Source organism: Phlebotomus papatasi, chromosome 3 (assembly GCF_024763615.1).
Source record: "Phlebotomus papatasi isolate M1 chromosome 3, Ppap_2.1, whole genome shotgun sequence".
In the NCBI taxonomy this organism is placed as follows: domain Eukaryota; kingdom Metazoa; phylum Arthropoda; class Insecta; order Diptera; family Psychodidae; genus Phlebotomus; species Phlebotomus papatasi.
Genome location: NC_077224.1, coordinates 42835190 through 43078982, shown reverse-complemented (window position 1 = coordinate 43078982; position 243793 = coordinate 42835190). Strand labels below are relative to the sequence as shown.

The 243793-nt window shown below is 33.4% G+C and overlaps 13 protein-coding genes across 21 annotated transcripts; 3 read left to right on the top strand and 10 right to left on the bottom strand.

Moving 5' to 3' along the window:
* Window positions 1-16706: 16706 nt before the first annotated feature.
* Window positions 16707-18104, bottom strand: LOC129805757 (gastrula zinc finger protein XlCGF46.1-like). Its single transcript, XM_055853889.1, has 2 exons — window positions 17940-18104; window positions 16707-17871 (listed from the first exon to the last, which is right to left on the bottom strand). The coding sequence occupies exons 1-2, from the start codon at window positions 18063-18065 to the stop codon at window positions 16765-16767; spliced, it is 1233 nt and encodes a 410-aa protein (XP_055709864.1). The 5' UTR covers window positions 18066-18104; the 3' UTR covers window positions 16707-16764.
* A 3199-nt stretch (window positions 18105-21303) lies between these two features.
* On the top strand, window positions 21304-28142 carry LOC129805746 (NADH-ubiquinone oxidoreductase 75 kDa subunit, mitochondrial). The gene is made up of 4 exons (XM_055853869.1): window positions 21304-21420; window positions 21636-21825; window positions 21889-22533; window positions 26694-28142. The coding sequence occupies exons 2-4, from the start codon at window positions 21649-21651 to the stop codon at window positions 28047-28049; spliced, it is 2178 nt and encodes a 725-aa protein (XP_055709844.1). The 5' UTR covers window positions 21304-21420; window positions 21636-21648; the 3' UTR covers window positions 28050-28142.
* Window positions 28127-28690, bottom strand: LOC129805756 (cytochrome c oxidase copper chaperone). Its single transcript, XM_055853888.1, has 2 exons — window positions 28549-28690; window positions 28127-28460 (listed from the first exon to the last, which is right to left on the bottom strand). Exon 2 carries the CDS (start codon window positions 28422-28424, stop codon window positions 28239-28241), a length of 186 nt encoding a protein of 61 aa, XP_055709863.1. The 5' UTR covers window positions 28425-28460; window positions 28549-28690; the 3' UTR covers window positions 28127-28238.
* An 8-nt stretch (window positions 28691-28698) lies between these two features.
* Window positions 28699-57995, top strand: LOC129805745 (transcription elongation factor SPT6). Its single transcript, XM_055853868.1, has 9 exons — window positions 28699-28942; window positions 29278-29359; window positions 35753-36060; window positions 36323-36486; window positions 40471-42223; window positions 46030-48292; window positions 51961-52100; window positions 52205-52611; window positions 57674-57995. The coding sequence occupies exons 1-9, from the start codon at window positions 28904-28906 to the stop codon at window positions 57879-57881; spliced, it is 5364 nt and encodes a 1787-aa protein (XP_055709843.1). The 5' UTR covers window positions 28699-28903; the 3' UTR covers window positions 57882-57995.
* Window positions 57926-66764, bottom strand: LOC129805747 (membrane-bound alkaline phosphatase-like). Its single transcript, XM_055853871.1, has 4 exons — window positions 66439-66764; window positions 66073-66374; window positions 64729-65580; window positions 57926-58459 (listed from the first exon to the last, which is right to left on the bottom strand). Exons 1-4 carry the CDS (start codon window positions 66536-66538, stop codon window positions 58034-58036), a joined length of 1680 nt encoding a protein of 559 aa, XP_055709846.1. The 5' UTR covers window positions 66539-66764; the 3' UTR covers window positions 57926-58033.
* A 314-nt stretch (window positions 66765-67078) lies between these two features.
* On the bottom strand, window positions 67079-69607 carry LOC129805749 (membrane-bound alkaline phosphatase-like). Its single transcript, XM_055853873.1, has 2 exons — window positions 67623-69607; window positions 67079-67545 (listed from the first exon to the last, which is right to left on the bottom strand). Exons 1-2 carry the CDS (start codon window positions 68883-68885, stop codon window positions 67198-67200), a joined length of 1611 nt encoding a protein of 536 aa, XP_055709848.1. The 5' UTR covers window positions 68886-69607; the 3' UTR covers window positions 67079-67197.
* Window positions 69608-70040: 433 nt separating this feature from the next.
* On the bottom strand, window positions 70041-72201 carry LOC129805748 (membrane-bound alkaline phosphatase-like). The gene is made up of 2 exons (XM_055853872.1): window positions 70872-72201; window positions 70041-70528 (listed from the first exon to the last, which is right to left on the bottom strand). The coding sequence occupies exons 1-2, from the start codon at window positions 72138-72140 to the stop codon at window positions 70175-70177; spliced, it is 1623 nt and encodes a 540-aa protein (XP_055709847.1). The 5' UTR covers window positions 72141-72201; the 3' UTR covers window positions 70041-70174.
* Window positions 72202-72269: 68 nt separating this feature from the next.
* Window positions 72270-75045, bottom strand: LOC129805750 (membrane-bound alkaline phosphatase-like). The gene is made up of 2 exons (XM_055853874.1): window positions 73752-75045; window positions 72270-72754 (listed from the first exon to the last, which is right to left on the bottom strand). The coding sequence occupies exons 1-2, from the start codon at window positions 75006-75008 to the stop codon at window positions 72401-72403; spliced, it is 1611 nt and encodes a 536-aa protein (XP_055709849.1). The 5' UTR covers window positions 75009-75045; the 3' UTR covers window positions 72270-72400.
* Window positions 75046-78562: 3517 nt separating this feature from the next.
* LOC129805751 (membrane-bound alkaline phosphatase-like) lies at window positions 78563-81458 on the bottom strand. Its single transcript, XM_055853875.1, has 2 exons — window positions 80091-81458; window positions 78563-79486 (listed from the first exon to the last, which is right to left on the bottom strand). Exons 1-2 carry the CDS (start codon window positions 81345-81347, stop codon window positions 79136-79138), a joined length of 1608 nt encoding a protein of 535 aa, XP_055709850.1. The 5' UTR covers window positions 81348-81458; the 3' UTR covers window positions 78563-79135.
* A 4568-nt stretch (window positions 81459-86026) lies between these two features.
* On the bottom strand, window positions 86027-88020 carry LOC129805752 (membrane-bound alkaline phosphatase-like). The gene is made up of 2 exons (XM_055853876.1): window positions 86654-88020; window positions 86027-86481 (listed from the first exon to the last, which is right to left on the bottom strand). Exons 1-2 carry the CDS (start codon window positions 87911-87913, stop codon window positions 86152-86154), a joined length of 1590 nt encoding a protein of 529 aa, XP_055709851.1. The 5' UTR covers window positions 87914-88020; the 3' UTR covers window positions 86027-86151.
* A 9585-nt stretch (window positions 88021-97605) lies between these two features.
* On the bottom strand, window positions 97606-233220 carry LOC129805754 (calmodulin-A-like). 9 transcript variants are annotated; one of them, XR_008752118.1, is made up of 9 exons: window positions 172967-173187; window positions 143519-143694; window positions 130976-131020; window positions 111903-112187; window positions 104106-104139; window positions 98955-99056; window positions 98548-98832; window positions 98274-98460; window positions 97606-98089 (listed from the first exon to the last, which is right to left on the bottom strand). XR_008752118.1 is itself a non-coding variant. In XM_055853879.1 (8 exons), the coding sequence occupies exons 2-8, from the start codon at window positions 143606-143608 to the stop codon at window positions 98429-98431; spliced, it is 873 nt and encodes a 290-aa protein (XP_055709854.1). In that variant the 5' UTR covers window positions 143609-143694; window positions 172967-173201; the 3' UTR covers window positions 97606-98428. The 9 variants fall into 9 exon arrangements, 7 of the variants coding, with proteins under 7 accessions (XP_055709854.1, XP_055709855.1, XP_055709856.1 ...); XM_055853879.1 differs by having other exon boundaries at window positions 97606-98460; window positions 172967-173201; XM_055853880.1 differs by having other exon boundaries at window positions 97606-98460; window positions 173012-173187.
* Window positions 120707-130450, top strand: LOC129805755 (troponin C-like). Its single transcript, XM_055853887.1, has 6 exons — window positions 120707-121140; window positions 124902-124932; window positions 125002-125145; window positions 129864-129980; window positions 130102-130233; window positions 130300-130450. Exons 1-6 carry the CDS (start codon window positions 121138-121140, stop codon window positions 130326-130328), a joined length of 456 nt encoding a protein of 151 aa, XP_055709862.1. The 5' UTR covers window positions 120707-121137; the 3' UTR covers window positions 130329-130450.
* On the bottom strand, window positions 184973-190037 carry LOC129805753 (vitellogenin-1-like). The gene is made up of 2 exons (XM_055853878.1): window positions 189399-190037; window positions 184973-185703 (listed from the first exon to the last, which is right to left on the bottom strand). The coding sequence occupies exons 1-2, from the start codon at window positions 189930-189932 to the stop codon at window positions 185050-185052; spliced, it is 1188 nt and encodes a 395-aa protein (XP_055709853.1). The 5' UTR covers window positions 189933-190037; the 3' UTR covers window positions 184973-185049.
* Window positions 233221-243793: the final 10573 nt, after the last annotated feature.

Genomic DNA, 243793 nt, shown 5'->3' with positions numbered 1-243793 from the left:
ATGAAACATTGCAACTAAAATCACCTAAATTTGTCTCGGTTTAAATTTAAAAAAAGAAGGATGTCAAAAAAAAGCGACAGCTTAAGACATTCTGCAATTCACTCTGTTTTTAAAATAATTGGAGTAAAGTTTGTTGAATAGATAAGGGGTTCAAATAGAACCTAGATGTCTACAGCTAACAGATGATACCATGCTTCCCATACAATTTTAAGAAAAAGGATTATTAAAAACTTTACCTGATTTTAGTATCATATTTTCAGTTTTAATTTAAATTACTTCGAGGTAAAGTTTGAAGTTTGAATTGAAATATATCTCAAATAAGTGCAAACTTACTATTCACGCACTAAATATATATTTTTTTAAATTATACTTTTAAAGGCTTGCTTCAGAAAAAAATAGAATTAAATATATTTCTCAACTTTAACACCGATCTATTCATACAGTGGGAGTCAAAAGTTTGTTGCCTCTTGTATGTTCGAGAAATCAAATGAAAAAAATTATACAAAATATTATTGTTTTAAAATTTTCTTTTTGCAAATGAGTTGTCTGTAATCCATATAGATATCTTATTAACGTTTTTAAAAAATAAAAAAACATATTTTATTTCATATAAAAAATAATTATTTTCCTATAGTTGATCATTTTTCATGAGCCAAAAGTTTGCTGCCTAATTTGAAAAGTAATACAAAATGATCAAAATCATGCAACCAACTTAATGTGACCCGGTTATATTTTGAAATTATGTCATTTGATAGAAAAATGTTGGGTTTGTACATTTCTAAAGTTATCAATGGTAAATATATGTATACAAATGTAATGATAAATTAAAAGATTTAATCTATTTCTTCATAATTTATAATTTATGTTAAAAATTACAAGTTACGAGAAGTTTAAAGATAGAAAATCATCCCGAGATACTACCGGAATCACCCAGAAAGAATTTTCTAAATTCTGAAACTCGCGAATATTTACTATAATTTTCCCCGTAAGTGGGACGTCGGTTCTTTATTAATCTCTAATCTTCATTTCAATCCACTGGCATCTACACACTAAACGCAATTTTCATCAAGAAATCACCTTTAAAAAAATGACGTTTCTGCCTACAATGATAGTGGCAATTTTCATTAAAAAGTTTTTTTTCCTAGTATGTAGAGGCCTTAAACCTCTCGTTCAGTAATAACCTTCCCGATTTGAGAGCTCTCTCCGGTTGAGGTTTTTCCTTTACCGATTCGAAGGTAAATCTGAGAGAACTTACCTAAAAACCCGTTGGAAGTTCGAACGTTTAAACCGACGATTTACACAAAAGTGAGCAAGTTGATGAAAAGGACATTTATCTCAATTAAATTGCAATTCAAACGTTCCGCCATCTTGAAATTTCAGAAAACTACACAAAAATTCACTTTTTGCAACAAACATTTGCACACTGTTTTTGACATTTTGACGATTGAAGTGTCAAGAATATCGAAATTCGAAATGGCAGAACAATCAGCGCTAAAGCGGCGTGTACGTGAACTTGCACTTTAGGTTTCCGGTAGATTTTCGAATGGGTTTGGCTTGGCTTTGGAGTGGCTTTGTCTCTTCGAAAGGTTATTACTGAACGGAGCCAAACTGTAGTACGGTCTTCAAAACTAAGATTTAGCCATATGGATTAACACCTCTAATTTTATCAAGCAAAATTGTTGTTGGATTTTTAACTTACGATTGGATATCAATTTTTTTTTAGATTTTTGGATCTTATATTTTGAAAAATTAGTAAAATTGCTTATTATTTAGAATTTTGAGACCTTTTAGAACTGTGTTAAACCTTGAATCTAATGGCCTAGACATACTTACGACTTAAGCCGGAAAACGGCTTAACGTAATTATAATCAAAACAATTATTTAACTAAATTCCCATCACTAACTAAACCTTCTCTCGGCCGAAGTCATATGTGTGTCTAGGGCGTAAACCCATTTAAGCCACAAACAAGTTTAATAATATTGCAAAGTCGAGATATTTTTTCATCATTATACCTTCATCAAAATTAATTATGATGATCTCATTGCTATTAAAATTTTAAACGAAATATTCAATAAGTATTTTTCTATAGGGGAGACTGGGGCAAAAGTCACAAAAAGGATATTTTATTTTTTACAAGCTTCCCGAGCGCCCCAGAAATTTCTAATTAGCGCAATTTTATAGAAAATTTATCGCTCTACAACTTTGTGAAAGTCATTTTCGTCTATTTTGTAAGGCAATACATTTATCGAGCCAATTTCTAAAAGGTAATTTTGAGACCATTCTCAAAAATGCTGGGGCAAATAGTATCGGGCATGGGATATCATCACAATTTGATTTGCTTTCTAACGGGCTTCCGTAAATTAAAAGAAAAACTAGATAACATATTTTCACAGGAAATTTATTCATCTACACCTTTGTAAAACAGCGTTTTCTCTGTCTGAACAAGAAAAGCTCTTTTTGAGCTGATTTTAGAAAAAACACACAAAAGACTCTACTAATCGTTTGACCAATGCAAACAAAAAGCGGCGAGACATAGTAATAACGTTTCTTTTCGCCGTGAGACGTCAGAAATTGCTTCGGTTTTTCTTACTTTTTGCTCCATACGTTTTGTTACTTTTTACCCCAAGTGGTCATTTTTAATAAAAGGAATTTCTGGAGTCTTTGTAAAATTCTAAAATAAATAGCGGCTTCGTATTCAAAGAATCCAAATCATTTAGGAAATATTCACCAATGCATCAATTTTGGAAAATAAGTAGGTAAAAATTGATATCTTCTGCAAGGAAAATATTTCAAAAATAGAACTAAAAATTTCAATATTTTTTTATTTTATAAATTCCTTGTTCGAATTCTAAGAAACTTACGACACTAAAGAAGGTCTATGGAGGCTATCTATGGAAAAAAATTGAAGCTACTATCTCTTTTATCTTGGAAAATATTGAATTATGAAATTTTCGATTTGTGACTTTTTACCCCAATCTCCCCTAGTTAATTTTCCATTCATAATTTTAAATTTATTACTAATCGATGCAAAATTTTTACTGACCAGAAATCACTTGTAATTTTGTTGAATGTGAATTGGACTTTTGGAAGAAGCGAGATTGATTCACAAAAGTGGTGGAACTTTCAGACGTTTTTGCAAAAGATTGATTTAGATGTTTGCATAGGATTCCCTGAGAAGGATGGATTCTATTTGTCAAACACTGGATTTTTTTCATTTATGTTTTTTTCTTTTGCCAAATAGACGCTCCTTGCAGAAAAAAAAACATTTGGACAATTCCCACTCATTATCTTCAGATATCCTAAGTACGTCTTATGGTTCAAAGACCTGTGAGGTACAGTGGATTGGGTAGCCCAGATGTGGGGTATCTGTGGAGGGATATTCGCAATAAATTGTGGGCAATGATGAACACATTATGGAAAATGCGTGTGTGCATTTTGGCGGGAAAGTGCCACAAAATCATGTGGAATACATCCTCAAATGAACAAAACCACATGGTGTTGTGCAGGAGACGCATTTTGGTGTATAATTGTTGATTTATTATCGACCCATGCCTTGGATACAATCTCTTGATTGTGAAGGCCAAAAGGATGCTCCTATTCATTCATCAATCCGACACTTACCCCGAATTTCCTGTGATGGACACATTTCCCACTTCGATCTCATCTCTTTTGCCTTTTGAGACAATTCGTCATACATTGTAAAGGATGGGGTGCATGAATGGAAAATTTCTCAAGGGAAATCTCTCTATCATCCACGAAATCATGCACACACCAAAACCCTTTGTACTATCACCCTCACCCATGTGCAAAATTGTTCCTCATCATCTCTGGGGTGCAAAATCTCTTTTCCTCAGGAATCAATGTCAGACCCTCATTCTTTACACTCACTCAGCCATCAACATTTTCTAATTGACCCAATTTTCCCCTTTTTCCTATGAAAGACAAATTTTATCTTGGAGTTAAAAATTACGACGATTGAAGAATTTAATTAAATTCACGAAGAAAAGTTCTCAATATCGGATAAAAGTTCCCATTGAATGGTGAAGATGATTAAAATCAGTGTTGTGAAATGGTATCATTTTGCAAATTTTGTTGCACTTCCAATCTATACTTCTTTGAAACTTTGTACAAACTATTTAGAGTTGAGGAGGATTGATGGAAGATTTTCCAAAAGAACATGCAATATTCAATCAGCGTTTGCGTGAAATTAAAAGATACTTTTCTTGCTTGAATTTCATATCTGGTTCTGAAGCACTCTCTTATACTTTATATTCCGCCCAAAATCTTTGGAATTTTAAATTAAAGCAATAATATCTTTAATGCCAGGAAATTTCTGGTGACCTAAAGACGATTCAGGCCTAGAATGTATTTATCACAAAGCAAATAGGTATTGTAATGCTTAACTATTTGATGCTTAAATATTATTTGAATCTAAAGTCTTTATATAATTCAATACATTTGTTTACTGACATAACATACCCAAATAGCAATTTGGAGTAAGATTACCGTTGGATGTATGTATTCTGGATTCCAAAAACGGGTCCTATGACGGTCGTCAGAGAGTCGAATGACGGAAAGTGGGGAATAATATGACGGTAATTACGGAAGTAATTTGGCGTCATAATAACTCTGAAATTACCCGCCTACGACTAAAATATGACGCCGACTTCCAGTGTACTAATAAAAATTCTTCTCCTCACTGGATACATTTGAGGGGAAATTTCACTGGTCAAATGGCAAATAGAACTATTCAGAGCTGTGAATTCGCAAAGTAATTGATATTTTCGCGTGTTTTCTCAACAATATAATAGTGTACATTGGGAGGAAAAACTCCTTCAGTAGAGATGTGTTTTGTGATTCGAAAAAGTACAGTGCCGACAGAAATTAAGTGAAAATTAGGCAATTTTTTGCATGATAAACACACAAACATTTTTTTTTGCAAAATGAAATTTTGTGATTTAGGAGTTTGCTCCAGTCTCTGGAGTATCCTGTGATTAAAATTTTGTTTCGAAAAGACCTATTTAGTGAAAATTTTAAAAGATTTTTTTGTGTTGTTGCCATCCAATGGGAAAATTTTCGACATGTCGGATGGCTCATTCAGCAATAGGCGAACGGCAAAAATCTTCGCAAATGTGTGTAGTGAATTAGGAAAAAAATTAGAGAAATTTATATAGAACGTAGTAGAAAACGATGGAAAATGTGAAGAATTGTTGAGAAAATATTGTCTACAGTGGTAATGCAATACAAAGTTGTGAAGTGCACTTACCGTTTTCATTCAAAGTGTGTACGTCGATTTCGTACCTATGCGCTAGAGAAGAACGCCAAATGCATTGTTTTTGGCGCGTCATTTTTTGTACGGAAAAATACCGTCATTTGAAGTCGCTTTTGTTACTGCATGGTAGAGTAAATTTTAGAACCGTAAAATAACTGTTATATTACTAATTCAATCTTAAGTAATGCTGTGACCAAAATTCGACGCGAATATGACTAATTCTTAAGATTCCAATTAGGAGTAATTTTTTTGACCATTTATTAACCAGTCATTTTTGAGTCAGAGTAATTTTTTGCGGATTGGTCGGTAGGGTACTAGAATAAAAAAAGGAAAATTAAGCAAAATATAGTTAATATAGTAAAATGAATTTAAGAATTTGAAATAAAAGACCTTGAATAATCCAAGATGTTGAATTAATCGGTGAAAGGTGTCTAAGAACGAAATGTTTAGCTTGACTAACTACAAAACGTATCCGAAAATAATTGCAATTGCTATGGACAATTTTTTGCAATGTTAGAAAAACTTCATTTTTTTACGTATTTTAAGAGGATAGGGAACGCATAAAAACGGAGGGGGGGAATAAAGAGATTAGATTCGAGATAATGTCATTTGAGTAGGGGTCATCGAAGACCGGAAGTCGATAACTCTTACCGTTTGAATTTTATATAGGTCAAAGGCTGAAAAAAATGCGTAAAACAGTGTTTTTAAAATAGGGCTATTACCGTTACTTTCCCGATCCATCACCGATTGTGACCGATGCAGTCGGGTTCAGAATTTCAAGAGCTGTCAAAAAAATCCAAATTTAACAAAATCCGTTGAAAATTAGGTCTCCAGTGTAGTTGACCTTTGACCTTGAATAATTCAAAATGTCGATTTTTCCGGTGATATATGTCAAAGGACGAAATGTTCAGCTGGACTACCTCCAAAACATATCCAAAAATGAACGAAATCGTCAGGGCCAATTTTTTGAAAAGACAAAAAACTAAATTAATGAGGTCCATTCTGGAATGATTTACGGCTTTTGAGGAAGTCATTACGGTCTTTATAGAGTGAAAAGTCCAACCCCAAAAATCAGTTCCACAATTCATAAAAAGGACCCCAAAAAATTCAAATGAGTTGCAATTTAAATTAAGTTTGAAAACAAACTTTTAGATTGTCTTGAAAACTAAACCTTTGTGTTGTAATAATTTATTTCTCAAAAGAAACACTGGAATACCCTTCTTTTCCAAATACAAAATTATGATCGAGATAAAAGTCTAACTCTACCTTCTGCCTTTGCTGCCCCTTCCGAAGTCACAAATTGTGGCGTTTCCGACAAAAGACCTTCCGTATTATGTTGCTAAATGAATTGACCCATTGAGGAAAGCTAGCGTTTGCTACATAATTTTGAGGATTTTAGAGGGACAAATAAACAACAAATTTTACGATTTTCTCCAAAGCAGCCAAAGGTAAGGAATGAAGGGGAAGGTTGGAAAGAAAACCATACACTCAACAGATGAAACACGTAAAAATGGCTTAGAAAATAGATACAGAATCTGCATTGAATGAAGCGGAAGTTGACTTAGAGTGTTCCATTGTTGGAGAGGTAGTTCAAAAAAAAAAAGATGATGGTAAAATAAACGAGCGGATGGTATTAAAGGAATAATATCGATAGATTTTTCTATTCAATGGACAAATTTTTCTCGGATCCTTTCAATTTTTCTCTACCAAACTATAAATGTTTTATTGTGGCAATTATGAATAATTAAACGAAAATTTTTTAATATGAAAAAAACATGATTTTTGGAGTGAAAATTCTGTTGAATTATTCCTACACCATGTAGAATGCGAATTAATTTTGAAATACATGTATATTCACCCGCCTCTATTCCTTTGTGGCCCAAACTGTATATTTACGCGTTTTTAGTTCTTTTATTAATAAATTTCCGTATCGATATCATAAAAAATTACCCCAGAAATGAAATATTCATATTTAATCCATGGGTGATGTCGAAAAATCACAATCTATGAAATAATATATAAAAATTTATTAAGTATTTTAAACATAGACGGGTGGACTTTTTTGTTATTCCATAAAATTTTTTTTGAAAAAAAAATCCATGGCAGAACTGCAAAATACTGTGGTTAGTGATGGTGAATTAAGCACTAGTACAGTTTCACAAAACATAGCGAGAGGAAGGGATTATGCTTGCGTGGAGCATAAAGCCTATCATTCGACAATTATCCCCCTAAAAATTCACTCTTAGCCCAGCTATAATTTACCATTTTCGCATAAATTCACTCGACAACAAATCTACCAACAATTTTTTACTCCTTCAGAAGCTGCAAAAAATCAGGCCACTATTCTTGAAACTATGCACAGTGTCGTGTTAACATTTTGGCGCATTAAACTAAATTCATATTATGAAAAAAAATGAAACATTTTACAGTTTTCTTGTCAAAAATTATAAAACATTTGTGGAGCATTTTTATTTATTTTCCATCATGAGATTGTTAAAAGTGATAAAGTTTTTTTTTCTAAATTTGTTGTCAAATTTGCGTTAATTTTTATTACTGTCAATTTCCAAAAATTGCAGTAATAAATAGGTTATTAAATTAATTTGCATTGATTAATTTATTAAATATGTTTTATTTTACTAAAGTAAGTTACTAAAATGACTCCATTAGCCTCAGCAATTTTATAAATTTTTAAATTTATGACTCCGGCACACCTTTTAGATCAGGAAAATTTCATGAAGTCGAAATACGAAGCCCTTTCTTTCTGACATGCTTAGCATATGTCTATCTCATTCTCTCAAACTCTTCTTCTTTTAAACATCACACCAAATTCAATTTAACTCAATCGAATTTGGTATGCGAAAGAATGAGATAGTCATATGCAAAACATGTGAGAAAGAAAGGGATGCGAATTTCGACTTCATGAAATTTTCCTGAACTAAAAGGTGTGCCGGAATCATTAGGATTGAATTTCAAAATTTAATACATCCAATTATTAAATTAACTTATTACACAGGAATTTGCAAATTTATTTTAAGGCATATTCCTTAAAAAATAAAAATGATGTATGATAAGTAGAGAAAACAGTCGAGACAGGAACCAATTCAAAGAAAAGTCGATAATGCAGAAGCACATGAAAACAGTAGGGGAGACTGGGGCAAAACTTGTCAAAACGATTCTTTCACGAGCTCTGAGAAAACTTAAACGTTTTATAATGAGCATATTCTTACAGGAAATTTACTGTTCTACAACATTGCAGAAGACTATTTTCCTCTATCTCGAAAGAAATGTGATTTTCGAATCATTTTCTAAGGCGTCTTCTATACGGGGGGATTTCGAAATGCACCCCACTGCGCTATGCACCCATGAGTCTCGGGAAATCTCCCCTAGTGGTTCATTCCTGAGATAAATTTTCTCCACCCTCTGTTATAAATTCTCCAAGTGTGCTTTGACTAAAATAGATAATTTGGAAGACTTTCTATTTTATTTCGAAACGTTTCAAATGTCAATCACACAGTGTATTAAAATAAAATAATTTGTTAAAGAGTGGTTTGTGAAAAAAATGGCGGTTTCGAAATAAAATCCCCCAGTTTAGATGCTCTCAAGTCGATTTTGTGGAGATTCTCAATATTGCTGGGGCAAATTTTGTCAGTCTTCGGATAATTTGTAACGTTTTACTCTCGCAAACGTTAAAAATATCAAACGGACATATTTTTATAAGAAATTTATTCCTCTACAACTTTGTCGAAGTTAATTTTTTTCTATCTTAACGAGAAATGTGCTTAAATTGAGCTAATCAGTATTGGTATGTTCTGTAAGCCAAATATTCCAAAAATAGGGCTCAAAAATTCATTATTTTTTATTTTACATAATCCTTCCTCGAATCCCTTGAAACTCTAAGTTTAAGAAGGTTCATGAAGGCTATCTATAATAAAAATTTCAAGCCTCAGTCTCTTTCATTTTAGAAAATAGTGAATATTGAAATTTTCGTTTTGACAAATTTTGCTCCAGTCTCCTACAAAGTCTTAAAAAACATGTTCATTTTTCATTAGAATAGCACCATTATAGAGTGGAGTTGATAAAACTTTGAAGGTCTTGGAATCGATGTCATAGAGCAACTTCCTGAAGGGACAGAATGGCTCCGTTCAGTAATAAACCTTTCAAGGAGACAAAAACACTCCAAAGCCAAGCCAAACCTATTCGAAAATCTACCGGAAGCCTCAAGCGCAAGTTCATAACCCGTCGCTCGCTTTATTATTATCCTGCCTTTTCGAATTTCGATATTCTTAACACTTCGATCGTCAATAATGTCAACAACCTCAACAAAAATGTGTAGGGTAAAGTGTATAATTTGGAATTAGTGTTATAAGTTGGACAATTCGCCTGTACAAGTTGGACATGGCTTTTTTCTTGATAAATATAGTACAAAATTTGTTTTGAAGCACAAGGAACCAAATTATAAAACTAAAGCATTAAAAATATACAAATAAAAATGAAGTACTAAATTTATCAAGACGATCAAGACAAAAAGCGCTGTCCAAATTGTACCATTGTCCAACTTGTACCACTGTCCAACTTGTAGCACTTTACCCTAAACGTTTGCTGCAAAAAATGAATTTTTGTGTAGTTTTGTGGAATATTAGGATGGCAGAACGTTTGAATTGCAATTTTATTTAGATAAATGTCCTTTTCATGAACTTGCTCAGTTTTGTGTAACTCGTCGGTTTAAATGGTCGAACTTCCAACGGGGTTTTAAGTAAGTTCTCTCTAACCTTCGAATCGGTAAAGGAAAAACCTTAACCGGAGAGTATTCTCAAATCGGGAAGGTTACTCAATGAGAGGAAAGGATCGACAGGCGTGGTTTGCTAAACTACGTGTTCTATAACCGTAAGCCTAGTATAGACAAAGGGTAGAAGATGAATGAAACTTAAGCATAAAGACTAAGCTACTGCTGTATAGGACTATGATCCTGCCAGTCCTCACGTATTCGTCTGAGACGTGGGTCCTCAGCAAACAGAATTGCGAACTCTTAGCCGCGTTTGAGAGAAGGATCCTACGACGGATTTTTGGCCCCATATGTGAGGAGGGACGATTCCGGAGCCTATACAACTATGAGGTGTATGAGCGCTACCGAGAGGTAACTGTCGTCAAGCAAATACGCCTCAATAGGCTCCGGTGGGCTGGTCATCTGGTTCGCAAGGATGAGGACGACCCAGCCTGGAAAGTCTTTAGGGGCGGACTTTATGCTACGAGGAGACGAGGCCGACCCAGCCTCAGATGGACCGACGGCGTGGACCAGGACGCCAACTCATTAGGGGTGCGGAATTGGAGAACAGTGGCGCGTAACAGGCTCGAGTGACGACGGGTCCTGAGTCAGGCCAAGACCAGTAATTGGTTGTAGCACCGGATAAGTAAGTAAGTAAGTAGAAGATGAATGAATGTATGAATAACTGCAGCAATTTAATTTTTGGATATATTTTAAAGATCGTCCTTAAGGATTACCTTTAAGCTCAATATAGGGGATTTCTGTAATCGTATGGTATTGTCATATGACAAATTTAAAAAATTGTACATTGTAAATTTGGGAAAACTAGTCGAAATGTGATTCATATCAATTAAGAAGAACTTCTTTTAGAGCTTTCTGCAATGGCCATTGTACTCATTGGACTTCAATGTATCAAAATCCCCTACAGGTTAATGTTTAGTGTAACTTTTTCCTATTTTCGTACACATTTCACGAGATATCTCCGAAAATACGTAGGATGCTAATTTGGGGTTTTCGGTTGCCCATTTCATATTAAATTGGCTTTTATTTTGTATTTGCATTTTTTGCTAAATCATTCCATAATGACAGAAAACATCGAATAAACTCCAAAGTTTTTTCGGCACGCTAGCTATACGAGATTTCACTATACGGGAAACATAGGAAACGTCATGCCTCTGGTCTCGTCCAAAGAAACCTATGATCGAAAAATTTCCGTTTTGATTTTTTTAAATTCCAAAATTTAACCATCAGTCTTGAAAAAAGAAGTTAAAACTGCCTGAAGCTGTCCTACACTTCCTTATACACCCAAAAGAAAATGCAAATGAAAAATCTGTATGAAACGAATAACTGTTCTAATTCGTTATTTCTAGATTTATTTATTTAATTCTTTGCCTTAATGTGAAGTTTATTAAGGGCGTGCAAATTTTGTTCCTAATATCTTTTAAGCATAATGGCTATGAAAAATTGCGGAATACTCTTAACGAGTCCTTAAATAATTTAGTTAGTGAGTCAATTTTATTATAATTACATTTATTAGATTATTATTGTTTGTCTCTTCTTAAATATGAAAGCTCTAGTGCTACAGATTTAAAACTATAATAAATAACTCCGTAAGAATTACCATAAAGGTTAATTTAACCCAGGGTATTTTAATTAGAGATAACCGTTAGGAATAAAAAATCACCTAGGGGGAGATGGCGCTATTTTGAGCTGTGGGGCTTGATTGTTATACGGCTTTTTCGCCTATTTCTAAAGGAAGCTGGTCCTTACAATTATTTTAATTAAATCCACAATTATTTTGTCTACCCAAAGTACTTCATGTTTCATCGATTAGAAATATGCGAAAAAATTGTATAACAATGTAGCCCCACAGCTCAAAGTAGCCCCACCTCGCCCTACCGAGCTTTTGACAAATAGAATCTCATATAAAAAGCATTATTTACGAATTTCAAACTCTGCTGTTATTACAAGTGATATACCCGAGGATACCCAAAGGTATACCCCATAATATCCTTCAAAATTCTCTTCAACATTATAACAAATTTTTCTTATCAAAATTTTATTTTAAAAAATTTATAATAAATAAAACACTTACTCTCTCAGCTTAATATCCTTTTGACGTAAAATAAAAAAAAGTCTACCAAATTTTCTATTTTAGCCAAGACACACTTTGGGGAATTATAACAGACACAGGGGAGATTTTATCTCAGATACGAATCACAAGGGTAATTTCTCCAAGGCTCATGGATCCATAGCTCGTAATGGGATACACTGTAATTTACATACATATCAACACGGGTTAATTAAAATAATTCACTTAAAAGTTCCCCACTCTGCTCGAGAATTTCCGAATTTTCTCCTCAATTTGGGGAGTGAAAAAGGTAATAAAACTCGGTAAAATCGTGAAAAACCACAAACACACATGAAATAATTTAATTTTCTAGATTTCTTGCAAAATATAAGTGATTATTTTAATTTCTCTCACCTATTGTGGTGTTCTATGGGCAATTTTCATTTAATTCTATAATAGCAAAACACGCAAACAGTTGCTGTGGGTGAAAAAGGGTTTCGTCGTAATTCAATTTGGGTATTCTATTTGGTAATAGACAGAAAAACTTGGCAATTTATCTAAAATTACTTGCAAAACCCGTTGATGGAACTCTCAGAGTGAGGAATTTAGGACAGAATATTGTTAAATTACTAAACTTGTGAATTGGGTTAATTCTTGCGATCATCCTCTCTAGTTTTTACCACGCACAATAACTTTAATGGAAGCTGCTGTGGACAATTATTGGGTAAAATTTGTGGTTTTGTGTCAGTTGTTGGTTTTGTTTTTCTGCTGCTTTTGCAGAAGAAGCCTGATGTCGATCATTTTGGGCTGTTCAGAGAAGAGATACAAAAAAATTATTCTTGCACCTTTTTCGGGTCTCATCTCAAATTTTGTCCATCATCTAATGCCGTGCGAGCTAATATTAAGTTGGCGTGCTAAGCGACAAGTTAAAGAGTCTGAGGAATTGAGGCGCATTGTTGTTGGATGATTTGCGGATAGAAAGAGGAGGAGAAATATTCAACCAGCATTAGATGATCAATTATGATGATCCATAAACGCCAATTTGACCATTTATATGGGAGAGAGGGAAAATAGGAGCATAGCTAAATCTCTATGTGTGTTATGATTTTTTAAAACAACATTTTGCCAATGACTTTACAGTCATGTGGCAGAAATGATGGCACTGCCTTAAATCAATCAGAACATTTTTAAATAAAAAAAATAACGAAGCGTTCCAGCTCTGATCTAGGGTAAAATGAGGTAATTTGGAACCATTTATAACTTGGGACAATCGAAATTTTCTCACTGTTTCAGACGAGTATAAAGAGAAAACAACGACCGCGAAAAAAATGAAATACACTATTAAAGAAGAACAGAAACAGCTTTTCATCCTTTTGAATCTCTAAAACAGTGAGAAAATCTCAAATGTCCCAAATTGTAAATGGTTCCAAATTACCCCATTTTACCCTACTAGATATAAAATAGCTTCATAAATCACAAGTTCAAAATCAAAAATTGGTAAAGAAATGATCATTTTTGAATATTTTGACTTGAGTTCCAAATACGACCAAACAAAAATGTAAACACGAAAAAAAAAGTCACTCATGGATATTCAACCGATTCATTATGACCAGCGCACAATAACTTTTGTTTGTAAACATGTTTTTAAATTTTCCCATGAAAATGAGCGAGATGAATAGATCTAGATCTCACTCACTCTCATTAAAATGTCAAAACCCAAAAGCATGTTTACTAAATAAAAAGTTATCGTGCGTTGGGCATTATACATACACTGATTACAAGACCAGTTAAACCTTGACTTTCGAAAATCCAAGATGGCGATTTTTTTAGGTCATATATGTATGTTTAGTCGAAATGTTCGCCTGGACCACCTCCAAAATAGAGTCAGAGGAACACCTATTGGCACTTTAAGAACTTGTGTCATGACCTATTGATAGCATATTTTGTTCCATTTGTGATATGAAATTTGAACATCTCTCCTTATAAGAAGAAATAAATTAATGAAAAAATTTCATATTATTTGAATTTTATTAGATACATTAAATAAATTTAAATATTTTGACAAAATTGCCAATAGGTGTTCCCTGCCGAATAGGTATTCATTCGTCCCTATATCCAAAAATTCCAAAAAAAAAAAAAAAAGAAATCGTAGAAGCAGTTTTCGATAAAAACCAAAAAACATGGTTTTGGAGGGGATTGAGGAGGGTGGGGGAATATATAAATCATAATAATTTTCCTTTGGTCGACTTATGGGGGTCCTACGAAGATCCGAAGTTCGCATCTCTTACCGTTTCGCCTCTAGATGGGTAACAAATTTACGGACAGAATAAAGGTATATTTAAAAAAATATTGGTAATTTACAGGTACTTGACCAATTGATTACCGATTGTGACCGATTCAATCAGGTTGGAAATTTCAAGACCTTTCTAAAAATCCAAATTTATTCAAATCGGATGAAAAAACGACTCTCAAAGTAGTATAAAAACGATAAAAACTTTTTCTTCGTAAATACAAGATGGCGATATTTTTAGATCATAGGTATGTTTGGGCGAAATGTTCGCCTGAACCAGCTCCAGAACTAAAAAAAAACATGATTTTGGCGAGGATAGATGGGGGTGGGACAAAAACAGAAAAAAAACGCATGGAGATATCGTTTTTTATTGAGGGTCACCGAAGACCAGAAGTTGATATCTCTTACCGTTTAAGCTCTAAGACGGTGAAAAGTTGAAAAAAGTCGATTATATAACTAATTTAATGTGCTCTCTCTTTGAGTTCGAGTAGTAAAAAAAACTCTTAAGAATATAAATTTGAATGTAAAAAATAAAAGTTCTTAAAACTCTAAAATGTTTTATACCCAAACATCGATGGTCGAGTAGTAGATAACGGTGCCATTCACTGTTTTATCGAGTGTCGATCTGTCAATTCTCAACACGAAATCACAGCCAATTTTTCAATTATCTTCTGACTAGGTGACGCTCTTACCAACGTTTGCCTAGTAGGAATATTTTAAGCATTTTAAGTATTAAGTACACTCGACTCTTCGTTATCCGGCTGACGTGGGGACAAAATGACATTTTGGTTTTTTGAATCTGATCAACGTTTTTTATATTTTCTTCTGTGGGAATTTGTTTTCTATCGAAAAACAACAGAATTTTCTTTGTGGTGTGTTTATGTTTCATTTTGTAGCACGATTGTGTGTCAAAAACTTTGATAAAATGAAAATAACACATGGACAAAATGCATGCTTCGTAAAAAAATCGTTTTGAATACATCAACCGCCAGCGTTTGGCAGCTGTCACCCGGATAACGAAGTGCCGGATAACGAAGAGCCGTGCGTATATTTCAGAAATATTTTAAGTTTGTCAGATACTTTTTATGGTGCTGTTCCAATAAAAACCTCAAACCAAAAGTGAAAAGGAAAAATCTTTCATACGAACAATTTTTGGCACTTTACTGTTCTCAAAAGCTTCTGCATTACCGATTTTTTGGTGGTTCCTGTCTCTGCTGTTTGTCCCAGTCGCCCCAGTCCTCACAGTGAGTGTTCTAAAACCACAAAAAAGTCATGATAGAAACCACCACAATAATAGTAATAATACAGAATATCAGTAATAATACAGAAGCTTCTGAGAACAGTAAAGTGCTAAAAAATGTTCATGAGAAAGAATTCTTCTTTTCATTTCTCATTGGAATTAACACCGTAAAGCACGATGTTGAACAGCTGTGTCCCACAAACAAAAACAATTTTTATTGGCATAGAAAATTTATAATTGTTCTGTTCTTTAATAGTAAAATGAGTAAAATAAGAGATTTGATTTAGGGACAATGATTTCCTGTTAAGGTCAATGGTGCTTCTGCAATGAAAAATGAATGTTTTCTTAAGTGTTTTACTGTTCTCAAGTGGGAGCATGGCAAGGAACCTCCACGTGTATTTAGAGCTTTTCAGAACTAAATCGGTGCTCCTGGACAGTCCCCGGGGACAGACTAATCCTTCCACCACGAGGCTAAACTTGAGTGTCGAGATGTCGGCAAGTCCGCTTGCCATTGACGTGGCCCGTTTCTGGGCAAAACATACTTAATTTTTTAAAGCCTCGACACGATTAAAAAAACTGTTCTCAAGGGTTTCTGCATTATCGGCTTTTCTTTATATTGGTATCTGTCACGACTGTTTTCCGGTGTTAGAACACTATTAGGACAATTGTGATAGGAACCAACACCAAGAAATGTGGATAATGCAGAAGCACATGAGAACAGTAAAGTACAAAAAAAAAATGTTCAAGAAAAATATTTCTCCCTTTTCATTTTTCATTGGAATATCATCCATAAAGCATTCAAGTTTCAACCAATCAGAGGGCACGTTGAGATTAAAATATTTTATAATCCTTAATAATTCTAACCTGAAGTGAATCTCTCAGCAATCTCAGCTGCCATAAACTTATCTAGGCTTATCACTTGGTTGGTTCATAAATCTTGAAGATTGCACCTCTTTGTCTCCTTTTTCACAATGATCCTAAAATGAACCAATATAAAAGAGGAAATGGAGAAAATTTAATGAAGCTTTGTGAAAGAACTCCTGAAACATAAAGAGCAGTAAAAGAAATCCTTTTCAATAAAAACTTATTCATTTTAATTATAATTAAATTTACAATAATTCTTCCAATTTATCCTTCTGCCTTGTGGCTCTTTAAGTGTTTGCTGAAGGCGTTGGAGTCTCTGAAGGTTTCTCCACATGTCTCACAGATGAGATCAAGGAGGGAACTTTCCGTCTGATTTGGATGCTTGTTCCGGTTGTGAACTTTGAGGGAGGCTGAGAGCGGGAAAGCCTTGTCGCAGTGCTGACATTTGAAGGGTTTCTCTCCAGTGTGAATGACTTTGTGCGCTTCAAGGACAGATTTGCAGGAATAGGATTTACCGCACTCGTCGCAAATGTGCTGCACCTTCATCTTCAGGCGTGGTCCAGCTCGCCCATCCGGATCTCTCTTGTGACGCTGGATGTGAGTCTGGAGGGATGGGATCATGTGGAAGGTTTTGCTGCAGATCGGACATTTCAAATTGTGCCCATGGTTCCGGAGAGCTGTTGTGGTCCTGAAGCCCAGATTACACTTTTTGCACCGATAGGGAGTGTCTCCCGTGTGGCAGTTCATGTGCATCTGGAGGATGTGTTTCCGCCGGAAGCCCTTTTTGCACACCAAACACTGAAAAGGCCGTTCATTCGTGTGGCGCATCATGTGGGTCTGGAGAGAGTGCTTTTGCGTGAAGCGCGTGTTGCAGATGTCACAGTAAAATCTCTTGACACCTCCATGAGTGTTTTCCATGTGGAGCTTCAGCGATTGAGGGCAGGAATACTTTTTCCGGCACATGGGACATTGCAGTCGATTATCATCGTATTTCTGCTTCTTATGGCTCGTTTCTTGCGCCTCAGAATCCTCCTGAGACTCTTTCTGGCTCTCTGGAGGTATTTCCTCATCTTCCAGTACCTCAATTGACTCCTCTTCCAGCTCCTCAATCTCCTCTGCGTATTCAATTTGTTCATCTTCCTTCTCTTCATTCTTTAATTCATCGCCTTCTGTCACTTCCAGGGGATCTTCCTCTGTTTCGGATTCTCTGTCTGGTTCCTCAGCCTCCTGCCCGTCTCTCCCTAGAGTCCGAACTAGCTTCCTCAGAACGCTGTTTGTCTCCCTGCACATTCTTTTGAAGTTGTAGGCTATTTGAAGATGGGAATGGCAGAGCTTGCACAGGAAGGATGACAGCCCATCATCCTTCTCAATCTGCAACAACCAGAAAAGCCTTTAAACCTTGTTTACTCCCAAGGATGATGCAAAACAAATATGTTTACCTGCAATTGCGTGCAGTATTTGTACTTTTCAATTAGATCATCATCTCCAAAGAGGTAGTGACTCTTTCCCGGCTTCAGGCATCCTCGACAGGACTCCAAGGGTACAGAAACTAGAGCTCCACTCATTCCTTTGGTTTTCCTTGTGGGATTTGTTTTGTTCACTGAAATCACTGAAATCTTCCAACGGCTTTCTTTAACAAAATTTTAAAATTACCGTTGTTACACTGTTAATTATTTCAAGCACATTTTAACAATATGAATCGCTCAGAGCAAGAGTGGGCTACAGACTACAGTAGACTCTCTCTCGATGGAGCATTTGGGACGAAATATCATCCGGTTTATCCATAGATTTGGGCGTCAAAACTTTTGTAAATTCCACAAAAAGCGCTCAATTATAAAGGATCACGATAAAATAGGAAGAACTACAGCGAATTTGAGCAAATTACCTTCATTAATTTAAACGTGAAAATTGTCAACAAAATTTTTCGCCCAATTAAAAAAAGCCAATTGAGTGAGAGTAAATTCAATTCAAATTAAATTAATTTAATTCAATTGAGCCAATTGAGCATTATAAGATTTCTAGAATTTACTTGAAAATTCTCACAGCCAGGACACATTTTGCAAGAAATTTGCTCAATTTTAACTCTTTCGCGTCATTAGGATATGACCCGGGGAAAAAACAATTTTTTTTTGACCATTTACATTAATTGAAATCTATCGGTTTGTGCACGACATCATAATAGAAGGATGTAAGATTCTTGGCTAATTTTCTCAAGACTCCAGATATTCAGGAAAAGAAAATATTTGAGATCAAAAATCACTAATTTCGAACTTTGTTAAATGACTTTTCTTTTTCAAAATTTTTTATATTAATTTAGTTTTTTCAGCAAAAAGTGCTTTAGAAACCAAGTTAGAAACACAAAATAGAATATCCAAAGATTGTATATTGCATATTTTGATATAATAAACTACTCTCAATTTTCCAGAAAAGCGTGTAGAATTTTCCGGGTCATATATGACCCTATTGTCCCCAAGGGTAACAGTGTTTTCGTCCCAATCCTATAGCGAAATGTAGTTGGGACATTGTTTTTCTTTGTGAAATTCAGGTGGGACATCTTGCTCCTGGACATTTCATCTTATATCTGATGAATTATAACATATTTTGCAATATTTTAGAGTATTCTGCAAGCGTCTCATATTGTGCAATTGTATTGTGTGTGAATAAATATATGGATAAGTTTATTTTTGCCAAATACCACTCAAAATATTGTGACAGTGACTGTTCAAGGGATTACCAGGAAGATTCCTTGAACACCAGGAGTACAGTGTTAATCAAGACAATCCAGTTTGCCATGGTTTTGGCCAAATTAGTAACTTCAAGCAAAAAAAACTCTTAAAAAGCCCGTGATATAAATTTTGAAAACGGTATGTACACTTCCCTTGAGGACAATAGGGTCATATATGACCCGGGGCTTTTCCGAGTTTTCACGCAATGGAAAATTTTTTTTCCTCTCTGAACTATTATATTTGATCATAAACCATTAGGAAAAACTCAATTTTACATGAATTCATCTGCTGAATTAAAGTGGGACGCTAAAGAGTTAAATAGTGCCGCGAGATTTTTGATTGTGAATGACTCCGGAAAATGCGTGTAGTACTTAAAATGTCTTGTAAGTCACTTTTATGTTATTCAGAAGGATCCCCAAAGCCAGAAGAAAGATTTGTAGGGAAAGGGCTGATGAACCGACTCTCATACATCTTGCTGAAAATCTGTGTGAAGTCATATAAACAGGAGATTTCTTGGCACAATAATGGCTTTGGAGGAAATTAGCAAATTACTCCCGATACTGATGGTTCACTCGCGTACAAGTTTATCACTAAATTACTGTACTTATCTTATTTTTTGGCCACAAATAATAATTATTACGAGTAAATAAATTTAATAAGAACAATTTGGTTCAAAAGGCTACTTGTTTAACTGCAATAAAATTGAAATTAATAAGCAATTTTAACATTTTAATTTGCTGAATTCAATTTTATTTGAGCAACCACATTTATGCTATTTAAGCGCGTTTAAACATGTTTTGGTGGGCCAAGTATTAGTATCAATAAATGAGCGAAAATGTATCAATTCAAATGACTTTTAATGCAAAATAACGCATAGAAACAATTCATCTAAAAATTAAATTGAATTTACAAATTGAAAAATCCTATTGTGATAGCACGGTAACATCTTTAATCCCTTTAACACTTTAAAACCCAAACAGCGACATTTTATTTCAATTTATTTTTAGGTAGAGTCAGCCCTTTTGGCCATGTAAGCACTTCTGGCCACCTAAGTAAAATCACATTCTAAGGCAATTGTGAGTTTATTTAGAACAGGAAAATGGATCTTATTTCGTGACCTCTAATGCCTCTAATCTAACGAATCAGAAAACCATACTTGATTTTGCATCGACTTGATTAATTCTAAGTTATTGAAAGAAATTCTCGACAAGGTAAACAATCACTAAAAAAAACACAGGATTCTTAAGAAACTTATTAATGTTAAGAGAAATTGTTTTGCATTATTTCATATTTTTGATGAAAATATTTGATGTTATTCAATGAAAGTCCATTTCTTAATTAACTAAATTTTATTGTGATATCATCCTTAATAAGATTTTCTAACAAATTAAATGCAAATCGGATGTGGCTAAAAGAGCTTACTTTTTTCGGCTGTGTAAGTACTTTTGGCCATTCATTTTCCCATACATTTTACACGCGGCGCACCTTGCGGATTTCAGTAAAAACAATCGTGACTTTTGACTGATTTTTACATCAAATAGAAAATGTGCAAAAAGTTGTATAAAATACTCTAATAATCACAGAAAATTGGTGTTAAATAAGAGTACGACTTGTGCTGTGTATTTATGAACGTTTTCGAGAGCTATTTCTTCTGCTGTTTTATTCAAATCGATTGGAAACAAGTGTCCAAAAGTGCTTACAAAGTGGTCAAAAGCACTGAACATGCATAGTTGCATAAAATGATTTTTTCACTAAAATATCCAAAAAAAATGGGAATTCTCTTGAATTATTAGGAAGAAACGGCTTGAAGGTATCTTTGTACAAAATTTCATTTTATTTAAATAAAGATTATAAAAATTACAAGCACATGAAACCTTAAAGTGGCCAAAAGTACTTACTCGACCCTATATGTATTTTTCCTTAAAAAATCGACTTAGCATTGTATGCAATTCTGAGTATTTAACGTGATTTTTTGCGCTGGGTTTTAAAGGGTTAAAAAAAGATAAAATTTATAAAATTGTGAAAAATGTTGCCCTATCCATTGCAAAGGTGCGATAATTCAAATCTCTTTTTTTTCAGTGTAGGAGAACATTTCTGAATTTCCACAGAGAGGGCGTTGCTGGATAAGTGTCATCGGCGAACGTCAATAAAAAATCTCGAGTCGCAGAAGCAACGTCAATAAATCGCGAAAAAGGTAAAATTATTGATTTTATTCAATTCTATCCACTGAAAAAACAACTGAAAATTCAAGATTGATTGGTTTACTGGTAAATTTGACCCAATCCCAGGGCTGTTAGGTTAAATTTCCGTGAGAAATTTGAGTAAAAGTATCGGTGGCCAGCTTATGTAATTTAGTGTGTTCTTTTTCTCGTTCATAACAACATAAAAAACTTGTGATTTGCGACGCAGAATCACCTGAAAGATGTTTCGAGCACCACTGGCCAGGGCTCTGACACTGGGATCTCCCACAAGGGCGGCCAGTGCCGCCGTGAGGGGATCAGCCACGAGCGCTACGGCTCCGGCCAAGGCTCCGGAGAAGATTGAAGTGTTTATCGACGATAAACCTGTCATGGTTGATCCGGGAACCACGATTCTTCAGGTGAGTCTCTTTTGTTTTTCCCCTTTTGGCTCCTGCCTCAATTGAATGCGAGGCAAATTCTAGGCAGCGGCTCTGGTTGGAGTTGAAATTCCTCGGTTTTGCTACCATGAGCGCCTGGCAGTGGCTGGCAATTGCCGGATGTGCCTGGTGGAGGTGGAGAAGATGCCCAAGCCAGCTGCTGCTTGTGCCATGCCAGTGATGAAGGGCTGGAGAATCAAAACGGACTCCGAGATGACACGCAAAGCCCGTGAAAGTGTCATGGAATTCCTGCTGATGAACCATCCCTTGGACTGTCCGATCTGTGACCAGGGAGGTGAGTGTGATTTGCAGGATCAGGCCATGGCTTTTGGCTCCGATCGATCACGCTTCACTGACATCGATCACACGGGAAAGCGCGCTGTGGAGGACAAGGATATCGGCCCCTTGGTGAAGACCATCATGACCCGGTGCATCCACTGCACCAGGTGCATTCGCTTCGCTTCCGAAGTGGCTGGAGTGGATGATCTGGGCACCACGGGAAGGGGCAATGACATGCAAGTGGGCACGTACGTGGAGAAACTCTTCATGTCTGAACTGTCCGGAAACATCATCGATCTCTGTCCAGTTGGAGCTCTCACCAGTAAGCCCTACAGCTTCGTGGCACGCCCCTGGGAGATCCGGAAGGTAGAGAGTGTGGATGTTCTGGATGCCATCGGAAGCAATATTGTGGTGAGTCCTCTCTTCATTGCATTTTCAGGAAATTACATGGCACTGCTTATGCCGCTTATGCTCAATGTGATTCTTTCATAGTCACAGCTATTGTAATTGGTCGATCCGTTTAACTACTTCAGATCGGTCTTATATTTTTTTTAAGCATCTCTGATTAAGAAAATGACCAGTCGTTAATATTGGGTTTGAAAGGCCTTTTACAGTAGACTCTCGGTCAATCAGCTCTTTTTCAATCGGGCGAAAAATTTTGTTGACAATTTTCACGTTTAATTATGAAGATAATTTGCTCAAATTCGCTATAGTTCTTCCTATTTTATCGTGATTCTTTATAATTGAGCGCTTTTTGTGGAATTTACAAAGGCTTTGACGCCCAAATCTATCGATAAACCGGATGATATTTCGCCCCAAATGCCCATTTAAGAGAGAATCTACTGTACTTGAAGGTTTGTGTCTTGACTAAACTGAAATCCTATTTTTCTCAAATTTCATCCAAGTGTGTAGGGCTTTTTCTTCCGTGAGTCGATCAAAAATGCATTTTCCCTTTAAAGGCATCTACATACGGAACAATTTTTGTAAAAAAAATGTTTTTTTTTGTTATAGAAAATTTCCCGTATCATTATTATAAGCGAAAACGACATTTTTTTTAAGGTAATTTTGAAAAAAAAATTGCTTCCAATGTGTAGAGGCCATAATAAATTATCTCTTAACTAAACCAAATTGGAACACAATTTTGTGAGAAGATTTATCTCGGATTTCGGGAGTTCGGGAACAGTAGCACGACTGGTGGCGGTGGCCTGGCAAGATTACTCTTGTTAAAGGTGTGTTCACGTATTTCTTGCTCAGGATCAACGAACTGTCGGCTCAGAGCATTATGCCATCAGAAAGCATGATCGTTTTCTGCTTTAAAAATACACACCCTCCTCAGTCTGGAGATTCATAATAACGGTAGCGACAGGGACTGCAGTCGCGACATTGATTCGTCTTACAGAATTGTTAATTGAAATAACGTTTGGCCAATTTCCCCAGGAATACAGAAATCTAAAAAGAGCCGAATCTGTGCCAAAAATACTTCTTGAATACTCAGTCTCACAAGTCTCACAAAGAAATCTCAAGAAAGACACACAAAGAGAGGAAAATTGCTAAAAATTATTAAAATATGTAGAAAATTAAATGCAGTGCCCCAAATCCCATGCCCTGTGAACCAAAAGACCCTTTGACAAAGCAAGAAAGGACTAAAAATTGACAACTGAGGAAGGCTTGGAGTCCGAGCCGAAAGCTTTGGGAAGAATTTGAAATTTTCTTTGCTTCTTACCCTACACTCACCGGTTTCCACACCTATTGAATTAATCGTCAGAAATTACCAAAAATTCTTGAATACTTTTCTTCCGGAAAAATTATTTAACTATAATTCAGTACTGAATATCATCAAAATTATTCTTATTTTTATTCATTTCTTTTTCTTTCATTGAATTTTAATTTAAAATACAATTTTATTGATTCCAGCCTTACGATGGCAACTAAAAATATGTCTTGGGTAGTCCAATCGGAAAAATTAACTAAAAAATAATCTTTGATTCGATACTTCTAGTCCTTCTAGTGTTTTATTTTATACAGAATACGATTAGGATTATTTATCTTAGTTTTTGATGATTTCTGTCAGTTACTTTCCATATGAATCAAGCACGATGGCCATCGGGGGAAACGGACAGCATAGAAAGGTAAAATTTTCTCAAAACTTTTGGATCTAAGTTTTCCTTAGTAGTCAAATCTAGTCTTTACTGGATGCATTTTTATAGGGTTTTCGGTGCACAGGGCATGGGTTTTGGACACTGCACCTGAATGTCTGCCTATGTTTTTTTTATTAATTACACTATGCAACACGATTTTTGGCACACGGATCTCACATGGTACGTTTGGTAGAGTCGAGTCCCCTGATCAAGAATCTGTTCTTGGTTTTTCTCCTACACGTCACAATTTTCTTTAATTATTTTGTTTTTGTTTTTGCTGTTTTGTCACATATTACCAATTATTCCTCCGGTTCTAGTGTACAGAACTTAATAAATGGGCATCCGTTGGAAAGGTAAGTAGTTGTGCTTCAATTTGAAAATTATGTGATATTTTTTCAAAAAATCCTTGGGGACGGAAAAACACAATCAAACTAAAGTTTCTGAAAAATTACCTAAAAAAGCAACTTTTGAAAAATAATATAAACTAAATATTAATATACTCTCTTCAGCACACAATAGATTCCACTTAGCACTACATTTTTGCCATAGAAGACATCCTGCTTCGATACCAATAAATGCCTTATTTTTTTTATTTTAGTCAGAAAATTTTCCAGAAGAAATGCTCCTTTTTTGACCAGATTGTTATCATGTGGGGAAAGAGAGGTGGGACGTCTTTGGAATGTATAGGTGAAATGTCCGCTAGGATGGTCTCTAAAACATATTCAAAACTGAAAAGCATCGATGGTTTAGTTCTTCAGATATTCCTAAAAGTGTGGTTTCTGGAGGGGAAGAATAGACATTGGGATTGGGATGAAATTGAAGTGACATTTGGATTCCTTGAAACAACTTATGGGGGGCTACTCAGAACATTCCAAGTCGATATCTTCATCAGTTTGTTGAGAAAATAATTTTTTTGGCAAAAAAATGCTAGATTTCGTGTTCTTTGAAAATGACAAAAATCAAAAAATAAGGCTTTTAGAGGTATCGGAGCAGAATGTCTTCTATGACAAAAATGTAGTCGTAAGTGGAGTCTATCGTGTGTTGAAGAGAGTGCATTAATATTTAGTTTAGTTTAGTTTATATGATTTTTCAAAAGTTGCGTTCTTAGATCATTTTTGAGAAATTTTAGTTTGATTTTGTTTTTCCGCCCCCAAGGATTTTCTTTAAAAATATCACATCATTTTCAAGTTGAAGCACAACTACTTACCTTTCCAACGGATGTTCATTTATTAAGTTCTGTACATTAGAACCAGAGGAATAATTGATAATTTGAGACAAAACAGCAAAAACAAAAAAAAATAATTAAAGAAAATTGTGACGTATAGGAGAAAAACCAAGAACAGATTCTTGATCAGGAGACTCGACTCTACCAAACGTACCATGTAAGCTCCGTGTGCCAAAAAAAAAGTTGTCAATTTGTTGCATAGTGTTATAAAAAATTGGAAATTTGTCTTAAATTCAATTGCAGTGCCCCAGATATCGCATGCCTCGTGAATCAAAAAGAACTTATGAAAAAAACAAGAAAGACTAGATTTGACCAGAGAGAAAGGCTTTGTGTCTGAGCTGAAAGTTTTTGATAAAAATGCATTTTTCTGTGCTGCCTCTTTCCACAACATTACAAGAGCTCATGATAAAAATGGCTCGAAAAGCACATATTCCTTCGAGACAGAAAAATGTTTTTTTGTCAAAGTTTTAGGACTGTATTTTTTTATGTAGGGAAAATGCGAATTAAAGATTTTATTTAAATGGGGAATGGACCGGCTTGTGAACAAATAAACTGGAGTGGGCCCCAGACGATAGTAAATCCTAGACACTATTAAAAAAAAAAACAATCTGGTGCTTTCGGAGGTGAAAATCTGTTCGGATTACATTAAAACAAATGGGGAGATTCCAGTTCAAATATAAAAAAAATACCATTATGAGAAAAAATATGCTATAAAAAATTGCAAAATTAATATGAAAAAATGTTAATATATTTTTTACTACTAAAAAGTGTGGGCGTTATGACGAAAAAAGATAATTTTATACCCTCTTTTTCTCAGTAAATAAATTGTATACAAATGTTAACGTTAAACCGGCTTCCAAAAAACTAATTTTGAAAACTTCTTTGAACAAATTGTAGAGCCGGAAAAGAACTATTTTTTTTTAATTTTTGATTTTTCTTTAATTTTATTATTTTTTATCTCTTTCCGGTACTTTTGCGTTCTTAAGAAAACTCCCAATTAGTTATCTTAGTATCTACTTCAAATAGGATTTTTTTTACAAATTTCGAATTGGAATGCATTAAGAATCTCACGTACAATAAGCTGATGTAGGTCTATCAAGGGGTTTTCTTGCGATAAAGCTCTATGAGTTCTATGTTGATAGGTTTCGAGTGAAGCACACTTGAAACACCGATGAAACATGTTGCAATTTGCAATTTTTATATTTCAGGTGAGCACCCGAACGGGAGAAGTGTTGAGAATCCTTCCGAGAGAGAATGAGGAGATCAATGAGGAGTGGCTGGCAGATAAATCTCGTTTCTCCTGTGATGGTCTGAAGCGCCAACGTCTCATTGCTCCCATGCTGCGAATGGCAGGAGGAGAATTGCAGCCAGTTGAATGGGAATCTGCTCTGGTGCAGGTGGCCAAGAGGATTAGGGGCGCTGAGGGGAAGGTGGCTGGAGTGGCTGGTGCCCTGGCGGATTGTGAGGCCATGGTGGCACTGAAAGACTTGCTGAATAGAAATGGATCGGAAGTTTTGTGTACAGAACAGGGATTCCCAATGGATGGGTCAGGAAGTGATTTCCGATCAAATTATGTACTAAATGCATCAATTGCAGCTGTCGAGGAGGCTGATCTTGTGCTGTTGGTGGGTACAAATCCCAGGTATGAGGCACCTCTGTTGAATACTCGTCTGAGAAAGGGTTATGTGCACAATGAGCTGAATGTGGCTGTTGTGGGTCCCAAAGTGGATCTTTCGTATGAGTATGAACATTTGGGAAGTGATGGGAATACCCTTTCACAGATTCTGAGTGGAAGTCATCCATTTGCAGGGAAATTGAAAGCAGCGAAAAGGCCTTTGATTATTGTGGGAGCTGATCAGTTGACCAGGAAGGATGGGAAGGCAATTTTGGGGAATTTGCAGGCATTTGCTAATCAGCTGCAGCAGGGGAAGGGGGATTGGAAGGTATTTAATGTTTTGCAGAGGAATGCTTCACAGGTTGGTGCTCTTGATATTGGGTATCATCCGGGAGTTGAGAAGATCAAGGAGAGTCAGCCAAAGGTTGTTTTTCTGCTGAATGCTGACAGTGGGACTGTGACGAGGGAGAATCTGCCCAAGGATTGTTTTGTGGTGTATCAGGGACATCATGGGGATGCTGGAGCTCAGATGGCTGATGCTGTTCTTCCGGGAGCGGCTTATACGGAGAAGCAGGCGACTTATGTGAATACCGAAGGTAGAGCTCAACAAACCCTGCTGGCAGTTACGCCACCGGGAATGGCCAGGGAAGATTGGAAGATCCTTCGAGCCCTATCTGAGATTCTAAGTACGCCACTTCCGTATGACAATCTCGATGAGATTAGGGCGAGAATGGAGGATATTGCGCCACATTTGGTGCGTCATGGGCACCGTGAGGAGAACAATTACACTAAGCAGGCGTCGGAACTGACCAAAGGAACAGCACAGATCAGTGGAGCTATTGATGTTGCCCAAAAGAGCTTGCAGGATTACTTTATGACCGATCCCATTTCCAGGGCATCTCCAACAATGGCCAAGTGCATAGCGGCCGTTAAGAAGGTCTCATCCTAAGCCTGCTGTTTTTTTGTAGAGAAATTTTAACTATCTGCGATTAGTTCCAATAAAAATCTTTCAAATTAAAGACTCCCCTGAGACTAGAGAAAAGCTTAACAGTTTATTTTGTCATTGGCGCATCATAATACTACACTCGAGGGATTTATTTACAGAGTTTTGGCCATGTAAGCCTCGTCCTGAACACTTCTAAATGTTGAATCCTTGATCTCTCATGCATTTTTTATGTGCTTCAATGAGATCCTTGCAATTCTCCTCTCCCTTCTCCACAATGCAAGCATCCCGGGCTTTTTTGGTCTCTGGACAGGCACAGCATGCCTTACACTTGGCTTTGTCAGCAGCCTTATCATCTTGTTTTCCCAATTTGTTGCCCATTTTTCAATTCCCGGATCACAGAGTGCCGGGGATAACCTTGGGAAAAACAAATTTTGAGGTTATTGCGCAATCATTTGCAATTTTACCTGCTAATTGTCCTCCTCATTCCAATTTCAATACTCACAATCTAATTTATCACACTTTCCGCACAAGACTGAGTCACAATTTGGGAGTAGCAGGAGGATTTTGGTGTGAAAAAACAGAGTGTGAAAATTCACGGAAATTTTTTTGTAGCTGATGGCACCTTGACAACGACTATTTGCAAATGTTCGCCACTAGGTGGCCATTTCGTTGCAACGACGAAAAAGCTCCCTTGACGTTTACCTTTTGTTTCTGTGTGATGTGCTTAAGTGAAAATCGTGTGAAAAACTCAATTTTCTGCTGGAAAACCCAACGCGCCCAGGCCATTTTGGCTTGAAAGTGTCCTGTGGACCTTGTAGCATCATTGTGAGTGGCTGAAGGTTGTCCAGGAAGACCAAATGGCGTCGTTTATTGATTCCGAAGCTGAGGAGAGTGATGTAAGTTAAATGGGCGTCAGATGCACCATTTTCCCTCCGTATTTCACCAAAATTTGCAAATATTTCGGCAAAATGGGCGCCCCCATAGCCCCAAAGTACCCCCTTGGGCAATTAACAGTGGAATTTGGGGTTGTTGGCCAGGTTTTTGTTGATGCGTAGAGAGAAACAAACGCCATGTTGTGGGGGCTTCCATGTGACGTAGATGGAATTTGCAGAGTCGCCAAAACCTGGCCAGATTTTTCCAGTTTTCCCTCCTATCTCAGTCGCAATTGATAGATTTTCTACTGATTGTGTGGCGGTGGTTTGACGGAACTCTGTTTTTTTTTGTGTTACAGCAAGAGGAGGAGTTGGAGCCCCATGAGCGATCGAAGCTCAAACGTCTCAAGGCTGTCTCGGAGAGCGAGGAGGAGGAGGAAGGTAAGTCAATTCCGGAAATGCTCAAATTCTACGTCACCTTTAAGAAAATTAGAACGCATTTTCTATTTGGGGCAAAAAAATGTTGTAAATCGGAGAAAGCAAAAAAGTAGGACGCTTTCGCTTTTTTTCGAGCCCCAAAATCATTTTCATTTTTACTGAGACTTGAGGAGACAATAAAAACAAGAATATAAACATTTCCGGATTCTTATCTCCATTCTTTCAAATAGGTTAAAAAGAAGGTAACTTGCGACAAAGCCAAAAAAATATCAAACACACATAGGGGAAGGCGGGGCAGTTAACCTATAGCGATTTTGTTTTTAAACCTTTTTCATTGAAATTACACGTGGGCCTCATATTCAATAAAGCTACACTCAGTCCCGGCATTAAGTCCTTCGGGATTATGCACCTGGCGGAATTATGCACACACAATTATGCAAATTTGCCTACCATCGGGGGTCAATTTATGAAATCATTTTTGAAATACGCCTGAATGCATACTATGGTGCGACGCGGGAAATTTGAAAACATTTTGCTACTTTTTCAGACAAAATTTTAATTTCTTTTTTTTAAGGTATTTTTTTTATTATTCTAACCATTTATTGAAGAACTCTGGCCATGTACTGTTTGTTAATGCATTTATATTGTTGATTTAGTTGAAACATTTAAATCTTTTTGTTTGAACTACTTTTACCGACTTTTACTCTGCGCGAAATTCGTTCAACGGTCAATTTATTCAAAAGAAAGCCCCTGTAGGTATGCAAATTTTCTCGATGCATAATGCCATTTCGCGCGTTTTTTTCGGTCCCGAAAATGTGCATAATGCCGGGATCTAGTGTATTCACTTAACGCTTCTGTGTACGGGAAGTGAAATGTTTTAGATAATGTTTTTTTATAGGGGGGTCATCGAAGAGCATATGTTGATATCTCGTTCCATTTCACCTCTATCCTCGATAAGAAGCCAAAAAATACGTAAATTCCGTTAATTGCCTCTCCCTGAAATTTCTTGAAAACAAGAAAAAAAGAAAATTATTTTTAAGCGAAGCCTTTTCAGAAAATTCTGTACTTCAATGGTGCTCAAAAAGTACAAGAAAATCTCCATTGATTTAATTTATCCAAAACACTAACTTCTATTAGATCTCGTTCAAATTACGATATTTTAAAATGTTTAAAATGCACTGCTATTCTATGCACCTGGTGAGATAAGGATAACCTTTATGGACCGTGCGCTTCTGAGATAAAATCTGTGCCGTTCGTGCAGTTTGTTTTAATTCTCCTGAGTGTGTCTCGGCTAAAAAAGAAAGAAAAGAGAAGATTAAGCTATTTATTAAACAAAACACAACGAAAGCTTTTGTGTTCTTAGATATCACAAAATTAAGGAAAATTTATATTATCAAAGAAAAATATATGAATTGTTTAAGCCAAAAATGAACCAGGTTAATGGCTTCTACACACTAGAGAAATTTATGTCCATATTGAGCAAATTCCGAACGGCTTTGTCTGAAAAACCTCAGGCTTTTCAGTATGGACATAAATTTCTCAAGTGTTTGGAGACCATAAAGCTCACTAGGAGATTTGTATTCCAATGGGATAATTCTAATCAAGAAATTTACTAAAATTAGTCTTAATATGTTTAAAAAATAAATTGATTATGTAGAGGTGATTTTGACTCAAATTTTGGACACCTTGACTGTATATTTGGACAGCTAATCCGCTTCAATAGGATACACATTGTTCTCCATTTAAAGAACCAAGCTTACCAAGTCCTCTTTCTGTTCATGTAAGGGAAACGTAGACTGTCACAAAAAGCCCGGAAACTTTCCATATCATTCACTAAAGTGAGTTTACTTCGGTACTCCAAGTACGTGCGGATTCGCTCATTCCCTGACCTTTCCGGGAGCCTTTCAGGGCATTTCTCGCTACATCTCTTTCGTAGAGATGATGCTCATTTGTTTCTCCAGGCATTTATACAACCTAGTCATCACAAAAGTTAAAACTTCATGAAATTTCGAAAGAAAAACACCTGTCCAAAATAAAGAGTATCACCTCACTGGTAAATGCCTTAAGGCCTCTACACATTGGGAGTAAATTTCGTCAAAAATCGCTTTTTTGAAGGAAATTGCTTGCAGTGCTGTACGTGGACACGGCAAAATTTTGCCAAAAATACAATTTTTGACGGAAATTGGTCCCAATGTGTAGAGGCCTTTAGAAAATTTTCCATTTTTCACACGAAAAATTCACAAGGCAAATCTCACTTCAGGTCAAATTTACAAATCACCACTAACGTGAATCAACAGAATATTCAATGATTATTCAGTAATATCACTCAAAAAGGGCGAAGAAACATTGTTAGTACTTCATCACAGCTAAATAAGACTGAAGTAAACACGAAGTTTTGTCATATTTCTCGTAAGCAATTTTTCACACTGAATTTTCAACAAAGCAATTTTAACTCAAATCATATTCAAAATTTAACGTATTTAGTGTTAAAAAATATTAAAATAGAATTCATTATTCGTCAAATATTAGAATAAACTATCATTTTAATCAATTTATTTTTAGTGTCCAATCTCACCCTCAAAGTGTCCAAATTTAGATACTGTCCAAAATTATGAGCCTTTCTCCTAATCGATGAAATAAAGTTCTTCGGCATAATTATAGAGAACATTCTGGTCTACATTTCACCCATATATCACTTTTCTGTCAGTCCATCCAAATCCTTGATATTTTGATTTAAATACAAAATTTGTATAATTTCAAGAATTTGATTCAAGATGACTGAATGGCGTCCCCCAACTTCAGCTCTAAATCGAATTTGCATGCATTCCGAGTTAACTCACGTCAAGAATCTCACCTAAAATAAGCTTCTCTAGGCTTATCACTAGCTTTATTCATTTATCTATTTATTGTGTTTACACTCGAGCCTTTTTCAACACTGACTGATAGAAATCCGAAAAAGTTAAAATAACATTCCGGAAATGTTAATTTTACTCTGCATTATTGATCCGAAATCGGTGTAAATATTATGCTTTTTAGGTGTATTGTGGGTTAAAGTTACCCTTTTTCATGTTAATTTTACACTTCAAAAGGTGTAAAATTAACATTAAAAAATGTTGATATATTTTTACACCTAAAAAGTGTTAAAGTTACGAGAAAAAAAAGTTAATCGCACAGTTTTTTTCTCAGTGAAGTAATTATACGTTTTGCGTTTATGTGACTACCGCCGTCTTAGCATTTATGACCAACCTCCAAAGTGAAAATGGTGGAAAATTCCTTCACAGGTTGTATATGCCAATCATTTATAATAATAATGCTAGCACAACATTCCATGAAGGGACAAGGCCTTCCCGCAAGGGGATTTCTAGACATGCATTATTATTTTTCCTTATACGGGATGAGGTTGTCAGTTCCATGTCCGTGGAATCATGTGCAGTGAAGCTTACTGGATGCAATCCGAATACCTTTAACGCCAGAAAAATTCCTGGTGACCTAAAGGGGATTCGAACCCGGGACACTTGCATCTTAAAAAGAGTGCTCTACCACTTGACCCATTGAGTGCCCCCAATAATTCATAGGATGTATAATTTTACAATTCTTGATATATGACATAACAACATCTCCTAAAAACAAAAAATGTATCACATAATATCGTTATGAACGAATTAGATTCGCGTGTGTGCTTCGATGCGTGTGAATATTGCAAAATTTACATATGCAGTGCCCGCTTTCTAATCCGGATCGGCGTAATCCGGACGAGTTATCGACGGTTACATTTAAAATAATTTTGAGGTCATGTATGCATATCGTCAGTTAAATCAGCATTTGTCGTAACTTCCTTTTGACAACTTTTCAGGAGACGAAATTTTCAGTTCAATATTATTTTTCTTAAAAATGAGCCCCGAATGCGATACTTTTGAGTCAAAATAATAAAAGTGGCACTAATAAACTGTAAGTTAACTCGAGAAAATCTTTATAAAATTATTTAAAAGCTGCAATATTGAGAAATATGTTAGAAGAAACACAATAATATTTTGTCGTAACTTCCATCGTTTATAAAGCCGTAACTTCCAATGTATGGAGATTCTGGAAGTTACGACAATTTTCAAAAATGCATTATATCAATTTGAATTATTCTAGTGATAATAAGCGCCTTTATTTGATTAAATTAGTCAATAATACTGTTATCCCTGTCCCTAAAAGCTTTTATTTCATAAGTTTTATTGGATAAATTTTGTACGCCACGTCGCTTGTTTTGTTTTGAATTAATGACAGATGGGTAAGGATTTTTTCTCACTTTTTTCTCGCAAATATTGAATTAAAATGATTTCATGTTACACTATTCGCACTGTCTTTCGATATTTGGAAGAGTTTATAAACGTTTTATTGAGAAATATTACAATTTTGCTGCAAATTACAAGCCACGCAAGTAAGCAAAAGAAGTTACGGCAAATGCTGATTATTAAAAATTTTGTATGGAAATTTGTCGTAACTTCCCCAAAAATAGAAGTTACGACAAATTCTGATAAATTTTTCTTAATTAAGGGCACTTACGATAATTTTTGTTTAAAATAATTTTTATTGGGCTTATAAAAGTTTCTTTTTCACAAGTGCGTTTAATAAACAAAATTACGCTGATTCCAAATATGTATATATCTCAAAATCGCAAAAAATGAGTTACGATAAATGCTGATTTAACTGACGATATGTCTTCACCAATGAAAATTAATTATACTCTGATGTTTTTGTTTAACAAATGGAGTATAAATACACAGTAAAAAAATTTACAACCACTATCGTTGGTAAATTTTGCACGAGCGCTATGGTTGTGAAGTTTGTGTATTGGAAATGTTGTGTATTGGCAAAGTTGTGTATTGGCAAAGTTGTGTATTGTCAATTTTATAAAATGGCTTCCTGTCTATAATTTTGATTGTAGAGCAATTTTGTTCGGTTTATGTGTATTATCTGTGAAAAGTCTCTATATTAAACAAAGAAAAAAAGAAAAAAAAGAACAAAAAATAGAAAAAACACGAAGAGGGGGTCTGAGACTTGAACTCATAGCCTTTGCGTTGATGGTCTAGTGTTTTCCGGCCGCGCCACGAAGTTGCTTATTTTTCTTAAGCAAATGGCCCCATTGCAAAAGAAAGCGGAATAGGAATAATAAGCGAAAAATTCCTTGGAATTTTCCACTAGTTTTCCTTAAAAAATTCCATAGGAATTTTCCATAATAGGTTCCAAGGAAAATTTAATGGATTTATGCTGGATTTTTTCTATAGAATACATCCATGGAAATGCTCGTGGAATTTATGTGGATTTTTCCACCAAAATAAAATAGAGAAAAAATGAAGCTGTCACATGCACCTCATGATTTTACTTCCGAATTTTATAGAAATGACAAAGATTACGAGGATTATAATATGTTTTTATAAACCAGCAATAACGAATTGACACTTTGAGCAATAAAAAAATATTTTATTAAAAAAAAAAATTTCCCTAAAATATATATTAATTAACATAAAAACAGCATTATTTTAGGTTGGCGACCTATTTAATGTGGCAAGAGTTGCATCGTAAATTTTTCTAATTTTCTTGATGCTTCCTCTGTTATCTGTTATTACATAATTATTCCTCATTTTTTACGACTGAACTGAGGCATATTTTAAGAATTCAATGAATGATTCTAGAAGACAATTAGATAGTTAGAAATGCGAAAAATGACTAAAATCTTAGAAAAATTGCAATAGTGAAAAATGAAATTTTGACAGTTCTCACACAACTTTTCCCATACACAAATTTCATTACACAAACTTAATTTTACTAGCATTATGTTAGTATCGTACTACAAATATGATAGTAATTTTACAATTTACAACCAAAATGCTTGTGACAATACACAACTTTTCCCATACACAACTTTTTTTCTCACACAATTTTTTACTATATGCATAGAATTCACTAATTATGTCTTTTTAATCTTCTTTAAAACTTTTATACTAATACTACAAAAAAGTCTTGTATTATATTTTCGAGACGTTGAACAAATTCAAAAAATCCATCCGGATTACGAAGCGGACATCTGTCATATTGTCTCCCAATCATACGCATTACAAAGCGGGCACTGTGGTTGAAAACGGTGACAGCTTTTCCAACATTCCATTATCTAAGCTGGCTGTGCCTAGACAGTTTTCTTCCGATGCCCCATTTTGATTTTTGAGCCATATCGCTTTTCCAAGCGCCCTGTTTTAGGCCCCAAAATACCATCGAATACCACAATATGCAAAATTTCGAGATTTTGATTTGGGCAGATGGTCATTACCTGTTCTCCTAAATGTAATATCTGTAAAATTCGAAAAAGCGCATGATGGACATTTTGTAAGGGAGATGAAATAAACCTTTCAGATGACAACATGCAAACAATTGTCGATGATCTCATCGATGATCGTGAGATTGACGAAGAGGACGGGGATTCCGATGACTCCGGCCGGAGTCACAAACGCAAAAAAAGTGACGATGAAGATGATCTCGATGATCGGCTAGAGGATGAAGATTATGATTTGATCGAGGAGAATTTGGGCGTGAAGGTCGAACGGAAGCGCTTTAAGCGTCTTCGTCGGATTCAGGATGAGGAGAGTGATGGAGAGGACAAAGATGAGGATGAGTCACGTCAACGTGAACGGATTGCTGAGCGAATCTTCGACTCAGATGAAGTAAGTTGTCTGTTTGGTGTTGAGATTTGGAGCGCAGGAGGAGAGAGAGCTGTTTTTTATTTAATTGGTTGTCTTTCTTTTGCTGGTTGTTATCACGAAATTTGTAAAAAAAATTAAAAATGTGAAGGAAATCCAACAGCAGGTATCGGTCAGTGTTCCTTGACGTGTGAGGGGTGTCAAGGGGTTTCACTGAGATTTTATTGAAAGATTCTGGATATATGTTTTTTTTTTGTTTTTTTTCTTTCGTCGTTGCTTTTTGTAGGATGAAGACAGAGGAGCAGAACGTCCTCAGGTTCCAGCTGAAGTGGATCACTTTGATGAGGAAGAGGAAGAAGAGGAATCTGATGCTGATGATTTCATTGTGGATGACGATGGAGTACCTATAACGGCCAGAAAGAAGTCAAGAAGGCCCATTTTTGGAGATGCGTAAGTTTTTTTTTTTTTTGAAATTTTGATAATTTTGAATTCCTGACTAGCTTCAGTCAATTTCAATCGGTTATGAACCGGTAATGAACCGATAAGTAACTTTTATCCGTAAAGCAATTGTATTAATCTTGAAATATTTTGGGCGATCTTTTGAGTGATTCAGTCAGTTGAATAAATTGGTTTTGAACCAGCAATCGGTGTATGATGCGCAAGTACATTTGAAGTATGGCGTCTAAGTCGCGAGTTCGAGCACTCTTTTGCAAAACATGGCATGCTTTGTCGCTCCTTTTTAGGTGTGATTCCTTCTAATCACACCTATTGTAATCCTCGGATTTTCTTAAAGTGCTCAGATCGAGCTGAAATTCACAGGGTATATGTTTTGAACATCCCTGATGCTGAAAATCATATGTCGGCAAATTCAGGTCCGGCCGTCTGTAGTACGCAATATCTCTGGTTTGGAAATAGATATCTTTATAAATGTTTTTTAAAATATATCCACTCGCGCGTACGACGATTTCTGTGCTATTAGTTTTTTGAAAAACCGGTTCTAAACCGGTTAAAAATCACGTTTTGTTGTTTATCTCGAAATCTAAGCATGCCATTTTGAAATTTTTTTATGTTTATGTTGTAGCCCAGAAAATTTAGACCAATTTAAAAAAAATGAGACATTTGTCGAGCAGTTCTCGGGATATTTCACTTTAAAGATTTCCATTTTAAGAAAATTTGCGAATAGCGTCAGGCGGGAAAAAAAGCGGGGGAAGCGGCGTCGAACAAGCTTTTCCTATATAATATATACAGTGGTGGCCAAAATAGTAGGACCACCCCGGCAAAAACCATAATTTTTTCTTTTGCATTTTTTTTATTCCAATTTGTTAAAAAAAATTTTGATGTAGAAATGTTCAAATAATTACCTTACGTCAAATACATATTGTTTTGGCCGCAAGAGGTCTCTAATTTTCACAGAATATGTCAATAGTGAAATTCTGTTTTAACAACGTAATATGACCACTTTCATTTAAATAAATGAATGTGACCTATTAATCGAATAAGTGGAACTAAAGCTATAGGGGAAAGTGGTCTGCCTTTGAACAAAATATGATGTTCAAAATTTGAGTTTTTTTTTCAGAGTAAAGTACAACATGAGTTTTACTTTGCACTACACCAAAAAAATTCTCTTGTTCATTAAGCTTCTATGCTTACCCCATTCAGGACTCGCAAATCCTCAGTTTTTCCTGGTGAGAAACTTGAAAATGTGATGTCGATATATTCAAGGGCAGCCTGCATGGTATGCCTTTGAATGTGGTTGAGGCAGCCTTTGAATCTTAATTTTTCACTGAGAATATTAGGGCTGTAACATTAAACGGCCCATAATTGATTAGCATGAACTCTAATGCACTCACTAAAACCATCACTGTTAGTCAAAAGTCATTATACAACAACATTTTTTACATTTTTCTGAAGCACTGTTTTTCACTTGAAAATTTATAAGAAAACGCCAATGAAGTTAACAATTGTCAGTTTGAAACATCCCGGCCGGAGCAAGATAGCATGTTATAAGTATTTGTATTTTATTCGTCAGACCAAAGTAGGAGTTCTATTCTGCTCCCGGACTAGAAGCTGTCAGATGTTTCAATGTATGGAAACAGAGGATTAAAAGGCACACAACATTAAGATTCAAAGGCTGCTGCAGAGCAATATTTGCAAACTTTTATCACCCACAAAAATTGTCTCATCTGAATCAAAATGTATTTGGGGAAATACCATCCAAGAATAACCTTCTATTACTCACAATAGAAGATTTGTTCGAAAAATTATTTTGATTATGAAAAAATACTTGAATTGTGGAACATCAAAATTACAGTTTAGAGCTCAGTTTCGTTTTTTTGCCCTAGCACCTAGAAAATAAGAGCTAGGGTCTGCATTTTTTGATGACTTGTGAGGATTATGAATAGCTATCTAATAGTTAATAGAAAAGAATTTATGCTTTAAAGAAAAATGAAAAAATTACAATATTCAAAAGCTGCCGCATTCAAAGGCAGACCACTTTCCCCTATTTAGAAACTATAAATGACAATTTTCCTATTTTATTGTCCGAATTCAGTATTTATGTATTCTGCGCAATATAGAGACCTCTAGCGGACAAAAACAACTTTTATTCTACGATGTTAATAATTTGAAGGTTTCTACATCAAAGTTATGGCAACAAGTTGGAAAAAGATACAAAAATTAAAACAAAAATAAGCTTTACAAAGTGGTCCTATTATTTTGGCCACCACTGTATATATTTATATATGTAGCACTCTCTCTCTCTCCCTTTCTCTCTCTCTCTCTCTCTCCCTTTCTCTCTCTCTCTCTCTCCCTTTCTCTCTCTCTCCCTTTCTCTCTCTCTCTCTCTCCCTTTCTCTCTCTCTCTCTCCCTTTCTCTCTCTCTCTCTCCCTTTCTCTCTCTCTCTCTCTCTCTCCCTTTCTCTCTCTCTCTCTCTCCCTTTCTCTCTCTCTCCCTTTCTCTCTCTCTCTCTCTCTCCCTTTCTCTCTCTCTCTCTCCCTTTCTCTCTCTCTCTCTCTACATAGTGAGTCTATACACTCAGTCCCGGCATTAAGTCCTTCGGGATTATGCACCTGACGGAATTATGCACACACAATTATGCAAATTTGCCTACCATCGGGGGTCAATTTATGAAATCATTTTTGAAATACGCCTGAATGCATACTATGTTGCGACGCGGGAAATTTGAAAACATTTTGCTACTTTTTCAGACAAAATTTTAATTTCTTTTTTTTCAGGTATTTTTTTTTATTATTCTAACCATTTATTGAAGAAATTTGGCCATGTACTGTTTGTTAATGCATTTATATTTGTTGAATTAGTTGAAACATTTGAATCTTTTTGTTTGAACTACTTTTACCGACATTTACTCTGCGCGAAATTCGTTCAATGGTCAATTTATTCAAAAGAAAGCCCCTGTAGGTATGCAAATTTTCTCGATGCATAATGCCATTTCGCGCGTTTTTTTCGGTCCCGAAAATGTGCATAATGCCGGGATCTAGTGTATTCGAAGATTTGTAAGTTGACATACACAATTTGCGATCCGCGATTTTTTTCGCGGATCTTCGCGAGACGCGTATTATTTCGCGGATTTTCGCAGGTCGTGTAATTTTTCGAGGATTTTTGCTGATTTTCGCGGGGTGCGTATTTTGCCGCGGATTTTCTTGGGACGTGTATTTTTTCGCGAATTTTCGTGGAACGCAAATTTTTTCGTGGATTCTCGCGGATTTTCCCGGGGCGCGACTTTTTTCACGGATTTTCGCGGGGCGCATATTTTGTCGCGGATTTTCACGGGACGTATATTTTTCGCGGATTTTCACGGAACCCGATTTTTTTTTCACTGATTTTCGCGGCTCGCATATTTTTCCGCGGATTTTCCCGGGACGTGTATTATTTCACGGATTTTCTCGGAACGCGAAGTTTTTCGCGAGGCGCGAATTTTTTCGCGGGTCGTGTATTTTTCCGCGGGGTGCGTATTTTTCGTGGGCAATGAATATCTTCGCGGTTTCTCACGGGTCGCTGACAGAGGCTCTAAATGTATGTAAAGTTTGAGGCCTCTATCTCTGATAGTTTCCGAGATAATCGACTTTAAAGATTTTCAGACACTTTTATGCATTTCTCGTCCAATTTTCTTAATTTTCCAGTGAAATTTTGCACATATCAAGCCTGAAAGAGGCTCTAAATATATGTAAAGTTTGAGGCCTCTATCTCTGATAGTTTCCGAGATAATCGACTTTAAAAATTTTCAGACACTTTCATGAATTTTTTATCCAATTTTTCTTATTAATAACGATAATATGCTTCATACACTTTAAGAATTATTAAACGAAATTTGCATTATTTATGTATAAATATCGTTCGAGTTTCTCTACTCAAAATATTCAAAACGTTTAACTACTTAATTTAGAGATTGTTTTATTTTTCGGGTGGGCTTACAGAATCCTTCAGGAAGGTCAGGATATCTTTGGGGTTGACTTTGACTATGATGAATTTGAGAAATTCGACGATGACGAGTACGAAGATGAGTATGAGTTGGATGGTGAGGGAGATGGTGAGAAGCGTCCGAAGAAGCAAAAGAAAAAGACAATGCGTAAGTCCATTTTTGAGATTTACGAACCGAGTGAACTGCAACGTGGTCACTTTACGGATTTGGACATTGAAATACGCAAAACGGATATTCCTGAACGGATGCAATTGCGTGAGGTGCCAATAACGCCCGTGGATGCGGAGAAATCCAGTGAATTGGAACAGGAAGCTGAATGGATCTACAAACAGGCATTCTGTAAGGAACCTGTGTCAAAGCAGGATGTCTTTACGGCTGATGGACGCGATAGGGCTAGGAAGCCACCAAGTGCAATTGCCAAGATAAAGCAAGCATTGGATTTTATGCGTAATCAACAATTGGAAGTGCCCTTTATTGCATTCTATCGGAAGGAATATGTCAAGCCGGAGCTCAATATCAATGATTTATGGAAGGTGTATCGATATGATGCAAAATGGTGTATGTTGGTGTCGAGGAAGAAGGCACTGAAGGCGTTGTTTGAGAAGATGCGGGAATATCAGACGGATAAAATAATGGAGAATCCCGATAAGCCACTTCCGGAGGATTGTCGATTGATCAAAGATGACGATCTGTATAGGTTGGAAATGGTGCAGACGCCAGAAGAATTGAAGGATGTCCAGATGCATTTTCACCTGTATTATTCCCATGAGATTCCAGCCATGCAGGAAGCCTGGAGGGCAAAGGATCGACAGCGCCGGAAACAGGAGCGTTTGGAGGCAAAGAGGCGCGAGAAGGAGGCACTCGAGAATGGAGAAGATGTGCCAGAAGTGATTGAGAATGTTGACGATGAAGATATTGAGCAGCCGGAAGAGTCACTGAAACAGGCAAAGGATGCCGGGCCGTATGCAATGTGCAGAAAGGCTGGAGTTTGTGGCATGGCAAAGAAATTTGGTCTGACTCCTGAGCAATTTGCTGAAAATCTCAGAGATAGCTACCAACGGCACGAAGTTGAGCAGGAGCCAACAGAACTCCTGGAATTGGCTAAACAATATGTCAGTCCAAAATTTCAAACTCCCGAAGAAGTTCTGCATGCTGTCAAATACGTAGTTGCCCGGCAGTTATCCAAGGAGCCGCTCCTGAAGAAGAGTGTCCGGGAAATCTACTTTGAACGTGCCAGGATTTCTGTGCATCCCACCAAGAAGGGCGTCAAGGAAATCGATGAAAATCATCCATGCTATTCCATGAAGTTCCTCAAGAATAAACCCGTCAGAGATCTCGTGGGAGAGCAATTCCTGAAGTTGGCAATGGCTGAAGATGACAAACTCCTGGAGGTGCAGTTCAGTGAGAAACTCGAAGGGAATACATCAGCACCGTATTTGGATGAAATCAAGGCACTGTATCAGAAGGATGAATTTGCCAAGAATGTCCAGGAATGGAATGCAATTCGGGCTGAATGTGTCGAGGAGGCGCTCAATAATATGGTCCTCAAGGATTTGAAGAAGGAATTGAGATCGGCTCTTCTGGCTGAAGCAAAAGACTGTGTACTCAAATCGGCATGTAGGAAACTCTGCAACTGGATTAAAGTTGCACCCTACAGTGTTTCCTTTCCCGAGGAGGATGACTACGAATGGGAGACTGCAAAGGGACTCCGTATCATGGCAATTGCCTACGTTCCGGATTTTACGCAGGTTAGTTTGTAAACTTTTTCTCTATTTTCTTGAGCTGAGATTCATTCTTCATTCATTTTTCCTCACTTGGGAAGTTCTTTAGTAAATTTAGCTCCTCCTTAAATAATTTTAAGCCACGCCCTTTTTAGTTTTTGATCAACTGAAATTAACTTAAGAACTTTTAATAATTAGAAAAAAGTAAAAAAAAAATATGACAGGAACCATACTCTTCAATATTTTTTGTTGTAAATGAGCTTTAAAATATCCTCCTAGCAATAGACCACGCCCTCTTTCAATATTTGCCAAAATATTTGGCAAAGAAACCATAATAGATCAGTAAAAAATAGGATTGGCGAGTAAAACTAAATTTATGTCTAGAAAAAAATACCATTCATAAAAATATATCTATGAAGGGATAACTCATTTCGGGGAACTCGAACTCAGCTGGCCAAGGAACCCATGGAGAACTTGAGGAGCCCATAATTTTTTTCAGGAAACTCGGAATCCATATAATGTGATTCCTTCTAATCGCACCTATTTTTTTCAAGGAACACGGGGAACCCGTTCAATTTTTCTGGGAACTCATGGGAAAGCTGAGGAATCCATAAAATTTTTCAGGGAACTCACGGGAAATCCGGGGAACCCTTATATTTTCCTAGGAACCCGGGAAACCCGTACAATTTTTCTGAGAACTCATGGGAAACCCAGAGAACCCGTACAATTAATCTGGGAACTCATGGGAAACCCGGGGAATCCGTGCAATTTTTTTGTTAACTCATGGGAAATCCGCGGAACCCGTACAATTTTTCAGGGAACTCACGGTAAACTCGTGGAACTCATATACTTTTCTAAGAACCCGGGGAACCCGTACAATTTTTCTGGGAACTCGTGGGAAACCCAGGGAAGCCGTGCAATTAATCTGGGAACTCATGGGAAACCCGGGGAATCCGTGCAATTTTTTTGTTAACTCATGGGAAATCCGCGGAACCCGTACAATTTTTCAGGGAACTCACGGTAAACTCGTGGAACTCATATACTTTTCTAAGAACCTGGGGAACCCTTACAATTCTTCTGAGAATTCATGGGAAACCCAGGGAACCCGTGCAATTAATCTGAGAAACCGTACAATTTTTCTGGGAACTCATTGGAAACCCAGGGAACCCGTGCAATTTTTTGGGAACTCACGGTAAACTCGGGGAACCCATATATTTTTCTAGGAACCCGTTGAACCTGTACAATTTTTCTGGGAACTCATAGGAAACCCAGGGAACCCGTGCAATTGAACTGGAAACCCGTACAATTTTTTTTGGGAACTCATGGGAAACCCAGGAAACCTGTACATTTTTAGAGAACCCGAGGAACCCGTACAATTTTTCTGGGAACTCATGGGAAACCCGGGGAACCCATAAAATTTTTCTGAGAACTCATGGGAAACCAGTACATTTTTATAGAATCCTGGGAACCCGTACATTTTTAGAGAACCAGGCGAACGCGTACAATTTTTCTGTGAAACCCGAAGAACCCATACATTTTTTTAGGGAACCCGGAGAACCCGTACAATTTTTCTGGGAACTCATGGGAAACCCGGCTAAACCATACAATTTTTCAGGGAACCCATGGAACCCCTACAATTTTTCTGGGAACTCATGGGAAACTCGGGGAATTCATAAATATTTCAGGGAACCCGAGGAACAAGTACAATTTTTCTGGGAACTCATGGGAAACCCGAGGGACCCGTACAATTTTTCTGAGAACTCATGGAAAACCCGGGGAACTCATTAATATTTCAGGGAACCCGTACAATTTTTCTGGGAATGAATGGGAAATCCCAGGAACTCATACATTTTTCAGGGCAGTCACAGGGAACCCATATATTTTTCAGGGAACCCACGGGAAACTCTGGGATTCCATTTCGAATTCGAGCCACTGTTCTCGTGAGTTACCCGTTGATGTACTCGTATATAGAGTATTGAAATCGTTTATGGTCAGTAATGGCTCCAGCATATCTTTTCAATCATTTTTTTTTTACTTTTGAAACTATTTTGAGGGATCTTGTGAGTGTTTTATAAATCGGTTAAATTCGGTTGAGAACCAGTAAAGGGTAAATGATGCGAAAGTATTTTTGAGAGCTAAGTTACGAGTTCGAGCACTTCGCTTTACCATCTCCTTTCTTTATGTGTCATTATTTATATATTACGAATGGCGCAGACAACTGTTCTCAATTTAAAATCCTCAATCTTTTAATAAGAAGTTGAAAAACACGAAAAGCTTTTTTTTTGAATATGTACTTATAATGTGTAATAATTCTTAAATAAATAATATCGTGAAGTTATATGTCGGCTTAACTGTTACACTAAAACCTTGAGAACTTAAAATTGAGAACAGTTGCCAGAGCCATTCTCGGAAGAACACATAAGGTTACCAAGAATCAATAGATGTCTCGGCCCTTTATTTCACATCCTAATAAAAAATGTGTTCAATTTGTATTAATTCGTTCATCTGTTACCTGATGGGAACAATAAGGTTTCCATTCAACCCATTCAACCAATGAAAATTGGTGAGAAATCTCTGATTTTATCTTTACCCTTTGTGCAACGATCATCGTTTTAATGTTGATTCCAACTTCAAGAACAAAACCATAATCAAATGTAACAGATATTTTTGAACAAAATTGAAAAGGAGGTTTTTTGCAAGCTTTAAATTGAGAACTAAAAATGTTGAAATTTTCTGTTCTTATTTAATTAAACCAGTGTTTTTACGGAAATTTTGTCTGTTCTATTGTTCAAATGGATCAAATACTTAAAATCAGAACTACAGGGAGTTGCGCTTTGAAAGAATTTTTCGGGACTGAAAAAAAGCCCGCGAATTAATTCCAGTGACACAGTAAAATTGCATATCTTCAGGAGATGTCTTTAGGATAATTTCGGTAAGTAACGGTTCATAAGAAATGTATTTCAAATGTACCGCATGAAAAAAAAAATTGCACACATTTAGGGACATTTCAAAAATTATTTTATATAGTAAGGTGGGGTAACTGGATCGTTTTTCGAAGAGTGTTACTTAAACGCTTGTTTTTGTACTGATGAAATTCTTTTTTACTTCTTCTAAATCCATAGAATTATTCACTGTTTCATTTAGAAACATTATATATAAATATATCAAAAATATTAAAGAAAATTTATAAAATAATGATAATACCGGAATAAGTCAGCATGCACTAACTGGGTCGCCTTTTCGCTAATTCACTTTTAATAAAACCTTTGGATTTAATATACTTTTTTTCACAAGGATAAAACAATAGATGTTTTCAATTAAGTAGTTGTCATTAGCGAGAATATCACTGCTAGAAAATTTTTATTGAAGAATCCAGCTGGCACAAGATTGAAATGAGTCGATTACACTCACTTGTTTAATGGAATAAAATATTATTTTTGCTTTTTCTCAAACTTGAATAGTTATATTATGTTACTGTAGTGACTATATTACGGAAATAAAAATAAAAATATTATTTTTATTTTTTTTTCCGAAATAAAAATAAAAATATTATTTTTATTTATTTTAAGTCGATTATCTAGTTAGCTTAGTAATAAACGATCCAGAGAGCGAAGCGCCCGGATTAGCACACTTGACTATAAATGAGCTCCCAATGGTAGGCAATTCATATCAAATTCTTTCAGTCCGTTTACACTCAAGCCGGAACTCCCTGTACCCCAAATTCATTCGCTAATCATCATCATCGAAAAAAACAAGAATCTCAGCTTTTTTTTTTTAAATTTCGAACAATATCTTTCTATAATCCTAAATATAAAATCCTTTTGTGTACACAGTCTGCATTTTGTGCTCTCATCAATCCTGATGGCGAAGTGACAGACTATTTGCGCTGTCCAAATCTCCTGAAGCGCAAAAATGCTTCGTGGGAGGATGAACGTGTGCTGAAGGAGACTGATTTGCAGTCTATCAAAAATTTTATTCGTAACAAAAAACCCCATGTTATTGCAATTGGTGGTGAATCGTATGATGCTAAGAGGATACGTGAGGATTTGTGGGAGTGTATTAAGGAATTGCGTGAAGAGGAACAATTTCCTCAAATTGCCGTTGAAATTGTTGATAATGAATTGGCCAAGATTTATGCCAATTCACACAAAGGTACAGCTGAATTTAGGGAATATCCAATTTTGTTGCGTCAAGCTGTATCATTAGCGAGAAAATTGCGTGATCCACTTGTGGAATATTCACAGTTATGTACTGCAGATGATGAAATTCTCTGCCTCAGGTATCATACGCTCCAGGATCAATTGGTTAAGGAGGAATTGCTGGAGAATTTGTATTTGGAATTTATCAATCGAACCAATGAAGTTGGTGTTGATATTAATTTAGCTGTGCAGAATCCGCTCTATGTGAATTTGGTGCAATTTGTTTGTGGTTTGGGTCCAAGGAAGGGTCAAGCATTGATTAAAATACTGAAGCAGACCAATCAACGATTGGAAAATCGTACACAATTGGTTACAGCTTGTCATATGGGCCCGAAGGTCTTTATCAATTGCAGTGGATTCATAAAGATCGATACGAATTCATTGGGTGACAGTACAGAAGCTTATGTAGAAGTTCTCGATGGATCACGTGTTCATCCGGAAACGTACGAATGGGCCCGAAAGATGGCAATTGATGCATTGGAGTACGATGATGATCAGATGAATCCGGCTGGGGCTCTAGAGGAAATTCTAGAGTCACCGGAGAGATTGAAAGATTTGGATTTGGATGCTTTTGCTGTTGAACTTGAACGTCAGGGTTTTGGTAATAGAAGTATAACATTGTATGATATAAGGGCTGAATTGAATTCACGCTATAAAGATCTCAGGACACCCTATAGATCGTCCAATGCAGAAGAAATGTTTGATATGTTGACCAAAGAAACACCTGAAACATTTTACATTGGAAAGTTAGTCCTAGCTGTTGTTCAAGGGTTTACGTATAGGAAACCTCAGGGTGAACAATTGGATCAGGCCAATCCGGTACGCAATGATGAAACTGGTTTATGGCAGTGTCCATTTTGTTTGCAAAATGAATTTCCCGAATTGTCCGAAGTTTGGAATCATTTTGATGCTAAAGCTTGCCCTGGTCAAGCAACGGGAGTTAAGCTTAGACTTGACAATGGACTCCAAGGGTTTATTCACATCAAAAATCTCTCGGATAAGCATGTTAAGAATCCTGAGGAGAGAGTTCAAATTGGTCAGGCAATTCATGTGAGAATTACCAAAATAGACGTTGATCGTTTTTCCGTTGATTGTTCGTCAAAGTCATCAGACTTATTGGACAAAAACCATGATTGGCGACCTACAAAAGATGCATACTATGATCAAGAGGCCGAAGATCAGATAACAAGAAAAGATGATGATACGAAAAAACAAAAAGCCAGGCATCACTATATAACCAGAGTTATCTTCCATCCGGCTTTTCACAATAAATCCTATACCGAAGCTCTGAAGATTATGGAGACAATGGATCAGGGTGAAGTGATCATAAGGCCATCTAGTAAGGGAGCTGATCATTTAACTGTCACCTGGAAAGTGACAGATGACATTTACCAACACATTGATGTTCGCGAAGAAGGCAAAGAGAATGCCTTCTGCCTCGGTCGACGACTATGCATTGGAAGTGAGGAATTTGAGGATTTGGATGAAATCATAGCACGCTATGTTAATCCAATGGCATCTTATGCTCGGGATCTTCTAAATTACAAATACTACAGAGACACGTTGCAGGGACTCAAGGATAAAGCTGAAGAGTGTCTAAAGGAAGAGAAATCTAAAAATCCAACTAAAATTCACTACTTCATGTCCGCTTCGAAGAGCTATCCAGGAAAATTTCTACTGTCCTACCTTCCGGTCAACAAGTGCAAACATGAATATGTTACAGTGACACCGGAAGGCTTTAGATTCCGTCAGCAAATTTTCGATTCGCTCAATGGACTGCTGAAGTGGTTCAAGGAACACTTCAAAGATCCCCTGCCTGGAAACACTCCGTTGACAACGCCTAGGATGTCCATGAGGACACCCTATGGAACACCTGGACAAAACAGCGGTTCAAATTGTAAGTCCAAAACTCTTTTTAAACATATTTATGTTGAATTTGGGGAAAACGATGAATTCTTAATCACTGCAAACAGGGATATTAGTACTGTTATAAATTATAACAGTACTGAAAGAAAGTGTTTTAACTGGATTCTTCTGTTGTCCTGGGCCGTAAGACAGCCAATTAACTACTCTGTAAAGCCCATGGCACGGAGAATTGAATCTTTGGTAAATTGGTCCTGATCGGACCATAGAAAGGGGGACATCGAACTCCTTATCCTAGGTCTTGCAAAGTCAATAACTTTTTTTGTCCCAAGATCTAGGACAACATTTTTAATTGCATAATATCTTTCTCACTTAAATATCGCATTGTGATTAATGTCTTTACTCAACGCACAACGAATTAATGTTGTGTTATAATTTATAACAATTATGTCTAAAGAATATTTCGGTTATATTTTTTTCAATCTCGCAGTCAATATCAAGTTAAATTCAGTGAGAGAGCATTCTCTTTATGAAGTGAACTAAACATGTGCTCATAAGTTTTATTTTGTGGCTGTTATAACAAAAACTAGTTTTTTGTCAGTATGACTTCTTTTGTTCAAATGTTGTAGAAATTCTGTTCAGTGAAGCATACTATATTCACATAAAAATCACTGAAGCTGACGACGTCCATTGATACATAAGAAATTTATGTTCTGTTATAAATTATAACACTTCTAGGTAAAAACACTTCTTTGACTAAATTCTTTCAATCTTGCAATAAATATCAACTGGAATTCTGAGAAATTTTGCCTGAGAATTGCCGATAAATTCTTTTTTGTTGTTTTTATAACAATTTCTGAGTTATACGATAATTCTTTTGAACCATTTATAAGAGATTATTAATCAGATTTTAATTTGAGTCTTGTCGAACTTCCAATTGTTATTTTATAATTTATGTATTTTGCACTTACCTAGATACATTCTGGACTGTTCTAAATTATAACAGTTAAAGATTACCTAGATCCTGTCGATGGCATAAAAAATCGATATATAGTGTCGCTCTGTGCTAACTGCTACATATTGTCTTCTCTGGGTTTTAGTTTTTAAATCTCAGTATATAGTTCAACATTTTGCCATTTTATTGCATTAACTTATATATTTATTATTTATTCTTTAAATTACAAAATATCAAATTCACAGTTTTTTTTAATCAAATCTATAAATCCGAATAAATAGTTTCATGAAGAAGTTAGCACAGCCGCTGATACAAACGACAATATGTTTTTTTTTCACAAAAAATGTAAGCTAAAATAGCTAAAAAAAAGAATATTCTTTATGAAACCCTACTAACTGTTAAAAATGCTTAAAAGCTAGTTTGCCTTTTTTGCAAAAATGTCATATCACAAATAATCACTGTGCGCTGATGTTGGGTTGCAAATTAATAAAGATCCAGATTAAATACTTTCAACTAAGTGTTATAATTTAGAACAGTATAACAAAATATAATCAAATATAGAATAATGAAAATTACCCTTATTTCTAATTTTTATATGGGAATTAAGATTTTTTCTGAACACTAAATAGCTTTTCATAAAAATATTGAAGCTATTTCTATTTGTTATAAACGCGATAAATAAAAAAAAATAAAAAATATTGCGTTTATAACAAATAGAAATAGGTTGAATGTTTTTATGAAAAGCTATTTAGTGTTCACAAAAAAATCTTAGTTCTCAAGTAAAATTAGAATTTAGGGTATTTTTTTCCTTATTATATATTTGATTATATTTTGTAATACTGTTCTAAATTATAACACTTAGTTGATAGTATTTTATCTGGATCTTTATAACTGTGCATCTCAACATCAACGCACAGTGATTTTTTGTGATATGACATTTTTGCAAAAGAGTTGCAAGGCCTCTTTTTAAGCTTTTATTACGGTAGGTTTTTTATATAAAATATCGCCGGCTCCAAAGAAGACTATTGTAAGTCTACTTACACTTGTATAAAAATATGGTATCATTTGATGCAGAAACCTCAGATCTACATTCCCTCACAATTTTATGTTGATTAAGATATTCCTGGAAAAGTTACAAGAAAAAAAACTGAAAATCAGCTTGCCCAATTATCGAGTTTTTTGCCCACAATTTTACTGTAAATAACTTAAAATTAGCGTTAACCAGAAGATATTCAATCCGTAAGAGATACAATAGTTTCAAAATTATTAAAAATAAATTTTAGCTGTCAAACTTTAAAGCTCTCTCCTGTAAAGTTTACATTTTAGTCTTACAATAGTCTTCTTCAGAGCCGACGATATTCTTTTTTGATGTCGTGCAAAAGTAAACTTTTATTAAGTTGGAATTTACAAAGTTTTCAAATTGCAAAACTATATCATGGTTGAAATATTATTATTTAATTGTCCTTCACACAATGAATTTTCGTACTGTTATAAATTATAACAAAATTTAGTTAAGTCTCTTGAATTGATTTTTTTTTCAAGTGTATAAATATAAATAGTGTAGATCAATATTATTTAAAACATGACCTTCTTCTTATAGCCGATTGTCTTAGAAATTCGCGGCATTTTTTTTGTATAACAGTTATAAAGTATTACTTTTTCTTCTAGATATTAGGAGCCTTATTCAATTTCAAATATTTTTTTTTTACAAAAAAATGCGAAGTAAGAGTTCATCACTTCAAAAAAGTCACATTTTGCTTTGATCGAGGGACTTTTGTACTGTTCTAAATTATAACAAAATCAGTTAAGTCTTTTGAATTGCATTTTTTTTTTCAAGTGTATAAATATAAATAGTGTAGATCAATATCATATAAATCATGACCTTTTTATAGCCGATTGTCTTAGAAAGTCGTGGCATTTTTTTTTGTATAACAATTATAAAGTATTACTTTTTCTTCTAGATATTAGGAGCCTTATTCAATTTCAAATATTTTTTTTTTTACAAAAAAATGCAAAGTAAAAGTTCATCATTTCAGAAAAGTCATACATTTTACATTGATCGAGGGTCTTTTGTACTGTTCTAAATTATAACAAAATCAGTTAAGTCTTTTGAATTGCATTTTTTTTTTTCAAGGGTATAAATATAAATAGTGTAGATCAATATTACTTAAAACATGACCTTCTTTTTATAGCCGATTGTCTTAGAAATTCGCGGCATTTTTTGTATAACAGTTATAAAGTATTACTTTTTCTTCTAGAGTTTAGGAGCCTTATTCAATTTTAAATATTTTTTTTTACAAAAAAATGCAAAGTAAGAGTCCATCATTTCAGAAAAGTCATACATTTTACATTAATCGAGGGACTTTTGTACTGTTCTAAATTATAACAGTACGAAGCACGCCTTGATATTAATTAAATAGAATACTTAATAAGGGTATCAAGATAAGACATTCTTGAAATGTTACATTTTTGGAAACATCTGAGGTGTTATTGAGTACCATACGCAGTGTTATACAGTTATACTGTATGTTATATTCACTACAACATTGAATTTTATTCATCAAAACCCACCAAATCAATAAGTTTAATTTACCGATTTAATATCTCTAGTGAGAGTGTTTGCAGATCTATATTACTTTTCTAATAAAATCTGCAGAAGATCCTAAATTCTTCATGTGCTTTAATTGAAAATTCCATTGTGACAATTTATACATGTACCATCATGGTCTTTATTTTTTTTTTGTTAGCCGTCAATACCGATGCTATTGCCAAGGTGGCTCAGAACATGCCATCACACATGCTGCATTCACTGTCTCAAGTCGCCAATCAGACGCCACACTATCCACACACTCCAGGTGCTTATGCACAGAGTTCATATGTCAATACTGTAAGTGTGAGGCATTTTGCCAAGAAATTCCTTCCTCAAGGATTGTATCAAATCCCCCCCTTTCGCACATGAAACTAACATGAGAAAAAAAAATGATTTTATAGCCATACACCCCAAGTGGCCAAACGCCATTTATGACTCCCTACCACACGCCCCATTCATCCCAGACACCACGCTATGGGCAAACAACGCCCACTCTCAACAATGGACCATTTGCCCATCCCGGTCCGCCGATGAGTGCTTCTCAGCACTATCGCAGCGGAAGTGTAGGTAGTGGCGCTGGGGGCTACCACACGACCGGAGGGGGCGCTTCACAGCAACAGTCCATGCCAACAGCGCATCCGTCGCCGCATCAGCAGCGCTACGGCAACTCACCGTATGTGCCTAGTCCACATTCACGCTATGGCTCGCAGAGTGAAAATCTCGAGTGGCAGCGAGCTGATGATGCATGGGGACGGTACAAGGGGACTCCGGGTGGGACAACGCCCAAGGATCGCGGTACAGGAAGAGGGTGAGTTTACACTTTTATCTCACTTTTTTCTTTGAATTTTCGTTGAATTTTTTACTAAACGCTCTAATACACCTTTTAGATTAAAAAATTTTCGTGAAATCAAAATTCACATCATTTTCTTTCTCATTCTTTCGCACTCTAAATTCAATAGAGCTAAATTGAATTTATTGTGATGTTCAAAAGAAGAAGAAGAAGACTGAGAAAGAATGAGATAGATATATGCAGTGTGTAAGAGAGAAAAATATTTGAATTTCGACTTCATGAAATTATCCTGATCAAAAAGCTGTGCCGAAGCCATAAAATTCTAATTTTGATCAGTAAGTCTTCTTCATCAATATGGGAAAAAAAACTATCAGTAATAAAATCAATTTTGGTTTGTGAAAAAATCAATTTAGATCAATCAAAAATAAATTTTGTTTAATTTTTTTATCAGAGAAATAATCTTTTTTGACCAACAAAAAATATTGATTAATAAGAAAATCAAATTTAATCTGAATCTCCATTTCATCTAAATTCTTCTAAATCAACGTTTTCACTGACCTAAATTCAATAGATTTAGATTTGGTGAGAAAAATAAACGGATTTTGGTCAGTGGAAAAAAAAACAAAATTTGGTTTTTGAAAAAAACAATCATGTTCAGTAAAATAGGGCTGCGACTTTTTGGTCAGTAAAAAATAAAATTTGCTCAGTAAAAAATAAAATTTGGTCTGTAAAAAATTAAATTTGGTCAGTAATGGCTCCGGCACACCTTTTAGATCAGGAAAATTTTATGAAGTCGAAATTCGGATCCCCTTCTTTCTCACATGTTTTGCATATGACTATCTCATTCTTTCGCATACCAAATTCGATTGAGCTAAATTGAATTTGGAGTGATGTTTAAGAGAAGAAGAAGAGTGCGAGAGAATGAGATAGACATATGCAAAACATGTGAGAAAGAAGGTGATCTGAATTTCGACATTTCGCAAAAAAACTTTAAAAAAATCGGTAAAAAATCAAATTTGGTCAGTAAGAAATCAAATTCGGTCGGAGAAAAGTCAAATTTGGTCAGTAAAAAATCAAATTTGGTCAGTGAAAAATCAAATTTGGTCAGTGAAAAATCAAAATTGATCAGTAAAAAATGAAATTTCCTGTGCTTTGGAAAGTTATCAGTAGAACCTGTTTAGTTTTTGTACAAAATTTAGGAAAGACGAAATATGAAATACGAAATGGCAAAATACGAAGTTTCCACAATACGAAATGTGCAATACTTTTTATCCGGACATGCAAAGTTTTAACTTTTATTGATTTCATTTTAGTTTTTTATTGACTAAATAAATTATTATTCACTGATCATATTTAATTTTCCACTGATCAAATTTCGCATTTTACTGATCTAAAAAAGAAATTACTGACCAAAATTATTTTTTCTGATTTTTTTAAAAGTTTTTTTACTGACCGTATTTGATTTTTTGCTCACCAAATTTGACTCTTTACCGACCAAATTTAATTTTTTACTGATTTTTTAAAGTTTTTCACTGACCATATTTAATTTTTTACTGACCATATTTTATTTTTTAGTGACCGAATTTGATTTTTTACTTGGCCATATTTTATTTTTTACTGACCAATTTGAATTTTTTTACTGACCAAAAAGATTTTGCTGTAAAATAGCCATTGTAAATCAGCAAAAAAGTCAATTTTGATCATTAAGCAAATAAATGTTGGTCAGTAATGAAAATGAAATTAATTTAGAAATATAATCGAGATTTAGAGAGATAGAGATAAAAATATAATAAGAGAGAGAGACAATCGAATTTTACAGAACTATTTTGAATTTGAACTAGCTCCTTCAAATGACTTGACCATTATCTGCTGCGTTCGCTTTCCCAATAGTCAGAAAAAAGAAAAAACAATTTTAATCCGTAAATTAATCAATTTATAAGTAGATTTTGGTCAACAGGATAATCAATTTTGATCAATACAAAAAAATATTTTAGATCAGTAAAAAATGAAATTTACAAACTTTAGGCTCGGTAAAATTTCGTGAAACCAAAATTCATGCTCCTTTCTTTCTCAAAATATTTGTATAAATCTCCCACTTTTTCGGTCTCAAAATTGGACGGAACTAAATTTAATTTGGAGTGATGTTCAAAAGAACAAGAAGAGTTTGAAAGAGTGCGATAGGCATATGCAAATCTTTTGGGAAAGAAAGAGAAGTAAATTTTGATTTCATGAAATTTTCCTGATCTAAAAGGTGTTCTGGGACCATAAAAAAACAATTTCACAGAGTAAAAAATCAAATTTGATCAATCAAATTTGATCAGTTAAAACAAATAATAATCACAAATAAATCAGTAAAAGAAATAAATTTTGTTCAGTAAAGAAAAACAAATTTAATCAAAAAAGGAAATCAAAATTAGTCAGTATAATAAATAGTCATTTTAGATCAGTAAAAGTAGTTTGCTTTGATGAATAAAAAAATTAATTTTGATCAACAAAAATTAATTTTGGTCAGTGGTGAAAATTTAATTATGGTGCTGGCACACCTTTTCAATTGAGTGAAATTCAATCGACTGAAATTTTACCTCTTACTCTTTCAAACTGAAATCAGATTTAGCTGTCTCTTTCTGTCAAATTAAAATGAAAATTGAAATTGAAAATTAAATTTCAATTTTAATTTGACAGAAAAAGGCAAATATATCCTATTTCAGTTTGAAAGAGTAATGCCCAACGCACAATAACTTTTGTTTAGTAAACATGTTTTTGACATTCAAATGAGAGTGAGTGAGATCTAGATCTAGTCATCTCGCTCATTCTCATGGGAAATTTTGAAAACATGTTTACAAACAAAAGTTATTGTGCGTTGGTCATAATAGGTAAAATTTTAATCGATTGAATTTCTCTCAATTGAAAAGGTGTGCCAGCGCCATTAGTAAATAAAATTGAAGTATTTAGAGGCAAAAATAGAATTTGTATTTAAACTTTCTCTGTCAACTGACTTACTATTGTCTACTATATTTCCTACAGACAGTAAAAAAAACAATTTTAATCGATAAAAAAAACAAATTAGATGAGTAGAAAAATGAATTTTGTTTAGTAAAATTTTAAATTCAAATCAGTGAAATAAATAAATTTTGGTCAGCAAGACAATCAATTTTGGTGAGTGAAAAAAATCAATTTCATCCCGTAAAATAATCAATTTTAATCAACAAAAAAAATATAATATGGATCAGTAAAAAATCTAGGGCAATCATTTTCCAATTTTACCCCTAATAAAAAAAGTACAAAATCTAATTTTTTTTCAGTAAAAAAAAAGTATCAAATTAGTTGAGTGAAAATCTATTTTGCCCAGTGAAAAACTGTCAGTATCGCTTCGGCATACCCTTTAGATCAGGAAAATTTCATTAAGTCAAATTTCAAATTCCTTTTTTCAAACGTTTTGCGTATGTCTATCTCTTTCTTTCGCACTCTAAATTCGTCTGAGTTAAATTGAAGTTGTTGTGATGTTTATAAGAAGAAGAGTGCGAGAGAAAATGAGATGTGAATTTCGGCTTTATAAAATTTCCCTGCTTCAGAGAATGTGTCCGTAGCCATAAAAAACAAATTTAGTCAGTAAAAGAAAATCAATTTTGATTGACAAAAACTCTAGTTAGGTCAGTGAAAAAATCATTTTTGTTAAATAAGAAATCTATCTACGTCAGTATAACAATTAATTTTAATCAATAAAAAATTGAAAATAAATCAGTAAAAAAAATCAATTTTGATCAATAAAAAATTGTACATAAATCCGTAAAAAAATCAATTTTGGTTTGTGAAAAACACCAATTTAGTTTAGTCAAAATATCAATCTAAATTATGGCCAGTAAAGTAAATAAATTTTGTCCAGTAAAAAAAATCGATTTGATCAGTAAAATAATTAAATCGGTATTGCGTGTGAAAAAGAAACAATTATCGAAATCGGTTGAGTGGGTATTGACATATGAGATGATATTTTATGCAAATTGTTTTTAACGACGGAAGCGCACCAATCGTTGATCCTACGAAGTCCTATTGTTTTAGAAAATTGTAGTATCTTGTAAGAGCTTTCTTGTACGTCCTTATGGTTCTGGAACATCTTTTAGATCAGTAAAATTTCACAAAGTCAAAATTCACATCTCTTTCTTTCTTAAACGTTTTGCATATGTCTGTCCTACTCTTCTTCTTTTGAACATCATATGAAATTAAATTTAATTCAGTCCAATTTTGCGACCGAAAGAGTGTGTTGCAGTTTAGTAAAAGAAAATGTAAAAAAAAAATTAAAAATTATAGTTGACATTGAGACAAATCGAAATAAAGCATTGTTGGTTTTGCACAGCGCAGATTCTTCCATTTATACAAAATCTGGTGCTCCGAACCGGATTGTAGATTGCTAATAATAATTAAAATTGTCTGCAGGTAAAACATATTTACAGAGTGTAATAGACTTATGCAAGTCTTTTGAGAAAGAAAGAGATGCGAATTTTGATTTCATGAAATTATACTGAACTATAGGTGTGGCGGAGGCATTAGTTCTTATGGCTCCGGCACACCTTTTAGATCAGCTAAATTTCATGAAGTCGAAGTTCGAATTCCTTTCTTTCTCACATGCTTTGAATATGCCTATCTCATTCTCTTGTACTCTTCTTCTTATTTTAAACATCACTCCAAATTCAATTTAGCTCAATCGAATTTGGTATGCGAAAGAATGAGATAGTCATATATGCAAAATATGTGAGAAAGAAAGAGATTCGAAATTCGACTGAATGAAATTATCCTGATCAAAAAGGTGTGCTGGAGTCATTATTCATCAAATTGGGTAAAATAGAACCGAAAATATGGCGTTTTGAATTTCGTGAACTTTGACCCTCCCATATCTCCGCTTCTACTGTAACCACAGCGAACCAACGCCTCTTTCTATAAATCTCATAGCCTGGACTACAACACTCTAAAATTTGATCAAAATGTACAATGGCGTTTTTGAGAAAAACGAGTTTGAAATTTGACGCTTCCGCAGCGCCACAAGCGACGAATCTTAGAACTTTGAAAATGTGAAATTTCTTTGCAGATCAAGCAGAACACCGAGATATGATGAGTATCCACAACATGGACATGCTCGCAAGACACCTCAGTATGACAATGGTCGACCGATGAGTCGATCGGGACGATCGGATTATGGCAAGAGTCCCAGATCATCACGTAGCTCACCGAGAACGAATACATCACCTCGGTCGATGACTTTGGGTGACTCTACTCCTCTGTGGGATGAGAATTAAACGGTTTTTACTAAGTGAACAACAAATAAAAAAAGTAATTAAAATTTTAATTAGAGTTTGTGAATTTATCAATTCATAGGTCTTAATTACAAGAAATAAACAGAGTTTAATGAACGAAAATGGCTTTTCTTTGAGTTAATTTTGAAAGGGTTTCATTGTCGGAGTTGGCGGAGCAGGAAGTAAACTGCAACCAGTGCGATGATTCCTAAATGAATTGCAATTGATCCACTTCCACTGCATTCAGTTTCGCTTCCGTAGGTTCCGATTTGAGCAGCGTAGGCCATGGCTATGGGCAGAATGTTTTGCTCGTATTGGCCTACGAAGAGATGAGCCCATGGTCCTGACGCGTAGACACCAACGTCGTCTCCACCGTGGCTTTCCGTATTCAGGGGAACTGTGGCAAAATATCTCATTTCCGGATCAGAAAAGTCATACAATCCGGAAATGTTGAGGCGTTGATCTCCTTGTTCGTTGTAGGTGTTGTAGTAGCCTCTGCCATTAGCGTAGCTCATTATCGTGAACGGCATTCTGTCCATGTTACTGTTCTGCGCAATGCCCAGGATATCAGCTCCGCGGGACTGAAAAAAAAATCATATATTCAATGCAATTACAATACAAAAAATATACAGTAGACTCTCTCAAATTCGGGCATATGGGACCGAAATGTCAGCCGAATTAGACAGAAATTCGGGCGACAAACTTTATGAAATGCAACGATTTTTTATTCATGTGCATATAGATATTGAGTTTACACACTGATATATATCGTAAATTGCATGAAAATCCCTCAATAATGCAAAATCACATCAAAACTAAGACAAACCATGCCAAATTTGAGCATATTTGATTCATTTAATAAAAGCAATCTTTCACTTAAACAAATACACTAAAACAGAAACAATGTACAAGAAACTTAACATTCAGCCAATTAAAAATATAATTCTAATTAATAGACTGATTCACATACATAAAATTTTCACAAAAACTACCCATTCACAAACAAATTTAATACTTAAATGCAAAAACATAAATACAAGAAAATCTTTCATTGTTAATAATAAGCCTAGAACAACCAAATATGGAATTCAAAATATTAAATATCAAGCAATTAATATCTACAATAAACTCATAATAAATAATGAAGAATTACTAGACCTCACACCAAAACAATTACAAAGTTACATACTAGAACATATTGAATTTATTATAAAAGGATGTCTTAAGCTATTTTTTTCGGTTGTCTTCATAGGTCTCTTGCTCCCACCAACCTCTTGTAAAACTCTGAAACTTAATTTCTATACAATTATCACAATACTATCTTATGTACAGCCCCACTATTGTACTAATATTTGTACAGGGACATGAATCAGAAATATATTATTATTATTATATTTGATAATCATAATCAAACTTGAAAAATGACAACAAACTTTTTTCAAAAGTAACCGCTGCCCGAATTAAAAAGTAGCCCGATCTTAAGAGAGCCAAATTAGCGAGAGTCTATACTGTATATATTTTTTTAAATAGTTCGTAAATATTTGTAAATTCCCACTGAGAACTTGCGAAATGTTCGTAAATTTCATAAACCACAAAAAAAGTTCGTAAAAGTTTGTACTTTTCTCACAATCATTGTTCGTACGTAAATATGATCACTTAACGAGCACTTTTTCTTCTTTTACAAACATTTGTTCGTACTTTTTTGTAAATTTGGCAAAACTTTACGAACTAATGACAAAATTTTACAACCATTTTTTGTTTGTTTGTGAAATTTTATGAACAATTTTTTGTAAAAGAACAAGAAATGTTCGATAAGTCATCATGTTATGAACAATATTTGTGAAAAAAAGAACAAACTTTTACGAACTTGTTTGTAGATTATGGCCTCTTCACAAAAGAGAAATTTATGTTCATATTGAAGAGTTTATCCTAAACAAGCGTAGGGAATTTGTTTGTATATTAACATAAATTTCTCTAGTGTTTAGATGCCATTATACGATTTATGAGCATTTTGTAAGTCCCCAGTAAAAAATTACAAACATTTACGAACAATTTTATGACAGATTTTTTTTCTGTGCAGACAATGAGAAAGATCTCAATGGGTAGGTTTATTTCGAAGAACTCGACCCAATTTGTCGAGGAAATACATTACAATGTTAGGACAGCCAGGAAACACTACAACTTTTTTTTAGGGAACACATAAGGAGCTTGAGGAAGCGATAAGTTTTTTGGGGAACCAGAAACTCAACTCAAATAAACTAAAGCCTTTCTAATTGCATACGAGTTACCCTTTGGAGAATTTTTGATTTTTATTTATCTAACCTTAAAGGAATGACCTACTGAACTCTGAAATCTTGTAGTATTACAGTATTTGAGTAAGCTCTGTCGAAAAATAGGCCACACCTCTTTCAGAACTTATTTCAAATCAACGTTGAAATTTTTTTTATTTTTTTATTTTTACTGTTTAAGAAAGAATGAAATTCTGGAACTATAATGTTCAACGCACAATAACTTTTGTTTTGTAAACATGTTTTTTACATTTGAGTGAGAGTGAATGAAAGCGAGATCTAGGGTAAGTGTCCTAATCCAAAACCATTTTCAGACGCTTCAACTTTGACAGAAGATTCTACACATTAAGTTCATATTTTTTCTGAAGAGAATTACATAAATTTGCTCCTTGACTTTTCTAGAATGTTACTGTTTAGTGAAAATTCTTTAGATATAATTTGAAAACTTCTTAAATACAAAAAAATACGCGTGTGTAAAAGGCTTCTATTGGAAACGAATTAATCCAAATGGAGACAAGGGAAAGTTTCTAATTGGAAACAAACAGCGTAAGTAAAACCGCGACGAAAGGCTTTTAAAACCTTGTTGAGTTGCTCTAGAATGTATTAGGATTTGTTTTTATTCCTGGTGTTTTCTCCTTTCCCATCTAAAACAATAAGAAAATCTTTCCAAAAAGTCATATTTATTTCCGGTGTTTCCTATTGAATCATTTGCAGACACTTCAGAAAAAACACTTTTTGTTCACGAAATAGGTAATTATTTCATTTGAAAACTTCACGTACCATTAACAATAAAGATTAGCACATAATTTAACCAAAATTAGCCAGAAATATGACATAAATGTTAAACAAAACGAATAAACAAAAGTCATTTCATTGTGTTTTTCATTGGAAAACATGGTCGATCGATGAAAAATTCGATGGTGAAAAGGTACACTGTTAATTTTTCTGAGAAATTAACAAATTAAAATGTGTGAATATGAATGGTTTTTCGCTTTATTTGGAGCAAAATTAACTAAATAATGAAACTGTGGTATAGAAAATATATAAATATAATAATTTAGTACGGTATTTATCATGAAAACAATGGCGTTTCCATTTGGAGTAGAGAAAAATTTCCATTTAGAGCAGGTTTTGAATTAGCTTAATTTACCCTAGTTTTGAAAATTGTAATTTTGAAAATATGTTTACAAACAAAATTTATTGTGCGTTGGGCATAACAAAGGAATTTCTCTAACAAGGAAAATATTGTAACATTGCCTAGACGCTTTAGTCCTCAAATTTACTTTCAGGCGGGGCCTAAAGAGTTATACTCCTTAAAAAGTAACCTAGACCCTCTATGATCGTTATTCTTCAAATACAATATTTCTGAAATAAAAAATGCCTTCATTCATTCATTTTCAACCGCTTTTTCCTATCGGAGATCGCAAGTCTAGGTGGTGAATTCTGGATCTGAACTTTATGAGTTATTCACGTGAGAAATTCATAGCTTTTAGATAGCTTTTTTGTAAGTATTTCGTGAAGTTTTCGCACAAAGTGACATGTGAAAGTTTCTTGAAAAACTTACAAAAGGTTATCTCAAACTTACACACAGAAAAATTTTGACTCTAAATTTAAGAATATATAAGATCCTGGGAACTTAAATTGGACGTGAATCCCCGAGGCGTTTAAGTTTAGAAGCTCTGAGCGAAAGAAATGAGCTAGAATCCCTAGCTTTTTCAAATTAAGAGATCGGGAACTTAAGTTCAGCATAGGCTGGAAAATGAAAAATGTCTACAGATTTGCAAATTGCAACTAAAACTAAATGATCAAGGATTTAGAATTAGGGCATTGGCATTCATTGGGTGGGATTTGAAATTAAATTCCTGGGTGTTTCTGTTTAAGAATTTTCCATTTTTCTGTGTGTATGAATTTATCAAGCGATAAACCCAGCATCTAATAATTCATAAATTGGACATCTCAAGTTAGCATCCAACGCCTTTCGATTCTCCGTCACTTTAGGAGAAGGAGTTCGCGGACGGTCACAGGGCTTTCCATAGCAAGATCCTGAAATCAAATTCTCGAAAATAACCAGTCACAACTGATTGTTGACTACTGCCAATTTCGTTTCTTAAGTGTGTGGTTAATCGGAAATTTAGCAATTACCTAAACCAATAATCTCGTACAACACTCCATTTTGTATTAACCCGAGACACTTCCTCTTCTTTTAAGCGGTGAGACAAAATTATCTTTTTAAAATTGACCAGAACCGATCAAAACTTATCTGGTTACGCTCGTGAGTTTTAACTCTGAATTTGATTCAGGCAACTTGTCCTAAGACTACCGCGACCTAGCCCATGACGGTAGGTGAGAATGGTAATGAACACAGTTTTGAAAACCGATAATGTATCAGAACGATTAAGCTGGACCTTCCTTACTATGCTTCTGCCAAAGCCCTTATTACTGCAGAAGCTTGACCGATCCACAACGAGAGTTCGCCGCCCATCCTCTCATTTCTCGAGAAAAGCACTACCTATATTGATATGATAAGGTGTCCTTGGCCCGAAACCATGTATTATCCCAATTTCGCTCTTCTTCGAAATTGATCAAATATAGCTCAAGAGTATGACTTATTCAACGATCATACAATTGCCGGCATCGCAAAATCATCCCGGCTTAGATGGGCAGGCCATATAATGAGGATACCAAATAACAGGGTCGAACAAGATCTTCGAAGGCAGGTCAGTTCGATCCAGGACAGTTGGTAGACCGAGAAAAAGATGGGAAGATGATGTGGACAACGATACGAGGAAGATAAATGTGAGAAATTGGAAAGCTTTGACGAATAGTCGGGAGAATTGGAGGCGTGCTGTGGAAGAAGTCAAAGCCCTACATGATGGGCTGTAGAATAGAATAGAATAGAAAAAAAATTTATTTGGTTAATCCCCCGGTTGAATGCAACAAGTTGGGACTATACATCATACAAGATGACCTGGTCGCCATCTTGATTTTACGTTTCTCTCCGCCATTTTGAGTAACTGTCAAAACTTAAAACTTGTCCTATTGCACTGAAATTTTAGTATGTTGTAGCTGATATCGAGACCTTTTCAGAATATATTTACATTCTAGTCTACATCAAGCCTCTACCTAGATACAGATGCTCAAAGTTTGAAATTTTGTAATACTCATATTTTGGCGGTCTTTATTTTTTAATCTTCAACATTTGAAACCTAAACGAAATGCCTCAGTAACCATTAAAAATGGTTGAGACTTTTATTTTATATATTTATTTACTCTAGCATAATTTAAAAAATAAACGAAAAGTGCATTTATTTAATTTTTTATTTTTCATCTTTGCGAAAACAGTTTTTCAGATTCTCAAATAATACGCTGTTACAAACAAAAACATTACTTTTCGCTGTCTTTTTTGTGATGGTTTTTTTTTTTGATAAAAGAAGCTCCCTGTGGTTCTGTATTCATTGAAAATGCCAAAATTTTAAACTTGGAGCCCTTATATCCAGACAATCGCTTGACCTAAGTCGGATTTTATATATGTTCTGAAAAGGCCTTGACATCAGCTAGACCATACTAAAATTTCAGCTCAATCGGATGAGATTTTTGTTTTGACAGTTATTCAAAATGGTGGACAGAAACGTCAAATCAAGATGGGGACCATACCATCTTGTAGACTTCGGTTATTTTATCTTAAGTTCCCATAAAATTGAATAATTTTTAGCCAAATACTTCTATAATAAAGCTTTAGAAAGACCATTATATGCAATTTTATAACATAAATCATGCGTTCTTAGGAAAATAATAGTGAAAAAAGTATTTTAATAAAAATAATCAACAAAATCAAAGTGGATTATTTTAGCCAAATAAATTTAGAATAGATTTGGGCAATTTACTACTCTGAAATCGATTTTGGAATTGCACCTTCAGATAACTTTTTCACGGAGCCGTTTTCGACAAAATACCTATATTAGCATTTCATTGACTATTACTGAAACTACAAGAATCCTTTTGGGGATCATTGTATCTTACTTGGTACATAACATATCCCTATATACTTTGATATGATACACAGGATCGGCGAAGACCATCAATAAGTGCTAGAATTTATGAAAGTCTTACGGACAGCAGAGTGCAAAGTCACCCGCAACGACGGTATCTAATAGAATGCAGATAATATGAGTTTTTTCATTAATCTTCCTCTTTATATAAAAAGAAGTATTTCAATTTCATATCTGAAAGTCCATTTAAGCCAATAGCCATGACTCAAGATCTTAAAGTATCTATAGCTGTTCCTTCGACCCTAGACCTAACAATCTTGTAAGCAGCCTAATTTGTTTTCTTGGATTAATCTCGATTTAATGGGTTGTAACAGGACGTAAAATTTGACCGCTCTTGACTATTTACATTTTTATAATTACGACAGCGTTTCAAGGATCAATGTTCCCTTCATCAGTTGCTGAATTGGAGAGGAAAATCGCCAGAAAATTATTGAGGAAGTAGGGTACGGAACTATGCTCGCCAACGAGCATCTGTCTCTTTGAATTCAGGTAATAAAATTATATTTGTCTTACCGGGTATCCTGCATACGTTAGCGTGTGACCATGATCAGCAGACACAACAATCAGAGTATCGTCTTCGCTGGTCATTTCCCTGGCCAATTGAATAGCGTTTGAAAACTCAACGGTCTCATCCAATGCACGCCTGGTCCAAGATTCATGATGAGCTACATCGATTTTCCCTCCTTCGACGAATAGGAAGTATCCCTTCTCCTCTTTTTGTAGCATCTTGATTGCAGTAGCCACCATTTCACTAAGCGTAGGTTCCTCTGGATCAGACAGAGCATCCCTGTGATACTTCATATGGGCACCCTCGAAGAGTCCTAGCAAATAGTCAGTTTCGGTGACATTGAGTCCTAGAAGTTCACTCTTCCGCGACACATAGTTAGCAGTTCCTTCCTTTGCCCTCTCAGTCTTCCACTCCTCGATGAGGTTCTGTCCATCCTGACGTAAGCCTCGAGCTCCTTCTTCGTCCACGACACTTTGATCGAGGAAGTAACTTCGTCCTCCGCCTAGGATGACTTTGAGCCTGCTACCAACTTCACCTCGAACTAATTGCTCAGCGATGTCATGGGTGGTTTCAGGATCACAATCATCATCCACTACTTCAGCGTCATTTTCCCAGTAACGATCAGCAACGTGAGCAAAGAGGCCGGCTGGAGTTGCATGAGTGATCCTAGTTGTTGTAACTAGTCCAACACCTTTGCAAGCATCCAAGGACCACTGTCCTATTCCCGTTGTTTGATGGGCTTTGTCAGCTTGACCTTCGCAGTCGTAGCGTGAAATACCGGCATCGAGACCAATCGTGCCGTAGTTTGCCTTTACCCCACTGAGAAAGGCCGTTGCAGTGCAGGCTGAGTCGGATACCTTAAAAGTAAAATGCGATTAGTAACACATGGTCAATGCATTTGAATAAAGATGGGCCCTAAAACTGATCTAAGATTTGGATTGATATAGATAAGACCAGAATTTAATCAGGGATTACCAAATATAAACTGTAAAGTTATTTCTGGACAGCACAGATATCAAGAAATCCCCTACTATAAATTGTTTTCCCGATCAGAAACTTATCATATGACTTAATTTCCCAATCAATTTTGATACCAAGCAATACTCAAGAATTTTGCGCTCTTGAAATTGAGTTCTTAATTGGTCGTCAAGGAATTTCAATAAATCCATGATTGAGCCAAGATTGGTAGACCCCGGACCACTGAAGATCGTAACAGCTTCAAACAACCAATCAATCTAATTGAAGTTATGAAAAAAAAAAACTGTCGCACAATCAGCAATCGAAATCCCTTATCAAAATTCATTCAAGCCCCTTGAGGTCGGTATCTTATCTTCAAGTTTAGCTCCTACCTGTCTGTTAACGCAGTAAGTCTTCGCCATTCCGAAGTAGGGGAACTTCTCAAACGACAGCTTAGCATTCTCGTTGCCACTATGCATCCTTGCAGCTGCAACCGTTTGGAATGACATACCATCTCCGATGAAAAAGATCACATTTTTGGCAACATTAGTATTTAATTGGGTGAAGGTGTTAACCTTCTCAGTCAGGGTGTCCCTTGCATTCTTCATCCAAAACTCGGTTTCTAGTTCTTCTGGAAGGATGGCTTTATTGTTGAAGGGAGTATCATTTGGAAGATCAGGATGCATTCTGGAATCTAAAAACAAAAATTAGTGGGAGTAGGAAAATTTTCATTTTAAATAAATTTCAAATGAACTCACCTTCCTCTTCATCGTAATCCTCATCCTCGTGAAAACTTCTAACTTGGTGGGAAAGAGCCAAAACTCCCAGAACCAAGACAACAAGCCGGTAGTTCTTCATCGTGTGAAACCTCGAATCCTACTGAGAGTCTTCCACTCGGGAACGCAATGGCAAACAAATAAATTTCTCAAGATCGTTGAGTACTTGATAAGTGGATGTGAAATAGCTTATCGAAGGTAATTTTCGTTTTTTTATGATATTTGGGCACTAAATAATCAACTTGAGTCTCTGTCGCCTCTATCGTGAGTCCAATGAGCACGTGTTACATGTTAATCGATTGTTTCTTACCAATCCCCTAACTACCATTTTGATGTATTGATAGTGATACAAAGTTGATCTCAAGTGGATCGTCCGATCATCTTCCGTGTAGTCTCTTCATTGAAGAAAGCTAAACACAATAAAAGGCGTGTTTGAGGCATGTTTTGCAGGAAAATATCAAGTGAAGCAATTTAATAACTTCTTAAGTGATGCGCATGTTCTCTTTGTGCATTTAAAACCATTAGAAGTATCATGTATTAGCCACATCGTTAGTCTCCAATTGTCATTCAATGATATTGTGATATTGCATTGAAGATTAATTTATTAAGATTCAGATTAACATTTCTTTTCAAAAGACGTACATTTTATTTTTGAATCAATACAAATGCGCAAACAATGATTATGAACAGATCGAAGTGTGATGCAGTAAATCAAGTGATTTCCCCAAAAATAAAGATGATTTACAATCCAAGATCGGCTTTTGACAGCCATCCATCTTCAATGTAATCTGCAGCAAAGGCCACTAAATGAGGAATGACGTTCTGCTCGTATGTTCCAGTGAACAAATGAGCCCAGGGTCCTGAAGCGTACACAGGAACATCTTCTCCTCCATGGGTTTCCGTATCCATAGGAGCCATGCTGGGAAAACCAAAGTTCCAGGCGTTCGTATTCATGGTGCTAGGATCTACTCTGCCCAGGTCTGCAACAACGTGATCTCCGTAATGTGGTCCGTTAGCATAGCTAATAGTGAAGTAAGGCTTTCCGTCGTTGGCATTTCCAGTATAGCTGAAGATGTCCTGCTTACGATTCTGAAGTGAAAGCATAGATAAATTATTAAGGTTCCCCCTTGGGTTCCCCTATCTTCTTAGTTCTTAGATACACTTACGGGATAGCCTGCGTAGGAATTAACATGACTATGATCTGCTGTTACCACAATAAGTGTATCTTCTTCGCTGAACATCTTCCTAGCCATTTCAATAGTCTTGTGAAATTCCAGCGTCTCATCAAAAGCAGCTCTAGCCCTGTTACTATGGTGAGCCAAGTCAATTCGACCCCCTTCGACAAAGAGGAAGAAGCCATTAGGGTCCTTTTTGAGAATCTCAAGAGCTTTCAAAGTCATTTCTCCGATTGTGGGTTCAGTATCAGTACGATTCCTATCAATAGCTTCCAGATGATACAGCATGTGTGTATGTTCAAAGAGACCCAAAATATGATCTGTCTTTTCTGGATCTATTGCCAATAATTGCTCTCGGTTCCAAACGTACTCCTTGTTCGATTTGATGGGATCATCGAGCCATTCTTGTACCAAATCTCTCGAGTCTCTTCGTCTACCACTTCTACCCTCTTCATCACTCACCGTTTCATTTCGAAAATGACGACGTCCTCCACCCATAATCACCTTAAAATTCCGTCCAACATCTCCATGAACAAGTTGTTCAGTCAGATCATCCATCAGTTCAGGATCACAGCCACGTCCGCGAATCTCCCGATCATCTTCAAAGCCACGATTCGAGGCGTGACCGAACAGGCCAGCTGGAGAAGCATGAGTGACACGAGTATTTGTCACAAAACCCGTTGACTTCCCCTGCATCTGGGCTAATTTAGCCAGTGACGTTGTATGAGTTTCCGGATCAAGTCCTGCTAAGCAATCATACCTCGGGACTTTTCCATTCACACCAACGGTTCCGTAGTTACCCTTCACTCCGGTAAGATATGCTGTTGAAGTGCTTGCTGAATCGGGAACTGGACGATTAAGGCAGTAGGTCATCGAGGAACCAGTGTAGGGGAATTTTTCAAAAGAAAGTTTCTTCTCTTCCCCTCCAAGAAGCAATCTTGTTGCTGTTATTGTGGAAATTCCCATGCCATCACCCAAGAAATATATCACATTCTTTGCTCTTTTCGTATTATGGGTCCTTTTAATCTGATCCGAGACAAAGGACTTGGCTATGTCAAGCCAGTAATCCTGGCTTTGTTCAGGAACCAGCTCATCATCGATTTCTTTTATTCCGTCTTCTGGTAATCTTGGATGGTGTCTTCTATCATCACAATCCGGGTTCAATGGATCTTTAGCACAGTTCGAATTCCTCTTCACAGATGCAGCATTAGCAGCTAATGCAAGCCAAAGAATCAACAAGAAACGCGAGTACATCTTATACTGCGGCTTTATCAGTTCAACGTTGTTCACACTCTCCAAACTGCTACTGTTCAAATGAGCAGAAAAACCAGTTGGGGTACAACTTTGGGTGATTTTGGGCAATCAAACAGAGATTAAAACATTTTCTTCGATAACGTTCAAAAAAATGTTTTCCTCCAAACCTACTGCTTGCTATCGGGTATTTTCTGTTGCTCAATCCTTGATTAACATCGCAAGATGTTGAAGAAAGCGAGATCAAAAATGATGGATCAATGTGTAAAATTTAAGAAATCCTCAAAAATTTCTGAAAAACCTTCTCTTTTCTTGATAAAGCTTATAGTTTTTTTGAGAGAACTGAAAGAAGAAATTGTGCAACCAAAATAACTTTAATCGAGGTGATTGCAGAATACGAAGGCTTGTTTGTAAACGTAAACAGTAGATGAGCAATTGAAATATTTCTAACAAGTATTGCTAATACAAGAAAACCCCAAGATTAGATTAGATTAGATTGTGTCATAAATAACTTCGATTTATCAAGTATAAATTTGTTGGAGATGATTAAATTATCAAGGCTCTGTAAAGCTTTTTGTTGCTGAGGATTACGCGATCATTTAGTTAATGGTCATATGGCGTATTTAAGAAAGATGTTTAAGGGACTTTTAAAGTTTGAGTAAGAGACGTTTCATAAATCCAAGATCTAGGGTAAAGTGATACAAGTTGGACAGGGATTTTTTCTTGATAAATACAGCACTAATTTTTTTTTAAGCACAAGAAACCAAATTATAAAAATAAAGCATTAAAAATATACAAATAAAAATGAAGTACTAAATTTATTAAGAGAAAAAGCCCTGTCCAACTTGTACCACTTTACCCTAAACTTTGTCTTATATTTACAAGACATAACTTTATATTTGATATAAGTGTAGAGTTGTGCGAAGTGCTCAAAAATTATATTAATCCAAATAATGTCTCAAGACAATGTACAAGATATTTTCCTACCTGTTGTAGATAAGCTTCAATATAATTTGAAGTAGATCAAAATTGTTTTCAGCACAAATTTATGATGGGGAAGTGTAATTAAAAGCATGCTCAAAGCATTTATTGGGAAGTTATGGGCCACTTGGTAGATATTTAACCATTTAAGGGGCAGCACATGAGCAACCATTAAAATGCAATAAAATATCATGTTTTATCTTGGTAATAAAGTCTGTTGAAAGTTGAACAAGCAATATGTCTATTAGAGTATGTACAGAAACTATTGGATATTAATAAATAATTTTGATCTTTCATTCCGATTAATAAGATTAGGCTTGTCTTTCTGTGTTACTTTTGGTCAACCATCCATCACCGCTCATACCAGCAGCGTAGGCGATCATGTGCGGAATGACGTTTTGTTCGTAAGTGCCTGTGAACAAGTGAGCCCAAGGTCCAGATGCGTAGACAGGAACGTCTTCTCCGCCATGCGTTTCTGAATCCCTTGGAACCGTGACGGCGTAGTCAAAGTCCCAGGAATTGATGTCAAGGGTCCTAGGATCGACGCGTCCAACTCCGGGAACTACGTGTTTTTCGTAACCAGGACCGTTAGCATAACCCATCGTATAGTAGGGCTTTCCATCATTTGCATTACCACTATATCCTAAGATATCGTGCTTGCGACTCTGAAAAATATTCAAAGATATTTAAGATCAATTGAAACAGCTCTGACGTAAGACGTATCTTGAGAATCAAGGAGATAAACTCCCTCCGGGTGCGTCAGGGTTGATTATCCTTTCAGGACTGGAAAACATGAATATTTTTGCCAAAGCTTTGGACGCTACAACGCGTCTTCCTCAGTGTATAGAAAGGAAGGCGCGTTGTAGCGTCGAAAGCTTTGACAAAAATATTCGTGTTTTCCTGTCCTAAAAGGATAACCATCCCTGAGGCTCCCGAAAGGAGTTTATCTCCTTGATTCTCAAGATATTCAAGATTCCCTTCGTCAGAGGCATGTTTCACAACACTTACAGGGTATCCAGACATTGAAACAGCATGACTGTGATCAGCAGTTACAACGATGAGTGTATCTTCCTCACTGAACATTTCCCTAGCTAAAGCTATAGACTTGTGAAACTCGATAGTTTCATCCAAAGATGTTCTCACATAATTATCATGATGGGCTGTGTCGATTTTTCCTCCCTCGATAAAGATAAAGAAACCATTTGGATTTTTCTTAACAATTTCCAAAGCTTTCTGTGTCATTTCCGGTAAAGTGGGCTCCATATCCTCCCTGTCTTTGGCTTTGGCTTCCAAATGGTACAGCATATGAGCCGGATCAAAAAGTCCAAGAACATGATCAGTTTCTTGTGTATCCAACGCTAGAAGTTGTTCCCTATTCCACATGTATTTACTATTAGTCTTGGATGTGTCACTTAACCAGTCTTGTACCAAGTCCCTGCCATCTAAACGCCTACCCCGAGTTCCTTCCTCGTCGATGACTGTGTTATTACGGAAATGCCTTCTTCCACCACCCATTATCACATTGAACTTCTTCCCTACTTCCCCATCTATCAATTGCTTAGCAATATCGTCAATATCTTCGGGATTGCAACCCTCATTCACAATTTCACTATCATCTTCCCAGTCACGATCTGCAATGTGAGTATAGAGACCTGATGGGGAAGCATGGGTTACGCGAGTTGTGGTTACGAAACCAGTAGATTTTCCCATCCTCTGAGCCAATTCAGCCAAGGACGTGGTAAAGGTGGAACGATCTTGTCCAGCAAGGCAATCATACCTAGGAACCTTAGCATTAACTCCAGTTGTTCCGTAGTTTGCCTTGACTCCAGTTAGGTAAGCCGTAGCAGTGCACGCTGAATCAGCTACCTGTTTGTCCACACAGTAGGTCATAGAAGAACCAGTATAGGGGAACTTTTCGAAAGATAACTTCTTCTCTTCACCTCCAAGAAGCATCCTAGCTGCTGTAATTGTAGTAATTCCTAGACCATCTCCTAGGAAAAAAATTACATTTTTTGCTGTTTTGGTATTCAGGGTCCTCTTGGTTTGGTCCGATACGAAAGACTTGGCAATATCAAGCCAGTAATCTTGAGTTTGTTCAGGAGTTAAGTCCTCATTTACCATTTTGATGCCATCTTCAGGCAATCTTGGATGTTGCCTACGATCGTCACATCCTGGGCTCAGAGGATTATTTACACAGGACTCCTTTTTGAGAATAGATGCTGAATCCACTAGAACAACCACTAATACCACAATGAATAACTTCACTAGGGGTCTCATCTTGGACAATCAGTCAACTGCTAAGTCTCACAGATACCATACCACTGATCCCAATTGACTCAGGTGTCTCTTAGCTAATCTTTCAATTGCCAATAGACATGTAGGGAGGGGGAAGTAGATAAAAACTCATTTAAGATAAAGCGTTTATTTTTTAAAAAAGAATAAATACAATATCAGTTGCGATAAGACATGATGATGGTTTGAAAGTTCAATTGAAACAGATCAGCTTATCTTCGGGTCAATCAAGAGTACAATTGTAATTACACTGGGCATTTAGGCCCATTGCCTATTGCCGCAGCATAGGCCATCAAGTGAGGCAAGTGACTCTGTTCCATTGTTCCTGTAAAGAGATGAGCATATGGTCCGGATGCGAAAACTCCAACATCATCTCCGGCATGAGTTTCAGCATCAGATGGGACATAGAAAGGGAAGAAAGAGTTCCACTGGCTATAATCTGAAGTGGCCGGATTGACACGACTTGTGGATGAGTATTGTGTTGAAGCACTAGGACCATTGGCATAGCTCAGTGTCATATAGGGCATGCCATCCTTTGCCAGAAAATCATCATTTATGATCCCGGTATCGACTTTGCCGAATATGTCGTTGCCTCTCGTCTGCAAATATACATTAATATTTAAATTAACAATGTCCCACTCGTTAAGCTATCTACCACCAGATAAGATTACATTTATGGTTTGGTATTTACTTTTAAGCATCACGACAGATGAAGCTTGGTAAATTCTTATGTACACGTAAAATCGTTAAATTAACAAACGTTTTCTTTATCTTTACTTCAGTTACTTGTTCTATTCTGAGGGACAGATAGCATGGGAAAATTTCTTGATTTCTTATCAGCATAAGTTCAAGTTCATTTCCGGAAGGCAATCTTCATAGGAAACACATTAATTGTTTATACTATGGAAGCAGTCGTAGCATTTAAGTTCATTCCTCTCAGACGAGTCTTAATCATGAAGTTTTGAGAAATGAGATAATTTATTTTTCAATTTTGTTAGATTTTAATAGTAAAGAGAGATTTGGAGAGATTAATAGCCAAGTAGATAGAGAGATCCTGGGCTAGACACTTGTATTAAACATGTCTACTCCATGTTAAGTTAAATAAAATCGAGTCAAATTAATTAATAAATGCCTTACAGTCCAAATGATAAAGCATTAGTCTTGGTCTAGATAGTGAGAGGTACTTAATTCAATCCAGGGGAGGGAAGGAACTTGTCATATCTCTAAATAGGATCACATCTCTTGAAGGAAAGACATACAACTTCTCTGAACCAATAACCGTAGGGATGCAAAGCAACCAGCAGAGATAAAATATCCAAAGAACTACTGAAGGGTATGCTGAGAAAAGTAAGGACGATATTCTTAAATACGGAGTGTTGAAAAATTGGAGAGAATTGGTGAATGTCACCAGGACTGTAGGAGAGTAGAACGATAGGCCTGATTCCTTTTAAAAACGGAACGAGATAAGTCTATCTCTTAAAAAGCCGACAGACTAAGATCTTAAAGCACGAAAGTATAAAAGGATGGAATATATAATATTAGATCTGTATCGTTGCAATTTTAGTATACGTTCTGTCGAAGCAAGAAAAAACTTACGGGATATCCTGAGATTGACATCGTGTGAGAATGATCAGATGACACGACAATCAAAGAGTCATATTCACTCAGCATTTCTCTTGCAGCTTGAACAGCTTTGTGAAGTTCAATAGTTTCTCCTATGGCTGCTCTAGCCATAGTGTAGTGGTGACCATGGTCGATCTTACCACCCTCAACGAACAAAAAGAATCCATTTTCATTCTTTTTCAGGACCTTTATAGCACTTCGAGTCATTTCTTCCAAGGTAGGTTCCGTATCTTGGGTTTGCTTAGCTTGACTCTCCAAATAGAATTGCATATGAGAACTTTCGAAGAGACCCAGAACACGCTCAGTATTATAGGGCAATGTCAGCAAGTCGTTGCGATTCCAAACATATCGCTTGTTAGGTTGTCCGTCATTTAGCCACTCGGATATTAAATCTCGGGAATCGTTCCGGAAACCAAAGCCGCCCTCCTCATCTGGGATGCTTGAATCGCGCAAATGACCTCGACCACCACCCATTATAACACTAAATCGACTTCCAACTGGTCCATGAATGAGTTGCCTAGCTATATCCGTTACTACATTCGGATCACAGCCACTTTGTCTGACCACAGTGTCATCTTCCCACATTCGGTCAGCCACGTGAGCATAATTTGAAGCCGGCGAGGCATGAGTAACTGTTGTAGTTGTGACTATTCCTGCAGACTTTCCAGAATCAAGGGCCCACTTTGCAAGGGATTCTGTATGAATGGACGGGTCCAAACCAGAATTACAATCACCTCTTACAACCTGACCATTAATTCCCAATGTGAACAAATTCGTTTTAACTCCGCTTGAATAAGCCGTTCCAGTACACGCTGAATCCGCCACTTGAGCGTCCACACAGTAAGTTTTGGCTAAACCGCTGTAGGGGAACTTTTCAAAGGACAACTGCTGCTCTTCACCTCCCAAAGCCATTCTAGCAGCGAAAAGAGTTGGAATGCTCATGCCATCACCGATGAAGAAGACAATATTCTTTGCTCGTTTTGTATTGAAGTATCGGTTGACCTTATCCAGAACGTGCTGATGTCCAAGATTCGTCCAGTACTCAGTTGTTTTCTCAAACGAATTACCAGAAGTCCGGGTTAGAAATGGATATCTTGGTTGCACTTTCGGATGCATCATTGCTTCTTCATTTATTTTCCTGCATCTTTCCGACTGTGAATTGGCACAGTTTTCAACAACGGCCCCAAGACAGGACACCAAAATTGGCAAAAGACACAGAAATAACTTCATGGTGATTTTCCGACTCTTTTTTCGACTTTACTGAAGTTCTCTCACTGAAAACTATGGCTTTTATATTAAATCTGAGGATAAGATTCGCATCCACATAAATTTCTTTTTACAGCTGCCAAGACAGTTGTATATAGCAGAAAAGTTAAGCACCTTCAAATATTTCACATAATAAAAAGATAATTTTTTTGCCTGATAACAGCTTCTTTTACTTGTATGATTTGATGTGAGAAGGCATTGGTATATAAATTCTTTCTAATGAATACAAGACGAACTTCACAATGTCACACACGTGTATAGTCAACCTTTTACTTATCGTTGTTACAACATCATTAAGAGTATTCTTTTATAATTTATTTATTAAAAGAGTTATTTAAATCTATCCGATACAGTCATACTAAGAAAATCTATAAAACTAAATAACTTAAGGGCGGAACAAGGGGTAACTCTCAGTCTCATTTTTTCTGACAAGGGTTTCTGGTTTCTCGGGTTTCGCGATGCAGAGAGCGGGTTTCTCGGGTTTCGCGAATCGTTTTTCGAACAATTGACAAGGATTTCTCAATATGAGTTACCCCTTGGGGCAAAATCATATTGACAGTAAAATGCTCACCGTATTTCGTTAATTTACGCATTTTCATTGCAATTCTTACACAAATTTTCCATTACCGTATTACCTTATCTCATACTCGGTGGCACTAGGTGAAAATAATATAAGAAAATTGAAGAAATAAAACGAAAATGCGATAAACGGTGAGCAAAAAAAACTGTACGATTAATTTCTCATTACAGTTTTTTTTTTGCTCACCGTTTATCGATTTGTTTTATTTCTTCAATTTTCTTATATTATTTTCACCTAGTGCCACCAAAAATGAGATAAGGTAATACGGTAATGGAAAATTTGCGTAAGAATTGAAATTAAACTGCGTAAATTATCGAAATACGGTGAGGCTACGGCGAGCATTTTATTTTCAATGTGATTCTGCTCTAAAGGCTGTAATAGTTTTGCCAAAAGTTGGCTTAACTTTCGAATTATAAAAATATAACGATACTAGAGTTTAATTCATTAATTTCTCTAAAGAAAAAAAATATAAATCAGGACTGCAGTTCATCTTATGCGGTAAAGTAATGTTCTGAATAGATTAATCTGTTTTGGTAGACTCAAACTTCCTCAATTCGATCACACTCACCTTTAATACATTTGTAAAGTCTTCATTAAAATTAATTTAATATTAATTTGTCTTTTTGCGTTTATTATTCGAAAATAAAGGCAAATTCAAAGAATATATAATATATACTAGGTCGAAGCGAAACAAAACGTTTCGTCTTAATATTGTAACTTAAACTTGAAGATTTATCTCAGCTTCAGAATATTAACTTTTCACCCTACATACATACATAAATATACATAAACTTCCGGTTTATGTATGTTCCATAACGCCCGGTTGTGTCGTTTGTAGGAAGTCCCACATACAATTTAGCAAAATTTGTGGCGTTTCAACTCTCCCCTTTTTCAAACAATCCCATCAATATTAAGAGCTCGGAGGAACTGTCCATGTTTTTGGAGGAGCAGAACCTTCCGGAAGGGGTTGTTCTCGTAAGTTTAGATGTAGTTTCGTTATTTACCAATGTCCCAATTGAACTAGCTCTGCAGGAGTTTGATAGGAGATTTCATGAGATTGAGAATCATACAACACTGGACAAAGAAGAACTTACGAGACTTGTCAGTTTCTGCCTTACCTCAGGATATTTCTTATATAAAGGGGGGATCGTATGTCCAGTTGGATGGTGTGGCAATGGGCTCCCCCATCAGTCCCATTGTGGCTGATATTGTGATACAGCGAGCTCTGGAATGTATTCTGAGCAGCAGTTCCTTGAGAATACATTCATCAAAAAGTACGTGGATGATTTATTAGTGGCCATACATTCGGAAGATGTGCAGAATGTCCTAGAGGTATTCAACAGTTTCTACCCAAAAATCAAATTTACACTGTAGGAAGAAGTGGAAAATAAACTCCCATATTTGGACATGGTGCTCCATAGAAACCAAGATGGATGCATAAAAACGGTGTGGTACAGTAAACCCTGTTCCTCCCAGAGAATGCTGAACTACCACAGTCTACATCCCATCACCATGCTCCTGAATGTAGCGAGGAACTTCAGAAATAGGGTGAGGAAGCTCACCTCAAAAGAGGATGAAAACCCGGATGAGATAATCAGAAGGGTACTCAGGAGGAATGCCTACCCGGAGCACATCATTCGGTCACTGTTGAGACCAGAGCGTCAACATAGGAGGGCAGGAGGCACTGCGATGAGGAAGAGAGACAGGATGAACCCGCGGAGTTCCATTCGATGGTCTATGTAAAGGGGCTCTCGGAGAGATTGAGGAATATCATCAAGAGATCTGGAAACAAGAAAACAGCATTCAAACCAACAAAAAGAGTGAAGTCCTTTTTTACGAAAGTGAAAGATCCTATTCCTCAAGAGCAGAAATCCGATGTGGTTTACGAAATTCCGTGTGGTGGGTGTGAACTCGGGTATATCGGCACCACGGGACAGCATCTCAAGAATCGGATTCAGCAGAACCGAAGAGATTGCAGACCCCCGATATCCAACGAACAGGCATCAACTTTATGCGCACACACAGCGAACACAGGTCACAAATTCTGTTTCGACGACACCAAGATCATAGACAAGCATAAACATTATTCAAAAAGATTATTTTTGGAGATGCTGCACATAAGCAAAAACATTGGGAGAGTAGTAAACAAGAGACAAGACATTGAAAAGCTCTCCACAATACACGCAGCCTTAATTGGAGCAAATGAAACGGATGGAATTTGATGGTATTTTAGGGGGAGTATGATCTCTGCAGATCTCTGCAGAGAAAACGAGAAAATAATTAAAATCACCAACGGTCAAAAAATCTCGAACAGAAAAACCGTTTTTTCACCTCTGGACTCCCCAGTACTAACAAAGAGAAATTCCCAGCAAGATTGAAGACGAAGTATAAGATCCAAAAATGGTGCCAAATTAATACAAAAATTTGTAAAATACAGTGTAAGAACAGTGCCCCCATTCCCTTTTATGCCCTGGTGTAATCCTGACCAAAACCCTGAACGAGTCTCAGAGAAAGATTGCAAGACTTGAGTGAGTTATTAGAAAAATTGTTAATATTTAAAGATCCAAATAAAAACGGCTCCTTCTTTTTGCTCCAGCCACTGATGAAGGCTTGGAGACCGAGCCGAAAGCTCTGATTATAGTTGATGTGTTTCCCTGAGTGATTATCTCTTCCCGACGACTTCCGGTTTCCCCTATTATTGATAAACCATAACCTTGCATTTCTCGACTGATGATGAACCGATTTAGAATTTAGGTAATTGCTTATGCGTACTTGTAGATCACAACGAGATCTAATCCTTCGCTGATTCAGCTCCATATAAAATCAACAGAACACTGAGGCACTGCCTTCACCTAGGACTTTTAGTCCTGCATAATTCCCTATTTCTTCTAAATTTAAGTTTTTTTTTTAAGTAAAAATTCATTTCAAACAACATAAGTAAAGCATGAAGAATTGAGATTTATTGAAAACATTTTTTTTATGTTTTAAAATTTAAAGAATCAAACAAAATATCATTAAGACATTTCATTTACAGTAGACTTTCGCTTATCTGTTTATTGCTCGTTCAGGTGAAATAAAGTATTCCGGGTGTCAGTTGAATTTTAAAAATTTTGATTACATATTGTTTATGTTTAGGAAGTTTTTGTTAAAGCAAATGTGCATTAATCTAATGTGAGTGCTGTACTGGAAAAATATCCATTCGGCCAGGTGAGAATTCACTTCACCGATGCCTAAGTATAGTTAAAAAATTGTTGGATTTCAAACGGTTTATCAATCTCTTGACCCTTCAAGGACGATTGGGTCACCGGTGACCCAAAAATGAAATTTTTCCTATGGCCTTGTAAAGTTGTGTTTTGCTCTAGAAGGTCAGAGAAAATAGTTTTTTCTGACCTCCAATTTTGTACATTCTCGTCCTTAAAGGGTTAATTCGTATGACATTTGGATCTCATTTTCACAGATAAGCGAGAGTCTACTGTATACACATCTTGTATATACAACTGAAGAATATTTATTAAGGAGCCTTAGGTCCATTGCCTACTGCTGCAGCATAGGCCATCAGGTGTGGCAAGTAGCTCTGTTCCATTGTTCCTGTGAAGAGATGAGCATATGGTCCGGATGCAAAAACTCCAACATCATCTCCAGCATGCGTCTCAATATCAGTTGGCACATTGAAGGGAAAGAAGGAGTCCCACTGGCTGTAATCTGAAGTGGCCGGATTGACACGGCCAGTGGGTGAGTATTGACTTGAAATACTAGCACCATTGGCGTAGCTCAGTGTCATATAGGGCATGCCATCCTTTGCCAGAAAATCACCATTCATAAGTCCGGTATCGACTTTGCCGAATATGTCGTTGCCTCTTGTCTGTAAGAGATATCAAGATAAGTATCGTATTATTTGTTAAGCCACTAACTTCTTTGAGATAAGATTTTGTTTATGATTTCATACTAAGTACTTGTATATTTGCTTAACAAAAAATAAGCTGAAAATTACAAATGTAGATTTCTTGGCATAGAGTAATGTGTCCCAGACAGATAGTCTGCGATGATACCTCATAATTCTCATAAAACATTAAATCCAAAGCTTATTTCTGTAAATAAACCCTCTCCGGAAAATTTATCTTTGTAGTTTATGATCTTACATAAAAAAGAAGTTCATTCCACTCAGGTTTATGATATATTGCGTGTCATAGATCTCTATTGATCCCCTATCTTACCCTTCTTTCCGCTATTTTAAAAACCACACCGACTACACTATTTTTTTGTTTTTTCTATGTTCTAAGTTTTAGTATGTTAGATCAAATTTTTGTATGCTGGGCTTTAATGTTTTTAATTAAAAAATAGCTGTGATTATGTAAGAATCTCACGTAAAATTTGAGGCCATCTGACCTCTATTTTCTATTTCATTGAAACAGTTTGAATTCAAGATAAATTGAAAAAAGAACGTAAAACATTCTATGAAAACTTACGGGATATCCTGAGATCGACATTGTATGAGCATGATCCGCCGATACTACAATCAAAGAGTCATATTCACTCAACATTTCTCTTGCAGCTTGAACAGCTTTGTGCAGTTCAACAGTTTCTCCTATGGCTGCTCTAGGCATAGTGTAGTGGTGACCGTGATCAATCCTACCACCCTCAACGAACAAAAAGAATCCATTATTATTATTTTTCAGGACATTTATAGCACTTCGAGTCATTTCTTCCAAGGTAGGTTCCGTATCTTGGGTTTGCTTAGCTTGACTCTCCAAATAGAATTGCATATCTCCGTTCTCAAAGAGACCAAGAAGCTGTTCAGTATTTCCAGGCAAGGTTAGAAGATCCTTGCGATTCCAAACATATCTCTTTGTATTGGTTCCGCTATTAAGCCACTCGGAAATTAAATCCCGAGAATCATTACGGTAGCCAAAGCCGCCTTCTTCATCTGGAATTGATGCGTCTCGCATATGACCCCGACCACCACCCAGTATAACACTAAAGCGGCTACCAACTGGTCCATGAATAAGTTGCCTAGCTATATCCGTCACTTCGTTTGGATCACAACCACTTTGCCTAATTATAAAATCATTTTCCCACATTCGGTCAGCTATGTGAGCATAATTCGAACCTGGTGAGGCATGAGTAACTGTTGTAGTTGTAACTATTCCTGCAGACTTTCCAGAATCAAGCGCCCACTTTGCAAGGGATTCTGTATGAGTTAGTGGGTCCAATCCAGCTTTGCAATCACTCAATGGAACCTTTGCATTAACTCCCAATGTATACAAATTTGCTTTAACTCCGGTTGAATAAGCCGTTCCAGAACATGCAGAATCGGCCACTTGACCATCGACACAGTAAGTTTTGGCTAAACCACTGTAGGGGAACTTTTCAAAGGACAACTGCTGCTCTTCACCTCCCAAAGCCATTCTAGCAGCGAAAAGAGTTGGAATGCTCATGCCATCGCCAATGAAGAAGACAATATTCTTTGCTCGATTGGTATTGAAACGTCGATTGATTTTTTCTAGAACGTGCTGATGTCCAAGATTCGTCCAGTATTCAGTTGTCTGCTCCAATGAATTACCAGCAGACCGGGTTAGAAATGGATATCTTGGTTGCACTTTCGGATGCATCATTGCTTCTTCATGCATTTTCCTGCATCTTTCCGACTGTGAATTGGCACAGTTTTCAACAACGGCCCCAAGACAGGACACCAAAATTGGCAAAAGACACAGAAATAACTTCATGGTGATTTTCCGACTCTTTTTCCGACTTTACTGAAGTTCGCACACCGAAAGCTCTGGTTTTTATGTTAGGCCCGTGGGTAAAATTTACTTCCATAAATTTCTTTTTACAACTGACTAGCAGAAAAGTTAAGCACTTTTAATTATTTCTCATGATAAGGTGGTAATTTTCTTCAGTTGGGTATAATACCTTCGTTTCTTTTGTTTGGTTTGCAAATGAAAGTATTAAATATTCTTAAATTTGAGCAATTAGATTTTTAAAATTTTACGTGGGATTTAGTAATACAAAATCTTTTTTATTATCTTTTATTAGATATAATTTTATAATTGGTGCTTGTCCATAGCCATTGAATGGCATTGGTGGAAAGTTACTAGCATAATTTTAAAGCTAATATTTGTAAATATTACTATATTAAGTGATCATAATCTCTTAGTAACTTATGAATTTATAACAAAATAAATTTAATAAAACTTAAAAGGAATTAATTTCTCTAAAGTTGTCAGAAATGCTGAACAAAGGGTATATAGTCGATCATACTTTTCGTGATGTTCAAGGTAATGTTACACCTCACTTACCCAAGAGCTCATCTAAAATAACATGCATTATTCCTACCCGATGCCCCAGTATTTAAATTTGATCATTCTATTTTTTTTTACTATTTACAAGGGGTGACTCATATAAAAGCACCATTGTTAATTGCCCGTGAGATTTATCGATAAGTCCAAGAAATTCTTCGCGAAATCCGAGAAATAAGAAACATTTGATTAATAAAGACAACAATGATAAGATTTTGTGCAATTTGGTGGGCCTTTATTGTCACTTCAGATAAGATTCTTATCAGATATTTGCATTTAGAAGTATATATATCCAAAATCTTTGCTGTATACATAGAGCGTAATAATGTTAAATTCACTAAATATGTTTACTTTTGTTTAAAACTCTTCAGATAAATCAGGATAATGACAATGACAAACGCTTTTTAGGCATTAAGAAAGATAAAGGAGTTTCAAAAGGCTGTGAAAGATGTCAAAAATTGTAATTTATGCATAAAATACCGTTTTGATCCTAGGTCTACTTCGCCATTAAAGATTAATGGCCTCTAGCCTCTAAAACATTTGGGAAATTTATGTCCATTATTGAAGTGAACCCCCGACGCTTCTATAGGAAAAAGTGTTCAATATAAACATAAATTTCTCTAGTGTGTAGCGCCCATTATGGCCTCTACACACTAGAGAAATTTATGTCCATATTGAAGAGTTTTTCCTGCATAAGCGTAGGGAATTTTTAGCCATAAGGCTTCAATCATTTATAGAGGATAAGTACTATACACATTATTTCTTTATGAATTCGCTACATTTGTCTGAGGACTGACTACCAGTAAATGTTAGAAACAGGATCACTTTGCTCTACTCGATAGATAGACCTACGAACGTTACGATGCTACAATAATGCTATGATGTAACCCTACATACGGAAGGATTGACTTAAGCAGCATCAAGCAGGTTGGATACCTTCAGGAAACTGTTATGCCCTAGACACACTTACGACTTAAGCCGAGAGACGACTTAGTGGAAAATTATGAAAATGTAGTTTAATCATTATTTCGAATATAATTATACTAAGCCGTCTCTCGGCTAATCCTCAGGTCTGTCGAGCCCCTTACGTACCCAGAATATTCATAACTCAACTGGATAAGATGAGGCCTAATTTAGCCAATTTAGCCGTTTGGAAACTCTTAAATTTGTCATTGCTTAAGCAGATACCTTAAAAAGGTGATCACGATTTGTAGAAGTAACAAAAATACTTAGGAACCAGACCTACAATGAGCAACTCTCTTCGTGTATCTAATACCGAACACAAAAATGTATAAGCGAATACCTGGACAAATTACCTGGCCAGCGCACCTGAGCTGGCTCTGGCTGTGGTTCCGCCGTCTTGCACTCCTTTCCCCTGTGTGTGGGTGGTCCCCAAGATAATTTGAATTAAGGGTCTCTTCTGCGCGATTCATCCGGCCCTTCTCCTACTGGCTTGCTCTGGTGGGTTTTTCTTCTGGCTTTCCTGGATGGGCCGGCCGCTCCTCTCACTTTCACCCGGGATCACCCTTGTGCTGGGCCTTGGGCTGTTTGGCGGCAGGGCTACATTCGGACCCTCTGTGTGTGCCTCTCTTCGTCCTGCTTCCCGAACCCGGTCTTCTATATCAATCCCGCATTCACATCTTAATCTCCTTTCCAGTGACAGCAACACGTGCCACATCGGCCAAGCTGTCGCTTTCTCCCTCAATCTGCTTGTTCCTCACATTCCGACGCCACGAGATATTGGAAACTCTATTAATCCATTATTTAAAAATGCTTGTAAATCAATTTTATTGTATACACACAAAATTTTCTGGCATATACGATCTATGATTCAGGGTTTCTGCCGTTTACCTGATGAGATCGGTAGTGGTAAGTCGGCGGCAGACGCAACTAAGCAAGATTTGAGGAGAAATATATAGGGTGGAATCACCAGTTCTCGCCAGTGCCCCACTTCTCGCCACTTACATTGAAATCGCTATTTTTCGCAATTTATGAAATAAATGAGTCGCAATTTTTTTTGTATTGTTTCTGCTTCTACGCATAGAATCGAAAAATAATAATTATTCCTTTTGGATTCACGATTTTGATCACTTTTTAGAGCAATATTTTAAGCAAGTGCATCGAATCCAACATCTCTTACCAAATGTACTAAGTGTCGTCAAATTTTCATCAGGCCAAAAATACCTATTTGGGTAAATAATTTGTCTATTGAATATTTAATTGCACTTGTGGAATACATAAAATTTGTATTTAGTCAATTAATATTTCATATTATATTATTTTTGTATAAAAATGAGGCATGGCGAGAAGTGGTAATATTCTGGAATTGATTTTACCACCTGTCGCCATATCTTTTCAATAGGCGACGCTAACTTCACTTCGTACATTCTCAGTTGTCAAATCTGCATTGTTTACTTTCTGCAAAAGCCCCATAATTTGATTTCTCAAATAAAAGTGAAGAAAAATCATTTAAAGAGAGTAATAATAGAGTGATCACAAGGAAAGAGAAATGGTGAATGTATTCTTTTCATAGCATTGCCTAAAATGAGTGTGGTTCTTTTCAAGTGGGTGACGAGAAGTGGTTACAAATTTTACAAAACTGGCGAAAAGTGGTAAAAAGTGGCGACGAAATGGTTATTTTTGCATTATTAATAAAAATCTGTTTTTTAAGTAGTCCAGCGTTATGTTCTAGGATTATTGTTTTCACGTATCTAGAGCCAATACATCTAAGTAACTTTGTGTCAAATTTGACTTATCTTGTAACAAGGATTCAAAAGTTATGATTAAATGAATTTAATTTTTTCCTAAACATGGCGATAGCCGGTTATTCCGGTGGTGACCTAAAGGGGATTCGAACCCTAGACACTTGCATCATCGAGCGAGTGCTCTACCACTTGACCCACTGAGTGCCCAATTTGAGGCATTGGACTATCAATTAAATTATCATATTATAATGGATCAAAATTATTAAAAATATTATTGAAAAAAAAATTAGTTGTTCTAAGCTTGAATTGTCCGAAGGTAGCGCTTTTTCCCCTACTCCCTTGCGAATACTTACCGAAATTAAAGCTGATCCGTTTAGGCTAACTCAATAACGCACATACAACTCATTCAAAAGGAAATATGGAATGGAATTTATAATTGACTAAAATACCAGATTATGGTACTGTGCTAGAACAGGTCAAGGCAGGAAGCTGCTCGCTCTACTCCCTATGTTTAATTTAAACTGTGCTGCTTTTAGAGCAGAACCAGAATAAGACATTGATTGATATAAATATTTATTTCAAAAATAAAGGGCACGCTCTTCTTAACTTTATTCAACATTAAAAAGAAACAGAAGAGAAAAAAGAAAGATCGTAATTAATATTTCTAGCAGTAATTAGAATATCCTGGACTGATTGTGCCTTGCAATGGCATCTTAAGAAGTTCTATAATAGTATTCAAAGGGAGATGATTGTAAAGTACATTTTCAACAACAAAACCATGCTCAAGTACTAGTTCAAATGATCTCTTCAAATCAGAAGTCCCTGCATCCTGGTCGAGGCTCCGGGAGTCAAAAGTGAGGCAGCCTTTTAGAAATAATTAGCCGGAAGAGGGAAGTAACCGCTCTCGTTTAAAGTAGAGGAAATGGAACAAACATATCGAATAGCTAAGTGTCCAAATCTTAGTCTTATTTACCATAATTTAAGCCTTGACGGGGTTTACTGAAATGATATTATAGCTTATAAAGGGAAAATCGGGAACTAAAGGTGCCATCCATCTTTCAACTTCCTCGGAGTGCACTGTTCACGACGTCTAATGTTCACTCACTAAACTACAGGGACAACTGATTCGAACGAAAGCTCCAGCAACCTTCAGCACCTGCCTAGGAATGATGAGTTGGGTGTGTCATAGGAACGAAGGATTAGGATTGGTGGGTTTGGCCATCGACTGGGTTAACAATTGTCGAATGGGCCATACGCTACACCATAAGATTATCTAGATTTCTGGTTATAAAATTTTAGATTATTCGCATTCAAGGAAATGCTCTAGGGTAAGCATGTTAGCTTTTCGAAAGTACCGTAGAATTTTTGAAAGGCTCAGAATCTAAGATCGTAATATTTGTGTTTTAGTATTAAAACATCACAAGAGCTGATTTTATTAAGAAATATAGATTACAATATACCAAAATCACCGAAAATTATAATATCACTTGGATTATCATAAAGATATCATGATAATATTAAATTATTCAACTACGAGGACCGTTTCCAATGCTCGAAGCATAGGCCATTAGATGCGGTAAATGGCTCTGTTCCATCGTTCCTGTGAAGAGATGAGCATAGGGTCCGGATGCAAAGACTCCGACATCATCTCCAGCATGTGTCTCCATGTCTAGAGGAACATGGAATGGATAGAGAGAAGACCATTTGCTGAAGTCTGTGGACTCTGGATTGACACGACCTGATGTTGAGTACTGATTAGATTGAATAGGTCCGTTGGCATAGTTCAGGGTCATATAGGGCATTCCGTCTTTGGCAATTGTGCGATCAGATGTCCCAAAGATATCATTGCCACGTGTCTTCAAGGCAAAGAAAGGAAAAAAAAATTATAGCAGATATCAAGTATGATTACAGTAAAACATTGTCTTTAGGTTTAAGTCGGTTTAACATTATCATAGTACTTTCTAAACATTTAATATTTGGAAAGTGATAAGGCAAATGGGTTGTCTTAAAATTTGGCGTATTACTTACTGGGTACCCCGAGATGGACATTGTGTGAGAATGATCAGACGACACGACAATCAATGAGTCATCCTCACTAAGGAGTTGCCTTGCAGCTTCAATAGCTTTGTGGAATTCAATGGCTTCACCCACAGCAGCTCTAGCCATTGTATAGTGATGACCATGGTCAATCCTACCACCCTCAACAAAGAGAAAGAATCCATTTTCATTCTTCTTCAGAATGTTGATTGCACTTCTGGTCATTTCCTCAAGGGTCGGCTCAGTATCCTGTGTCTGCCTCTCTTGACTCTCCAGATAAAATTGCATATCCCCAGACTCAAAGAGACCGAGAACTTGCTCAGTGTTGGAAGGTAAATTGAGTAAATCATTGCGATTCCAAACATATCTCTTGTTGGGTTGGCCGTCATTTAGCCACTCGGAAATTAAATCCCGGGAATCATTCCGGAAGCCAAAACCACCCTCCTCATCTGGGATGCTTGAATCACGGAGGTGTGCCCTACCACCACCCATAACCACACTCAGCCGACTCCCAACCGGTCCTTCAATGAGTTGCCGTGCAATATCCGTGACTTCATTAGGGTCACATCCGCTCTTCCTCACAATAGAATCATTTTCCCACATTCGGTCCGCCACATGAGCATATCCAGCTGCTGGAGAGGCATGAGTGACGGTGGTTGTGGTGACAATTCCGGCAGACTTTCCAGCATCCAATGCCCACTTGGCGAGGGATTCAGTATGAGTTGTGGAGTCAAGAGCGGCCTCGCAATCGCCAAGGGGTACTTGTGCATTCACCCCGAGGGTCATGTAATTGGTCTTGACCCCGTTCCAATATGCAGTTCCTGTGCACGCAGAATCAGCCACTTGAGCGTCTACACAGTAGGTCTTGGACAAACCACTGTAGGGGAACTTCTCAAAAGACAACTCCTTCTCTTCTCCTCCCAGAGCCACTCTTGCAGACGCAAGGGTTGCAATACTCATACCATCACCGATAAAGAAGACCACATTCTTGGCTCGATTTGTATTCAAGCGTCGGTTAATTTTATCCTGAACATGCTGATGTCCAAGATTTATCCAATAGTCTGATGTCTTCTCATGAGGATAACCAGAAGCCCGATTAGTGAATGAAACTTTCGGAACGTTGAGCCTTGGATGCATAGCCTCTTCCTGGGATATTCTCCTGCATCTGTCTGATTGACTGCTGTCGCAGTTCTCAAGAACTGCTCCTAGGCAGGACAAAGCCAGGGAAATGAGACACAGACACCGTAACATTATCAATGTTAACACTGAGACTAGTTCTCGAGTTCACTGCCAATAAGCTTTAGTACTACTGCTTTTATAGTGAATCTTTTTGGGGGCCAATTTTGCTATCATATTTTTTTTTCATCAAAAAATTGATAAGAGAATTATAACCCTCCATGGGCCGAATTGCTGATCATTGATTGCACGTGTCTTACGTATGCCAGGGTGTTCCTCTCAGCCGAAATCGTTAAGCAAACAGCAGACAATTTGCTTCATCATGCATGACTATTTCATGAAACTCAAGCTATTAAAAGTCAAATATAGATAAAGAATAATTTTTGCTATTACACCTAAGTAAAAATTGTTAGTTACCTAAATTAATAAAATTGGGCACCTACTACTTTAGTAAGGTTTCTAAATAAATCATCGTAAAATACTCGAATGTCGATACGCTTCATTAAAAGTTAGTGTTATATATTTTAAATAAAGGGACAAGTAACAAAACTACTAAATCCAGTTCTTTTACATGTTCATTATCCATTAGCGTTCAGTTATTTAAATAATTTATATTAAATATGATTTATATAAGTAATAAAATTCTTTTCTTTTCGAGCATTTCAAAGGACCTTTTTAACCCTTTAAGGACGATTGGAACACCGGTGTCCCATAAAGAAAATAATTTTTCCTGACCTCCTAAAGTTGCTTTTTTCCTTATGTTTGTACGTAATTGCAAAGTAGAAGGTTGAAGGAATCTAGGATATTTTTTGGAAATCTCCAGCTATTCGCTATGTAGTAAATTTTTAAACTCAAAAATGACAAATTTTTATATTCTCATAATGAAAATTAATTTTAAATATTTTTTATACTTACAATTTTTTTAAGCAAACCCGTTTCGGGAACAGAAACAACAATACTCAAACAAAGTATTTTTCACTAGATTGAAAATTATCATCATTAGTATTGTCAGAAAAATTATTTAAATTTTTGGGCTATTTTTGTCCCTATCGTTCGTAGAGGCAAGAAATATATCAAATCAGAGTCTGTTGGCTTTTCGAAACCCAGATATAAGACCTTTTACTGCTTTTGTTCATTGGTTTCATTTTTATTGTTGATTTTCGATCCGCGAAAACTGTCTCGTCGTTAAAGGGTTAAGTGATCTTGCAAAATTAATACTCGGTTACAACATTTATAATCAATGAAGGTACTTACTCATAGTTTTGTCTTCGAGCTTTATAGGGGAAAGTACTCTCTCTTCGAACGTCCATACTTTCAAATAATGTGAATTTCTTTTACTTTTCCTAAGAGATTCACACATAATTATTACATAAATATCAATAAATTAATAATAAGCTAACTAATATTTAATAGAAGTGTGTAAGTCTCTTAGGAAATACAAACGAAAATTTACACTATTCGAAAGCATGAACGTTCGAAGGTAGAGTACTTTCCCCTACCAATTTTAAGACGATTACAGAACAAAAATATGTAAAAAGATTTAAATCAAAGAAATCAATTTACTTCAATTGTATTTCAATAACGAAAAACCAGTATTAAAGAGAATCAGTTCAGGAGTGATTCAAGATCCACGACGATTTTAAGAAACCCGTTGTTCAATCCATTAGAAAAAAAATGTTCTAGACATATAGAACCTAAAATGTTCATATTTTTGGGATTATCTTCTTATAAAATAATAGATAATCACGATCACTGTGAAAAGAAAAAATATCTATTGAGAAGGCATAGAGAGACACTATCAAACACACGTCTTAACGGTTACTGAATTTAAATTCTTAACATTGAACCATTGTAATTACCATTTGTTTATATAGTCTAACTATCTAATAATAAAATTTTCCACGTAGAATTTAAATCATGAAATAAAATGAAGGAAAATATTACCAAAATGAATGCAATGTTAAATTTTAAATGAGCAACTTTGTGCACAAATTTTGATTTTTTTTGCACAATTTGAATTTGAAATTAACTGCAGTGAAGCTTAATGGATATAATTCGAGAACCTTTAGGGTATTTTTGGCATGGTTCGCACAGAGTAAACCTTCAAACAATGCAAATTTTATCTTTGTTTGCAAAGACCTACACGGTAAAAACTTTTGGACACTGACCAAACAAGTTTTCATTGGAATAATTTTTTTTTGGAATCAATTTGTACCTAGAGAAGATATTTGTCTGTTCCAAAAAGTTTTCTTTACAGTTTTGTTACGAAATATAGTTACAATTTTGTTAGAGTTTTCTTTTGGAACCGTTTTAATATAGAATGCCTACAAATTTCAGTTGATTTCATTTTATACAAATTTGTTCCTGAAAGTTGGAATAGAATTTGTTGCACTTGACTGTTTTTTCCCACTGTCAAGAACAAATTGGTATATTTTTTATAACAATATTATTCCTACATCTGTAACATATTTGTTCCAAAAATTTTCGGTGTCCGTGGACGAGGTAATTTTTGGAACGAAGTTGTTACTCATATAGGGAATCTTTTTGTTCCCATTGTCGGGAACAAATTCGTGTAAGAGATTTCGTCTTACAGTTAAGGCTTATACTTCAGTCAAGATGGATTTCAGTGGCGAAAGTCCATAAGGAACATGAAATTAAAATCAACTTAAGAGTGATTTATACAGACGCGTGCATGACGAAATCATATTAGCAGCAGGAGGGGAAGGGAAACTCGAATTAAAAAAGTGAAACCATGTAGCACAAAAATTTCCACAGATTTGGCGTCCTCCTTGCTTCCTTGGTGACGAGTGACCGAGTATGAGAGGAGGGATAAGATTTTTTTATACTAGACGAGCTATTTTTTGGAACAAATTCGTTACTAATATTGGGTATTTTTTTGTTTCTCCTAGAAGAAACAAATTTATTCCACAAATTTTCGGTGTACGTGGACGAGCTACTTTTTGAACAAATTCGTTACTAATATGGATTATCTTTTTGAGTCTCATAAAATGAATAAGATTGTTCTAAAAATTATGGTGTCCATGGATGAGCTAATTTTTGGAACAAATATTTGCCGAAATGTTTTACCATGTAGTTCGTTATTTCTTAGCCATAAGATAGATAATCATTAACCTCATGAGACGAGATAACAAATGGTAAACCAGCTCTTTGCAAACAAAGAGAAAGTTCGTATCGTTTGAAGGTTCACTCTGTGCGAACCATGCCAACATTGCCCTAACGCTAGAAAAATTCCTGGTGATCTAAAAGGGATTCGAACCTGGGACATTCGCAGGATAGAGCGTGTGCTCTACCACTTGACCCATTGAGTGCCTTAGTAGGGTTAATATCTGCCGACAAATCCTAAAATAATATTAGTAACTAGAAGTGCTGCGCTGAAGTAAGGTAGCTTAATCAAATTCAGAATCTTGCCATGGAGCGCCTTGTAGTTTACTCCGAACACCTGTCTGAAGTGGCAGAGGATCGACAGGCGTGGACCGCTAACCTGGGTATGCCAGATCCGAGACTTCGATAGGGATAAACGGTTGAAAATGAATGAATGAGTGAACAGTCTGAAGGGATGGATAAATGTCATATCGGCTTATACTTTTGAATTAGATAATTTGTCTTCAAGACAATCCAATAAATTGAGTTATGTTGATGACCTAAAGTTCCTATCTCTAACTGTTTTGTCTTTAGGACGAAGAAACAGCGATATGTATCTTTTCACAAGGTTTCAAACGCGAATGTATTATATATGTTGCTGTTTCCTTGTGTGAAATTCTAAATATTCTTCTAGGTTTAAAAGACCAGTGCTTTTAAAATTATAAGTAAAATGTACCTAATTTAACTGAGAAAACGAGGTGGAGCTTCTGTAAATCGTCTGGAAAATACAATTCAGTCAGGGAAACTCATCAACTTTTTCCAGAGCTTTTTACTCGGTCTCCAAGCCTTCATCAGTGGTCAAGTCTTTCAACTTGGTCAATCAGTGATCAGTCGAGGAACCCCCACCTCGTTAACTGTCGGTTTGTGTTTAACAATGAATACATCCCCCGGAAACAAGTTATAACTCAGAAAAGTTTCCAACGCTGTCTTTAGGGCCAAAAAAACTTTAGAATGTTTTTTGAAGATTTATTTGTATGATGTCCATTTGTGTAGGTTACATAATATAATCCATAAATATGTTGTTAATTATCTTATACGAATATTTCGAAAGATTTTAGAAATTCTTTACAAACACCATTACATTTATATGAAGTGATCAACTCTTTGCTTTTTCTTTGCTACATGGAAAAAACTCGTACCTAAAATAAATATAACTCTGGAGAGGATCTTCTATCAAAAATAAATGTGAATTATAGATTTTTTTCTATATAATTTCTGTTTTTATAAATATCTCTAATAAATAGTGCATGCTTGGTAGGTATAACATGCCCTTGAAATAAATAACAAGGAGCATATAATTTTTTCTTTCTTTAGGTATGTAATATTTCTTTTCTTTATATTTTTTTTTTGCTTTGAGCTATAGCATATCTAATTTCGCTTTTTTGATTATTTTATTTTATTGTTAATTTTTCTATTACTTTTTTGTAATATAGAAAGTGTCTATTACCAGAGTAAGTTCATCTGTTATCTATTTTTTTATTTGTATTTTTTTTTTCAATAAATATTTCTATGTCTTTGAAAATACTCAATCTTTGATTCAGGGGAAAATAGATTTTACCTTTGTGTTTTTTTTGTTTGATTAAAATTTCGTTTCTTTTTTTCTAAACAATTCTGTTTTAACAAATACTTCAATATGTAAAATCTGTTTTATTATTTCTCTTTTAAGGTAAATGTCTCTGGAAGACTGAACTTATCTATGTTAGTTATTTATGCGCACATTTCTGTTTGTTTATTATTTTTTCATTTATAAAATTATCCTTTTTTTCATAATAAATAAATATTCAAATGAAGGCTTTCCTAAATTTGTTTATTTTTTTCTTAAAATTAGAAGTTATCATTTATTCAAGTTTTCCACGATAAAAAGTGTTTTAATACGATTTTGTGTATTTAATTTTTGAATTTTGTGTGAAAATATGTGAGAAAATACTTATATAAACTATTAGTATTATAAATTAAGTTTCTTTAGCTCGTTTTTTGAAAGTTTTCTTTTATATTCAAGGAATAACTTTAGGAAAATATCTATATTTTTGTGGATAATACCCTGATATTAGATGAATAAAGTAGATTTATGATATCTTTTTGGATAGTTACATACTTGTATCATTTCCTTATGTACATTTATGTATACATCAGTACATATATTATACATTTAGTTTAGGTTTTCCTATTAAAGTATAGGCGTTTGTGATCATGGCATACCTTTTACAAGATCTCTTGTGCCAAATAAAAGTATATGGGCGGATTTTGTATTGTTCGATATTCGTAAAGAATCTTCAGTCGATCCCTTGAGAATATCCTGGATGGGTTGGTATCCATCTGCATGCCATGCCATCACTCTACGATGTGTGTAGTACAAGAAGAACAAAACTTCGTGGACATTTACCAATCATTTGATTAATTATTACATATATTAATTTTTAATTAAAATGATCCAATATTTCGTCTTCTTTTTCAACATATACAAATGCACATTTAATTCATATTCGGTTATAGTTTTACTTGTCTTTTCAATAATTGGTCATAAAGTTTTACACCATATTCTTTTTTATGTTATTTCTCAACATTTTCCATTTAAATATTTACCACTTCTAGTTCAATATATAGGTAGTTTTATTTTATATTGTGTTATCTCTTCATGAGGTGAAGGCTATGTAAACTAGAAGCGTACATTTCGAATTGTTTACTATACTTATTTAACTAGTTACACGAATACTACATACATGATTATAATCAGTAACTTATACTTGTAACATTTCTTTTTTGACATAAATCACCCTACGTCATAAGTTAACGACGTCTTCTCTCATAAGATATTTGTATAATGCCAGAATCATAGTTAAACAGGTGTGTATTTTAAACATTTAAGTCATTTTATCAATGCCGATTTGTCTATAAAATAATTTATTATAGGCTCAGCTAATTTTCCATTTTCATTCCTAAGACGTTCTTAAAGCTCCTAAATTGGTCTAGTAATTGTTTTTTTAAGATTATTTTTAACAGAATGGAAGCCGTTCTACAATCAAGCAAATACAAATTTCATTTGCAAAAAATCAATGCATTTTTACCAAGGAAAAAATTCGTATTAGGAAAACAATTGGTAGACTAAATAAGATTCAATCGAAGAAGAACTGCCATCAATGTGTCTAGGAGGTTGATAGCAAGACTAAGACGCCGATAGACATTGATGTATATAGATTTAGTTCGAGCAATAAAACAAAAAGAAGTACAATCCAATAGGACAAACTTGTTTTGAATTTATCAAGAACATAAACTTAACTTAGTAATTCTCTTAAAATAACACAGGTGACTAGGTGACGAACTATCTAGGGTCTTTATAAGAATAAAATAAAAGATATAAGGGGAATTGAGGTACCTTTGCTTTGAGTTGGAGTACCTTTGAAATAGGTTATTTTCTCCTATTTTTAAACAGGACTGATCCTTATGATAGTGAAATTTAGCTTCATAATTAGTTTTTTAAGCTAAATTTTGTCATAGTAAGATACAGTTTTATTAAAAAATAGTAGGAAAGAGCCATAGGATAACTATACCAAATTTCGGCCAGTTTACAATTTCGGCAAACGAACATGCGAATAAACCGACGTGAAGTTGTAATGAACAATAGGGCATTCCGGTCCGGTAGTCACCGGGAGGAAACAATCACTCAGAGAAACACATCAACTAAGGGAAGAGCACCACGGATCGGATGTTTAGAGACATGCTCCATATTTAGTTGAAAGTATAAGCCCCAAAATACTTTTTAGTATTTTTGTTTTTGCTAGTTACTCTATTAATTATCCATTTAACTATAACTGTGCATTTCATTTTTAAATCATTACAATAAAGTAATAAAAAATAGGTGTTATTGCAAACTAGCAAACTCTGTACTTCGAATCGTCACGAAGTTTATGGGGTGTCTCAGAAAAAATTGGTTTTATAAATTAAATCTGAGTTACTGCAGTGTATTATTATTATGAGAATTAATTGGTAAAAAGTAGCTAATAATTCTTAAAAATTCATTTCATTTGGAGCAACGATACGATATTAACCTGACGATCCTAGGAACACTGTCGATCGCTGGTGCTCTTCCCTTATCTCCAGAGTTTTCGGACCGGTCTCCAAGCCTTTATCAAAGAGAAAGAGCCGTTTTTATTTAAAAAAAAATTAAATAAATTACGTTTTAACAAATCACTCAAGTCTTGCAATTTTTCTCTTAGACTTGTTCACGGTTTTGGTCAGGATTACAATAGGATATAAGAGGGGACATGTGTACTCAGGTCTTTTAACAAATTTTCTAATATTCTAAGAACACTTCAAGAAGTGAAAAAAGATCTGTATTGTGCCAAATTTTAGAAAAATTGGTGAAAGACTGTGTAAATTAATAGTGCCTCCGTCCCCTCTTATACCCTGTTGTAACCTTGAACGAATCTCAGAGAAAAATTGCAAGATTTAAGTGAGGCAAGTCAAGTTTATTTCAAATTTTAATTTAAAAACGTCTCTTTTTCTTTGCTCCAGCCACTGCACTGATGTAGGCTTGGAGACCGATCCCAAAATTCTAGAGATAGTTGATGTGTTTCCCTGAGTGATTGTTTCCCCACGACGACTTTCAGAATTCCCTATTGTTGAATAATCCTATCCATTCTATCAACAAAATTCAAAATTTTAATATGTTGCAATGGAATATGATTTACACACTTTGAAACTTTTATGGGATTTTGTAATACATTTTTGGCAATCTTTATATTAATTGTTAGTGTTTTATGAACTTTATACTTATTGTTTTTCATTTTTGTGAATTGTGAAAATTATTTGAAAACCTTAAGAAAGTCTATTGATATTTCAAGGAGAGGCTTCGATTGTTTTAAACAAAGGGGTGACAAAGCATCCCAGGCTTTGCGAAATACTCGAAATCGTGACTTAGATGCTTTACTTCAAAAGTACTTTCGCATCATTTACCGTTATAAAAAGTACTAGTAATAAAAATTTTATTTGAACAAAAATTACTTATCGGTAAATAACCGATTCACAACCGATTTCAACCGACTTATAAATCACTCAAAATATTTCCCAAAATACACCTCAGGAGTAATTTAATTGAATTTCATATAAAAATTATTTATCAGTTATGAACCGGTTCATTACCGTTTCAAACCCGATTGGAACCGGTTCAGTTTTGTTGGAAATTCCAAAACCTTTCCAAAGAGCTCAAATATGACCCCATTTGCTTGATAAATACGCTCTCTAGTGTCTTTTTCACCTTTGACCTTGAAAAACCGTTATTAGGAATGATTCAACGCTATTTTCGTTTAAGTTCGAAATGTTTAACAGCTGTCAAGCAACGTGACATTTCTTAGAAATCGTCAGAAACGCGAAGATTGGTTGACAAAAGTGGTGTCCGGGGGGTTGAAGGTGGAAATTTTGGGAGGTGAAAAAATCGAGGGATTATATATACTGTTCTCTCCGTGGAGTTCGAGCAGTAAAATTAACTGAGAAAAGTAAACTTGGAAATTATATTTTCAAAACTCAAAAACTGCACTCAATAATATTTTCTGAAATATACTTGAAACTATTTTCACATTGAGTTTTATAAAAGTTTTTCAAGAAATTTCTTAAGCTATTAGTCAAGGAAGATTAAAATTTTTGTTGTATGAAGAATAAAATTTCCGAGTAGTTTAAGAATAAAGACCAATTGATGTCTGACAACAATTGTTTCAATTAAATAAAATGCTCAATTTAAAATGAACAAACGGATTTTTAAGTTCTTTAGGTACATTTTGGAAGGTTTAAGGCATGCTCAAAATATATCAAAATTGGAAAATAATGCTAAGAAGATTTTCTAAAGAAACAATATATATATAAAATATATAATACATTATATAATATAGTGGTTAAATGTGTTTTCCTTGGGAAAAATGCTTGAAATGTTGCATTTATTAACAGAGATAGATATACGTCAAAACAAATATTTCCGCTGCTTCAACAAACAAATGAATATTTAATTATGCACATTTTGAACATTTTATTTTAGTGTAAACTTAAGCATTGTCCACATATAATTATTATATTTAATCTCATGAGATATTTTAGTTCCAACACGTTGTGTGATTTGCTAGAGCTTGAGCTCTATTCAATCGGAGGACGTGATGAGAATAAAGCTTTTTATAATGTTTATTATTTAATACATATGGATTGTTCTTTGAAGATCCTTTAGAAATTTTGTTCAACAAAACATTATTAATAATTACCCTCATTATACGGTACAATCTCCCTAGGCTCAATCCAAATTTAATGAAACATTAACTCCGATGCAATCATACAATTATGTCACTGTTGACGTGTTCTCTGATTAATTAGAACGTTGGAAGCTTTGAAAACATTCTAAGCTCTAGCAAATCAGAGAACATGATGAAACCAAAATATTTAAAAAGATTAAATATTGAAATTTATGTTTATAATATTTCAAAATGAATTAAAAGCAGTGAGAAGCTGTTATTTGAAAAGCAGCATTAACTACATGAGCTGGACAATATTGTAAACTTGCTAGTCATAAAAAAAACTCTTGCGATTTATTCAATGTATAGTGCAATCTAAACATTTTTCGCTATATATTTTATTATTTTAAAACTTTTAGATGACTGATGATCGCGTCATTTTTCAGGGATATAGGCGTTGCTCCTAACATTAAATAACATATTCATATGTTTTAGCGGATTTTCTTGTTAATTTGATTATAAGTTTTGAGATATAGAACATGTAGGATTTTATACTCATGTCTTATTAGAGTTTGTAGACGATTTTCTTATGCTATTGATGACACAGTACATTCACACAATGCATACGTATTATAACATAATCATTATGATAAGATTTGTTAATAACAGCAATATTCATAATATGTTTGTTGTTTAAATGAGAATCGTCTCAGTCACTAAATTTTTTTTTCGATATCCAAAGATTGAGTGTTTTTTGTAGAACAATCCCTCTACTTGATTTTTTTTAAAGAATAGTTCTTTTCTAGCAAATAGAAAACTGCACCTTATACAAATTAGCACTAATTTGGTCGGACAGGAGCCGTGTTCTCATTTCCATGTGCTAATAATAAAATATTCAACGAACGAAAAAAAAAGTCCGCAATTAACATTTTTATGGCAATTACAAGGAAGTATTTGGTTGAACGTTAGAATTCAAAATAATTAAATAATAGGGATTGCCCCTAATTTTTATTAAATTAGTTGCTCTTCAGGGTAAAGAGTGAAAAATTCCTCTTCGAACTCACCAGAAAGTGTTGGTTTGATGTTGGAAACCACCACAAAATTTAATTAAAAAGAGTTTTGAGAAAAATGTTTACTTGTCCTTTTTCGTATCGTCGAGACTTTTAACTTTGCTTTTACTTCTTGATTTTTTACCAGCTCGACGATAGCAAAGTTTGCACTAGTTTTTCGCAGTAAGTATCATGACAAACTCTGAAAAAGGGAAGGTAAGAAAGCCATGTATTAAAATTCTTCTGCATAAAGATGCTTGTAAAATGAATTTAAAGCGAAGTGGCTTACCATTGTAATTAACCATGCCATCACCATCCAAATCTGCCTCTTTGATCATGTCATCAACCTCCTCTTCAGACAACTTCTCACCCAAATTCGTCATAACATGGCGCAATTCAGACGATGAGATGAGTCCATCGTTGTTCTTGTCAAACACCCTAAACGCCTCTCTGAGTTCATCCTCCCCATCGGCACCTTTCATCTTCTTTGACATCATCTGGAGGAACTCATTGAACTCTATCGTGCCATTTCCATCCTGATCCACTTCATTCACCATGTCACGTAGTTCAGTTTCTAGAATGATTGCCAATGGGCCAATTTGGTGTGTTGAGAGAGAAAAGCACAATAAAACAAACACCATGATTAGAATTGACGCTTCGGTGGCACATGAAGTCACATCTGAATGAAATAATTACCAGTTGGACGTTGGCCCAGAGAACGCATCACGACACCCAATTCTGCCATGGTAATTGTGCCATCTTCATCCTTGTCGAAAAGCATGAATGCCTCTTTGAATTCTGCAATTCAAATTGCAAAACCATTGTGAGTTTGGGCAGTTGCAGTAGGGATGCCAAAAAAAAGTTTGATGAAGTATTTGTGTAAGGAAACAAATCACATCAATTCTCGAGAATTGTAACTTTGATGAATGAGATTGAAAATAAATTCGGATCATTCATAGTCGTATTAAAAAAAGTTTATTGGCGAAGTTTACTTCTGAAATGTTTCAGTCCTGTTGGAGAATTCAGCAATTTGTTTTTAAAAATAAGTCAAAGAGGATCTTGTACTGTAGGTGGTAAGAGCGAGAGGTCTTTGGCGAAAGGATCTCTGACTTGACTGTTGCAATTGTGAGGATCGAGTCCTGCCCGGTACAAAGAACTGAATTTCCTGCTTTTCGTAGGTGGTAGGGGAAAGCGGGGCAGAATTTGCCACGTATAGTATTAGATATTGGTATCTTATAGTTTGCCTGCGAAGGAATACTTAGGAAACCACTCTTTATTCTAAATATATACCTCCCGATCTATTCATTGAAATATTTATCAGCCTCATACAAACATTTTGTGTACAAATTATACGCAATGAAAAATTTCATTTGGTGGCTAATTCTACCTCGGTCTCCCCTACTGTAGAAGTCCACTCTAGTCACCCATAGAGGCTAAAGTCATCCGTATCTACGGTAATAAGAATTCATCGCCTTTTCCCTAAAAAAACTGAAAGTAAGTGAGAAGCATCCAGGTTGTGGATAAACGCTCAAGGGCGAATTACGATGGACTTTTCAAATTCTGTCAATACGGGATATTGCAAAAAGTCTGCATATGTACAATGTTGAGAATCGAGTTGAGATTTGTAAACAGTTTTTGATAACAAAAGCAAAAAACAACGAAGAAGTGCTCTCGAATGTGAAATCTTGTATTTCGTAGTGATTTTCTTTATCTATTTAACCATCTGAAACAGTGAGAAAACCTCAAAATTTCAAAATAGACATGATTACGAATTACTCCGTTTTAGCCTAAAGTGGTCTTCAGACTAGAGGTTTAGTCCAGTTCCCGAAGGTTCCACAATCCTTTTTCAGAATCTATTAGGTAATTTGTCCTGTACAATTCAATCCTAAGTTAAATTTTCCAAAGTAGACTGATAAAAAATTATAACCGTTAAGCCATATGGCTAAGCCTTAGTTCTGAAACCCGTATAAGTCAAATTTGGAATTTCGAGTTTAAAACTTTCTTGCTCTTCTTTATGTTTCTATTGGCTGACTTGTCGATCCTTGGTTAGGACCTTCTTCAGGTTATCAAAAACTGACAGAACAATGTACACCATCAACTTTAAGTGACACTTTACATCGTTCTTCATACATCAGCAGTGGAAGATTGACTCTTCAAGATCTTGATTTGAAGACGATTGACTAAATCATTCTTCCACTGCTAATGGATAAAGAACAATGTAAAGTGTAATTTAAAGTTGATGGTGTTAAAATTTATGTGCACCCAGTTTTTGATGCCCTGAAGAAGGTCCCAACCAAGGATCGAAACCTCGGCCACTAAAAATATAAATAAGAGCAAGAAAATTCTTAGACAAAAATTCCAAATTTGGCTTACATCAAGTATGTACATACAGGTACGCAATTTTTCTTTTTAACTACTTACTAGTTTTTTTTTATATTTAATGATTTATTTTAATTTTCCTGTGATTGCTAATGGTAATTAAAGTCCTGTGGAAGCATCATTCATAAATAATTTTCATTCATGCTTGCTCTGAGAGTACTGATAGACTGAAGTTGATTAAACGTAAATTTTTAATGGTCTTTGTTGAGTTTAGAATAGTATCAAACAATACTTAAAGGAAAAAAAACTTCGATTAGGGTAAGTGTACCAAATTACGGCCAGTTCACAATTCCGGCCACCTTTTTTGTGTCACGAATTTCCATGAATTTTTAGTTTTTGCATGTCTAGAGATTAAACAATGGAAAAAGTCACAGAAAATGTCGTTTCGACAAACGGGATGATGTGAAAAAGACTTTGGCAAAATTTCTGAAGGGCAAGAGGGCAAGGAACTGGTGAGAATGAAGGTGGCCGAAATAGGCCACTAAAGCTATGTCTAGAATTTTGCTCATGTTAAAATGTATTAAGAATGATTTTAGAGTAAATATAAACGATAAACTGGCTACAAGATTCCAAGCAACACTCCTTGAGAAGAAGTAATAAAAAAATCATTTTGTATTAATAATATTACACGTCAAACTTGAGACTTTGGCGCTTGCATGCAACTATGCCGATTGGCACACTTACCCTATCTCAATTTGATAAATGGTTGAAAAGATCACGCCACGCTATTTATTGCAAAAAATATATTTTGTGAAATTGTTTGTAAATGTTTGTGAATTCCTACAGGGACCTCACAAAATGCTCGTAAATCGGATAACTCACTGTTGGTAAAAATTTGTACTTTTTCACAAACTTTGTTCGTAATAGAATCACTTGACAAGCATTTTTCTTTTCTAACAAATATTTAGGCGTCAATATTTGTAAAAACTAAACAAATGTTCGTAAAATTTGATCATTTATTCGTAATGTTTTGCCAGACAAACAGAAATGTCCGAAGTCCGAACATTATGTTGCGAAAAAACAAAAAAGCTCATCAAATGATCATGTTACGAACAATGTTTGTGAAAAAGCACGATCGATTACGATCTTGTTTCTGGGTTATACGATTTACATACATTTCGTAAGTCCTCAGTAGAAATTCACAAAAATTTTCAAACAATTTTACAACATTTTTTCAGTGTATCGAAATTTTATTTTACGTTAAAATATTTTTTTTCTGTCTATATAGAATAATAAAAAAAAACCATTTGTTGTATTGTTGGGATTTATAGACAAAAATTAAAAATAAATAATAAATTTTAGTAGAGAATTAAAAAAAAATCTGAATAATCTATTGTTATCATAAAATAACAGAAAATCGGGTAATTGTTAGGAAAACTTTATTTCTCTCTATTTTTTTCAGCCAGTTATCAGATTTTTTTTTAATTTATTAGATATCTAGGGCGGCTTGAATAATTGCCAATAAGCAGTTTTTAACGTCAATCACTAAATAACCGGTACTAAATGGTTATGAACATGAACTGCTACCAAATGTTTATGAAACGGTACAAACCGGGTTCTGAGCCTGCAAATAATTTCATTATAAAAATAATTTTGATAATTCATTAAAGATTTTAGAAAATCTTAAAATTGGCTCAAGTCGAGGCTATGGAATAAGTGAATATAAAAAAAATAATAGAAAAACCCTCCTAAAGTATTTAAAACTCGAGCATTCTGCAGAGCTTTGACGTTTCGCTACCTCTTTATTATTAATAAATTTAAACTGATAGGTGCATCGGAGTACGAAACTGCACGTAAAGGCTGTGCAGGAGGTATGTATAGGAGTATATTTCAGATATTAAATGGGAAATGGGATTACTGAAAATCTGAAAACTATAGGAATTACCTGAACCGAATAAATACCATAGTCAGATTTATTGTACAATTTCCACGGGGATTTTCCCTCTCTTTGGCTTAAATTTTAATCGATATCTGCAATATATGTATCTCCAAATGCTGCCCAATTGTTAAAACTTTGGCAAAAAGATTGTTCATCCAATGAAAATGGACTCAAATCGCACAAGAGTACCGTTCAAATAATAATGAAGTAGGGTAAGTGCTCATAATTTTGGACAGTTTCTAAATTTGGACACTTTGAGGGTAAAATTGGACACTAAAAATAAATTGATTAAAATGATGGATTTTTATTCCAATATTTGATGAAAAATGAATTCTATCTAAATATTTGTTCTTTTTGGAAGATTTTGACACTAAATACGTTAAATTTTGAATATGATTTGAGTTGAAATTGCTTTGTTGAAAATTCAGTGTGAGCAATTGCTTACGAGAAATATGACAGAACTTCGTGGCTTACTTCAGTCTTATTTAGTTTTGGTGAAGTACTAACAAAGTTTGTTCGCTGTTTTTGAGTGATATTATTGAATATTCATTGAATATTGTGTTGATTCACGTTACTGATGATTTGTACATTTGACCTGAAGTGAGATTTGCCTTGTGAATTATATTTTTCGTGTGAAAAATGGGAAATTTTTTAAGACATTCACCAGTGAGGTGATGATTCTTATTTTGGACAGGTGTTTTTCTCACGAAATTTCGTGAAGTTTTAGCTTTTGTGATGACTAGGTTGGACAAATGCCTGGAGAAACAAAAGAGCATCATCTCTACGAACGAGATGTAGCGAGAAATGCCTTGAAAGGCTTCCGGAAAGGTCAGGGAATGAGCGAATCTGCACGTACTTGGAGTACCGAAGTCAACTCACTTTAATGAATGATATGGAAAGTTTCCGGGCTTCTTGTGACATTCTACGTTTCCCTTACATGTACAGGAAGAGGACTTGGTAAGATTGGTTCATAAAATGAAGAACAATGGGCATCCTGTTGAGGCGGATTATCTGTCCAAATTTACAGACAAGTTGTAAAAATTAATAACCAAGTTGTCCAAAATAAGAGTCAAATTCACCTCTACATATCAATTCATTTTTAAACGTATTAAAACTAATTTTAGTAAAAATGAGATGATAAATAGCTTGCCAAGTTTCTAAACAATCCTTCTGAAAAGAGAGTAACAAAAAAAGTCAATTAGTATTGAAAATATCGCACTTCAAACTTGGGATAACGATGCTTATATGCAGACTGTCCAAAATTATGAGCACTTCCCCTATAGCAATGATGTGTATATAATCTGAATACCATAAAATTTTTTGAAGCAAAAAGAAAACTCATTGTCATTATCAACTGCAAAAAATGCCATTATATTGAAGTGTTTTTGTCTCAAGGTGGAGATGATTTTTCAGAAAAGTGCTGTACGCAATGAAGAAGAAAATAGAGCTGGAAGTATTGGGTTTACGTTCACACATCAGAGATACTCAATATAGAAAATGAATGAAAAATTCAAGTATTTCACGTGCTGCAGGAAAGGTGAATTGGTGTTTGATATTGTGATACTCGTGTGATGTTCTTTTTCACGTACCCGCAACCTGCTCTTCCGATAGTCCATATTCCGTCTGGAAAAAAAGGAGAAAAACAGAATGAAATTTCAATTAGTTTCTGAAGATTAACAACATTGTACTAGCTCGTTACATGAGAGATTTGTGTGATGTTCTCAGAAGGGGGTATTATTTGGGATTAATGTAGAGCACAATTTAGAGTGAGAAAAAATAAACGAGCCACAAACATATGAGAGAAATGCTTAACATGTATATATATATATATATATATGAATATATATTTTTTGTAGTCGTGTTTACAAATTATTGCTCAGACAGATCTGTCCAAGATATGTTATCACATACATTAATAAACATATTTTTTTCATGAACCATAATTTCTTTAGGTTTCACTGGTAGGTAACAGACTTTTGACACCCACTGTTGTTTCATGTTTTGTGCAATTTTAAAATGATCCATAATGTTAAAATGAAGATTATGTTTATACATTCAAAAATATGATTTTTTTTTAAATGAGTTTCACTAAAGATATCATTTCATCAGTGAGAGTAAATTAAATCTAGGCATCTCGTTCACTCTAATGGGAAGTGTCGAAAGCATGTTTACAAAACCAAAGATATTGTGCTTTGCGCATAATACCCAATGTACAACAACTTACATTTTGTAAACATGTTTTTGATATTTCAATGACAGTGAGTGAGATCTAGATCTAGTTATCTCGCTCACACGTGTAGGCAGTGTTGAAAACAAGTTTACAAAACAAATGTTATTTTACTTTTTTTAAAATTTATTATGGGGTTTTCGTTATGCTTGCAATTCCCCTAACAGTATTGTGCATTGTGCATTATATGCCCGACGCGCAGTAACTTGTTTTGTAAACATGTTTTCAAAATTTTCTATAAGAGTGAGCGAGATAACTAGATTTCGAATTCATTAACTCTCATCGAAATGTCAAAACGTGTTTACAAGACAAATGGCATTGTTGGGCATTATGTCCAGCGCACAATAACTTTTATTTATAAATCTGTTTTCACAATTTCCCATAAGAGTGAGCGAGATCACTAGATCTAGATCTCACTCACTCTCATTTAAATGACAAAAATATGTTTACAAAACAAAAGTTATTGTGCGTCAAGCATTAGGCAGTGTCAAAAAATATGTTTACAAAACAAAAGTAGTTGTGCGTTATGCCCAACGCACAATAAATTTTGTTTGTAAACATGTTTTCAAAATTTTCTATAGGAGTGAGCAAGATGACTAGATCTAGATCTCACTCACTCTCATTGCAATGTCAAAAACATGTTTGCAAAATAAAAGTTATTGTGCGCTGGGCATTAGACATAATACCCAAGTTCAAAGTCTCAGGTAACGACAAAGTAGTTAACTGAAACTTTTATACTTCTAGTTAGCAATATAATTGTTAGAGGATCATTATTTATTTCACAGATCTGTGTATTTGGTTTATTTTAACTCACAGACTGCTGTTGGATATCTATACGACTCGTAAGTTTCCTCAGACGCTTATATTCCTTACGATATACTGAATCATCTGAATTCTTGCCATCTGATACTGTGGCCATCTATATTTAACGATTTCTTATAATTTCACGCAATTAAACCAATTAAGATTGCTATCGATTTGGCATTAGCAATTGATTACCCCTCAATCACTTTCAACAGTACTTGAGTGAAGTAGGGCATGCACTAATCGTCAAATAATTGAGCTTATCACTGAGGTTTCATGCACTGATCATCGTCACAAACGGTAGTGTCCATTAAATCATGTTTATCGGAGATCACAGCAAAGATTTAAAAGGCGAGACGTTCAGTGCTCATAAACACACGATAAAGACTGAGGATGTTTTAGCACACGATACAGACAGATCTTTCTCGATTGCGTAGTCGCTTGATGTTTTGAGTGATACAATGTATAGTAAATAAGATATGTATAGACTGCAATACATATTTATTCAAAATAATATCAGAAATTCTTTAGCGAGGAATTGGAGGAATTTTTACTTAATGAGGTAGCTATCTCATGTCACATGAAAAGGTATATCCTCATCCTCAATGTTGCAAAAATAATTAAAATTTCCAAATATCTTCTTCACACTTCAGGAAATAGGATTTAACACAGCTTCATAATTTTCCAAGACATTGTTCTATATAGACATAGTCTTGGATAATTGCGAATATTAATTTTTCTACCCTTGCAATTTTATCTGCTTACAGCATAGTGCTCTACCATCGCACTGCAAGCAATTTTGAATGCATTTTCTCTTTAGATGCACCCAAGGGGATTTCAACTGCGACACTTAAAGATGCATTTGGATTGTATTTTATTATTGTTTTCTATAGAAGTACATACCTTGAAAATAGTTAAATCTACGATTTAGTAATAATAAAATCGTAATAAAAGATTTTATTTATTGACTAATAAAAAATATATATCACATGGATTTCAATAGATTTTCAACATTTCCTTCCATTCTCTATTTTAACCTTTCAATAACGTTTTCTTTTTTAACACAGAAAACGTTGAACGGCAGCGTTGAAATTGGTTATATATTTAAACTTTTATACTAATTTCGGTAAAAATAATTTAAAAATGAATCTAGAATTAGATTTCAATTTTGATTTTTGTAAAATTTCTGTCAATAAAATAAATATGAATGAATAAAAATAAATAAATAAAAATATAAATAAATGTTGAGTATTTTTCCCATTTTTCCATATGAAATTACATAAAACCTTTAAAGGATCTGTCCCACCGATTTATTGTGAAGGTTGATTATCGTTGCTAAGACGGCAGTGGACATCAAATCACAACTTTTTAACTGCTGTAGGATTTATCGACGACTCAGAATAAGAAACGAATAACTCGCAATAGGCAAATTTTACAGGAGAGTGATTTGAAGCTGAGATTTTACATGCAGAATATAGGATTTTTGAGATTTACTATCTCTATAACTTTTAAAATAATTATCTTTCAAGTATAATATTCACAGGAAAGGTAGTATAAAGAAGTATCCAAAAAGTGAATAATACGATTTTTGTAAAAAATCGAGCTGTTCGACTTATATTCTGAAAAGTCGATATTGTATCTAGCATTGTTGCTAAATGTATAAATTAACTAAAAAGATGGGGTCTAGATGGGAGGGTAAGACACATAGCCTTTTCCTCGCCAAATGTACCTTCATGCGGGTTAGAGCCCTGATAGACCCCGGTACACTCAGGGGAATGATAGAAGATTGCGTAACCAACCCCAGTGGAATCCTTAAATATTTACGATCCATTTAATTTTTTCCTCTGTGTAGTCATCGTACTCTTTCGCAGTCATATTCTGATTTTGAACATCAACAGCGAGACAGACTTTTACAAATCTTTTGAGAAATAAAGGGACGCGAATTTTGATTGTATGATTTTTTTTAATAATCTGTTAAAGGCATGACTGATCAAATTTAATTCTTTACTGCTCATTCGTTTTTTCCTTTTCAAATACTTTTTGAACTTGGTTGGCTCAGACGGCTTATACAACCTGTGAAGGAGCTTTTCCACTGTTTTGCTATGGAGGTTGGTCACCACCGCTAAGATGGCGGTGGACGCTAACTGTCTCTTTACTTGCTTAAACCATCTCTGTGTTTTCAAGGGATTTAATCCCAATAGCACGCATTGTCATTATAAATATATAAATAAATAAATAAATAAATAAATAATATAATTAAATAAAACAAAAATAAATAGGGCAATTATTAGATCATAGCGTTATTATTATAAGTACTATTTGCATGAAACAATCTCACAATTTGCTAATGTTTCTATTGAATTTTCTATTTTTAGATTATCTTAAGTTTACGAAAATATCAACCGACTTCTATTAAAGAAAAATGTGGCAAGAAATCAATCAACAAAATTTAACAAATGACTCGTCAAAATCGTCCGATTTTGCTGGCCTATCTTAATATTATTATTTATTAAAATGAAATATTAGCCGTACTCACTATGGCGTTGTTATCTCGTAATCTCCGTAATCTGTTATCTTGTTATAATTTTTCATTTATAAAATACATTACGAGAACATAACGAGATAACGAGATAACGATATTACAAGATAACAGCGCCATAGTGAGTACGGCTATTATTTTTAGTGATACATTTCTTAAAGAATAATATTTTGGATGATCTCGTCAAGATTATTTTAAAAAAAAAATTGAATTTCACGTTATAATGTATTCCAATGCTGAAACAGCCCCTCGGATATTTTGCAAAAGTTTCTATGGCAGAATATATTGATAAAAGTAAAGAGAAATAATTTCCCTTAAACTTTTCTAAGAAATTAAATTAGGTTTTGGAATATTTTACCATGTTTTAAAATATTGTAGATTTATTAAGTTTGAGCTCATGAATATTGCACAAAAATGCTTAAAGTAGACTTTAATTTGAATTTATTAGATGTTTCTATATCAAAATGGCCTGTTTCGCATTTAAACTGACATCGGTTAATCCTTTCGTCAATTTAATGCAAGTTTGATACCACTCTTAAGATGGAAAAATTTTGGAGTAATTTATAAAATACAACTTCTCAATTTCTTAATTAAAATGAAATATTCTTCTCTGCAAAACTTTATTTTTCACCACTATATTTCGAGTCTGACACCTCAAATATAAATTTTAAAAGTGCTATAAAATCTAGAGAAAGAAGTATAACCCGTAAGTATGAACTTTTGAAAGGCAACTTTTCGCAAAAATCTGGAATCAATAAAATTGAAGCCAATGAAGGTTGATATCATCAACCTTGAAATGGTAAGTGATGAGCAGAAGTGTGAAATTTTAATTGTATATGTCACAGAAATAGTAATAGTTTTTCTCTTAACTTTTTTATTATAGCTCCTCATTTATTTGGATCTATTTTTGTGGTGGATTTCAGTGGTGAAAAGTTTCTTCATTGATTACAAACGAATGAGTCTAAAAATAATATCATCGCTCACCAATTTCAGCACTCCTACATACAATTGAGCAATGTCCATTCAACAATTACATGGTCCATTTAGGAATTGGATTTTTGCATTAGACGCTATCACCATCAAAATCGAAATGATGCTCTATTTCATGATGGACAGAGAGGATATAGAAAAGAGAATTAAATTCGGATTACAAGAATTTTCCATTGGTATTGAGAGACATGTTATCATTTATGAAATTTTTTATATGACTGCTATTCCATGTACAAGGTTATAAGAACTATCGTTTTGCAGCTTAGTTTTTTCTTGTCTTCAATTTTATTTGGCACCAAAATCGATTTGTTATAAATAAAACATTTAATCAAAAATAATTTACTTTTAGCGAATAAAACTATTTATAATTTTTTTTAAACTTATATCGTTATTTGATTGTTGATTATTCTATTAGTAAAAATCTTAATGTGCAACAGATATTTTCCTAACTAAATTCCTCAAAAATTATAACAAATTTGAGCAGTCAAACAAATGAAAACTCAAAAAACAGTGAAATTAAAATCCAAATTATCGCAAAGAGAAAATAAAGACGATCTCATTTTTTCTGCAAAAAAAGAGGTTCTTATGAAATTTATATTTTGTTGACCAATCTTAATTTTTTACTGTTTATTTTTTTTGCCCTTTTAAATATTTATTGTTATTTCTCGATCAAAATTGCGAATAAATTTCTTATTGTAATGTTCATGAAACACCAAAAATTTACTTATTACTGTTAGAAAACTAAGGATATAATTTAAAATGTTAATTAGATAAAATTAGAATAGAATCTATGTCCATACAATCATAATATGAAAAAGTTTCAAACTAAAGGCAAAATACATTTAGTCAATAAGAAATTAAAGTCAGTAAAATAATAAATAATGAAAAATTTTAACCTTGAAAAATAACCAGTGTCAGCCAAAATCCCTAAAACCAAAATCTTGAAAACCAAAATTCCTAAATGTTCAAAACTGAAATGCCGGAAACGAAAATTCCGAAAGCCAAAATCAAAAAAGGCTAAAATTTTGAAAACTAAAAGCCCGAAAACTAAAATCTTTAAATATAAAATTCCGAACACCAAAATCTCGAAAGCCAAAATCACGAAAAACCAAAATTGTCCATGAATCGATATCATGAAAATCCAAAATTTGGAAAAATATTAGTTTAGCATCAGAATTTTGATCCATTTGGGATTTTGACTTTGGGAGTTTTGATTTTCAAGATTTTGGCCCATTCGGGATTTTTGCGTTCGTTTTAGTGAACATGGTTGCATGACAAAATATTTTTTCCATTTTTCATTTTGAAATTTTTGTAATGTTCTCTATTATATATTAATCAACTTTGATTTTTTCAACTATTATTTTTTTTATTTTTATTGACCAAATGTATATAATATATATTAGCCTCTAAAATAAAAATAAATAAATATATATATATAGGCTCTCCCACAACTTTTTTAGAATTAAAAATTAATAGGTTTAAATATATAGGGGAGACTGGGGCAAAACTTGTTAAAACGCATATTTAATACTTTCACGAGCTTGACTTTGCACCTCTGCTGACTTTGGACCTCAGCTGACTTTGCACCTCTGCTTTTCGTAAGATTTTCCTTAATTCTAACGCATAAGGATGATCTTTAGACCGCCCTTAAGTACCCTTATGGTCTCCGGACCTTTGTTCTAGAACTACGGAAAAACTTACGAATAACCGAGATGCAAGCACTCCCGGAGTGCAAAATGACCTCATGTACGGTAAGGGAAAGTGCCCATGCATTTCACGGTTCCAAGTTTCATAATGACTAAATTTTTCCTATGTTTTTCAATAAATATGATTCATCGCATCCAAATTTTAAAAACATTTTAACATTTATCCAGAAATAGGAAAAATTTAGTCATTATCAAGCTTGGGACTGTGCAAAGATTGGGCATTTTCCCCTAAATATTGACTTTTTTTAGTTCATCAGTTTTGTATTCTTGTTTTATGATTATCTACAGGACAGGACCTTAAAAATTAAAAAAAAAAACATTTAAATTACTAACCAATTATATCACAATTTCTTTAATGTTCTCATTATTGTTCTGCAATGAACTTACTTTAATAAGCATGATAAACGGAACGGATATATTTAGAAATATTTCTTATTAACTTTGGATTATGTGCCTAGCGGAGTTCTATGTAGTCGCAGCTCTTCCGGTGTTCGCCGGAGAATTCGTGCCTTTCAAATCAAAGGACTTCAAATTTTTGCGGAAATCTTTATCATTTTTGCTAACAGTTGCAAAAGAGCCCGTAATCTAGCCATAACTACTTTTAATGTTTTTTAGTTTTTAGATAACACAGCTCTGGTTTAATTGTTCCTAATTCAATCGTCATAAAGGCTTTATATCATGATATTTAAAGCCTTTAAATAATCGACAAGTCTGTAACAGTTGTGAAGTGATAGCAGAAAAAAACCCATTTCAAAGGTCCCCCAGTTCAAAGGTACCCCACTTCCCCTTATCAAAAGCACTGCACACTGCAGCTAGTTGCATCTGCAAGTATGCCAGGAAATACGAAGTAAAATTACTTAAATTCCCTTTGTTTTAGTAAATATGTAAATATTTCCGAGTTTAATAACTTCAGTATATCTCACTGAAATGAAATTCTTCAGTATTTTTCACATTCTTCACAAAAATTCTCTTCTACTTTTTCTCACTATTGTGCTTGGATCAATAAAATTGATGAAATATTTCTTATCAATGGCCATGATATAAGGGTAAATGGGCAATTTGTCGGAGGAGCATATTTCATAGAAATGAGACAAGGAGATATGAAATTGCAGATACTCACCAAATCGATACGGACAATCAAATCGTGCTGCTGATGCTTCTTTTTGGGCTTCTTCTTGGAAGCTGGAGGCGGTGGTGGCGGAACTGCAACGGCCACCTTTTGCTGCGATGCTGACTTTGGAGTTCCGGGCTTTCCACCTCCAGCTTGCTGCTTGGCCGGTGCTGGTCCCTTGACCGAATGTGCAGTGGCCTTTGCAGGAGCACCTCTCTGTCCAGATGGGGTTTTTTCTCGTTGCGCAGAGCTTTGCCGCAAATGACCACTTCCGTCAGCAGGCTTGTTCCGGGCCTGCAAAAATAGGCCACAAATGCAAGATGTGAGTTTGGAATAAAACACGTTATTCACACGAAAATTATGCTGAGTTTGTTTGGAAACTTGTGGACTAATAAATTGATGAGAAAATCATTCACATCAATTTATTTTTTCCTCGTTCACAAAATTTCCACTAAAATTAAGAAAAAAAAAACGGAAAGATGATTGTGTGTGATGTTTTCATTCATCTTTTGCCAGAGTACAAAATATTTCGTTCAAATCTCACTCCAATTCACATGGATAAACTTCTGGGTGATTTTCACACAGGAAATTGAATAGAAAATATATAAAACTTTTCTTTTTGTTCATGATATAGCAATAAATGTTTTTGTAATTTATCATTTGGATTATTATAAAAAAAAAGTGTTTTGTGCTCGAGGGAAGGAAAAAAAAGCAGCTATATTACAGCAAGTTCAACTTGAACATACAAATTACTTTATATCTATTTTAAGGCTCCAATATTAAAAGTTACCATGAGCGTAGCAGCATTTTATAAATATATTTATAACTTATTAGCGTAGCGTATAGAAAAACCCCATGCATGAATTCTAAAGTGTGAGTGTAGCGTCTCATAATTCTCTTCCGTTGTGACATATGAAAATACTTGGGACAAACAATATGAATAGCATATCTTCCCACAAAATACTTTTGCCAATTCCATCCTGTTGCTATACGACCAATTAAATGAACGATGCGAGAAAAGATCATTAGAGTAATATAGAGAGACACACCAAAGGCATTTCTCCACCCTCGCATGAAATTTCGATTTAAATTATCACACATTTCACACATTATTTCACCTGCACATGAAAATATTTATCCTTCATTGCCAAAGAAATGGTCTACTGATTGTGAAAGACGTTGGGAAACGTTCTAAACCATTTTCACTTTTTAAACATTGAAAGTGTTTTTGAAGTTTTTTTTCTGACTGATGCTAACACACCTTTCTGATTTAGTAAAAATCAATCGAATGTAATTGTACTTCTTGCTCTGGGTTACCTAAATTCTAGATTTATTTAGGTCTTTTAGTGCAGTGTATCAATTTAGAGAGCACCGGGGCATATTCACGCATCACAATTTATTTTTAAGATCAGTTTGCCAAACGCGAATGAACTCTATTCAAACTAAGTCCAAGTAGTTACACTGGATGTTGAATATTTAAAGAGAAAAGCTTATAGGTTTCGCACACATTCCAGCTTCAAACACTTCATATTTTTCCTATATGGGAGACCGGGGTAGAATTAGCCATCAAATAAAATTTTTCATTGCGTGTAATTTGTATAAAAAATGTTTGTAGGGTAACGTGTGGTATTTTTGGACAAGGTGCTTTTCGGGACATAATATGGGTATTTTAACATACCCATATTATGGGTGACATAATATGGGTATCAAAAAACCTATAAATATTTATTTTCCAATTATTTTTAAGTTCTATATGAAATATTAAGCTCTTTACGTATCAGATAAACATAAAACTTCTGAAATTTTATTTAATTTAAAGTGTGAAATACGCGTGAATTGTGAATGTCACATTTCACTTTTTACAAGACCTTCAGTGTGGTTAATTTTGCAGATGTCAACACAAACAGTGCTTAGTTTTTTTCGATTTAAGTCACTTTAAAGGTGAAATTTAAACAAAATTTTTATGAAAGAGTGAAGTTTAGAACTTCAACTTGAAGGTAAATAATGAGGCTTGGTGAAATTTATTTGCATAATAACGACTTTTGTCTGTCCCGAAATACCCAACTGTCCCGAAATATGCTACATTTTTTGCTATTTTATATATCAACATTTTTCGATAAGAATCTTATTCTGGATAGCATAAGGAACATAAATATTTTTATCAACAAAGAAAAAAAATAATTTGAGAAGTCGTTAAGGTGATTGAAACTTGAAAGTGCTAAAAAGTGTCCCGAAATACCACACGTTACCCTATGAGGCTGATTGATAAATATTTCAATGAATAGTAAGGGAAGTACAGATTAGATTGCATGTAGGGAGTGTAATTCGATTGGTTGGCTGCATACACCTGGGCTCCATTTGGTCCCTTTATGTCTACCCAACAAACTCACTCCAAATCAATTAAAACCTAACAAAACTGCAAAATGTCTCGAGCTTCAGCTCTCTCGACATCATCCAGTGTCAACCTTTCCTTATTAAAAATCCTAAAACGCTGGCTTCTATCTAATCTAAAGGAAGTACATATTTAGAATAAAGAGTGGTTTCCTCAATATTCCTTCGAAGACAAGCCAAGATACCACTATCTACTACTATACGTGATTAATCCTGCCCCGGTCTCCCCTATTCCTTTCATGAATCTGATCTATCTATATAGTAATTTTTAAGTATATTTTAATAGCTTGTCTTAAGTCACACATTTCGTGAAAAAATATTAGGTCAAATTCATTGAAAGAAATTTGGGAAAAATATTTAGGGGAAACTGGGGCACCACCAAACACAGGGTACCACCAAACACTAATTTTTATTTCTAAACTACTTGGACTATCTCGACCATTCCTTCAGTGGACAAGCATCCCTATAGTGCCTATAAATTCCTATAGGTCTTATCCTCTGAAGTCGAATATCCCATTAAAAAATCGAAGTGTTTGGTGGTACCCCAGTTTCCCCTACTGTTCGAAGTCTAAATGCCTTTCCGTAATATAATATAATTCCCTAATATAATTCTTATATGGTTATTTTTTATCACAGAATTTTATAATTTCAAGAGCCATGCATGGCCAGCCCATGCACCCTTTAGTTTTTTCCTGATCAATTCGATACCTAATGAAAAAGTCATAAATCTTCGAAACTTAGTACAAGAATAAATCAGAAAAATATCAAGAAAAGTCCAATTCTCCGTCCACATCCTCATAAATCAGAAAAGAGAGAGAAAAATCTATTTATCAAATATTTTCCGCAAATGTGATTAACGTACTTAATTATTTTGAATGAGAGGCTGTCAATTCGAAATTGATTACAGTGATAAACTATTTAAATATCTCATTAATAGTTATAATAATGGTACTCAAATCATTCCGTTGCTTCAGAATGCAGTCCGTTTTTTTGAATTCCAAAAAGGAATTTTAGGAATGTAATTAGAGGCTTCACTAAACTATTCCTAATGCACTGACGTGGGAAATATCATAGAAAATAGGAAGATAAACTCTCTCCGGTTGAGTCAGGGCGTCAGGGATGTTTAGTCTTTGAGGACAAGAAAATACGACTTTTTTTTAAATTATTCGTTCCTTTCTGTCCTAAAAAGATAAACATCCCTGACGACCTGACGCATCCGGAGAGAGTTTACCTTACTATTTCACATGTATTGAACTTTGTCCTTATTCATTTAAAATGTGGGTTCTTAGCTACTGAAACTGCGAATTCTCACCTTAGTGTGAAACTATGAGTCTACGATTGATATTTGACCCTGATGATTCCAGATTCTGAAGTCTATGTAACAAAAAACTTCAATAAGCTAACATATGTAATAATCAATTTATGTGTACACTACTTGAACTTGTTGACTATTTTTTGAGTGGATATGACAATGATCCCTATAGTATCTATGAATTCTTATAGGTCTCATCATCTGAAGTCTAATATTTAATTTAAAAATTTGCAGTGCTTAAAGCTACCCCATGTTTAGTTTACTACTGCCCCAGTTTCTCTTACGATTTTGGGATAAGTTCCGGGGGCTGATCATCTAGTCAACGCTTTTCTCGTAAATACGAGAAAGTTCCAGCCTGGACGGTCTTTAAAGGTAAGCTCTTTGACAGACAGGAAGATTTACTTATTTAAAGATTATTTATTTATTTATTTAAAGATTATTTCTATAACGATTTATTAATTATATTTTTGACTTCAGAGGACAAGATCTGTATGAAATCATAGAAATATAGAGATTCTTGTCCAGTGAAGAAATGACCGTTATAGCTAAGGTAGTTTAAGAATAAAAATCAGTGTTCGGTGATACCCCATGCACTGTGGTGCCCCAGTTTCCCCTAAATGTTAGTTTAACTACATCTATATTTTGTCAGACTCTTTAAGATATTTATAAACAATTCCATTCCTTCAAAAACGTTGTCTTTTAAATTGAAAGAACAATTTTATTTAAAACACGTATATACTAAACATAAAACATGGAAAGATTTCTACAACATTTTAGCTACCAATGTCAATGTTTCGTCATGTTAAAAATTGATCTTTTATGATAACACAAAAGTCACTTTGCACTTGTTTCCTATAAAAGTTTACTATATGGTTGTATATAAGTGCAGCTTTTCGTAATGGGGGAAGTACATTAGAATGGCACATTGCATATCTTCAATATACAACTTAAAGTAAATATATTTCTAAAGCATCTAAAGCATGAAACAGCCATCCATCAGCCTTTTCTAAGTCACTTACTTCTTGATTTCATCTGACATCCTCCTTGCCAAAATTCCCAAATTAATGTTACATACTCTTTCAGCACAACACCGAACCTTAATTCATAAGAATTTCTCTTGTTGAAAGGAGAAATTAATCCAAAATGTCTAAAGAAGATAAATGTAGATATTAAAGTTTATCTTATAAGCTAAATTTTTTTAATGGAATTTCTGAGAAAATTAATTCACAGAATTCATGACGGTGAACTTCATTTTTCGTGGAAAATTTCCCTTTCACCACGGGAATTTCCTGAAATATATACTAATGGAAATGATTCATAGAAAATCAATGACGAAAATAATTTGAGAAATGCTCGATCTGTTAAAATCGTAAAGACTAATCTTTTTGAGTGTTTATTGAATTGTAATTCTGACCGTTTCTAAATTAGTTCATAAACAAATCACAATATTCAAAATAGTCTAATTTGAAGTCTTAATTGAAAATTGATTTTCGATCTTGAAATTTGTATCTCGTTCGTTAACAATTGGAGAAGATCTCAAAACATTATGTGTAGGGGAAAGTGTCCATGCTTACCATTGGAAGCTTCGTAATGACTAAATTTTCTATGTTTCACAATATATATGTGACTCATCGCAACCATATTTTAAAAACGAGTCACTGCGGAGTCAGTTTATTGAGAAACATAGGAAAAATTTAGTCATTACGAAGCTTCCAATGGTATCAAGCATGGGCACTAAATATTGAAATCGTTCCGTATAATGTTTTCAAATTTTCTATCCGTTGTTTCACACAAGATTGTCACAAACAAGGTGCCTGAAATTCTACTCAAAATGGCCGGAGTACTACCCAAAGCAATGTCTATATTTTTATTCACTTTAAGTATTTTCGAAATTGACTTAAAATAAATAAAACTTATATACTACTTTTCAAGGTTCCAAACAACACTCATAACAAAGAAGTAACTAGAAATTTCAATTTGTATAAAAAATATTACATTTTAAACTTGGGACCATAGTCCAACTAAGCCGAAATTTTTCATACTTACCCTAATTAAACTACTTCCTCTCTAGTTTAAAAACTATGTATAAAATTTAGCAAACATTTTATTTTAGCTGAGACACTCTTAGGGAGATTATAACAGACAGCAGTGGATTTTATCTCAGAAATGAACCACAAGAAGATATTTTCCATGATTCACTGGTACGTGTCTTAGAATAACATTTCAATACACCCTAGTTTAAATAAACTCTCTGGGGTGAGTTTGCAAGGCTAAACCAGTGCATAGCACAATGATGTATTTTGAAATACCATCATATAAGACTTTAAGGACGAAAACCTCCGACGATCTTATGTTTTCCTCTGATTAGTCAGCACAAGACTTTTTAAAGGGTTAAAATAACCCCATTAGAAAGATATCCAAAGACTTAGAGAAAAATTTGAAAAAGCGGACACTTAACCCTTTAAGGACGATTTGAACACCGGTGTCTCATTAAGAAAATAATTTTTCCTGACTACCTAAAGTTATTTTCTTCTTATGTTTGCACGTAATTGCAAATGTAGGAGATTGAATGTATATAGGATATTTTTTTGCAAGTCTCCAGCTCTTTGCTATAAAGTAAATATTTAAGCTTAACACTTCATAGAACCCTAACTAAAAGTGTCACGGAAGGACCAAGTGGCAGCCGCTGCCATTTATCGAATTTTACATAATATTTTGATATGTTGATATTTTGAATGTTTCAATTTTTCTCTTATTTTTCAAAGCAAAAATTCACCTTATGAACAATAGTTAATACTATTAACTATTTTCTATTAACTTCGCTTAACAAAATGAATTTTTAGCTTTGGGAAATAAGAGAAAAGTTGAAGCATTCAAAAACTGACGTATTTAAAGGCATGTCACTTTCTCCCATAATTCTTCTCAATAATTTGTAAAAACACTTTCAATTTGTTCTTTTAAGGCTTTTATACACTAACAATCAAGAAAATTACATCTGCAGAACGTCAAACTCCCATATAAAATGCTTATGGCAGCAACTGCCACTTGGTCCTTCCGAGTGCAGTTTTTTGTTTTTGCAATATATTTACATTAATATTTAATTTTTATTAAAAATTTTATAACGAACAAATAGCCAGATAAATTCTGCAGGCATTCAATCAGGCCTCAAGGCGAAATGATATATTCTTCACTATAAAAAAATTAAATTGAAAACTAAATTGGCAGCGGCTGCCACTAGGGTCCTTCCAAGTGTTAAAAGTGACGAATTTTTAAATTCTCATATTTAAAAATTATTTTAATTATTTTTTTATACTTCCAATTTTTTTTAAGTGAACCCGTTTTGGAAAAAGAAACTACAATACTTAAACGTAATATCTTTCATTAGACTGAAAATGATTATTCATTGGTATAGTCAGAAAAATTACTTAAATTTTTAGGCTATTTTTGTCCCTATCGCTTGTACAGGTAAAAAATACACCGAATCAGATTCTGTTGGATAGTTCAAATTCAAAGTCATATATAACACGTTTCATTAATTTTGTTTATCGGTTAAATTTTTATTGTTGATTTTCGGTCCATAAAAAGTGTCTCGTCGTTAATGAGTTAAGATACAGCTCAAATTTATATAAAATTTTTGTGCTGAAGTGGCTGAAGTCATCTTTTATAGTCCGACTTTCGGTATGTCCGAATTTCAGTGTGTCCGACTTTGAGCGCTGTCCGTGTTTTAGCAAATTACTCTAACAACTTCGTAGCACAGTGTGATGCATTTCAAAATACCTTCGTATTTTGCCCTATAGTGAATCAAATCAAATTTACTAATAAATTTACTAATCAGTCAAAAATATACCACAATTTATCGTAACAAATTAGGTAAGTTAGAAAGGAAAGCAAGTTGAATTTTTGCAGTTAAATTCCCAAAAATCCTATACTGTCATGATATAAAACAGGAGAAGAAAAAAATAGTTAAACCGGTTCAACCATTATTAATTGAGAAATGAACTTTTTGCAACGATAATCAGTTGAAGTTACTGAGAATCGTTTTAATTTTATTATAGGGGAAAGAACTCTCCCTTCGAACGTTCATGTCTTCGAATAATGTGAATTTTCTTTAATTTTTCTTAAGAGACTTGCACATTTTTATTAAATATTAGTTAGCTTATCATCAATTATTGATAAATTCATGATAATTATGTGTAATTCTCTTAAGGCCTCTACACACTTAGAGAAATTTCTTTAAAAAAAATTTTTTTTAAAGAAAATTTTCCCTAAACTTGTAGACAGAAATATCAGATTTTTTTTAAAAAAAGGCAATTTTGGACGAAAATTGCTTCTAGTGTGTAGAGACCATTAGGGAAAATAAAAGAAATTCACATTATTCGAAGGCATGAACGTTCGGTGGGAGAGTACTTTCCCCTACACAGTAATCATAGTTATATTATAACTTCAATGAAGTTTCCGTAATATTATTGATTAATTTATTACTATTTGAGTAAAAATTAATAATTATTATTTATAGCACTTCAACCTATACCGAGAGTTGATTAATATTTAAGATTTAAACTTGTTTTTTTTTTTTTAAATATTTATGAAAAACCCTTCAACTTAAAAAAAATCCTGATCTATAAAGGTATTTCAAAATCAAACTATTACATATTTTGCTTACTCTTGGACAAAGGAGTAATAATAAAATTATCAATGAATGTATGATACAAATCGAATTTGATCAAAATTGATTTTATATATTGGCACCTTTTCTCGACTGGTTACATTGGGTTTTCAGCCAAAATAATATAGCCATAAAAGTGTCTCTTCAGATTGGAATGCAAATATTTCAGAGAAGTTGTAAAAGTTGAAAAAATATTTGGAAATTTATTGTTAACTTTTTTTATTTGATCGTTATTCTAAATTTACGACTTACAAATTTTGCAGCAAGCAATTTTCCACACTTCAATTATAATTTGTGTTAAGGAGAAGAAGAAGAAAAAAATAGATCCTACGCGATTCTTCTATCCGCTTGAGTTGATTCATTCTGCTATTTAGTGTGTCATTTATTTCCCAGAAGCATAAGAAATATGTTAACGAAGGAGTGTTAAGCCGAAAAAAACAAGTGTGTGTTGTAAGTGAGAATAAAATGATGGGAGATAGATTGAATAGACAATGTTTATTGGTTAAAGAGGAGGCTTGAAAAATGTATGTTCTCAGCACGATTTTCCGCCACGTGACCTTTTTCCTTTTTCAACATTTTTTTTCTTGTTTTTATTTATTTTATTTTCGTACATAATTAAACTTGACTTTGTTGGAGTGTTTGAGAGAGGCGCAGATAGTTGTATGAGGGGGTGTTTCCTCACCATGAAAATCTTGTAAATATACACATCGGAAAACCACTGGAATTTTAATTCATTATAAAGATTCATGAAAATAGCTAGACGAGCTCGTTCCCAACCCAATTCACATTAGTTTCATTTGAACCGTCGTCGGTTAAGTTAGTAAATTAAACCTTCTATTAGGATTTTTCATTAATTCGTACAATATTTTAGCAAAATGGTTCGTAGTATTGTTATTGATTTTTGTGATAGATATTGTGAAATTCACTCTACATTGTTGATTTATGCTTTTTAAAAATATATTGAAAGATACTTTACTGATTATTGCTTTCGAACATATAATAAAAAATTAATTAGTGAAAATGAAATGCAAAAATTTCATTATTGAATTAACAAATTATCCTATGTGATTTATTAATTTATTTCCATAATTGGTTGTTGAAAATCAGGATAAGATTTTAATTTATTTAAAAATTGGAAAATATAATTCATACAATATATTGCATAATAAAAAAACTATAATAAATACATAAAATCATTAAAAATTACAGTGAAGTGAGCAACAAATTCTAAAGTTCGTGACAAAATTAATGGAATTTTCCAATGCGGATGGGAGGTCAATGTTTTCGGAAATCGGTCCCTCTTTTTTGAACATTACATTTTGAAAGATTACATTTAAGCAAATTCGTATGCGACAAGTGTCTTTAATTTAAAAATGTCATAAGTTGTAATAGTTCTAAGCATATAAGATTTAAGAATAAGTACAAATTAAATACAAAATTAAACTATTAAGTTCTTTAAATTAAAAACTATTTAGTCTCAATAACAGATCTTAAATATTCACCGTTATATTCGATTAAGTTTAGATAGTTTATAAAAAGAATTTTACGGTTTATGAATATTTGTAAGAATCAATTTAGAAATTTTCACATTTGCAATTTTGAATTTGTAGATTAAACTTGACGTAGATCTAAATTTTAATCTGAGAGTTACCAAAACTAAAAACGAACCCGTTATACAAAGCGGTAATACAAACTTATGAATTCAAAGATAAAGGTTGATTTTATTTTTTTTTAAAACTTTCATAGCTATTCAACTGCTCAGTCTCGAGTATTGAAAAGATTTTAAACACAACACTACAAGGATTAAGGACCAAATAACAACTGAATAACTTCATTCGATATTACATTTATTTTCCTCACGAAATTATTATTATTATTTTTTTTATTTTGGCCATAAAAATACTACGGTAAGATGGGGTAATTTGGAATCATGTCTAATTTAAAACTGTGACATTTTCTAACAATTTTAGATGGCAAGAGGAAAATAAAACGGAAAAGTATTCTGGAATGTCTTTTTGATCATCTAAAACAGTGAGAAAATCTCAAAATTCCAAAATAGATATGATTCCGAATTAATCCATCTTACCCTACCGGCCAACCATAATCCTACCGAAAGCCATAATCCCGCAGTTAAAACCCGAAAGCCAAACTCACGAAAGCCAAAATCCTGAAAGACAAAATCCTGAAAGCCAAAAATCAAAGGTCAAAATCATGAATGGGACGCAATTATACGGACTATAATGAGTGGAAAAATTTCAAAAACATAGACAGTTTCCTTTTTTTCATTAAGAATTATGTATGAGACTTTAAGTAATTCAGAATTTTAGCTTTTGGGATGCTAGCGTTCAAGATTTGGTATTTTGAGATTTTGGCTTTTAGCACTTTGGCTTTCGAGATTTTGGCGTTTTCGGGGTTTTCACGTTCAGGATTCTAGCTTTAGGAATTTTTACTGAGACCCATAAGAAATATACTGCGAGCTTAGCTTCCGACAAATCACAGTTAATACCACTTTTCGGTATTAGATATTTCAGGAAGAAAAATATTTAATAAACATTACATAGGGTAAGTGTGCCAAATATCGGCACAGTTGCATATAAGCACCGAAGTCCTAAGTTTGAAATGCTATATTTTTAATTCATAGTGATATTTTTTGTCACTTCCTTTTCGGGAAGGCTATGTGGAACCTTGAAAACTAGTTTATCGTCCTTGTTTTCTTTAAATCACTTCCTAAAATATTCAAAAATTAATAATAATATGGACATTGCCTTGGGTAGTATTCCGGCTACTTTGAGTGAAATTCCGGCCACCTTTTTTCTGACTACTTTTTGTAACGCAACGGATAGAAAATTTCAAAACGTCAAACGGAACGAGTTTAATATTTAGTTTAATACGTTTAGATGACCCACAAGCCCTGAGATCATCCGCGTAATTTGTCATGAAGACCTGAAGAGTAGCATCTCAAATTTACGCGCAGATTACCGTAGCAATTTGCCTTTCCTGAACTCTTCCAAGGCCTTTTCCACATCATCTTTTTCGTAGAAGCGATGGTTTTTTTCTCGAGACATTTTAGAAATCAGAAATTAAAAAAAAACACAAAATTAATAAGAAAATTAGGAAAGCAAAAGATGTTGCCGGAATAGGCAACACAATACTACCTCACCGGAGAGACACTCACAAAGTATACAATTTTTTACGCAAAATACAGGATCCATCTGGGAAATTTTACCCGAAATTTAAAGATGGATTCACTATTAACATAAACAGAAACAATCTTTAATGAAAACTAATCAATTTTCATGAAAAACAAACTTCGAAGGAAAAACTATTGCACTTCACCACAAATCGTAAGACTGTTAGAAACACAATCGGTCTGTCACATTTTTTTGTAAAACTCTTTCCCCACTGAGTTTTTACAATGCAATTTAAATTCAAATTGTACCTAAAATTTAACGGTCTTTGTGTTAATACATCCTAAAATGAATAAATATTTAAAAGTAAAATGAATTCATTGACTATTCGAAGATAACATACATAATTTTAATTAATTTATTTCCATGGCCGAAATTACAGTCAAAGTGGCCGAAATTAGAAGCTGGCCGAAATTTGGCACACTTTCCCTAGAAAAGTATTCGAAAAATACTACAAGTTCATTATTAAAATGGATAACTCACAAACCGCAACTGGAGCTACTGAAACCAACTGTAAATCCATTAAATTTTTCTTTGAAATTTTCCCTACAAATAGAGTCATTTTTCTGCACTGTAGACAGGAAATTAAAAATGTTGTTTTCTTCTGTAAGCTCAGCAAATATTTTTTCGCTTTATCTCAATTTTAGAGAGCTCAGTATGTAAAAAAAATGACTTGACATGGCTGGAAATTACTTTTCATCCATCATATAGTGACTGAAAAATTCTAAATTTACCACAAACTTTTGTCTAACAAGGGCATTAGTGGGAAAATTTGAAAGCATCACTCGCCGTCACGTCGATTAATGAAAAACAGAGCTCCGGTTAAAAAATGGGGAGATTTATGAATTGAAAACAAGTGATTGTTTTTTATTGGAATCAGGACCAGAACTTGCGAGTGAAAGGTCCAATTATCTACACGATATGGTAGCACAGCCACTCGAATAGGGCTTAATATCGTAACTTCGATCAACAATTGTCGTAATTTATTCGTCACCAAAATCAGCAATTCTTATATAGTCCGTATAGGGTCGGAGGAACGTCTGTTCGACAGGGAACCTCTATTGACACTTTTGTCAAAATGTTGAAAATTATTTAATGTTCTAGTAAAATATAAGTAATATAACGTTTTTTCTGTAATATACCTTTTACTATAAACTAAGATGTTCAAATTTCGTATCCCAAATGGTACAGAGTAGGGTGTCAATAGGTGCTGACACGAGTTCTTAAAGTGTCAATAGACGTTCCTTTCACCCTATTTTCAAATTGTTACAAGGATTCATAATGTATTTGATAAGGAAGATACGACAATTGCTGAGCCAAACGACAATATGATATGCCCCGTGGGTACATGATAAAATACATTTTGGCAATTTTGAAAATATATATAGCTTGAGCTGAATATAACCAAAGATAAGAATTTAATAAAATTCTTCTACTTTTCTATTGGATAGGTTGACGCTTTGGATACAGAGCAGGTGCAATGTAAGGACTTTGAGCAATGTGAAAAATATGGATAGAAAAATCATTTATCTCTATTTTTTTTTTTTTTAGTATTCCGCCGAGCATTTTCCATGTTCGATTCGGGGAAAACGGGTCGTATTGAGAAGGAGAAAGTTCGCACAATCCTGAACACATTAGGGCACACTTACGATGATACGGAACTTGAAAATCTTCTTGTTGCCGAAGATGCGGAAGGTAAGCACTTTTCCATTTGTATAATAAAACAGGGGAAAAAACCACAAGCACAACTGATTTAAAAAGTGAAATTGAGTTTTGTGAGACGACAAAAAAACCTGGGCGTGAAAAAATGTTAAGAACAAGCAAGGGAAAAAACCAGGAGAACTTCGGAAGTAGCAGATTGCAAATATTGGGAAATATTATATTGAGAGAGAAAAATGTGGTGATTTATATCAATATTATAGCAATGGTGGTGTCTCAATAGTGTTGTGGAAAAGAAGTAAAATCCCATAAAAAAGAAGGCATTCGACGATTGAGATTGGACTCTTTATGATATATGACTATGAAGCCTCCCTATATGAGCTACAAATGGGAAAAAAGACAGAAGATATGATAAATTAAATTTTCCAAGAGTTCTGCCACAGAGACATTTTTTCCCTCCTCCATGCCAAAAAATCCCAAACATCCGATATCAAGTGTTATAAATTTCCATTTTAGGAACTCTACCAGATTGACAAAGTTCTTGTAATTTATCCAAGGGTGCTACAAAAATAAATTTATTTGCACCTTGAACTCATTTAATGATGATTCACAGCCCAAGACTTCTTCTAACCAGACAAATGGATTCTTTTACATTCCTCATAAAAAGTCTTGAGATGTCAGACGATTTTTCTCCCAAAACATTTTTTTAAGAAATTATATGATTTTTTTCTTAATTCTTCACTCCTTGTGTGTTATTAGAGAATCTCGAAAAAATATCTAAAGATTTCAAAATTTCGCTATTCACAAACAACAATGATTTACAATAGTGGAATTCTTTCAAGGGGATAATCATTACAGGCTTTGTGAAGATTATTATAGATTTTCATGGAAAAAAAAAAGAATTCATTTCATGTACTCCAATAGTTGAAATAGGAAACTGTCACATCAGGGGCCCATCAAGCTTAATAAAAAGTGAAGCAATTTTTCACTTTTCCTTGTAAAAATTTTGCAGATATTGCACCGCGACTTAAACAAATTTGCTCCTAGTTCTTGTATATTTCGGCGAACATTATGAAATATGTATTTTTAGATAGCTTCTAATGCACTATTTCGAAATATATCATACTGATAAGTTAATTCTCTTTAGGAAAAAACTTGCCAATAGTCTTCAGTGCCTCTATGCAAAAATGTATGGAAAAATGAAATGTCGAGAGGCCCCTGGTCACATAGACTTAGAGGTTGATCTGTGCCAACAATATTAACCTAAATTTTCTGAAAAATTGATTCTGTTCAAAATTATAATCACAAGAATTTCCTGTTTCTCATAACAATTCAAGTTTGATATCGTTTTTAATACCTCTTACCAAAAAAAAAATGTTTTCAAGAAGGGATTGAGAAGCGTAAACATCATATTCAAGTTACTATAATACGTAAACACACTTCGATATATTACAGTAGAGTTTCTCCAATTAGAACACTTGGAAGATTATAAATAACATTTTTCACTTCCCAAATTCGAAAGATATTTTCAAAAAATAATAAAATTTAAGTGAAATTGAATTGGACTTTAAATCACTTGTTCGTATTTTCTCAAAAATATTTGTGGTAACGTATTTTCCTTCCATTTTATACCAATTTAGTGTGTGCAAGTATCCAGGAATTAGCAAAGAAATATGGTTCTCAATCATCTATAATATGAATTTCTTAAGAAGAATTTCGGTTCGACAGAATGTAGCAGGAAATAGACGGAGACACTGAACCTTTTTTGATTTTCACAATTTTATTCTCTACGACGACGTTTCGCGGATGGATGTCCTCTTCATCAGGTATCAAACATGGCAGGGAAAATCACGTACAGGTGGGAGTTGTTACACTGCACTTGGACTTTGATCACAACTTGATCCGTGATGTTCACCATTCGACTGACTGGCACAGAATCAATTCTTATTCTGCCATATTCGATACCTGATGAGGAGGACATCCATCCTCGAAACGTCGTAGAGAATAAAATTGTGAAAATCAAGAAAGGTTCAGTGTCTCCGTCCATTTCCTGCTGAATTTCTTAACATATCTTCGCATTTGACATTTAACTGTTTTTCAAATTTGACTCTTCGACTCTACTGTATGTTGTGTGCGATATGTTAAAGCATATCGTCCAACACGTAAAATTTCTGTCATAGGATATAAGGTAGACTTCTTAAGTTTTAAGATCCAAGGAGCTAAAATATTCAGCTTGAATATGTTATATTTGATGGCTACCAAAATCCTAAAACTCAAAATCCCTAAAGGCAAAAACTCGAACATTAAAATCTCGAAAAGGACAAAATCCTGTAAACCAAAATCTCGAACTGTGAAAATCCTATAAGGGACGAAATTATATGTACAGAGGATAATGCAATTGACGCAATATATCTTCTAAATCAGACTACTCCTTAATATTTTAAGATCAAGGGGACGCTCTTAAGAGAATGTGGTTGCATCATATTTTTCAGGCACTCCTCAGAATTTTAATATTATTTATTATTTTAAAAGATCTTCATTGTCAGTTCTAAAAGTCAAAAAAACTTAGTTTCAAGTTTTTTTTTATGTTTTAATAATGGAATTTTTTTTACGTTTAACCGTAAAGTTCCAAGAAAATTTGACACTTTAAAATTAAACAACTCTACTCAGGCCCGAATCGATCTTAATGATCGATTTAAACAGATATACATCTTATGATAAGACAAGATAAGATTTTGCCAGGGGTCAGTTCTCCATTTCGGATTACCGATGCATCCTGGCCATTAATTGCTTATGCTTCTCCAGTCCTATTCTATCTTATCCCCCGATACAGGTAGCCGCTACATATCACAGATCTGTGGGCAATAACTGCCGCTACTACGTCACAGCAGCCCATCTCGGTGTATATTTGGGATCAGTGACAGTGAATATTTGTATCGACTGAAGTACCGCTTTCATATCAAAACTCGTTCTCGTACCAGCCTCTATTTATTTTTAGGCGGTTCACTTTTTTGCCAATATGCGACCTTTGGCATTACTATTCATTCATTCACTGGACGAATTCAAAGCCGATATGGCATGAGAAATCTTTTTCTGCTGCTGCTCAGCTTTGAACCCGAGACCTCGCAGTCATAGAGCCACTACTCTATCCATTGACCCACTGAGACTCTACATATTATGATATGTGATACACTTTATTTTAAAATTAGATCTTAAATTTTAGTTGACTAATAAGTATTATAATTTCATAAAATTTTACACATTGATATATAAAATAAGCATGTCCTGAATTTATTTGTACTGAAATTTTTGAAAGAAGATTGTATTGCCACCCCAGAATAAAATGATTTTTATGAAATTATTCGTCATTTTTAACGAATTATCTTTCACAATATGTTTTCTATTAGTAAATAATGCAAGATGTTTTGCAAAAAAAAAACTATTAGAGTGGTATCACCACTTCTCGCCAGTGGCCCCACTTCTTTGGGGGCGATTTTTCGCGATTTGTGAAATAAATGAGCCGCAAAGATCTTTGTATTTTTACTGCTGCTACGTATGGAGTCGAAAAATAATTATTATTCTTTTTGGATTTACGATTTTGAGCATTTTTTAGAATATTATTTTGAGCAAGTGCATCGAATCCAATATTTCTTACCAAATATACTAAGTGTCATCAAATTATCATCAAGCAAAAAATACATTTTTTGATAAATAATTTGTCTATTGAATAATTAATTGCACTCGTGGAATACATAAAATTTGTAGTTAGTTAATTAAAATTTGGTTATCTTCTGGAATTGATTTTACCACCTGTCGCCATCTCTTTTCAATAGGCGACGCTAACTTCACTTCGTAGATTCTCAGTTCTCAAATTTGCATTGTTTACTTTCTGCAATAGACCTATAATTTGATTTCTCAAATAAAAGTGGAGGATAATCATTTAAAGTGAGTAATAATAAGGTGATCATGAGGAAAAAGAAATGTTGAATGTATTCTTTTTATAACATTGCCTAAAATAATCGAGTTTGGACCTTTTCAAGTGAGTGGCGAGAAGTGGTTACAAAACTGGCGAAAAGTGGTGAAAAGTGACAACGAAGTTGTTATTTTTGCATTGTTAAAAAAAAATCTTTTTTAAGTAGACCAGCGTTAAATTCTAGGACTATTGTTTTCACGAATCAAGAGGCAATACATCTAAGTAGTTTTGTGTCAAATTTGACTTATTTAGTTAGTTATAAATTAATTCCTCTTTTTCCTAAATATGGCGATAAGTGGTTACTCCACTCTAATAAAAATAAACGTTTGATTTTGAAAAAAATCATTTTCTTTTCGGGTACCGATTCAACCTCCATGGCCGATACATGCTTCACTTAGGTTATTTTTAAGCATTTTTAGATGTCACAAATTACGTTTTATTTATGCTGACCAAAAATCTTTTTACTGACCATTTTTATCAAAATACTGACTAAAATTTTCTGCAGTAACATTAGATTTAAATCAGAAATTAATCTACTTCTCCATTTATCTTCTATTTGACAATTTTGTTTACCAATTGATTTACAATAATTGTTGAAAAGCATATTTTCGATTTTAAAATACCATAAACTTGTAAATGATTAGCCCTTCAGTCCATTTACTCGCATCATGTGATATGTTATTAAAGTGGGACAAAATGTGGTGTATCACTAGAGTACATCAATATTCCCGCAAAATCTCTTATGACATTCTCAAAATTTCTCTTCTCTATTCACATATAGGTTCAGGAAAATTGGATTTTGATGCGTTTTGTCGAGTAGCTGGACGATTTGCTGAAGAGGATGACGAAGCTTTACAAAAAGAGCTGAAAGAAGCGTTTCGACTCTACGACAAAGAAGGTATGACTATGATTCATGTATTCTAACCACATGAATTTATTGAAAAGGATGTACTGCGGAAATCTCACTGTTCCTTTTTCTATTTTCTCATTTTCATCCATTCATTTTTTTCCCCATCCAGGAAATGGATACATCCCAACATCATCTCTTCGTGAAATTCTTGCTGCATTGGATGATCAACTGACGAGTGATCAGCTCAACGAGATGATTGCTGAAATCGACACCGATTCATCCGGAACAGTAGATTTTGATGGTGAGTTTTATTTTTGTGAGAAATTTAGAAATTTTCACCATTTAAGCGACATTTTTTTTTCCACAGAATTTATGGAAATGATGACTGGAGATTAAGTGGAAATAATATTTTTTTTACCCAGATTTTTAACAACACCGAAATGTTTGGACTGCAATAAATTAATGTCACGAGGGGAGAACAAATTTTACAAATAAATCCTTTTCCAACACGTTGAAAAGCTCTTTTTGCATCTCAACGGTTTTGCATGCAGGCAGAAGAAATTTGTGAGAATATTCACCAAATGGAAGAGAACTACATAGCAGTCTTTCCAGCATTTTCCATCAAGGATCAAGTAATTTAAATTGCAAGCACAAAAAGTATTTCATAGCAAGAGGAGAAAATCTACAATTTCAACTATTATGCAAATTCGGCAGCATTTCAAATCAACCAAGAAAATAATGCAAAGCAATAAATTGTGCAAACGTAAAATGCAATAACTCGACACAATATTATTAAACGAAGCGGAAATTCAATACGAAACGGTCTATTCTTATTTCAAAACTTCTATTTCATACGTAATCAATTCGCATAGTTACTGCAACATATCTTATTTAATAAAATCTATATAATTATGTCTGCATTCTATCCAAAAATAAAAAAAATAATAATAAGAGAAAAAGTGGCTCAATCGTGAACTTGAGCAAACTCGTAACGATTTCAAACGATAAAATTCGTGAGAAAAATCTACTAATTGATTTTTCACCTGCTGGCTCAGACTCCTAAAGCTACTTGTGCTGACACTTCTGGCCTGAAATAAATCGGTAAAATTGATAGTATCACAGGAAAAATTGTAAAGAGAGAAAAAAAAATTAAAGAGATAGAATTTCTAAGCCAAAACATTTACATATATTCCTACATTATTTACTCAATATATTTACACTACACAGAGAGAAGAGGAAAGACCATTAAATTGTGATACAAACACTGATTTCCTTTTTACGAAGGAACTTAAGCAAAAGTAAGTCTGTAATTTAAATATAATGTTATAAGAAGATTCTTTTGTTGTGTTTGAGTTTTTACTTTTGAGCTTTTACTTATGTTTTTAAAAACAAATTGGCATATTCATGTTTTGAGATATAGAAAAAAAATCATTTTACAAACTTTACTATAAATATATTAAAGTATAAATGATAACGTAGACAACGTAATCTATGAAACACGGATGAGACTTTGTACTCCAGTTGAAGAGCATAAAATTTCTCTAATTTATCTTGAGTAGGGTAAATTAAGCTAATTCAAAATGGCTTAAATTAAGCTAGCTCCAAATGGAAACGTCACTGTTTTCATGATAAATACAGTACTAAATTATTATATTTATATATTTTCTATACCTCAGTTTCATTATTTAGTTAATTTTGCTCTAAATAAAGCGAAAATCCATTCATATTCACAAATTTTAATTAGGTAATTTCTCAAAAAAATTAAAAGAGTACCTTTTCACCATTGAATTTTTCATAGATTGATCATGTTTTCCAATGAAAAACACAATAAAGTGACTGTTGTTTATTCGTTTTGTTTAACATTTATGTCATATTTCTGGCTAATTTTAGTTAAATTAAGTGCTAATCTTTATTATTAATGGTACGTGAAGTTTTGAAATGAAATAATTACCTATTTCGTGGACAAAAAGGTTTTTTTTTTTAAGTGTCTGCAAATGCTTCAATAGGAAACCCCAAAAATATGATTTTTTGGAGAGATTTTTTTTATTTTTCTAGATGGAAAAAGAGAAAATACCAGGAATAAGAACAAATCCTACACTCAGGAGCAACTCAACAAGGTTTTGGAAGCCTTTCGTCGCGGTTTCATTTACACTGTTTGTCTCCAATTAGAAATTTTTCCTTGTCTCCATTTGGATTAATTTGTTTCCAATAGAAGAATTTTACTTAAATTATATAAATAGTAACAAAATATTATTGAATGAAATCTCCTTAAGAAATGGTTTGAAAAGGGAAATATTTAAATATATGCTAATTTTTAATGTACTTATAAAGTAATTTAATTGAAATATTCCCGTACTATCGTTATATGTGTGTTCAAAAGGTTTCTTATTGGAATATCTCTGTTACTTATTCAGTATATTAACAATTTTTTTTAATCTTGTTATTCATAAAACTCAACGAGAAGCATTCAAAAGTTTTTATTTCAGAATAAGGGACAAACATTTTAAATTCTATTTTATTGAAGATAATATAATGGCACCATTGAAAATATCGCATAAAATGGAATCATCTAATTGGGGAACTGTGCCAAATTGCGAATAGCTTGCATTATCGATCGCTTATTATATTTCTAAAACTTCCATTATTTGTTTTTTTTTTAATTTCTTAAGATTTTACAAAAATCCCAAGAAAGGAAAATGTAGCTTCCATGAATAAAATGCTATCGATGCCGCGGAATTTTCCGTAGGGAGAAGTTGGGCACCTTTGAATTTGGGTAGCTTTGAAATTGGGCTATTTATAAATTGAATTGAGCTTTATGACCAATGCATTTTAGTTTCACAAAAGAATTATGGAGCTGAATTATATCATGTTAATACCCAGTTTCATTTAAAAATAAGAAAAAAGCTCTATTTTAAAGCTGATCCAATTCAAAAAAGGCCCGTTTCCTCCTCAGAGCAAAATTTTCGAGAAATTTGTTGTCCGATATTGCACACAAAGGAGTGTCTGTATTTTATTTCTAAAACATATTGAGTAATATTTTAGAGAAAATAAAGATGATCGAATTTCAATATAAGGATCGAAAAAAACTGCCGAAAATAAAGTAACAACAAATTTTAATTTGTATTAAAAAAATGACGCTTGGAATTCAGAACATTGGGCTTCAAGGCAACCTGTCCGTAATTTAGCATACAGTAGACTCTCGCTTATACTTGCAATGCTTGAAATAGTGGGACCAAAATGCCACATGGATTAAGAAAATGATACACACTCTGAAGGTTGTTTTCTTCATGGTTGTTTTCTTCTATCGTATTGTAATATAAGCTTCAGACTGGAGACTTAGCCCAGTTCCTGAATGCCTCAAAAAAACTAAGTAACACACAATTTTGTCGATTTTTTAAAATCTAATGGATAATTTTCACTTAATATTCAATCCGACGTAACAATTTCCTCAAAAATCTTGCCTGACAAGGAATTAGAGGATTTAAGCCACATGGCTAACCATCAGGTCTTAAGCCCATATAATATTCAATATTTGTACCAAGAAAAAGAAAACAAAATCGTAAAAAAAAAACTCTAATGGATTTCGACTATATTGATAAAAAAAACTCTTTCAAATAAAATTTTGGATAATTATTCTTTCTTTTAGAAATTATACCAATATGATTTATAGCTGTTTCGTGTCTTATTTTCTTTTATTGCTTTCAAAAAAAAAACCAGGTATTTATAACTTCACATAAAATTATTACACTGAGAAGTTTTTAGAGTTTATTAAAACCACAACGAAAGCTGAGAATTATTTTTAAATTAAATTACATTGCAACTGAAATCAATCTAGAATTCTATGTAGCTTTTCAGAAAGTTCTATGTAGGGGAAGGCAGGGCAGTTTCATATAGCTCGATCTTTTTAAATTCTATTTTACTTTGATTTTTTTGCTTTCTTGAATTTAGAAGCTCAATTCGAAGATATTAATTTGTGATTCTAAAAAGAAAACATTTTGTAAAGTTGTACGAGCGTGAAATCGCCCCACACTCCTTAACTATGTTTTGTTTCACGGTCCTTTGAAGATTTCGTGGTTTCACAAGCCACAGAAAGTAATTTAGAAGGAACTCCTTTAGAGTTTGAAGGTCGGTTTCCCACAAGATCAAAGTTTGGCCTTCCAACCAAGCAACTAAAAGGTTCAAGTATGAAAATAACACAGAAATTCTCTACCAAACTCAAGCTATTAAACAGTTAAATTTATTATTTCCCGTTCAATCCTCCCACAAAAAGAGAGAGTCTTGTGAACAAACCCTCTATAATCTTTAAACATAGTTATGCATTAAACAGCCGTAAATATTTAGAGAAAATCAGAAAGACATTCACGCGAATTACAGAAAACTGTAAAGTCATTATTAATGGTGGACAGCTGCTCTGGGGGGGGGAGGACGGGGGCAAAAAAATGAAGATCTAGTTTAATCTCAGTCACATCACATAACTATTTTCCTGAGAATATTTATTGAGTGACTAAATTGTAAATTAAATTTAAAATGTGTCAAATAATTTATGAAAAATTTCAGACATCTAACATCAAAGGCTTTTCATATTGAAATGTTTTCATTCATTCTACCAAGAAATAGTTCCAGGGGGTAATTGAATTTTCAAAGAAGTTCCCAATGGTTGGAAATGAAAAGTTTTCCCTATATTTGCAGGTCAACAATAAGGGGAGAATTCTGCAATAGTTTCAGTGCACAAATGGTGAACATTACAAATAGAAATGGTTATTTGAGGCGGTTGGAATTGACCTGTTTCTCTCTCTCTGCAATCTCTCTTCCACTATAGCAAAATTTCCACTGAACTGGCTACAAAATGCTTAACTTCGCCTCCATCTGACCCACATTACATATGCACTTTCGATAGCACGATTTATTGATTAAGTCCTCCAAGGGAAGATTTTCCACAGCATCAAGAGACAGTTCATCATCCACCCGATGGCTCTGACTTTTGCCTTCTGAACAATCTTTTACACTATATGGTATGGGTGGATCAGAGATTTTCTAAAGCTCACTACCATCAATTCATGGAGCTCCCAGTACTTGACGACTTCATTAGGGGTTCAGGAGATAGCTTTTCTCACCCTTATATACCGACTACGTAATGTGCAAAGTGCAAAATATTGCAACGAGAAATCAGATAAGTTTCTTTTCGCAAGATATTACCTCACAACTCAACCCCCATCCTGTTCGAACTAAGTGCAGAAGGAATCGCTACCCATTAAAAAAAAGAACTTAGGGGCGAGGCAAGCTTAAGAATGTGAGAAGTGAAATATAAATAAATATTTTCTTGATATATTCTTTTCTAAGATTTAGGCCATAGGGTAAGGGCTCATAATTTTGGACAGTCTGCTTATAAGCATCGATGTTCCAAGTTTGAAGTGCGATATTTTCAATATTAATTGACAATTCTTGTTACTCTCTTTTCAGAAAGGTTGTTTAGAAACTTGGCAAGCTATTTATCGTCTTATTTTTACTAAATTAGTTTTAATACGTTTAAAAATGAATTGATATGTAGAGGTGAATTTGGCTCTTATTTTGGACAACTTGTTTATTAATTTGGCCAACTTGGCTGTAAATTTGGACAGATAATCCGCCTCAACAGGATGCCCATTGTTCTTCATTTCATGAACCAATCTTACCAAGTCCTCTTCCTGTTCATGTAAGGAAACCTTAGAAAGTCACAAGACGCCCGGAAACTTTCCATATCATTCAATAAAGTGAGTTGACTTCGGCACTCCAAGTACGTGCGGATTTGCTCATTCCCTGGCCTTTCCAGAAGCCTTCAAGGCATTTATCGCTACATCTCGTTCGTAGAGATGATGCTCCTTTGTTTCTCCAGGCATTTGTCCAACCTAGTCATCACAAAAGCTAAAACTTCACGAAATTTCGTGAGCAAAACACCTGTCCAAAATAAGAAATATCACCTCACTGGTGAATGTCTTAGAAAATTTCCCATTTTTCACACGAAAAATCTAATTCACAAGGCAAATCTCACTTCAGGTCAAATGTACAAATCACCATTAACGTGAATTAACACAATATTCAATGAATATTCAATAATATCACTCAAGAAAAGCAAGGAAACATTGCTAGTCCTTTACCACAGCTGAAGTAAACACGAAGTTCTGTCATATTTCTCGTAAGCAATTGCTCACACTGAATTTTCAACAAAGCAATTTCAACTCAAATCATATTCAAAATTTAACGTATTTAGTGTCAAAATCTTCCAAAAAGAACAAATATTTAGATAGAATTCATTATTCATCAAATATTGGAATAAAAATCCATCATTTTAATCAATTTATATTTAGTGTCCAATGTTATCCTCAAAGTGTCCAAAATAAGAAACTGGACAAAATTATGAGCCTTTCCCCTATGCATTTGCAGAAGTCACGCGCCTTTAAAACCATTGCAAGGTGTTATCATACATATTTTTCTACCTTATTCTTCATATTTACAGATGGAATTTAATTTTTCAATGGTATCTTTTGGGTAAAAGATACTATTGGAACTCTTTGCACATATAAGTCATTGTTTCTCGAAGAATTCAAATTTCGAATTTTCAACCTAAATTTTCGCACAGGAAATTTTATTAAATACCAAACTAAGAAGTTGGTAACTCAAAAGTTATTTCGCAGGTAGCAGCCAAAATCCCGAAAGCCAAAATCCCGAACGCCAAAAACCCGAATAGAGCAAAATCCCGAAAGGCAAAATCCCGAAAGGCAAAATCCCGAAAGCCAAAATCCCGAATGTTCAAAATTCTGAAAGGGATGAGATTATATGCAGGAAAATATTTAGAATGATTTCCCAAGACATAGAAAATTTCCCTTTGCCTCCAGCAAATGCGGATGCAATCTTGAGTGTAGGTATGACACTTCTAAGAATTCGGGATTTTAACTTTCAGGATTTTGACAAATTCGGAATTTTGGCTTTTGGGATTTTAGCGTTCGGGATTTTGGCTTTCGGGATTTTGACCGGGACCCTTATTTCACATGTTTCGCAGCATTTACTCTTTGCCGACCCATAATTGATTTAAACCGATTATTATATCACTAAAAAGTTTTCTCAAACTAACTCAGTAGTAATACGATTTATTTTCGTATAAAAATTAGTTATAGGTTTAGTACCGGTTCAAAGCCGGTAAATTCTAAGACCTTTCTAACGAGCTCAAACTTGACCAAATCAGATAAGCAAGATGCTCTCTAGAGCCTCTTTAATCTTTTACCTTGAAAAACCGTTATTAAAAATGAGTCAACGGTATTGAAGAACACCTACGAAGTGTCTACCTATGCAACTTTTAAAACATACAGAAGAACGAAGAAATCGCACCACGCGTTTTCCAGCAATCTCAAAACATGATCTTGGACTAGATGGAGAAAAACGAAGGGTTTGGTAACGCCGTTGGGTCGACTTTGGGGCTTTCTCTCAAATATCTTATGCCCTAGACACACTTACGACTTAAGCTGAGAGACTACTTAGTGGAAAAATATGGAAATGTAGTTTAATCATTATTTCGAATATAATTACGCTAAGCCGTCTCTCGGCTAATCCTCAAGTCTGTCGAGGCCCTTAGTCTCTGTTCCTTCAACTTTAGGTTTTGTAATACGCAAATGTTAGTATATTTTTAAACATATCTTAGAATTTAAAAAGAAAATGAAAAAAAAGTTGCAGTAATTAAGTGTTTTAGGTGAAAGAAAAAACGGTGTTTCACTTCTCATTTCCGTATAAAATAATCGACGTAACTGGAATCTCTAAACTCTTACTAAGAGCTACATCCACCCTATGATAAAATCTCATCGCTTGAAAGTTATATATATTCACCCGGAAATTATACTTGAACAGTTTTCTATTCATAAAACTTTGTAACGTATAAAACATTTCCAATGAGTTCCCTGTACAGACAAAAGAGATTGGTGGTTTACAATACTCGGTAGAAGATATGAAAAGCCTAGAAAATTATTGTTATTCTCCAACTACCCAACATGAGCATTTTGCTGTCCATGAAGAATTATTTCAATTGAAAACAATTTAATATATTCTCAGATTATGCAACATCATTTTGCATTTGTTACACTTTGTAACTGAGTTATGACTGAAAGAGGGTGAAAAACTGAAGAAGACTTTACAGAATGCTTCCACATGTCAGTTTAGTCATCACGTGTGTCAGTAAATGTCATATCATGCTATTCTTTTATTAACTTTTCTAGAGACGAGTTCTTAAGTGATTCTTAATAATATCATTTATTTAATAAACCTATTTTATATGAATTTGTCGTAACTGAGATTGAAAAAGACATGGAAGAACCTTATGTTCTTGCCATAAATCAAATCTTTCATATCAAAATCACTATAAATTAAATATCTCTCTAATATCAACGCAAAATAAGGCCATTCATTAGTAATACTAATTTAATATAGGTATACACTTTTATAGAGTTTTTCCTTTCATCTTTCTTGACCTGTTCCTGAGTGATACAGCCTTTTTAGTGTTTTTTTTTTCAATACACTAATCTAAATAAAAATCTAAAAAAGTTTAAAGAGAGTATTTAGTGAACGAGTATATAGTTTTCCTAAATCATATCTTTAAATTCTTAAATAGAGACATTTCTATCAATAGTTACATTTCAATATTTCCCTTTTCAATAACCAGAAAAAGTGGTTTTTTACTAAAACCGTACTTTCAAAAATTGCAATCAAAATTTTAGTTAATATCTGCAAAAATTGTGAGGTATGGAATTTATTTAGGCTAAAAGGATTACATGAGTCAAAAAGACTTGAAAACACCATATTTTCTCTTAATTTTTTAACATAATATATTTTTATTTTTATTTAAGTTTTTATGCTTAAAAAAGTACAACATTAAATCTATATTTTCTGATATTTTTATTTAAAAATCTTAAAAATACAACCGTGGGCACCTGATTTTCCAAGATTTTTTTGGAAAATTCCTATTCCATAGACAAGATTTCTCAGAGTATAACTGACGCCAAAAAATTTATTTTATTTAAAGAATTTTCTGTTAATGATGAGTTAAACCTATACTTGAACGATACATTTTTTTTTTAACTTGGATTCTTGACAGAATTTTCTACAAAAACAATACAATTTTCGACGTATTTTCCTTCCCATTTTATCTTGTAGAATAAGTTGTGATTAAGATATAAAAAATTCTACACTTTTAGAAAAGTTTAGACATCATTACTAATGAAAATTAGTTGATCGGGTAATTTATTATCAAATCTATTTAAAATTACTCATTATAAATTTATTAAAATTTGCGGTAATTATTTCATAATGGTTTTATATAATTATATTTGCTTGTGTTAACTAATATTGGTCACTAATTCCTTTTAGTTCTCACAACTAATGCAAATAAATGGGTCTATATTTTGATAAAGTTCTAACAACTTTTTTAATAGTAAAGAGTGTTTTTTTACTTATGTGTTGAAGCTTTTTCGAGCTATATAGCAACCACAACTAATATGATATAGTTATTACAGCCAATGAGATGGATACCAACCACATTTATTTAGTTATTGGAACTAATAAGTTATATTACCCGTTACTAATCTAATTTAGTTATGATAACTAAATGAAAAGGATACCGTAACTAATATTGGTCAACTATTTCATTTAGTTACCCTGGGTCTATGCTTACTATATTTTTATAGATTTCATAATTGTATATGAGGTAGTTGGGACTAAATTTTTCTAAGAGTGTACCGTTCAAGTACGAATTTACCTCATCAGCTACCAGTTTTAATTAGTTTTCTGACGAATATACTCTGGGAAATCTTGTTCATCGAAAAGTATGTTTTTTCAAAAAACCGTCTCCAAAATCAGGTCCTAACGACTGTATTTTTATAAATTTGAAATAAAAATTTCAGAAAAAGTAGTTAAAATGTTGAGCTCAAGTTAAATATACTGTTTTTTTTTTGAAAAAGATATAAAGAAAACATGGTGTTTCTTTTTGTCTGCGAGATACACGTAACCTCTTATGGCCATTATGACTCCATCTCATTTTATTTATTTTTTTATTAATTCTATCGACACTATACAAAGTCTAATAATCTTCCAAAAGATGAATGTTTTATTGTGTGGAAAACATCAAATATGGAGCTTTTCAAGACGGAATTTGATTAGTTCAATTCCTTTGACGAATGATGCGGGAAGCTTTGTCGAAATGTAAACTATTCTAGATGTGAATCCTTTTCTGTAGTTTATCCTTTTGTGGTTTTTCACAAAGTTTTCAAGATATCCCAGGGAAGTGATGAAAGTAGTTTTCCTGCTACGGAACTGTATGGAAGATATTCTCAAATGTTCTTTAACACTTCATCACAAAGTTTTTTGCATGAGGAAAATAAAGATTGTGTGTGACAACTTTTTCAAGTAGATCTTTAGAGTTTCAAAGAATTTTTTAGGAGAGGAATTAACAAAAACAAATTTGATTTGGTTGTTTTTCAGCTAGTTTAGTTGCAGTCTACTTTTCTGCAAGTTAAAAATGCAAACTAATGCTGATTGTTCATAAATCCTAAGCACAAAAAAAATTTATTGTCATTTCCGCTATATAATCTTTCATGACAGTACAAATCCCTACGTTATTTCATATTTATGAGAATTTTAGCATCCCTCATTCGTTGTTACGCAAGTAAATGGTCAATTTGTAATCCTTGTTTACATTTTCATACACTTCGTTCATTTATTTATTCTTAAACGCAGGGATATAGCACGAGTTCCATTTTCCATATGACTTTCTATAAAGATAATCTAACCATAAATTTTAATTCGTTTATTTTCCGATATTTGTATGCACACAGTGTTTCAGCTAAATATATTAATGTTCTATAATGGGTTATCGTTTTTTCTCTGAATAATACTAAATAATAAGAAATATATTAATTTAAATAAAAATCATAATTTACACTATTTAAATATATTTCGAGAAATTTTATAGGCCAAGTCCGATAATGAAATTATCAATTTTCTTGAATCTGAGACACAGTTTAAAGATTAAGGTTAAATATGTAGTGATAAAATTAAATATTTGCTCTTCTGAGTTAAGGGGGGAGCCTGAATTACATTAAAAAACTCGATTTATTTTTCCTTGCTTAAAACGGGAGACAAACTATCTAAAAATATACCACAAAAATTTCAAAAAGCCAATTCAAAGTATTTTCGAAAGTCCAAAGGCGAAAGAAAAGGATTTCCGAGTAGCTTTGCAGGCGCTCGAGCGAACATCACAAACTTTGATTCGCGTTGTCTGCACATTCCATATTTAAGATTTTCTCGAATTGGTCGGTGAAATATCAAAAAAAAACTTATGGAAACTTTTAGAATAAATTAAAACTTAATATCTTTAGAATAAAATTCTCTTCTAATTAAATGAAAATGATTTTTGCTAAACTTTTTTTATAAAATATGTCTTTACAGAATGTTAGAGTCAATATGTTATCCCAAAAATTAAAAGAAAATTTCGATTTAACGATTTTCAATATTTTAACGAATATTGAGGTCTTTTTTAGATTATTTTATTCACACAAAATTACGAGCTTCAGATGTCTCGCCAATTAGGGAGTTCTGCTACGGGGCGCTTCCCTGAACCTCTCATCATTCCACCATTTTATTTTTTCTTCGAAAAAAAATCATTTTAAGCACTTAGAAATAATGTATGAATAAATGTAAGCATAATATTTCAATAGGTTTGGTCGTGTCGTTTTAGATTTTTTATTTTTTTTTTCAAGTCCTAATTCAGATTGTGCCCTTAAAGGTTAACGAGCTTCATCTATTCTAGCCTTACGTCAAATTCTTTCCTGTAAAAAAGGCTTTAAAATTACAGAAATCTTAAAGGACTTTATTATATCCACTTAAACTTTGTTATTGTGAAATTGGTCGATTTTTTTTGAAAGCCAAAGAAACGATAAAGTTTCTTGAAATTTTTGGTATATTTTTGATTTTTGAATGTTTAAACTACTTAAATTTTTTTTTCTAAAAAATATATTACAAACCGTCGGACTAATGAATAGTTTAGTGGAGCGCCTTATCAAAGCAGTCCCTACCCTAATTGACGGGAAATCTGCAGCCCATAATTTTTGTATGAAAAAAAGAAACTAAAAAAAATCAGATCTTATAAGTGTATTTAATATATTATATAAACTAAGAAAACCCGTAGAAAATTGTGAAATCGTAACTATTATCAAGGTTATAAAAAAAAATATGAATATTTGACAAAATTTTGAATTCAACAAGAGAAGTAGGGAATTTAAGAAGAGAATTTAATTCCGGAGAGAATAAGCTTTAATTCTTATAAATCGTTTCGTAAGTTTTTTTTCTTATTCCTTCCGTCCATTTCGACAGAATCGTAAAAATGAGAAGTAGAAAAAATACTCTTCAAACTTTTTGATGTTCGCCCAAGCGCTATCACTAGGATAAAGTGGTACAAGTTGGTCAAGACTTTTTTTCTTGATAAATTTAGTACTTCATTTTTATTTGTATATTTTTAATGCTTTATTTTTATAATTTGGTTCCTTGTGCTGAAATACAAATTTTGTACTGTATTTATTAAGAGAAAAGCCATGTCATACTTGTACAAGCGAATTGTCCAACTTATAACACTATGTCCAACTTGTATCACTTTACCCTAACTGCTCGGAGTTCTTTTGATTTTGTCTCTGTATCTTCAGAAATACTTTGAGTTAGTTTTTGAAATTTCTATGATAATAGTTTAATAATAATGATTTTTATTATTACTAATCTCCATTTTTTGTGTCTGCCGCCGACTTCAAAACCGATTCACCTTTTATCTTTCGATTTAAACAATGAAAATATAGACCTCTTTTAACTTGGTAATTAGGGGATGAAGCCCCTTAACATTGAGGCTTAAAGAAATTTGATACTCCAAAAATAAAGGTAAGGGGTGGTAGGGCTACATTGATATACGATTTTTTGCATATTTCTAAAGGAAATTAATCTTTATTGTAATACGAATTGGATAGAGAAAACAATTGTGGAACTAAATAAAATATTTGTAAGGTCTAGATTTCTTTAGAAATATGCGAAAAAATTATATATCAATGTAGCCCCTCAGCTCACAATCACCCCACCTCCCCCTATTTATAGAGGAATATGAATCCGCTTTTAAAGGCTGACATAAAGATTAAATATTTAAATATTTGTCTCAGATTTGAGAGGAAAATCAACTTGATAAAAAATATAAAATTAGGTACATTTTCATATTACCGATTAAATTAAAGGGAATCGTTTTAAAATAATTATGATGTATTAACTCCCAGAATTTTTCTTCATGTAAGCAGCATTTTGTGGAACATCTTAATAAAAATTTAATTTCAGCGAAATTTAAAAATACCACGTAATTTTGAGATTAAAAAAAATATACTAAATGCGGTCACATTTTTCAGAAGTCAGGTCACCCCCTTGTCTAAATGAAAAAGTTTTAAGGCCCAATTCATGTACAGAATGTGATATATCTTATCCAATTAATCACTGTTTCGCATAAATGTCTGGGATTGTAATAGAAATGATGGATAGATACATACTTTATTGCGAGTCCTTCCAGCTGGAGCAAAGTCATCTTTAGACTTCCTCCTCTTGTCCTTAAGTATCATCCGAGCAGCAGCAAATGCCATATTTGTGCTTACACAGTGTCTTGTAATCTCAAGTGTTGATAAATGCTCGTAGAATATTTACACGTTTCAACTTAATATTACTATCACTGTTGAGTTCAAAATTGGTGTTTTGTGCGTCAACAGATGAAGAGAAGGAAGGATTTATTAATCCATATAGGGAGCTATTAAGGCAATCACTGACTCTCCCTTGTTCGTAACATTTTCCCAGATGGTTTATTATTGCTCCTAATACCATTTACTATTATGTCCTACTAAATATCCCCTAAGATTTATGACATCTTTATTGTACTACTTATCACTTCAGCTCCCCATAAACACCTTTGGCTATTAAACATCATAAATTAAATTGCACAAAATAATTAGGGCAATTGAAAATGAATGTCAAAAAAATTAAGTATTCTCACACTAGTAACATGAATTTTTTTAATGCACCTGACACGTTATGGCGTGATTATTTTTTCCATGAAAATTCAGTATGTGACTTAGTTTTGGAGCATATAGCATATTTTTTTGTTTGGTGTAAAAAATCCACCCTTGCAACGTCAAATTCTTTAAAGCAATAAAATGCATTTCAACATGAAAATCGATAAAAGTCACTTTTTTTCATTTTAGCTCCGTCCTATTTTAATGAAAAATGAAGAATTTCCACAGAAGTCTTCGAGTAGCTCATTGCCTCTTCTTTATGCATGTTTTAAGCACTCTCTTAGCCATGTTGTAAAAAAGCTCTCCTGAGAGCTTGATTTTCAAGTCTATCAACCCAAGTCATTCTCCTCTGGATTTTATTTATTCATCTGCAAATTGTTGAAGGACCATGCATTTTTTAGGATAACCCAATAAATTGTGTCAATGTTCATAGCTCAAAGACGTGCCAAAATCGCTAGAATGGATTTATTTCGATTTTAAAATGTTATTCCGAAGGACGGACATGCAAAATTAACAAGATATATGAGAATTTTATATTGTTATGCATCAACCAATTCAATGAATTTGGAATTGTTGGTATTTTCCGACAAGTAATTTAAGTATTATAAATTCCGGTAAGCGTCGGGAGATAGGACAACTAAGAAAAATCGTTTTTTCTCAAAGCGTTCAGCTCGGGCTCCAAGCATTCCTCATTGGTCAAATCTGTTCTTTTCTTGCTTGGTCATAAAGTCTTCTTGGTTCACAGGCCATATGATCTGGGGCACTGCACTTATATTTATAACTTTTTTTGCAACTTTTTTTTAACAATTTTCACTCATTGTCTCTGTTCAGTAATAACCTTTCGAAGAGACAAAGCCAAGCCAAAGCTTTTCGAAAATCTATCGGAAGCCTAAAGTGCAAGTTCATATACCCGCCACTTTGGCGCTGACTTTTCTGCCATTTCGAATTTCGATATTCTGATACTTCAATCGTCAACAATATCAGCAACAGTGTGCAAACGTTTGCTGCAAAAAGTGAATTTTTGTGTAGTTTTGTGGAATTTCAGGATGGCAGAACGTTTTAATTGCAATTAAGATAAATGTCCTTTTGATGAACTTGCTCACTTTTGAGTAACTCGTCGGTTTAAACGCTCGAACTTCCAACGGGTTTTTAGGTAAGTTCTCTCTGATATACCTTCGAATCGGTAAAGGAAAAACCTCAACCGGGGAGAGCTCGGGATAAATCGCTCAGTAATAAATCGGGAAGGTTTATTACTGAACGAGAGGATTAGGGGAAACTGGGGCACCACCAAATACGGGGTAACACCAAACACTGCAATTTTTTAATAAGATATTCGACTTCAGAGGACAAGAATTATAGAAATTTTTAGGCATTATAGACATGCTTGTCCACTGAAGAAATGGTCGAGATAGTCCAGATAGTTAAGAAATAAAAATTAGTGTTTGGTGCTACCCAATGTTTAGTGGCGCCCCAGTTTCCCCTATGTCTTTTTTGTGAGACTGAGAGACCTTGTAAACCGGGGAGATCCTATGACTAGGTAAGAAAAGAACAGATTTGGCTACTGACTGAGGAAGGCTTGAAGCCTTCTTCAAAAGGTTTTGGAAAAAAAACAATTTTTCTTAGCTTCCCCATCCTCCGACGATTCAAAGAATTGATAATACTTAAATTTGGGATGTTTTTTTCTGATTAAGTACAGAAAATTCTAAATGCTTTTCTTGCCAAATGCATATGCTAAATTTTTAGCAGTCCTGGAACAAAAAGTGCTAAGCATATAGTATCAAAATAGGAATGATCGTCGTTTGGGGCAGGCGACGACGGAGTAACAAACGTTCTTGAACACTAAGTAAATTTAAGCAAACACTTAATCAAAATACATTCAAAATTTTAAGCAAATTAAAGCTAAGTATAAATTATTTTAAAATGATTTTTTAATATGGAGTAGAGCGCCCTACACTGTATGATATGTATTTCCTTACTTCTTAAAAAGTTTTGAAATAAATAAGGTACAGTGGGATAATTTGAAATCTGACTTAATTCGAATTTTGAGGCTACATGTAAAGAGAAAACTACTATAGAAAGTACAAGCTCTGCACGAGCGAATTCCCGAAAGACCACCGGTTACTATCTCTAACCGTTTGTCCCCTATTTTGTAACACAATCAGACGCAAAGATATGTCTACTAATCCAAAGAAACAAAACTATTAAGGGAACGTAGGCATGGTCAGCACATAGTGGACTTTCAAACAATGCGAATTTCCTCTTTGTTTGCAAAGAACTGAGGTCAAATTCTTGAAAATAACAAGTCACAACTGGTTACTGGTTACTGTATATTAGGTGAGATTCTTAACAATCTCACCTACTATAATCCTAACAAAATTTCATGTCGTCCGATCGCGCTCAAACTTGGCCAAAATGTGTTTCGCCACTTCCTGATCACGAATATATGGGGGGCTAAGTTACGTTCCCGGCCGGCCGGCCGGCCGCTCTTTGCAGCTTAATAGCTCCTAAACTAAAAGAGATATCGACTTGCGGTTTTCGGCAAAGGTTATATATCGTATAAAAATTGCAACATGGTGCATTGACCCCCCACCCCCCACCCCTCCTTCCGCCATTTTGAAGACCCCCCTTTTTTGTTTTCTCAATAGCTCCGCCCCTATGGCATCGAGCGGGCTCAAATTTTAGTATGTTATAGCTGGGCCTTAGAGCTTTCCATCAGTACCAAACTTAAGGTCCCCCGACCCCCCTGACCCGAGCTATAAGGGTCCAAAAAAATTTTCTTAAAATGGCCATAACTCCGGTTCTAATTGTCAGAATTTAAAAAGTGAGGGCTTTTTGGAAAGCTCTCGTGAAATGCCACTTCCCCTTCTAACATCGCAAGTTCATAAAACCACCGCTAGGGGCGCTTTTTTTGAAAAGAAAATTTTTAAATCTTAAAAGTTAAATAACTCAAAAATTCCTTATGCAATCGGGCTGAAATTTTAGTATGTTGTAGCCGTTGATTATACCTATCAAACAAAAAAAACCTTAAGTCGATCCATAACCCCTGACCCGAGCTATAAGGGGTCAAAGTTCGAACATTGACCGGCCTCTATCTCCGGTTCTAATTAACATATCGACATAAATTTTACCTTTTTGGTTTCGTCTCGATGAGCACTTTCAGATGGAAGTTCAAAAAGTCACCACAGGTGGCGCTGTGATAGCGTCAAAATTCATCGAAATTCAAAGTCACTTTTCTCAAAAACGGCATTGTGCAAGTTAATGAAATTTTAGTATGTTGTAGTCCAGTCTAGGACGTTTCCAAAATGGTGCGTATGTGCGCTGTGGTTTCAATAGAACCGGAGATATGAGGGGTCAAAGTTCACGAAATTCAAAAAATCATATCTCCGGTTCTATGTGACCGATTTTGATGAATGAGGGCTTAAACGAAAGATCTCACCAAATGCTACAACTTTCTAGAATATTTGAACTTCGTGGGACCAACACCAGGGGCGCCACAGTCGAAAAACCAATTTCAATATCACATAACCTCAATTATCTCGACTGTCGCTGAACTGATTTTGATGATTACTTCGACATAATTGTAGAGCACATTTGTCTCTACATTTCGTCCGTACATCATTTTCCACTCAGACTACGCTATCACTCCGATTTTGCCGTTTAAGTGTGAAAAAATTGATTTTTCCCATAATAACGCTTTGAAATCACTCAGATGCCAATTTGACTGCCTCTACTCCACCAAGACACTTAAAATAGGGGTTTAAATGGAAAGTCCCGCAAAATACAACAATTCTTTGATATAGTTGAAGTTCAACAAATGACTACTTGGGGAACTCTGGATGAAAAAACGAGTTAAGAAACAAAAAACCTCGCTTATCTTGGCTTCTGAGTAATCGATGAGATCATGTTCTATGAGAAAATTATAGAGAACATTCTGGTCTACATTTCACCCATATAACACTTTTCTGTCAGTTCATCTAAATCCTTGATATTTTGGTTTAAATACAAAATTTGTATAATTTCACGAATTTTATTCAAGATAACTGAATGGCGTCTCCCAACTTCAGCTCTAAATCGAATTTGCATGCACTCCGAGTTAGCTCATGTTAAGAATCTCACCTACATAAGCCGGTTAGGATTATCTGTCCCTTTCGTTTGTCGATTGTCTGGTTAATCGGAAATTTTGCCATGACCAAACCTAATATCTCGTACAACACTTCATTTTATATTAACCCAAAATACTTTCCCTTCTTTTAAGCAGTGAGACAATATTATTTTTATAAAATTTATTAACCAGTAACCAACCAAAAACTTATCTGGTTACGTTCATGAATTACCTCTCTGGTTTACTATTTCTCATCTCGTATCATGAGGTTAAATTATATATCCTATGGCTAAGAAATCACGAACTAGCTCTTTGCAACCAAAGAGAAAATTCACATCGTTTTAACCCTTTAAGGACGGTTGGGTCACCGGGGTGATCCAAAAGTGATATTTTTCCTACAGTCATCTAAAGTTGTATTTTGCTCTAAAAAGTCAGTAAAAGTGATTTTTTCGGACCCCTGATTTTTGACCATCTCGTCCTTAAAGGATTAAGGTTCACTATGTGCAAACCATGCCTACATACTTCTATTTACGGCGTAATTTTTTTTTAAATTTGGCGTACTCCCATTTTCGATCGGTGGTACTGGCGGTACATTTTCGTTTCGGCAGTTACGGCTGCAGTTCCATTTTAAAATTATTGCTACATTTGATTAATTTTGTCGAATGAAACAAATAATGTTCAAACATGCTAAAGTTTTTATATTTGTTTCGTGATTTCTTACTATTGAGCGTTTTCTGTATTTAAAAATGATTATGAGTATGTAAATTTAATTGCCGTGTTAAACTGGTAAAATTTTAATTATATGGCTTATGGCCTCTACACATTAGAGAAATATATGTCCATATTGAAGATTTTTCCAATAGAAGGGGTGGTAAAGAGTCCGAGACTTTGCAAAAGTACTTTCGCATCATTGTCCAAAATACCTTAGGAGTAATATAATTCAATTTCTAATAAAAATAGAGATTTAGTTATCGGATATGAACCGATTCATTATCGGTAGAAACGGTTGGACACACATACGCACAAACGAACAGCGTGACATAAAATAATTCAAAACTTTAGATTCCCAAAATTCTACCAAAATACGACCCCTTTAGGAGTTAAGGAATCGAAAAATATTTGTATCTTAATATTGAGGGATTATACCGCACTTTTTGTGAAGTTCGAGCAATAAAATCTTACGACGCGTTTCCGAGCACTCCCCAAAAAAACATGGTTTTGGATGGGAAAGGGAAGGCTGGGGAAAAATAAAGGGCATCTTAATATTATGTTGACTTATGGAAGGAAGGGTGCTCGCACAAAGGTCCCAGAACGATATCTTAAACCGTTTTGCCTTTAGAGCTGATAACGACGACCGGACGGACAATCAGACACACGGTCAAACAACATGACAATATTTTTCAGAATTCCTCTGAAACGCGAATCCAGGAGGGGAATTCTGTAACGCTCTGGCAATGCCATATGACACATTGGGTTCGAATCTTAAGAGAGCTTTTTCGAAAATGCGATTCTGTAGCCGTGACATTACCATTTCAGCTCACGTGGCATTGTCAGAAGTCACATATTTGAGATTTCTGGCAATTCAAATGAAAATGAATTTTGTTAAACAAATCAACCAAGACGTACTGTATTTTCATAAAATCATCAAGTAAAGGGATTTCATTAAAAAATCAATGAATTGCATTTTCGAACTCATATTATATGACAAAAAAAGCTCGATTGGCATTGTCAGGTTTCGAACTCACGCGTGACAATGCCATGAAAATTAGAGAATTCCCCTACAGGAGGGGAATTCTGTAACGCTCTGGCAATGCCATATGACACATTGGGTTCGAATCTTAAGAGAGCTTTTTCGATAATGCGATTCTGTAGCCGTGACATTGCCATTTGAGCTCATGTGACATTGTCAGAAGTCACATATTTAAGATTCCTGACAATTCAAATAACAATGAATTTTGTTACACAAATCAACCAATACAGACTATATCTGCTTAACATCACTAAGTAAAGGGATTTCATTAAAACAATCAGTGAATTGCATTTTCGAACTCATGTGATATGACAAAAAAGCTCGTTTGACATTGTCATTTTTCGAACTCACGCATGACAATACCACGAAAATTACAGAATTCCCCTACATGTGATAGAAAGTGGAAATTTAAGTGAATAAAATAATTAAGAGATTATACTGCTCTCTCTGTGGAATTTGAGCAGTAAAATGAGTTTTGTGGAGTTGGAACAATAAAATGAAGTATTTCAAACTAACTTAATAAAGTTTGGTTTTTAGCCTTAAAATTTGTGATGTTCTTAATCTTTATTTTCACATTGAAGAAATTTGATTGTCTAATCCTAATGTTTTCTCCTTTTAATGACTGATAAAAGTTCGTGCACTTTTCAACTTTTTTCTGTACTTCAACTGAAACTAATGAAAAAGCTCCTGACTTGCTCAAATGTGGTTATGCTGTCTTCCCATGCTAAAGCCTTTGCTGCAAAGAAGCAATTTTGACCTATATGCAGTATAAGGGGCTTCCATTAAGAAGTTAAAAGTCGTGCTCTTCCGCTGTTTCCACATAAATTTCCTTCCTGGTATATTTTTTTGTCCTAACAAAGTACTTGTCTGCCTTCGAGGAATAATTCACAACTCTGTTATGTTCACGGAACTTCTTTACGGGAATGTAAAATGTCTAATTTTCTGGAGAATGAAGTAATGCTTCATTTTTTTTTGCAATTTTACCCTTACGTGACGGTGAAAAGATTATTGTGAAATTCCTTGACATAAATTTTGCAAAAATTATTGCAAATGAAATTGGTAAAAAATATGAAATTGTTGCTTAAGCAAAAGTAATTTTGTACAATTTTATGCAATTTGAGACTATTAAAGTCAAAACGGTCAAAGCACTTCTTAAGTTATGAAATAAATCACAGTTGTATGTTTTCGTAAAATATGCCACCATGTCTATCCAACTGTTTTAATATAGTAGGGGAATGCTTTCATGCTTCGCACACACTCTGGCTTTGAACACTAGGGGAAAGCGCGCTACCTTCGCACGACTCAAGCTTTGTACAATTCAATTTTTTCTCTATTTTCCTTATAAATTAAACCCATAGCTCTTTTCTGAAAATTTGAGGCATTGGACTAGCTATTAATAATATTATAATGGGTCAAATTCATTTGTAATACATTGAAAAAAATGGATTGTGTGAAGCATAAATAGTCCGAAGGTAGCGCGATTTCCCCTACATATTGGTTCTGTTCATTAATAACTTCGAAAGGTTAACCTTTCGAAGAGACAAAGGCATAAGCCAAACCTATTCAAAAATCTACCGAAAGCCTAAACTGCAAATTCACATACTCGCGGCTTTAGCGCTGATTGTTCTGCCATTTCAAATTTCGGTATTCTTGATACTTCAATCGTCAACAATGTCAACAAAAATGTGTAAACATTTGCTGCAAAAAGTGAATTTTTGTGTAGTTTTGTGGAAATCCAGTATGGCAGAACGTTTGAATTGCAATTTAATTAAAATAATTGTCGTTTTCATGAACTTACTTACTTTTGTGTAACTAGTCAGTTTAAATGTTCGAACTTCCAACGGGTTTTTATGCAAAGTTCCCTCTGAAATACCTTCGATTCGGTAAAGGAATAATCTCAACCGGAGAGAGTTCTCAAATCCGTAAGGTTATTACTGAACCAAAGGATTATCCCTTTATATTCTTTTAATGAATCTAACCTATTTTTTTCAGGAAATGTGCGACTTAAGAATAGCTATTATAATGAGTGTCGAATGGCCATTACAAAGAGCTCTATGAAGCTCTTACTAACTGATATGAATCGAATTCTCGATTAGTTCTTCCGTTACCATTTAAAAAGTTTTAAATCTGCCATATGACATTGTGATACTATTACAGAATTCCCCTAGGGAAAACTGGGGCACAACCAAACACGGGGTAGCGCCAAACACTGCGATTTTTTAATCAGATATTCGACTTCTAAGGACAAGATCTATATGAATTTATAGGGATGCTTGTCCATTGAAAAAATGGTCGAGATAGTCCAAGTAGTTTAGAAATAAAAATTACTGTTTGGTGCTACCCCGTGTTTGGTGGTGCCCCAGTTTCCCCTACTGAACAGTTTTCTAAAATAATTCTCTAGATATTTTATTTTTAAATAATTTTAAGATGATTCCTTTCTTTTAATTTGCGTTGAAAGTCTTCAAAAGCGAAAGAAATCAGTCACGATAAAAAAAAGATAGGGGAAGGCTTCAGTCTTCGCATACATTCTAGCTTCCAAAACTTCACATTTTTTTATATTACTTTAATGAATCCGATCTTATTTTTTTCAGAAAATGTTTGACTTAAAGGAATATGGAAAAAAATATTAAGTGTTCAAAGCCAGATTGTGTGCGAAGTCTGAAGGCCTTCCCCTGTATATAAAATAAACATTAATTCGATGAAGTAGATATACAAATTATGAATAAATGATGAATACATTTCAGTAGATAAGTTTGTAAAAACAAAATATTTATCATTTTTGTATTCAAATAAATTTTCGTCAGTGTTTTTGAAAAAAAAAACATTTATAATCAAATTAATATAGATTGATAACAACAGTTGAAATTTCAGTGCTCACCACAATTAATGAATTGTAATATAAAAAAATTCACTTGGTGAAAAATAATGTCGATGATTTATTCGGTATATTTTCCAACATCACATGCAAAAATACACGAGCAAAGTGATATATTATTAAAATGTTTCACATATAAATCATTTTTCTGCATTCACCAAAAACAAAAATTCATTCATACATATTTTGGTGTGAAGCGGAACAAAACATGCAATTTGGCTTTATATTAAATCCCACAATAGGATTTAAGAACTGTGTATTGTGGTTGAAAAAAAAATAATAATAAATTTTCACAATAGACTTGTACCATCAAGGAAAACAGTTTTCCAATTGGACCAATCAACTGAATTTGGGACAAATTAAATCCGACTCAGACTATCTCGTGATAAATTGCGATTAATTTGAATATAAAAGTGAAATTATAATTAGGACAGACTATTATATTTCGCCATTGACATAGTACGTCTGGCGCCAAAGTGGCGTCACATGGCACTAAATCTTATATATTGTTCTTCAATGAAAATCTATGTAAAATGCAGCTGTGTTGAGGGAAAACAACTCGATTTTAGGTAAGAATTGCATTTTTGCCAAAAAGAAATCACAATTGTATCCTTTGCAGTACAGCCAGATGCTATTTTGTATATTTTAGAATAATACTTAACAATGTGCACTTTGCCCTGTTTTGTTTTTAATTAAAGGAATTTAGAAAAGCTTTTCATGAATTATATCTTTTACAGAAGAACTTTAAAGACCTTGGCGTAAGACCGTCTTCTGACTAGAGGTTTAGCCCAGTTCTCGATGGTCTCAAAACCTTAAACAGCAACCGATTTATTGATTTTTCAAAATGTAATAGGTCATTTGTTCTTAATCTAATCCTGTGGCAAAATTTTCCAAAAAAAAATCTTGACTGATAAGATATTAGAGAAGTTAAGCCATATGGCTAAGCCTTAGGTCTGAAGCCCGTATAACACTCATCTTATTATAACTCATACGAAATTTTGGATTGTAAAAATAAAAAGAAAAACAACAAAAAATGGGAGGATGGGAAATGAAAAAGAGATTGTAAGGAATTTTATCTAAAATGTTACTATATACAATATTCATTTATAGAAGGGTTACCAGAATCTTCTATTCATTTCGCCCCCTAGCCTAGTGATAAAAAGAAAAATTTTAAGTTTGACCTATCAATATTGCTTTCTCTTTAAATTTGAGCAGTAATATTTAACCAATTCGATTTCAGTTTAGGAAATTTTGCAAGCGCTGTATGAGTTCCTCTAGTTCCCAAGCGTTACCCATGTTGGTAAGCGTTCCCCTCAGGGTTTCAAAGTATTCTTCACTGAGAGAAATCCGAAAAAGTTAAAATAACATTCCGGAAATGTTAATTTTACCCTGCAGTATTGATCCAAAATCGGTGTAAATATTACACTTTTCAGGTGTATTAGGGGTAAAAATTACCTTTTTCATGTTAATTTTACCCTTAAAAAGGTGTAAAATTAACATTAAAAATGTTGATATATTTTTACACCTAAAAAGTGTTGAAGTTCTGAGGAAAAAAAGGTTAATCGCACCCTCTTTTTTTCTCAGTGTTGGTTGCTTATTCAATTCCCATATTCAAGCTTTCCCCGGTTACGAAAGCGATCACCTGTTTCCTTAGCGTACTCCAGATTCTGAAGTTTTCCAAGCGTCACCCAAGTTTCCAAGGGTTATCCATGTTCGTAAGCGTTCTCAGGCTATTAAACTATTCCAGGATAAATAAAACATTCCGGAGTGTTTCTCGGATTCCTCTATCGTTCACTCGCATATCCCAGATTCTAAACCGTACCCAAGCGCTATCCATGTTTGCAAGCGTACTCAGGATCTTAACTTGTTCCCGGGATGTTGAAACATTATCAAATTTCCTTCCAGTTCCAGGAATCCGAAGGATTTCTAAGTGTTCTCCGGATTCCTCAAGAGTTCACCAATTTTTCTAGCGTGTCCTGAATTCTGAAGCGTTACCAAACGTTGCTTAGGTTCTTAACGTTACCTCTGTTTGTAAGTGTTCTAAAGGAACTAAATCATTCCCAGTATACTCAAACATTTTTCAGGTTTCTTTTTTTTTCGGATTCTAAATAATTTCCAAGCATTATCTATGCGCATAAGCATTCTCAGGGTACTAAATCGTTCGTAAGATACTCAAACATTTTCCACTTTGTCTAGCGTTCCTTGGATTCCAAAGAATGTCCGAGTGTTATCTAGGCTTCTCAAACGTTCACCCGTTTCCTTAGCATGCTCCGGATTCTAAACTAAAGTATTCCCAAGTGTTATTCAGGATTCCTCAAGAGTTCATCCGTTTTTTTAGCGTGTCCCGCCCGGATACTGAAGCGTTCCCTAGCGTTGCTCACGTTCCCAAACTTTACCCCTGTTTGTAAGCTTTCTCAAGGAACTAAATCTCGCCCAGGATACTCAAACATTCTTCTTTTAATTTCGTGTGTTATGCTCATAAGCATTCTCAGGATACTAAATCGTTCCTAAGACACTTAAACATTTTCCACGTTTTCTAGCGTTCCTTGAATTCCACAGAATTTTCGTGTCATCTGGGTTTCTCAAACGTTCACCCGTTTCTGTAGCGTGCCCAGGAGCGTACTAAAGCGTCGTAGTCCAGATTCCCAAGCGTTCTTCAAGTAAGTCCGCGTTTTCCAAATTCCCAACCGTTAATCCCGGGACCATTTGTACATAATGGTAGACCACTTCGACAAAATATCACTACAGAATTTTAAAAATAACAGACTAAGCAGTTGTTAAAGAAGATTACTCAAAAATTTCGTAGGAAATTATAAATGGGCCAAGTTATTTTTCGGTATATTGCTTAACAATTAACATTGATAGAACATTGCTTAAAAATTTCCTAGTTCTGCGTCTTAATACCTTTCTAAGTTTTATTTTATTCTAACTAGTATAGATCTAGGTTTAAGGAAGGTCATGTTATACTCTCATATGCATACATTTTGACTGGATTATCTATAATGCTTCGATCTCATCATCATGCCGAGTTAACAAAAGAGGTAATGGTTTATCTGGCTCCAAAATTAAATTTTCCCCTCATCAAAAAAATAATATTTTTATATGGATATTGAAGAACTGAAATTTCATTTTTCCCGCAATAAATTTTCCCAGATTTATTTTCTGGAAATACAAAAGCTTCTACAAAAAAATGTCATATAATTTAAGCAAAATGTAGCAAAATGCGAGTGAAAATGCATTTCCATTCATATAACAAGTAGTTAGTTGAGAAAAGAAGAGTCACCAAATGGGAATATAATGGAAACTCAAGGGGATGCTTTTTGGATTGGAGAACTTCAGAAGCAGTACTTGATAAAAAATCCAAGAGAAATGTTTTTGCTGGTAGGCAGGAGTGTCTGCAGCAACAACCGCATTAAATTTTGTATCTTGAGCCCAGAAAACCAAGAGACGCTATATATTGCAATTTATAACGCCCACTTGACACAATTACAGACTGCTTGTATTCTTCACACTCTCCACCTTTACAGTCGGTTAGGAAATGTGCCTCCATTGGGGTAGTCACATAGAATGAATGTATGCTGCAAAGAAACTTGGTGAACTAAAGGAAGTAAGATCCCATGAACACGGCTCGTTGGCAGGCATCATCATGGAAGAAAATCAGTTTTATGTATTCACTCCCCCCCTCCCCCCACCCTCCAACCTAGTAGAAAACCTCATCTATCTGGTGACGTGAACATCACCACATCCTCCTCCTGGCCTCAGAATTCCCAAGCATGTGTTATTCACATTTAAATATTTGTGAATGAAGTGCTCCAAATGCAGATTGATAGGAGATAACGTCAACAGCATTTGGGAGAATGAAGGTGATATTTTGTGGTAGTCACCAAATTCCTAACATCCTCTAACATTTACCTATATGCAGAATTATAATTGAGTTGTAATGCTGCAAGAATAAATTAATATGTAAATGATTTTGTGATGTATTGTGCATACAAATTTCAAACCACTAAGTACATACATAGGGAAAACTGGGGTAGTGATGAAAATGGGTAATTATTAACACTGCATCTTTTTACAAAGTACATAACCCCAGGGAATGAGGTCTATGTACTTATGGATAGTATAGGAAAGGTTGTCTACCGCAGAAATGGTCAATATAATTCAAATATTTTATAAAATTGTAAAATATCGTACATTTGGTCATTTATGTTTTTATATGAAAATGAAAAATTGAATAATAAGTTAATCAAAATATCGTGTACATATTTATCAAAAAATAATAATTTTACATTGTTCTTAAATACCATGTTCATATCTCCCCCAGATATTTTGTTATAAGTGAAAAATGCAGTGACATTCTTTTTCTTGGAAATCAAACATATTTTCAGCATTCAAATGTGTTTACTACTACCCCAGTTTCCCCTACATACCACACAGTTTTATAGGTATTTTCAATTAGGTTATCGTAGTAATTATAAAACAATTTCCCAGTAATTTATCACTTTATTATTAAGCCCAATAAATAAAGGGGTAGCAAAGCGTCCCAGGCTGTGCGAAATGCTCGAACTCGTGATTTAGATGCTATACCGCAAAAGTACTTTCGCATCATTTACCGTTTACCGGTTCTCAACCGATTTAAACCGATTCACAAATCTCTCAAAAGATCCCCTAAAATAGTTTTAAAAGTAATAGGATTGATTTTCAGATAAAAATTTTTATCGGTTATGAATTGGAACCAGTTTAGTTTTATTGGAAATTCCAAGACCTTTCCAACGACCCCAAACATGACTCCATTTGCTTCATAAATGTGCTCTCTAGTGTTTTTTTAACCTTTGACCTTAAAAACCGTTATTAGGAATGATTCAACGCTATTTTCGTCTAAAGACGAAATGTCCGCCTGGGTAGTCTCTAAAATATATTCAAAAATGAAAACAATCACACGACGCGTTTTCGAGCAATCCAAAAAAACATAGTTTTGGAGGGGAAGGGGAGGGTTGAGGGGAAAATGAGGGGCGTGGGCTTGGATCGACTTATGGTGGGGTCCCCTGAAGGCCCCAAGTCTCTATCTCTAACCGTTTGGCCTCTAGAGCTGGCGACAGACGGACAAACAGCGTGACGACATTTCTCAGAAATCGTCTGAAACGTGAAGATTTGTTGAGAAAAGTGGTCTCCGGGGGGTGGTAGGTGGAAATTTGGGGGGGGGGGGTGAAAAAATCAAGGGATTATATATACTGCTCTCTCCGTAGAGTTCGAGCTGTAATACCATGACATCTCGCACACTTAATCATCATTTCATAATCATATTGAAAGTTTGATTGCATTCGAATAAATATTTTTTAACCTAAACAATATAATTTCGCTATGGTTTGCTAACCAATTTGATGTTTTATCAACCGGACAATGCAGCTAAATTGATTAAAATTGTACAATTATTATATCATCAAATAATTATTATTAAATAATCAACTTTTCGAACAACTCTTTTTCAATGTTTTAATGAATTTCATTCATCATAATATTATATTTTAATGGCTAGTCCAATGCATCAAATATCTATGAAAGAGTCATGGGTCAAATCCATAAAGAACATACAGAAAAAAATAGTTATCTATTCCGAAAGTCGTCCGAATCCGAAGGTAGCGCGCTGTTCCCTATTGTCGTTTACACGTTTGACCGTTTTTCCGTATTACCGACGATATTTTAAAGAAAATCCGCTCAATTTTAAATTTTTGAAACTTCAGTGCGAAAAGGGTTTTACAAAAATATGAAGTATATATTTAAAGCTTTCGATTATATTCGCATACGACGTTTCGAGGACGATTTTTCCCCTTCCTCAAATATTCTGCCTTTATTTACAACCACTTTTTTCATCTTCATCAAAAATCAAATTTTTGGTTATTTCCTGTTCTAACATTTTTTTTATCTTTGAGTACCTTTCAGTGATAACTTAGGTAAATAATATTAATTTTAATTAGTTCCTTCTAATGGTTATGTTTCGAATGCATATTTCTCAACTAACTTCTATTAATTATATTAGAATTATTCTACTCTTTTTTGAAATTCTGTATAACGTGTGACCTACACGTTTTGGAAAATTTGTGCCAAAATTATAATGAAATTAATCGCTTGCACATGTGCACGTAAGTAGCTTTAAAACATATCAAAATGGAGATATTTTACAAATTTCTCAATTTATTTCCCAATCACTGTTTGAAATGATTACATACGGTTATGACTCGGTAATAAACCATAAAAAACACATATAATCTTTATACGATTTTGAGAAAGTTTTCTGTGATTAGTCATATCAACAGATTCAAATATATAAAACTCAAAAGAAATTACCAAAGTAAATTCGGAAATATTCGATTTAATGTTTTTCAAAAAGCACTTTTCTATCTCGATTAGAACGCTTTATTTCATTGTCAGACACAGGATTTTCCATTGGGAATTAATGCTGAAAAAATTGTATTTTCGGTGCATTGAACAATTGCCACTGTAAATTCCTAAGCTTTTGGAGTGGTTTACCAAATGAAATTGCCTTGGTATCGGGCGTGTAAAAAGCAAAACTAATTAACTAGGGCCTGCAAACGCTTGCCGATTTATTAGAACCACCCTTAACCTGACAGATGTATATTAGGTGAACACGCTTCTGCGTGTTGAAAATTAATTGCGTGCCAAACTAAATCCGGCATTTCAACCATCAAGCCCCAAAGCACATTTTACATACAAGGTAAATATACTCAAAGTACATAATATGCACAAATTTTTTCGCACAACTCTTAAGTAAAGTGTTGTATACGACCCTATTATTACACCTTGTAGGGCATTTGCTAGATGATGTTTTCAATTTAAGGCCTTGTACCCCTGCAGTAGTGGAGTAAAGTGCTTCCCCCTCTTTGTTAATTTAGTTAATGCAATTATTTTCTTTTATTAGTTAGTACAGCCGTGCACGAATCCCAAAACCACCGTGTGGGAAAATTATCGTGTCCTTATCGGTTTCATTTATTTAATATTCTGCATTAAAACATTATCGTATATTGGAAGGAAATGCATGCAGAATTTCTATACACTGCTGCACTGTAATCAATGGAATGCAACATTGCGACTAAATCATGCACGAAAGTATTTTTTAATGTAGAATTTTATTGAAGAAATTTATAAAATATTAAATTCCCATGAAACATTTATTGGTAAACATAAACACATCGACGACGAGTGGATTGTTCGTCGGTATGAAAATAATTTTTTACTTTAGCTTTAAACTAAATGCAAAAAAAGAGCATAATAGTAAAAATATAATTTGGTCAATAAAACCAAACATAATTGTTACTACTCAAGTTTTTTTTTGCAGGCCGCTTAATGGGTCAAGAAGTAAAGATCTTTGCTCTATGATAATGATACACTACCCCAGATTCGAATCCCCTTTGGGTTCAAACAAGCACCTGGAAAGTTGGCCTTTTTATACGGAGCTATTTGAAGCCAATTCCTAAATTGATCTCGGACTCAGCTCACAGTGCTCCAAGGAAAAAAATTATTTAAACAAAAATTTAGTATATTTATCCCTCCATACGGAAAGGTATCTTATAATAAGGAAAAACTTCTCATTTTTTAAATATAATATTTAGCATAACGATCGCGAGTGCAGAAAAATTCCTATACGCATTTGTATGTGAAAGTAAGAAATTGGCTTCAACTTTGAAGGCCACTCGCCGGGGAGGGGACTAGGGTTCAAAGCCTTTTCTAGTTCCCAAAAAGTTAAAATTATTATATTTTCTCTCTAAAGTAAAGTACCCTAAGTCGATCGGTTCCTCGATTCGACTGCTAGGTCAAATTTTGAATGTTTGATGGTCGATTTCTATGAAATTGTCACTGATCCGTATTATTTATGGAATAATTGACCTATTAAAGTTAGATTAAAAATAGCCTTAAATAAAATACCAATTTTAATTTTATTTAAACTAACAACAGATTGACGAAAACACTAAAACATTCTATTATAAAGAATAAAATTATGATAAACAAAAGCGGTTTCGTTAGTCTTTCCGTCCATCTCCTGTTACATTCTATCGAACCGAAAATCTTTATTTAAAGCCCGGATTTGCAAACATCCTTAAATTTTGAAAAAAAAAACTGATTTCAACCTATTTGAGTTTAAAAATTTAATCAACAATTAATGTATAAAATTCTTTTTTCACTACTGTACCAGTAGACTGAATGTGCTAAATTTCGGCCAACTTTGAATTTCGGCCACAGAGAATGTAACTTCGGCCAGATTTAGGATTGTTTATAAACTCAATATTTTGCAAAAAAAAATGATTACTGATACTGACATATTTTAATTTTTTACTAAACAAAATGTTCAATTACCATTCTATATTTCAGATGAGTTTTAATCTGATATAGGGGAGATCGGGTCAGAATTAGCCGCGTATAGTATAGTGGGATGTTATAACGTACATTAGAAGGAATATTAAGGAAACAAGTATTTATTCTATGTAAACACATCTCTTCCTATTCATTGAAATATTTATCAGCGTGATACAAACATTTTTTCTACAAATTATAGGTAATGAAAATTATCATTTGCTGGCTAATTCTGCCCCGGTCTCTCCTAGGGTAAAATTTGGAAAAGCGGACACTTAAGAAACAGCTTAACTGAACATGTATAAATTTTGTGCAAAAGCCGCTTTTAATATAGTCCAATTTTCCGCGTGTCCAACATTCAGCGTAAGTCCGACTTTTACCTTTTACTTAGAAAATAACCCTATGACTCAGTTCAAAAGTGTTATAGCTATCACAAAAAAATTCTCAGTAAAGTTACAAATTTCACTGTAGGGGGAGGTGGGGCTACTTTGAGTTGTGGGGCTACGTTGTACGATTTCTTCGCATATTTCTTAAGGAAACTGGGTTTTAACTTGATCTAACTTAGATAGACAAAACAACTGTGGATCTAAATCAAATATTTGAATAGACCAGCTTCATTTAGAAATGGACGAAAATATCGTATAACATTGTAACCCCACCTCCCCGTACTGTGAAAATTATGTTCATGCTACCACTGACAACTCAGGTGAGGCAAAACTAACGTATACGACCATGGTACCCCATACAAGAAATTAACGTAAGAGTTTCGTAAATAAACCTACGTCTCCTAAATTTACTTATACTTCAGTTATTAGGACGAAGACCACTGGATACTATCCGGTATCCCGAATTGGTTTAATTAGTGTGTTAGGGATAAAGAAAATGGCACATTTTTCTTGCGAATTAGGGGTACGCAGCTCTACATTTTACTCATATTTTGGAAATAAATATGATGTATACTTATGCTAACTACAGTCTATTCTGGACATATCCTGGCCATTGGCTATTAGAATAATGGACAGCTCAAATAGAGGATGTACACTGAGAAAAAAACGGGGGTGCGTTTAACTTTTTTTCCTAATAACTTTAACACTTTTCAGGTGTAAAAATATATCAACATTTTTTAATGTTAATTCTACACCTTTTTAAGGGTAAAAATAACATGAAAAAGGGTAACTTTGACCGATAATACACCTAAAAAGCATAATATTTACACCGATTTCGGATCAATAATTTAGGGTAAAATTAACATTTCCGGAATGTTATTTTATTTTTTTCGGATTTTTCTCAGTGTTATCTTTGCAAAGCGATGACTCGTCATTTCTCATGTCATCTCATGAAGTTTATGAATACCTATTTTATGGCTAAGAAGTGACAATTAAGCTCTTTGTAAAGAAACAGAAAATCCTCAGTCTATTGACGACTCTTTGTGTGAATTCGCTCCTATCAAGCAAAGATTATTATTATTCTGTTTCTCATCGTCGTGTTGTAGCCAAAAGAACTCGTCTTAATATATTAAAAAAAAACTTCTTATCGGAAATTTTACGAGCCATCAAATAACTTCAAACGCTGTTAAAGTCTTCATTTTGCATGTCTAAGCAATTGAAAATTTTAACATATCAATTTTGATAAAACGCCAAATTCACATAAAAGTTTTTTTTTAAGACATAGAGTGTAGTACCATTCAGAATACACACAATTAAATATTAAGGCGAAATTACAGTTTATGCTCCATAAAAAGCCAGTTGGAGGATTTAAAATTTTAATAAAATTCCTGAACAAAGTACCCAGAATTAATAATCTCGGAGTTTTCTTTATTGCTATTCACTTCTGAAAACCTTATATGGATTTTTCAATATCATCAGGATTTTATTTTAACCATCGTAGATATGAACTTAATATGCATAATGGGAAAGACATGCAAACTCATTGACAATTTATGAACATATTTTCTAACGTAAAATGCAGAAATTTCTGCGAGCTTTTATCTTTCTGACAAAGTCTTTGATAATTCTCTGTGGTGACCCAAAAAAATGTTTTAATCACAAAAAAGTTCCTGTGTAAGCTCTTTGATATTCCTGATGGAAGCTTTTCATATATGAAACTTTATGCAACTGCCAAGGTTTTCAAACTATTTACAAACCCAAATATAAAATTAATTGCAAAAATATCCAATTTATTTAAAAATTCCTCAATATGAAACAGTTTAAAATGTGAGAGGGAATACTTTAGTTTAGAGTGATGGAATTTCATAGAAATATTTAAAATGGTAAAATCTCTTTCTCTTCTACCAATCATATAAAAAATTAAGCTTCTTATTAAGAAATTTCGTATATTCTATGGGATTTCTCGTAAATTATATTCTTACATTAAAAATTTACAAAATTAAGACAATCCCTCAGTTATTCAGATTTGTTAAACAATTAAAGCATATTTGCTTAAAAAATTAAAATATGCTCAAATTCTCAAAAACGTGATCTGAAAGAAATCATTGGAAATTTAGATTTATGTTTGATTTTGCAATTTTATTTCTTCCTGTGGAAATACTTGAAAATATTTTGTCTCTGGAGAATAAGAACTCTCCAGAGTCCTCTTGGTGGAACTCTATAGATCTCCATGTACTTTTTCAGTTGTTTTTTTCTCTGTCGATTTTTTTCTGTTTTGGATAATATTTATAGAAATGTACACAGATTTTCAGTTTGACATGAACACGGAGCTTTTGGTGCTTTGTCGATGTTCCGTCAGAATTGCGTGTCTGATTAATCATTCAGTATTAAGTGACGCCAAGTTAACGTCCTGCGGCTACATGTGCTTCATGCACATAATATATACAAATTTTAATCATTAAATCCACACACTTTACTTTCAGGACAAACAGAAATTATCCTAATTGTGAGCTTTTTTTCCAATTTTCATCAAAACACATTCACAAAACGCTCAAAATAATTTGTAAAATAGCCCATTCTTGCTCTTGAAAAATTCATTTAGATTATGAAACAATTGTTCAATTGGTCAGTGGATATTGAAACTTATTATTTGGTAAAAAGTGGTATAAAAATTAAATTGGGTTAGTAGATATGAAAATGAGAATAACAAATAATATTCCATTCATTAGTATACTGAAATATTTCGTCCTTTCTTCAACACTTTCAGTGATTGCCAAAGTTTATTTTTCTTGCAAAATAAAAGATTCAATTTTTTCCTCAGAGCTTTCGAGCATTTGTGTTGGTTTTCTTCTGTGGCTCAATTTAGAAACATTCATTGTTCGAAAATCATCTAAGATCTGACTACAGCAGTAGGTACGCATCGTCTCGCTTTAAGTTTCCGAGGATATTCACTATTTTAGTATTTTTTTAACATTTCATCTAGTTTTTACTACTCGATTAAAGTAATTTCTGTCCAATAATAAATTTACTGGCCAATACGATTTTTGTACTGTCTCTATCACTATATTGATCATTTCTATGAACATTCGCTATACTTTTACACATCATCTATTGAGAACAATTACTCATACAATCTATGATATAAACAACCTAAGTAAATGACACTTGTCAAATTAAGATATAACATACATATATTAGATATTACATATTACATATATATAATATATCATATTAGGGGAAGGTGGAGCAGATCCATGATATTCAAAGTTTTTCTAAGTTGTTATTTCACTGAGAGAAATCCGAAAATGTTAAAATAACATTCTGGAAATGTTTATTTTACCCTGCAGTCTTTATCCGAAATCCGTGTAAATATTATGCTTTTTAGGTGTATTTGGGGTTACAGTTACCCTTCTTCATGATAATTTTACCCTTAAAAATGTGTAAAATTATCATTAAAAAATGTTGATATATTTTTACATCTGAAAAGTTTATAGTTATGAGGAAGAAAAGTTAATCCCACCCCCGTTTTTTTTTCTCAGTGTAGTAAGTAAAGAATATTGTGACAAGAAGTCACAAAAGAGATGTTTTTGCTAGCTTAGTACCAAGAAATTTGCAATCAGAACGTTCCTACATGGAACAACTTCTCTGAAGGCTATTTTTCTCTATCTCGAAAGGAAATGTTCTTGATGAGCTAAGTTTTTTTAATTGATTTTATGGAGATTCTTTAAATTGCTGAGGTAAATAGTATCAAGCATGGAATAATGTTATGATTTCATTGAAAAATAAGGAGAAATATTTCTGCAGAACATTTTTAATACATGATAGTTCTCATGTGCTTTTGCATAACTGACTTTTTCTTTATGTGTTAGTTCCTGTTCCCCTTATTCCTTGTCGAGTTCCAAAAACACCAAATAAACATGACAGGAACCAACAAAAAGAAAAGTCGATTACGTAGAAGTACATGAGAATAGTCATGTGGAGAGAGACCCGGAATATTTGAAACACTATTTATATTTCGACTTTAATGCATTATTTAAAAAACTCATAAAATTATCTTGAAATCCTATACAGCTTTTAGTATACTCACTACTATAGACTTTATTAAGAAAAGCTTGATTGGTGGTTTTCTAATGAAAGAATAAAGAATCACGTCTCAAACTGCCCGTGTTTCAAACATGCAGGTTCTCGCATATACAAAAAAATAGTAGTAATAGTTATACTTATATTTAAATCACAAAAATAGGCTTTATTCCTCTTACAATTATGATAAAGAGAAAATGCAATAAGAAACAATAAAAGAGAAAAAATAACAGCAATTATTCGAAAATGTAAAAATTCTAGGACCCGTTTTCGAAATAAACCAAAGAAATATGGTTTGGAGGGGAAGGAGAGGGATGGGAAAAAAGAAAAAAAAGACTGTCCTAGATAATGTTGACTTATTGTGGGGTCGTCGAAGACCGTAAGTCGACATCTCTTATCGTTTGGTCTTTAGCCATGTCACAAGTTGAAAAAAAAGTGGATTATATAACTGCTCTCTCTCTCTTTGAGTTCGAGCAGTAAAAAAGAAAAACCTGATTTACAATAGTATAAATACCAAAATTCAAAGTTAAACAAGAAAAAAAAATCAGATAAGTGCTTCCTCAAGACTCAGCCTGAAAAGGGCATCGAATGCCATCTGCAGACCTACGTAAATTACTTGGAATGGAGTTAATGATAACTATACGCCTTTTACAAACAGTGGCTGGTAAAGAGTCATTCCTGACCTTGAGCACTATGAGTTCCCAAACCCTGGCCTAATCCTCTTCAACCAGAAGACTTTACAAGTACTGAGGACATCCAAAAATTAACAAAACTCCTTGATAACAAATGTTTGAGAAAGAAAATATTTCTCCTTTTATTTCTTCATTGGAATAGATAGCACCATCATGTTGTTACATCTGCTTTTGTAAGTGAAATAAATGTCCATTTAATTTAATATTATTTCGATAGAAAATTTATGTATCTACATCTTGGTAAAAGACATTTTTTTATATATTTTAACGAGAAAATGTATTTGATAAAGGTGGTTGATCGCTCTCGATTTAATCAAGAGAGTTCAAAATTCAGCTGACTTTAATATTTTTATTTTGTTTTGTATCCTGTGTTCAAATCCTTTCAGAATTGGTACAAGAAGATTTATGTAGTCTATATCCTGGGTAAAAATTTGAAGTCTCAGTCTCTTATGTGTTGAAATAGTGAATCTTGAACTTCTCGAATTGTTACTTTTTGCCCCATGATCCCTCTTTTAATAATTTTTTTCTTATTTTAAATGTCTTATTCTTATTTTAAATTCAAGAATAAAAATGTACGAAAATTTGCAACTCTTGAAACACCAATTTCATATCAGTAAATATTAATAATAATTGGTATTGAAGTATAGTACATTTCAATAGACACCTATATTTATAAATAGTAATAAATATTTTATAATATTTTTAATGTATATTCATAAAAACTATTTCATATATAAGAAATCTAATCCGCAGCTAATTGACCAATCAGAGTATTTTACTTTTTTAATTTTATTTTAATACTAAAAAAAATGTAAGTAAAATGGTTCAGTGTTTCTAACATTCTTCTTTCCCCTAGATTCTTTAATTAACTAACCATTCTGTGGGGTTTTTATTTTGGGTGATAAATGATTTAACGCTGGAAAATCTAAAGGTGATTTATTGTTTTATTGTCGAGGAAGAAACTCCAAACCATCTTTCTTATATTTCAATTAACCGGAGTGATAATAGCAATAGGGGAAAGTCGTCTGCCTTTGAATGCGGCAACTTTTGAACATTTATTTTTTTTTCTCTTATTTCCCAAAGCATTATTTCCGTTTTGTCAATCGAAGTTAAGAGAAAATAGTTAGTTGTATTGAGTATAGTTTAGAGAAGAGGGTTTTTGCTTTGGAAACTAAAAGAAAATTTGAAATATTCAAAGATTGCCGCATTCAAAGGGAGGCCACTTTCCCCTACATAAGATAGAAAATGAGCGTGATTTTTCTCATTCTCCATGCTTTCAAGAAACATTCTGTGTTGGAACGAACATTTTTCAATATAAACAGAAATAAATATATATTCAATATAAAAGTTCTTAATATTTCTACACCGCTTTTATAATTCAGTGCACACTCGTTGGAAGAAAAGCCTTAAAATATCTTCTAGTGAAATGCAGCCAAACTACTATAGGGGAAACTGGGGCACCACCAAACACGGGGTAGCACCAAACACTATTTTTTTTATTTCATAACTACTTGGACTATCTCAACCATTTCTTCAGTACAAAAGCATCCCTATAGTGCTTATAAATTCCTATAGGTCTTGTCCTTAGAAGTCGATTAGCTGATTAAAAAATCGCAGTGTTTGGTGCTACCCCGTGTTTGATGGTGCCCCAGTTTCCCCTACCTCGAATTAAGATAAGGTTCTTTAAAGAAAATCAGAAGACATTCATCTGTACAATTTAAACAGAGAGACTAATGGGACAGTTTCACGCAGAAGAAGTCTTTTTTTAAGATTTCCCAGAATTTCTTAAAAACTCAAGCTAAGTCCAGTTACTTTCTCTTGGGTATTGGCTGTATTTGGAAATGCACAAGGCATTTTTCATATTGCATTCAATTGATAATACCAAAATTTTATATTTTCAAAAGCCATCCATGTCTAAAATTACCTCACTCTTCCCTTTATCAATTATCTTGTCAATCCATTTAAGTCTCAGATATTTTGGTTTAAATACGAAAATTTGTATCGTACACGTATTGTACACGTAATAAATTTCTAGAAATTTATTACGTGTACTATACCCCCATAAAAATTTATAGACATAACTAGTTGGCCTACATTAAGAATCTGCCCTACACTAAGCTAATCTAGGTGTATAACGCCTCAGTAGATCAGTAGATTTTTTTTCTAGACATACTAAAAAATTTTAAGTAAATATTCGTGAGGAAATTAAAAAAAACATTTATATATATTGCTATAAATTTTGCTCAAAAAAGTGATTTATAGACAAGCTATGAACTAACGCCATATGTTCAACTCTGACCAAACAGGAAGTTACACCATTTCTTTCCAGCACATTTCCTTTTTTCTGCATCCCCAGAATATGTTATAGGAGTTTTATTACAGAGTACCTAACTTGTATTTTGTTAGTTTTCCTTAACACAATTTCTGTGCAAAATGAATTGTGCATTAATTCAGTACTTTGCACAATAGTGCACTTATTTCTACTAAAACAGGGAAATTCAATTTGACTTGGGGGAGAGTGTAATAAAAATTTCCGCAAATTAAAACACAATATAGAAAGTGCGACATTAGTGCTTTGTGGAAAATTAAAATAATTATAGGGCTATAGAGGTATAGAAGGAGTGAAAATATAAAGCTTTCAATCATCATTATGTGGGGCGGAGTGGGAGGTATACGTCCTATCAATAGATAAAATCAAACTCTCATAAAATCTTTATTGCGTGATGCAAATAATTTCTTATGCCATACAATTCTAACCACTAATGATATAAAATCCGATTCCTCCTCCTGTTTTTTTTTCTTTGCTTCTTGTGCCGTGAGGCTCAATCCATTGGCGCAATGTACCGTGGATATCATTTATTACACCCCAGGTGCGTCTATTTTGTATCCCCAGCATGGGAAAAATACCCAGGAAATGTCTTGAGGATTTCTTCAGGGTGGCAGAGGTGAGAATCACTCAAACTTCCAAGACAAGTTCTGTCACAGTATGAGACACATTTTTCATATTTTGTTGCTCGAACTCTACAGAGGAGAGCAATATGCAAGTCCTTGATTTTTCAATTTTTGGAAAATACTGCTCCCATTCCCAAGAATATATCATACCTTTGACATAATTATACGAATCTGACATCTTTAAAAAAAAAAGTCATCGGAATATTCGTCCGTTCGGATTTTATCAGAAGTAGGGTAGTAGGGGAATGTAGCTACACTTTTCACGCAGTGAACCTAAAAACGATGCGAATATTCACTTTGTTTGCAAGGAGCTAGTTCGTTATTTTTTAGCCGTAAGAGAGATAATTATTGACCTCATGAGACGAGATAAGAAATTCCCCTAGATAACATTCGCCTATTTGGAATTTCGGACAAAGCAGAATTCCGAACCAACGTACAAATTAATTTGGAATTCAAGTGTATATCTAAAATTATTTAATAAATTTCGTTGACAAGTTTTAACAGAGTTATCTTAATTGTAAATTGGTTTGTCTGGGATTTCACGTTGTCCAGGCATCCAAACGTTACCCCACAAACAAGCTAAGTGGTGACTGATAGTGTGGATGGTGTGGTTAAAATACTTTCATTTCCCAATCATTTTGTATACAAGAAGTAAAATATTGTCTTTTTGGTTAATTAGTAATTAAGTATTCGAATACACCATGTTGAACCTCAGGTCCCGAATATCGCATGAAGAGTAATTCAAGTCTTAGCACTGCTTCTTCCCAAACATTAAACCCTATGGTAGTTAAACTGACTTCACAGATGTTTCACTGAGCGGCGCAGGTTTTTCCTAAAAGTATTTCTAATGTTACCCTGCGAGCTACCCCTTTGGAAGGGGTATAGTAGAGAGGTTTAACAAAAAGAGTTACTTCATGTTGAATATCTATAAGGGATAGATCGCTAGGAGGAACGCTGGGGGTTCTGGATATGCCTCAAGACGCTTATCCACGCGAATGTCTTAAGAGCTTCTGTCCTTACAGATTCAGGCGCGAGACTATTAGGGCCATTAGGGCAGAATTACATAGACAATAAAATGCTCGCCGTAGCCGCACCGCATTTCGTTAATTTACGCATTTTCATTGCAATTCTTACGTAAATTTTCCGTTACCGTATTACCTTATCTCATACTCGGTGGCACTAGGTGAAAATAATATAAGAAAATTGAACAAATAAAAGGAAAATTCGATAAACGGTGAGCAACAAAAACTGTACGATTAATTTCTCTTTCAGGTTTTTTTTGCTTACCGTTTATCGAATTTTCGTTTTATTTCTTCAATTTTCTTATATTATTTTCACCTAGTGCCACCGAGTATGAGATAAGGTAATACAGTAATTGAGAATTTGCGTAAGAATTGCAATGAAAATGCGTAAACTAACGAAATCGGTGAGCATTTTACTATCAATGTGATTATGCCCTTAATCCTGTAAGATTTGGCGGTAAAAGATCATCCTAAAAGCTAGTTTATACAAAGAGTTTAGAGTCAGGTTCTTCTCACAAATTTCCATTACCTAGTTCCTTGTCGCCAAATTTTACGGGTCAAATATTTTCGAACCGCAGCCTGAGCTTTTTAGGTTGAGGCTTATATGGGCTTCAGACCTCAGGCTTATGCCCTAGACACACTTACGACTAAAGTCCGGATACGACTAAGCTCGTTCATAGCCAAAATTTGGGTTCCATTGAAAGGTCTTTGAATAACGAATAAAAGAAGATATCTATTTTAATCAGTTTAGAAACTTATTTTATAGAAATAAAGGACTAAGGGAAAGGGCTCTTCCTTCGGAATGTGTTTCAAATGAATTTGGACCATTATAATATTACATTTTAATAGCTACTTCAATGCCTCAAATTTCCAGAAAATAGATATGGGTAAAATCCAGTAAGAACATAGAAAAAATCCGTTTTCCGAAGGTTGAATCGGCCGAAGGTAGCGCGCTTTCTCCTAACTCGTGGTAAAATGTATCAGAACACAGATTTAGAAGTGGCAAAAATTTGCACAAAATTACATTAGGGTAAATTAAGCTAATTCAAAACCTGCTCCAAATGGAAACGTCATTGTTTTCACGATAAATACAGTACTAAATTATTATATTTATATATTTTCTATACCTCAGTTTCATTACTTAGTTAATTTTGCTCCAAATAAAGCGAAAATCCAATCATATTCACAAATTTTAATTTGTTAATTTCTCAGAAAAATTAACAGTGTACCTTTCCACCATCGAATTTTTCATAGATCGACCATGTTTTCCAATGAAAAACACAATAAAGTGACTGTTGTTTATTCGTTTTGTTTAACATTTATGTGATATTTCTGGCTAATTTTAGTTAAATTAAGTGCTAATCTTTATTGTTAACGGTACGTGAAGTTTTCAAATGAAATAATTATCTATTTCGTGAACAAAAAGGGTTCTTCTGAAGTGTCTGCAAATGCTTCAATAGGAAACCTCGGAAATATGATTTTTTGGAGAGATTTTCTTATTGTTTTAGTAGTTTTAGATAGGAGAAAAGACCAAGAATAAGAACAAATCCTGCACTCAAGAGCAAGTCAACAAGATTTTGGAAGCCTTTCATCGCGGTTTCACTTACACTGTTTGTCTCCAATTAGAAAATTTCCCTCGTCTCCATTTGGATTAATATGTTTCCAATAGAAGCATTTTACGCTCGCGTATTTTTCTTGTATTTAAGAAGTTTTCAAATTATATCTAAAGGATGTTCACTAAATCGTAACATTCTAGAAGAGTCAAGGAGCCATTTTATGTAATTCTCTTCAGAAAAATATGAACTTAATGCGTTGAAACTTCTGTCAAAGTTAAAGCGTCTGGAAATGGTTCTGAATTAGGTCATTTACCCTACTGCATTTTTGAGAAATTTCACAAAATTAACTTTAAGCACAGATCAAAAAATTTCACTATTATTCGAGGAAGAGAAAAAGGCTTTTCGCCCTTAGGTATAGCTGAGCTCCTGTTAAAAAAGCAAGTAAATGAAAAAAAAGTGCAAAAATCTCTTTCTTGTGATCAGCAAACTTCTGTGCATAAGTTAAATCACTAGATAAAATTTAAATAACTAATACAACACTTTTCTTTGAGCATTCAGCGATGTGTATTTCACTTGACCAAGCAGTTTCCCTTTATAAAATTCATACACGAGGATTTGGGTTTGTAAAACACTGTGAAGTACAGATATTTTGTGAGGCACTGAAACGTGAGAATAATTCCAAAAGATGTGCCATATTATTAGAAAAACGTGTGGAAAGAGTTTTCAAACAAGCTGACTCCTCAACATAATTGAATATAAGTGATTAAGTGGGTGGCAAAATATCAGTCTCCGCAGTGGAGAGACACTTGAACATCTTGAGCTGAATAACTTATGAACAAACAGCTCTTTAAAATCACACCAGAATGATGGGGATTTGTCCTAAAAATGGCATAAGATTGCAACCATGCTAAAGAAATCAAAGCTCATTTTATATGATTACGTAAGATTTTTTTCACACCCCAAAAGTTCTCAGAAAATGTTTAAAATTCTTGTGGCAAACTATGACAAAAATTCCAAAGGTGTTTTGAAAGAAGTGTTCTAAACACATAACTTTCCTCTTGAGAGAATCTTGAAACCACAAACTTGACTATATACACAGAATCTACAATCCTTTTTTTCTCATATAAATTTGCAATCTACAGTGAATACTGACGAGAGGTAAGTCAGTGGATGCCTTGAATATTTAGCCATTTATCACCAATTCCAGAAAAGAAAATGCTTATTGTTCTTGCAAAACTGTTCACCAATTTTCGCAGTGACGTAAACAATTAATTACAACACTTCTTTTGCCAATTGTTTTGATATCAGGATACACTTGAGGAAATGTTCCGACAATTTAGCAGTCTCACAACCAGACGTTGATTCGGGTTTACGTCCGCCGGTGGACTAAGTGTCTAAAAGTTTCGTTGCGCGTTCATATACATAGTTCTGATCCTTTTCCTCCCGCCACAGCAGACCTCCCCTTTCTGCCGAAAAAGTGGATGCCACAATTCTCCACTTGTTACATATACATAGAGCATACGCGCCAACTCTAGGATTCTTCACACGATTTCACAGCCCCTTTTGTCATACAATATCAAGAGGTTGAAATTTTCAGTGTATTGTGTACACTATCGCCAACTTATTGGTCTATCCTAATTCATTTAGCCAAATTTTCAGTCATAAATGCACGGCAAAAGGATGCACTTTAAATATTTCCTCTAAAAAAAAACTTTAATTGCGAAACCTTTAATTTGGTAGAAAACATCTTTTTCTCCTATTAACACACAGAATGATTTATTATTTCACTTTATTAGTAAATAGCTGTAGAATAAATCCATGAGAATGACAGTGCAATATATTCAGGGAAGTTCAGCAAACAAACAACTGGTATAAAGGAAAATAAAGAGCCCTATCCGTCATGAAAAAATTAATGTATAATCGTTTTGCACTGTAAAAGGAAAAGAAAAATCAATTACTTATCAAAATATTTGCTTTAATAAATACTTTCTTATATATATCATGTTTACTTAAAATAAAGTTATATTCATTATTTTGTTATAAATATAATCAGGGGGAGGTGGGGCTACTTTGAGCTGTGGGGTTAGATTGTTTTACGATTTTTTCGCATATTTCTAAGGGAAACACGATATAATTTAGATAGACAAAACAATTGTGAATCTAAATAAAATAATTGTAAGGGCTAGTTTCATTTAGAAATGTGCGAAAAAAACATATAACAATGTAGCCCATAGTATCCCCACCTCCCCCTAACTAAGAAATATAATAATATTAATATTGCATAGTATCCCTTACTGTGTTATCACACTTGCACATTAAAATTTTAATATGATTCACATTAATTGTCGCTGGTGAGAGTCCAAATGTGTAATTTGTGTGTTTTAATCATTTTATATTCAAAATTTGATCTATTTTTTGATAAAAAGGTAGACTTGATCCGCAAAATTTGATATAAATTGATTTATAGCATTACTGCGAAAAATTAATGCAATTTTCTCTTTAATTTTTTAATGTGAAAAATATTTATGCTTTAGGTAAATTTAAACTTATTTTTGCAGGCCAAGTCCACTTCTTTATCAATAAATAGAAAAACCTCAAATATTAAGTGACTCAAAGACAGAAATAACATATTTGAACGCTCACAAGCGACAATTAATGTGAATCACATTAAAATTTTAATGTGCAAGTGTGATAACGCCGTTAGAGGCCTTAGAGGAACAATGCCTCGTAGTAATCACGAACAGGCCTAGTTTGAGGTCATCAATTTTAGGTCCTGAGGAATTAATTGAATACCTTCAATACCGTTGACGCGGATGGCTTTGCCCTCCGGAGAAGACTATTCCATCGTGCTGTTCTTAAGATTTCACTGGTAAAAATAAAAGGGTCAAATTGACCCTTTTCAAAAGGATGGATCGTATTTGACCCTTTGAAAGGTTCACTTTTGTACCTCTTGAAATTTAGTATGCACATTTATCGCGAATAATCATGTTTTATTGTAAACTTATTACTGATATCATATTTCTCTCATCTGAGCGAACACCAAATATCACTTTTTCATTGTTTTTTTATTCATTTATACCGGAATTAAATAGATGTCAAAACCGTGACCCTTTCGAATGGTACCTGGTGACCCTTTCAAAGAGTCAAATATGATCCATCCTTTGGAAAAGGGTCAATTTGACCCTTTTATTTTTACCAGTGTTTCTTTAAATCTAGCATTAACCCTTTAAGGACCAGTGACATATAGGCGACTTAAAAACATATTTTTTCTGACTATTTATAGGACAAAAAAAATTTATATAGTCAAAAATGTGTCTTAAGGGGTTACGTGAGTTAGAGAAATTAAAAAAAGCATATTTTTCTCTAATTTTTTTCAACATAAACAAATAATTTATTTAGTTCAATCCCTGAGACTTAATTTTCGAAGACCTTTTTGAAAAATCTTACTTTTCGGTGGACAAATTTCTCGGAGTATGTTCTTCCGAAATTCAAAAACCAAATATTTCCTGTTAGCTAATGACCATGAATAAATGATTTTTGGAAACAATGAAATTTGAGTATTTTTGGAGAATTTTATATTAAAAAAAAACATTTTTGACGTATTTTACACAACGTACGTTTACATTTCGTATTGTAAAATAAGTTTCGATCAAAAAAACCAAAAAAAGATCCTTCGTTCACTTTCTTCTACAATATTTTCTTTACAAATATTTGAAAAATAGCCTTTTCAATTTACATAGCCCCAACTTCCCCTAAATTGTAAATTGAATTTTATGACTTCAATTTCAATTCATGCACTATACAGCTTTTTGCGATAGCTCTTGGAAGGAAATTTGAGTGATACGGCTATTACAGAAAATTTGTGAAACAGTGGTCACTGCCATCTTAGCATTGGAAACCAACCTCCAAAGTAAAAACTGTGGAAAACTACTTCAATGAGTCATTTGCATTATCCAAAAAATTGTAACATAACAAAAGCAAAAGAGAAAAAAAAAAGTAGAGTAAAACGTCAAATAGATTTGAATAAGCCGTATCCCCTCTCTCGGATGTTCATTACATCAAAGAGTATAAAAAAATATTTTCTACAAAATAAATTATTGTGCTTGTCCTATTATATTTATAGCTCCCAAAGGCATACAGTAGATTCTCACTAAACTTAACTCTTTCTCAATTCTGCGAAAAATTTTGTTGAAAATTTTCACGTTTGATTTTATAGAAAATTTGCTCAAATTCGCTGTAGTTCCTCTTATTTTATTGTTATTTTTTTATAATTGAGCGCTTTTCGTGGAATTTACTATGACTTTAACACCTAAATAACTGAATAATTCGGATGACATTTTACCCCACATGCCCAAGTGAGAGAGAGTCTACTGTAGTCACATAGTATCATTTACATCCTCTTTCAAAATAACGAAAAAGTCTTATATAGTCAATATTTATTATCTGAATGTTAATAATATAAACCTTATAACGCAAATTTACTTGTCAAACTGAATAGAGAGACTAATAATCCCTTTATTGCTTTCAGGTATTTTCGAGAAATAAACCGTTTAAAAAATTTATTCATTTGATTTCGCCGTCAATTCTAACATCGAAAGCTCGAACATCGAAGCTCATAAAACTGCCGCTAGGGGCGGTATTATTAAAAACAAAACTTTTCAATTTTCTAAGTTAAATAACTCAAAAATTCCTTTGTGCATCTGGCTGAAATTTCAGTATGTTGTAGCTGCAGATTATACCCATCTAACAAAAACAATACTAAGGTCCATCGATAACCCCTGACCCGAGCTAAGGGGTCAAAGTTCGAAAATTAACCGACCTCTATCTCCGATTTTAATTAACATTTTGACCTAAATTTTGGCTTTTTGGTTTCGTCTCGATGAGCACTTTCAGATGAAAGTTCAAAAAGTCACCACCACAGGTTCAAACCTTGGTTCAAACTAAAATTTCTTAACTAATTTTTCTCAAAAATTCCTTTGTGCAAGTTAGTCAAATTTTAGAGTGTTGTAGTCCAGTCTAGGACGTTTCCAAAAAGTGGCGTTAGTGCGATGTGGTTAAAATAGAACCGGAGATATGAGAGGTCAAAGTTCATAAAATTCAAAAAATCACATCTCTGGTTGTATTTGACCGATTTTGATAAATAAGTGCTCAAATGACAGATCTTACAAAATTCTACAACTTTCAAGAACATTTCGCTCCTTGGAAATTACAAGGGGCCAACTCACATTTTGGCGATTTTGAGGTTTTAATGCACTCAGACAGAGAATTTAATAAAATTTCAGTTGATATGAGTCAATAAATTTCGTTATTAGAAAAGTTTTTCAAAATTTTAATCTTTATGATTGCTTGCGCGATTTTGTTTGAAGTCAAGGGGTAAAAAATAGATTTATTGTTCAAATTTTTGTGAAACAAGGGACTAACTCAAGCAAGTTGACCCCGTGTCATTCTAATTTCATGAAAATTTGCGCATCATTTAGAATGACAAAGAGCTAACCCACAAAAAAACATATTTTGAAGGGTAAAAATATGTATGTTTCGATGTTTATAATAATGCTCATAAAAATAGGAAAGAATTAAATTGTTTTTATTAGCATACTTAATTGAGATAATTATTTATACAAAGTTGAATCTTTCATGATGTCTCCTGAAATATGGCTCAGATTGAGTTGGCCCCTTGTAATTGCCAAGGAGCGATTTGAACTTCGTGGAAACAACACCAGGGACGCCACAGTCGAAAAACCAATTTCAATACATAACCTAAATTACTTCGACACTTGCTTAACCGATCTTGATGATTACTTCGATATAATTGTAGAGGACATTTATATCTATATTTCGTCCATACATCATTTTTCGATCATACAATACGATCTGTCCGATTTTGTCGTTTAGGTGTGAAAAAAATGATTTTTCCCATAATAACGCTTTGAAATCACTCAGATGCCAATTTGACTGCTACTACACGAACAAGACACTTAAAATAGGGTTTTAAATGGAAAGTCTCACAAAATACAACAATTCTTTGATATAGTTGAAGTTCATCAAATAAACACTTGAGGCGATCTGGGCGAAAAAACGAGTTGAGAAACAAACAACCTCGCTTATCTCGGTTTCTAATTAATCGATGAGATCTAGTTCTACGGAAAAATTATGGTCTACATTTCACAGTACATTCTAGTTTACATTTCACCCATATATCACTTTCCTGTCAGTCCATCCAAATCCTTGATATTTTGGTTTAAATACAAAATTTGTATAATTTCACGAATTTGATTCAAGATAACTGAGTTGCGTCCCCCAAATTCAGCTCTAAATCGAATTTGCATGCATTCCGAGTTAGCTCATGTTAAGAATCTCACCTACATAAGTCGGTTAGGATTATCTGTATTAAAATAAAGGTTCAAAAGTAAATTGTTACAAAAATCAATCATTCTTTGATTATTGTCGTGGTTTGTCACATGGGCAAACTGCCCGCGGTGGCCAAAAAACGTGTTTCAAAACAAAAATTCGATTATCTCGGCTACCGAACAACCGATAAGATCAAGTTTTGGGGGAAAATTACAGAGAATATTCTGGTCTATATTCCACTATCATCTTTTTGTCAATTCATTTATATCCTAGATAAATAAAAAATTAGATCCTAGATAAATTTGATTCAAAATTGCTGTATAATCCCAAACGGCAATTTTGAGGAAGATTACTGTTGGATGTATGTATTTTGGATCCAAAAATAGGTCCTGTGACGGTCGTCAGAGCGTCGAATGACGGAAAGTGGGGAATAATATGACGGTTATTACGAAAGTCACTTGGCGTCGTAATAACTCTGAGATTACTCGCCCACGACTAAAATATGACGCGCCAAAATGGGCTCTTCCAATGACTTCCAGTGTCCCTATAAATAATCTTCCCCTCGCTGGGTATGTCTGAGGGGAAATTTCACTTGTCAAATGGCAAATAGAATTATTCAGTGCTGTGAATTCGCAAAGTAGTTGGCAATTTCGCGTGTTTTCTCAATAATATTATAGTGTAACATCAGGAGGAAAAGCTCCTCCAGTAGAGAAATGTGTTGTGATTTAAAAAAAGACAGTGCCGACAAAAATTAAGCAAAAATTAGGAAGTGTTTTGATTGATAAATACCCGGACAATTTTTATGGAAAATTAAATTTCGTTATTCAGGTGTTTGCTCCTGTCTCAGGAGTATTGTGTGATAAGAATCTTGTGTCTAAAAGTCCTATTTAGTGAAAATTTTAAAAGATTTTTGTGTGTTGTTGCCATCCAGCTGGAATATTTTCGACATGTCGGGCGGCTCATTCAGCAATAGTCGAATGAGAAAAAGATTCGCAAATGTGAGTAGTGAAATTGGAAAAAATTGACCAAAATTCCATAAAAAGTAGCAAAAAACAATAAAATATGTGAAGAATTAATGAGAAAACGGTATCTAAGGTGATAGTATAGTACAAAATTGTGGAGTGAATTTGACTTTTTCATTGAGAGTAGGTACGTCGATTTCGTACATATGCGGTAGAGAAGGATGGCAAGTGCACTGATTTTGGCGCGTCATTTTTTCGTACGGAAAAGGACCGTCCCTTGGAGTCGCTTTTATTACTTCATGTTAGAGTAAATTTTAGGCCCGTAAAATAACTAATGTATTACTAACTCAATTTTGAGTAATGTATTTGACGCGAATACGACTAATTTTTGAGATTCCAATTAGGAGTAATTTTTTGACCATTTCTTGTACAACAAAACCTAGTCATTTTTGAGTCGGAGTAATTATTTGCCCATTGGGATATGTCTCATCTTTAGTTCCAAATCGATGTTCCATACAATCCGAGTTTGTTCACGTTAAGAATCTCACCTACAATAAGCTGATCTAAGCTTACCATCAGATTCAAAACGATTTCAATCTTATCACAGTGCAATTTTGCTTCACAATTAGTTTATCAGGCTAAATTTTATTATGATCCAGTTCCATTTAAAAAGAGGATGAAAAAGCCCTAGTTCAAAGGTACCCCTTTTCAAAGTCGCCCCACGTCCCCCTAATGGGCCATTTTCACAAGAAAACAGTGCCCCCAATCGGGAAGAATAATTGTGAATGGTAGAGAACTATCGTCTTAATCATTTACACCGGGCAAGACTCGAAGTACATTAAATAAATTTTAATAAAGATAATAATACGGTTTTCCTGTCCAATAAGTGCTACTTTGTCCCTATTTGTTTTACTTTTAAAAGTTGTATATTTTTCGTTAAAATTAAACCATGCAACTATCTGCTATCTTAATAGCTATCAGCTATTAGGGTTTTCATAAATTTTTGCCAAATTAAACTCTCAGAACAAAATTAAAATCAGTAATAATTTTAAATGAGTTTAAAGAGAGCTTTTAAAAGCTTTTGAAAGCTTTCTTAAATGTTGAAATCTTATCTTTTCATGTAAATACCCAATTAAATACATTAGGTGTGAACCTGTACTCATTGTTTGCAAAATAGTTCTTTTGAACTTTTTGTAATCTCACACTTAAGAGCTTTCAAGGGTAGGTCAGTTATATCTTCAGCATATTTACAACATTTTTGATGGTCTCGATAAAGCATTTTATAGTCATATTATATGCCAAGTTTTGAATGGTTTTGATGAATAGTTTAATGAACTAAATGTTGGCCATAGTGTTTATCTTCTTGCTGATGCTTTTGCACCTGTGAGGGCATGCCTATGCAAAAGCTCTCTGTAGCCCATGTCAGATTTTAGAGTGTTGTTGGTCGTCGAAGAAAATGGGCCATGAGGATTGGCTTGAGGGTGTGAGTGGCTTGGTATGTTGCCAACAAGAAACATTCTTGACAACGGACGGGGTATATTATATTTTGTCTGTTCCATTGAGGACTCCAAGAATGGGTACAATTGCGCGCGCATCATGCTATTTCACGCGGGTAAATACTCGGATTTCTCCTCAAAACCCTACCTAAAAACCACTACACCTTCAAAGTATATATGTGGATCAGTCTTTTTCTACCTCAACACACCTCGAGAAATATTACAATTCAGCTGATTGTATCTTATATCATCTGGCTCAGTCGTATACATTATAGTCCTGTTCCATGAACGGATAGGAGCTTTTCTCAGTAACTAACACAGATACGGGAAATATCTTAGGATACTTTCGCATTACATGGACATTTCCTTGCCTCATTTCCTCCGAATGAAGCTTTTTCGCTGGAATTCAAATGGTAAATAAAGGTTTGGGGAATCCCAGTGATTTCATTGGAAATGCTCCCCATGTGAAACTTGGGAAAGAACAAATATACATATAATCCGAAAATTTATTTGACTTTTTCAATAAGATGAAGCCTTGTGTTGGGCTATAAGAAACTTTTGGCATTGTAACAGAGCCAAAATATTTATAAAAGTAATGAAAAAAAATCATATTTAATCGCGTTATTTTGATCTTTTTGGCAAATCTTCAGGCATCACATTGTTGAGTATTACTGAAAATGTATTGCTTATGAAACAGACAACTATTCTTTGGTTATCATATTTTTAATTTAAAGAAGATAAATTGGTAAGGATTGAAAAAAAACTATTTAATTTATTTTCTCAATCTCTTTTTATTTTAACAATTATTTTTTGAGTAAAAATCATTTGCAGAACATACGAAGAAATTGACGGTTAATCTTCTAGTCTACAGAAAAAGCTCCAATTTGAATTGGGAGAGGTAGTAAAAGCTCTCCCGTAGTTGGATAGATATTCAAACTAACAGCATGTACTATTTGATGAATGTGTCTCGGCTCAACACTGTGAGATTTCAAAAAGTTCCAACAGTTTATTAGTTCCACAAAAACTTCCCCGTCGTATCATAAATCCGTGCATTATAAAAGAAAAACAATAAAAAATATAATAGGCAATAAATATCGATTTGATTGATTTACAATATGTGAGGTATTTCATAAAACATTACGATTGATGATAATAGAAACTTAAAGCTTCTTCTGATGAATGTTTTTCCTGAAAGTATCCACTAAATTTTATTAGAGCCATATTTAACATAAATTATTTTTCATATCGCCAGAGCAGGTGATGAATGCGAGATGGGAATAAGTGAGTTTAAAGTTTGCCCAATATTTCAGAGGATTAAGCTCACAGGGAGAATGAAAATTTATTACTTTGATGTTGAAGTTAATTTCTCAGCTGGAGTGTCACTTCACAACATTTATAGATTGCAGAATACCACCAAATTAAGACATTTTAATTCTAAGCCATGTCACGTATCATGTAATACAACTTCAAAGCTTGTGACATTCTGTCTTAAATTAGAGTTATTGCTTTCTTTGTGAACACAACATAACAAAAAAGTAACTTAAACACGGTCTTAAGCAAAGATTTTTGTATGGGATTAGCATAATTAACACACACTTTACCCACTCTAATGAAATAATGTTCACATCTAAAACTCCTTTAATTTTTAATGAAAATACTGGAAAAACATATTTAAACTAATTTGAAATGACATCATAAATTTTCATTTTTATTTCTTTTTTATTCAGAATTTAAAATAAGAAATTAATTTGTATTTAACCCATTCCTTACCATGGTATTATACATCATACGCAAATTGAGTGATTTTAGATAATTTATTCCTGGGCAACTTTTATCCGAATTGCTGTCGGGAATGGATTTTTAGTGACCTTAGTTCTTCAATTACTTGGGAAAAATGGTCCGACAGAGATAAAAATACATTTTGTTATTGTTTTCTTGCTTCGCGGAAGATCATGCAAAATTTTTGCTCAAAATGGCGAACGAAAAATTCGACATCTCGTCGAATTTGTTAAAATTGGCCTTCATCCTCTTTCCTGATTTGAATTCTAGTTTCCAATTTGTTTTCTTGGATAGTTACTCTATATAAATCATTAGAGTTTGTAATCAATTAAAGCACAGAATTTAAATTCAGCGACCGTTAAGACGTGTGTTTGACAGGGGCTCCCTGCGCCCCCATAATAGATAAAAAATTTTTCTTTTCAAAAAATTCATCTATTAATCTGTAGGAAACTAATCCCAAAATATGAACATTCTATCTCAAGTATTTCTGGTACATTGACTGAATGGGTTAAGTATTATCGAAAATCTTGATTATTTCACCAGCTTTAAGTACTCATAACTCCGAATCTACTGAAAAGATTGTTTTCTTTATGATATAAGAACAAAAATTTACAGATATTAATAAATGAAAATACATAAATAAATAAAAATGCTCAAAACCCACCGTATGGGAATGAGAGAATTGCATCTACCATAAGCAGATGTAGGCTTTATGTTTAATCTGACAGAATTGTGCTGTGGAAGTGCGTGTTTTTCTTGAAGATTTTCGTGAAAATTCTTTAATATCCCAATTTTATTGTCAACTTATTCAGTGGAATCTTTGGATGGGCCAAATATTCCAGAGCGGCGTGCACAGAGTAACCCAAAACAGTGAGGAATTGTCAAATTCGGTGGTCAATAATATTGAAAGATGTTTTGACGAAGCTGCAAAATTCATTTTTCCTGAGCTTCAAAGGTGGTAATTTTTGTGAATTTTCCTTCATCTACAAAAACGAACCCTTTCGAATCAAAGATTTTCACGTTAAATATTAACCTTGATAGACCCTCTATAACTTGGAATAGTTGTTTTTTTCGAAAATACACTTGAAGTGTCAAAACATGCATAAAATATTACACATTGGAATTACGATTTTAGGCCCATATTTTATTTTTGCTTCTTGAACCCAGGAAAAAAGGCCTAGGCTCCTAAGGTTGTCAGGAAATGTGACATGTAGGACTAGCTTTTAGAATATTTTACCATGGATGATATTGATTTAGTAACTTGGAAAAAAAATCAACTTTTACGAAGCTGCAGCATTACGAAACTGCAAAACCTTCTCCTATTGTGAAGACTAAAAAAGACTTTTCCAGAGCTTTCAGGGTCTTATACACATATTTTTCAGTGCTCGAAAATATTAGGTATCTAGACTATATATACGCGTTAATCCCTTAACGATTTTAGGACGGTTAAGCTATGCCCTAGACACACTTACGACTTCAGCCGAGAGACGAATTAACGTAATTATAATCAAAATAATTATTAGGTTGCATTTCCATCAGTTTCTGACTAATCCGTCTCTCGGCTTAGTTATATGGGAATTTAATCAAATCAATATTTTGTCTATAATTCCGTTAAGCCATCTCTCGACTTAAATAGTAAGTGTGCCTAGGGCAATGCCCGTGACCCATAGAGAAAATGATTTTTTTCTCCTTTTTTTTTAACTTTTTTCTAATATTTATACACAGTAACAGGTCAATATTGATTTGAGAGTTGCAGACGTTGAAATTGAAATTTACTAAATTTAGGATTAAGCGGTCTTTATATTAGATAATTAATCCCTTTCTCAAAAATCTTGAAATCCTGAGTAACAAACGAGTTTATTAATTTTTTTTTTAAATGTAATGGATCTTCTACACTTAATAATCAATTCTAACACAAATTTTTCATAAAATCAAAACTAATAAAAATTTAGAGAAGTTAGCTTGTTGCTTGTTAGCTGTAGCATTATTGTAAATTGAACTTTGAAATTATACCAGAAAAATTACATGAGCTACCTTGCATAAAGCAAAATATCCTGTGTTTGGGTTTTGAAGCTGGTCTTTGAAGTTTTTAAAATCTGAGATTGGTCCTATTAGGTCCATCATAATCGACAGTTCTTTCAGGAGAAAAAATAAAAAGATAGGCTTCAAAAGCCAAAGAGCCGATATTTTGTTTTTCGATAATACCACAAGGTTGCTCATGTGATTTCTAGTTCGAATTACAAAGTATCTGAAAGAGTGTTAACAATAGAAAAATCATCAATTTATTGTGAGAAAAATTTAAAAAATTTTTCTTATAAACAATCTAATTAGTAACCAATGTTCAAGAAAATTTAGAATTAATATTCGAAATTAATTAAACTTTTCGAATATCAACAATATTTTATGTAAGTGTTCTAGACCAGAGACTTTTAATAAAAAAAAACTACTTAGATTATTATTTTCCCGATTTTCATACTAAAAGTCGGATTTAAAATCTATATGATAACCTCTTCCAAATGTTTTATGACGATTTTACGCAAAACCACCAACATTTAGAAAGAAAATTCAAAATGATTAATTTTACAATTCTCTTTTATTACCACTTGCACTGTTATAAAATTTGAAGATGCATGAACGTGAAAATGTACAACTTATTTGGTAGATTGGCAATTATTCTGTTTGACGGAATCCTTCCCATATGGCGTCTCTGAATTAGTCTCCAGGAAGTAATTTCCTTTGGCTGTCGCTGGTGTGGCATACCCCATTGGTATGGGTTTGTAATTGCATTTTTTCTGAGAGTAGGATTTCAGAGAGTTGCATCGTGTAGCCAGAAAAGCTTTTTCATTGCCAGGGAGTACACTCTCGGCATAGTATCTCCATGCCATACCGTGTGAACAGGATATGTCGAAGCATCCAGGCATCAGGACTTTTACACCATTTGGATAGAAATCAACATCACCAATTGGCTCCTTCTTCCCCAAACCGTCGGAATTTGAATGAATGATATCAACTAAATCAGCATCACCACGACCAAGACCAGATAATGCTTCACCCTGGTTGAAGCACGGACGTGCTGGATCCAAACCAGTAATTCGGGGTAGGGATTTGTCTGTTAAATCCTGAAAGTATCTACCAGTGGCGCCGGCGATATGAGCTCCCAAGCTATGTCCCATTACGTGAATTTGACTTAGATCAATGTACTTGGTGAGAACATTGATGGCTGGTGCCAAGATTGCTCCTATGTCTTCCGTATTCAGGGCTGACCAGGTGTACAAGGTAGCGACATAATCGGCAGTATCCACTAACTGCAAAATTATTCAGCATTGAGGTAATTTTATAGGATTTATAGTGCTCATATTATACGCTAAAAGGTTTTTGATGGACTCTTATTTTGTGAGTTTCTTTGTAAGATGTCTTTGTTTGTCAATTACTTTAGGTAATTATTTTGTTGTATTTTGTAGGCACTTTTAAAATCTTTTTATGGTAATATTTTTAATAAGGACTCGTTTCGAAATTCTTTACTGAAAGTTTTTTTCACGACTTGTCTAATTTGATTTAAAGTATTTTCCTTATATTCTAGCATTTTACAGTGCAGGCTATAAGTTTCTTGATAAATCTATGTTCGAGAAACCAGATAAGAAATATGATAGACAAAATAACATTTTAAAATTTTTCTTTTTTCAAATCAGTAGTTTGTAATCCATAGATGTTACTAAAGTATATTAAAAGATTTTGATTCATTTTATTTCATATCAATAATATGAGTTTAGCAAAAACGCTAAACCCAAAGTTTAGCATTTCTCATCGGCCATAAGTTTCTTGACACATTTGTAAACTTACTAAAAATAGTCAATTTATGCATATAAAAGTGATGATAAATAATAAAAAAAATAATGTATTTTTTGTTTCCTTATAGGGTGGAATCACCACTTCTCGCCGGTGCCCCACTTTTCACCACTTATATTGAAATTGCAATTTTTCCATTATTAGTAAAATAAATTAGCAGTAAAATTATTTGTATCTCTACTGCTGTTACTTATAGAGTCGGAAAGCAATATTTTTTTTGTTTTGAATTTAAGTGTTTGAGCATTTTTTAGAGGAATATTTTAAACAAGTGCATCGAATCCAATATTTCTTACTAAATATAGAATGTGGTATTAAACTTTTATCGAAAAAAATTTACGATTTCGAATAAATAATTTGTCTATTGAACATTTAATTACATTCTGCGAATACATAAAATTTGTATTTAGTTAGTTAATGTTTCATATTATATTATTTTTACGTAAAAATGAGCCATGGCAGAAAGTGGTAATATTCTAAAATTGATACACCACTTGTGGCCATTGCTTTTCAATAGGCGACGATAACTTCACTTCATAGATTCTCAGTTGTCAAATCTGCTTTGTCTACTTTCTGCAATAGTCTAATAATTTGATTTCTTCAAATAAAAGTGAAGAAAAATCATTTAATGTAAGTAAAAATAAGGTGATCATGAGGAAAAAGATATGCTGAATGTATTCTTTCCATAATATTGCTCAAAATAATCGAGTTTGAACCTTTCCAAGTGGGTGGCGAGAAGTGGTTACAAAACTGGCGAAAAGTGGTAGAAAGTGGCGACGAAGTGATTATTTTTGCATTGTTAATAAAGATCAGTTTTTTAAGTACTCCCGCATTAAATTGTAGAATTATTGTTTTGACGATTCTAGAACCAATATATCTAAGTAACTTTGTGTCACATTTGAGTTATCTGATAATAAGGGATCAAAAGTTATAATACAGTTAATTTCACTTTTTCCTAAATGTGGCGATAATTGGTTACTCCACCCTAATTTAGATTAAAATGGTAAATTAGATGAAGATGGATAATCGTCCAGTGATACTGTCGAAAGGAATCTACGTCGCCAATTGTTTAATTTTATGGAAATCACGACAGGATAATCTAAAAATCGTCAAAATTTATGGTAATGATGCACGAGTACATATGGAAAACGCTACTGTCGATGGCAGACCCAGATTTTCGACTCAAAGAGTTGATAACCGCATTATAGGCATATCTGATAGTGACCTCATGATTATCTGCTTCAAAATTCAGAATCAGTTTGTTGCTGAAGGAGCAAAGGCCCCAAATATTACAAAAATCAATCGCAAATTGAGAAAGATAGTAATAATGGTTGAATTACTCCCTAGATTTCATGGCTAAAAGGTTGCAAATTAACTTTTTTAACATGTTTTAAGAAAAACTGAAACCTTTTATTCATATTTAAAAAAAATTGTTTTCCAAAAGTTGATCATTTTTGACTCGTCAAAAGTTTGTTGCCTTATATGAATAAGTAATTCAAAATGATCAAACACATGGAACCTACCTAATATAATCTGGATATATTTTGAGTTTATATAATTTAAGAAACAAATGGTGGATTTGCACATATCTAAGGTTACCAGAAATAATGTTATTTTTTATTAATTTATAATTTAGATTCAAATGCCAATTTACAAAAAGTTAAAAGAACAAATTGTTCAGAGAAACTGCCGGAATGAATCTTTTGGATCGTTAATTTTCAAATTGTATGGAATTGACAACTTTAGAAATGTGCAAATCCACCATTTACCTCTCAAGTCACATAAACTCAAAATGTTGCCGGATTATATTAAATGAGTTTCACATTTTTGACCATTTTCAATTACTTATTCAAATGAGGAAACAAACAAAATTATCGACTTTTCAAAAATAATTAATTTTACATGAAATAAAATTAATTAACTACTTTGAAATACATAAATAAGATCTAATGATTGCGGGAAAACTCATTTGCAAAAAGAAAAATTTGAAAAACTATTTTTTTTATCACTTTTCCACCTGATTTCTTGAACATACATTAGGCTACAAATTTTTGACACTCAATATATCTAACTAACTTTGGTTCAAATAACAGTTACTTTATATTAGAGGTTTTAAAGTTATAATTGAATTAATTTAACTTTCAACTAAAGTGACGAGAAGTGGTTATTCCACCCTAAAACAGAATTATTTATGTAGTAATTATAATTAAGGTATCATTATCAAAGTTGTGTGCAACTTATACTGTAGAAAAATATCATTCTTTTACTAATATTTAAAAATAATCTTGATAACGTCTTTTATAGCCTATACTGCACAAACTAGACAAATTTATGTCCATATTGAGACAAATGCCCTACACTTGTATAGTAGAACCGTCAAATATTGTCATAAAATTTCTCTAGCGTGTAGAAGCCATTATACAGTAGGGTTCTTGGAAAATCTAAATTCTTATTCTAAAAGCGAACTCGGAAGGTTCACAAAATTCTTTAATTAATTTTGTGATAATCAAAAGCTTAACAATTCTCAAAAGAGCATTCAAATCCTTTTTGAGTGATTTAATTTTATTTTGCAAACTCAAACAAATTTCGCTACATTGAAATTAAAATACTTTAAATGCCTCAGCATAAAAATGCAATAAAACATTCCAAAATTCAATTCATTTTATCATTATTAAGCAAATATATTTACCTCTTCGTAGCCTAGTAAATAAATTCTGACTATTGTATTCATTTAATATAAGGAATTTAATCAATAAAATTATACTTTTAAGATCACTAAGGCATAGAAAATCCAAAAAGACATGGATTAATTATTTAGTAATTATTAAGATATTCATTCAAGTACTTTAGTAAATAAGATATTAATTCAAGGTATACGAGTAGTTCTGTCGATTTAACGGTACTATTTTAAATTTGCTGGAAACGTTTACACATTTTTATTAAGAATACTAAATTTAATAAAAACAATAATTGCATAGTAAATTTCCGCAAATGAAAAATATTCTCACGCTTAACACTGGAGTATTCTTCGTGTGAAAATAAGCATTTCCGTACATTGCTGATAAATATTTTCTCGTAAGAGCATTGCTTTTCAATTTCAAGAAGAAGAACCCATCAAATCCATCAATTAAGTGATATACTCAATAAATCTACTCACAAGGAAATTGTGTGTTCCTCGACACTTGTATGCACTATAGATGGTCTCTGCAGCTTCATTGGTAGAATTTTCCTTATTGGAAAGCCATCCAGTTATCAGGACAACAACAGGAGCATTTCTGTTAAATGAAGGATGCTGCACAAGTTTTTCCATATCGGTCAAGGCAAATGAAGCATTTTCCTTGTCATCATAGAGAATCATACTCAAGTTTCTATAGTCTGGCTTGTCCTTCTCATCTCGACTCAGATTGTTGTCCGTGGCAAGTGCCAATGAGCAGAATGAATTAATACCATCCAACAGAACACTAGCTGGTAGTCCAAATAGAGCCTCCTTGCCCATATCACCCAATTCCTTTGGCGTTGGTATAAACTGTGGAGCATTTTTAACTATATCAATCCCCTTTTCAACACCCAACTTTATTCCAGATGTCACACGATCCTGAAAACTGAGCTCAGGTGCACTGAGAACTGACTTGTGGGAAAGTGCGAGAATAACGCAGAATATTCCAAAATTCACAAATATTTTACGAGTCATATTGAAAAGTTTTCCGCCTCTAACCACACGAAGATTCTTTAGCACCTTAGCACAATAGAGATATAGACCACCTTTTAGCACTCACACCTGCTGACTATCTCACATAGCACAGATGCTATCGCTCTTTATATACAGTGAGAACGTCTATGAATTGATTAAGTCAATCTCTCTCAATTACAGGTAAATTACAGAATTGATGCTTGAGAATATTCCAACACCATCGCAACATCTTGCTAGACAAAGCCATACCGATCACCATAGAAGATACTTCTAGTAGAATAGTGTTTCTTGGTGAAATGAGACGAAAGGACGCTTGGGGACGAGAAACTTCAATGGAACGTGTGAACTTCAATAGAATCCCCATCAGGTCACTCTCCTTATCAGCATGTCGATAATAAATTCAAATATAGTGTGAAATATAATGCATTTCCTAATGAACTCTTGTGCTAAGCAGTAGTTAAGAATAATAAACTAATTAGCTAAAATTTATTGATTACAGCGCTAGAAATCAGACCAAGCCCCTTATCAAAAACATGGTTTCACATTACAAATCATAATTGCGAACATATCTTAATTAATTAATTTCGCAAAATCTTATTTAAGAGAGGTTTTAGTTACACATGCTGAAAATTATCACCCTTACAAAATATAAATTAAACAGAATTTAATATTGTTTACTGAAATTCCGACAAAGAGAATTAAACAAGCCCTTATTTAACCCAAATGATAATTTTGAATTTATAAGAATTTTTTCCAAAATTAGACTAGTGATAAGCCAAGATCTGGAGTGATATGATAACTTATTTTCGATACTATCGACTGTCGATTCTGAAAACTTTAATTGGTAGCTAATATAGATGTTTATTAATAATCTCATTTTTTGAAGAATGTTGCAATAAATGGCCCAACTACCCGTAAAAATTCGACATTCACTTAATCTAATAGATGTAAATTTATCGAAACTATCGATTCGATAGTGTCGAAAAGTTATCATTCCACCCCAGCTTAGAGTAGATTAATTTCTTAATGTCTGAATTCGACTTTAATAATATAAGTAGGGTAATTGCTCATAATTTTGGACAGTCTGCTTATAAGCATCGAAGTTCCAAGTTTGAAGTGCGATATTTTCAATACTAATTGACATTTCTTGTTACTCTCTTTTCAGAAGGGTTGTTTAGAAACTTAGCAAGCTATTTATCGACTTATTTTTATTAAAATTAGTTTTAATACGTTTAAAAATGAATTGATAAGTAGAGGTGACTTTGGCTCTTATTTTGGACAACTTGTTTATTAATTTGTCCAACTTGGCTGTAAATTTGGACAGCTAATCCGCCTCAACAGGATGCCCATTGTTCTTCATTTGATGAATCAATCTTACCAAGTCCTCTTCCTGTTCATGTAAGGGAAACGTAGAATGTCACAGAAGCCCGGAAACTTTCCATATCATTCATTAAAGTGAGTTGACTTCGATACTCCAAGTACGTGCGGATTCGCTCATTCCCTGACCTTTCCGGGAGCCTTTCAGGACATTTCTCGCTACATCTCTTTCGTAGAGATGATGCTCCTTTGTTTCTCCAGGTATTTGTCCAACCTAGTCATCACAAAAGCTAAAACTTCACGAAATTTCGTGAGAAAAACACCTGTCCAAAATAAGAGCCATCACCTCACTGGTAAATGTCTTAAAACATTTCCCATTTTTCACACGAAAAATCTAATTCACAAGGCAAATCTCACTTCAGATCAAATGTACAAATCACCACTAACGTGAATCAACACAATATTCAATAAGTATTCAATAATATCACTCAAAAAAACCGAAGAAACATTGTTAGTACTTCACCACAGCTAAATAAGAACTGAAGTAAACACGAAGTTCTGTCATATTTCTCGTAAGCAATTGCTCACACTGAATTTTCAACAAAGCAATTTCAACTCAAATCATATTCAAAATTTAACGTATTTAGTGTCAAAATCTTCCAAAAAGAACAAATATTTACAGTAGAGTCTCTCAAATTCGAACGATTGGGGGGTATTTTTGACATTTCTCACCTCCCAAATTCGAACGATATTTTTAAAACTAACTGAATTTATATGAGATTAAATTGCACTTTGAATTACATTCCCGTAATTTCTCACAAGTCTTAGTGGTAACATACTTCCTTTTCATTTTATTCGCACATAATGTATGTAAATATTCAGAAAACAGCACGGAAATATGATTTTTAATCATCCACAACACGAATTTTTGAACATAACCCTACAATTGACATTTTAAATCCAACCGGGGCGTTCGAATTTGAGAGATTCAGATTTGAGAGACTCTACTGTAGATAGAATTCATTATTCATCAAATATTGGAATAAAAATCCATCATTTTAATCAATTTATTTTTAGTGTCCAATGTTATCCTCAAAGTGTCCAAAATAAGAAACTGGACAAAATTATGAGCCTTTCCCCTATTTAAATGAAAGTGTTATGAATTAAGTACATGCAGAGAAATTCAAGATTTAAAGAATGATTGCAAAGGGTTATAGCTGTAGTGCGTTGCAGTACTTATTTTTCTTAATTTATTTTTCTTATTAGAAGTTATACATTATTCTTTTATTTTAACTGCTCGAACTCCACAAGAGAGCAGTTTCCACAATCGACTTTTTTTTTAATTTCTCAGCATCCTAGCTGCAAAACGGTAAGAGATCTTAACCTCCGGTCTTCGGTGACCCCCCCACAAGTCAACATCCTCTATCGAACTAACTTACCCAAATTACTCCCCACCCCTTTTATGCCCTCCAAAAACATGTTTTTTTGGCAAAAAATTGGCCCTGGCGATTTCGTTCATTTTTGGAAATGTTTCCAGCTGAACAATTTCGTTCTTCGACACCTATCACCGGAAAATTCGCCATCTTGAATTATTCAAGGACAAAGTTAAACCACCCTGGAGAGCCTAATTTTCATCGGATTTGATTAAATTTGGGCTTTTTTGAAAGGTCTTGAAATTCTAAACTCGACTGCATCGGTCATAATCGGTAATGGATCGGGAGAGTAACGGTAATAGCTCTGTTTTAAAAATACTGTTTTTTGCACTTTTTCAGTATTTTGACCCATATAAAATTCAAACAGTCAGAGATCTTGACTTCCGGTTTTCGATGACCCCTCCTCAACTGACATTATCTCGAACCTGATCTCTTTAGTTTTTCCCCCTCCCCTTTCGTGCGTTCCCTATCCCCCAAAAATAGGAAAAAATAGGTTTTTGTAACTTTGCAAAATATTGGGCCTGACGATTTCATTCATTTTTCGATATGTTTTGGAGGTAATCCAGCTGAAAATTTCGTCATTTGACACCTATCACCGGAAAAATCGCCATCTTGAATTATTGAAGGTCAAAAGCCTAATTTTCATCCGATTTAGTCAATTAATTAATAATTAAAAGATTAATGATTTTTTGATACCCTCTTCTTGAACAATTTTCAACTTCAAGATGGTTTTGTGGTGATTTATAAACAAATTAAATTCGACAATAATTTTATATGCACCAGAAAAAATTGCGGAAAGGTATATAAGGCAGAGCTCCTTCTCGGGAGCAAAGCCGCGGACGCTTTGCCAACCCTTTATATTTATAAACTCGATTTTTGAATTAATTAAAATCACTTTAAATATTTTTTTCATAAAATAAACTTGCATTTAAAGTATAAAATCCTTAACCCTCTAAGGACGGAAGAGCTAAAAATTGAGGGTCAGAAAAAATCACTGTCCCTATCATTCTTAAAGATTTAAACTGAATATTATTATAAAAACCCTTTTTAAAAATTACTTAAATGAAAAGATTTAAATCAACATTTTAATCAGAACGAAAAATATTGTACTTTAAATTAATTTAGTGACATGTAGGGGAAAGTACTTTCCCTTCGAACGTTCATGGCTTTGAATAATGTGTATTTTCTTTTATTTTTCCTAAGACACATTCACATTTCTATTAACTATTAGTTTACTTGTCATCAATTATTGATAAATATGTGACAATCATGTAGAGAAAGCTCTTAGGAAACGTAACAGAAATTCACATTATTCGAAGGCATGAACGTTTGAAGGGAGAGAACTTTCCCCTATCTATCATGTGTCTGCCGACAACTTTGTAATTTAATCGGGAAAATAATATAAAATATTAAGAATATAGTATAGTGTATAAGTCGTTCCTAATAATAAGTAATTTACAATAAACTAAAGATATTAAATTAGAAAACGATATAAGAAACAAAAATGAAAGTGTAGGCATTATGGTAGGCACAGGCCTTAATTTTTAAAGTTTTATTTTAAGTTTGTACTTCTTTCACAAACATTATTTGTAAGTTGATCCCTCGACGAGCATTTTTTATTCTTCTACAAACATTTGTTCGTACATGTTCCTAATCATACAAAAAAATAATCGTAAAATTTTGTCATTTGTTCGTAAAGTTTTGTCAAGCAAACAAAAATGTACGAACTTTTGTAAAAAAAAACAAATAAGGCTCGTTGAAGCAATCATGTTATTGACAAAGTTTGTGGAGAATAACATATACAAACTTTTAGTTGGTTGTACAATTTACTAGCATTTCATAAGTCCGCAATAGGTATTCACAAAAATTTACGAACAATTTTACATTTTTTTTTGTATAGTTAATATTTATGAAAACAATAATTGTTTCCATAATTGATGTAAATCATATTTATACTGTAAGAATATTTTGAGTCAGATCCACTTAACTTAGGAGAACAGCTAATGAGAAAACTCAAAAGTTCATTTTTTCTAGAAAGTGGTAAGTTTAGAGGACAGAGAGTGAGTAAACCGAATAAACATTGCAAAAAGTTGGATTTATCACAATTTATAACCTTTGACTAAAACTCTAAGTTGATATCTCTTGGTTTTTGAGCAATCAAGATTAAAAGTCTCGATGTTCAGAGAACTTTAAAGTTCACTCTTCATTATTTGTGATCAGAAAGTTGCAACAAACCCTTTGACAATATCGCAATATAGAAAATAGAATTCTATCAGGATTATATCAGGGGAGATTATTAATAATCTTACTTAAAACAAGTCTAATTTTCGTTACAATAAAAGCGCAAATAAAATTTTATAAATAATAATATTTCTATAAACGGATGAATCGATAGTGAAAATATTTTGTAATTGCGTCAGTTTAATCTAACTTGCTTGTAAGTAAATATTCTATTTAATTCTTAACATCTTTAACACAGTTGAATAAAGAGATATCGCTTATGTTTACCCGTCATTAACATAAATACTTTATGTTTTTCACAAAAATACTTCAATCTAAATTCTACAATTCAGTGAGTTATTAGCATTTCAAGAGCTTTTAAATAGAAAAGTTTCATGGCAAATATTTATTTGTTCTGCACCAACTAATGTGAGTAAATATATCGAAAACCGTAACAAAAACCATTGAATTTGTGGAGAAGAATTGTGAAATCCCGCTTTAAAGAAGAGTTATTGTGAAATTTAGTGTACGATGTACAATATGGAGTTATCGTATATGTCAGAGTTTGTTTATTAATATGGACCAGTAGTTACCGTTTTTGTATTTAAGCACTGAAAATTTATTTTCAAAACACAAACTTTTAATTTTCATCAGCCAAAATAGTCAATTAAATTTAAAATTAGGTTTATTTTAGTTTAAAACAATAATGTCTTCTCAGGCTCACGTAGAACAGGGCTCTATGCCATATTTTAATTTCGTTTTACTTAATTTTCATGTTCTAAAATATTATGTGAGATTCTTAACAATATGATCTACTATTTTTAGGGTTTTTGAAAGGTAATAAAAATATTTATTGAAAATACAATATTTTACATAAAAAACAACGTCAAACTAATTTATATGTGGAAATAACAATTTATTACTTAAAACAACAATTAGTATTTTAATTGTGCAATGCATTGTATTCATACAAAATATTAAAATAGAGTTAGATACTTATACAAATGTTTATGGTAAAATCGAAACTATGTATTTCTATTTTTTTATTTCTCCCCGCGTGTCGGAAAAATGATGTTGTCTTCCTGGGTGCCTTTGGCGGAATATGACTCATGGAGAACTTATTGTAAATGCACTATAAACAATTAGATAAATTAATTAATTACTACATACGCAAAAATAACCATTGATCTGACGTCTTTGAATAAGTAATTGGACTTTGACGATGAGAATTTATTGCGTGAGAAATCAAGTTCAAGACTTTGTTAGGGTATTATTTTCAATACGACAGTAAAACTTATTTCTTGTTGATGCCACAGCGACTTGTCTGGTTGAACAACTTTTTTTTTATTAACATTAATCTATTTTCTTACAATATATTTCCATCTGAATGAGATATCAGACCTTCGACAATGTGATTTGCGAGAAAATTATATTTCAGTCTCTATTTGATTTTTGAGCTCACATAATTCGTGCAGCATTATTTGCTATAGAGATAGAAAAATGTGCTTTCTGATTTCTCAGAAATATTAATATTCAATATTTCTTGTATGGTTTGGGGAAGAACTGAATATTATTTGAAATGTGATTTGAATTTAAATACCAAAATTCATAGTCTATGTGTGATATTGTTCATTTGGATGTTATAGTAATATTCAAACAAATATCACCGTATAATCTTTAATTGTATTTTATTTTCATTTCCCAATAAACTCATCAAAACAATCAATGAATCTTGGTAAGCCTATACTAGTTGTGATTTTTACACTCACACTCGCATCGTATAAATTGATATCTGTGGCCGAAAAACAATAAAATATAGGAATAAATATTTTTGTTCAGTTAAATTGGCAAATAAATCAAATAGAAATCAAATTGGTCAATAATTAATTCAAAATGGTCATTAACAAATCCATCGTGATTAATAAAAGAACTGATGTGAATCTAACCGAAAATGCGGAAAATTACCTGATTTTAACTATCTTGTCTGAAAAGTCCATAGAACGAATTAATTCTATAGTTGGGAAGGACTCAAGGCCTTAAATTTTAAAATGTTATCACACTTCATAAAAGAAATCAAACTCATTGACTTTAAAATCTCTTAAATGATAAGCAATATGGTCATTAGATCCTGTAATTAATTTAGTTTTTCAAAACTTGGAGTAAATACTGCGGAAGGGACAAGCTGAAAATTTTCTAAAGAAGTAATCCCTCGATTTTGAATTATATGTAATAAATATATATTTCTACTCGCTACTCTCCAAGAGCTCGTATTTTGGTAGAATTTTGGAAATCTGAAGTTTCGATTTTTTTGACATATGTTGTTTGCCCAACTATTCATCCGTCTGTCGTCAGCTGTACAGACCAAACTGTTTGAGATAGAGGCTTGGGTCTTTCAGAGGACCCCTCCATAAGTCGACCCAAGAATCGTTTGCTCATCCAAACATCGAACATGCCCCTCCAAAATCATGTTTTTTGTGATTGCACGAAAACGCGATTTAGAGAGATCACTCAGGCGGACATTTTGTCCTTATACGAAAATATCGTTGAATCTTTTCTAATAACGGTTTTCTAAGACAATGATAAAGCAAATTTCTTAACAGAATGGTATCAAATTTGAGCTGATTAGAAAAGTCTTAGAATTCCTGAGAAGCCAGAACCGATTCCAATCGATTATGAACCAATTCATAACCAGTAACTAATTTTTATCCTAAAATCATTTTTTTACTCCTAAGCTATTTCGGGCGATCTTTTAAGTAATTTACGAAATAGTTTAAATCAATTGTGCATAAATCGGTAAACGGTAAATGTTGTAAATGTTGCGAAAGTACTTTTGATGTAGGGTCGAAGGAACACCTCTTCAACAGGGAACCTCTATTGACACTTGTCAAAATTTTGAAATTTATTTAAAGTATATTATATAATAAAATGTAAATAATATAACGTTTTTTTCCTTAGTCTATGTTTTCTGATAAGGATAGATGTTCAAATTTCGTATTCCAAATGGTACAGAGAAGGGTGTCAATAAGCCCTGACACGACTTCTTAAAGTGTCAATTTTACCGTATAGCATCAAAGTCACGAGTTCGAGCACTTCGCAAAGCATGGAATGCTTTGCCACCTGTTTTAATATCCAATAACTGCCGGTCATTGAAGAAAAAGAAAAAATATTTTCCTCCATTTATTGCTGAGTCTCACAAATCTCTTATTGAATTTTCTCATTTTCCGCAGTATTCTTCTAAGGTCCAGAAGATTTGTTACATACCACTCAACTTTTAAATTCCATACTTCGTAACTAGCCCTTATAATCTAAAATAAATCTCTAAATCGATTTTTAAGACTGACATTCATAGGGGAGACCCCGGGTATGTTTAGCCAGCAAATCAAGCTTTTACAAGTAAAGACTAGGATATTGATTGTATGATACTGTATCGTTCAAAGCTCTAAAATCCCTAACCTGTTCTAGAGAAGATAATGACACTGGCTACATGTGCTCCACTCCAACTAGGGCGTATGTACCCACCATTTTTTCAGTCAAAATTTTAAAACTAATACACCAAAAATTAATTCATTAAATACAGTAAGGGTCACTAAATTTAAATAAATCACTTTAAACTAAAAGAAAAGACTTTAAATATCTTGTTTGCCTTTTTCCAAGGTAAAAATTGAATGAAACACTCAGTCAGTTTGCTAATTGAAGCATAACAGGGCTAGACTTATAATTTTCTTTTAAAGAATATTAAGACGAGTGACTAAATTAATTAAATAATACTTTGCGCAATGTACACTCTAAAGGTGTCTACACATTGGAGCTGATTTCATCAAGAATTATTTCAAGAATTTTTTAAAGAAAAATTCATATTTTTGAAGGAATTTTTGAAGAAAAATGCCTCCACATTGGGTTTTTTATTTTCCATCAAAAATTTTTTTGACAGATTGCCATCATTTCCAAGTCTCTACCTCTTCTGACTGTTTTTCACGAAAATTTGTTGTTTCACTACTGGAAAAAGTGAGAAAAGCGTTTGGTGAAGTTCCTTGGGATAGTATTTAGTGAATTTGTGAAGAAAATCTTCTAAATATGCAAGGGAATAGTGTTTTTCTGGAGATGTCGTTCCTGGTGGAATCCAACCCAGCCTTGAAGGAACATTTCCTGTGATTTTCCTCCAGAAATTGCCGGAAGTTAATCCATCTGTGTATTCTTGAGGTGTTCCACAGTACAGTGGCCTCGTACTCCATGGATTGCAAGATGGATGGAAAGGAGAAAATTTACGGGCACTTTGGAATCTCTGCCTTGGTTACCAATCAAAACAAGAGCTAACCAGAGCCACCGAGGAGATCTCAATGCAAACGAGAGCTATCCGGAGCTACCAGAAGCCATCACTTGAACCCCCAGAAGAACATCAGAATGATCTTTTATATCATTCACTTTCTCAACCACTAGGAACTCTGTGGGATTGCTTCCTTTCGAGAACATCAGAACTGGATAGCCACATATGCCTTCAATTCCTCATGTCAATGGAACATGGAACCCAGTAAATAAATCAGTAGTGGAATTATTTTGGAACATCCATGGAATTTTCACAGAAATATTCTTCTATTATATTAATTTAAAAAAAAACTACATTTTTTACATAATAGAGATCCTTTATGTAATTTTTTTTTTATTTATTAAGGGGTCCATCTGGAAGATGTTTGCCCCGTCTTTATGTAATTTCTAATGATTATTTATTAAAAATTCCTACTTTTAATAACATAATGAAATGTAAAGTACTAGATTCAAAACTCGATTTTTTGGGAGTCTTAAAGTGTAATTTTTGGAAAATACCCGTCAAATCATTGCTACCTGCCGATTTTACTCGGAGGTTTTTTTGAATTTTAACGGTATATTCTAATACATTCAGAGAAAATCTGCAGATTCTCGGCAGAATTTCTCCCTAGAAAATCTGCATAACCTCCATTACTTCACAAAAATATTGTTGATTTATGAAGAAACTGTAGAAGTTATAAAGAAAATTGTATGTTCTGCTTAACAAGCATTACCGAGTACACATTTTAGATAAGTAAAAAAACTGCGAGCAAAAATACTAATTTCTTAAAAATCGCCAATCGAATGATACAAAAACACGAAATTTTGGTCGACACTCTGTTTAAAGTTTTCACTTCACTTTTCTCTACTTGTAACACGGCGTCGCAGAATTCTTTATTTTATATAAACACCGTGATATCACTAAGAATAACTCTATAGAATTTTGCAAACTTCAGTGAAAAATTTTTCCATCTCTTCTGACACATCTTGTCTGGAAAGTCTGGAATGTAGAAAAAATCTACAGAATATCTACAGAAATTCGTCAGAGATTCGTCAGAAAATCTGGCGAAATATTCTGACGAATTTTGTCCCAAGCCCAAATAAAATTCGTAAGAATATCTACAGAATTTATCTGCAGATATTCTGTAGAGGTGTATATTTTCTCTACAGAAATCTTAAAGATATCTGCAGATATTATTTGACGGGTACTCTTAAGATCTCATAAAAAAATCCTCCTGATATTGATAAAATCCTTTCCACAAGTGTTAAAAACTTGAATGAAACTTTTTACTTTTGAATTTTAATGCGAAATTAAAATTGAAATAAATTTTATTTAATTTTTGGGAAACTGCTCTTAACATATAATACTAGATTTTTTTTTAGTTCATTTATTTTAAACCGCTTGCATTATATTATAACATCCCCACATCAGATATATTTTCCACTACTAAAAATAAGCAAACCTAAATATTTAAAAATCCACGTAATCTTCTAAATTAAAAGTCCTTTATATTGCATTATGTTATTAAAAGTAGGAATTTTTAATAAATAATCATTAGAAATTACATAAAGACGGGGCAAACATCTTCCAGATGGACCCCTTAATAAATAAAAAAAAAATTACATAAAGGATCTCTATTATGTAAAAAATGTAGTTTTTTTTAAATTAATATAATAGAAGAATATTCCTGTGAAAATTCCATGGATGTTCCAAAATAATTCCACTACTGATTTATTTACTGGGTTCCATGTTCCATTGACATGAGGAATTGAAGGCATGTGGCTATCCAGTTCTGATGTTCTCGAAAGGAAGCAATCCCACAGAGTTCCTAGTGGTTGAGAAAGTGAATGATATAAAAGATCATTCTGATGTTCTTCTGGGGGTTCAAGTGATGGCTTCTGGTAGCTCCGGATAGCTCTCGTTTGCATTGAGATCTCCTCGGTGGCTCTGGATAGCTCTTGTTTTGATTGGTAACCAAGGCAGAGATTCCAAAGTGCCCGTAAATTTTCTCCTTTCCATCCATCTTGCAATCCATGGAGTACGAGGCCACTGTACTGTGGAACACCTCAAGAATACACAGATGGATTAACTTCCGGCAATTTCTGGAGGAAAATCACAGGAAATGTTCCTTCAAGGCTGGGTTGGATTCCACCAGGAACGACATCTCCAGAAAAACACTATTCCCTTGCATATTTAGAAGATTTTCTTCACAAATTCACTAAATACTATCCCAAGGAACTTCACCAAACGCTTTTCTCACTTTTTCCAGTAGTGAAATAACAAATTTTCGTGAAAAACAATCTTGAATCGTGATGGTTTCCTTCAAGAATTCTGTCAAGAATGACTTTGATGAATTTTATTCCAATGTGTAGCCGATAATTTCTTTCAAAAATTCTTGATGGAAATTTCCTTCAATTGGATATGATTTTTGAAGAAATTTGTCTACACATTAGACAAATTTTCTTCAAGAATCCATCTTTTTGTCAAAAATTCTCACCAATGTGTAGGCAATTTTCTTGAAGAACACTTCTTGAAGCTCATTTTTGATAGAAATTTCTTATAATGTGTAGACACCTTAAGGCAAATCAGAAAAGTACATTGTATAATTCTAGCCTGGATTAATTGTTATGATAAAGATCTTGAATTTTAAATTTCATCTTTAATTAAGCAGCAAATTTGAAAATAAATATTACAGACTAAGGCTGCTATTCTGCCATCTTTATAATTTTGTAAGATTTTGCGGAATTTGGAATTCTTGTTAGAGTTAATCCAAACTCGAACAAGATATAAAAAATTTGGAGACTTGTCGTGCAGCATCATTTGCGGAATTATTTGACACTGTGTGTTTACAGTGGATTGTTATTTTTCACGAAAAAATTAAAATATCTTTAAAGATAATTATATTCAATTCAAGCTTGACACAACTTTCACTTTACAAAATTCAAAAGGACTTCTAAACTTTCCTTGGATCGTTAAAGAAGATGTATGGAACTATCAAAGAATTTTTGGATGAATTGAAAAATTCTTGGATGTAGAATATACTAATTAAAAAATGTTGTTGGACACTTTATAACAAGGTCTAAAATATTTGGAGAGTACTAATATTTTAGAACTTTATGTTTTTTCTGTGAGAATACCAAATTTCTTGGATCTTGCTCAGTTACAAGAAAAGATGGCAGAATAGCAGCCTAAGACATTTAAAATTTGTCGATAAATTCTTACTACAGCTATTCATGTTGCAATGTTCACGTTTCTTGAAAATATCCTATATCCACTTATAGGCTCACCAAGAACGTCTTCCCATAGCATGGATGTTTCTTCCCTGGTTCCCAAAGTTTTTGGACAAAGGCGATGCATTTTATTACCCAAGAAACAAAATAGCTGCCTTTAAGTGGTCTTTAGACTAGAGGTTTAGCCCAGTTTCCGAAGGTCTCAAAATCTTTATTTTATTGCTTTTCGAGAACTTAATAGGTAATTTATCTTTAAAAATCCAATCCTAAGCTAAATTTTACTAAAAATAGTGATTGAGAAGTAATTAGAGCACTTAAGCCATATGGATAAGCCTTAGGTCTGAAGCTAGTATTACAGAACCATGACTCTGACAAGTCTTTTAAGGTGCCTTTAAAAAATTTATAATGAGAATTTTATGTTGAAATTCCTGTAGAAGTTCTTAGGCTCTTTAGTAGTCACAGAAACAGAACTAAGAGCGCTATGAAGAAGTTATAATAAGAATTTTTGTAGCCTTAACGCCTTACTTAGAGAATTCTACAAGTATTAAGAAAAAAATGCTCCTTGGGTATGTTTTATTTCATCCGAAATTTCCCATTTCAGATATTCAGTTCTTTTGCACTGAATATCTGTCGATCCAGGGATCTATCAAGTTCACCACGAGATCATTACATTACAAAAGCAGATTATTCATAAACAATATATGTCAATACCAAAACCGAAACATCTTTGATCGACAAACTGTCGAATTGTTAAAAATGGCCTGTCGGTTAACCAGAAAAAACGATTTTTAGTGAATTTATAGAATTGAAATATAAAATATAAAAAAAAAGAATTGTGAAAAATACACCTTCCTGTTAAATTCCTCAGGCTAATTCAAGGATTGGTGGCCCCTATTCATGATCAATTAGTATCAAGGTATGTGGGTATCTCGTCGAATTACAGAAGCTGTGATTGTAGAGATTTTCAAACAAAGAGCGGAAAGGGAAATAGGAAAACTCTCCAATAGTTGATCACTTCACTACCAATTGGAAATTACATTTCACCGGATAATTGCTAGTCAATAAAGTTGCATTTCTATCACCTTTATTGAGTCCCCAGGCTGACATCTAACTTAATAATAATGAATTGAATGGTGTTAAGTGAAGCAGTGTTAACAGTTCAACTGAACATGAGGGTGGTTAGCTATTCAACAGTGGATATGAACAGGAATTATGCAATTATCCTGACACTTGGAAAAGGTACTCTTGATGACAAGACATTCAAGAGAAGGCTTGGCCTGTGTTATTTGAGCACTGAACCCACATGAAGTTGAAACCTCATATGAAGGGTACCATTAATTATGATTTAATTGCGTCCCATTTCTAATTTATTCACTCTTTTTTTCACCGTGTAAAGCTCCACGGAATGCTTTTATCACAAATCCCACAACTGCCAGAAACAGGGGGGGTCGGTTTCCTATACTTCCAATCCAGAAATAATATAGGACACTTCCTACTACATCCATAACATATAGAAAGCGAAAACTCATTACATTTATGACTAAACACTTTTAGTTTCTACATACAAATTATATTCTCAAGTATTTCATCGCAATAATTAATGTAATTGTTATCTCAGAAAGTTCACACGTGATTAATATATTTATGTATACATGAGTTGAGTCAACATTTTCCCCTAAACAGAAGCTACCAAAGTGTGTACAAGAAATTCGGTAAAAACCTCTGGCTATAGAATGAAGATAAGGAAATTTTAATCTTTCCACCCAAAAGGAACTCCAAGCGTTATCCACAAATTATTTCGTCTCTATCGGAGTTTTAATTAAATTTGAAGATATTAGTGAAACAATTTCGTGTTAATTATGATTTTGTTTCGAAAATTGGACGAAAAGCTATATTATTTTTTTTTGTCTTATTTTGCATTGTACTCTTGTTGGACGGTGAAAGGAAGAAATTTTATGCGGTTAAAGTGCTTTCCTGTGGCTAGTGGCTATGCGGTATGAACAAGTGGTTTTTTTGGCTTTGGTAGAGTTTTCAGTGATGGCACCAAAAAGTTGAACATTTTTACTTTAATGATTCTATGCTAAAATAGAGATAGGTATAAACTTTTTTGCTTTTTATGTGGTAAAAAAGCTATCTAAAAAATTAAAAAAAAAATATTTTGAGGAAAAGACATGCTTTGCTTTAAATATTAAAGATGGAAGAATAGAATATTTATTGATTTAACATAAAAACTCTCGGATTCACAAAAGATTCGGTTTGTAGAAATGCAATAAGTTTACTCTAATAACTATGTAAAAATAAAAACTTTCCCTTATTAATCATTGTATGTACTTAAATTTTCACTAAAATATTAAAGCTAATGAGACACTAATATCAGCTTATTGTAGGTGTGTTTCTTCATGTGAGCCAACTGAAAATACTTTCTAATTGAAATTGAACCCGTAGTTGAGGACATAATTAGAAATTTGCATAGGGGTATTACACCACTAAGAAAAAAGAGGGTGTGATTAACTTTTTTCCTCAGAACTTTAACACTTTTTAGGTGTAAAAATATGTCAACATTTTTTAATGTCAATTTCACACCCTTTTTAAGGGTAAAATTAACATGAAAAAGGGTAATTTTAACTCCTAATACACCTGTATTGATCCAAAATCAGTGTAAATATTACCCTTTTCAGGTGTATTTTCATGTTCATTTTACCCTTAAAAAGTTGTAAACTCAACATTAAAAAATTTTGATATATTTTTACACCTAAGAAGTGTTAAATTTCTGAGGAAAAAAAGTTAATCGCACCCTCTTTTCTCATTGTATTCACATTTTATTCAAATTGTATTTTTTTATGGGTTAAAGCCTGAAACATTCAAAGAATTTGTTTGAAAACCAGGTATAAGCCCAGGTAGTCTTATGGTAGCTGAGATTCTTTACAGGTGACCTCAAAATGCGTGTAATTCCGAATGCGCGAAAGCAAACTGTTCTTGGTGGCTGAAGCGGGTATAATTGGCTGGACGCGATTCTTTACCTCTGCTTAGAGTTGCATGCATTTCGAGGTCATCCGTATAGAATCTCAGCTACCATAAGCTTATCTGAGCTTATCACTGATCATTTTCTATTATAAATAGTTTTAGTACAGAAAACCGATTAGAGAAAAAAGTTCATTAAAATCGAAAATCTGTTAATAAACATTAGAAATAGAGTCCGATCAATTTCGGTATAGTAAGGATCGGGTCGGGGAATATTGGGGTGGAGTGGGGGGGAATGCCACTCATCTTTAGAAAAACCTCGTTCTCAGACACAATATATACTAAAATTTCATCGAAATCCTTCCATAAGCACCGAAAATACGATCCAGTTAAGACATTTTTGATTATAGCTCAGTAGGGGAATTCTGTAACAGTGTGACAATGTCATATGACAAATTTGGGATTTTTTATGTGGTAAATTCGAAAAAGTTAATTGAAAATCGTATTCTTACCGGTTACTAAGAGCTTCACAGAGCTCCTTGCAATGGCTATTCGACGCTAACTGGACTTTAATGTTGTCCTGCTACATAATTCACTACGAAAATTTATCATGTGACATTGTCATATCGTTACAGAATTCCCCTAGAGGTCAGGGAGCATCGAGGGAGGAGTGCGACCCACCGTTGGAAAGGTCTTGACCTCAGCTACAATATATTAAAATTTAAAGAAAAAGAATCGTCTACTTTTCAAAATATTCGAAATCAAATTTTCGAAAATCGATTTATCGTTTAATCGGGCCTTCAGTTAAATCGGATGCAGTTAAAGTGTCCAAAAAATTGTAGAATTCTACCAGGGATTTTCAAAACACCAACTCTTTTCAAATTCTGACAATTGAAACCATGGATACAGCCATTTCAAAATTAAATTATTGACCCCTTATTGCTCGAGTCAGAGGGTCGGATGGCTTCAAATTTTTTAATCGAAAGCTATAACATATTAAAATTTGAGTTAAATCGATTCCATAGGGGTTCAATTACAGAGAAAACAAAATTGAAAAGCGCTTGTCGATATCTCTTTCCATTCTCTCTCCAGAAGTGGTTATACGACGGACGGACGAACGAACGAGACAGGACGTCCACGAAAATCGATTCTTGGCGCATATGATATTCATGATCTAAGAGTGTCAAAAGATGTACGTCCAAAATTTGGGCCTGGATTATCCAAAATTAAACAGATTGACTGGAACAAAGAGGAAAGAGATTGTAAGGCAGATGTGTACAAAAACCGTTTGAAACCGAACAAACGTCAAATGAAACTTGTAAAGTAAAGTACCCTGTAGTCGGCCAGTTTCTCAACTCGGCCAGTCCGACTATTTATTCAATTTACTTAGATTTGTTGTAATATGGTCTTACCGATTTAACATTATAAGGTGTATTATATTATATATAACGTAAATCAGTGAAAATTTCATAGAAATTGACTATAAAACGTTAAAAAATTGGTTAAATAATTCAACTGGCCGAGTTGAGGAACCGGCCGACTAGAGGGTACCTTACCTTACGTCAATGGTCAAAATGCTACCTTATGGACAAAGTTATTTTGACGTGTATTCTGTTAACGGTTCTTGCACACCCCTGTTGTAGCACTGATAGAAATCCGAAAAAGTTAAAATAACATTCCGAAAATGTTAATTTTACCCTGCATTATTGATCCGAAAGCGGTGTAAATATTATGCTTTTTAGGTATATTATGGGTTAAAGTTACCCTTTTTCATGTTAATTCATACTTAAAAAGGTGTAAAATTAACAATAAAAAATTTTGATATATGTTTACACCAAAAAAGTGTTAAAGTTGCGAAGAAGAAAAGTTAATCGCACCCTCTTTTTTTTGTCAGTGAAAGAATCTCAACTAAAACATAACTAATGCCGGTTAAGATGAGATCACCGAAGATCGAAAGTTGAAGTTATAATTCTGGCGATATGGTTTAAAATTCTTTCAGAATATGAATCATAAGACATACAAGTTGCGTAATCCAAATTTATTTAGAATATCACCGATAAAATGTATCAATTTTAAATATGTTTAAGGAAGTCATTTCAATTTATTTTTTTCAAACTTGTTTTACTTTGGATATTAGTCAAGGAAATGTAAACCATCACGAGGTACAGCTCTCTTTCAGGACTCTTATCTTTATTACACGAAATATGAATAATTTAGCTCTTTCCTATCTGTTCCAATTGCGTAAGGGGTTTTCGAATAGCACAAGTTCCTAAATATTAATTGATGGAGAATCCTGAATTCTAGATTATGCAATAGAATATTTTCAATTAAACAATGAATATGTGAGTAAAACGTGACAGTGTTCAACAATTGAGCACGCATGCAACAACTTTGTATGCCCAGGATTTTCACATAAAAAGCATACTCATACAGCAATTTCTAAAATGTTGATCTCAGTTTAATCCAATGTCATGGAGAATATCACGCAAAATGGAATTAATGACTGGGAAGTGTACTTGAATTCACTGGAATTCTCTATTAAGTAAAACGCATAAATTATGACCTAGTTCGGATATTGATGACTCGAGAGCTTTCATTAAGCTTTGTTTAAACAAGGGCAAAAAATAACTAATGTGGAATATGTCGTCAAATATTTGCATATGGAACTTAATCGTAATATTACCAAGAAATTACTGTATATGGAGTAGAGGTAAAATAGAGTTGTACAAGAATACTCAATATGAAGATTTTTCCTCTGAATTCTGTGAAATTTTCATTATAAAATAACTGAGAAAAGGAATATGAGAAACATCACCAACTAATCCCACCGCGAGCATACACATAGAGGTTGTACGTTGAGTACCGTCAGTACCGTGCAATACGTTGGAGTGTATCGGCATCCATGTATTTAAGACAAAATTTCAAAAAGGAGGAGTAGTCACGCAAAAATTTGAATCGTGACTGGAATAGTCAAAGCCCCATTCAGTGAATCGTGCTCAAAATTACACCCAAGGGATCTTGTTGGGGATCGAAAATTGAGAATCAGAATTTGTCACAAGCAACACGACTTTTATAAGTCTTAAAAGGTTGTGCATTTAGTTTCTCCCCTTTTACTTGTTTTTTTTTCTTTCATTCCGTATCTTTTGGACTAAATAACTTCTACCAAAAACTTTTCTTGTACCTTTCAAAATATATTGATAATTTTCTGCCTAATTGAATATCAATGGAGCAGTACTAAAAGGGTGCAAATAAATTGCTCGATAATTGCTATATAGTCAATTGAGAGAGAGAGTGTAAGACGTTTTCTGTATATATCGGAAAATATAAAATGAAATAAGCAGCTACAAAAGTTCCCTTTCATAAGGGATGGAACATAAAAAGGGTTTACCATCTATGTTTTGTAAAATTGAGCCCTTGAGCAGATTTTATCCTTTTGCAAATTTTCCTTTTATATTCACCTTAGAAAATGATTGTTGCGAAGATGAAAATAACTTTTGTTATTCATTTACTATAGAGCTTACCAGAGTTGAAAACATTAATCCCTGTATATTGAACTAAGTTCTACATAATAAAAACCAGGATGAAAAATGAGGATTAAAAATCGAACTTGGTACTTATTGTGCACACAGTGCAAAATATTCAAAGTTTACCGAATTAATTACTGAATTATAAGGAGCTTATTCTTTAAGGGCATTTGCCTACATAGAATGCAAATAAAGCTAAAGTTTTATTAAGGATTCACTTCAGTAGAGAATTGGATAATAGCAAAAAAACTAGTTTGTAAAATTCAACTAAAAGAAAATAAAGAGAGTTTTATTTATCTTCTACTATCTTAACTACTAATTGCTTACAATAGAGATAGTTTTTGTGCAGCTTCGTATTTTTTTTTGCTTAGCAAAAATTTTATTTACTGATCAAAAAGTTTTTCACAGACTCAATTTATCAAAATACTGACCAGAAATGAATCATCTAAAACATTTACTATATATCTTCCTTTTCAAATATAACATTGAATTTTTGCAGAAAAATTTTAAAATGGATAAATTTTAATATTTCTTTCTTTGTTTTTGGTTATTTAAATTTTATTTTTTCTTTCACTCCTCCATTTATTTTTTCCTTGAACTCCATGTCCTAATACTGTGAGATACTCATATATGATACACGCATACGTTTCACTAAAATGCTACTAGGCATATTATCTACTCTACTTAATATTCCAAATGAAACTTGCCAAACGAAGATCATCTTGATTGAAGTATAATCCTTACTGTGTTATCACACTTGCACATTAAAATTTTAATATGATTCACATTAATTGTCGCTGGTGAGAGTCCAAATGTGTAATTTGTGTGTTTGAATCATTTTATATTCAAAATTTGATCTATTTGTTGATAAAAAGGTAGACTTGGCTTGCTGAATTTGATATAAATTGATTTATAGCATTCATGCGAAAAAATAATGCGATTTTCTCTTTAATTTTTTAATGTGAAAAATATTTATGCTTTAGGTAAATTTAAACTTATTTTTGCAGGCCAAGTCCACTTCTTTATCAATAAATAGAAAAACCCCAAATAGTAAGTAACTCAAAGACAGAAATAACATATTTGGACACTCACAAGTGACAATTAATGTGAATCACATCAAAATTTTAATGTGCAAGTGTGATAACGCCGTTAAATTAAAAACGTATGACATTCTTACTTTCACTTACAACATTGTAACTTCAAGCGAGATACGATTTTATATTAATTCGAGTTAACGAATTGATATAACGAATTGAATGGACGAGTTAATTCAACTCGTCCATGGAATTGTTTGAACTCATAATTCCTAATATTTACAACGACAAAGAGTAACAATTACATCGGTAGGGGAGGGTGGGGCAGTTAACGACGGGGCAGTTTCAATTTTTGCATATTCTTCTTATCCCTTTGAAAGGAATGGGATAAAACCTCTATGTTGTTGAAGAGTGAGACCCATGTTTATAAAAATAATTAATTTCGTAACGCTTCTGGTTTGAATTCTATGATTCATTTTATAAAACTGCATCACAATGAAACTTTTTGTAATATTTTATTTTCAACAATTTCTGAACTATTGCACTTACCTGTCGAAGTAATATAATTGTTTTAAATTACCAGTGGTTTTATGATTATTATAAGGCATTTAGCGTTGAATGAATTCTAAGACGGTTCTGACAATTTTGATTTGAGTTCCGAAAGTACATGTGGGGCAGTTTCATGCAAGTACACGGAGAAGTTTCCAGTGTCTAACAATTTACTTTTTTAAACAAAATTAATTTAAAATGATCATTGAAAACGTTTTGTAACTCTTTTTGTCCATAAAGTTCGAAATTATGGGAAGCAGTATTTCCTAAAAGATCATAAATTTAAAAAAAAAAATCTTTAAGTGTTTTTTTAAGTGCTTAAAAATAATGAATTTAATTGTTACAATATCTTTTCAAAATGTTTTCAGCAAGATATAATATTATTTTTTAGTATTATAAAAATTCAAGAGTTTAAAATACTATTATAAAACTGTTATACTAAAAAGGACATGTTCTAAGACGATATAATGATCCAACAATGTACAGAATTAGCTTAGCACTACAAAAGACATTTCTTTCGTATAAAAATTTAAAGAAAATTGCTCAATTAATGAGAAATAGGCTTGGAAATCTTTGGCGATGTTTTTTTTTCTGTATGATTAATTAGTGTTAAAATTCTGTTATAAAGTTCTTTTTCGATTATATTTTTTTAATCAATTCTGTATCAATCAAAAGTAATTTTAATCAATTCTGGTATCGCAAGTTTCAAATAAACACATTTTATATTTCTCAAAAATTGAAATTGCCCCGGAATGGGGGACTTTCACACATTCTGCCTTTCAAGTGAAATTAATTTCTCCACAATAGACTAAGCAAATTAAAGGATTATTGTTATTATTTTTATTAACCCTAAACCCAACTGTAATTCAAAGAATATACAAAGTTTTACTTTTGTTTATCATCTTTTTGCAAAATGGTCTCAAAATCCATTTTGCAATATAGGGCTGAAACTGCCCCACCCTCCCCTATCCATCGAGTTAATTTAATTGAGACCTCAACACATTGCTAACATTTTTTGTAAAAGAAAATGATTGTTTTTAAAGGAAGACGGAAACGCCAAAAATTATTTAAAAATTCAATATTAAGAAAAATTGCTTTCAATGTGTAGAGGCCATTATACGATAAAGTTGTTGTAAATTTTCAGTATATTATTTTTATAGTTAGTGTTCTTAGTATTCTTTGTGTAATAGTATAGTTCGCACTGCAATTTTTTTTTTAATTTATTTAGTTTTTTTTTTGTATTTCAATACTAAAGATTTTTTTCCAATTTTTCACTATGCATCCTTGTAGTTTACAGCTCTGACAGGTTTATTATTGTTTTTCCCCTATAAACCATAAGAGATAAGGATCAATACTTTACAAAGGAAATAAAAGTAAAATGTGAGATAGAAAAGAATTATTTGATACAAATAGAAAGCAGGATGATAAATCGCTGTACATGTCTCGTTATATTGTTCATCCGGGAGCAACTTCTTAAAGTTCCTTTTTAGTACACAGTTTCAGTTCACTGAATTCAATTTGCCTGCAAAATAGCATTATAAAAAGTTTATTGACGCTTTGGCGTCACTTTTCTTCTTTTGCAATAGAATATTGAGCAGACACTTTAGGAATTATGTGATAGCATTGAATATGACAGAGAAATCTTTTGACTGTGCCACAAATCGTATCAGACAAATTTCACGCAAAAATATTATCCTAAATTACATTCTGAAATAAATATATTTGTCTATCGTCTTTCAGCTTAACATCTATATATAGTAAATATGGTAAAATTGTTGGAAAAAAAAATCAATTTTTATTGTTTTGTTAACTCTTCGAAGGAATTGCGACAATGGAATGCTTAAGAAATAATGTGACTTGGGTTAGGATAGCGGCTGTTATCTTCTTACATTTGCAAATTTTACCACACCATCATCTTTATCGTATCTTCGTGGCACTTGTGATATCACCCTTATCACACCAACATAATGCTTATCCGCTATACTGCTCTCAATATGGATATTCTACAAATCCATATGTCGAAAATGTTCCTTGCTAAATCTATTACCAACATAAAATTTCCCAAGTTTGATAATGCTCCCACCCAAAAATGGATAAAATCTCAATTTCTACACTAATTTTTGCTCACGCGTTCACAATTTTGCCAGTATTTGTCTTTGGGGAACACTTTATGGAGGTCGGAGAGGAAGACATTCGATGTCACAGTGGAGGAAATTTTGGTAAGATGGGATCTCACAAGAATTCCTAACGCAACCGCATAAGACACTGATGATACGGTCCTTTGAGGGATAAACCTCCATTCATAATTAATTAAATTGTTTCATGGACTATTAGAACCAAATGTTGAAATAAAATTGTGTACATAAATTGAAAAAATAGGGCTGTTACATTAGAAATATTTCAAAAGTGCTAAATATTTTGCACATGCATGTACTAAATCAGCTATATCAGCACAAGTGGAGAAATAAAACAACAAAAAGGTAATTATGTAGAAATATCCCAACCCTCTGATACAGGAATTTTGAGAACTTTCGATAGTTTTGAAAATATAAGGAGGAAAGTTGAGGAAAATTAGGACTAAATGGATTAAAGCGATTAAACTGTTTATGCTCTATAATTAGGAAGATATGTATGCTCACAAATCACAATGTGAGAGAGGAATAGAGACAATAAGAGAACCTAGCCACGGACTATTTGGTTACCTATTTTATAGTTTAGCAAACTTAGATTCCCCATAGGGTAAGAGCTCATAATTTTGGACAGGGTACTTACAAAAATCAATGTACTGAGTTTGAAGTGCGATATACCGATGGTTTTGATCGAAGAAGGAGCGCAGGAGATACAGAGGGCTATTAATGTGAAGAATTTCGGTCCGATGGGGTGTAGCAAGAATTGACGGAAACACTAGACCTTTCTTGACTTTCGCAATTTTATTCTTTACGACGTTTCGAGGATGAATGTCCTCTTCATCCAGGTATCGAATTTTTGTTGGGAAAATCACGTACAGGCGGGAAATGGTTACACTTTTTTAGACTTGGATCACAGATTGCACTTTCAAGTTCACCATTCGACTGATCGACACAGAAAATCCTAGGCTATTAAATCCTAGGTATCAGAATACCGTTATTATATAATCTTAATCTTGATCTTAAGTGCGATATTTTCAATACTAATCGACTGTTTTTGTTACTCTTTTTTCAGAAGGGTTGTTTAGAAACTTGGCAAGGGTTTATTGTCATTGTTTTTACTAAAATTAGTCTTAATACGTTTAAAAATGTATTGATATGTAGAGATGAATTTGACTGTTATTTTAGACAACTTGGTTATTAATTTGGACAACTTGGCTGTAAATTTGGACAGCTAATCCACCTCAACAGGATGCCCATTGTTCTTCATTTCATGAACCAATCTTACAAAGTCCTCTTCCTGTTCATGTAAGGGAAACGTAGAATATCATAAGAAGCCCGGAAACTTTCTATATCATTCACTAAAGTGAGTCGACTTCGGTACTCCAAGTACGCTCGGATATATGCATTCCCTGGCGTTTCTGGGAGCCTTTCAAGGCTTTTCTCGCTACATCTCTTTCGTAGAGATGATACTCCTTTGTTTCTCCAGGCATTTGTCCAACCTAGTCATCACAAAAGCTAAAACTTCACGAAATTTCGTGAGAAAAACACTTGTCCAAAGTAAGAAGTATCACCTCACTGGTGAATGTTTTAGAAAATTTCCCATTTTTCATACGAAAAACGTAATTCACAAGGAAAATCTCACTTCAGGGTCAAATCAACAAGTTACTATAAATGTGAACTAACACAATAATCAAAGAATATTTAATAACAATATTAATTATTCCACAACATTCCATGAAGGAACAATGCCTTCCCGCAAGGGGATTTCTAGACATGCATTATTATTTTTTCTTGTACGGAATGAGATTGTCAGTCCCATGCCCGTGGAATCAAGTGCAGTGAAGCTCACTGGATGCAATTCGAACACCTTTAACGCCAGAAAAATTCCTGGTGGCATAAAGGGATTCGAACCCGGGACACTTGCATCATATAGAGCGAAAGCTCTACCACTTGACCCATTGAGTGCCCGAATTTTTAGTAATATCACTTAAAAACAGCGAAGAAAAGTTGTTAGTACTTCACCACAGCTAAATAAGACTGAAGTAAACACGAAGTTCTGTCATATTTCTCGTAAGCAATTGCTCACACTGAATTTTCAACAAAGCAATTTTAACTCAAATCATATTCAAAATTTAACGTAATTAGTGTTAAAATCTTCCAAAAAGAACAAATATTAAGACAGATCTCATTATTCATCAAATATTGGAATAAAAATCCTTAATTTTAATCAATTTATTTATAGTGTCCAATTTTATCCTCAAAGTGTCCAAATTTAGAAACTGTCCAAAATTATGATCTCTTACCCTATCACCATTCTAGTTGAGAAAATTTGACCATTCAGAGTTCAGAAGAAATCACTTGCAAAATGCAACAACTGTTTAAAACACCAGGACTCTATGCATCAAACACTAGGGGCGTTTAAATGTAAACTCCATTTTCGAAATTTCAAATTTTAGTTTTCATCGAAATCCCCTTTTTCGATCTCAATGAAATTTCCATTTCGAACTCTTCTAATGTAGCCTGAAATGGATATGGCCTATCAGCAGTCTGAACATTGGTTTATAATTTTGATTTAATTTATGGTAGCGCTACAAAACTTTGTAGGAGCCTTCCACGAGCTTCAGACTTAAAATTTATCCACTTGACAAACTAGCATTTATTCATTTCTCAAGATTTTAGTGAAAATTAAAATTTTGAAATATAATACTCCCTCCGTCCCAAAAAAAGTCGTACGTTTGGGGAAAAATTAGGAATTAAGGAATTGTTTTACGGAATCTTTTTGTTAATAGTAAATATCTTACGTATGAACTATTCTCCATCTTCAGTAGTAATATTGAGGTCCACCTACCACGGTAAGATAAGGAACTGGTGTCTTGAAGATTTATTTTTTTCACTTTATATCGAAGAGCTCCGGTCGATATGTAACTTTTGAAAATTCTACTGCAATTAACATTTTTAACTACACAGTAAAAAAATTTACAACCACTACGATTGGTAATTTTTGCACGAGCGCTATGGTTGTAAATTTTGTGTATTGGAAATGTTGTGTATTGGCAAAGTTGTGTATTTTCAATTTTATAAAATGGCTTCCTGTCTATAATTTTGATTGTAGAGCAATTTTATTCGGTTTATTTGTATTATCTGTGAAATGTCTCGGTATTAAACTAAGAAAAAAAAAGAAAAAAAGAATAAAAAAAGGAAAAAAAATAAGAGAGAGTCTGAGACTTGAACCCATAATCTTTGCGTTGATGGTCTCGTGTTTTCTGCCTGCGCTACCGACTTGCTTACTTCTCTTCAGCAAATGGCCAAGAGTTGCATCGTCAATTTTTCTAATTTACATGATGCTTCCTCTGTTTTCTGTTATTACATAATTATTCCTAATTTTTCACGACTGAGGCACATTTTAAGAATCCAATGAATGATTCCAGAAGACAATTAGGCAGTTAAAAATGCAAAATCTATCTGAAATCTTAGAAAAATTGCAATAGTAAACAATAGAATTTTGACAGTTCTCACACAAATTTTCCAATACACAAATTTCCTTACACAATACATAATTTTACTAGCATTATGTTAGTATCGTACCACCACTATGATAGTAATTTTACAATTTACAACCATATTGCTTGTGAATTTACACAACTTTTCAAATACACAACTTTATTTCTCACACAATTTTTTACTGTGTAGAATTTCATTTAAAAATTTAGTGTACCAAAGAAGGGATTTATAGTTCTTTTCGTTATGCCATAACAATGGATCTAAATTTACAAAAAGGGCAATAAAACCAATCTTGCTCTTTTTTTCTACGTTCTGTGATATGGGTGCTGAATGGTTGGAGATAAAGATTTGATGTCTTTGGACGACCCCCACCCCCCGTAGGTCAACTTTTGGATTTTCAATATGTTCCCAGATTCCCCTCGTCCCTCCTCTTCCTCAGAAAAAATCGCATATGTGTTTTTGAGCAATCCCAAAAAATAATTTGGTTTTTGGAGGGGAAGGGAGGAGGGGGGAGGGGTAAATGAGGGGTACGGTAATGATCCTAAGGTCGACTTACGGGGGCGCCGCTGAAGGTGCCAAGCTTCTATCTCCAACCTTTTGGTACTTAAATCTTACTAAAAATATTCAAAAGAAAGATGTTTTTAAGACATTGTTTTCTTATCTTACAATCGTAGGTGAACCTCCATATTACCACTGAAGATGGAGGATAGTATATACATAAGATATTTCCAATACACAGCATTTCTACTTTACACCGTCTCTTCCTAGCGATATTCTTCCAAACGTACGACTTTTTTTGGGACAAGAATTTTTCTCAAACGTACGACTTTTTTGGGACGGAGGGAGTATAAAATATGTATATTAGACACATTTAAAAAAATCACTGAAATTGCTAATTGCTTGAAAATTTCATCCATTTGAAAACTCGGCTAAGGCTCTAGTCAGAAGACCTCCTTAGTTCCGTAGACGTAGACATTACAGTAGGGGGAATTTAATATGACAAGATCAAATGGCAAATTTTCTTCGTAAATTTTGGATCAGGACAACATTAGGAGCCAGTGAGCATCGAATGGCCGGAAGGAGATCTATGAAGTCTATGAAGCTCTCAGTAATTTATATGAATGGAATTTTTTCAAGGATTGGTGTGACTCCTTACTCCGGTAATGGCCCGTAATGTAATTCAATTCACCTCACGAAGAAAAATACTTCTTCAATCTTAGAAGGAAAGAGGTGGGGTGAAAATCAGGAGCATGTTAATGATCGCAGAGTCGACCTATGGGGGGGGAGGTCCCTCGAAGGTTCCAAATCACTATCTGCAACCGTTTGGGCTCCAAGCGTATTAACGACCGGACTAAAAACTTCAGATTTCCAAAATTCTACAAAATACGAGCCCTTGGAGTGTAAAAAGTCGAAATACATTATACATGTAACTCAAAATCTACTCTGAAAAAAATGTCTTGTTAATTTGACAAAACATTTTTTTTTTTTTCAGAGTAGGGATTTACTGCTCTCTATAGAGTTTGAGCAGTAACATTTAACTGTGACTTTAATTTCTCAGAATCGACAGTCGATATTAAAAGAAGTTATCATGTCACCCCTGATTTTTTATGCTTATTTGACATTTCTTTTCTGTAATAGCTCCATAACAATTGCAACATAAAGAACATTAAACGCCATATGGCTCAACTTCCGCAAGGGAAATGGTTTATTAATATGGAGCAGACATCCTGTTGTTGTAAATATTATGCGTTGTATAATTGTATTTAATGATTTCCTAATTGTGTATATTATTTTAAATTTTAAGGGTGAGAATCTATTTGAAGGACCTTGAACTCTACTTTCATTTGTTGTACAAACAATCTGAAGAGTAAATATTTATATCAGTTATTCTTGAATCCGTAATTCAATTTCTTGAGAAATAAAATGACAAATCAATAGCACAAGGATATTCAATCACCTTTTAAACACTTATCCTGCCCATGTATCGAATTGTACTGAATTGAATTCAAATCTAATCCTATGTGGAATGTGTCAACAGCTTCAAGTACATCATGGGAATGTGGCACTCATGTTTAATTCTATATATTATGTACATAAATATATACAGCATGAAGCTCGATTTTCCATCGTTGACGCACTTATTGCAATCTTTCGATCAATATTCTATGCTTTTCTTTAGAGAAAAAGCATTTCATTGGGTGGAAAATGTATTCAAGAAATAAAGATGAAATGGTTGGCTACTCTGGAGCAAAAAATGAGCTGAGGTGTGTAAAGGAAAAGTCATTCCCTCAAATCGTATAAGTAAAGTTTTTCTACCATCTTCCCTCTATTTTCAAGTCAATAGGGACCTCTTCGCCAAAGGTATGTATGGACATTTATTTCTATTTGTTGAGGTAGAAGAGCAATAAAAAATGTGAAAGAGAAAACTTTCAAAACAGCGACAAACATTTTTGCCAGAGAAACTCTTCTATATGGGGATGAAAATCTATTGAATTTTTTATCAAACACCCATTTTCTCCCGTGTGAAATGATTCTATCGCACTAAGATTTCTCAATATTTAATGTGATATATATGATTATGGAGATTCAAGCACCCGTCTTGCTTACGGGTAAAAGTGATTATTTAGGAATATTTCAGATAGCGGTATAACGATAAGTTATTGATTTGGATATTTCCATGTCATTTTAAACTCAACTTCTTCCTCAAATATTTTCTCAAACCAAGGGGATTATTTTTTTTTATGATGGAAGGGTGTATCCCATGATAATAGAGACATGCGGCTTTATCGCTTTACAAAACCCCTTGAAAAAAAGCTCTAACCTCTCAAAGTCACGCCATGTTAGGGCTCCTAAAATGCCCATTATATTCTGCGTGAGTTAATATACAACCTTTCTGTGTAATCAAGTCATAATGAGCGATTAACAGCTATAGAAAATCATCATTATGATGGTAAATTTTGAGGCAACAACAGACAATTTAGTTAAGAAAATTTCACCGGGAAAACTTTTCTCAAAACGTCTCCTGCAGACATTCTGAGAAATTTTCACGCAGCAATATTAATTTCCTATGAGAGCTCTGTCGCTAATTCTAGTGTATAGAAGAAAATTAAATGTCATGGTGCTATGCTTTTATTTTTATGCAAATTTCATTAAACAAGGATGTTCATTGAGCAGAAATTATTTACACATGGACGTGACAAATGCGGGGTATGTGATGAAAAAAAAAATGCGGGAAAATTTTCAAATGATACAATTCCTGCCTATCCTGCAAAACCTGAAATACGAAAGCTAATTAGTGCTGTTAGTAATCAAATATACTGTGGCTTTGGGAAGTTAAACATATAGCGAAATAATACAAAATACCAGAGTTATAGCGGAGTTATCATATTTATATAAATTAAGATTTTAAAACGATTTTCACAAAATTGTCTCTAATTGCTCTTAAAAGTCTACACAGAAAAAAAAATCTTAAGATTGTTCGTAAAGTGTTTATCAATTCCTATTGGGGACTTATAAAATGATCGTAAATTGTATAATCCGCTAATAAATTCGTAAAATGTTGTATTTTTTCACAAACATTGTTCGTAACATGATCACATGATAAGCAATTTTTGTTCTTTTGTTCGTAAAGATACAGAAAAATGTACGTAAAATTTTGCATGTTGTTCGTTAAGTTTTGCCAGATGAACAAATGTTTGTGAGAGAACAAAAATACTCGTCAAGTGATTAATTTACAAACAATATTTTTGGTGGGTTATACGATTTACGAGCATTTCGTAAGTTCCTAGTAGGAATTCACAAATATTTACTTACAATTTCATTAAAAAAAATCTGTGGAAGACTTATCCGAAAAAGGCGTAAAAATTGCATTTTTCTACACTTTTCAGAAAACGCTCTGTACAGTGACGGCCAAAATAATAGAATCAGTTCTGCATAAAGACCACTAATTTCACCTTTAGCATTTTTATTTATTCCAATTCTTTGAAATAATTTTAATATAGAAATGTTCAAATAATTACTTTACGTCAAATAAGTATTGTTTTGGCCGCTAGAGGTCTCTATTTTTAACAGAAGACATCAATAGTGAAATATGGTTTGAACAATACGATAGGACCACTTTCATTTACATTAAAGAATGTGGTTTATAAATCGAATAAGTTTAAATAAAGCCATATTCAAAAACCATAAATGACGGTTTTCCAATTCTTTTGGCCGAATTAAATTTCACTATTGACATATTCTGTGTAAAAGAGAGACCTCTAGCGGCCAAGGCAATCCTTATCCTACGATTCTAATAATTTGAAGATTTCTACTTCAGAATTATATCAACAAATTGAAAAAAAAATACAAAAGTTAAAAAAATATATAAGCTTTGCAAAGTGATTCTATTATTTTGGCCGCCACTGTATATTGCGTCCGAAAGCTTTCGTGGAATTTTTAGGCATAAAAATAAGACGAAAAGACAAAAATTTAAAAAATTATATCATTTGCTTTAAAACACCCTATCTGTTATATAATCATCTTAGGTTTTAATGTGTTGTAATACTATTTAAAATTATTTAAAAACAAATTTTCAAGACATAGACGTTATCACAATCGAGTTAATATACCAACCGGATTTTCAATAGACTCACAGATACAAATAAGCTAAGTTAGATGAAGTTCACCTCTAATTCGACAACTTAATAGCACAACCAGCGTAGCGCTTAATTTAGTACAATACTTCTAGAGCAATCATGCTAAATTTCGGACTGCTTATAATATCGGACAGTTTGTTTTTTCTCTCAATTTCCAGATGTTGTATATTGCCAAAAAAGCATAGAATCTATGAGCAGGATGTTGTGAAAAAGGTTTGAAATAGTTCCGAAAAAGCATTAAATTTAGAGACACTCTTTGTCCGATATTGCACACAAACCTCTGTCAATATTTTTTGATTGATTTTTTAAACGCATTATGAACTATTTTACAAAAAAACGATAAAATACCGTAGAAGCGGATGAATTTGCTCTTCATCTGTTCGTAGGGGGAAGTGGGGCACCATTGAAATTTGGATTATTCTCCTATATGTAAGTGGAACTGAACCATATCATAATGTAGTTTAGCTTCTCAATCTGTTTGTGCGGCTAAATTGTATCACGATAAAGGCTCAATTTTATTTAAAAATGAAAACTGCTCTCTCTGGGAGTTCGAGCAGTTAATAGGTGAAAAATCCCAATTTCAAAGGTGCCCCTATTTAAAGATGATCGTCACCTATTAAATATGGTAAATCGGATCGGTAAAGACCATCTTTAAACGATAGAATTAAAGAGAAGCTTATCGAGTCGCAAAAAAATCCGCATCTATGGTAATCTACAAGGTTTCAAACAACATTCCTGAGAACAAGGTAAAAATAAAATTTAATTTCTTTTAATATAGCGCTTAATACTTTGAGTGTTGGTGCTGTCCGAAATTTAGAACAGTTCCCCTACGTCATTGAAACATTAGATTTTTGAAAAAGAAAACACTTTTACCAACAAAAAGAGTTGTGTGTACATTATATTATTAAAAGCGGTGACAGCCAAAATCCCTTAAGCCAAAATCCTGAAAGGATCGAAATTATACGGAGAATAATGTGTGGAATAATTTCGCAAAATACAGAAAATTTTACTTTGCCTCTAGCAAACACGGGTGAATGAGAATAACTATGACAATTTTAAAAATCCGGGATTTTGGCTTTCAGGATTTTGACTGGGACATATTAAAATTTATTCAATAAAAGATAGTATGTATATAAAAAAACAATAATTTTAAAACTTTTATCATCCTCTTAAAAGGGTATAATTCTTGTTATTAATAAATAAATATATTTTAAAATTGCAAAGACTTTATTGCAATATAAGAAAACGCATAAATTTTTCACAAAGAGAAGAAATGGAAAAAGGACAGTGGAAAATTGAAGTAAATATAGAAAAATGCGATCTAAAATTGTAAAAGACAGTTTCTACTTTCTTTTCAAACCCCTTATACCAGCACCCTCATTGTTATACGATAAATTTCTTTGGTGAAATGGGAAAATTTTTGGTGACTTTGGCCCCATATACTTTTATAATCCTATTATCATCCGCATGACATTATCTGTCTGTTTTGATATAATTTTCTCTCCAATTTTCCTGTGTGCTCATTTACAAGCAAATGTTCACCAAACTTCATAATAGAGTTATTGTAGATTAAATTATACACCTCTATAATGTACCGTCTTCTGCTATGGGAGCTCGTTACTTTTCTCCCAGACTATTGTATTTCTTTTGGAGCAAAAAGCTGGGTGAGCCTGGGACACTACAAGGGGGTATCGTTTTACAGTTGGTTGGACTATTTATCAAATATATATCGTCAATTTACTCACCCTTCTCATGACACGAAGTGAAAATGATGAGGTCTTCATTGTTTGTGCGTTGAAATTCCTTCAGCCGTTAGTAATTTATACTCTGTGAAAATAACATGAGAATGCTCTCAACGAATTAAATTTAGATAATAAATATATACTATTTCATCTATAAATCTACAACCATGATTTAAGAAATAGCTTCTGGATCAATTAATTCTACTCATATGGAATGAATCCAACCAAATTACACATTTTGTTTCATTCTTTCATTTGAAATTTAAATTAAATCGAGTGTATAAGAACTTAGTCATTATTTTTAATAAACTTTCAAGTGATCTTTTTGCTTTCTGCCGCATTCATATATTTAGTTCTATATACTTAAAATATGGTAAGTATTATAATTTAATTTATAGAGCCATAAATTACGCCAAAATAAAGAATTTTGGCACATGTTATCTTCTTAACAACTTAACTTCTGACATAAATATTTTTAAAGGATTTTTGTGAATGTACCATTGATAAAAAAAATGATTTTTTTTTTAATTGTCCCTCATACGAATTGTAGATGATGAAGAAGATATTCATCTTCGTAAATTATTGAAATTGCTTTAAAATAAAAATTGTGCTCTCCTGGAGTTTGAGCAACAAAAAGTGGAAATCAAGCGAGATTCAGTAAAAAAAAACATCTCATATGGATTAAATTTATTTCCAATCAATTTTATATTCTTCTGAATACGATTTTTTAGCTCTTCATATTTAGTATAAATATAGACATCAAGAGATAGACCTACACATAAATTATTCTAGACTTCGCCCACTTCCAGTGCAAAGGTCACCTTAAAATTAAATCTTCACTCTTATCAGTCCCTGTTAAAAATAAATGGTTCACCATGTCTAATAGTGACTACGGTAGATATTGTTTCCTCAAAAGTTTCATCAAAAATCAGGTCCGAATTGCTGTATTTAAAATTTTTAAAAGAAATTTTCATTAAATATTATTCAAATGTTATAGTGAAAAGCTTTCAGGCTTCGCACACAACCTGTCTTCGAAAACTTAAAATTTTTCTAAGAAATCTGATCAGCTGGCAATATATTTTAATAGCTAGTCTTAAGTCACAAATTTCCTGAAAAAATAGGTCAGATTCATTTGAGCTACATATACATATACGGGAAAAATATGTAGTGTTCGAAGCCAGAGTGTGTGCGAAGCCTGAAAGCCTTCCCCTATTTCTATGTGCTTGAGACATAGTATTAAAAAATTGTTGTATTGAATAAATTGAAAAAAACACGTTTGTTTACAGCCCTCGAGTCGAGACTCACGTAACCCCTTAACCCTTTAAGGACGATTGGAACACCGGTGTCCCATAAAGAAAATAATTTTTCCTGACTACCTAAAGTTATTCTTTTCTTATGTCTGTACACAATTGTAAAGTAGAAGGTTGAAGAAACCTAGAATATTTTTTGCAAGTCTCTAGCTATTTGCTATGTAGTAAATATTTGAGCTCAAAAATGGCGAATTTTGAAATTCTCAACTTCATAATTGATTTTATTTATTTTTTATACTTACAATTTTTTTAAGCAAAACCCTTTTGGCAATATAAACTACAGTACTCATACGTAATATTTTTCATTAAAGCGAGAAATATTATTCATTGGTATTGTCAGAAAAATTACTTAAATTTTTGGGCTATTTTTGTCCCTATCGTTCACAGAAGCACAAAATACACCGAATCAGACTCTGTTTGACTTTCCACGGTTAGATGTAAGACAAATCATTGATTATGTTTCTCAGTTTAATTTTTATTGCTGATTTTCAGTCCGTAAAAAGTGTCTCGTAATTAAAGGGTTAAAAAATAAGGCATTTGAAAATGCGGATACTTAAGCCCCCGAAAGATTCGCGAGTGAATCAAGATTAACCATTTATTTCCACCTATATTTCCTTTACTTAGACCGATATGATATACGCCAACAACAAGACATCCAATAATTTCGGTTCACTAAAAAATAGACCACACCTTCTAGGGGGAGGTGGAGCTAAATACATTGATATACGATTTGGCCTATCTTTAGTAAAGATGCATCAGTCTATCTGAGATCGTCAAATGTTTTCTTTGGTCCATCCCAATCTTTCAAGAAAATTTATATTTTGATTTTTTACTTCTTAATACAAGTCAATTAGAAAGCGTGGCTTATTATTATTTAAAAGACATGCGTGAATTGCAATGAAACTGCGTAAATTAACAAAATACGGTGAGGCTACGGCGAGCATTTTATTGTCAATGTGATTCTGCCCTTATCCGAAACTGCACGGTTTTTCAAATGCCTGCCCCAATCGATTTTGAAATATTCCACTCTATAGGGCTGATTAATCTTCCAGATTGAAAAAAATGCCTATCTAAGCAACTTCAAAAACCAAAAATATCTTATATGTGCTTTTCCGAGGGGGAGTTAAAGATAGAAAAAAAACTAAAGTTTATTTTTTGTTATGTTTATAGTAGTGGCTCCAGCACAGCTTTTAGATCAGAAAAATTTCATGACATCAAAATTCACATCTCTTTCTTTCTTAAATGTTTTGCGTATGTCTATTCGACTCTTTGGCAATCAAATTAAATTGATCTAAATTAATTTTTGTTTGATATTCAAAAGAACAAGAAGGGTTCAAGAAAGTGGGACAGATATACAAAACGATTTGAATTTTGATTTCATTAATGTTTACTGATCTAAAAGATGTGCCGGAGCTATAAAGGTGTACTTATTAGAGTTTTTCAGTGATCCTAATCTGCTAAGTCCAAACATTCATCATATTGTAGGGTAACGTGTGGTATTTCTGGACAAGGTGCTTTTCGGGACATTAGTATAGGTATTTCTGGACACATCACAAATCCTTCAAATATTTGTTTTCTTATTATTTTTAAGTTCTATATGAAATTTTAAGCTCTTTACGTATCAGATAAACATAAAACTTCTGAAATTTTATTTAAATTAAAGTGTGAAATATGCGTGAATTGTGAGTGTCACATTTCATTTTTTACAAAACCTTCAGTGTGGTCAATTTTACAGAAGTCAACACAAACAGTGTTTAGTTTTTTCGATTTAAGTCACTTTAAAGGTGAAATTTAAACAAAATTTTTATGAAAGACTAAAGTTTAGACCTTCTACTTAAAGGTAAATAGTCAGGCTCAGTGACATTTATTTGCTTAATGGCGATTTTTGTCTGTCCCGAAATACCCAATTGTCTCGAAATACACCATTCTTACTTCTCTACGTTTTTTACTATTTTGATTAAAAAATAATGAATTTTTCAACATTTCTCGGCAAGAATCTTATTCTAGATAGAATAAGGAACATAAATATTTGTATCAACAAAGAAAAAATCATTTGAGAAGTCATTAGGTTGTTTGAAATTTGAAAAGGCTAAAAAGTGTCCCGAAATACCACACATTACCCTACTCGCATTGTACAAATGCACAGCAAACGGACAAACAAAAATTTCTTTCAAAAACCATTTGTTTCGGAAAGAAATGTTGATAAAATGGGTTCTTGGGTGGTATCGTAGTATAGCATAGTTCAGATTATCTCTCTCTCTCTCTCTGGGGCAAATGGTCCATAAAACTAAAAATTCTATTGACTGTTCTACTGAAAACCAAATGCTGAAACTCAGCAAAATATCTGTATCAATTAGCTAAATTGAACTAAAATTGTAGCACTTTGAACTCACTGGGTGTGTAGTCTGTAGCTTTTCAAAAGAAATTTTTTAAGTATTAATGATGATTGAGGGAACTCATGGTGAGAGGAGAAGAGAAGATTCTAAGATTCTTCTCTTCCTTTTTCTTAACATTTGGAGAAAATTGACAGTTTGTTAAACATGAAGAGAAAATGTAAATTTGTGTCGACATAATATATTTCAAGCTTTCAGAATTTAGCATTGAATTGCAAAAACTCTGAGAAATTTTCTCCAAAGAATTTTCTAACAAAACACTCATGGATAAGCGTTGTTTCATGTAAACAAGACGCTTAAGGAGACAGTAATTCCTATAACATGCCCTAATCGGCATAAAAATGGTCTCCTTTCCATAAAATCCCTCATATTTTGGATGAATTTGCGAGTAAAATTGATTCTATATATAATGTACATACGCAATGAATATATTTTGGCAAAGTCTCATGATATTTTCTATTCATTTTTCCACGCGTATCTTTCATTTTGCGTAATTGCAATTTTCATACAAATTTACTTGATGTAATTTGGATATTCATGAGTCTGTAATAAATAAAGCAAAATTATTGTACCGAAATGGTACATTAGAAATTTATTAAGTAATTAATAAATTAAATTTATTAAAGACGGTTCTGAAAATGTGTTGAGCAATAATACAATTTTCCATAACATTTTAGATATTAGAGACAAAATATGCATTGATAAAATTAACTTAAAAGTATTTTTGGTGATAGTAAAAATTCTTTCCTAGAATGTGAGAAAAAGATATGGAGTTTTCCTAAAATTTTCCGTAAATTTTTTTTGAAATCGGGAAACCTTCAGAATTTCATGAATTTTGTAATTAGTACATTTTTGAACGCAAACTGACATGTTTATTTTTTAATATAAGATACATAAGAGAACCTGCTGGAATTTTGTAAAATTTCAATAGTTTGAAGTAATAAAAGTTTCATAATTTTTACACCAATGCCAGTAGTTCAGGTGCTTCAACTTTCCTCAGATCTAATCATAACTGATTATAATTACAAATAATATCTCTAAAAATTGAGAAAAGATATATAATGCCTTTAAATTACTTTACAGAATTTATTCAGTAGTTTTAAAAAAAACAACTCCTTAAAATAATTTAAAAGTGTTTTACAAATTATATCGTTACTTCTACACTGGGGACAGTTAAAAATGTAAAATTGACTCCATATAATAAAGGTGAATTAAAATGAGCTTTAAGATTTTCAAATAAATGTATTAATAAGGGAAGAGCACGAGCGATCAGCAGTGGTCCTCGGATCGTCAGGTTATTAACCGTATTGTTGCACCAATTCAAATGAAATTTTAAAAATTATTTACTACTTTTAACCAATTAACTCTCACAGGAATGTAGTGCATTAGCCCAGATTTAATTTATAAAACCAATTTTTTGTGAAACACCTGATTAATTTTCTGACGATCCGAGGTACAGGGTAAATTGTTCCAATTACACCTATTTTTTATTAATTTATTGTATAAATTTAAAATTCAAATGCACAGATATAGTTTAATGGATCACTAATAATACCGATTAGCATACACAAAAATACCAAACAGTATTTTGAGGCTTATATTTTCAACTAAATATCAGGGGGGTGACATTACCTCTGAAAAATGCGACCGCTTTTAGTGTAAATTTTTCTCTGTTTTCGTACCATTTCACGAGATATCTAAGAAAGTACATAGGTTACCAATTTAGGGTTTTCGGTTGCCCTTTCCATATTAAATTGGTTTTTAGATTGTATTTGTATTTTTTTCTTAATTCATTCCTCAATGACAGAAAACACCGGATACACTCCAACGTTTTTTCGGCTCGCTAGAAAAATATGGGAAACAGGAAACGTCATGCCCCTGCTAAATATCAAATATGTCTCTTAACATTCCGATCCGGGGTGCTCTTCCCTTATAAAAATACAAAATTAAATTACAATGTTGTAATGCCAATTCGTTATTTGAAAATTTAATATTTTTTATTAATGATTGTTCTATAATTAAAATTGGTAAATGGATATTAACAAGTACGAGAGAGGAAATTACTAATATCCACAACCTCATTAAATACGGGAAACTGGAGCACTACCGAACATGCGGTGGTACCAAACAGTGATTATTTCTAAACTATACTTGGATTACGATGATCATTTCTTCAGTGAACAAACATCGCTATAATATCTATTTCACACAGGTCTTGTCCTTTGAAGCTTAATTTCCAATTAAAAAGTCGCAGTGTTCGGTGTTATCCCGTGTTCGGTAGTGCCCAAGGTTCCCCTATGAATATGAATAAATAACCGCTTCTTATTGGGATAATAGCGAAGAATACAACAAAGCCTCTTCTTAAAAAACATTCCTGAGATAAATTTAAAAGCCTAAAATTTCTAAATTGGTCTTTAAGGGATGGTTCTTGATGTGATATATATTCTTCGAGTCATTTAAAAAAGTATCAAATCTACTTAGAACTCAAAGTATTTAAGTATGATGCTATTTATTATGTCATGTAAATTTACTGATTAAAGTCTTTCATGTTAAAAGAAACATAAAATAATTACATAGTTTTTCACTCTATTAATCTGTCATGACGGTATGCATAAATTATTCGAAAACAACGAAGTTATGTTAAATTAACAGGTGGTTTTCAGTTATCTTATAATATCTACTACGCTTATGATCAAAAAATGTTCCAAATTGTTATTTTTTTTATTTTTGTAGAATTTAGATGTCAATATGTTTGATTGTAAGAGATGTCAAAAATTTTTCATTATAAGTGGAATTCTTATTAGAAAATGAGAATTAAAATAAATTCTATCTATCTATCTATATATCTAAATCACCATTGCATGTCTTAGTGTTTTTAAAGTCATTTCCAAAATCATTTTCATATAACAGATTTCCAAAAAAGATGAATTACTCATTGTACATTCATTGAAGTTATTCATTTTATAAGTTCTAAGTTGGAGCAGATGAAAAATTTTGGATTATCTCACATAAATTCTACAATACTATGCAATGGAAATTAAAACAGTAATAAAGGTAATAACTAATATACAATGACTATGGTCAGATTGCCTTTTTAACGTAATAATAATGCTTGAATTTATAATATACAATACGATAATCATTGTAATGTTACAATTTATTTTAGAAAATCGTCCGCCGCAAATTTATGTAGTGGAAAGTACCCCTGCTTCGTACGATCACAAGCTTCGCAATGACTAAATTTTTCATATGTTTCTAAATAAATGTGATTCATCACACCCTTTCTTTAAAAATTAGGGGAAAGTTCCCAGTTTTTAAAATATATTGCAGAGTCACATTTATTCAGAAACATTAGAAAAATTTAGTCATTACGAAGCGAGATCATACGAAGCAAAGCCACTTTCCCCTATTTGAATTTTATGTATAGCACGGAAGTACAATATGTTTTGAAGATAGGATAAGCTAACATATAATTTATACGAACCTACATACAACCGAAAAATTCTTTACAAGGATTTTCTCACGGTCAAGGTGAAACTGAAAAGTTTTTAATCAACTTGATATCAAAATCAGGGGTGGAATGATAACTTTTCGATACTATAGAATCGATTGTATCGAAAAATCTACGACTTCTTACGCATTATTGTGCATTGTGCAATTTATTGTGACATTCTTAATAGAATGTTGATAAACATTCATATAAGTTACAAAAAGTACATTCATCGCTTAAATTTTACAGAATCGACAGTCAACACTATCAAAAATAACTTATCATGTAGCCATAAATTTAACCCATTAACGAAACAGATAAACAAAATCTAGTACCAAATTCTAGTACCAAGAGGTATATGCTTAAAAATATGGAAAAATAATAAAAGTCAATCAATTCGATAATTAAAAAAAAACCTTCGCTTTTGAGCGTAAATATTTAACATATAGCAAATAGGTTATGATTTTCAAAAAACATTCTAGATTCCTACAATCTCCTACACTACACCTTCTACACGCTTTACGAATACGTACAAACTTTAGAAAAAAAAGTTATTTCAGATATTCAGAAAAAAATCATTTTCATTATGGAACACCAGTGCTCCAATCGTGCTTAACCCTCTAACAGTGTTTTCTTTAATATGCAGAAAAAGTAGTTAAATAATTTTGTCTAGGGTAATTAATGGTTCAGTAAACTCAAAAAAACCATCCATTCTTCTTTATCTCTTTCCGTTTGGGCGCCAGGTGAGAAAAAAAAAGACTGAAATATTTTTATTGAAAAATAGTGAACAAATAGTAAAATAAATTAATTTTAAACGTTTTTTATGGGTGAATGTTCTATGATTATCTAAAAAATTATAATTTTTAGGAAAAAAACATTCATAATTTTTATAAAATTATTAGAGGGTTAAAGAGTTTTATATGGTATTAATGCTTTTGTATAAATACAATTACATCAGTCTCAATTAGTATGTTAGTAAAGCATTGTATGTTTACTTTACTTGATTTATATTTGATTTAGGAATTATTTTTAGATGCTTTAAAGTATGTCGGTATATACCATTAAATCAATGGCAAAGGCTGATTCGTAGAGTGCTCGAACTTAAGGCAATTTTTGCAAATTCTTTGCCAACTCTTTTGTACAAATAACTTCAACTCCTCGATATCAGGATGATTTTTTGTCAAAATCACAGAATAAATAAAACATGTGAATGATTTTGAAATCCTTTAAGAAAACATTTTTTGTAATATAGGGTAGAAGGAACACCTATAGGCAATTTCGTCAACATATTGATATTTACATAATGTATATAATAAAAAGAAACTAAATATTTATTACGCTTTTTTTATTAATCTACCTCTTTCTATAAGGATAGATGTTCAAATTTAATATCCCAAATGAGACAAAATAGGGTGCAAATTGATCATGAAGCGACACAAGTACTTAAAGTGACAACAGGTGTTCCGTGGACCTTATATGAAAACAACATAGTGAGGGTGAAAGGTGGTTATAGAGATATAAATGAAAATCATGCTGATTATCCTCCGATCGGCTTAAAGAAAAATTAAGTTATGTTTCATATATGTTTTGGAATGACTATGCAAAATTGAAGAAGGAGTGACATGATTACTTTTTTTCAATAGTATCGAATCGACTGTAGATTCTGAAGAATTTAAACGATAACTGCACTTACTGTGATTAATATAGATAATTACCAACAATCACATTCTCTTACGAATGTCACAATAAATGGCCCAATAATGCGTAAAAAGTCGACATTCGCTTAATCTAACAGATATAGGGGAAACTGGGGCACCACCAAACACGGGGTACCACCAAACACTGCGATTTTTTAATCGGATATTCGACTTCAGAGGATAAGGCCGATAGGAATTTATAGGCACTATAGGGATGCTTATATACTGAAGGAATGGTCGAGATAGTCCAAGTAGTTTAGAAATAAAAATTAGTGTTTGGTGGTACCCTGTGTTTGGTGGTGCCCCAGTTTTTTCTCAGTGTACCAAACGTACCACATGAGACTTTCATTGTATTATGCACTATTATGGGAAGGTTTCCAGCCTTCGCACATACTCTGGCTTCGAACATTTCATATTTGTCCCATATTCTTTTCACGAATCTGATCTAGTTTTTTCAGGACATGTGTGACTTTATACTAGCTATTAAAATATATTGCCATTAGGTCAAATTCATTAAAAGAAGAAGAAGAAACCAGAATGTGTGCAAAGCTGAAAGCCCTCCCCTACTTTTATTACTAAAACCAACAACCATTTATATATTTATAACATTTTATCTATATATAATTATTTATTGAAACCTGTTATATTTTATTTAAATACGTTCACGTTGATAAAATTGACCAGAGCTTGAAAGCTTTGAAAGCATTCAAAGCTTTAGTTAATAAGAGAATGCAATGGGAATAAAATATTTTATGATATTAAATATTTAAGTACATGTGGGCAATATCACAACAAACTTTTTTATCTGTGTGTCATTCTTCAGTAATTGTCACATATTGCACAAGGATTATTATTGTATGGTCCAGCAATTGCTTCTAATGAAAAAATAATACTGCCTCAAGAAGTCTCTCAATTGTATAGTTAAAGTTTTCATTCTGTCTGACTTCCTTAGACATTTTGGTTAGATGATAATTGAAAGTACAGGAAATTTCCAACATCAATTAGAACAATATGTTTGGTGGATTATTTCCTTTTGTTACTACCCTTCCGTGGCTGGAATCCGGATGGTTTAGAATCAATGGGTGGAAGAAAATTATAATATGAAATACAACAGAGATTGAAATGAATTTCTGTGGAATTCAATTTATTGTACAGATACAATATAGAATGACATTTTCAATTTACCTCGTGAGATAATGCAATATACAAATTGCACTTCCTGATACTCGTCCTTAAGTTATCACCGTAGAATTCTCGCTCACTTGTTAGGAAATATATTAAATGAGATGCACGTAAATTCCTCTTTTAGCACCAACACTCACTTCATACGAAAATACAGGAGTATAGCAAAAATATAGCACACTCTTAGGTGGAGTAGAAAAAGAAAGTGAACTATCAAAGATACGCCTTTCCACTGCTGTCTATCACACCTTATCTCTATGTACAAGAGGCAGTAAATTTTTCACACAGCTCCTTCTTGGCACACAATTGCCTATGGATGTGGAAAATGCAATAATCTTACTTGTTGCACAAAATCAGGCAGATCAAAAATGTAAGGATTCGGTATAGCACAAATAAATTTGATTTTCATGGATGAAATTATCTGGAATAGGGAATATTTTGATGGGAATGGATGCCGCACCGTTGGAAATCTACTGAATGCGTAGAGGAAAATGGTTGTATTATTTTTTTTTCACTATATATGTCTGAGGAAATTCCAGGTTAATACAACTTTTGGAGAAAAATGAGTCGCGATGGGAAAATTGTTGGTGCGATGTGTCCTACCGTACGAGAGGGCGGCAACTGGCTTAAAGCATCCCCAAGCACTTGGGGGATTCCAGTGTTGAGCTTTTGCTGGAGCGTCAGAGAATCATCAAGTCGCCATCCTTCACGATTATCATGATGGTGACAACTACGCAGAGGAAAAATCCACTCGGTAAGGACTCAACTGGTAGACGATGCTCAGCCGACAGCTGGTAAAGGCATTCTGACTCTTCCAGATACGTGCTCCATGGCCCCAGAGACGACAATGAGAGAGAATGTATATTTGCAAAAGTACATTTATATATCCCTTATGCGTTAGGAAAATATTCGCATGTACATATACCAAGGCCACAAGGGCACAAGAAAAAAAGGGATATATAACTCGATATTCCTTTTCCTTTTTCCTTCATATTCACCCTACATCTACGAAGACCAGAAACATGAAGAATATATATCTTTTTTTTCTATATTACGTCTTTGGAAATTCCCATATAATCAGCTTTTCGTATTTGGTATATTATGTACAAATCAACTTTGCCAGTGACACTCAAACATTTTTCTTACACAGGCATAACCTTACGCAAGGACATCTTATTTTTCCTTTTCCGCAACAATGCGGAAACATCTCAACGACGGACGATGCGTCCTGGAGTCCTTCACGCGTGAGAGACAAGATCCATGCAGGTCTTCTGCTCCGTCATCCGGAAACTCAACAATAAGTAAACAGATAACTGAGTTTCAGTATCAATTAGCAACTTTAGATGAGTTATTTAGCTCAGATGTTTCATAAATTTAATACAACTTCGTAGCACTACTCCAAGCTAAACTTGACTCGTCTTAAATTTTAGAATCCAAATTGTTTGCTTAAACAAAATAAGAATTTTTAAGAATCAAAACATTTTTGTTAGTAGTTTCTTATTCTTGGCCTGTAGAAAAATCACTTGCTCAGTATATTAATTACCTTTGAAAGAAATGGAAAAATTATTTGGACAGTCATGGGTACGGCACATCTTTTTGATCAGGAAAAATTCATGATCAATCAAATTTGCTATAATCAAAAAGGTGTTCCAGTGCTACAAAAAAAAAATATTTATTTAGATTCGCAGAAATTAAATCAGAACATAAATTAAGTTTGAGCTATAAACAACTAAATTTCCGTTAGTAAAAAACCTAAGACTTTACAAAAATAGATTAAAGTGTCTAAATAGACTCAGGTTAACCTTGAAAATATTCAGCTAATAAATATTCAGAATAGAAGTCCTTCTTATAAATTTTCTTTTCATAATGCTTTATAAGTCCGGCACATCTTTTAGATCAAGAAAATTTCATAAAGTCAAAATTTACATCCCTTTCTTTCTTAAAAGCCTTGCATAAGTCTATCCCACTCTTTTACACTCTTCTTCTTCTTTTGAACATCACGCAAAATTAAATTTAGTCCAGCACAATTTTGAGTCCGAAAGAGTGGGATAGGCTTATGGAAATCTTTTGAGAGAGAAAGAAAAGTAAATTTTGATTTCATGAACTTATACCGAGCAAAAAGGTGTGCCGAAGGCATTACAGCCAAATATTATAAACTAATGGCTCCGTCATACCTTTTAGATCGAGAAAATTTCATTCAATCAAAATTCACATACCTTTCTTAGACGCTTTGCATATGCATATCTCATTTTTTCACACTCTTCTTCTTCTTCTTTTACGGCCTCTACACACTAGGAGAAATTTCTTTAAAAAATGCTTTTTTAAAGAAAATTTCCCCTAACCTTGTAGGCAGAAACGTCAGATTTTTTTAAAAAAGACATTTTTTTACGAAAATTGCTTCTAGTGTGTAGGAATCACTTCAAATTCAATTTAGCTCAATCAAATTTGGAGACCGAACGAATGACATAGACGACATACTAAGCGTCTAATAATGAAAGGAATGTGAATTTTAATTGAGTGAAATTTTCTCGATCTAAAAGGTGTGCCGGAGCCATAAATATTCTCGATGATGATCCTAAGTCTAATTGGATCCTAATGGTTCTGGCACACCATTTAGATCGGAAAAATTTCATGAAGTCGAAAATCGCATCCCTTTTTTTCTCACATTTTTGCATATCACTATCTCATTCTTTCGCATACCAAATTCGATTGAGCTAAATTGAATTTGATGTGATGTTTAAAAGAAGAAGAAGAGTGCGAGAGAATGAGATAGACATATGCAAAGCATGTGAGAAAGAAAGGGATTCGAATTTCGACTTCATGAGATTTTCCTGATCTAAAAGGTGTGCCGGAGCCATAATTCTCTATATGTAACATATAAGATCAGGGGGGGGGGTAACATTAGCTTCGAAAAATGCGACCAGTTTTAGTGTAATTTTTTTTCCTGTTTTCGTAGACATTTCACGAGATATCTCCGAAACTACGTAGGTTGCCAATTTAGGGTTTTAGGTTGCCCATTGCATATTAAATTGGCTTTTATTTTGTATTTGAATTTTTTGCTAATTCATTCCACAATGATAGAAAACACCGAATAAGCTCCAAAGTTTTTTCGGCACGCTAAAGACATATGGGAAATAAGAAACGTCATGCCCCTGTATAAGATAGTTAGAATTAAAACGAAAACTTTTTATTTTCCTTTGCTTAGACTTGAACAAAACTTCACTCCTTATACAATTCTAAATTTTGACTGACAAAACCTAAATTTTCACAGTTCGTTTGGAAATATATTGCCTATAAAATAATTTTAATGTATAAAGAAGTAACAATTAATACACTTGTAGAAAATACAGCATGTCTAATTATATTCCATTCGCCAAAAGAGTTACTCAGAGCAAAAAGAGTCTATCGTATACGACTTTCTTTATTTAAAAAAAAAAAACCATTTTCATTCTCATGAGCTCAAATGATAACTTCGTCACTGTAACTTCCAAATTAAAACTAAATAACTTCGTTTTCTATTTAAAAATGATTTTTATAGATCAAATGTGGATTTCTAAGTTATTTAAGATTTTTCAGAGCAAAATTTTATCTATTTACTAACTAATAAGTAATTAACTGGCACTGGACGTAAAGTTTGGACATTTCTTTTCTGTTTAAATGATGAATGTTTGATATCTTTTCTGTTTAAAAATTAGGAAAGATAAAATTCAGACCGAAGGTCTTTCATATGTAATTCTGTTAGACCGGCTTCAGACTAGAAGTTTAGCCCAGCTCCCGAAGATCTCAAAATCTTAAATAGCGAGCAATTTTAATGCTCCCTATAAGTCCCTAATCTGTAAACCCTATAATTAAATATAATAATATTAATAATAATAATAATATAATAATAATAATAATATAATTAATGTAATAATTAAACCCTATAGGTCACTTATCTGTAATAATCCACTCCTAAGTTAAATTTTTCCGAAAAATCGTTATTGATAAAAAATTAGAACAGTTAAGCCATACGGCTAAGTCTTAGGTCTGAAACTCGTATTACGGATAACGTATTCTCTTTACTGCTAAACTCCAAATCCGGTTTTTCAAGCTCAAAGATTTAAAAAATTCTAGAGAGCATATTTCTCAACAGTAGTGTGTTATCATGTTTGAGCCTTTTGAAAAGGTCTTGGAATTTATGACAAGACTGAACCTTGAACCAGTTCTAATCGGTTATGAACCAGTAACAAACTGATTCATAACTGATGAGTAATTTTTATCAGAAAATCAATTCTATCACTCTTAAGCTATTTTGGACGATCTTTCGAGTGCTTCAATCTGTTCAATAAATCGGTTGTGTACCGGTAAACGATAAATGATGCGAAAGTACTTTTGAGGTAAAGTCTAAGTCACAAAATCGAGCATTCCGCAAACCTGGAACACTTTGTTTGATTGATCGAATATGACAACAGTTCTCAATACCTTTGATATATTGGATTTAGCTATAAAATAACAATAATAAATTTAGTACACACAAATCGGTTTTAGAATGCATTCTTAAAATGAGAAATTTATTGACATCACCGAATTTTGAATTTCATTGAAATGCTACAAACTTTATAATTCAATAAGTTTATTCCAAAAAACTTTAATATTTCCAATACTGCAAAATTTTCTGCTTTAGATGAAAAATATCGAGAGCGTTGAAAGATTTAGGAAGTTTAAAAGATTCTAGAGGTATTTCACAAATGGTTAACGTTTTGAATAATAAAAGTTCTCTGAATAAATTTACTCTTTGATTAATTTATGACATAGAGGGTCATCAAAAATTCATGCAAAAGTGTAGTTGTTAAGCATAATCAACATCTGAAGAAAACTTTATTTTTATAAATTATTTTAATCCCGTTACCTTCTCTGATCGGCTAAAACTTAAAAACCTTTAATGGTTTAATCAATCAGAAAACGTGATGAGACTAAAATAGCTAAGATTATTAAGTATATCACCTAGTATTTCATAGGATTAAATGTTTAAGTACATAGGCAATAATGCTAATATGTTCAAATAAAATAGTATAAATTATATCTACCCATTAATGCCTATCCTATTTATTCACAATCAGTCTAATTCTATCAGAACATTTTATATTTATCTATCATATTTTAATTTACATTAACCCAAATTAAAAGAATTTGGAACTTTCGATACAAAAACTATATTTTTTAATGTAAAGGAACAATCTAATTTCATTATAATAGCTTCAATTGGAATACCCACAAATTTTGAATTTTTCAAATAAATTTATTTGACCTAATATAAGCGAAAATCCAATATTCATGGTATGAGTTTTAATTAAATATCTGAATATTTTTTGTTTTTAATGTAAGATAAAATCTAACATTATTTAATATAAAAATATCCCAAGACCAATTAAATTAATTTACCTTTTAATTAATAATACGTATTTTTTATAATAATATTTTTGTTTAGTTTTAATCACAATAAATGTTGTCTAACATTCGGTATTAGGACATAATCCACAAATTGCATATTAGAGATTTTAAAATGTCCGTACTATACCAAGCTCTATGTTCCTAACCAGTGAACGAACATGCTCATGCATTTATTATCAACATTTAAGATGGGTGGTAGAAAATTTATTCTTGTGATTCATACATAAAAGGCTTCAATTGAATATTATTGGGACTTTGGTTCAGAAATTTCAAATATTCATTGTACGAGGGGGTTATTAAGATTCTTGTGGGGATTTCCACTGATGCGAAAATTTTCACTGGTATGAAATTTCCTTCCCAACACTTCATATTGCTGGGTAAACTTTATCTAATTGGGTAAAATTTCCTATCATTAGATAATTTATTTATATGAGATAAGACGTCAAAACCAACAGCTCAAGAATACACCAGGGAGGAAAGTTTATTAAATGATTAATATTAAATTAAGATAACATATTACTTCAATTTCCTTTAAGATAAATCAATTTAGTAATAATTTGTTATGTAGTTAAAAGCATCTTTTCATTAGAAATCATTGGCTCTTCACTATCACTTGAAAAAAAACACGGTAAATTATTCAATTGCATTTCTTTTTTTTGCTGTCAATCTCTTATTTGCTAAGAGAAAACCAGTCAGTGGTGAAATAGATAAGAATAAGAGATGCTTTTACGTGAATATGTTGCTATATTTGGACAGAAAATATACATAAATAGAAAAAGCTAAAAGACAGGAAAAAGACTTAGATATAAGAAGACAGATCTGAACACTGAGACAAATTTCGGGTAATAAAATAATAACAGCTGCAGTAGATTAAGCACCAGATACACGGCTAGGGTAAAGTGGTAAAAGTTGGACTATGGTACAAGTTGGACAATGGTACAATTTGGAAAGGGCTTTTTGTCTTGATAAATTTAGTATACTTCATTTTTATTTGTATATTTTTAATGCTTTAGTTTTATAATTTGGTTCCTTGTGCTTTAAAAAAATCTAGTACTGTATTTATTAAGAAAAAATCCCTGTCCAACTTATACCGGCGTATTGTCCAACTTGTAACACTATGTCCAAATTGTATCACTTTACCCTATACCTGTTCTCGTTTGGCTTTTAGTTTAGTTTTACGGATAAATAAAAGACACATATTCAGCAACGCTAAATCGTTTACTAGTATTTTATCAATCTATTACCGATTGGATAATGTAGGTGGGTTGAAAATATCGATTTCCCAAAAATATAAATTTGACCAAATTTGTCAAATTTATATGGTATATACGGTTTCTAAAATGATCTAACTCCTCTAACCTTAGAAAATTCAATTCGAGTTAAAAAAAAATGGAGCTGTTTCAGAACTTAACGAAAAACATGGTTTTAGAGGAAAAAAAGAGAAATTGGTGAACAAAGCAAAACGTTAATGGACAATGTCGATTTGTAAGGGTTCATTGAAGAACGCAAGTCATTATCTCCTATCGTTTGGCCTGTCGTTCGGTGAAAAATTTTTGGACAAATAAAAAGCAATAATAACAAATAGTCAGTTAATATGTAAATCGATAGCAGGATAAAACAAACCTGCAAAATATTACTAAATCGATTGGGAAAAATATTACTTAAAGGAGATCAATTTAGCAAAATTTTGTTAATTGAAGTAATTGTACAAAATTTTGGAATAGTTGCATAAAAGCGTCAAAGTCTTGAGTTTGAAATATAATATTTTCAATACAAATAGATTTTTTTGTTACTTCTTTTTTAGAAGTGTGACTTAGAAACTTTTAAATAGTTCTTAGATAGTTTTTTTTAGATAGTTTTTTTGATCGTCCTTATTGTCTCTAAAATCATTCTTAATATATTTTAAAGTGAATAAAAATATAGACATAGCTTTGGGTAATATTTCGACCACCTTGATTCTCATAGTTCCTTGCCATTCCGGAAATCTTCTAGTCGTTTTTACGTCATCTCTTTCGTCGAAATGACATTTCTTGTTTTTGTAAGTGGCCGAAATTGCGAGCTGACCGAAATTTGGTACAGTTAAAAAAACTCGCTACCTTCAGACCACTCAAGCTTCGAACAACTGATTTTTTTTCAATATGTTAATAATTAATTTGGCCCATTAATAATATTATACTTTAATAAATCGTTCAATGCTTCAAATCTCCTAAGAGTAATGAATCAAATTTATTAAGAACATAGAGAAAATCATGAATTGTCCGAAGATTGAACTGTCCGAAATTGAGTCATTTTTTACTTTATTATTTTAAACGTTTTAAACCTATTAATTTCATTTTGATCTTATGTAAAGAAAACATTTTATTTCCTCAAAAAATCTAATAAAAACATCATAGGGGAAAGTGACCATGCTTTACACGGTCCCAAGCTTCATAATGACTAATTTTTTTCTACGTTTTTCAATAAATGCGACTCATCGTACCCATATTTTAAAAACTAGGGGACAGTGTCCTGTTTTAAAATATATTGCAGAGTCATATTTATTCAGAAACATAGGAAAAATTAAGCCATTATGAAGCTTGGGACCGTGTAAAGCATGGACTCTTGCCCTAATTGGTTTTTTGTAAAGTTTTTGTGGTATTGAATACTTTTTATTTCAATTTTGACCTTTTTTTCGCTCAGTGCAGCTGGGAAACTCAAAATATATTATTATTTATCCATTTACCTAAAGAAACATCAATCTATCTCAATATATTCTAATTTAGTCACTTTCCCAGAAAATCCCAGAAAAAGAGATATCTCAGATGTTACATTTTTTTCGAGTGATTGCGAACCATTCCTTCCGGACTAAGAATGCGATGGAAGAGGAGCTTAATGAAATTTTTCCACTCCACGAATAGGAAAATTCTTACAATTTTGATTTATATTTTCTATTGTGTATCAAAGGAAAAAAAAGGACGAGAAGGAACTCGTATTTTGGGTTATTACTTCGTCTTTGGCGTTGGCTCAAGGAACTTTTTTTTTTCATTGTGCTGGGTATCAACTTATAAAAGTCCCAATCATTTCCGAGTGATTGGATGTGAATGTGTTTGGAATTACTCTAGGTTTTTCTTTAACAATATTTTTTCTGTTAAGAAATTTTTTTTCTATGGAATTATTACATATTCTGACTGTAGAGAGCTCTTACATTCGCCCACTTTCCCTTTGCTGGATAAGCCAGTGTTGGCAGTCAAGAGAGAAATTTATGTATTCCTTGAAAGTTAATAATAAAAGCAATAAAAATATTGCAAATGAAACTGGGAGTTAATTCCAATGAAATTTCTTTGTCAGCTTTTATTTATCGCAAATTGCAAAAATACTTCTTCTATTTTATTTATTGTATTTTACAATTAGATATTATGTAGGATGCTGGCAAGATCAACTTCATATCGTAGAAAAAGCTGCCAGAAAAATGAAATGAAGGGTAATTTGAAAGTAATAAATTTTGATGGAGAGAAAATCTTTTTTTTCTCTCCATCTCTTTTCAGTTTTTTTACATGAAAAATATGCGGCCCCGAGGCGAACAGAATACTAAAATATCTCCTTGCCGTCAATCCAAAATTATGATCAAATATTGGTAAAAGTGCACAACATATCTTCAATGGTAGGACATAAAAATAATTAATCACCCTTATTGGTAGTATACGTGTTTTTGATATATTTATATTTCCTTAAAAACAAACTCATTAGTGGTTTTGTTTTTTTTTTGTTTTTTGCTACCAAGCCAAAAATTGCATTGATAGTTTAACTTAACAAAGCATTTTTACAGGGAAAGAGAATTCTGTGATTTAGTTTTATTTTGTAAATTATTTACTCAAAACTTTAAAGTTAGAGGGAAGTAGGACACACCTTTGACTTGATACACCTTTAAAATAGGGATTTTTCTCCTTTTAAAATAGAACTGAACCTTATCATAGTGTCATTTAACTTAACAATTGGTATGTGGAGCTAATTATCATGATGGTCCAGTTTTACTTAAAAATGTGAGAAAAAAACCAATGAGAAAAAGCTTCTTGTTGACTATATAGCTTCAATCTTGAGAAAAGCTTCACAAATATCAACTCTAATTAACCCTCTAACGGTGTTTTCTTTAATATGCGAAAGAAAGTTCTAAAACAATGTTTTCTAGGATAATTATGATCCAATAAAGTCGAAAAAACCATCCATTCTTCATTATCTCTTTTAGTTTAGACGCTAGGTGAGAAAATATAAAAAATTTTTGAAATTCTTTTTGCTTCTAAAATTCACATTTTTAGTTTTTTTTTTAATTTTTTAAATAAAATATACAAAGTAGAATGACATATCTTTCAGTAAAAAATAAATTTATTTTAGTCAGATAACTTTAAATCGGTATTTTTATGGAAATTGGAAATGAGTTTTTTAAACTAATATTTTTTGTTGCTTTTTCTCTGACCTGTCACACAAAACTGGGAATAGCAACAAAACGAAGAGTCAAAATGAATTCAAACTTTCAAGAGATGTTTATAAGCCTATTACCGAGGACACTATAGCACTTTTAAATAAATAAAACCTTTATTGTCGCTGTAAATGTGATTTTTGTGAAGACCGCCTGGAGGCGGTCTTACCCGTTAGAGGGTTAACCCTTTCTTATCCGCATTAGTAACTTTTTTCCAAAAACCCTTTAAAAAAAACACGTATAGAATTGAACAGCAAAATTATGTTGTGAATCCGTTTATCTATGTCTACACAAAACGAATCACTAAACTCTCTATTTTTTGGGACACTCATGACCCTTGTGACTAAGCTAACTAATATTTAACAGATATGTGTAAATATTTTAGAAAAAATTGAAAAAGGATGTGGCAAAGCGTCCAGGCTTTGCAAAGTGTTCGATCTGACACTCTATGCCAGACTTGTGCTTATTAAAAGTCGTGTGGTATCGGAAATTTTGTGTTGATAGTTCTAATGAAAATTGCAGATTGACGTGCTGGTAACACTAATCCCGCTTATTCACGGTGCCATGATGAATATTTTTGCGCCAAAAAGACATAATAGAAAGAAAAACTCTCATAAAAATAAATTGTCTTCTTGATATCTTTGTCTGAAGACGGATAGCTGTTCACTAAACACCCTTTTACTTGAATCTTGCGAAAATATGAAGAAATTTAAAGAAAATATAATTTCAAATGACAAACTTCCTAATTCTCGCGCAATTCAACTCGAGAGAGAGAGAGAGAGAGAGATAGAGACACAAATAACTCACTTGACAAACGTATGGCGGCACTGCGTTTGCAAAAAATCTCTGAAATGCACAAAATATTTTCTTCTCTATTTTATCCTTATTAGCAGATCGTGTCCCTTCTTCTAATATGTACTTTAGCATTCCTTATTAATCAAAATAGTGTTGTACAAAAGGGTTTTTCTCAAACCTATCCTGAATTTTGAGACAGCTCAAAAGAATACGAGTCTTCCAGTTCAAAATTTCATCCCAATGCTTTTGATGTAATATCGACAATTATTCACAATTAACCCAAATAACTGTATTCAAATAAATTATTAAAAAGATTTTCTTGTAAAAATGACTTAACTCTAAAGAATTAAACAATATTCACATTAAAAACCTCTCATTTTCTCTACGTGAATTTTCGCGGCATTTCGAAGAATCCCAACTGGCACCACCAAATTCACTTCGGCTTTTATTTTAGCTCAGGCCTGCTCTATGCCATATTTTAATTTCGTTTTACTTAATTTTCATGTTCTAGAAATATTAGGTGAGATTCTC

Excerpts from the sequence above, each read along its gene's own strand:
- LOC129805757 (XM_055853889.1), bottom strand. The coding sequence starts at position 18,065 with ATGAGTGGAGCTCTAGTTTCTGTACCCTTGGAGTCCTGTCGAGGATGC. Across the intron at positions 17,872-17,939 it reads AATACTGCACGCAATTGCAG|ATTGAGAAGGATGATGGGCT; the intron begins GTAAACATATTT and ends TGGTTGTTGCAG.
- LOC129805746 (XM_055853869.1), top strand. The coding sequence starts at position 21,649 with ATGTTTCGAGCACCACTGGCCAGGGCTCTGACACTGGGATCTCCCACA. Across the intron at positions 21,826-21,888 it reads CGGGAACCACGATTCTTCAG|GCAGCGGCTCTGGTTGGAGT; the intron begins GTGAGTCTCTTT and ends GGCAAATTCTAG. Across the intron at positions 22,534-26,693 it reads CCATCGGAAGCAATATTGTG|GTGAGCACCCGAACGGGAGA; the intron begins GTGAGTCCTCTC and ends TTTATATTTCAG.
- LOC129805756 (XM_055853888.1), bottom strand. The coding sequence starts at position 28,424 with ATGGGCAACAAATTGGGAAAACAAGATGATAAGGCTGCTGACAAAGCC.
- LOC129805745 (XM_055853868.1), top strand. The coding sequence starts at position 28,904 with ATGGCGTCGTTTATTGATTCCGAAGCTGAGGAGAGTGAT. Across the intron at positions 36,487-40,470 it reads AGGCCCATTTTTGGAGATGC|AATCCTTCAGGAAGGTCAGG; the intron begins GTAAGTTTTTTT and ends GTGGGCTTACAG. Across the intron at positions 42,224-46,029 it reads ACGTTCCGGATTTTACGCAG|TCTGCATTTTGTGCTCTCAT; the intron begins GTTAGTTTGTAA and ends TTGTGTACACAG.
- LOC129805747 (XM_055853871.1), bottom strand. The coding sequence starts at position 66,538 with ATGAAGAACTACCGGCTTGTTGTCTTGGTTCTGGGAGTTTTGGCTCTT. Across the intron at positions 66,375-66,438 it reads GGATTACGATGAAGAGGAAG|ATTCCAGAATGCATCCTGAT; the intron begins GTGAGTTCATTT and ends TTTTGTTTTTAG. Across the intron at positions 65,581-66,072 it reads CTTACTGCGTTAACAGACAG|GTATCCGACTCAGCCTGCAC; the intron begins GTAGGAGCTAAA and ends TTTACTTTTAAG.
- LOC129805749 (XM_055853873.1), bottom strand. The coding sequence starts at position 68,885 with ATGTACTCGCGTTTCTTGTTGATTCTTTGGCTTGCATTAGCTGCTAAT. Across the intron at positions 67,546-67,622 it reads ATTCCTACGCAGGCTATCCC|AATCGTAAGCAGGACATCTT; the intron begins GTAAGTGTATCT and ends CTTTCACTTCAG.
- LOC129805748 (XM_055853872.1), bottom strand. The coding sequence starts at position 72,140 with ATGAGACCCCTAGTGAAGTTATTCATTGTGGTATTAGTGGTTGTTCTA. Across the intron at positions 70,529-70,871 it reads TTTCAATGTCTGGATACCCT|AGTCGCAAGCACGATATCTT; the intron begins GTAAGTGTTGTG and ends AATATTTTTCAG.
- LOC129805750 (XM_055853874.1), bottom strand. The coding sequence starts at position 75,008 with ATGAAGTTATTTCTGTGTCTTTTGCCAATTTTGGTGTCCTGTCTTGGG. Across the intron at positions 72,755-73,751 it reads TGTCAATCTCAGGATATCCC|ACGAGAGGCAACGACATATT; the intron begins GTAAGTTTTTTC and ends GTATATTTGCAG.
- LOC129805751 (XM_055853875.1), bottom strand. The coding sequence starts at position 81,347 with ATGAAGTTATTTCTGTGTCTTTTGCCAATTTTGGTGTCCTGTCTTGGG. Across the intron at positions 79,487-80,090 it reads TGTCGATCTCAGGATATCCC|ACAAGAGGCAACGACATATT; the intron begins GTAAGTTTTCAT and ends TATCTCTTACAG.
- LOC129805752 (XM_055853876.1), bottom strand. The coding sequence starts at position 87,913 with ATGTTACGGTGTCTGTGTCTCATTTCCCTGGCTTTGTCCTGCCTAGGA. Across the intron at positions 86,482-86,653 it reads TGTCCATCTCGGGGTACCCA|ACACGTGGCAATGATATCTT; the intron begins GTAAGTAATACG and ends TTTGCCTTGAAG.
- LOC129805755 (XM_055853887.1), top strand. Across the intron at positions 129,981-130,101 it reads TCGACTCTACGACAAAGAAG|GAAATGGATACATCCCAACA; the intron begins GTATGACTATGA and ends TTCCCCATCCAG. Across the intron at positions 130,234-130,299 it reads CGGAACAGTAGATTTTGATG|AATTTATGGAAATGATGACT; the intron begins GTGAGTTTTATT and ends TTTTTTCCACAG.
- LOC129805754 (XM_055853879.1), bottom strand. The coding sequence starts at position 143,608 with ATGGCATTTGCTGCTGCTCGGATGATACTTAAGGACAAGAGGAGGAAG. Across the intron at positions 104,140-111,902 it reads TGATTGTCCGTATCGATTTG|ACGGAATATGGACTATCGGA; the intron begins GTGAGTATCTGC and ends CTTTTTTTCCAG. Across the intron at positions 98,833-98,954 it reads TCTGGGCCAACGTCCAACTG|AAACTGAACTACGTGACATG; the intron begins GTAATTATTTCA and ends CAATCATTCTAG.
- LOC129805753 (XM_055853878.1), bottom strand. The coding sequence starts at position 189,932 with ATGACTCGTAAAATATTTGTGAATTTTGGAATATTCTGCGTTATTCTC. Across the intron at positions 185,704-189,398 it reads GAGGAACACACAATTTCCTT|TTAGTGGATACTGCCGATTA; the intron begins GTGAGTAGATTT and ends ATAATTTTGCAG.